The 288,358-nt window shown below is 40.7% G+C and overlaps 11 protein-coding genes and 2 long non-coding RNA genes across 37 annotated transcripts in view; 7 read left to right on the top strand and 6 right to left on the bottom strand.

The window, feature by feature from the left end:
- The window catches only part of LOC129170988 (serine/arginine-rich splicing factor 11-like), a 17,398-nt gene extending 10,163 nt beyond the window's left edge, over positions 1-7,235 (bottom strand). Inside the window, exons 1-5 of one of the 5 annotated variants that reach the window (XM_054759252.1) lie at positions 6,939-6,962; positions 499-3,036; positions 389-410; positions 164-279; positions 7-87 (exon numbers count right to left, since the gene is read on the bottom strand). In XM_054759252.1, the coding sequence (XP_054615227.1) occupies positions 7-57 (51 nt within the window). In that variant the 5' untranslated portion in view covers positions 58-87; positions 164-279; positions 389-410; positions 499-3,036; positions 6,939-6,962. Of the gene's footprint in view, positions 1-6; positions 88-163; positions 3,037-6,938 lie in introns of those variants that run through there. The other 4 variants (XM_054759223.1, XM_054759242.1, XM_054759261.1 and 1 more) reach the window with 4 other exon arrangements.
- A 3,268-nt stretch (positions 7,236-10,503) lies between these two features.
- rpe65a (retinoid isomerohydrolase RPE65 a) lies at positions 10,504-16,881 on the top strand. Of its 2 annotated transcripts, none has more exons than XR_008566722.1 (14): positions 10,504-10,685; positions 10,894-10,976; positions 11,070-11,220; positions 12,008-12,115; positions 12,182-12,323; positions 12,394-12,541; positions 12,784-12,865; positions 12,945-13,077; positions 15,100-15,239; positions 15,318-15,447; positions 15,516-15,630; positions 15,702-15,807; positions 15,878-15,989; positions 16,644-16,881. XR_008566722.1 is itself a non-coding variant. In XM_054759181.1 (14 exons), the coding sequence occupies exons 1-14, from the start codon at positions 10,675-10,677 to the stop codon at positions 16,787-16,789; spliced, it is 1,596 nt and encodes a 531-aa protein (XP_054615156.1). In that variant the 5' UTR covers positions 10,506-10,674; the 3' UTR covers positions 16,790-16,881. The 2 variants fall into 2 exon arrangements, 1 of the variants encoding a protein (XP_054615156.1); XM_054759181.1 differs by having other exon boundaries at positions 10,506-10,685; positions 15,702-15,796.
- Positions 16,882-17,399: 518 nt separating this feature from the next.
- Positions 17,400-21,579, bottom strand: LOC129171023 (RING finger protein 11-like). The gene is made up of 3 exons (XM_054759310.1): positions 20,950-21,579; positions 19,246-19,415; positions 17,400-18,397 (listed from the first exon to the last, which is right to left on the bottom strand). The coding sequence occupies exons 1-3, from the start codon at positions 21,070-21,072 to the stop codon at positions 18,226-18,228; spliced, it is 465 nt and encodes a 154-aa protein (XP_054615285.1). The 5' UTR covers positions 21,073-21,579; the 3' UTR covers positions 17,400-18,225.
- A 1,276-nt stretch (positions 21,580-22,855) lies between these two features.
- On the bottom strand, positions 22,856-89,301 carry cacna1eb (calcium channel, voltage-dependent, R type, alpha 1E subunit b). Of its 2 annotated transcripts, XM_054758420.1 has the most exons (48): positions 89,116-89,301; positions 86,642-87,079; positions 78,923-79,206; positions 72,896-73,002; positions 72,609-72,748; positions 64,136-64,239; positions 62,608-62,766; positions 59,549-59,739; positions 58,593-58,696; positions 58,390-58,505; positions 57,828-57,881; positions 56,300-56,380; positions 56,004-56,213; positions 55,792-55,904; positions 55,559-55,671; positions 55,312-55,443; positions 55,109-55,178; positions 53,621-53,738; positions 53,353-53,420; positions 53,174-53,241; positions 50,221-50,973; positions 48,772-48,986; positions 48,564-48,696; positions 48,364-48,493; positions 47,753-47,812; positions 47,564-47,670; positions 40,783-40,879; positions 40,556-40,716; positions 38,698-38,835; positions 38,423-38,624; positions 38,178-38,342; positions 36,116-36,226; positions 35,956-36,036; positions 35,737-35,856; positions 35,598-35,663; positions 35,434-35,525; positions 35,166-35,340; positions 34,957-35,084; positions 33,209-33,305; positions 33,030-33,135; positions 32,821-32,928; positions 32,657-32,757; positions 32,484-32,590; positions 32,303-32,402; positions 27,640-27,744; positions 25,607-25,739; positions 25,348-25,511; positions 22,856-24,921 (listed from the first exon to the last, which is right to left on the bottom strand). In XM_054758420.1, the coding sequence occupies exons 2-48, from the start codon at positions 87,034-87,036 to the stop codon at positions 24,424-24,426; spliced, it is 7,080 nt and encodes a 2,359-aa protein (XP_054614395.1). In that variant the 5' UTR covers positions 87,037-87,079; positions 89,116-89,301; the 3' UTR covers positions 22,856-24,423. The 2 variants fall into 2 exon arrangements, with proteins under 2 accessions (XP_054614395.1, XP_054614404.1); XM_054758429.1 differs by lacking the exon at positions 27,640-27,744 and having other exon boundaries at positions 89,116-89,299.
- Positions 89,302-90,985: 1,684 nt separating this feature from the next.
- On the bottom strand, positions 90,986-107,762 carry klhl14 (kelch-like family member 14). 3 transcript variants are annotated; one of them, XM_054767139.1, is made up of 9 exons: positions 107,335-107,762; positions 105,808-106,708; positions 104,474-104,595; positions 97,701-97,790; positions 97,212-97,290; positions 96,916-97,106; positions 94,352-94,510; positions 92,978-93,135; positions 90,986-92,888 (listed from the first exon to the last, which is right to left on the bottom strand). In XM_054767139.1, exons 2-9 carry the CDS (start codon positions 106,683-106,685, stop codon positions 92,748-92,750), a joined length of 1,818 nt encoding a protein of 605 aa, XP_054623114.1. In that variant the 5' UTR covers positions 106,686-106,708; positions 107,335-107,762; the 3' UTR covers positions 90,986-92,747. The 3 variants fall into 3 exon arrangements, with proteins under 3 accessions (XP_054623114.1, XP_054623112.1, XP_054623113.1); XM_054767137.1 differs by lacking the exon at positions 107,335-107,762 and adding an exon at positions 107,016-107,293; XM_054767138.1 differs by lacking the exon at positions 107,335-107,762 and adding an exon at positions 107,016-107,293 and having other exon boundaries at positions 92,978-93,120.
- A 31,554-nt stretch (positions 107,763-139,316) lies between these two features.
- On the bottom strand, positions 139,317-147,881 carry LOC129176456 (uncharacterized). 3 transcript variants are annotated; one of them, XR_008569394.1, is made up of 4 exons: positions 147,742-147,867; positions 142,861-143,039; positions 142,640-142,723; positions 139,317-142,468 (listed from the first exon to the last, which is right to left on the bottom strand). It is a non-coding gene; the product is annotated as an uncharacterized LOC129176456 (long non-coding RNA). The 3 variants fall into 3 exon arrangements; XR_008569400.1 differs by having other exon boundaries at positions 139,317-142,723; positions 142,861-143,011; positions 147,742-147,881; XR_008569388.1 differs by having other exon boundaries at positions 139,317-142,723.
- A 1,503-nt stretch (positions 147,882-149,384) lies between these two features.
- dtna (dystrobrevin, alpha) lies at positions 149,385-185,792 on the top strand. 10 transcript variants are annotated; one of them, XM_054766640.1, is made up of 22 exons: positions 149,385-149,683; positions 162,412-162,479; positions 165,854-165,934; positions 166,007-166,220; positions 166,862-166,947; positions 167,606-167,760; positions 167,836-167,941; positions 170,177-170,343; positions 170,485-170,609; positions 172,396-172,479; positions 172,630-172,668; positions 173,310-173,405; positions 175,211-175,292; positions 175,554-175,651; positions 176,562-176,675; positions 176,814-176,910; positions 177,977-178,000; positions 182,081-182,240; positions 182,381-182,470; positions 184,428-184,654; positions 184,734-184,771; positions 184,921-185,792. In XM_054766640.1, the coding sequence occupies exons 2-22, from the start codon at positions 162,413-162,415 to the stop codon at positions 184,922-184,924; spliced, it is 2,154 nt and encodes a 717-aa protein (XP_054622615.1). In that variant the 5' UTR covers positions 149,385-149,683; position 162,412; the 3' UTR covers positions 184,925-185,792. The 10 variants fall into 10 exon arrangements, with proteins under 10 accessions (XP_054622615.1, XP_054622614.1, XP_054622618.1 ...); XM_054766639.1 differs by lacking the exon at positions 149,385-149,683 and adding an exon at positions 154,919-155,241 and having other exon boundaries at positions 175,557-175,651; XM_054766638.1 differs by lacking the exon at positions 149,385-149,683 and adding an exon at positions 154,925-155,241.
- An 808-nt stretch (positions 185,793-186,600) lies between these two features.
- Positions 186,601-203,555, top strand: mapre2 (microtubule-associated protein, RP/EB family, member 2). 2 transcript variants are annotated; one of them, XM_054765187.1, is made up of 8 exons: positions 186,601-186,686; positions 188,094-188,148; positions 195,630-195,757; positions 199,240-199,385; positions 199,451-199,667; positions 199,742-199,884; positions 202,029-202,187; positions 202,265-203,555. In XM_054765187.1, the coding sequence occupies exons 2-8, from the start codon at positions 188,129-188,131 to the stop codon at positions 202,370-202,372; spliced, it is 921 nt and encodes a 306-aa protein (XP_054621162.1). In that variant the 5' UTR covers positions 186,601-186,686; positions 188,094-188,128; the 3' UTR covers positions 202,373-203,555. The 2 variants fall into 2 exon arrangements, with proteins under 2 accessions (XP_054621162.1, XP_054621151.1); XM_054765176.1 differs by lacking the exons at positions 186,601-186,686; positions 188,094-188,148 and adding an exon at positions 189,963-190,537.
- Positions 203,556-203,760: 205 nt separating this feature from the next.
- On the top strand, positions 203,761-248,621 carry spidr (scaffold protein involved in DNA repair). 2 transcript variants are annotated; one of them, XM_054765157.1, is made up of 20 exons: positions 203,761-203,958; positions 204,107-204,265; positions 204,348-204,411; positions 204,598-204,765; positions 205,899-206,035; positions 210,776-211,002; positions 211,503-211,606; positions 213,320-213,542; positions 222,652-222,835; positions 223,011-223,219; positions 232,196-232,354; positions 236,035-236,122; positions 238,658-238,795; positions 238,898-238,957; positions 239,375-239,573; positions 242,318-242,494; positions 243,300-243,393; positions 243,469-243,583; positions 245,684-245,740; positions 248,243-248,621. In XM_054765157.1, exons 1-20 carry the CDS (start codon positions 203,944-203,946, stop codon positions 248,360-248,362), a joined length of 2,697 nt encoding a protein of 898 aa, XP_054621132.1. In that variant the 5' UTR covers positions 203,761-203,943; the 3' UTR covers positions 248,363-248,621. The 2 variants fall into 2 exon arrangements, 1 of the variants encoding a protein (XP_054621132.1); XR_008567319.1 differs by lacking the exons at positions 245,684-245,740; positions 248,243-248,621 and having other exon boundaries at positions 242,318-242,463; positions 243,469-243,496.
- On the top strand, positions 230,656-231,354 carry LOC129173892 (uncharacterized). Its single transcript, XR_008567322.1, has 3 exons — positions 230,656-230,930; positions 231,053-231,130; positions 231,250-231,354. It is a non-coding gene; the product is annotated as an uncharacterized LOC129173892 (long non-coding RNA).
- A 64-nt stretch (positions 248,622-248,685) lies between the features above and the next one.
- cebpd (CCAAT enhancer binding protein delta) lies at positions 248,686-249,994 on the bottom strand. The gene has a single exon (XM_054765199.1). It carries the CDS (start codon positions 249,902-249,904, stop codon positions 249,011-249,013), a length of 894 nt encoding a protein of 297 aa, XP_054621174.1. The 5' UTR covers positions 249,905-249,994; the 3' UTR covers positions 248,686-249,010.
- A 1,363-nt stretch (positions 249,995-251,357) lies between these two features.
- mcm4 (minichromosome maintenance complex component 4) lies at positions 251,358-263,406 on the top strand. The gene is made up of 17 exons (XM_054767689.1): positions 251,358-251,411; positions 252,608-252,685; positions 252,754-252,915; positions 252,988-253,151; positions 253,226-253,327; positions 253,404-253,499; positions 253,581-253,676; positions 256,074-256,212; positions 256,335-256,555; positions 256,688-256,808; positions 257,633-257,892; positions 260,262-260,627; positions 260,705-260,832; positions 260,908-261,115; positions 262,447-262,675; positions 262,790-262,923; positions 263,008-263,406. Exons 2-17 carry the CDS (start codon positions 252,622-252,624, stop codon positions 263,101-263,103), a joined length of 2,586 nt encoding a protein of 861 aa, XP_054623664.1. The 5' UTR covers positions 251,358-251,411; positions 252,608-252,621; the 3' UTR covers positions 263,104-263,406.
- A 2,154-nt stretch (positions 263,407-265,560) lies between these two features.
- ube2v2 (ubiquitin-conjugating enzyme E2 variant 2) lies at positions 265,561-273,116 on the top strand. 4 transcript variants are annotated; one of them, XM_054768841.1, is made up of 5 exons: positions 265,587-265,624; positions 269,506-269,580; positions 270,880-271,028; positions 271,109-271,234; positions 272,383-273,116. In XM_054768841.1, exons 3-5 carry the CDS (start codon positions 270,984-270,986, stop codon positions 272,527-272,529), a joined length of 318 nt encoding a protein of 105 aa, XP_054624816.1. In that variant the 5' UTR covers positions 265,587-265,624; positions 269,506-269,580; positions 270,880-270,983; the 3' UTR covers positions 272,530-273,116. The 4 variants fall into 4 exon arrangements, with proteins under 4 accessions (XP_054624815.1, XP_054624818.1, XP_054624816.1 ...); XM_054768840.1 differs by lacking the exon at positions 269,506-269,580 and having other exon boundaries at positions 265,561-265,624; XM_054768842.1 differs by lacking the exon at positions 265,587-265,624 and having other exon boundaries at positions 266,937-269,580.
- The last annotated feature ends 15,242 nt before the right edge of the window (positions 273,117-288,358 follow it).

Here is a 288,358-nt window from a genome sequence, read left to right as displayed (position 1 = left end):
TTTCACCTGAGGGTTCATGTTGGGTCCAGGGAATCCAAATGCAGCCATAGCATCCATGTTTAGACCAGCAAATGGGTTTCCTCCAATCTGCAATAGAGGAGTATTTACTTTGATCACACTGGTCATCTTCTGGTCATGTGATTCCCTGCAAACGGCATCATACAGCTGGATTGGGAAGGGGGTTGGGCGTGGGCAGAAGTCCTCCTCCGGGCAGGATCCCCGCAACGGCGTTTGCCGGCGCCAGCAGCGACAAAGCTTTGGCCTCATCTGGGATAGACCCTGTACGGGAACACACACCAGCATTAGTACGGGAGCGCCATTTCTTCTGCGTGTCAACATGTCCAAGCAAAGTCTAAAAAAAAGTGCCTTCAAAGTAAAGTGTTTTTACCTTCTAGGTGTGCAGACTTTGCCTGAATTCAACACATCATTTTTGCAGTGACACAACTAATGCTGGCATACATCACACTAGTCCAATGAACACTGCCAAGAATGTATCACCTGAAATTGTTTGCTAAGTCATGAACCAAACGTGAGCAAGCCCAGCTCTTCTCCAATTGGCTGTGAGTTTCATTTAGACGTTTACTGAAACAAGCGACTCACTCACGGCGGCTTCGCTACTAAAAAGCACACACAGAGAAAAATCGGAGATACACACAACAGAGAGAATTTTAGGGTGTTTGCCAAAAAGTCTACACAATGTCTATTTACTAAAATGAAACAAAAAAACATCACAGTTAAATATACCACATGACAGTAGTAGCTTCACCCTGCTGTAACATCTCCTTACCTGTCATTCACACTGCAGTCACATTCCAGGCTGCATCTTTAATTTGCAACCTTACTCACAAAATGTCATTTTATTGTAGCTCAATCAAAGGGTAGTACATCCCGGGTAATATAGCATTTTTCTGATGTTAAAAAAAAAAATCACAATCAAAATAAAAATGCCACCTAAAATTAAAACAAACCTGTTAATGGGAAAACAATACGTTGGTTGACAAAATGTACACACCCTGAAACAAGACTTGCTGCTTTAAGACAGCCTTCAGTGGTTTTAGATGGGAGTCTTGACAATATTTTCTTTATAAAATGTGTCAGATAGTGAGAGAACCTCTTCAGGTCAGCCCAATGTATTTAGGTCTGGCTTGGCTATTCCAAAACTAATGTATTAATTTAGATGTGTGTTTTGGGGCAAAAATGACAACTACCTCTTCAGTTTTGGGACAAAATTGACCGTTGAAAAGTTCCTCTACCTTGACTAAAGCACCCAAAGTATGATGCTGCTTACCCACCGGGAACAGTGGTGTATCAGTTAATACACTCCCCCCTTCCAATTCCCCTTACTCTAAGAGACAGACATTGTGGACACACACATGACAACATGTAAACAAAAAGAGCACACTGGAGAGAGAGAGAGAGAGAAAATGGCTGCAGGAGACAAATAAAGTTGGGTGGTATTTTCTGCAGGACCTTTTCAGTCTACGGGACTGGCTGAGCCAGGAAAAACAACTGTAAAACACAACAACAAAAGAAGACCACTGTTAAATGTTAGGAAGTGTACCAACATCGACAACATGTCGGGAAGGCATCTCAAGACAACTTCAGTGCAGTCTTACTACAATGTAAGTATGACTGTGGATCACCTTGTTAACCCTGTTTGCATATTAAGAGTGTAACCTAGACAAAGGTATATTTTATTTTTTTTAAGAGTATATTTTTACTAGACGCAATCGTACACAATTTAAGATAAAAGGGATGAATTAATTGATGTCGTCTTTGGAAACTTCTATGATTATATCTAAGACAGACTCACTCATCTACCATGCTGATGCAGTTACAAAAAAAAAAGGAAAATAAAAATTAAAAACCATGTAGAAAAAAGTTGTAATATTACAATAAAAGTCATACAGTCTTGAATCTTGAATAATTTTATGAAGGCCAAAAACAAAAGTTATAACTGCAAAATTCTCAGAAGTGTAAACGTAGCAGTTGCCATGTATTAATCTAGGAATTACAAAAATAAAAATAAATGAAAAATAAAATTAGAGCCTGTCAAAAAATGATTGTACAAATTCTGCCACATGATTCTTGTTTTCCAATGTGGCCCAAATACTTGTTTGTAACATGCTGCAAGGTGTACTGTGCTTGTGCATGGTAAAGGCCACTCTTGTTTAGTTGTCAAGAATTTGGATCTTTTTTTTATGTGCAAACATGCATATGAAATGACAAAGGAATCTTAACCTTAATCGTGCTTGGACATTTCACCAGATGTACAGCTTGGAAGCGGACAATTTACCAATGAATTATGTAACCTCATGTCTTATCTAGGGGGTGCTTCCCTATGAGAGCACCTAGGAGAGATGGGAGGTCAATTTAAAAAGAGAAAGCAGAGACAAAGACATAAGAAAAAGGGGTGGGGCTTGAATGCTTCCTGGCCTTTGCCATTGTTTACAGTCCCCTGTTGGCGGGCAGAGAACCACTTTCAGCCATCAACCCGGGGGCTGCTTTTGCCGCCTTCACTACAAAACCACACACACACACTCGCGCAAAAACACACACACGCATACACAAATGACAGAGAGAAGTTTAACAGAGGATAGTCCGGTATGGAGGAGAACTTCAATAACATAAGATTCCTGTTAGTTCAGCACCCTCAGTTTTTTAGTTATTCAACTCAACTTCAATGTAGATTTTGATATATTGTCTTTTTTAATTAATATACAGTTCTTGACACACTTTGAATCAAACAGATTGTATTATCACAGTATACCAAAAATCTGGAGTTTAGTTAGGTGTATGCCTTCCACTCTAAATCCCATCTAAACACCATGGCTAGTAGATGAGTGTGTTCTAGCTATTATCTTTGTTGAATCACACACACAGGTTTCATGAGAAGACAAACCTTCTGCAAATGGGACCACGATCAGTGCTCGGTCCACAAAAACAGTGTTGGTCAGATGTTGGGACACACCAACAGATTCTGGTTCCTGGAACTTCACAAAACACACCCGTGACGTCACGGGCATGGGGGAATCACTAGAAAAAAAAAAAAAAAAAAACATTCAATTAAACCACAAGAAACAATGTAAGAATGGATTTTTCAACTCAGAACATGAATACATAGTTTTTATTAAAAACTAAGCAAAAAGTACTGCTGTGATGCTGAAAGAAGTGTGACTTATTAGATTATGGTTTGATTTAAGTTATGTCTCATTTTATTTACACTCTTGTTTAATCAGCAATACATCCAAGGATGCATTGTCTGGAAAATCATACAGGCACCCCTACTCTTTATTTAGTGACATACACTCACAAATTTTGCAAAGCAGCTTAGCGCCAAAAAAAACAAAATATGAGCCAAAACAGGAAATAACGTGGAAACTAAGGAAATCCTTAGGAGGAGTAAGGTGTCTTCCATCAATACAGTTGTCCCTCGTCAGTTCAAATTTTGCGGCTTCACTATCACGTTTTTTCCAAATTTATTTTTAAAAAATTATCTGTTTTGGGGTTGAATACGCCCTATTAGTCAAAAGTATGCATATGCAAGCCAATATTACGTATTTTTTGCGTAAATTAATCATTTTAAAGCATAAAAATGGCTAAATGAACACAATCAGAAGGCATTCAACAGATGCATTGAAAGACATGGTATGTAGTATTCTACACTGGTCATTAAGTATCAGTAATGTTACTGTGTGTTTTGTGTAGTTCTGAGCTGCTGTTTAGAGTGTGGGCTATAGAGGGCCGTGACGTTCTGCATGCTGGGTATGAGATAGCTTTTAGGAAATAATTCCGTAGAAGAAGAGAACTAGGAAGTGATTAACTGTTCACATACTGTGTATTGAGCATCTGCCTGTATGACATAGTGCCCTGTGACTATTTCAAATAAATTCATTCATTCATTCATTTTTTATGCCGCTTATCCTCACTAGGGCCAGTTGAGTTCAGGCGAGAGGCGGGGTACACCCTGGACTGGTCGCCAGCCAATCGCAAGGCACATATAGACAAACAACCATTCACCCATTCATACCCATGGACAATTTAGAGTCACCAATTAACATGTATTTTTTTGGAATGTGGGAGGAGTACCCAGAGAAAACCCACGCATGCACGGGGAGAACATACAAACTCCACACATAGATGCCCAATCGGAGATTCGAACTGATCTCCTGACTGTGTGGCCAATATGCGGCCCATTACATTACAGTACATTGATGAGCCACCGCAGGAACTGAACGCTGTCCACAAAAAAAACAAGGAAGTCTCCCAATTCTAACGTGTTACGTTTTATATCTAAAATGTCTTCTTTTCTGTTATTATATATTGGGTAATACGAGGGTAAAGGTGACTAGGGGTGTTATTTCATGTGTAGATGGCTTTTAAAATGATAAAATCCATATTTAGAAGGTTGTAAACACACTTTCTATGCTCCAACTATGAAAATATTCCATTTATAAAAAAAGGAATCCTGCGTCATCTTTACTTTATCACTGTCAGGTCTGGAACCAATTAACCGCGATATGAGGGAGTACTGTACTTCTAATCTAATGTAACACCTCAAGGAGAATCACTCTGTTACACGCAACGTTTTGGCACTTTTTCTGTAAAGAATATTGCACATTGCAGCATTTGTCTTACTTTGCACAAACAGTGTTTGATTGTGAAATGGACCAAGTTCATGAGGAAAAAGCTGTGGCGTAAATAGATTGATATCAGACAGTAATGCTGTGCTGGACAATTTCGGTAAGAACCCCAATATCGAGGATCTATACTTGCAATGTTACAAAACCTGTGTTTTAACAATGCAAAAATCTGACACTGGGCGTGCGCGCTCCGTCAGGAGAGTCCATGTCGACATCCTTAAAAATGCTATTTTTTCAAACAGTATATCATCGGGTGTATTTTCATTCTTATACATGTTTGTTGGCTAGATTACTTCTTCATCTACAATTTCGTATTAGATTTATATTGAGTGTTGGACCGCATCAAGTCAAAAGACTGCTTGGAAAGTAAAGTCCAACTTCAAGCCTTTCAAACTCATGGATCGAAGCTTCAGGACAAGATAAAAGGTATATAGGATATTAATACACTTTAATGTCTATCTGCAGATGAAAATTCATTAAAATTCTGAATGTGCTAAAAAAAATCTTTTTTACCCGGAATTACTACATGTCACCTTTGCATTGTTGTCCAATTTTCAATGAATGCCTTGATTGTAAATATAAAAGCAAATAAAATATAGATAATTTAGAGATCCATCCATCATTTCCTATGCCGTGGAGTGGATGTTGGTGGCTTTTAGACATTCCTGTCATCGATGATAGCTAGGTGTATTTCTTGTGGATTATGGTCTTTTCCCCGTCGGGATGTTTCCCCGCCACCTGAAGTCGATTCACCGTCAAGCATTCGCCTAAAATTTATGGCAAGATGTTGCCCCGTCAGTATCGAGTCGTTTCCCCATCAGACAACAAGACACAAATTTATATAAATCGAACAGTATCATCATCATCATCTGCACCAACAACAATGTGGAGGGCTGGCAGCGCCGCTTCAACAACCAGATTCACCGCAACAGACTACCCTTCTACCTTCTGGTGAAGCTACTTAGCGAGGTGTCGAGGACGGCTCGACTCCAGATCCATGTTGTCAGCGATGATAGACTCAGATGGCATCAAAAAAAAAAAATTCATCCACTTCCAGGGGTGCCTCAAAAGATTGTGGAAGGAGTACATGGCTGGCAGCAGGTCAACGCCATCACTGTTAAATGCAGGCTCTGGACTCTAAACCCCAAACTAAAATGTGTAACTAGAACTTTCACACAAGTAAAGCTACCGCATAACTATTTATGCATACTGGTTAGACCATTGTAAGAATGTACATACATGCGTCAATAAAGCCTACTGTTCGATTTATATCAATTTATGTTTTTTATTACTTAACGTACTTAACTTATTACTAAAATGCATGTTTCTTATTATGCCAGAGAATACTTGTAGGTCAAATTAAAATGTGTACGGTAACTTACTTTCACACGAGTACAGTAAAAACCATTGTAAATATTTATGCATACTGGTCACGCCGTTAAAAGAATGAACATATATGCGTGAATAAATCCTGCTGTTCGATTTACATAAATTTGTCTCATAGTCTGACTTGGAAACCACTCCATACTGACGAGGAAACGACTTCTGGTGGCGGGGAATCGTCTTGATGGGGAAACGACCATATACCTTTCTTGTTAGTGTGGGGTGAAAACGAATACACACCGTGCTGCTGCACTGCAGTGCTCGGCCTACATGAAAAATATGACACTTGATTTTCTTCCCTGGACTTTTTGATGATCAAGAAATGTAAATAGCTACTATGTTAACTTTTAAAACAGATTTTCACAGTTATTATATATTTTGTGGTACGGTCGTACTTGCCAAGGTCCGTGGGTCGATCACAGCTTTTGTCTTGACTCATTGTTAAAGCAATGGGTACCAAAGGCACTATTTTCTGGGATAAAATCTGCTTTAACATCTTTAATATTTGGGGTAGAGAAGTGAATGAGTCAAAGTCATGCTTTATCAGATAGAATTAAATCACAGACTTTATTTTACAAATTTCGAAATTTTCTAACATTGCTACTCGTTACTGAATACTAAAATGTTGGACAGTCTACGATGCAGCATATTCATAAAAGTGCGTACTTATTTTAAACCCCAAAATTCCTCTCATCTTGTTGGCTAGTGCGTGAAATTAAATAAAAATCACAAGAACCAAATCGCCATTTCGAACGCAACGTTTCGCCAGGTTAGCTAGTTAAGTTGTGCTTCAACTAGCATTAGCATGGTGGGCCTTGTCTTACATTTCGAGCTCGCTCAAATCTCGAAAAAAAATGTCAATTATGAGTCCCCACTTGCTTTAAGCAAATAATGAACAGTAGGTTTACTCACTCTGGTGGAAATAACTTGAGTTCTTCGATGGTTCCCAGGAAACCAAAAAGTGTCCTCATCTGCTCCGATGTTGTGCTCGGCGACACGTTAGTCACCTGAACTACCTTCGTCGTGTAACTCATGTTTCCCACCGAAATAAGAACACGAATGTCAATTTCTCGGATGTAGTCACACTTAAAATGATGCGGTGGCAATTAAAACGAGTTGTTTGATATTTAGCTGGCTAGCTTGCTAACTGGTACAACAACGTACTACCAGCGTTGCGCGGCCATGTTGAGGGATTAAATGAGGCGTTCCGGTTGTAGTGGGAAGTCGGAATTTCCAATGACTAGTGGGAATACGCTAGTTAGAACGCCCACTGCTTTGCTACATTCTATTGCTGTGACTGTCCTTTTAAAGAACCATTCTGAACCGGAAAATGTTAAAATTAGGTGTGACATAACGTCAGTTTGCGTGTGCACATTTGTCCTTTACGGAACTCTTTAATACCTCTGTTGTTACGAATGCCCTTCGACTACGTGAAATTGAACAAAACACAACACACATGGCTCATCAGAAGAACACAATGCCACAAAGTCATTGTGCGGATTATTATAGTTCGACACGTTATCTTTTTGGAAACTGTTCTTAGTTATTAAATGCAGTACTGCGTTGAGTGACATCGGTATACTTTCAAATTCCGAAGTAACACGAACGCCCCATCACTGCGAGAGCATGCGATTCAAAAATGGAGGATGGGTTTAGCATAGAACTGTCGGACATGGACCAAAAGCCACTTTATCTTAGCTGGTGTCATAACTGTTAGTGTCGAGTTTTTGTTGTGAGCGTTATCATCTCGTCAAATGATGTGATGTACTTAAATGCTAACTAATTGAAACGCGCTCAATTGCAAAACGATGCCGTTGAGACAGTTTTGCGACAGGCAAAATCAATTTATGGCACATGAATTCTGAAACAGCTTGTCGTAAATACAGTACTTTAAATCGTGTTATTTAATGTATTATTATGAAATGTTGATTGGTGAACACATACCTTGTAAAAATTCAGCTCAAACTTTATTTATCAAGCGCTTTTCATACATAAATGCAACACAAAGTGCTTTGCTGAGTTAAAAACAATGCCCCGGTGGGACACCCCGATACCCTCTCCCCCGTACCCTATCCCCCTGCACCCAAGGGCGTACTTACCATTAGTCAAACACAGGCAATTGCCTGGGGCATCGAGATTTCCGGGAGCCCCTAAATGTCTCATAAAAACTGATTATTGATTTTTTTTGTCTTAAATTTAAGGTACATACTACTATTTTAGTCTTTGTTCCCATGCTTAAAACTACAAAATTCGTAATCTTTCATAAGCGTTTCGACTGCTGCCCCTCATGCAATGAACTATTCCATGTTACTGCATGTTCAGATTGAGTCCGGAAGACAGCAGCGAAACAAACTTTTTGGGGCGGAATTACCACAGGAGCAAAGAAAAGGAGAATGCGGGTGGAAAACAAGCAGTTTTTATCATAACTACCGAAGGTGTAAACCTTTTTCACAGTCACAACAAACGTAAATACAAGGACAGAAGCAACGCCACTGTCTGTGTCAGCCGAAGAGAATGCAGTAGATGAAGCTGAGAGACGTTTTCATCACAAAGATGTGAGTATTAAATGTCGCTTCTATACTTAGATTTTAAGAGATTAAGATTTTAGATTAAGATTTTAACGATCAAAACCTCCTTCAATTTGAGGGAAGGAGCTCATCAAGGAGGTCCAAGGAGGATTTTAAGGACTTTATCTAAACTTAAAAAAAAACAAATAAAGGGAACACTGAAATAACACATGCTAGATCTGAATTAATGAAATATTCTTACTAAATACTTTAGTCTTTACATAGCTGAGTGTGCTGACAACAAAATCAGCACAAAATGACAAGTTTTGCCTTGGGCCCCCAAATGACTAAATACGCCCCTGCCTACACCCTATCCAACATACACATGCACATTTACCCACAGAATTAAAAATGGCTGAGCACAGAAGAGCCAGGTGAGGAAATGTTCCAGGAGCCATCTGCACAAGGACACCATCACACCACACCCGGCAGGACACCGACACAGGGGACCACTGCATCCATGACCCACATAAACCTGATGCAGAGGGATCTCTCCAAGGAACACTGGAAGATAAAACTCATAAAGATAAATAATAATAATAATAAAATACATACAAATAGTAAGCACTATGATTAAAAATAAAGATTAAAAATACAAATAAAAATGGCAGTAAGATACAACAAAGATGCAATAAGAGAAAAACTAACAATAGAAATAACAGTAAAAATAAATATCTATAACAAAATTGATAGATAATATATGTATATGAAGTAAAAGCCAGAACAAAGATATGGGTCTTGAACCTTGAATTTGACTTCAAATGTGATGAAGTAAATTGGCACCAGAGGTCGCCATTTCCTGCTTGAACGACACAATCGAGTTGCTCCTCTAGAGAGACGCTGGTGAAGTCAGAACTTGCATGGCGATTATCCTCCATGGGTTTATCCTCTCATGGGTCAAAGTTGGGTCAAACAAGCTATAGACTGCAGTATTCTTAAATATAAAATGCTGTTGAACTCATTCAGTCCTTGTCAACTTCAATCTACATTATTGGATGTGACTGATCGAGGTGGTGTCCGTAAAACACAAAAAAACGTATTTCAGTCCTCTCAACACTAGGTTGGCATTGGCCCTGTTGCCATGGAGATGAGCCAGTTGGCTCAGATGGATTAGTAGCTCTTGTCAAATCATCTCCATGGCAACTGTACAAACGTCATTTTGTGATTAAGGACAGGGGCTTACTGTATAAGGGGAAAAAAAACAACAAAATACACCAGGTCATCTTAGATTTTAGATGGGATGGTTTGAAAAAATGCTTTAATCCTAACTGATTTCCAAAGGAACTGTCTCCATGACAGCCAAACTTGGATTACACGACTATCATATGTTACCTTGTTCCTACCCCCCCCCCCCCCCCCAAAAAAAAAAGTCTTGTGGCATGATGACTAAGCGCCAACCTCATCACAGTCAGCATAACCAATGGTCACCTGGAGGAACAATACAGCATTTGTTTAACATAATCCCTACACCTGAATTAGAACTGCACTGAGACAAGCAAGTTAAGGCATTTTATATCCCAATTTAACGGTTCAATCAATTTCCGGTAGTTAGCGAGGTCATTTGTTATTTCATATATAAATTTTCTAAAACTCAGATTTTCTTGTGATCATTTAGGAATATTTTGGTCACTTAGGCTTTGTGTTTCCCTTTACTATGGCCAGTGCAAACTACAATCACAATAATCAACATATAATTAAATGAAAACCTCAAAACTGAGCAGTATTATTCTTGTAGAGCCATTTCTTGCACTACAGCGTATCCCATTAATTGTGCGGTACCGTATGACTCAGCGTACATACATGGTAAAGTAGAAACCTATTGCAACACATTCTAATTCAATGAATATTTTCAGCAACAAATCCGGCTTCTGCCATTGAGACATTCATCACAGGATATCAACACAATAGGATTCTTGTTCACGGTCTACAATTTAACCTCATTGGCCCAAAAGAAAAAAAAAAAAGCTTTACAGTGCAGACGGTGAGAGGGTACTAGACGGATAAATACCTCAAATCTATCGTGTGAGAGCACAGACTTGTACTTTTCTACTTCAAGAGTTTGCTTTGTGCACACAGGAGTCATGGTCAGCAGGTAAGTTATCCTTTTTTAAAATATATTTTTTGTTGTTGTAACACTACAAATAGGTCATTGATGACAAAGTGGCTTTAGTATTTCCAGTAAATGTTTAGAACGATTGTAAAAATGTTAGTGCCTGAAGTGACCCAATCAGAAATGTTACCAATTAAGTGTATGTATGGTAATGTAATGTAATTTAATTTATTTATATGACTTCAAATAGATTTGAACACCCAGCCGGCGGCTACAAGAAGATCTTTGAGACTTGTGAGGAGCTTGCTGAGCCCCTTCCAGCAACAGTCATAGGTTCATTCCAAATTCTTAGCAATCTGTCTGCATTTACTCCCACAAACAAACATTTTCTTCACCTAAGATGTTTATTATTCTGCTGTTCCTCAGGGAGGATTCCTTCCTTTCTGAAAGGAAGTCTTCTGCGTTTGGGTCCGGGTCTTTTCGAGGTGGGAGATGAGCCCTTCTACCACCTCTTTGACGGACAGGCGCTCATGCACAAATTTGACTTCAAGAATGGCCAGGTCACCTACTTTCGCAAGTAAGCAAGCTGGTAGTTTGAATCAAGATGTCATTTTTCCATTGTAAATCGTGGAAATGTCAAATTGTCACCATACAACCATAATCGGTTGGACAGGCAATGCTTTCATCAACATTTCAATTAGCATACAAGTGTAAGAAGAAGTTAACCGCCGTTAATATTAAAACAATACATTGTTGTGATGCTAGAGAACATTAAATAGCATTCACATTCCCACATTTTCCGTAATTTCACATTTTCCGAGACAACATTCCTATTGAAAATTAATTGAAGTTCCACATTTCTTAACCAATTCAAACCATTTCAACAAGAAACCATTCAGCTCATTCAGGACATCATCTAACAATATCCACACCTAAAAATTCACAATTTTCCCCAAATTTTCCAAACAAATGTCCTTTGTTCTTAAGAATTCTGACTATTTCAAAATTCCAATGTCAAATCATTCAGCTCATCCAAAACATTCAAGCTATTTTCCACGTTTCAAAAATTCCTACGTTTCCTGTAATCCTGCATTTTCTGGCCCAAACAGCATTTCTGCACTTTCCCCAACCAATTCAAACCATCGTAACATCAAAACATTCAGAATATACATTTTTTCCCATAATGTCACATTTTCCATACAGTATTTCAGACATACAGTTTATACAGAAATTACCTTCTCAAGTTATTGTTCGGAGCAGACAATATAACTACCGGTACGTCACATCAGTTACATTCTCAGTTCTATAGTTATCACCATGTTTCCTTGAGTTTACTGATGTGTCTCACGCTGTGCTCCATCTAGATTTGTCAAAACCGACGCATACGTACGAGCCATCACAGAGAAGCGAGTAGTGATCACAGAGTTTGGAACATTTGCTTATCCGGACCCCTGCAAGAACATCTTCTCCAGGTATGAATCCATGTTATCCCTCACTGCATCTTCTTGTTTACTTAAAGATTTTGCAATGTGTTGCAGGTTTTTCTCCTACTTTAAAGGTGTGGAGGTCACAGACAACTGCCTGGTCAATGTCTACCCTGTGGGTGAGGACTTTTATGCTGTGACAGAAACCAACTACATCACCAAAGTGGACCCTGACACTTTGGACACGCTGAAGAAGGTGTGATGACATCACACTGTGAGGAAACAAAGGCCTCTGGTCAAACTCTTTCCCACCTATGCTACTACAGGTGGACATGTGCAACTACATCAACATCAACGGTGTGACGGCTCACCCCCACATCGAGAGAGATGGCACGGTGTACAACATCGGAAACTGCATGGGGAAAGGAGCCACGCTGGCTTATAACATTGTCAAGATTCCACCCACACAGAAAGGTTCATGTCACATTATAGAAAGTGTTCCAGGCTTCGTATTAAGATGTGTAGCAAAGCCTTTTTTATTTTAACAAAGCCGTCCTCCATGAATTGCTGGGCCTGTATAGGGGACAGGTCATTGGCAGTACCATGTCCATGAGGAAGAAACCTTTTCCTTCATGATAAAGTTTTCTGCGATTTCACTTCTTGTTCGTCCCAGTACTTTTGTCCACATAGTGAGAATTAACATCCATGTCATACAGACAAGTCGGACCCCATCGAGAAGTCCAAGGTGGTGGTTCAGTTTCCCAGTGCTGAGAGGTTCAAGCCCGCCTATGTGCACAGGTGAGTGAACCACCATTGGTTCTATGTTTCCATGCCATCCAATCACGCCAGAAATGCTCTTGATCCTCTCTCATTCCAGCTTTGGCATGTCAGAAAACTACTTTGTCTTCGTGGAGACGCCGGTGAAAATCAACCTGCTAAAGTTCTTGAGTGCCTGGAGCATCCGAGGCTCCAACTACATGGACTGCTTTGAGTCCAACGAGAGCCAAGGAGTAAGTCAGTGCAGCCTCCATCCATCCATCCATCCATCCATCCATTTTCTATGCCGCTTATCCTCACTGGGGTTGCGGTATGCTGGAGCAAATCTCATGGACTTCAGCTCAACTTCAGCTCAATTTAATCTAAAGTATTAACTCCACAAGTTGGCTTTTTGTGACCCTAGAAGGTTACTGGTGATGGCAAAGAGGAAAAGTGTAATGACAACCATAGAACAATAGAAAGAGTAGCATGAGCAATACAATTAATGAAGTATCAATTATATTACGAAGCACATTGTAACAAACAGTGACTATGCACTTAAAAAATTACATGTAAGTGCCTAAAAAATTACATGTGAAGCACCACTCTGTGTTATTTTACTTTATGTTATTTTTACTATACAACCTCTTTATACTTAGTGATGTGAAAAAGTGGTTCCCCCATTCCTGATTCCTTATTTCTTTGCAGGTTTGTCACACTTCCAGATCAAACAAATTTAAATGACAATCCAACTGAACACAAAATGCAGTTTTTAAATGAAACTTTCTTTTAGAAGGGATAAAAAAAAAAATGCAAACCTACATGGCCCTGTGTAAAAAAGTGATTGCCCCCCTGTTAAAACATAACTTAACTGAGATTAATGGAGAGCTATCAGTCTGGAAAAGGTTGTAAAGCCATTTTGTATAGCTTTATGACTCCAGCGAACCACAGTGAGAGCCATTATCCACAAATGGCGAAAACATGGAACAGTGGTGAACCTTGCCAGGAGTGGCCGGCCAACCAAAATTGCCCCAAAAGCACAGCGACGACTCATCCAAGAGGTCACAGAAGACCCCACAAAAACATCCAAAGAACTGCAGGCCTCACTTGCCTCATGTAAGGTCAGTGTTCATGACTCCACCATAAGAAAGACACTGGGCAAAAACGGCCTGCATGGCAGAGTTCCAAGACAAAAAACATGCTGAACAAAAAGAACATTAAAGCTCGTATCAATTTTTGTGGTCTGACGAGACAAAAGTTGAACTTTATGGAAGGTGTGTGTTCCATTACACCATTACATCAACAGTAAAACATGGTGGTGATAGTGTGATGGTCTGGGGTTGTTTAGCTGCTTCAGGACCTGGAAGACTTAATGTAATAAATGGAACCATGAATTCTGCTGTCTACCAAAAAATCCCCCAGAAGAATGTCCGGCCATCTGTTTGTGACCTCAAGCTGAAACCAACTTGGGTTCTGCAGCAGGACAATGATCCAAAACACACCAGCAAGTCCACCTCTGAATGGTTAAAGAAAAATAAAATGAAGACTTTGGAGTGGCCTAGTCAAAGCCCTGACCTGAATCCTATTGAAATGCTGTGGTATGACCTTAAAAAGGTGGTTCATGCTGGAAAACCCTCCAAAGTGGCTGAATTACAACAATTCTGCAAATATGAGTGGGCCAAAATTCCCATAAGAGACTCATTGCAAGTTATCGCAAACTCTTGCTTGCAGTTGTTGCTGCTAAGGGTGGCCCAACCAGTTATTAGGTTTAGGAGGCAATCACTTTTTCCACACAAGGCCATGTAGGTTTGGATTTTTTTTCTCCCTTAATAGTTTCATTTAAAAACTGCATTTTGTGTTCAGTCGTGTTGTCATTGACTAATATTTACATTTATTTGATGATCTGAAACATTTAAATGTGACAAACATGCAAAAAAAAAAATCAGGAAGGGGGCGAACACTTTCACACCACTGTATATGAAGGCAATACCTATAAATCACTCTCCATTTTTACTTTTAGTTTTATTTTACAGTGGTTATTGCCGTTTTTTTTAATACTAAAATTAGGTGACAGTGTTGTTCTGCAAACACTTTCCTGCCGCCTCTCTATGAGGCATCATCAAAGGTTGCTATCATTATAGTGGTTATTTGGTTACACTTGTGTATATATGACAGTTAAGAATGTTGAAATGGTACTTAAAACACCACACACACACACACACTATGTTATACCTTTTTACCTATGGGTAAAACTGCTAATTTTGTGGTTATTGTAGACATTGTTCCACATTGCCAAGAAGGACCCAGGAGAGTACATTGACCACAAGTTCAAAGGGGCGCCCATCGGCATGTTCCACCACATCAACACCTATGAGGACAATGGCTTTGTTGTGTTTGACCTGTGTGCATGGAAGGGGTGAGAGCGCTGTTACATTTGAACAAAGCACACTTTTCCAGTGTTTCTTAGTGCTGCCTTTGTTTTCTGTGTGTGCAGCTTTGAGTTTGTGTATAATTACCTCTGGCTGGCCAACCTGAGGGCCAACTGGGAGGAGGTGAAAAAGGCGGCTATGATAGCTCCCCAGCCAGAGGTCCGCAGATACGTCATTCCCTTGGATGTCCACAAGGTGAACCACATCATTATCCTCCAAAGTGGAGCTACAGTGAGCCTCATGTTTTACCTTTGACTTGCTAGGAAGAGCAAGGGAAGAACCTGGTCAGCTTGCCCTACACCACAGCTACAGCAGTGATGCACGCTGATGGGACCATCTGGCTGGAGCCTGAGGTGCTGTTTGCTGGACCTCGCCAAGGTACACAAACCAATATTGTACATTCATCCATGCACACAGTATATTTCCCTTGCTATTTCATATGCTTGTAGCTTTTGAGTTCCCGCAGATCAACTATGAAAAGTATGCAGGGAAAAACTACACGTACGCCTATGGCCTGGGACTCAACCACTTCATTCCCGACAGGGTACATAAAATGTATATGAACACGACATAGAAACTATACAGTAGATCTTTGGTTTGACTTTTGGTCCACTTTTTTGTGCAGATCTGCAAGTTGAACGTGAAGACCAAAGAGACCTGGGTTTGGCAAGAACCTGACTCCTACCCATCAGAACCACTCTTTGTCCAAACCCCTGATGGTGTAGATGAGGATGACGGTACGTTGTTATTTTTTGTCAATTGTAAAAAGAAGTTAAAGAGATAGATCACTTTTTTTTTTTTTTTTACATGAAGTTGTATGACATCCTCATCAGCAGTGTAGTGCATTAAAAGTGACTTACCCCTCACTTTGTCCCGTGAGCTCTGGTCGGATTTCGGTGATGAGGAATGTAAAGATAATAAGACAAAAAGGGTTTGGCTTCTCAAGACAATATGCATTCAAATGAGTAATACATTTGCATCACAAAAATGCCTCAAAAAAAAAAACAGACCTCACAATCGCTCGGCGTTACTTTCTCGCCCGTATCGCTGCGCACTGTCCATTGTTGTGAATATGTTCCACAGCGGATGAAGACCGCCGCGCGAGATCATCCGCGCATGTAAACACACAGTATAAATGATGGATGGACTGTCACTTCTTGGTTGTTTGTAGCATCTGGTTGAGGTAGGCTAGTGTTGCAAAAACAAAACAAAAAAAGCGAAAGAAAAAGCTAATATTGTGACTCTCTGAACTGAAATCTTGTTTAAAGTCTTGTGCTTGCATGACAAGGTTTGAATTTTTTTTTGGTAATTTAGAGACACCGTTTCTACCAAAATGTTGTCTAATTATGAGTACAAGTGTGGAGGTCTCACTTCCATTGTGTCCTCCTCAGGTGTGTTGCTGACCATCGTGGTGGCTCCCGGGTCCCAGAGACCAGGTTATCTCCTCATCCTCAACGCCAAGGATCTGTCAGAGATCGCCAGAGCAGAAGTGGAGTGCACCATGCCTGTCACCTTCCACGGCATGTACAAGCCCTAGTAGTGACTTCAGTAGCAAGATATTTGAATAAAAAGAGCTCCATTCCAAGGCTGATTTCATGTTCATGTCGATATATAAAGAATATGAATCAATCTCTTTCTGGTCAAATGGTGCTACTTTGTTTGCTTTGATCCAAGACTGCAATTAGTTGAAATAAGCAGCTCGAATTCTTGGCATATTTGCAGAGATTTGATGTGTTGCCATAGAAAATCCTATTATTACATGAGTGTTCAAACATGTTCCAACAGTCTGCTTTGTTACACAATTCTTTTTCCAAAGTAATGGCAAATCTGATTACCAGCATGTCACCTCTTAATCTGAAGAATGTTGCAATCAAGATGGACGTGAGGTCCCTGAATGCAACACATAATTTCTTAAAAAGCAAATGGCATCTGATTCAAAGTTTGGATAAGAATAAACTCAATTTTGATTAACACTGTCAGAGAGGTATAAATTAAACAATATGGTTATTGCAGTTGTACACACCTTTTGATGGTGCTTGTGTATACTTTCCAATTGTGCAGAAGTACCTAATGAAGTATTTCGTTACACTTGGCTGCAGATTAGAAATATAATACAAGAGGATTATTTTTTTTCCATATTTATTGTATTTTTTTTCCCCTTCACACACACACACACACACACACACACTAGAGCTGGTTTGTAAACAAATATTACATGAAACATGATCATTAAGGACGAGTTTAAAAACAGTAAAAGCAAATTAGACTCAATGAAAAACTAATTTGGAACTTGTTTGCACCGTTAGATGTTTAAACTAAGTCTAAATGCAACAACAACAGTAAATAATAGCAACCCAAATAAAGATTGAATAATATAACTGCGGAATCGAATGAAAGTGATGAGCAAACTTCTGTCTGCACACTGAGCAAAAACTTGGTGGCAGTTTATATATATGGTGGCAGTTTATATATACACACACACACACACACACACACATGTAGATACACACACGCATATATATATATTTTTTTTACAGAAATAAAGTGCAAATCTGTGGATCAGATGAAAGTGAAAGTTGTGATCCACCTTCTCATGCAATCAGAGCCCTTTACACTGGCTGCTTTATTTACACACACAACCAAATAACATTCACAACTTATGTATGCTTATACAGTATTTTCTGTGTACTTTTTCATTTACATATTTCCTATGGATTATATTCCTGTGTAAGGCAATGATACATGACAGCCAATCAGTATTCATAAATAGTATTTCAGCTAATAATTGTTCGTTTTTTTTGTTACGTTGCACTTCTGATGGTCAATAATTTACAGTAAAGTGACCACTGAGGCCGGCTCAAGTGGCGCACACAAATCTAGTATTGTGGAACTTTGTTACGGGTTTCTTTATTTGAAAGTGCAAGACAAGACAACAGCCAACCTTTTTTGTGTTGTTTTTAAATTCAGAGAGTATCAGTTGGTCTCATAGGTGGACAGCAGGGCGGCGTCGACGGGCTCCATGCAGGAGGGGCAGGTGAAGGACCTCATAAGCCAGTCGTCAATACAGTCCATGTGGTAGATGTGCATGCACGGCAGGAACCGCACTGGGTCGCCGTAGACAAAGTCCAGCATGCAGATCACGCACCTGCAAAACACAGCGCGGGTTCATTTTTAGGTCTATTGGGAAAAACAGCAGCAAGACATGGACAAGCATGCAGGGAATTCAAGATCCTGTCAATTTATTGAAACTTTCCAGCAAACTAAAAACACAAAAAAGCATCCACACTAATCCAATGTACTTTTTTTTTTTTTTTGCTTATTAGTATTTAGGGTTTTTGTGCTCAAATTAAATATAAAGCCACATATATGTATAATTCAAATATAAAATTAAAATGATAAAATGTCTTAAATTCTCCATAACAAATACATCTGTGAATAATTTAACATTCAATAATTACAGTGAATTAGATTAAATAAATATATTAAATAATTACAGTGAAACTATCAATTAATTTACAACCCTTTACTACAAACCATTGATATAGTTCATGGCCTTTTTATTCCTATTTAAAAGGCATTTTTATTTGATGGCTTTTTGGATTACTTAATGGGACTTTTCATTATGTAATTATGTTTCTTGATACTGTAGCACATTGAAAAGACACCATTAAAAGCTCTTTTCTAAAAGCAACCTGAATTTAATGAATCTTCCCAAGTCACCCATTAATTAAAGAGGTGTGGGCGGCATCAATGACCTGACTGGCAGAACCAATCAAAAACAATAACATTTTCCCACTGGTGCTGCTCCCCTATGTGTACACATTGATTCGCCATAATACAGTATTAGGCAGAAATTTTGATTGTGTTGATTGTGTATGTGTACCTAATAAAGTGGTGACTATATATAAAGAGCAAATTTAGTCCTAATGAGCACATTTTGACCACATCATTCATTCAAATAGTAGACAAAATATTTAAGCCTCCACTCCTTACTCTCTGATCTTTTTCTCCGAGCCATCTTGCCCTCCGTCATAAACGCCTTTGGGCAGGTGCTGGATCAGTCCAATACGCTGGGCGATGCGGATCTGCTCCTCCTCTGTCAGCTGGGTGGCTAGACGGGTCTGGCTGGGCGTGGGATGGTACATTGGCATGTGAGCCTGCTCCTGTTGACACACCAGCGATTATCCACATCTTGTCAACTTAAGTTGACAATATAAAGCGGTCAGACTAGTCACGCCTAGGCTCAGCTAATCAGGAGTGTCGTGGCCATTCCTGAAAAGCCGGTCACATTGAAAGTGGGACAGATGTTGATCGCACAATGCTGGAGGCAACATGATGTAAGTCATATACATCCAACCAATTCTGAAGGTTGCATATTGTCATAGTTAAAGCGTATATAATGTCTGTTATCCTTAATTTAAATAATAATAAAAAGAATGATACAAGGTGAGAGCGTATCAATAATCCATCATATTTGATTCCAGTTCCTAATGAGTCTCGATTCCAATGCTTTTAAGAGCAAGGGTCATAAAAGTTTGCATGGTTTAAATGAGGGCGCTAATCAGAAATGAAATGTCTGAACTTCTCCACGAATTGTTTAATGCTATGAACTTTTTTTTTTAATATGAATTTCTCACAGGGCTATTTTCACCTAATATATAAATATACAAATATTCAACTTGAATATAAATGTTATGACATTTCTTTCAACAGGAGTAGACTTTCTCAAAAGATGTTTACTTTTGAAAAGCTAATGAAAAAACATTTCCACATATGTTGTGTTAGTGAATGTGTGATGCTGCAGCCACTTAAACATACACAATCAATCCACTTGTGAAAGTACACGGGCTAATGTTATCACTTAGCACTAGTATACTTTGTTTGCTGCCTCAATGCTGGTGTAAGCTATGTTTTGACACACCCTTATTTTGTTATAAGTAAACAGGATATGGCCAACGGAGTTTTTATTTTGAAGGCCGGAAGTATGTTGTGTGGGTTGAAAAGGTGTCTTGACTGTTGCTAAACTATAATTACAGAGGAAAAGGATCTGTTCATATACAGTATATATGCCTCACCGGACTATAAGACGCACATGTCCACGTCATAAAATGGCATATTGTGGCACGCACAAGTCCATGAGGACCAGGTAGCTCTTTATTTGACAGGAGCCAATGGAAAAGCTATGGAAAAACTCACAACAAACTTGTCAACGTATTGGAGATCACAGGAGGTCATTTGTATTTGCTTTTCTTTGTCCTGTCTTAAATGTTGAAAATATTCTAAACCGCTTTGGCATTTGTCACTTCATGTCACTTTATTACTTGCTATTTTCTTAAAGATTGGACTTATACAAGTATATGAAACACGAGCTCATAAAAAAATGACCATAGCATGATGTCACCGACTAAGCATCTAATCAGATTGCTCTGATGTCATCTCCTATACTGCCCACTGCCACAAGGGGGCATAGTTGTGGGATATCGCCTTGGCATTGTTATGACATGCTGTAATGTAGACAGACACCTTTTTAATAATCTCCAAGAGAAATTCACTGTATAGGACCAAATGTACTTTATTTCGTTCCCTCTGTATTCAGTTAAATTACAGTAGGATTAATAGAACTAGTATTTTTGGCAGTCTTATCGAGCGAATAAAGTTGTTACTGAATAACGAAACTTGCAAATAGCAAACGCTCACCTGGTAAGGCGGAGGTGGCTCCAGGTCTGCATCCGTCACGTCTCCTAAACTCGCCCTGTCCGACTGGGTTTCATGAAGCAGAGAGATGTCGTCCGATGTCGGGGATTTCAGGCAGTTCCCCATTTTTTAATCTACTCCTGGTCCAGGGTTTCCACAAAAAAGAGCTCTTGAAATACTAACGACGCCCGCGGTAGCTCGTTGTTTTTATTCTGATGTCACAGAAAACGGGGCTAATTCACTCCAAAGACACCCTACGCATGTTTATGCAACTCCCGTGGAGAGTTTTCAGAGTTCGTTGTTCAAAAGTTTCAGCTCATGTTTCCACAAAAAACATCCACCTCAAACCCAAAACAACAGAACTCCTGCTAACGGCTAGCTAGCTACTTTTGTCCACAAGCTGGGTGACTTCCTCGATTGGCGACGCTCATTTTTACACTTGGATCGAATTCTGTGCTAAATGTATACGACAAACCTCACTGTCACTGTTAAATTAAACAGTCTAAAGCTCAAACAGCATCGACAGCTCCACGACTAACACTTTTGTCAAGACTTTGAAGCTGCCTTGTCTTGCTAGCTCCTTTCTTCAACCCGACATGCTAAAGTGTCGTTTGGATATGACGTCATGATATACATCTTTCATGTGATTGGCTCGTTTCACCAGATCCAAAACAATGCCCAAGTCCCACCCCTTTTCCAATTACAACATAAAGTGTATGTGTAATACACGTAAATTTATGACGAAGAGGACATAAAAACGAATTTATGTTATACTTTTTCTGTTGTTTTGTAACATAGGAATGTATTTTATAATTTTGTTGCTTCGTATTTATCTTATGTATCTTATTATCTTATTGTCTTCGTTGGTGATGGTGTGATGTGTTTAACCAACCAACCACAAGTAGTTGTCCATAAAATATGTACAATATAAAGTGTTTCTTAACTGTGTTCTTATATTTTAATTTCCCTCTGTATATAATTATGTTTGATGTACAGCACACCAGTTTTAACTTTGGTTGTTGTTAAACTGCTTTATAAAATAAAATTGGTATCAAGTAAAAAATGTCATTGAAAATCAATCACTATTTATACAGCTGAACCAAAGTGCTGGACAACAGTGCAAGATAAACAGTCTAAAAACATAATGTAATAAAACAATAGATAAAAACAATAAAACATCCATCCATCCATCCATTTTTGATACCGCTTCATCCTCATTAGGGTCGCGGGGGCATGCTGGAGCCTATCCCAGCTGACTTCGGGCGACAGGCGGGGTACACCCTGGACTGGTCGCCAGCCAATCACAGGGCACATATAGACAAACAACCATTCACACACACATTCATACTAATGGACAACAATAAAACAATAAATAAAAAAAAACAATAGATAAAGTATAAATAAAATATGGGCCAAATGCACTGCCTTAATAACACACATAAAAAGTAAAAAAAAAAAAAAAAAAACTAACTCTGAAGCGGACTAGAAGCCAGTGCAGAGAGCGCAGAACTGGAGTGATATAGCTCTGTATAAAAGTGTTGGTCAAAAGGGGCGCAGCAGCCTTTTGACCAACACCAGTTGTAGACGTTTCAGTAAAGACTGTATTGATACCAACAGGGCGTTACAGTAATCAGTGCGAGAACTATAATGAACGTATATGCATAGCCATTTCAAGATCTCAGACCAGCAAGCAAATTTGATCCAAACACAATGCACACATGAAAAGTAATATAAAATAAAAAAATTCTGTAGTGTTTTCTACTGTTCCTCCTGCTTTTACTGGAATAATAAACATATGACTAGGTATTGGTGTGTCATTATCAGTGTGGCTCTATTAAACTATGACTCATATTTTTGAATCTTTACTGTTGTGCAATGCTCAATAAATACACACAGGTAGACTTAAGGACACATTTATTTGTATTTACAGCTATTATACACTTAAAAACCAACAAGTATTTTTTTTTCCAGGAACTCATTATACAAATCTATCTTTTTTTATGTGATTTTCACAAATTTGGCCTTGTCCCATGTGATTAAAACAAATACACATTCAAAAAATGCTTTACTTATAAAGCTTGCCAGCCTTTCGCTCTTTATTCTCTCTAAATGTTACAAACAACCCCTGTACATTACTAGTAAGCAATAAGAGTATTGTTTACTTGCGTAGGAAATGTATATGGTGTGTCTGTCTACAGTCATTGTCTGCAGTGGTTATACAGTATTCACAAGAAAATGTAAATAAATGAAGTGTTTCTGATAGATTCCATTGGTAAAGGGTGTCGACTGGCAAAAAACAAACAGGAATGACAATGTAAAAAGTGTTTAAAGGTTCAAGAGTTGGTGGAGGCATCATTGAGCAACAATGCTGGTTTAAATAACAAATAAGCATATTCTATGAGTGCATTCTTATCTCACAAGTTATTGATAAAACAGAAATAACGCTTCCCGCCCCTCACACCCCATGCACATTCAATCATATTGTAGAAAAAAATCCAGCATTGTTGTTGTTAATTGTCTATATAGTATGTCTGGAAAAGTGAGAGATTGCGTTGTGTCAGCTTCTTGTATGCATTGACGATCACAATGTATTTACAAAGATTTATAGGAAAGTTTTGTCGGTAAATCATCCGGAAATAATCATTGCTGATAAAAACATCTATTGGCGTTTAATCATTTGTGTGCAGAGCTCACCAAAAGTCTTAAGCCACAACTAGATGGATACAAACATTATCCCTCTGTTTGTTAGGTAGCAGGCTACTTTCTGGTTCATGATGACAAACAGACATGATCGTACCACTATGATTTTGGTGGGTGCCTCCATCCATCCATTTTCTATCCTAATATGGGTCGCAGGGGTATGTTCTAGCTTCGGGCGAGAGGCGGGGTACACCCTGGACATATCATTCAAACAATTGATCACGCTCCCATTGATACCTATGGACAATTTAGAGTCTCCAATTAACCTAACATGCATGTTTTTGGAATGTGGGAGGAAACCAGAATACCCGGAGAAAACCCACACGGACCAGTGAGCAAATTTGCACATGCAAAGAGATGCCCAAGCGGAAATTCAAACCCAGGTGTTCCTGATCTCCTGACTGTGTGGCCAACATGCTAGCCACTTGGCCAACGTGTGATGGTTGACTCTGCACCTTAATCCAAATCCTCACCAAACTTGTCCACCCCATACAAAGTTTCGTGGACAATGATATGTTTTTTTTTTAGTGGTGGCCCAAGACTTTTGCACGATTCCTCCATCCTGTTGGTGTCTGAATTAAAGTACAGTACTCTATCATCAGTACAAGGCAGGAAGTAAACTTTTTTTTTTTTTTACAGTGTTTTGTGTGAATCAGCAACTACAATTCCAGGAAGAAGTGTTCCGTGTTGTTTTGGGCTGGTCCACACATGGTGTCAATGTACTGTAACTAAGACAACGCTGTACATTGCAGCAAAGAGTCACCGTCTTCTCGTTTCCTAGCACCTGTCGTCCTCCTCTGTGTCACTGAGCGGGTCGCAGCCCGCCACCGAGGCCGTCTGTGCCAGACGCTTTCGGAAGTGTCCGTTGGGGACCTGCCAGCCAGTCCGCAAGTGAGGGCGCCCCGAGCTGACAGTGTTTGAGCGTCCCAGGCTGCAGGCCACGGCCGCCTCGAAGGTCAACGTCTCCATGGGGCCAGTGGGATCCGGGCTGTGGTCCTCCTCTTGGGAGGCCAGGAAGGGCTCGGATGGGTAGCGGCGAGGCGGGGAAGGGTGGTGGCCCACCTCGCCCCCTCTTTCGCCCATCACTTGGTCTTGCCTTTCGGTCTCCGGGCTGCCTTGCTCGTCGTCTTCGCCGATAGAGGGGTCGGTGCGGCACACCAGGGGGGAGTAGGAGATGTGAGGGCGAGAGCGGGTTGGGGTTTGCGATGAGGGTCGACGGACACTGGGGGTGCTAGACTCGGATGTGGAGGGCACAGGGCTGTCTGAGCTGTTACCCTGAGGACGGTAGAAATAATGACAATCAGTATTTTAAACATTATAGGGACAAAATAATTGGAGGCCTCTTAATTAATCAAATAGCGGTTGGGTTCCACCTCTTGCATGCCACCTGAATGTTCATTTTTCATATTTGGAAGACATTTTGGACAACTTTATGCTTTCAATTATGTGGAAACAATTCTGTCCCTGTTTAGAAGACCCATAAAGGCATGTTTGGATGAGTCTGGTGTGTAACAACTTGACAACCCTAATCCCAAATCCTCTTCTGACTGGACAAACATTCCCAAAGACACACTCAGAAGACTTGAAGTTGGACTGCACACTGTAACTGCATATTTGCTTTCATTTTCACTTCTTGCAATGGCCAGGTGTCCCCATACTTGTGGTATTTATGACTTATACAAGTACACATGTTTTGTATACCTGTTTGTCTCTGGGGTGTGTCCTCTCCACACTGGAGGAGCGTGACGGCTGCAAACTACGTTCCTCAGAGTTGCAACGGGATGCGTCCGGAGACAGAAGGTGGCAGCGCTCCTTGGATCGACCTCTCTCTTTGTCGCCCTGCTGCCAGTGCTCAGACCGAGACACTACAGTGATGGCAAAACAGGTTGAAATTGTTACTTAAGTACAGAATAGATGATAGAGGACTTGAAGATGATGTCATAACAACAGCAGGACTGACCTGCGGCCTTGTAGCTTTTGTGGCGAGGTCGATAAAACCTCTCGGGACTTTTCTCCTCCTGCCAAAGACCGTTGACCCGGTGGTCGGCCACGGTGGAGGCGGAACGCTTCATTGAACCGCCTGCAGCCTCCGTCTGCAAACATGCACAAATACAAGCATTACAATGAGATCATTCAGATTATAGGACGTTTCCCATGCATGCTGGGTCGTGGTTCCATGCATGCACCTTTTCTCTGCTCAAACTCAAGCACTAGCAAGCAGTCAGATAGCTATTTGTAAAGAAGTACAGAAATACAGCAGAAATGTAAAAGATTGCCAACAGCAATTCGCAAACATTTCCAACCACCAATCTCTGCGCCAAATTCCATACTAACAATACTCGAATATATAGATTTTATGTACTCAAAATTGTTTTTAAAGGGAAGTTACAATATATATAGTTAATACATATACATATTTGCAAGTGTATCCAAATGTACATCTTTTTTTTTTTCTTTAGTCACAATAAATCTTCCAAAAAATGTATTTGTGCTTTTGTACAACAGCAGAGGTGATTTAACAACAAGTCGAAAAACAACTTCAATATTTTTTTGAATAACAAAGGCAGTGTGAATGACAATATTTCATTTGAATTAATTTTTTTTTTTTTTTAGAAAATATTACTATAGCATACATTTTACTTTCACTTTTTATATTTATATTTTCAACGCTATTTGTATTTATATATTTGTATTAATTTTATTTCACCATGCAAAAAGCTAATTATTTTCAATTAGTCAAATATCACTATTTATTTTTATATATTTATATTTATAGGATACCCACAATATCAAAATGTGTTATTTACAGACACTATTATGCTATAAACCAAGGGTGTCCAAACTTTTCTGCCGAGGGATGTATACAGGAAAATCAAAGGATGTGGGCGTCACTTTGATATTATTATTGTTAATTATTCATATAATATTTAAAATTAAACATGCTAAAATCATTCCATTATAGGTCCAGATATGCTAAGATCATCATTAAATGTTATCGAATCTCCGTTGGGCATCTCTGTGTGGAGTTTGCATGTTCTCCCCGTGCGTGCGTGGGTTTACTCCGGGTACTCCGGTTTCCTCCTACATTCCTACATTCAATTGGCGACTCTAAATTGTCCATAGGTATGAATGGGAGTGTGAATGGTTGTTTGTCTATATGTGCCCTGTGATTGACTGGCGACCAGTCCAGGGTGTACCCCGCCTCTCGCCCGAATTCAGCTGGGATAGGCTACAGCATACCCGTGACCCTAGTGAGGATAAGTGGTATAGAAAATGGATGGATGGATTGTTTATGTGATAGCTTGTTCATCCATCCAATTTCTGTATTGCTTGTCCTCATTAGGGCCATGGGTAAGCTGGAGCCTATCCAAGCTGACTTTGGGTGAGAGGTGGGGTATACTCTGGACTGGTCGCCAGCCAATTGCAGGTGATACCTTGTTCAAACATTCAATATTTCAACTTTTTCTCTTTTCAAGGTAACCCTCCCTCCCTCCCTCCTTTTAATTCTTTGTATAGAACATTCCATGTGGAAGGATAAAAACTGAGCGACTGCAAATGGCCCTGGGCCGCATTTTGGACACCCTTGTTGTAAAAAAACACAATGGTGTTTCATAATAGCAAAAGGGATTGGAAATACATAATTTATTTCCATATTTGTGCCCACACGTTAAGTTTAATTTTATTCACTTAACAAGCAAACTTGTAAGATGAATATCTAGTTATTGTAAAAGAAATGTTCATAATTTCAAGCATTCTAATTAAAATTCAACCACTTTTCAGACCTTGAAGACATTAAAAACAAATTCCAATCATTTGTGGGAACCCTGCAGCCACCTCTGGACATCCAAGTATCCAAATGTTAAGCCTTGACCACATTCCCAAAGCATCACAACCAAAAAAATGCCTGGACTTTTGTCGTGGAGGGGCCCATGCAGCCACTGAAGAAGGTGAATCTCCAGCAAGAGAGGCAAGAGTCATGCAGGAAGTGTGTACCTGCCACTCTACAGCCAGGCGGGGCATGGAGGAGGCCCGCACACACAGGCCCCTCCCTAGTGGAAGATCGAGTGTGGCCTCAATCCCCCAACGGCACTCGCCCACCTGGGTGAGCAAACACAGACAGGCAAGGCAAGAGGAGGAGACAAATCAGGCTCGTCCTTGCCTTGATTTGTCGGGGACAAGGGGTCACCTATCAAAGCCATCACTGGGGGCAAATTTCAGGCCAGAAACAGACAAGTCAACAACAAGAAGATTGACTTGCTTTGTGAGACAAGCCAGAAAAAGACAAGTCACAGGGAAAGATGGAGTCCTTCTTGGAGGAACATGCAGCCATGCATGTTCACATCTTGAGAGCCACACAAAGAACAGACTGTCTACACGCTCCTTTACAACACTTTGACTCATTTTTGGCAACAAGTGAGGACCCACTACAGTGTCGAGACAACACACACACGCTTGTCTGAAAAGATCACAGACAACCACATTCTGTTGGGAACCGAGAGAGTCGTTTGGGAAGGACAAGGAATTACACGTCAGTAATGCTTTGTTTTGCATATGCTTTTTTATGGACAAAAGTATTGGGACACAATGCACCTACAGAGGGAGATGGGAAAATGCAACCATACAAAATATAACTTGCAATCATCTTGAAAGACTTTCAGCAAGATTTTGGAGACTGTACGTTCATCTAAAGCAGGGGTAGGGAACCTATGGCTCGGGAACCAGATGTGGCTCTTTCTTAAGACCATAAAATGCATTTACCGTAAAGCACCGTGTATAAACTGCACTTTTTTTCCACTGATAAGAAGCAAAAAATCTGGGTGCGATTTATACACGAAGACAGGACTGTGACCAGACGCAGAAATTGACGAGAAGTCCATTTTAGAATAGCCGTCTGTGGGTCAGACAGTTGCTTTGACTTTAGCGCCCTCTGCTGTACAGTTGCTGAAAATACTAGTGTATGCAACTAACTTATCTGACTTTTCACACAGTGAAACGATCTCTATATACACTGAAGCTAACCTAAGCTTCCATTAAAACATTGCAAATGTAAAATACAATACAACGTTGGAGTTTATTCAAATTCACACTGAAGCAATGCAATAAAATAATAATAGAGAAAAAGAGAAGCAGTGAAAGATAAGATATCAAAACATCTCTGAAAATTGCAAATTTCTTTATTTTGATTTATTATTATTATTATTATTATTATTAATCTGTGCTTAGTCATAATATTAAAGATCTAGATGCCGAAGTTCAGATTTCTCCTTTATTCTTCTTTTTAAAAATTGCTTAGTACCTTTACGCATGTTGATTTGAGATGAAAGAGTTGGCATGCATTTATTAACTAAACATTTTTTTTTCCCGCTGTGAGCCTGAAAATGGGGGTGCGGTTAAGACACGGGTGCGGTTTATACACGGTGCTTTACGGTATTTAAAAATTTAGCTGACATTTTAAAGTAAAACATTACAGAAATTTCAGTGTTGAAAACAACGTTCAAAATCTAAAACTTTCTTATGCATTTTAATCTATCCATCCATTTTCTATCACAATGCAAGTGGCCAGAGCCTGTCCTTCCAATATAAAATCCAGACAAAACAACGTTGAATAAAGTTTATAAATACTGTATAGTGAAAATACCGGTCACATGGATTAACTGCACATTTTTCAATTTATTTATGACGAGTGATATTGGTCAGGCGCGCCGTTAGACAGTTTCAAGAGCACCTTGCAAATAGGTAAATATTAAAAAATAAACATTTGGGCGGATTGTTTTTTTTTTGCCTTTATTTGTGCGAAACAATGTTTACACTATTTCATGCATGCTACGGAGTAGTACGAATATGGGAATGGGAAAAAAACTGTTCAATAATTTATTTTTCAATAAATTCAGTGTCCAGGTTGCAGAGGTTTCCAGCTTTCATCACTATTAGAGCTTTATGACACCTGCCGCACGGTGGCCAAGCATGTTGGCCACACAGTTAGGAGATCGGGAAGACCTGGTTTCGAATCTCCGCTTGAGCATCTCTGTGTGGAGTTTGCATGTTCACTTTGATATTATTATTGTTAATTATTCATATAATATTTAAAATTAAACACGCTAAAACCATTCCAGTGTAGGTCCAGATATGCTAAAATGATCATTACATGTTATCGAATCTCCTCTTGGGCATTTCTGTGTGGAGTTTGCATGTTCTCCCCGTGCGTGCGTGGGTTTTCTCCGGGTACTCCGGTTTCCTCCCACATTCCAAAAACATGCATGTTAGGTTAATTGGAGACTGTAAATTGTCCATAGGTATGAATGGGAGTGTGAATGGTTGTTTGTTCATACTGGACTGTATGTGCTCTGCGATTGGCTGGCGACCAGTCCAGGGTGTACCCGGCCTCTCACCCGAAGTCAGTTAGGATAGTTAAGTAGCATAGAAAATGGATGGATGGACACCTGCAACACTGGCAACATTTGAATTGTACACGACTTTATTTACCAGCAGATCGCTCAAACAATGTAGCCATTGTCTTTATGCTATTTTGTGCTCATTTGTCATTATATAAGTCTGACTTCAACAGTTGCAATTAAAAGAGTTAAAGCAAATATTCTTTGAGCCTTTGTGAGCTACTCAAAATTACTTTGCGAGATAGGAGATCTCTGTGATAGTTTGTCCATGTTCATGTTCATTAAACAACCCCACACACAAATAGTGTTTTGAGGACAAGACATAATAAGTATAATGACAACAACATAGTAAAGTTGTTCAGTGACACTTGAAAAAGTTAGTACGTACCCCATGAACATGACATCCACTTGTGGCTTCACCGTGGGACAAAAAAGAGCTCTGAACTAACTACATTGCTTGTTTGTTTTAAAAACTAAATGTCACTGTGGTAAAAAGTCACATTTGGAGTCCGAAGACCAGAAGCTAGGCTAACTGCCACCAATGCAAAGTACAGCAATAGCCAGCTAAGAAAAGTGTGTAAACAAAGATGCAAGAATAGTCGAACTGAGACAGATTTGGTAAGGGAGTGATCAACCACACTGGCATCGACTGGCGTAGCCTATGTCAAGCTCAATACGAGACGCGTCATTTTGTTGGCAGCCTTACGTGACACAGCAGAAATGCACAGCGATCGTTTTTTGTGGTCGGCTTTGAAAGGCGTTTATCTGCATGTGCCGATCACTTGTTTTTTACGGAAATCGATCCGAGCATATATAGTATATAGTCCTCAAAGTGGGCACTTGAAGTTGATAATTATTGTATGTGCACAAAACTTTACTTGTATTTAAATTATTGCAGAGTGCAGAGTTATCCTAGTGGAGCGTAGAAGAGGAGAAGGTGATGGAAAACAGGTTTTATCAAAACTATCAAAGGTGTCAATCTTTTTCACAGTCACAACAAATGTAGACACAGGGACGGAAGCACCACTACTGCCAGTGCCAGCCGAGGAGAATGCAGTAGATGAAGCTCAGAGTGACACGTTTCATCCCAAAGATGTGAGTATTAAAGCGGTAAACCATTCTATATGCAGCTTAATGATCTTATCAATTACAGTAAAAGCGTTGAGATGATACACTTGTTAGGTAATAAAAATCCCCCAGGAGGATTTTAAGGACTTCATCTAGTTCAGAAAATAGGAAAATGTTCTCATATTCACACTTGTTAGAAGATGAGAAACATTAATATTTCCAATCGATTTTGTGGAGGTATATATACATGGCTATGTAACTAGCAACTTAAGCTGACAGATAACTGTAACAGAAGTCAAAAGCAGGAAAAAAGTGGCCTGAATTACATAATCACATTTTGCAAACAGTAAAAAAAAAAAAACGATGTGGAGGGCCCCAATGACTACGTTTGAATTGGGCCCCCAAATGACTAAATAAGCCCCTGACAATATTTTTAATGTATTTTTTATTTCCAAATGTTTCAAGCAAGAACACTACAGATGAGCACTGTTTTGGATGGTACTAAATCAGATAGTGATGCTAGTGTTACAGTTTTTCATCTGTTTCTTTCAACCAACAATGCTGTTCTTTTGTAAGGGGCCACTTGGCTGAACAAACATATTCTGCAGGGGGCACTTCACTGAAAAAAAGCTTGTCAGCTTGAGAGATCTTCACACCAAACTCACCTAAACATGCCTTGATAGACCTTGCTTTGTACACAGGGAACAGAAAAGCGCATTCGATAAACTGTTCCCGCAAAGTTAGGCACGGAAGTGTCTTCCTAAGATGAGGAAGTAAGATTTAGGAGAACCTAAGTGGTCTGGGTTATTCTGAAACTGTTGTATGAGTACTACTCATAGTAAACGGGCTCCATCTAAGTATGCAAGAACACCAGATTGAAAAAAATAAAATAATATAAAATAATTGAAATACAAATGTTTACAGTATATATACAGTATATGTATGAAATACATTTTTTAAACCAAATATTTGCTGAAATTTAATTCTAATTAAATGTTCTTTTGGTGATAAGCAGAGGCAGCAAAAACAATGGTATTTGCAAGGCAAATTATTTTTGAAGTGGTACTTTGAGAACCACTGGTCTAGACTATCTCATGGTTGATTAACTGTGTAAAAAATGTGTCACAATTCTTTTGTCCATGTAGTATAAATAATGCATCATACGGCATATGAAGACTTGTCTTCTCTTTGCTTACCAGGTTCTGCTGCTGACTCCCATCAGCATCAGAGCTCATCGACTGCAAAAATAGCTCCTGAGGTGAAATGGGACTCAAGGCCACAAAACCCCCTCTCGTCCTATGTGGGGCGGATGTATAAACGTGTAAATAACACATGAAAGGATGCATAAATATACAGAAAGTACAAATACAAACACACAGGGCCGAGCCAGCACTGTGAGCCATCATGGGTAGAGGCTGCGTGTTGGACAGGATGTCCTCAGGGAGCGTGGACGCATCCAGACGCTTGAACATGAGGTTGCTCTTCTAATATAAGACACACTCCACCAATTAGCCTTTTTCGTCGTAAAATGTCTTGTCACAATCACTTGCCTGAGCTTCCAGCTGTTGCCGCAGCTTCTTGGCCTTGTTCTGTTTGAAGTAGTCCATGATCATCATGGAGGCATAGATCTTCCCCACCGTCATGTCCGTGTCTGCAAACAGCAAGATCAGTACTGACAGCGCTGAATGCTAACATGGCTGCTTTAGAGTCTGACCTTTGTTGATAGGCACCAGGAGGTCCAAAGTCTTCTGGGGCAGGTAGGGCCAGATGATGCTGATCTCTTTCTGCAGTTCAGCATCCAAGGCGATGCGGTCCTCACCACCTGGAGACACAAAGAGCACATTTTGATATGGCTTTTTTATTAGTGTACAGGTGTACCTTATGTTGTGGCCAGTGTGAATTATGAGACACGCATCACTTTACCTCGGGCTATTTTGATGTCCAGCGCCGTGCGTATAAGTGACATGAGAGTGGAGGTGAAGTGGACCGTCATATCCTCATCCACTGGCATGTTCATCAGCACCAACCTCTGAGTGACAAATATGGAGCATTTGACAGTTTTACATTTCTTAATACCCTTCTCATCCCCAAGCTTTAATTACCTTATAGGCAATCTTGGCAGGACATTTTTTGCCCAGGCCCAGTGGAGGAGACATGTGTGTTAACATTTCATACATGGCCGTGTAGTGGATGCGTCCACTGTAGAACGTGATGAGGAAGAAGATACACAGACAACGTGTTAGACAAGTTACCTTTGAGTGATCTGACAAAAGACTTTTCAAGTACATTTGCTGCCCTCTACTGGACGAGTGTCAGGAGTAGCAAATACAGCCTCACAGCCCACATCATTAGGCACACCACTGCCAATAAATTTGCTTTTACAAAAAATTAAATGCTTAGGTTGGACTTGACACAGCCAGACACATATTTTATGATTTTTTTATTTTTGTTGTTATTATTTAACCGCGACCCAGGTGAGGATAAGCGCCATAGAAAATGGATGGATGGATATTATTTATTTATAATATCACTATGAAACATAATAAACATAGAATATATCAAATCACTATCAATAATATCAATAATACATATCAATAATAATATAATATCAATAAATAATATAATATAAATAATATACCAATAATATAAAAATAAAGAACCTGGACCGGGTCGCGGGGGCTCCATGCAGTCTCAGTAAGGAAGTCCAGACTTCCCAGCCTCTGGCCACCTCTTTCAGTTCCGCCAGGGGGACATCAAGGCGTTCCCCGGCCGGCTGTGAGACATAATCCCTCTAACCATCTAACCAGGGAGACGTCCAGGAGGCATCCTGACTAAATGCCAGAGCCACCTCAACTGGCTCCTCTCGATGCCAAGGAGCCGCGGCTCTACTCTGACCTCCTCTCGGACGACCAAGCTCCTCAACCTATCTTTTAGAGTAAGTGCAGCCACCCTACGAAGGAAATTCATTTCGGCTGCTTATATCCGCAATCTTGTTCTTTCGGTCATGACCCAAAGCTCATGACCATAGGTGAGGGTGGGAACGTAGATCAACCGGTAAATTGAGAGCTTTGCCTTGCGGCTCAGGTGCTGCCAATTCGGCTGTCAATCAGCTGTCAATCTCACGCTCCAACTTTCCCTGAGGCAAGGCCTCACTCCCAACCCAAAGGATGTGAGCCAACCTTTTCCGGCAGAGAACCATGGCCAGTTGCAAACCGCCCTAATAAATGCTGTAAGGTCACAGCCTGATGAGGCCATCAGGACCACATCACCCGCAGAGAGCAGAAATTAGATCTTAAGGCACCTTGGCTGCGCCTAGAAATTCTGTCCATGAAAAGTATGAACAGAATCGGTGACAAACGGCAGCCTTGGTGGAGGCCAATGTTCAGTGGGACAAGGCTTGAATTACTGCTGACAATGCAAAATAGGTTCCTGCTCTGGTTGTACTGGTTGTTCTCTCCACCACTCTGGAATAGACTTTCCCAAGGAAGCTGAGTTGTGCGATCCCCTGTACTTGAAAAAGGGGGACCACCACTCTGGTCTGCCAATCCAGATGTACTGTTTCCGACTTCCACACAATGTTGAAGAAATGTTCAACCAAGACAGTCCCACGACATCCAGAGCCTTGAGGAATTCAGGGCGAAACTCATCCACCGTCAGAGCTTCGCCACTGCAGAATTTTTGGCTACAATAATAAGGTCCAGAGAGGAATTTGGTTCCAGAACCCAACTGTGGGTCGAGGTGAGTCAACTGACAATAAAAATACATAACTAAATAAATTTAAAAACTAAAAATAAATGGACAAATACACCAAATACAAAAACAAAATGGATGGGTCGTGTGTTGATCTTACCATGCCAAACGATCGTATTCTCCCCATATTCTGACAAATTCATCCAAGTGATGAGGTCCAAGGATTGAGGAGTCTCGCGTGAGGTACTCAAAGTTATCCATAATAACGGCTACAAACAGGTTTAACATCTAGCAGTGATAAAAGAGGACCATACAAATCATAAAAATTAAAAAATAGGTGACAATTTACTGTACTCTGTGAGTTCTGACCAGGAAGGAGCTAAAGAAGATGAAGGAGACAAAGTAGCAGTAGGCAAAGTCGGTGCCGCAGCCTCCCTCATGGTCCGGAGACAATGTGAAGGGGGCAATGGAGGGGTCGGGCTCGCACTCTTGACCCGACAGACAGGAAAGCATAATCTCCTGCCAGGACTCCCCGGTTGCACTCCTGATAGGTTTAAAAGTAAGCAAGCACCTCATTTGCATGCAATTAAGACAACTGGTGAATGAACACAAACATGCATTAATGTCAGAAGCCCACCTGAAGAGCAGCATGAGAGCACTGAAGAAGGTCTTAAAGTTGTTGTGCTGATTGATATGACTCTCATCATTCAGCTTGATGTTTCCAAACACCTGCAGACAGACATTATATTATTATCAATCCATAATAAAAAAAATCTGAGAGAGACTAAAACAGAGACATACCTGCATTCCGATGATGGCGTATATGAAGAAAAGCATTGCAATGAGCAGGCAAACGTAAGGGAGCGCCTGTTGGAGAGGTGATGGAATTACTTGTCAATAAAATGCCAGAATTTTGCCATTTGAATGAAAAAAGTCTGACCTTGAAAGATTGTACAAAGGTCCAAAGCAGGATGCGAATGGTGTAACCTTGCCTCAGGAGTTTGATCAACCTGGCTGTTCGGAAGAGCTTGAGAAAACTCATGTTGATGGTGTTCACCGACTGGACCAGAAAGAGGAGGGAAGAATAAAAAAATGCCAAAAATATTGCCCTTATAATGTTTGTATTATTTTATTTAGAGTGTTGATGAATGTGTTTCACCTGTAAATCCACAACAATCTCAGTGATGCTGCCAAGAACTGTGATGAAGTCAAAAATATTCCAAGTGTCTCGAAAATAGTTCTGAATGAAATACAATGTCGTCATTGTTAAAATTGCAACAAATGCAAGAAATTGAACGAATTTGCATATCTTTACTTACCACAAAACCAAAGGCCATAATCTTGAGTATGCACTCCATGGAGAAGAGGACGGTAAATGCTGTGTTTAGATGTTTTAGGACTGTATCATAGGCTGTTGGGGCACAGTGGTACTGAAAAAACAGATAACGATTACATGAATTATTGGTAAAGGTCAATAAGATAGTAAAGGCAGAACAATATGCTACAAGGGAACTTTTTTCCCCCCTGGTTGGTATGCAAGTGGGTACAATAATGGTATTTTGGTGTTTGGGGGAATATCATCTAGTGACAGAGGTAAGTGTGACTACATGATTAAGGTAAGATGCAAAACGAAATGGGAATTGGTGTACTAATATTTCCACGAGACCCTAGGCTTTTACCCGCTTTGTGTCCCAAAAAGATGTTTTGCACACGCATATGAAAAAAAAATACTATATTTCCTCAAATATAATATCAAATAACAATAATTAATAATAATTAGAGCTGTAATTCATTACAGGATACAGGTAAATTGGTAAAATAATCTAACTATAATATACAATATCGCAATGGAGTAGAGTAATATATAATGGAACCTTGATTAGCATCATTAATCGGTTCCAGTGAGTGCGACTCTAACCGAAACGTGCTCTAACCAAATCAGTTTTTGCCATAACACATACGGCAAATGTGCTGCACGGTGGTCTAGTGGTTAGCATGTTGGCCACACAGTCAGGAGATCTGGAAGATCAGGGTTCAAACCTCCCTTGGGCAATTCTGTGTGGAGTTTGCATGTTCTCGTGCGTGGGTTTTCTCTGGATACTCTGGTATCCTCCCACATTCCAAAAATATGCATTTTAGGTTAATTGGAGACTCTAAATTGTCCATAGGTATGAATGTGAGTGTGAATGCTTGTTTGTCTATATGTGCCCTGCGATTGGCTGGCGGCCAGTCCAGGGTGTACACCGTCTCTCGCCTGAAGTCAGCTGGCATACCCGCGACCCTAGTGAGGACAAGCAGCATAGAAAATGGATGGATAGATATACTGCAAATCCAATTAGAAAAATGCTTGCCAAATCGCAAAACGTTCGCCGCTAGCATAGAAGGCTACTGAGCTGTTAGCCTCTCCAATTTACTTACTTTACTTGACTTCCAAACTTAAGAAAGTGTTTCAAATGGCGTGTGGAAGAAGGACAAAGTAAGAAGCCAAAAATGTTCCATTTCCATGCAAAATGGGAGGAGAATTTTTTTCAGTCTATCATGTCGGACATGCCATAGTTGACTCCATGCAGTGTGAAGGTAATGTAATATAACGTCATGTCTCATCAATGTAACATTACTAACGCCTAGTGACCAGAATATTACATATAATTTGTCTTTCAATAATTTTTTACTAATAATACGCCATAATCAACCACAAAACAGACATCAAAAACGCGATAGATTGAGGGAGCGATATTCGAACCGTGAAGTTGTGAGGGAAGGCTGTATTGTAAGTACATATATAGTAAATGATGTATAAAAGGAATAAATGAACATTAAAGACATGATTGTTACCAAAGACACGATGTGGCAGCGAGATCAACAAGGACACTACCTATGTTTTGCTATGAGTTATTTCTTGAATTCACTAGTGTTTCTTGCCTCAAGTCCCTGCTTTTCTTTTGTTAAAGGCTGCAAAATAACCCAGGATGAAGTCAAAGGAAGTTGCAAGATGGTGAGAAACATTGAATATTATTGAATTATACTGAATTTAAAAAATAACTAATGCCAAGATATGACAGTGGTGATACAGATGCAGACACCATATTGTATGCTAACCGGAAAATGTACACAAACCCAGGCAAATTTTGCCGTCAATTTTTTACATTAAACAGAAAACACGCTAACTGGGACATACGCTAACTGAAGTTCCACTGTATTATTGCCTTTAATATTTATTAAAATAGATAATATTTTTGCAAAATGATAAAACGTATATAATATTGTTGCATTTTTATAAGGAAAGGCCACCTCTCTAATAAATACCTTACTGATACTCTCTGTAGTTGAGTCCTTGGCCACTATTTGAGTCAGTATGGTATATTGTGTTGCTGTTGTTACCTTCATCATGAGGACCACTGTGTTGAGGGCAATCATGACCAGCACGGTGTACTCAAAAGAGGGCGATGCCACAAAGTGCCACAGCCTGTACTGGAAAGTTTGTCTGTTCTGGGGCATGTAGCGAGTCATGGGCTTGGCACTGATGGTAAAGTCAATGCAAGCCCGCTGAAAGAGACAAAAAGAGACAAAAACAGTTTTAGTAACATTTCCAAGCATGTGCTCAGATATTTACAAGTGTGCTGCACCTCATTCTTCTCTAGACTGCACTCCTGAATCATCTTGTCGCCCTGTTCCTGGAAAGTGATGATGATCAGAGCCACAAAGATGTTTACGAAGAAGAAGGGAAAGACCACGAAGTAGACCACGTAAAAAACGGACATCTCCATGCGGTTGCCTCGACTCGGCCCCATGCTCTCTTCGGTCACGTCGGTGGAGTGCTGCAGCACCCTGGGAAGAAGACACAGAAGACAAGTAAGATTCATGCAACAAACAAATGCCATTTCTACAAAAGAGGACTCACTGAGGCCATCCCTCGCCGGTTGAGACAGTGAAGAGAGTGAGGAGTGCCCAGCAGACGTTGTCGTAGTGGAACTCGTGCCTCTTCCACTCTCTCCTCTTCACCTCCTTCTTGTCCCTGCTGTAGTCAATGTAGTAGCCTCTGTGGTGGACACGTCATAATTTAAAGAGGTCCTACCCTGTTCATTTCAGGGGCTTTTAAAATGATATTTAGCCCCGTGGGGCGCTATAGTAATAAGTTTCTTTTAATAAAACACTTCATAAATCTCAAGATTGCATACAAGGTAAATCTGCATTCTCCTCTTGGCTGAAACTCTTGGATTTGGCGGCCTCCTTCCTAACCACGCCTACTCTGTTGCAATTGGTCAGGTATTGATGGTCTGCTCCATCTTCCCCAAACCCCATGAAACAGCTGTCCGTGAAGTGGCGAGAGCAGAGGAGCAGTGACCGTGAGGTAGGTCTTTAACTTCCCCAAAAAACAAAAATCTTCCCATCACTGCCTTATTCCGGTACAGATACCAAATTCTTAAGTCCGAAAAAACACTTTCTGGCTGCTATTTTCAATGGTACTGAGCAATGGTTACAACCGGGCACTCAGTAAGTTGCCATATGTGGACTTCCTAAAGTTGTGACATGAGAAATTAACAAAAATTAAAAGTTATCTTACCTGAGTGTTCACAAGATTTAGGAGTGGCATGGAAATTTAGGAAATTTAACCAGAGATAACTCAAAAATACACCAACGTCATTATGTGGTACTTCCACATCATGTACAGTACAGCATTTTAAACATTCATATATGTTTGAAAGGAAATGTGAGATAGGGACCCCATAACGTCAAGATGTAGAAGTTTGAGGACAAAGTTCCACCTGCGCTGCATGAAAAACTATTGTGGCTTTAGTTTACACTGCATCATAATGGGAGTTGTTTGTAACATGTTGCTCATCATAGCACAATATGACAGCATAATATGGTAACCAAAATATTAGAAACAGCTCCCACTGCAGTTATTACTGGTGTGTACCGAATGAATTAGGAAGTTGTGCAGACAGAGAATACAGTATGCTGATGCGCTTTATGTTACCTTGCCAAAAAAAACATACCTGACGCTGTCACTTGCTTGTTACTTAGCTACACTATTTGTTTTTCTAGTATCTAATTTTTCAGAAGACTGATTAATTTACAGCAGTTAGTATGTCAAACTGGACATGTGTTAAGAAATGTTGTTGCAGGGTTGAAATGCCAAAGAAGGAAGCAATGGAGGATTATAATGCTGGTTAATCCATCACTGTGTCATGTTCTGTGTTGTCGCTCTGCTGCCGCCCTCTGTCTTGTCCTTGCAGTGCATGCTGCCTTGCTGAGGCTGAGCTGGCGACACACCCACCTGCAACCAATTTACTTCTTACAGTTCTTAAACCGGTGGAAGGCTCCACTCCAGGGCCAGATTGTACTCCGTGCTCACCACGGCCGCCGCATTACCCGGCTTCGTGTGGCTACTCCTGCTTCTGGTCCTTACTTTCTGGCATTGTATTTGTGGCTTATTGTACTTACTTGTTACTTACCAGCGTACTTCTTCGAGCGGCGTCCCAAGTTCTACTAAGGGTAATTATTCCTGCTTGGGTTTCTTCCAGCAGCCTCTTTAGTTCAGCCTTTTTCCTGCTCTCTATTTTTCGCAGTGATTTTTTTTGTTACTACTATGCCAGCTTAGTTCAGGACTCTTCTGGCTTTATTTTTGTACAGTATATTTTGGACTCCTTATTCCCACTGGTGTTGACTTTCCTTGTTTACAATCACTCAAACCCTGCATTTAACATCCATATCTGGCATTCTATCATCTTAAAAAGGGCTTGCCGTGCACTTACTGGCACTCCTTCTCCGTGTTCATGGAGCTGTCGGTGCAATAGAAGAACTTCCCCTTGAAGAGCTGCACGGCGATGACGGCAAAGATGAACATGAAGAGCTGGTAGACTATGAGGATGTTGAAGACATTCTTCAGCGATGTCACCACACAATCAAACACAGCCTAAAAAGAGAGATTTGTGAAGGAACTGTTTATTAATCACACATGAACGCGTGTGCGAATGTTTACCTTGAGCTTAGGAAGCCTCTTGATGGTCTTAAGAGGTCGCAGGACTCTCAGGACACGGAGGGACTTTATAGTCTTGATGTCTCGGCCTTTGTTGTTTCTGTTCAAAGCGTGGAAATGTGGCATTTAAGGCCAAGCTTGTGCGGTTTTTAATCAGTGCACCAGGACACACACCAATAACAATAAAATATATAAAAGGAACAAAAAAAACACATCTTAACGACAATGAAATCTCATGTATGATACCTTTTAACGATCTTTATCTTGCACACACAAAGTAGCAATGATTCACTGACAGGCCTGAATGGACAAACTGTGCTTAATTCTAGAAAATTTATGGTTCAAAAAAACAATCAGTGTTATGAGGTTTGAGGACAAAAATCACAAACTTGTGATGATTTATACGTCTTTAACAATCAGAGGGGTCTTAATTATGCACACCTGCACAATTTAATAGGTTTTGCATCAAGTCTGCATTTACAAAGATGATGATGCTCATTTTTGAGTTTATTATAATGGTGTCTAGAGGGGGTGGGGCAAAGTTGTACCAGGGCGCCAAGGATGGGGGCTGGGCTTTTGTAAAGTTCTGATTTGTTTCTGTGATTTAAATGTTTACAACTTTGTAAATGCTAAGATAAAACTAATTAGGCTGAGGTTACTTTAATTAAATTAAGACTGTTTGAGACTACCTACACCCACCTTGCAAAAATGCAAACTGGTTCATTCTACCTGGTAGGAGTGAATGGTAAGTGCAACCAGCGAACACTTGCAGTCAAAACAAACATAATGTCATCCAACCTCACCTTTATGCTCTCACACACACACGACACCAGCATTTGGGAACAAGGATGAGATAAGAAGTGGGGAAAAACAATATCTGTATCTATCTGTGGCAGCGTCAAAGAAAGTTATGTATATGTTTCACTGTTGCATCTATATATTTATCTCTATCGTGGTTCACCTTTCGCGGATTCACAGAATTTTTTTAGTGCTTCCTTTTTTTTTATTACAGCATATGAACGCTGTTACAGGCCGAGCCTGGCCCTTTATGAACAATTACATTGTGGGATGTTGAATGTCTCTCTCTCTCTTCCCTGTCTCGTCTTTCCATTGTTTTCTGCGTCCTGATTGGATGTAAACCATTTTCACTCAATCTCGATTGTGCTGCCCTGCCGTGTCTCCTGTGTCATGCTAGCTTGCTTGCTTGCTAGCTTGTAAATGAATGAGGAGAACTGCAGCAATATGTTTTAACAAGGATACAAAAACGCTACAGTACAGTGGAACCACGCCAGGATGAAAAGGCACGGTCACATGAGTGAAATACATGCAAGTGACTTAATTTCTTGTGTCCGACCTGTAGGTCGATCATTAAAATTCAAACGAAGTTTTGAACTTTTTTTGAGAGTGTTTAAAGAAGAGAGAAAAGTGAGAAAATGTTATTGCCTGTCTTTGTATAAAGTGTATGGTGAGGGGTTTTAGAGCCTTAAAACGGATATAATTGTAAAAAAAAGTATAGTTGGCTACTTCACGGATTTCACTTATTGCGGGCTATTTTGGGAACCTAACTCACACGATAAACGAGGGAACACTGTGTATTCATTTTGAATGTTTCTTGACTGCACTGCGTCCAAGTTTGTGTATGTTAATTTTTTTTTCAGATTTCAGCTTCTATATGTTGCCATATCAATGCCACAGTGATGTCAACATTTTTCCGTCCTCTGATTGGTTGATCATAGTAAAACTGTTTGAAAAGCCAAGTTACGCCTACAAAGGACTGATGGAGGAGGCGAAATTGAGAAATCTGTTGAGTAGATGAATTTTATTTCAGCTTTATGTTTTTCTCATGTTATTTGATAAATATGGATTCTGAACTGCTCCAGATACTATTGTACTGCTGCTTGAATTTACTCGCAGAAATAAAAGTCAAAGGTATCGGTGACAATGTGTTCGAAGATAAAGGGTGAAATTCGTGTCTTGCTTCATTAATAATGGTATTGTAGCAACCTAGCAACTATATTTAACAGAGGTGTGGACTCGAGTGTGGACTCATGTGACATCAATGACCCGAGACATGCCTCGGACTTTCGTCCGATGACTTGAGAATACTTGAGATTTTCAGTGAGAGTGTTGAGTAAAATGTGTCCCCATAGTATTGAAATAACGTGACCATTGTTATATAATTTCCAGCAAGACAACAAATGTTCCCCCAGAATCTACCGCATTGAAGGCATCTACTAATATCTAATGAGGTTTAAGAACAAACAAGGGTGTAGCTTAAAGTTCTGTGAGCGCCAGACAGCTGGAACATGGACGAAAGTTACTCACATTCGCATTCGCGCACACACACAAACTTAATTAGGTAAAGTGAATATATCTTGAATGTCTTCAGAAGTTAATTTGTTGTTGTACTGGTTTGTACTGACTAAATCCTGAATGCTATGTCAGATGTAGATCGTTATGTAAACTTTAAAAAGTTGTAATGTTTTTCAAATTTTACCTGTTACAACAACAGAATTAATCTAACAAAAGTGCAGAGTGCTTGTGTAGGCCTACTGAAATAATGTAAACACTGAACTATGACGGCTTTTTTTAGTTGTTCCCGTGTTTGTCCATCCATGCATTTTCTATGCCCTTTGTCCTCAGCGTCATGCGGGTATGCCGGTGCCTATCCCAGCTAACTTTGGGCGAGAGGCGGGGTACACCCTGGATTGGTCGCCAGCCAATCAGAAAACCTAGCCAACTTTAACATAATATTAAAAAAGAGTTCACGTATCTGCCTATCCGTGTGCTGCTCGATATCGTTTACATCACTTGACTCATCATAGGCAATTCCATATGCTTGCACCAAATGAATGTCATCAGTTTTCCTACTGGTGATGTTTGCTGCCATTCTGTTGGTCCTGTTCATGACTGTCTTTGCAGGGAGGAGCAATTCTTTAATTTTCTGAATAATTAATAATAATAATTTATTGTTTTTTTAATTCAGAGAAGAGATGCTGTGATATTTTGGTGAACGATCCTTTCATTTATTCTCTATCTGTGAATGGCTTCCTCCTCGTTACGATCTCCAGTGCAGTCAGAATGCAGCTGGAGTCCAGTTTGTAGCCTTCATCCACTTTTTGAAAGCATGTTTGCTCTGCTCAACCTTCCTTAGTAGTTCCGAAATTGCTCGCTTACGCTCATCTGCAGTTCGGTACTTTTCAGAAAAAGCTGAGTGCTTGTTTTGAAAATGTTTTTCAACATTACATTTTCTGTTGTTTGGTAATTTCTCACCACACATTAAGCACAAGGGTGGGCAAGCCAGCAGTGGCAGTGAAGGCAAAGGAATATATCCATTCAGAATTAAACTCTCTATTTTCTTCCTTTTCTTTCATGGTTATGGATAGATTACCACAGGGGTAGCACACTGTCAAGACATCTTTTTCGTGTCTCACTGACCAAACAAACTGACCCCACCCCTCTGCCCTTGCTCAGCAGTCAGAACGCAGCTAAGATGCATTCACGGACTAGCGGTGAGTGAGATATTTCAAAGTCTTTTAGAAAACGCACATTTCTTCTGCTTCGGTATTGAAAAAAAAAAAAATCAGACCTCGGCGTGTCGCAACAAGGAGGCTGAAGAGCTCACTGCACTAGTCGATCTTTGGGACTTGGCCAGTCAATTGCGAGAATATTAGAAAAAAAATATCACATCAGTGGCCTCCCCTCCTGGAGAGCGACCAACAGCCACGCATTTTTTCCACTGAACTCGCCCATATGCTTCATGGCTCTCCAGGCAGCGACCCGCAAGCCCCAGCCAGGAACCCAGTCCCCAAAACCTGGCCGGAGGTACCAGCAAACACACACCGGCTCGCCTCGCCGCAAGCAAAAAGGTTGAGCGAGCAGCTTGCAAAGGCTGAGAGTGAGGGAGTGACAGAGCGCACAACAGTAATTATTGCACGTTAATGTGGCTCACAAGCTGCCTTTTCTTAAGGCACAGATATAACTCCATAGACGTGTACCTCCAAAAAAATCTTTGAGCGCCAGAGACGTGGCTCGTTAGGTTTGACTGTTGTAACACATTGACCAGACCCTCTCTCCTCAACCACTATCGCTCGCCCATGACAACAAGCCCAATAGAGTGTGGTTTGCTCATGGAGCAGACACCACAAGCCCGACCCTGATGAAGATCCACAAAAGTAAGGATGCCCAAAGTCTGGCACAGGGGCGATCTGTGGCCTGTGGCTCATTTGTCATTGCGTCACTGTATATACGTACTGTATATATCCTTAGGGGGCATACATCTTGAGGCGTTCACAGCAGAGACCAGCGATGTTGGTCTCAAAAAGGTTGGTGACCACTGCACTACACCAATCAGTCACTGAAAAAACAAACTTAGGAAGTATGTAAGTTCCTTATTGGCTGAGGTGCAACATTAATAGTTCCAGCTTGCAGTTAAACAATGCCAGCTCGCTGCTTTTGTCTTATCTGTCAGGGCTGTCCAGGGGAGCCCCTTTGATATGTATCATTTTCTAAAAGGCTAAAAGAGTTATATACTGTATATATTTAAAGACAAATCTTTATGTTTTTATTAGTTATGAGCATCAACAATTTAGGGTTCTAGTTACATAATGACTTTTTGCTCTATTTCTCCACTTTTGCTAGGTTTTTGTTTATTTTATTTCTGAAATGAGCCATGGCCCACAGATTGCCCTTTTGTCATACTTTGGACACCCATGACTGTTTAACCAGGAAGGTGAAGTGTTGCTAGGTGAGGCAGGAGTGTGCCCAAGTTCTTTCTTCATGTCTTTGTAGCTGGTCAGGGGTTGCGTTCCATTGTGGAGGGTTCTACAGGTTTCAAACTGTCATTGCACGGCGGTACAGACGTGGACAACCACGCCCTCTCGCTCGTGCAGTGGATACTTTGTTGAGTGCTTATATTTGACTACCAAATAAATGCATGATGCAAGAAACACGTCTATTACTTTGAATACAGATCTCCTCTACTCACAATACTATTATTAATGAAGAAAGACACCCACTTAACCTGTTATCTTCCAATACTAATACGCCTGACATTCATTTCTGCTGACTTGGAGCACTGACTTCCACTGGTGATCGCAGGTGCTTGTAAATTTGGCGTTCAGCCAAATATAACGAGCGTAAATAGAATGACTTGATGATAAAGCGCTAACTAAGACAATGCCAACCCTCTGTGACATTTGACACAGTTAATCAATATTTATCTAATAACACAACAAAAACCTAAAATGTTAAAATAAAATGCATCTACTCACCAGAGGTGTCAACTTCTCCTCCTTAATCAGCCACTGTGGGCGTAACTTAGCTTGTCGAAGAGCTGTGCTCTGATCAACCAATCAGGACTGGGGGCCTGACACTATGCTCTGATCAACCTGGGGGCCTGCAAGCTGGCCCTGAGAGGTGAATCAGAAGTCTGACAAAAAAAAAAACAGCCCATTGCCAATAGTGTGTATGTGACAGGGGCCAGCACTACTGCTTCTGAAGGCCTTGAACAGATTACACTGACATGGGAGCACAAAGCTGAAATCTGATTGGACAAAAAATACACTACTGGAAGCAATGCAGCCAAAAAACACACTACTAAATGACGTAGATATGTAAATATGTAAATGCAAAAGTTAAACTTATACATAACTTTCTTTGACGCTGCCACAGATAGATACGAATAAATGTTTTTCATTTCTTCTATCACCTCATCATTGTTCTGACTGTAGGGAATATATTAATATAATTTAATGGAAGAAAAATATTAGAATTTAGAGGCAAACACAAAGACATGAATACATCTTTCTCTTTTCTGTGCATTCTAAAGATATAAAAACAGATAAAAAGAAGCAGCTCATTAATGCACGAAATGGGTGGGACACACTTATTCCGCCTACAAAGCTCGCTATTAAAACACCTCCTCTGCACACCACTGCTTATGTGGCGTAATGATGGGTAATGACGACAGCGCTTGGCACAGGGTACTGTTGTTTGAAGCCCAGTCAGGTTGAATGGCAACATATGAAAATGTATATGATTATTTTCTTTTTTAATACTGCCCCTCACAGTCTCTGCCAAGGAAAATTCTGGACAGTAAGTCCCCAGTGAAGGCCCAGTTACCAAATGCACTGCCTGCCACTGAATAAATGAATACTGCCCTGACAGTATCAATCAAAACTGAACATTTAGGAACACTAGAGAACATTAGAGTGTGCAGGTGTACCTAATAAAACGGCCGGTGTGTGCATCGTTGTATGAGATTCTAGAAAACGCAATGACAACAACAAGAAAAACACACACAAAAAGCAATGCTTTAAAACAACCAAAAAAACCAAGCACATGACAGTAAGTGCTTCATGACAGTAAGCGCTTAGTGTGACTTAAGTAAATGTTTACCCCATCACATTCCTGGGTGCCCCCACAGAGACAAAATCCACAGGAACAACAGAGAAAAAAAAGAGTTGCGAGGCATAAGGAGAGAGACACAGTTATAAAGTCACAACAGAGAAAAATCAACATGTGCTATAGCGGTACAACACAAAAGTTCCAGAAGTTATTTGTTAAGACTCATAGACGACATAAATAATTACACAATCATATTGAACAAAAATGCAACTTTGTGCTTCCACTGCTGAGCCCAAGGATACTGGACTCGGGCACCTTTGTCCTGAGGCCCACTGCTGTGAAAAGTGATATATAACCACAGTGCATGGTCACTGATGATTAGTGCAGTGAGTCACTGTGTTAGTCATAGGGCGGGCAGCACTATATGGTGACTCACGTCAGAGCGAAGGCAATGAGTGCTCCCACCACCACAATGAAGTCCAGGATGTTCCACATGTCTCGGAAATAAGAGCCGTCATGCAGGATGAGGCCCTGGTCAATCATCTTGAAGGACGAATGCCGCAAAAGATGCATTGTGAGTCATGTAATGGAGGTGTTTTTACAGTAAATATTGTTAAGTGCCTACCTTGATGATCATTTCAAAGGTGAACACTCCAGTGAAGACATAATCAAAATAACGGAGGACCTAGGTTAAAAAGCATGAGAAGACACACAAGTGTTTAGACAACCAAAAATGCTGCATGTCATCCAAGATGAGGGCAAATACCAAATTTGCATTTGTTTACTAGATAGTGGTTAACTTATTTTTACACTTGAAGGACTGTTGAGAATGTTAAAAAGCACTCCTCAGTTCCTTCAGCACAATGCTCACGTGTCAAGGGTAAATCATTTTATATCAGTTTAGTTTTATGTGCTCTTATTATTGTGAGTTCATTTATTAGATAAATGATAAATGCAATTTTAAAACTGTAAATTGGAAGGCTTTGAAAACAATTTGGTTCAATGTTTGCACCTGACAACGATGTGCAGTGTTTCTTCGCAAAGAAGTGACATCGCCTTCTACTGACCTGGCATGCATATTACAATATTTTCAGTTCATCTGCATGTAAAACTTTTAAGAAACACAAAACTTTGTCGTGAATAACAGGTTGTTTTTGTGTAAATGTGACATAGTCATACATATACTGCAATTACTGAAACTGTAATTAATGTAACAATTACTGTCAATTTTTTTACCTTGTTTCTTTCTGAACTGGTACACACAGGGTCCTCAGCGGCCAGAGCGATGCTACTGGCCACAATCACAAGGAGGATGGTCATCTCAAAGTAGCGCAGATTAACAACATAGTGGCAGATCCTTCTGATACTGTGGAGGCCAAAAACGAGAATTTGCTTTTGCGTCATGGTGAATATAGTAGGACTTTTAAGCATCTTACGGGTTGGAGGCTTTGAAGAGGAACATGCTGTCTGGAGCAACATGTTTGGGGGGAATGGGAGGTTCCTCTTCCTCTGTGTCTTCCTCCCTGTTTCTCTGCTCAGACTGGTAGGCCTCCAGCTCTTTACTGTTCACTAGAACCCAGAAAGGTCAAGTTGGACATGGACAAGAACCTTGCGTCCACTAGAGAATACCCAATCAAATGCAACCTGTCATGGGCGTGAGCTCCAGCAGTGGCTGTGTGGACATCTCGATGGCCACACAACCCTCGAGGTTGGACTTGACACGGTTGAGGGAGCCTGTGCGGTTTTCAGCTTCGAGGGCACACACGGTGAACTCGGTTGCCTCCAGGGCCGTCTCCACGGGGACGGTTTGACACTCCAGCAGCCGCTGGCATTGAGGAGGCTCGGGAATGTCGGTCATCCTGAGGCAGGGGAACATGCACAGGTGGGACAAAATTACTCAGGCATGACATGTATTTGTTTGCAATACATCCTAAAATCCTACATTTTTTGTCAAAGTACAATCTACACCAGGGGTGTCCAAAGTGCAGCACGTAGGTGCGAGTGTGAATTCACCTACAACAAAAAGGTAAAATATGGATGATTTATTTTTCAGTCTGCGGCCCCCACAGCAAAGTTTGGACAACACTGTACCTAAAAACTAAACCCAAACAAAAGCCGCTACTTTTTTCTGAAACTTTGAACCCTGCGACTTATACAGCGGTGCGGCTAACATGTGGTCATGTTCTCGTGACATCTCGTACACTTCAGAACGTATTTCAGAAAACACTACTATCAAGATAATTCATAACAGCAAAAAAAGTTCAGCAAACAACCAAAAAGCCCAGCGAAGCCACCTTTCTCTGCGTTTGCTAACTCTGTCGCTCTAGTTGAGTCACTTATCCGGGTCCAGGTCACGGGGGTAGCAGTGTCAGTATGGAAGTCCAGGTCCCCGTCTCCAGCCACGCTAGGGAGGAAACTCAGTTCAGCTGCTTGTATTCGCGATCTTGTTCTTTCGGTCACGACCCAAAGCTCATGACAATCGGTGAGGGTGGGAACATAGATCCACCGGTTAACACTCAGTTGGGAACCGCCCCAGTAAACGCTGAAGGTCACAGCCCGATGAGGCCAAAAGGAACACATCGTCTGCAACTAGCAGTAACAAGCGCCTAAGGCCCCCAAACTGGACTCCTTCAACACCTTAGCTGTACCTCGAAATTCTGTCCATGAAATTTATGAACAGAATCTGTGACAAAGGGCAGCCTTGGCAGAGGCCAACATACACCAGAAACAGGCTTGACTTACTACTGGCAAAACGAAATAGGCTCCTGCCCGGTTATACAAGGACCGAACGGCACATAGTAGCGCGCCACCAATCCCGTACTCCCGGAGCACCCCCACAGGACACTAAATATCCCATTTTATGACATAGCTACACACCTGCGGCTTATGCAGTAGTCTGGTGCGGCTTATATACTGTATGTACAAATCTTTTGTTTCCTCTAAATTTAGTGGGTGCAGCTTATACACCGGTATGGCTTATACACCGGAATTTATGGTACAAAGGTTAAAGGTTACAGATATCTTTGCAAGTGGCAAAAGTCAAGGATGTCAAGGATACGAAAGTAGGATTTGGGTAAAAGATAGCTACAGTACCTTCCATCCTCTCCAACGTCTGCGTACGGGTTGACAATACACATCCCAGAATCCTGGAGCGCCTCGCCCTCCACCTCCACTTTGTCCTTCTCCTCGTGCTCCTCCCTCTCATCCAGTATCCTCCTCTCCTGACTGAGTGAGCGTTTGATTAGCGGCACATCATGTGGCGTCTGCGTACAGTCCAGGCTCTTGGCCTCAGTGCGAGCCTCGCGGTGACGGTGCCGTCGGTGCCTGGCCCCTTCCTCTGGCCCCTGACTGGGCCTGAACTTGCGAGCCATCCTGTGCCGGCCCCCACCTGTGGTTCGGTGGTTGGCCCCCCCTATTTTTTCCTCGGAGAGGTTGACCAAAGGCTCGGCTGTCGGGGGTTCAGGTATGGGGATGGATATCGACATTGGGGGCTCAGGTAGGGGCATCCCTACGGACATTGGGGACTCGGATAGGTGGCCGGGGCTGGCCTCTGGGGACAGTGCGGGCACGTGGTGGGCACTGGGGGTTTCAATGGTGTCCTCCGTGGGGCTGTTGAATAGCTCCTCTCTGCTCGCCATCTGCCGCCGTTTGCGTAGTTGATTGGCTCGCTGCTCCCACACGGACATGTTGACTTTTCTCCTCCTCTCGCGGCGGTTGGCGAAGGCGTTAGAGCTGTTGAGGGGTTGCTCGTCCATGGCTCCTGAAGCACCTTCTGCTTCATCAGGGAAGGTAGGTCGACCTCTGTGGATGGCGCGTTTCCTGTATAGGTACGGTCTTCTTCTGCCACTAAAGAGCACAATGGCTGTGTTAGCAATGGGCGAGCGTCAACCGAGACAATTTTAAAGGATTAGTTTGACATTTTGGGAGATGGAAGTGTCTACTGAAACTACAAGCTTCTCATAGCATAGGCGAGCGGCCGAACAGCTGCAGAGAGAAATAGCTAGTCAGCTTCAGCCTCAAAAGTAGATGTTTTGGCTGGGCTGGATAACTTGCATTACTGGTTGCTTTGATAAATGTCTCCAAACAAAATTAGACTGTAAATATGTGACCTAATTTTAGCTAGCTGTTTCCCTCTGCTAAGCTAACTGGCTTACTATCCACTATGTACTAATAAAAGCAAGCAAGTAAGCACATTTTCAAAAAGGTCAGACAATTGCTTTACATTCAAAAGTACTGTTCATGTAGTATACCAGATATGCAAGAAAATAAAAGCTTCCAACAACTGAAAGTTGCCAGAAAAAGGTCAGGCCTTTTCTGGGAATCAAAAATGTCACATAAGTGATGACAGAAAATCATTGCAATGCAAAAACATATGTGAAATATTCGAGGTTAAATAACTTAAAAGCATCCAAAAAGAAAATGGGGTTACCTGAGAGATAATACGTGAAAAAACCCACAAGACCACAAAAGGGAATAGTGCAGGATTAACGCAAAAAGCATAGTGTAAAAAAATCTATCAGAACAGAATCTCAACAATCGTTTGAGGGAGGAATTTTGGAGAAGAAGACAGATGCATACAGTTTTTACTTACTGTTATTCTGATTCGGTTGTTGTCCATGTGATAAATGAGTGATTATTTGAAAACAAGACATTAGAATTTTACAATATACACAGAACAGTGGTGACACAGTCCAAAATATGGCCTTTATGATGATCAAGTCATCTCCTTAGCACAATTTACCATCATAATCATAGCTTGTAAGGTAAATATATTGCCATTTTAGCCAGTGTCACTTTACAACAGGCATAAAACGAGACAACATGATGGAACCAGCAAAACAGAATAAAATGCAGCAGAAATTATCTTGTACATCCATATATGCAACAAACAAACAACACAACTAGAAAGTCACAGCAGTCTATGCAAATATATAGTTTTGATGGATTTAGATGGGGTTTTATTTTTGTACACTATAATGCCATATACTATATTATAAGCTACATAGTTAGGCTATTTCATTTAATTATGAACACCTTTGGGTCCATTAAATGTGCTTAAAAATATTTAATTTGACTGTATATTGATTCACTTACAAAAAAAAATGTTAGTTTTAAAAGATACTGTTGCAATTTATATAATAACTAAATATTTTATATACTGTTCATTTCAGAAGTAGTGTTAATCAAAATCATTTTAGGTTTGAATTTGTGCTTATGTGAATGGTTATGGGACGTTCACTATAATTAACAAAAATGGAATCGTAAAAAAAAAAAAATTAAACACATTCATTAAAAAAATGAAACTAATTCAATTCAATGGTCAAATTCTTAATGCTCTGCATGTGAGTTGCCATATTGTTGATTGTCAACTGATGTAAGTACTTGTGAATTCGTACAGTATCATAAAAACATGCAAAACTAATGCGCACAGCCCTCCAGCAAGCCATGTCCATGCTTGGATGAGACACTGTTTAGATTTTTGGAAAAAGGGGGCTAGTTTTTCTGATGTGTCATCATGCAGTCATTACCAGGATATCTCAGCCAGAACTCGACGACACATTGCAAAGTGTGTCTCCTCCCACTAAAGAGCCACAAGTGAGACAAAGTACCTCTGACCCGATTTACTGGATGATTAGACCTGAGGGAAAGCCATCAGGTCACTGCCAGGCCAAAAGTTCATAACCAATCAAAGGCTGAGGTACCAACAGAGGTAAATAGTGGTGAAACAATCTGCCGTCTTAAGCCTTTACATGGCTTTTAGTGTCATACTTTTAACCCTAAACATTTACAGGAATACTTCGGAATACTTGCTTCAGTCTCCTACTTTTCATTTCTACTGGCTCATAGAGAGGCATCCTGGGACCATTTTCAACACCTGCTTGCAAAATGGCAAAAAAAAGGGTCAACTTAACTCTCTAAATCTGTATTCCATCAAAATTTGACACAAGATGCTATAAGTAGATCTCTGAAATTATACAAGGCCATTGAGGTTTCATGGTTATCTCATCCCGGCATGGTCATTTGTTTACGTTAACCTTTAACTTACTCAGATATTAAGCCATCTCTGCCTCGGGCATACCGTTGGTTGAAGAACTCCTCTTCCTCCTCTTCATCCTAACAAAAATGAACAGGCACGTTGTCTGATTGATTAAAGTGGTGCATTAAGCTGCGTGTTGTTCAAAGGAGGGGAGAAAAAAGAACAGTAAAATGTTGAGGAGATTAAACCTTTGTCAGCTCTTGCGCATTGGCCAGATTATCCACAGCGATGGCCAAAAAGACGTTGAGGAGAGTGTCTGTCAGAGAGATGATTAAGAAGGAAAATCTTTGCGACTTCGTGTTTGAACACAGCTATCATGTCCTGTCCTTACTATACTGGACTATTTCTGTGTTCCGCTCCACAATGTAGAGGTACATTGATACTTTTCTCTGCAATGATGAGGGATTATTGCTAATTCAACATGATGCACTTGTGCTATGTTGTCAACAAGGATACAGTTTCCAAACAGGGTGAGGACAATGAAGTAAATGGATGACCACATGCCATACTGCACGCCTCCTTGTGAGCGAATCCCGTTGTACATCACCTCGTTCCAGTCTTCCCCTGTCAATATCTGAAAGGAGATGTGCAGAATACTTAGTTTTAATATATCATGCATGACATAGCCTCACCAACCACTTAATTTGATAGACCTGCACAATGTAACGAAAACAGTCAAGTTAGATTGATACTTTCACAGAGATCATAATTGTATGTGATGTTTGCTTTGTATGTTTGCATTCCCGCATCTAGTGTAGCAACTTGTTGAGACAGGATAGATGTTGATTCAAAATGTGCAAAAACAAAAACAGATATGGAACGGTTACAGAAATACGCGTTGTTGTTTAAGATGTTTTTTAAGATGCTTGCTGCAAGGCCCGGCTAAAATCAGAAATCAGGATGAAAAAGAAAATATTTGTATGACTGGTGTGTAGTCCAGCCAGGAGATTCCTCCCACATTCCAAAAACATGCATGTTAGGTTAATTGGCGACTCTAAATGATCCATAGGTATGAATGTGAGTGTGAATGGTTGTTTGTCTATATGTGCCCTGCAACTGAACGACCAGTCCAGGGTTTACCCCGCCCTCACCAGCTGGGATAGTCTCCAGCATACTCCTGCGACCCCTGTGAGGATATGGGCCAGCAAAGGCTTCTCTGCTGGCCTAAACACTATCAGAAGCGCTGACTGACATTTACAACTTAAATTCTAGTATTTGTTTCATGAAATTGTATTAATTTATTCCCAACCGTTGATTATATTCATTAAGTAGTGGGCCTCTCGGCTGCTCTGCTTCCAGTAGTGTATGTGTATGTATTTTTTTTGTTCAATCAGACTCCATCTTCTCTGTGTTGCTATGTCAATCTGATCTGCCCAGGGCCTGAGGGCCCAGGTATGGAATGCACCGCTCGCCACTGATTTGTATTTGAATATTTGAATTTCCACATCATCAGATAAACAGAGGCGCTGTAATGAGCTCAAGCGATTGATTTTGCATTATGTTTGGGTCACGTGACCATCAGCGCTATGCAGGGTCTGTCGCCTTCCGTACAATTCATGCTCCATGTGGCCGCGATTTATTTTGTTGCTTTTGCCCAAAACGTGATAAAATAAGGTCACATTAAATCTTGAAAAAAGGAGCACTGTCTTTGTAAAGCAAAAGCATGTATTTAGTACTGTAAACAGCTACAAGTAAACAACATAATAGGCTTGGTTGCATTTTTGTGACTGAGCTGACGGTGGATTCGGCTCATGCTTCTGATGTTCATGCTGCATATGTGTGCATGGACGTGTGGGTGGGCAGCGGAGGCGGGGGGCGGAGAGCAAGCGAGCAGTGTTGTTTAATCTGCGCCCCGGGTGAGAAATATTCCAGGGTGCTATGTGTCATGGAGGAGCAGGCAGAATAGGGAGGAGAGGAGGGGGAGGAGGTGATGGTGGTTCAAACCTGAAACACTGTCATGATGGCAGCTGGAAACGTGTCAAAGTTGGTGGGTGTGTAATCCTCAAAGATGAACCTAGAGGGTAGTCAGAGGAAACATAAAAGCATGGGGTCAGATATGACCAAGGAGGAGGAAGAAGGATGTTGAGCTATTTTCATCCATTCAGACTTAATGCTGTAAAGTGATGGAGGAGTGACGATCTCCCTACCGTCCTCCAAAGAGCTGCATCCCCAGCAGGGCAAATACCACAATAAAGAGAAAGAGCAGGAAAAGCAGGCTTATGATGGACTTCATGGAGCTCATGAGCGACACAACCAGGTTCCTGAGAGAGGCCCAGTATCTGGCAAGAGGGAAAAAGACAAGCTTTTTGGGCCTATTTAAATCACCAATTAAAAAAAGGTGCTAGTACTGCACAAGCCTGTTGCAGAGAGACATGATGTCGCTGTCCCACTTACTTGGTTATCTTGAAAATCCTCAGGAGTCTCAGCGCCCTCAGCACACTGATGCCAAATGACATTCCGGGTCGGAAGAATCCCCACACCACTTCGAAGATGCTGCCGACAATAACCTGCAAAAAGGACGAAGAAATACTATTATCTTAAAAATTGGTCCCCTATTATGCAAAATGGATTTTTTATGTTATAAATATGTGTCCTTCCTAGAGCCACAAATGACATGTTTCACTCACGCCACAGTCGAAGCAGTTGAAAGAAGAATGGAAGTAGAGGCGGAAGCCTAAACCATACATCTTCAAGAACATCTCAGCCAAAAACAGCCCCAGGAACACAAACTCTGCATAGTCTGGCGAGGAGAAAACAAACAAATCCATATACTCAAAATAGAATGCCATCTGCCAGATTTGTGATTTTGAACAGCAAGAAGTGGTGAAGTGTGACCCACAGAGGAAGACAGTGAGCCAGTCGGGCTGGTTGTGGTGGACAATGGCCACACAGATGGTGTTGAGAGCCACCAGGCTGAGCACCATCAGGTAGAATGTGTCCGTCTTTACCATGCGGCGGATAGAGATGCGCAACATGCGCTCTTTGCGCCGCAGATAGGCCGCCGGACCACGGCGGCCGCTGCGGAAGTTCATCCTGGAGCGGGACATACCTGCCATCACAAGGAAGGGGGGAAAAAGGGGTCAATCAATTCATGCAATATAATTAAGATGACATAATGGAAGAAGCTGAACTCACTGGCAGTGGACATGTCTGTGTATTTGTCGTCACCCGGGGCTCCTCGCCGTGCACCTGTCTTCTTACTCGCCCTCTTTAGAACTTTAGACAAAAAAAAAAAATCAGCTTTAACACAGCCTTTAATTGTTGGATGTCAGTAAAATTATGCAAGGCTTTCTGTTTAATTTCTGTAAAATAAAATTAGCAAAAAGCTGATGTAATTTTGGAAATTGGTTTATTTTTTAAAACCCTCTATAGGGTAGGGTAGGAGGCCTCGGGGAAGACCCAGGACACGTTGGAAAGACTATGTCTCCCAACTGGCTTGGGAACGCCTCAGGAGCCGCCAGGAGGTGCTGGACAAAGAGGCCGGGGAGAGGGAAGTCTGGGCATCTCTGCTTAGGCTGCTGTCCCTGTGACCCGACCTCGGATAAGCGGTAGAAGATGGATGGAGGGATGGATGGATTGTTAACGTTTTATACTGATTGGTGCGAAGAAATCACATGATTCTGCAGCCTTATAGGCAGCACTTAAAGTGGCTATCACTCCTTGGCTCCAAATTAAACTTTTTTCACCCAAAATATATAAGATAGTAGTTTCAGAGAACAGATTGTACAAAAAATGTCTATATTCTTCACAATTAAAAAGTTAAAATGAATGAGATTTGTTGTTCTGCCTGAAAAGGGGGAGTGGCGGTAATGGCTGTCACTCACTCACGGCCCATGCACAGGCACATACGAATAGGATGCGCGCATACACGCATTTTTAGAGAAGCTCACGTCACCTTTTCCTGCGTGTGAGTGTTATGTTGGGTGTGGCTTGCATGCTCTGAGCAGGAAATCCCACAGTCCAGGCCTGACGGTGATAAGTGAATTTCCGCAATTAGGATTTATAAATCAAATATTGTTGTAGTTAGAGCACAGAAACACAGTCTAAGTTCTAAATATGGGTTTAAACATTATTAGAGCCTTCTAGACATACAATAACACCCCTATAGTCACCTTTACACTGAGAAAATAAGACATTTAAGACTTCAAGAAATAAGACTTGTGCTTGTGTGTGTTGCAATAAATGTGTTCCGGATGTGTGGAGGACAGGAGGAGAAGTCGAGGGTTCAGAGTTGAGTTTTATCTTGGAGTGGATTAAGGCCCCAAAGGTAATCCATGCTATTATTATGATATTATGATTATGAATTCTGAATCATTATGTTATTGTTTTTGTGCCCGTTGGAAGAAGTAAATGAGCAAGCATTGGCTTGTTACGGTTTTGATTATGTCGACAACCGCTTACGTCAAGGTCAGTCAGCCAGTCCGACAAGCGTCAACATAAACAGGTTCATCTGTACATGTCTTTCATTGGACAGTGATGATAAGAGCAACATAGCTCTCTAAACACCTATCTACTTAGTTTTTGTAAGGCTTTTGGAGTTTAACAAGTGATTGTGATTGCCAGCAGTTTGAAGTCAAACTATTAAGCAGAACAACATTGAAAAAATGCAATATAAGTTTGAACACAGTGGCGATCATACCATCATATGATCATATGACCTTACCATCTAATGGTGACCTCCCAGAATTTTTGTTCTCCTCTGCTAGCATTACCTCCTCTGTAATGGAAATAAAAGCAAGAGATTATGCATAGATATAAACATGGAAGTATACATTGATCAGTCCTGATGTCTTTTTTCAGGAACCACGCATGCGCTGATGTAAACATTCAGAGACCTGTGTGGCCCTGTGTTGAGAGAAAGAGCTCTTCTTCTCTCTTCAGTCCTCGCAATATCTCTCACTCTCGCTTCCCACTCTCACCCACATGGAGGTACACACACACACGCATGCATGCACACAGGCACACACACACACACAAACAGCCAATAAGCACACAGGCGAACGCAATTCGCATGTATACGTGTGCACAAATTTAAGTCAGTGAGTCAGTATCACCTTTTCCTCACCCTCTACTTGCGTGGGAGACGCCCAGTGCAGACGCCATTATAGTGACTGTGTGTGCAACCAAGCAGACTCCTGACACACAGTGTGTCCATTTATTTGTATGTCCATTTTTGATTATTGCCACCACTGTCTCAATAAAAAAGCATCTGAGGATTGCAGTACCTGCCCTGTCAATCCAAGCCCGGTAGCCATTCAATTCTCGCTCCACCTGCTGCTGGCGCCGCAGCTTCATGAAGGCCCGCCTGTTCTCTACCCGCTCCCTCTCCTTGGCAAACTCTCTGCAAAGGGATGCATAAGAGAACCTTAATCCGCAAAACAAACTAAAAAAAAAACACTGTACATAGGAAGGGGGAGGCCACACCCACCCAGACAGGACTCCCAACACCAGGTTAAGCACAAAGAAGGAACCAATGATGATGAGCGGGATGAAGTACATCCAGTTCCATGTGGAGCCTAAGGCGTCATTAGTCTGAAATGACATTTGCTTTTGTAACAATAATAATATAAATCACAGAGATAACACAAATGATTCATTATTCAGTACAAAACCTTCAAACTGAAATAAAAATGGAGATAGCTAGCAGGCACAGCAACACAGAATTGATTCAAATTCTTGTTCTGGTTAATGTGGTACCTTTACTCAGCCACTTGTGCCCCAAAGCCACTCAGGCAGTCACAGACAGTCCTAGACAGATAGCCAGCAGGAACAGGATTCTTGTTCCTGTTCTTGTGACACATTTACACAGCCAATTGTTGCTCGCCAGAATGACCTGAAGCACTATTATTTGTGGCCCAAATTGGCCTATGCCAGTCAAGTACAGTATATTCGACCGTTTAAATGGTATACTAGGGGCTGATGCTGACCCTGGAGAGAGTGGCAGCAGGTGCAGGAATAAGATATCTCCCAAATAAGGAAATTACTCAAAAAACAGCACTACAAGAATAATAAGACATGAGTATTTATGCACATTATTTTCACAATGGAATCAAAGCTCTGTATTCAATATGAAATGGAAACAAGATATTATAAATTAATTCTATAAGGAAGGACACATGGAGATTAGTCCAAAAACAGCACTATTATCATCTGTATTTATACACATTTGAGAGCAAAGTCCATGCTCTGCATTAAATACATTATAGAAAAGTATATAATAACATAGTTATCAATAATTATACTTATACACTATATACACAATTGTATTAGAATAATTTAACTGCACATTTATTATAATTACAAATATTTAATATATTTTATACAAATAATAATTAAATAAATACTATGAAAAAAAATTAAAAAAAATGTACAGTGTGCACTTACGTTATATAGAACGGCCGTCCATCCCTCCATGGTGATGCACTGGAAGACGGTGAGAACAGCAAACAGGATGTTGTCAAACTGCGTGATGCCGTCATTGGGGCCGATCCAGGTGTCATTGCAGTCGTACTTCTCAGGACACTTCCTCACACCACATGCAAACGCCAACTCGGATGAGTCTACTGTCTCGTTGTCTGTGCAAAAAAAAAGACAACAAAGAGAGCACCTTCATGTTACAAGTGGTGGAAAATAATCATGGAGCGTTGCTGACCTCCATGGTGTTATCAGCATACACAGAACGACACACAAGCAGAACAAGAAGCATGCAGTATACATTAACGCCCCGTAAGCCTGCAGTGCTTCCTCCATCTGGCTGGTTTAACAGAGCATCATCTCGATTTGCGGCTTGCAGCTTCTTTTTTATTAGCCTGCTGCATAGTCTACTTTGATTTGCTGTGAACCGGACAACACCGGGACACTTTCTCACTGTCCCTGGGGGGGTAGGACAAGATTTGGTAAGTTTGTTAACGCACTAAAAAATGAATGAAAAAATGTGAACTGTTGTGAACTTTGTGGGAGGGAGCTCTTCACCAACAGTACAGTACTTCCTCGTATATCACGGTTAAGTGGTTCCAGACCCAACTGTAACAAGTGAATTTCCACGAAGTAGGATTTCTTATTTAGAAATGGAATATTTTCATAGTTAGAGCATAGAAAACCTGTTTACAATCGTCTATATATGGTTTTTAACATTATTAGAGCCCTACAGACATGAAATAGCACCCCTATAATCACCTTTTTAATTTGTATTACCAAATATAATAGAAAAAATAAGAGTAAATAAGCCATTTAAGACAGAAAATAAAACTCAAACCTTAACTCCTATTGTAACACATTTGTTATTCTGCCTTATCATTTTCTTATGTTATTTCAGAATTGGTAAAGGGTACATGTTGAATACAGGAAGTGAACAAATGTATTAGAACAAATGTATTGTGAAATGGAAAGGGGGTAGGATTAAATAAGCTTTGCTTCTTCCTACTACTTTTTGGACATGTGAAATTGTGAATTGTAATATGTGATGTGTTCCAATGTAACATATATGCATGTCAAAAATAAAACAAACCATTACCATTACCATAGTGACCAGTGTAGAATACTACATCTCATAAAAGCCTTTGCAGGGTTTCTCCTAGGGTTTTTTTTAAGCTGTGGTGGTGGGCTGTGTGGGAGGCGGACTGCCGCTGCTGTGTCGTGCTGCTGCTGCGTCACTGTGGCAGTTTTTTGTTAATATTTAAATTTACTGTCGGTAATAATGTCAACATTAGGGTCATTTTCACATGCTTGGACAAGAAATGCATTAATTAACTTAACTTCCGCTCCTTATCTGTCAAGTGCCAACAGGGCAAACGGAGATTCCGGTACACGTTTTTCAAATTAAGGTGTAGTGAAAAGTTTTTATGCTATTTGATATTGGTAATTGATATTTTATTTCAAACTAATTGCGGTCAATATGTAAATAATAGGCTATACATGTATCTATATAGCACAGGGGTGCTCACACTTTTTCAGCCAGTGGGCTACTTGTAATATAACCATGTCACAAAGATCTACCTCCTCTAAACATAGCGAATATACTGTATATATTTAGTATTAATATGAGTATTTATGTACATTGTACATGTACTTATGTCAGGGGTGCACACAATCAAAATGATCTATCATTGTTCTGCTGCAGAACCCAACTTTGTTTCAGCTCGACGTCACAAACAGATTGTCGGACATTCGCCTTCAGGATTTTTTGGTAGACAGCAGAATTCATGGTTCCATTTATCACAGCAAGTCTTCCAGGTCCTGAAGCAGCAAAACAGGCCCAGACCATCACACTACCACCACCATATTTTACTGTTGGTATGATGTTCTTTTTCTGAAATGCGGCGTTACTTTTATGCCAGGTGTCATGGAACACACACCTTCCAAAAAGTTCAACTTTTGTCTCGTCACACACAAAAAAATAAGAAGGGGAAAGGGGAAAACACTTTTTCACACCACTGTAGGCATCTTACCGCTAAGTTAGTTTATCCGTAATTGGAATAATAAAGATGAAAGTTGTGTTATCCATGTGTGCCTGCTGATATCTTTTCTCCCTTTTTTTTTGCCGGCGAAGCACAAGAGCAAATCAAGAAGGGGATTAATGTCAGCCGACTGATGTCATATGACATCTATAAAGTGACGGTTGTGATGTGGGTACCACGCGACCCACACTGTCTTTGCGATCACCGAAATGGGCACCCCTGATTTACTGTAAAATACATGTCCATTCATACAATGTATTACTTAACATTGTTTTCACGTAAAAAAAAAACAAACATCGGTGTGGCAGCTGTTATTTTACCGTGGCGCTGCGCCAGCATCCATTACATGTAGCAAAAACCCTGCTTTGAATACTTCTTTTGAATGCCTTATATTTTTATTTTGGTTCATTTAGCCATTTTTATACTTGAAAACGCTTCAGTTATGCAAAACATATGTAACCTTTGCTTAAATATGCCTATTTTTCAACAACAAAACAGCATGATTTATTAATTAATATATATTTTTAAAAACCGTGATAGCGTGAATCAGCGAAATTCGAACCACGATGTGGCGAGAGATGACCGTACAACACTGGGAGATCTGAAATGAATGCGCGATGGTGTGTATCAGACATATATCAATCAGCTTGCCAACCGGTAGAACCTAAACGCTGAAATGATTCAAATACCACCTCATTGAAATGCTTTCAAGCACAGAGGAGTTCTTGTTAATTAATCGGAACTGCAAAATGGACCGTGGCATGCAAGGACATAATCAAAACAGTTCTTCTTTTGGTTATGCAAGGACACGTGCTGCTGGTAAAAAACATGTGCACGCCCACTGCCATTGCGCTACATCCAAACTGTTCTCCTGTGTTTCATTTTCTAACAGATGATGTGACATGATATGAGCAGTAACCTAATGGACACAATATTCGGAACACCTGCGGTGCAAGGGCCACAAAACCACATTGGAAGTGTACCCACCCAGGATGTCAACAGATGGCAGGCAGGTGTGGTGAAGCTTCCCGCTGTAGAACTCCAGGCCGATGATAGCAAACATGAGGATGGCAAAGAAGAGGAGGAGGCCAATCTGAAGCAGCGGGATCATAGCCTTCATGATGGACTTCAGCACTATCTGCAGGCCTAAGGGGAAACACAGAATTACTTCAGTGTACTTGCTGTGCACAACATAACACATTTTTAGCTTGCAATGGCCAACAGTACCCTACAGTGGTGTTTGCATTCATGCTGTCATGCTAAACTAAATGAAGAGAGAAAGCAGCAATTGGCAAAATACTGCACTGTGATTCATACATACACTGCATATAATATGGTTAACACATCAATTGCTTTATACATTTGTATACTGTCTGTTTGTCTGTTAGGGTCGCATGGTGGCTGAGTGGTTAGCACAGAGTCACACAGGCCACACAGTCAGGAGATCGGAGAGATCTGGGTTTGAATCTCCGCTGGGCATCTCTGTGTGGAGTTTGCACGTTCTCCCCGTGCGTGCGTTTTCTCTGGGTACTCCAGTTTCCTCCCACATTCTAAGAACATGCATGTTAGGTTAATTGTATGTATGTATGTATGTATGGTATGAATGTGAGTGTGAATGGTTGTTTGTCTATATGTGCCTCTGCTGGCTGGCGACCAAGCCAGGGTGTATCCCGCCTCTTGCCCAAAGTCAGCTGGGATAGACTCCAGCATACCCTCGCAACCCTAAAGAGGATAAGCGGCATAGACAATGGATAGATGGATGTTTGTCTGATATGATACAGTGCCCTTCAAAAGTATTGAAACACTGAGGTCAAATCTTTATTTTTGCTGTAGACTGAAAACTTTTGACATTTCAGCTTTTATTTCCAGGTATTTAAAGCTGGATAAAATATCCAGTATCCTATATGTGCATGCTGGATTGGACGCACAACTTAGAAAATAGCAAAAATAGCACTTATTGCTTGAACCTACCCATTTTTCATGTGAGTATTGGAACATGTGACTGACAGGTCTTCCTTTACTGCTCTCACAATGTTTCTATTATCAACTACTGATGTTTTCCTTGGTCTACACTGTTCGATGTTACTTAGTACACCAGTGGTTTCTTTCTTCTTCAGGACATTCCAAATGGTTGTACTGGCTGTGACCAATGTCCAATGGTTCTGATTGATTCTTCTCTCAGATTCTCTCACATTCTCAGCCATAGACAGCTCTCTGGTTTTCATGTTGTTTTCACTTCTAAATACAGGCAAAACCTATCCCATCCAATCGGAAACTGACATTCAGTGCTATTTATTGATTGAATAAGCAATGTAAAAGGACACGCCTGGACAACAAAACACATCTGTCAGTCACATGTTCCAATACTTCTACTCACATGAAAAATGGTTGGGCTCATACAAAAGGTGCTACCTTTAAAGTTGTACATCCAAACCAGACGTAAAAAACTGAATATAAATCAGAAATATTTTTATAATATTTATAATATTTTGTTTTTGTCTTGCATGTGACTCACTGGGGATGCCAGAAACGAGCTTGAGGGGCCTCAAGACTCGCACAGCCCTCAGGGTGCGAAGGTCCACGGGGATGTTCATGTGGGCTCCTGCCGTCGCCAGGATCCTAATGGACACAGCAGGGTCTCTGAATATGACTTAATACTTTGTGATAAAACATCTCAATGTCACCATTGCAATGAAACATTATTCAACATGAAGGAAGAAGGTGCAGTGGTGTTTTTTTTTCCTTTTGTTAACATGAAGAGCATCTATCTGACATGTTTTATTGACAAAAATAGCCTAACAAAGAGGTGTTAGTCCAGGGCCACTTCATTATAATAATAATTAGGCTCCCTCAAACGATACAAGCAACACACGAGGGATGCTCTAATAGATCGGCCACCCATTAGTATCAGCCGATTTCTCTGAAAAATGACGGCATATCTGGATAAATGCCTTTCAATGCCGATCACAAAAGCTGATCACCTGTGGCTCGCAACAATCCACCAATGTACTCTCACATCCAAAGTCTCCTGAAAGAAGACGTCTCATCCTCTGTAAGTTTCATGAGTGATGTATGGTCTCTTGAAAAAGTAAAATATGTTTTTGTCTAAATTAAGGTGATTTTATGGTTCCTTTTTTCTTCTCATATAGCCAGTAGTAGGTGTGCAGCCAGGAATTCTGGGTCCCATGGAAAAAAATCATGTTGCGCTTCCCTTTATTAATTAATTACATTTTTTTTGTAATTACCTATTTTTTGGACCCCCTGCTAGTCAAGGGACCTTGGAATTGTCCTGACTTTTCCCCTTTATATGGCACCCCTGGCCAATAGTACTCATCATAAATACATTGAAAAATTTATAATTAATTCATGTGATCGGTATCGGTATTTGACGATTTCAATCCTGGATGGTCAGTATCAGAATCGACAGCATAAAACCCTGATCGGAGCGTCCCTAATATCCACCGTATTTACTGTACAAATGCCCGTACACCTGGCAGGCATTGCTATACTCACATCTGCCCAAACACATTGACGTCTTTCCACCTACGCACAAACACTGCAAAACTCACATACTCTCGCTGACTAACAAGCAAAGCCTGAGGCAAACATTTAAAAATGATTATTTGTCTACATCTGTTAATGTGCAAAGTCATGTATGACCTACAATTATTTATTGTCAATGCACCTGCCTTTCACATACACACACACACACACACAAGGTTATGTGTGCGTTGATGATGGAGTGGGGAGGGGGGGATAGAAGGCACATGGCACAGACTCAAGTGTGGGCCCACGCAGAATCTCTCTTGAAAGCAGTGGGAGGGAGAGCGAACGAGTGTGTGCATGATTGTGTGTGTGTGTGTGTGTGTTGGCTAAAGAAATGACACAGCGAGAGACACGGGGGTAAGGAGCATGTGGAGTGGGAGTGTGGAAATAGCCTTCACTCCAAACAGTGGCCACAAAAGGCAGGAAGGAAGAGGCTACAGTGTACTTCAATGACACATGCATTGATTCCAATTAAAACAAAAAGTAGTCACCTTTATTTAATTTATTTCGTTTCATTTAGCCGTTAGATTATTACTTGTGAGTGTATATTTTGCCCCAGTTTAAATTAGTCCTTAAGATTGAAGATGTTTTTATCAAAGTAAATTTAAGTCAGGGTTTTTCATTTAACTATTAATTCAATTTGATTTTATTTGGTTTGGCTAAATACTATAAAGTAGAGGTGCTCCCATGTAGCGGGCAACAGTTGCCTCAAGTGCGCATGGCCCGCCACGCACCGGCGACAAACCGCGCCAACTGCAGCTGCCAGTGACCCCCTGAAACAGCCAATAGTACATTTAAAAATGTACACGTGATCGGTTTCAGGATCGGTACCAGGCAATTTCACTCATGGATTATCGGCAGCATAAAACCCTGATCAGAGCATCCCTACAATAGAGGGAATAATTAGGAATAAATGACCAATTTACTAGATTTAACAATAAATCTGAACAATAAGCCTGAACAAAGACTAAGTACGTTAAAGATTAACGACAACACTGCAGACTTCTCTGTAAGTTAGGGTTTGTACAGACAGGTTGATGTACTATACACTGTACATGGAGCATTGTTGCAAACTGGCTGTGTGGAGAGACTGAATTCATTACATGCAGCCTCTCCCACACACCTCCACCTACACTCCCTAATGCCGCCAAAAACACTACAGCAGTCATCAGCAGCATCACGTTGCTCGCCATTGGAGTGCAGCTCTGCGTATGCTAATACACAAAACAACATCAACACATTAATGGTTTTAATACCAGCTAAAGAACACTGACTAATTAATATCGTGCTGTTGGATTGGAATTATGTTGTTTTTTTTAAACATTACTTTTTGGACGTTATCGACAGTACAAAGAGTTGTACCTGAAACAGCAAGCTTGTGTTAATAATGAAAGCTAAATAAGAAGGAAGACCGAGTCTTTGAAACAAAGCAAATATCCATTATTTGTGTACAAAATGAATCAAACAATACCTATAACCTTGTTTTTGGCAGTATACTCTGAACCGATGTGAGAAATAAATATTTTACAGTGTTCCCTCGTTTACTGCGGGGGGATAGGTTCGCAATAGCCTGCAATAAATGAAATCCGCAAAGTAGCCAACTTCATTTTTTTACAATGATTAAATATGTTTTAAGGCTGTGAACCCCCCTCACCATACACTTTATACACTTTTCTCAGACAGACATCAACATTTTATCACATTTCTCTCTTGTTTAAACACGCGTATTTTTTCTCCTGTGACCGTGCCTTCTCGCCCTGGCGCCGTTCCGCTGTATTGTAGCATTTTTGTATCCTTGTCAAAACATATTGCTGTGGTCCTCCTCCTTCGAACCAAAAATTAATTTACAAGCTAGCAAAAATAGCAATGGACAAACCCGGGCGTCACCAAGGAGATTGATAACGGTCTACAGCCATTTAGGACGCAGAAAACGATGGGCGGTGCAGACAGACGAGCGAGGGAAGAGAGAGAGACTGAGAGAGGGAGAGCGAGAGAGAATTTCTGGTATATAAGCCGATACTTTTTCTTAAACTTTGAACCCTGCGGCTTATACAGCGGTGCGGATAATTTATGACCATATTCTAATCTCCTATACTTCAGAACTACTATGAATCGTTTAAATACTATGCTGCTTGCAAGTCAGTGAGCGAGACAGTACCTCTTTCTTTAGCAGGAGCCAATCACGAGCTATAAGGGAGCTCACAAAGAGCTTGCCAATGAGGTCCCCCTGGAGCTGAGCTCATGAGCTCCCTCTGGTGGCCAATGGCTGCCATGGCAGCAACAAACTGCTCTGCTGGGAGTAATACATTATGGGTAGAAGTTAAATAGCTGTGGTTTGTTATTTTAAACTGGTATTGGTACTTGTCTTGTATATTTCCTAGCTACATTTTGAGTGTTAAGTTGCTGTGTGATGATTTTTCCTTGTATCTAAGAGGACACCATGAGTCAGACTGTTATACTGAGTAATGACCTCCTGTGATTGCCAATGGGTTGATAAGCTTCTTGTGAATTTTCTCATAGTCCATGATTGGCTCGTGTCAAATACAGTGTTGCCAATTTTGTCGCTAGATTCCAACCCTCCTTGACGTCATATTTTCTCAAATGTGACTAGCGGCAAATCTAGCAAATTTTTCTGACGTCACCAGTTTCTGCATTTTGTGTTCTCATTAAGCAGCGGCGGGTGCTGTTGACAGGTGCGCCCCGCCCAAAGGCAGTCACAAGCCATGATGTGAAGCGCTAAGCATAGTAAGTGCAAATGAATTGCTATTACATATATATTGACCAGAAGAGTGTGCTACTCACAAACCACATCTGTCATGTTAATGTGAGCCATAGAATAAACACAGCATAATCTGTTATTCAGCGCTCAGTTGTGCTAATTTTAAAAAGTTCTTAATTGCCAAAGTGTGATGCCAAAGAACTTTGAGAGCCCCTGGCCGAGACAAAATATTATTTTATTTTGATTAAATACTAACAACTTTTAAATTAACAAACCAAGAATCAAGTTTATTTGTAGTTCTAAATGTAATTGAGGTGTTTTTACTCACTTCTTTTGTCTCTCCTATGAGATTATACTTTTTTCCTACAGCATTTTACAATATCATATGCAAATGATATGCAAATTAGACAATGACATCATCTAGCGACTTCTAGGACAGCCAATAGCTACTTTTCTTACTGAAAAGTTGGCAATAGTGGTCAAATAAAGAGCTGCCTGGTTCTCACAGACTCGTAAGAGCCACAATATATAATTTTGTGCATGCCACGATATGTCATTTTATTACGTGGACATGTGCGGTTTATAGTCCGGTGCGTTTTATACACCAGAAATTACATTATATTTACTATCCACTTTAATTAAGGTACAAAATGTGGCAAAAATAGTGTTATTGTGGACTGTAGTCTTTTCTTTAAATTATAAAGTTCCAAGATGTTTTAATGTGTTATTTCAACATTAGTGACTGATGAGCGCTAGGCTACTTCCCTACTTTTACTTCCTTAGCATGCTAATGCTATCTGTAGCCATGTTAATCTTCACTTTTAAAAGGATATCATTATCAAAAACGTCTCCTTCGACTTTCAGCGGACTTCTAAATGTGAATGTAGCACATAATCTCACGCAGACACACAAGAGACTATTATTGCCACATGGCTAATGAAATCCCAATTCCCTTCCATTTTTGTCATTCTGTCTAACGACTGGCAATAACTTGGCGAGCACTCACTAATGTAACAATACAAGGCCAACAAGCTCAATGACAACAACTTACACCTGCAGCCATCTGAATAAACGACTCCTAAACATAGTAGTGTCATGCGGGAGACATTTGAGTGCTAATCCAAGCATCATGTCCACCTGTGGCGATGCTACTGTAGGACACGCGCCTTACCGCCAAATTCAATTATCTGACAGGTTGCTGTAGCTCAGGTCCTCCTTTTTTGCCACGTGCTCATCACTCAGATTAAGGTTTTTAATCGAGCTCAGTGTCCCAGCAGATTGGCTTGTAGCGATTCATTAATGCGAAATGGAATGAATGCCGCCAGCACTGGCCCAGTAGCCTCGATTTGATTCCCACACGGCCTCCATGACACATGTGCGCTTTCTTTTAAGTCTGACTTACTTGTACTGTGACACCACACTGATGGGGGTGGAGCGTCTATGTGTGACATCGAGACAGACGGAAAAAAAGGCAGATGTGTTGGAGAAAATGTGCCAAATAGGTGGCAGAAAACCAGGCCGTTCATTATCAAATGCAGATGAAATTAAGCATGAGAATCTTTGGGCTGACCACTTTGTGCATTCTTTGCTGCAATCATTCTATAGCTGTATCACGAGCAAACCACATTCTTAAAGGTCTCACATTATACTACTTTTTAACCATTTTCAAGTCTCAGGTGTCCCACAATAATGTATCTGAAGTGTGTTGGCCAAAATCTAGCCTTGACGATGGAATTGCCGCATACATGCGCTGTTCTCGCATGTGGAAACCGTTCAAATATGTATTTCAGAAAACGCTATTACTAAGATAGTCCATCATAACGGGCAAAAAGTTCAGGCAACAACCAAAAAATAAAGAGAAGCCACCTTTGTTGGCGTTTGCTAACCCTGTTGCTCTTGTCGAGTGGAGCCAAGTATGGACAGTTTAATATAACAAGCACAATTTATACTAAAAATAAAAGTTAAAACATTGTTGGAACTCGAAAATGTAAACTGCAGAAATAATTGCCTCATAACAGAAAACTATATTCATCATTTATACATACATTATACATACATTAATCAAGATGCTCCAAATGTATAAGTGCCCAATTATTCAACACCATAAATATACCGTCAAGATTACAAAGTCTGACAAAATGGAAAAGTAACATATAAAAGAGGAGAAAAGTCTGCAACACTGTTTGGAATTTGTGAAGTGATCACATTGTTGACATATGCCTGCATTCGACTGGCACCGCCTCCCCCCAGCGAGACAAAGAGACTGTCTGACTGACAAAAGGGCTCAGTCCGTTCATGCTGTTGTTCTATGGAACAAATGCACCAAGGTGCTGAAACCAATGCACCCTCTTCCTGCCTGTTTGGAGGCGGGAGAAGAGGAAAACAGACAAACAACAGACAAACAGTCACAATATATGTAATGGCAATATATTGAAACAGACAAAACCATCAAGTTCATTTTCATTTATAGTATTGTTCATTGATTTATTTATTATCATCACAGGCCTAGTGCCCAATCACAGCTTTGCGGTCCGACAAATTAGAATTACTTGGAGGTCAAGCTCTGCTGGAAGGTAGGGAGGGAGCGGGGCCAGTCAGCCTCGCTTACGCTGGGGCCGTGGCGCTAATTATACAGTTCCCACGTCAGGTAGTCAGGCTTTCTTTTAGGATGTGTAGCAAAGCCTGCTTTTTTTTCAAAGCTGTCCTCCGTCTCATCTGACCTGAATTAGATTCACTTTTCTCCACATTTTAAGAATTTTGTTTGTCTCACCCTATCATGTGACTAAGAAGGTAGAGCTTGTTAGTTTGCACACAGCACAGCTGATTTGGGCTAATGACCCATTACTGAAGTGCTGCAAACTTGATTGTTGGATAATGAGACTCAAGGCATGGTTCTGTAAAAAAAAATATATATATAAAAGGTAGAAAGAAGGACAAATGAGAAGATGTGGGTGTCAACAGCAGTGGTCCTTGAATGCAGCTTGCTGTACACCTCTCTGCTTCACTCCTGCGTAATTAATTCACCAAACCAACCACTCTTATGAGGAACAAATTAAGACTCTCATTGGTTTTCTTTGTTTTGTTTTTGTTTTTTACCCCGCTGTTTCTTGGTCGTATTTTGCCAATCATTCGCAGCGCTGCATTCACAGTGATTTGAGCAAGGTCCTGGGAGCGAACACTAGCAGGTTTTAGACACAACTGCCAATCCACTTATCCACCCACCTACCACCCACTGCAAAGGCTGGCTGCTACGCTATGGAAACACACACTTCTTGCTTTTATTGTATGCTTGCTCTGCATGGAGCTTGTCTCAACATCACAACCAATGTATGCAAAGCTGACCCGCCAGTTGGGTCAACCCGTTTGGAAGTGTGAAGTGTCTGCAGGCCTTTACTCCACGTATTGATACAAGCTGATGGGGGCGGTGATGGACGCATGAATGTACCAACATAATCCGACAAAGCGTGTCGGAAATTAATGTTTCGCTTCACCAACCACGGCCTAGTAAACACAAAATGAAATCTGTCAAAACTAATTGCACACTCGCGTTGTTGAGGTTAAATTAAAAAAACTTTTTTTTTTTAAATCAAGTTTGTAGTACATAATGGAAGTACAGTACATATAATTAGGAAATAACATACACTCACATACAGTAGGTACATTGGCCTGTCTAGACTGTGGATTCAATGACTGGAAATATCCATTAGTGATACCACCCATGTTCAGTATCGATACTTTGACTAATGTGACGCTGCAAATGTCCAACAGTGATGCTGCAAATGCTCACTACCAATACTGTAAATGATTCATGTGATACTACAAATGTACAATAGCGATACAGCAAATGCTCATTCGTGATATTAAAAATGTCCAGTACTAATACTGTAAAAGCTCAATTTAATAGTGCAAATATCTAGTAGAGATACCATGAATGTTCAGCACCGATACTGCAAATTCTCAATCTGATATTGCAAACATTCAATACTGATACTATCAGTGTCCAGTATGATACTGCAAATACTCAATTGAGAAATTTTAAATTAAATAAGTGTGATACTGCAAATGTCCAGACAGATACCAATCAGGCTATTGTCCGATACCTGTAACGGATGCCAGCTGATGCAACTGTGTGAAAATACGTCACCTCCTGACGCCTTAAGTGTCATGCTGGACATCAAGTTGACAGCTTTGGCTTTTGCCCGATGGCTAACTCTCTCAACTCTCATTCTGTGGACCCTGGTTCGAGCCCATGTGGAACACGAGACTAGCTGGACCAGGCTGGTTACATTCCACTACTGCAAACGGTCAATATCACAACAGCGAATGTCAAGTATCTCTAGGCTAGTATTCAAATGGAAAATATCAAGGAATCCTGTACAGATCTTAATACTCTGTGACAAGCCGAACTATTACTTAAAATGTGAGGATCCAAAGCCAATCCCGAATGGTTTACAGACAAAAGCCATCAAGTTTAAATGTTATTGTAAAACTGGGCAGGATCCGTCTATAATTATTTGTTCTGCCTTGTATGAAGCAGACCAGAATTGAATATAATATAAATCATACTGGCCATCAAAAGGAAAAGACTTGTTTCTGTGCAGCAGACCACCATGATTATTTCCCCTGTGCAAAAGGATCAAGTCACAATGTTTGGTGACGAGCAATTTGTGCAAAACAAACGTTTCTGACTTTGTTGCCGAGGAAACGAGCCGATGCCACTCACCCGCTCAGCACAACAATGAAGTCCATGACGTTCCAGCCATTACGCAGGTAGGAACCTTTGTGGAAAACAAAACCAAGCGCCACCAGCTTGATGCCCGCCTCAAAGCAGAAGATCCCGATGAAGTACGGCTCTGTCTTCTCCTGCACGGATAGATGAGATGGTCATAAAGACATCATAAACATGTCATTGTGTTTGTGGTGTGTGTCAACACACCAAGCAGCCTGTAATTACTGTACACAGCTTTAAAAGCTGATAGATAATTGTGGACTCCTACACTGGGTGCTCACCAGTCTCTTTGCCATGGGGGTCTTATCCTCTCCGGGAAGGTGCTGCTCCAAAGCCAACACGACACAGTTGGCGGTGATGGTGGCCAGGATCATGTACTCGAATGGCGTAAAAGGGCCACAAAGTCAAGGAAGGTGACATCATTGGACAAGAAATACAAAATATCAATTGGTCCTTACATTGAACACTTTGTGTATGAAGAGTCCACAAATGAGCTTACGGTTGTGCACAACTGAGAGAAAAACCTGATGGACGATGACTGAACTGACAGATGAATTAAGGCACGATTCATGTTCTCTTCTATGGGAAGGCAATCTGTTAAGAGTGAGGCTGCCGTCGCCATGGCAACATGTGTGTTAAGTGCTTTTCATGAAGAGAAATGGAGACTGGGTAAGGGAGGGGAATAAAAGTGCCAAAGAGTCACCTTGGCCTGACTGGGAGGACAACAACTTGGATACTTCCATCATCGCTCTCAGAAACAACCAACAGATTTAGCCTCTAAACTGATGACAAATGATGATTACTTAAAAAAAAAAAAAACGCACAATAGCCACATATTTTTCACACACACATATTGTTCACAAACATATTTTTTTTTTGTAAAATATCATTTTTAGCACCACGGACAGAGCGGACATACAGTGTAAAAAGCAACAAATGGACATTATGGTCTGTGATTGTCCGGAGACCAGGGTCTGTCTGTCTATCTATCTATCCATCCATCCATCTATCTATCTATCTCCAACTCTAGTGAAATGAGGTCACTGACTCACAGAAGAAGGGGACCAACACTCACTCATCCACTCACTCACACGTTCACTCTGTTGCCAATTATGGGTAGCAATTAGTGGGAAAATATGTGCAAAAATACATGCTACCAGTACTATCCATCCATCCATTTTCTTTAACCTCATTAGGGTCTCGGGAGTATGCTGGAGCCTATCCCAGCTGACATCGGGTGAGAGGCGGGGTACACCCTGGACTGGTTGCCAGCCAATCGCAGGGCACATATAGACAAACTACCATTCACACTCACATTCATACCTATGGACAATTTAGAGTCACCAATTAACCTAACATGCAGAGTACCTAACAACCAGAGTACCTGGAGAAAACCCACGCACACACGGGGAAAACATGCAAACTCCACATAGAGATGCCAAGTGGAGATGTGGGATGTCCTGACTGTGTGGCCAACATGCTAACCACTCGGCCACCATGCGGCCCGCTACCAGTGCTAGAGCCGGTTTATTAGCCATAATTTAGCACATAGCTTGCTCCTGCGAGCTTGAAATCGACTGAAAGCTGAAATTGAATTTTGGAAGCGACTGTTGTAATGATTAGAATAGAGTCAGGTCCAGAACCAACCCCTTCTCTCTTCAGGTTGAAGCCCTAAACATGCTTCACAGATTTATCAAACACATCTTAAATTAAAATATATAGGCACTAATGAATGACAATGCAAGGTGATCGATGGACAGATGGAATCTGAGTTACAGTAGAGCCATTCTCACAACACAACTATGTTGCGTTCGAGGACCATCAAACAAAGTGCAAAACCTCAACGCTCGACGAAAAAAAAACATTATCAGCGAAGCATAAAGACATAAACATGTAAAAAATGAGGGCTTTTTTAATAGTGGTACATGTATGCTGCATATTTTACCTGTATTATCACATACTTATAAATTATTATCGACTTAGGGTGAACAAGATGTGTTTTCCCCTGAAAAAAACAGTCAATTTGCCCCCCAAAAAATGTGCAAATTTGCAGGGCCATGAATGCTGAATGGCGAATGTGCGGAGATCCACTGTAAATCCAAATTTTGTGTGACTGTAACCATACTTGAGATCTCAACATGGGCCAAAAATTTTGCATCTTTTCTTTTTTTTGTCATAGATTTAATGTTATTAATTATTTAGTCGACCTCGTTATCGGAACTTTTATGGTACATACAGTATAGGAACGAGTTGTGTACATTGTGGTGGTCTATCCAAAAAACTTGCATTTTAAGTTTTTTCCCCATATTGTCATTATTGTAAGCATTGTTATTACTGTTATTTCTGAAGAAGAAGAACTAGAAAAGCACTGTCGTAGATAACCACAACGTATCCCAGTGGGCATCATCCAAATTGCTTATGATACTGTTTAATAAAGCTTAATTATAATGGCAGTTTTTTATGGCAAAATGTAATGTTTTCATGGCAAAAATAAAGCATTCTCAATGTGGCGAGGCGACCATATTTGTTATGTACAGTGTTTTGTGATTTTTTGGAGCTCACACAATCGCAGTGATTAAGACCATTTTGTTCTTAACTGTTCTGTTTAGTAAAGGCTGCAGCACAGCCAGTGTAATGTCCACAATCAATAAGTGTACAAATCATACATTATGCATTAGAAATACAGTAGGAGTAACAATGGATGATACACACCTAATTAGTGGTTATTAATGCTAATTTATTGTCCGGTTCACCAAGGTTAACTTAATGCTTTGTTCAGCTTGCAAAATGTTCAATTTTTTGTGCCACAAATCACATTCAGGACTGGTAAAGTAGCTAGTCTCACCAACCGGGAAGAAAGAGTGACAGCATTCCACTAAAATCTTGTGCAAGTGAGTGCAATCACGTTGAATCGATCAGAATTGCTTTGCACTCTTGGACTGCAAAGATGTGGGTCTGAAAACGCCGATGTTTCGCCAGAGCCCTCCCACACGCCTCAGCCTTTTGGAGAAGCGTCCGTTCCAATTCTGGCCTAAAGCCAGTCTTGACCACTAGCCCCCACTCCTACTCACCCACGGAGCTGGCGTTTAGGTAACAATAAGAGGACGACTGGCACACTGCAAACGAGAGGGGGTGGTGAAGCGGTTACGCCATCACAACAGCTCAGTAGGTACTGTACATCTAGCAAAGTTGATAACATACTGTAAGTCCTCTTTGTGCTGACATATGAGAACATACAAACGTGTGTGCATGAGTTGATGAGAAAGATGTGCTGAGAAGAAAGCATCCTGCTGCATGGGTGGATTTGAACCGACACCCACTCACAGCCACGCAGGTTCGCATTCCAGTGAGCACCATGAGGCAATGAGTGCCGTGCATGTGCCCACACTGTGTGCCTGCTCCCACAGCTTCTTCCAATGATCACCGCACACGCTCATGAACTTGGTGTCCTCTGCCACGAGCACATGTGGAGCCTAGATTCCTAAAGTGGGGGTCGTGGGGTGTACACACTTAAACCATAGCCATCGCGAGTGCTCAAATTCAACCCATTCAGACGGAAGGATTCCAACATCAGACTGCAATAAAAGATACGTAGGTTGGTTACTTATCTATTTATCAGTGCTCATGTGAAACTTTATCAAAATGTGACCATGCGAAACAATTCAATATGTACAATATTTCGGTTAAGATTTAAGATTAAAAGGTTTATGCTTTTTAAGTGTGCAGGAGTAGGGGGTACATGGCTTCAGGTCAAATGTCTGAAGGGGTACGTGACTGTAAGAAGTTTGGGAACCACTGATGTAGAGCACATGTACCTCGCAACCAGAGGAAAGTAGTGCACATCGGAGTGAAACGCAGCTAATAATAGTGTGGTGTACAGGAGCTAAAACATTGGGGCACATATACAGTCGAAGGAGAAAATGTTAGTGAAAATAAGGAGTTGGTACCCATACTTTGCAGCTGCAACATAGTTTCTAACTTTTCCAGGAAGACTTTCAACAAGATTTTGACGTGTGTCTAAGCTTGGAGCTGAAGTTCAGAACAAGTACAGAAAAGAAACTTCTCGAAACTGTCTCACAACTTGGAAGCACAAGTACGTCGAAAATACATCGGCAAGATGAAGAATTAAGATTCAGAGCAGAACAAAAGGGCGCCTCGAGCAACCTCCTAATTGATTAACTACAGATGTGTAGTTGTAGATGACCACAATGTATCCCACTAGGCATCTTTTGGTTTTTACATCATGCATTCAGCCCCATGCCAAAAAGATTCCTCAAAATTAAAAGCGATGGTTTTATATTTCCCTTTTTAAAAACATATACTGTAGATTTATACGGTATTATACAGTAGAAACTTGGTTAGCGTACGCCCCTGTTAGTGTATTTCACGGTTTACGTAAAAAGTTGACACAAACATTTAGTCTCGGTTGGTGTACATTTCCTGGAATGCATCCAATATGGCGCACATGTTGTCACGTTATTAATACACTGCATGAGTCCAACGGTGTATTTTTATCACAAAACATCCCTGTTAGAAGCCTACTACCGTTTGCTATTAGCATGAAAACTGGAACCGGACGTCACTGTCCCTGAGCGCTGTCGCTCGTCTATGATGTCATCAGCGCTTCACTCTGTAGTTATTTGCTAAATAACACAGTTACATCACAAGTCAATGCTTTTCTTATTGATCACGGCTGCAAAATAACCCAAAATTGGATCCAAAGAAAGTTACAAGTGCCAGCATTTTGATAAAGAAGGTGAGACACACTATTGAATTCAAGAAATAACTAATCGTAAAACACAAAGGTGGTGTATGACTTGATCTCGCTGCCACATTGTGTCTTTGTAAGGAAGACATCTTCAATGATGGTAACAGTAACCTTAAATGTTCGTTTATGACTTTCATTTGTCATACATATGCATTTTGATTTTTTTATGCATGTCACACTATAATAAGAAAACTTTAAAAATGTGTTATGTGTTAACAGTTTTGGGTGTCCGGAGCAAATGAATTGGATTTCCATTATTTCATATGGGAAAATTGTATTCGGGTAGGGTAGGTTTCCGTTTGAGTCGGACCTTCTGGAACAGATTCATGATGCTAACTGAGGTTCCACTGTATTTTATATATTTTTTATCTTATCACCACAGAAAAAATTAACACTTAAAACACAAGCTTGAGGGGGTTAGACTCAACCCTAATCAATTTAACTCAAGTAAACTACTGACGACGTAATATCTCCAACTATTGCGCATGAAGGTAGACTATTGTCTCATTAACACCTTGACAAAATGTCATCAATTCATCAAAATGTTATACTCATTTTTCATATTTAAACTATAATTTTTATATTTAATTTGTTTAGATATTTTTTATATTTTATGACAAGTGAACATTTTAGATTATAAACAATATTGAGGGGGAGAGACATAACACATTTTAATTAATACATGTAGACAACCACAAGGTAACCCACTAGGTATCATTTGAATTGTATTATTTTTTTATTTTTATGAACTATTCTGATTGGATAATATTGGAGTTGCTCCAACTATTGCGTATGTTGGTAGATTACGCTCTCATTAACATAAAAAAAATTCTAAAATGTATTATTCATTTTATAAAATTTTTCATATTCAAACTATATATTTTATTTTTATATTTTATAACCACAAGTAAATGTTTACAATAAAATCAAGATTAAGGGGAGTAAACAAACACCTGATCAATAATTACAAATTATACCCTGCATGTTTTTAATTTATTTTTAATGGACTATTCTGATTGGATAAAAACTTTTTAACATCAAAAGTGAAGTTGCTGCAACTATTAGGGATGTGTGCGTGTGTGTGTGTGTGTGTGTGTGTGGTGGGGGACATTGCAATAGGAGATGTATATTTTATACATTATATTTTTTTAAATAAAAAATAAAACAATGACAACAATAAAAATACCAAAACAATGCACATTATAATTTGCTGCATATTTTATCAAGACATAAATGCTCTGCACCAATCACTCAGTGCTTAATTAATTAATTAGGAGTGTGTCAAAGTCATACTATTTACTGCTATTAATACTATTTACGATACTTTTGCCCATACATATGACATGATTGAGATAAGCAGAGATGGTTAAAAACAGAGAATATTAAACCTAAGTAAGGTCATTTGAAAGACTAACAAAAGTATATTAAGGTGTAAGGAAATAGTGTTATATTTACGAATGGGTGTTGCATAGTAACGCTGTCCAAGGTGCTGAACACACTCACTGCCACTTGATCAACGTGGCGTCAGGAAAAGGATATGGCCACTCGATGATGCGACGTGCATATTTCCTGATGATGTTGTCCTCTGCAAAAATGAACAGCGACCTGTTGACGGTCAAGCAGTTTTGCCGGTGCGGTACAGGGTTGTACAGAGCCATGGTCCTGGCCCTCTGCGCCTTGGCTTGCTTCATGGACGCTGTCAGTGCACCGGCACCACCGGCAGCAGCTGCCACCGCCGGGTCCTGAGCGTCCATGCCTCGCTCCACGTCTCCATCCCCGGAGTCCACGGTGCTGGGGGCGGACTCGTCTCCGAAGCGAGCCATTCTACAAAGACAGATGAGCAAAGTGATCCAGCTTCAGTCCAAAAAAGTCACTCCATAGAAAACTCCTCGTCTAAAAACAACTTTTCAACTAGAGCTTCAGTCCTCATTACAAGCGTACAATCCCCCGGAAGTCCTCGCAAACTTTACACATCCTCCCCCCCCCCACGAGTGTCTCCATGCATGCATGCAGCGATGTGATATCACCTGCAGCACTGGTGAGGGAGGAGGAGAAGTGGTCAGGCAGCCAGGAGAGCGAACACATGAAGGAACCCTCCCACAACATCATCTCATGGTTAGCACCACCATCTCCATGGGAGGAGGAGGTGCGAGGAGAGGGTGCACCTACTGTATGTAGTTACCATAGCAATTAGGGGTTTGCTCATTCTGACACAAAAATGGCATATGCACAAACAGTGTGATGTAAAAGAACAAAAAACAGGTTCATTAAAGAGGTTTGGCGCTAACTGAGCATAGATAACATGCAGCTAGAGTGATTGGGTACAGAATATACTGTACAGTAGATACTATGATAGAATATTTGACATGAACATAATAAAATATCTAATAAAATAAAATATAATAATCATATTATATATGTGTTTTATTTTTTATTTAATTCATTTTCATTATATATGTATTATTAATAAATATGCATTTTATAATATGTTACATGATAATAAAATAAAAGATAATATAAGATAACCTATAAGATATTTATCAAGCAACTGCTACTATAATAATGCCACCTAATAATAAATGCAAAATCATAATACGATTTGTAACATTTGGAAAATCACTAAATGATAAAGCAAATTGGAAATAAAAAACAAAATACAGATAAATAAAGTGAGTAATAAATAATAAAAAATAATAAATAAAAATAAATAGTAATCATTATCATTAGTATTATTTGTAATGTAAAATACAAATATACAAATATAATATTAAAAAAAATAATAATTTTAACATTTTTTAAAAACACAATTAAAGCGATGAGCGAAGCGCCTAAAGAGCAGTTTCATTCAGAAATACTGAATAATTATAAAATAATAACTACTACCACTACCACTATTGTGCTTTTCATTGGAAAATACCGAAGTCCTACAGATGAAAATAAAAATCAATTTAAAACAAACAATGCTTATAATTATAACTTTGATTCTCATGGGAAAATACCAAAAACAGATCAGTAAAGTCAGCACAATTGTTATTATAATACAAATAATGACAATGGAGGGGAAAAAAAATGTCAAAATCTTTCACTTGCAGTAGCTTTGTTTGGGGGAGTTGCAGGAATGTCATATTTTATTTTGGTGTGTTATTCCATGTGTTTTTCTGTTTGCTCTGGACATAGATCGGCTGATGTGTACCGTTTTTTGGACCTATGTCTTGGGGTTTTTTTGGACAATAAAAAAAATGAATTTATAAAAAAAAAATGACAACAGTAACACACATTTCATCATAGAATATAAAACACAGTATAATAAAATGGATGAATACAAATAGACCATCCATCCATCCATTTTCTATGCTGCTTGTTCTCACTAGTGCCGCCGGGGTATGCCGGAGCCTATCCCAGCTGACTTTGAGCAAGAGGCGGGGTACACCCTGGACTGGTCGCCAGCCAATCGCAGGAATAAAAATAGTAAGAAAGCTTAATGGGGACTGGGTTGCACTGTAAGAATATTTAAAAACTAGGCCATTGTGCTAATATTGGAGCAAAAGTCAGGCGTAAAAATAGAGCGTGAAATAGATCTTAGGGCAGCTCCCTTTTTTTGGGAGAGGAGAAGAAGAAAGATGGGTCTTTTTCATCAAGCTGGGTACCACAAGTGAGACCTCATTAGGCAACTGCTCGCTCCATCTGCTGCTGCTGCACCCCCACCCTCCCAGAAGCTTTTTTTTCCCCCCTAAAAATGACCACACCACCCTTCAAAAAAAGACATGTGCAACTAAAGTCAAGCACAGGATCAGCTATAGTCTGCTAAACAAAGTAAGCTAAACAAGAGCTGTGAGACGCAGGTAGCAAAAGTGTGCAGATGGGCAGCATTTGGGGGGGGGGCTTGTAAAGGCGGCCAAGACAGAGTGGCAAATGGATGCTTGGCAAACAAGGGCAAGAGGAAGAGGGAAAAATGATGATAAAGTTCCCAAGTAAGCTGCAAAAAAGAAAATAAAGAAAAGTCCAAATGACTACATTAGCTTCTCACGTGTACTCTTACCCAAGACAAAAGAAAAATGTTTGTCCATCCCTGCAAACGGCATCTTTCTTTCCAATCCTCTCTCTCATTCTATCTACTGTATCTCCCGCTGTCTCTGTCTGTTGTTTCCATAGCGACATGGCTCTCTTGAATTCCATGCGCCCGTTCTTTTTTATTTCTGCCAACAAAAGCCATGTTTCACAATAGTGCTTCCTCGAGAAATTTGCACAAACGCACACACGCACAGTAGTGGGACGTCTTCTGAGAGTGCAGCGACACATCTGTGCAGCAGTGGAAACGGCTCAATGTAGCTTGTGGATAAAACGGTTAGGACACAATACAGCTGTGATTCATTGGATATGCACGGCACATGACAAAAGCAACATTTTTGCAGCAAATTGCTAAAACACCAGAGCACACTTGTCATATAGATATATTTTCACCTGCGTTTATGCAGCACATCCTTAAAAACAGCAGCATGATAAGACTAGTGTTTTGCAGTAGGTCCTTAAAGTCAGCAGTGCGCTCCTGTCATACGGAAGATTTTTACCATTTATTTATGACTGTATTAGCCGTTTGGTGAGGTAAAAGGGAAAAACAGAGTCTTACACTGACATTATATACAAAATAAGAATAATAGTGAATGAAGGGAGAAGTGTGCTCCCCCAGACCTATGCTTTCTGAAAATCTGGCCCCCACAGCAAATGAGGTGAATAGCCCTGGTGTAAGCTCACTCATTTACTCCGCTGCACACAAAAGGGTGAAAATTTGTCAAAAACATGCACTCCTACTGGCTGTGTTATTTTTTCCAGACAAATACACCACATGGTGGCACTGTTAAAATCTCAACGTGTCACCCTCATAAATCGTATTGACTTGAAATTTCTCACACAGCTCAATGCACTCTGCAAAACACCTAACTTGAGGGTGTTTGGCCGAATTGCCGCCAAATTTGGTACACACCTTTAGGGGAATGACAAGCATATGTCTGTAAAGTTTGAGCAAGATTGGTTGAAAAACATGACCGCCATCAAGCAAAACGTCTTTGGCAACTAACTGACTATAAGTCATTGGCCATTTGTCTGATGATCATACATCCACTTTTTTGATACCACTTGTTCTCATGAGGGTGACAGGCGAGGAGGAGCCTATCTCAGATGACTGGGCGAGTGCGCTAACCGCAGGGCACATATAGACAAACAAACATTCACACCTGTGGACAATTTATAGTCTCTAATTAACCTAACATGCATGTTTTTGGGATGAGGAAGGAAGCCAGAGTACCCGAAGAAACCCCGTGCACTCACGGGGAGAACATGCAAACTCCACACAGATATTTGAACCCATGAGGCCAACATGCTAACCACTAGGCCAGTGTGATTATACAACTTGGAGGAAATCTGTATTACATGTATAAAATGTCTATATTTTTTTTTACACACAACTCGCTTCTCCACTACGACGTTTTTCCTTGTGTATTAGAACCAAATTAAAAAAATGACTGGTGGCATACATTGTGGTGATCTATGGGTACTGTACACATTCATGACATTCAATTATTCATCAAGACATTTTGGACAACTGTATGCTTCCAACTTTGTGGGGAAGAAAGCCTATTTTTTTTTCTTCACAGTGCACAAAAGCAAGGTCCGTAACGGCACGCCTGGATGAGTTTGGTGTGGAAGAACCCCATCAAACTACATGCCCAGTCACACCTCAAACATCAGCGACCTCTGACCTCACAAATGGACAAGAAATTCCCACAGAAACATTCGAAACATCTTGTCGAAAGGCTCCCCAGTTGCTTCCTGTTGGTGTTCCATAATGTTGTCCACGCAATGTAGCCTTGCCTTCTCTAATAATAAGAAAACAACAAAACCCACCAATAAGGGGTCAATACAGAGATTAAGAGCCACACTTAGAGAGACATTTGATTTAACTTCCTGTACGCACAGGAAGTTGCCTTTTTTGACAGCAAGAGGAAGCAGAATGAGAGGCCATGACACCACACACACACACACACACGCACACACACACGAGCTAAAGTGGGCCATACTTGTGCACAGCATTTATATAATTGCAGATAGGCTTTGGGCCAACATTGACTCAAGTGTTTGAGTGTTTTATTTTATCTTTTCCCCTTTCTGGCTCTCTGTTCCCTAGCAACGGATATCCGCTTGTACCAATGTTATGTTGGTTTGTTTCCACCAACGACTGCGACTTAAAGCTTCCAACTATGGTGTGAAAATGTGGTATGTATGACAACAGTTAATATTTCAAATGTGAGGGAAATCATTCATAAATTTTTAAGAAAAAATATGTTTCCCTTCTAAATATATGGGTTTCTGTTGGATTAATATTATGATCTATATGATTATTATTAATAACAATAACATCAATAATGTTTTACCTGTTAGGCTCGATGAAGACTATAATAAGCCCAAAAATATTATTAATATACAATCACCATTATTGGTATTGCTCCTATTACTTTATTTGTGTATATTATTATTATTATTATTATTATAACATATAAAGAACACGCCAATGGGGCACCAAAATAAAATCAGATTTTTAAATACAATAGTAAGGAGATAATAACATTATATGGTTATATATGCAAGTAATGCATGCCCATCCATCTGCCATTTTCTATGCCGCTTATCCTCACTGGGGTCGCGGGTATGCTGGAGCCTATCCCAGCTGACTTCGGGCGAGAGGCGGGGTACACCCTGGACTGGTCGCCAGCCAATCGCAGGGCACCATTCACACTCCCATTCATACCTATGGACAATTTAGAGTCTCCAATTAACCTAACATGCATGTTTTTGGAATGTGGGAGGAAACCGGAGTAAAAATTTCCAAAGATTACCAGAAATGTTTGACCCCTTTGCAAGCCCAAGTGTAGTTAATGTAGTTTAATTGAATATATTTATATGTTTAAAAAATGAAGGCCTCAGCTCTAAATTATCTTGTGCTGCTTCCCTGCGGTTGTCCTACTTTGATTCCCTAGCATCCCCTAATGGACAAATAACTGCAATACAGGCAAGGCTCAGAAATAGTGCAGCTTGGTCCATCCTTTTCACCTTCCCAATGTGTTATGTTCTATAATTGGCCGTGCAGTAAATGCCTGAGAGTTGCAAATAAACAATGAGCAAGCAAAAGAGGATGACACTAACTGTACAGTATACACTAAAGTGGATGTGGAGTGGGTGTTGGAGCTTCAGAGAACGGAGGAAGGAGGAGGTGGTGGGTTTAGGGTGTCATGTTGATGGAGTACCACCACTCCATGTTCAAGTGTTGGGAAGCGGCTAATCACAGCACCCTCAGCTCGGCCATTAATGGCACTGCAGTCCTAAGCAGCAATGTTACACACGAACACAACAATATAAATAAATGTAAAAGTCAAAGCAGAGTTTGGAGAGATGGAAGTAGTGGGGGCTGATTGGATGATTCATGAGTGGAACAATGCCCCCAACAAAAGGAAGCTGCAAATATTGCTTCTGTGCAGAAAAATAAGCACTGTAGGGCGGCAACAACACGCATGTACATCCTCTCATGGTGACTCACTCTCATTCATTCTATGTCTGTTGTTAACAAATACAGCTAACAGAAGAAAATAAAAGACTATGATGAACATGCGAGCTGCTAACAAGAAAACATTTGCATCACCTGACTCATTTGGGTTCCTTCAAAAATACCAAAAAAACGATAGCTGTCTACAAGCTCAGTGGCCATAGTCCAACATAAGAAGCTTGCAGCTCAACCAGACATGACGTAGCCATACACTATCTGTGGGTTAAGAAAGTCTTAATCACCTCCTGATGGCTGCGTGTAGTACACATCATGAATCCCATCACACTATATAACTAAATGAAATCAAATGTCCTTTAAATGGTACTCGTAGCCGCCTTAGTTATGCGGCTGCCCAGAGGGCGCTCGCATTCGAATGTACTGCAAGGCTTATATTCCGCCCTCTTCATGTTTTGAGTATGTAACCTACGACTGACGTAACACCCCCACATTAGGTTGGCTGTCATTTAATGCCCGTTTGTATTCAGTTTAACTCGTCATTGTGGAAAAAAAAATAGACTTTTTATGTACCATCTGTTCTTTTAAACAACTATTGGTAACATATGCTAGTCTGTAGTGGTCTTATATTTTTTTGTTGAAAAAATAATAATAATTTGGAGCCAAAGACATACAGCAAATATTTTTGTGTTTTCTTGTGATGCCACCACTGAAGGGTAAGAAGAAAAGTGTGATGACGAACACGAACTGGAAATAGAACTTATCGCAACGTAGGAAAAAGCAACACTTGTGTGTCTGTCCTGGTTACTCAGCACCATATGGCTAAAGAGATAATAACAGCAAATTTAACACTATTCACTTATTTTTACACTTGCATGGCAGTTAAAATATTGAAATGCTACCTTTAAAAGGTTGTACGAGGGTGGCATTTGGACCCCGGAACTGATTAATACTGTAGTGGCTCAGTGGGGCGGCAGCGGCTCATGAGGGTAGAGTAGGTTGTCCAGAAACCGGAAGATCGGCGGGTCGATCCTCGCTCCCTCCACTGTTACTGTTGTTGTGCCACTGGGCAAGATGCTTCACCCACTTTGCTGTGCAAATGTGAATGTTTGGTGGTCGGAGAGGCCAGAGGCCACGTTTCTATCAAGTTACCCGAGGGCATCTGTGATTACAGATGTAGATTACCACCACCAGTGTGTGAATGAATAATAGTTTCACTTCATTGTGAAGTGCTTCGGGTGCCTTGAAAAGCGCTATAAAATCAGATTCATTATTATTATTATTATACAGTTTCCATTATTTCCTTTTTAGGTGCCAATGTACTACAATTACTACTAGAAAAGTACATATAAACAGTAAGTTTCACACTAATTTAAACTACCCCTGGAGGTGGATACATCCATCCAGCAATATTTTGTACAGCTGTGGGAGTCAGTGTGTCCTCAGAATAATATACTGGGCTAGCTAAAAATTTTGCACTAGTTTACATCCACCAAGTGAAGTTTTGGAGCATCGTGAGCTTGGAAAATATTAACAATCCTATCAATTATGTGGAATTGATTGTTGATTAATCATGTCTTGAAATAATGGAAGTAAAAGTGTGCACTATTGCAACCAGAAGAGGCAGTGTGGATTCAGTGTCAACTAGTCTAAAGAAGAGACCTTAACATTTTCATTTAACCTTTGTCTTTGAGTGCCTTTTCAACTTACTCCCACTCCTTCCTGCGAGCTTGTGGTGTGCTCTGAATTTTATGAGCCTGGTGAGCCATGATGATGTCCTTCTGCTCCACCAGTCCTCCACGCCGCCGAAGCACCCCATGTCCTGGGCTTGGAGACCCCGAACCTCGATCCGAATCCTCCCCGCATGGCACGTCAAAGCTGGCCGCTCGGGCGGGAAGGTCCAGGAATTCACCGTGAGGGACCTGCAGGGAGCAGGAGCGGACACCCTGCGCCAGGCCAGGGCGGGTGGCTGGGATGGGCTTCCTCCATGCCTCGGGTTCTGGGAGGGATAGGGAGGACTGGACGCGCTGCTGTCCACCACCTGGACCGCAGATGGACGGAGTGTGGAGGGAGATGGAGAGGGACTGGTCTGAACTGGTGAACATGTCTATAGTTGCTCAGAGTCCACCATTTCATCACAATGCTGCACTACGGACAGTGGAGAGACAGAAAAACATCAATAATAGTCAGTGAGCACCTAAACCAGACGTGCAGCCCGGGGACCATTTTCGGCCACTGATCATTTTTTGTTGGCCCTCAGCATATTCTGAAAATAAACTTAATTCACAGATTAGCTTTGTCACCTATTACACAAAGCTAAAATGCTGATATTTTTTTCAGCCATCTTAGCATATATTGACTTACATTGAATTGATTTTAACATCTTTAGTGCACAAGCTGTATCAAAGTGGCCCCTTTTTTCCATGTGTGGCCCTCAGTGGACACCATTGATTTAAAGAATTAAATTTCACAAGTATGTTTTGCTTTTACTTTGGCTTTTTTGTGTGTGGTGCCACCGTAAAAGGTTACCAGTGATAGCAAAAAAGGAAACATGTGATGATAACCATAAAACAAGACTGTCTGTCCTGGCTGCTCAGTACAATAGCATGAAAGCGGCAACAGCAATAAAGAAAAACTGAAAGGAAAATGAAATGTTCACCAAGAAGTGAGCTGCATTTAATCTTTAAGTGAAGAGGCTCACCTCCCAGGCATACTGAATAATCATCTCCCTCTGGTCGTTAAAGATGCATACAATGTGAATAACAATGGCCAACTTCTTTCTGCACTCATAAGACAGATGAAAATGTAAAAAAACATTGACTGTACAACTAGTAAAGGGAAATGATGGAGATAGTTTGACTCTTGGAGAGAATAATTCACTTTCCATTGTTTTCTATGAGAAAAAAATGTTTTTTTAAGCAGGTCCACTGTATTCCAAAGTCAAATAAATATGGATAAAGCGAAGACTTACTTAGAACTTGTACACATGTAAAAATAACACAGATGCTAACATAAGCAGGCAGGTTAGGTCTTTCTTCTGAAGGTTCTGTAATGTTTTGACTTTTATGGGGGAGAGCAGTTACATAGACACAACAATCAAACATGACCCAGTGGTCGCTGCTTGTGTGTAGAGTGTGAGACAGTCAAAGATGTGGGCATGGAAAGGTGTCAAGGCTGAAAAAGCAGCAGGTTTTGGGTCGAGCAAAATATAGTCATAGTCAGAGACACACCAAACGAGCTTGTGTCACCACTGAAAGAAAGATGAGGATGAGTATGAGTGTGGGAGAGGCTAGGTGAAGGCACAACAGTGACTCATTCATCAAGACCTGAACTGTTGGAGTTGTGCGCAGAAACCGAGCCTAGAGGTCAGAGCACAGAATTAACAAGGGTGGCTTAAACTGCCGAGGGCTACCTTAGATGAATACTATTAGACCCTACTTTCAAATCAAATCAAATGTTTGCACGGGAATTATACTTATGGTACTAATCAAATAAAATACAAAAAAAGAAATGTCTGCATGCCAACACACTTTCAAATAAAATACAACAAAACAATAAATTAAAATATTTGCAGAGCATTGCTAATTGGGTGAATAAAATCTAATAAGATGTCTGCACATGGATTTCTCCATAGGTTTCTAATAAAATAAACATAAATCAAGAAAATATTTGCATAAAGATGCTACATGGGTTAGTAATAAAATGCTTGCACATGGATTCCCCCTAAGTTACTAATTAAATTAAATAAAATGTTTGCACAATAATGCTCTAAGGGTTAATAAAATAAACGCAGCACATAAATTGATTGATGGAATGAAATGTATATATTGTAGAATTTGTCGATAAAGCAAATGAGTCCAACAACCACTGCAAGAAAAATACATTATTGGCATAAATTATGAACATTAGCGTGGCGATTGCCCTAGGCTGCCATCCATTTGACTTGAAATAGCCCCAATGCTTCACAATGGACACTCGCACATATTGTGCACTTTATGCACACTAGCTGCAGACATTAATTCACTACAGCAGCCTTTTAGCAGACGAGCTGATTAGGACCCTGCCTGTTGTGTTCAATTGGCCCAGGTAAATACACATAAATACATAAAAAGCTATTCAAAACGAACAACACTGAAGACAGACAAACAAAGATCACCTTCATGCACCAATGCACACACTTTTACCTCCACGAGATGCTCTTATTCCTCCATGGAGTACGCCTCGGGTTGCATCCTCGATGCAGACCCTCCCTGCCTGCTCCACACAAGTTGGGGAGGATGCTGATGATCACGCGTGGATTCCTTGAGTGATAATTCTTGCCGAGAAGGGGTGGGGGTGGTGGTGGTGGGCTATAAATACCACCGGTGGATGGCAGCCAGAGCAGCGTTCCACGCAGTAGCGTAAGCACGAGTGAAGCGTGGAGATAAAGCAAGCCCACCTCCCGTAAAACCTAGCACACCCACCCACCCCACCGGCTGCCGTGGTATGAGTCATTTGTGGGCTTCTCTTCTGCAAATTTCTGCAAAGATTGTCAATAATTGTTCACTGTTTTCAATCACGACTAATGAAAGGAAAATCTCACCGCGGATCAGCTGAGTGCAACAGGTTCAATGTGTTTGAGTCATTTAGTCACCACTAGATGGTGGACTGATGCCACACACCTGACCTTCTTTTCCATTACAGGTTGCTCTCTGCGCACAAGCAGGGCTGAAAAAAACTTTTTGGATGGTCCAGATTACACTTTGAAGCCACAACAACGCCTTGGATAATCTAATATATAATATTACCGAAACATCTATCAATCAAAGATTGCATGGGAATGCACAAAAGTGTTGTTCTTAAAACATGATCACGGCAAATCATAGCAATCCTCAATTACCATGCAAGTGTGTTGTCTAGTAGCTGTGAGCCGCACAGGAGATGAAGCAAACAATCATGATGACGTTCTGGCAATGCCATGAAGTCTCTGCCTTTGATTGTCTTACAGAAACAAAGCCCAATATCCACAAGAGCGACAAGTAATAATTCCTCTGTCTGCACATTTTGGCCCTTGATGGAGTTGGAATCCTTTGAGGTTTGGCGAAGTTATTATGCACTTAAAATGTTAAGACAATATAAACAATAGAGAGCTAAACTGACAAAGTGAAAAAGTTGCATTTGCATTGTTTTTTCTTGTAGTTTCTTTACAGTTATACAAGTAGACTGAAGATACTGTACATAATTAGAACCACTTGAGTCTTTGTGATTATTACTTTGTCTTAGCAAACCGAACACCATATCAGTTTGTCATCTATTCAATATAATGGCTTTGAAACTACAAAGCATGCTTTTTTCCTTGCCGCACCCTGACCACATTCCAAGAAGCTCACATCCACTTTCTCTGTGACTACAAGCAAGCTATAATTGACCACACAGTTAATTAAAAGGTCACCTGTGTTCGTCTTAACCACCACAGTTATTCCCCAAGCAGACGATGATGATGAACTATCTGCCTGCGCACACGCTAAATAAAGACTTTAAATCCACACACACATCCCTCAAATAAAGTTGAGGGACGTCACTCTATATCTGTATAAATCAAAATACATGGATTGCCGTCATTAGAGGAAAGAGCAGCGAAAAAGAAATAAAAGTATTTCCATGCAAAAACACACATCAGCATGGTCCTGCAGCTGTGCCGCAAGTGCGAGCTTATGTATCACAGCACTCCTCATATCGATCAAAATAATGTTTGTACCTTACAAAAGGTGCCTCAAGCATACCTCATGTACTGTGGCAAGTTCTCATCTTACCACAGACAGGTGTAACATCACAATGTCACTTGAGGAAACAAGTAGGGAAGAATGAGTTAATTCAGCCTCTAAATGCAATACATTATTGAGAGAATAGTTAGAGACCGTTCCTAATTGGACACTCAAGAAACAGCTCCCCGTAGCTTCCTGGTGCTCTCTGCAGTTGAGTAAATAAACACCATAATTTAAGGAAACATGGTATAATGTAGTAACTTTTTTGGTTCATAAAAGGCCTGATAAGACATCAAGAAATCATCAAGAATCAGTTTATTTCCATATTCTAAAATGCAAAGGACATAGCAGGATTTGAGAATAAATCCAAAAGGTTGAGTGCACAAAAATGTTTCACTGCAAGCGATTATGTACAAGAATGAAGTCAACAACCTTTACAGGATTCAACATTTAAAGTCAACTTTGTCTTTTTTTAAACTCAGTAACATAGACTGGACTGGACTCAATTGTACTGAAAGAGATTTTTTTTTTTGTTAAAACACAGCACAATGATTCATTTACAATACTGTGAACTCTTAGGTTCACTTTAAGTGCATTAAGGTCTGCTTTATGCTCAGATTTGGAAGCTTAGTATCCCATACTACTCCCAGAGGTGGCGACTTTTAGTTGCACAAAGGAGAAAAAACAATGTTGCCACTTTTGGGTTGACCCAAAAATGCTTCCGATACATTGGTGAGCAATTTGATTGTACCATCGATGTGTCATTAGCTCCAACGTTAATTAATGCATCACATCAATGCAGCGGTAATTCGGTTTTTGTTATGAATTCGTTCCAAAAAAGTCAGATGAAAATTTTTTAGCAAATTAGCAATTTTTCCAATAGGAAATAATGTAAATCCAATTAATCCATTCCAGACACCCAAAACTATGGAAAAAAAAAAAACATTTAAAAGCGAATAATTATAGCTTTCCATGCAGAAAACAATGTGAAATAATTATAAATGACAAATGAAACGGACAAATTAACATGGAACATTATTTTACTGAAGACTCTTGTTGGTGAGGAGCGGAGAGGGAGGAGGGGAGGCGACACCATCTTCGTACTTTGCGACTGAATTCAACAGTGTTTCTCACCTTCTTTATCAAATTGCTGGCACTCCCAACTTTCTTTGTCCCCATGGCGGGTTATTCAACAGTCGCACTCAAACAAAATGAGTGACTCAGAAACGCGTAGGGTGCTTTTTTTGGGCACTCGCTTCCACGGAATGATACGGTACACGGAAACAGAGTAGTCTGATATGCACAATGTTGTAAGAATAACCGCGAATCTGATGCAGTTTGATCATTTCGACTTTTCGTCAAAAAAACGAATCATATGAAAACCGAGGTGTTGAAAAACCGAGGTTTGACTCTATTAGGGTTTGGTTTGTTGATTATGTTTTGTACAGTGTATTTTCCATCACAACAAATCAGTTTTCTAGGTCGCTTTGGATGCATGAATGTGAGATTTCTCTAAAACAAAACAAAAAAAAGACAGGAGAAAATATCATCGAACCAGGTGACCAGGTGTTCAGATTAAGTGCACAACACATCAAAACATAGTGTGAGCCATGATGACTATTTATATATCACAATTAAAGTAACTCACCCAGTCCTGGTTTAACTCCAAGATCCAGTGGGAATGATCCCTCTCTCTCTCAGTCTGTCATTGGGTTTATGTGGCTACAGGATACGACGGAGCTGAAAGCTATCATTGAGCTCGACACTATACGTGCTATAGAGAAGCCAAAAACACCACTAACAGTGTAAATAAATCATACCTAATATAAACCATTTCTCAGAGCACAGAGACATTTACATACATGACTTACACTGCTTTTCCCCACTTCTCGTCAGACTTTCACAGGGGAAACCAAAGTGCTCAGGTCAAACTTGTAAAAAAATAATTTATACACACACACTCGTGTGACTGAACGGGGGTTAGTTGTAAAATTGTTGCCTTCTTATCGGTGCTATTCTCCCCAATTGATGTGGTACTCGGCGTCATCGTCGCCTCTCGGCTGGATTAGTTGTCATTTGTTAAAAGGGAGGCAGGCGGGCAGAATGACGGTGGAACAAGCAGGGCCCGCTAGAGGTTCCGCCACCTCTCCTTCCAACTCTGTCCATGTTGCTTTCTCTGGGCTGTAGCAGATTGTAGACGACTTATAAGCCCCCTGGGGGAAGAGGACATAATGTCATTCTTTCCCTTCCTGTTGGTGCTGCTTGAGTTTCCCGCTGTCAAATTTAATATGTTAGACTATACCATGCTCCAGCTGTAGCCCCCCACGAGGAAGATGCTGTCATCCAGGACAGCACAGCCCGGACCGCTGCGACCCTCCAGAATGGGCGTCTGGAGGATGTTCCACTGGTCTGCTTTTGGGTCGTAACACTCCACTAACATTACGTCTAAATGAGAAAAACCTGTGAGCGGGGGAGAAAAATGCAGTCATCAATTTTCTTAGAGTATTGCACACATTTTATGAGATTTTTAACATGCTGCTGTAAGGGATGCAAGCTGGTGCAGCTGTGCAGAAGTATGTTGGTAAACCTCACTCCCTGATGTTGTTGGACATCAAGTTGACAGCTCGGGTCTTTTAGCTTGATGCGCTAGACAGTGTGGCTGGCTGCACCAGGCAGGTTACACTGATACTCTGACCCAGATGAGGGTGATGTTTGGGGGGGAGTGTAACGGATGCCAGCTGGTGTAGCAGTGCAAAAGTACAGTGAGTGGCTCCGGACATCGAGTTGACAGCTCAGGATTTTAGCTTGATGCCTAGCTCACTCGACTCTCTTTCGTTGGACCAGGGTTCGAGCCCTGGGCCTGCACATGTGCGGACCAGAAGTGTTTCACTGCTACAGTCGTGTAAAAAGATTAGGACATCCTTATGGTGCCTTCTATGGGTTGTGCTCAAAATGCTTAGAAAAACATGTTAGCATAGCATACATGTAATAAAGATTTCCTCAGAGTTTATTTGCTAAGTCTCACCGGTGCTCCTACAGAGATATTTTGCTTGATGGCGGCCCTGTTTTTCAACCAATCTCGCTCAAGTTGGACAGACATGTGCTTGTCAGTCCCCAAAAGGTCTGTACCAAATTTGGTGGTGATTCAACACCCAAAAGTTACAGTGGTTGTTTTGTGGAGCACACTGAGCTGTGTCAGAAATTTCAAGTCAATCAGACTTGCAGAGTCAAACTTTGGGGTTTAATAAGAGGACCGCCATTTGTGAGAAAAAGGGTGCATGTTTTGGCAAATATTCTGTGTGCAGTATCGCTAAGGTTAACGTCCCAATATAGGATGGCAAAAAAACTCTATATAGGCTAAGCTACACTATAATAAAAACATTCACCTCTCTATTTGTACAATATTTAAAAGGTGTGAAAATACACTAAGCAGAGCAAAAAGCAACACAAGGATTCTGCCTTTCATAATCATTTAAATTGAACACCAAAAACAGGCAGGTATGCCGATGAAACACAATGAAACAGCAGCGCAGTGTTCTACTGCTGATGAAAAGAGAAGTGAAACTAAAAAGAACAAGGTCACGGTTTCCCGCTCACGAGGACAGATAAAACAAACAAACAAAACTATCAATCTTGATTGTTTTCTGTCCATTTCCAGACACGCTCCAGTGCGTACCTTTCAAATGGTTTCCCCCAATCGCGTAGAGGCGGTCGTTCATTCCGGCCAGCGTGTGAATGGCGCGCTTTGTGTTCATGTCCTGCTTGCGAGCCCACACGTCCATTACAGGGTCATAGCAGTAGAGCCAGGACACATACTCGCCATTGTGGACGCCGCCTACAACAGGTAAAACTCTCTATCAGCCAAACATACTATTCTCTTACTGCATTTAGTCTGTATTTCACTCCAATTCATTCCACTTAAATACCACAAAACTGATGACATGTTTATCCATTTTAGGATGGGTTATAAACTCCTTGGTCACAACAGATTTCCTCTGCAAACTACAGTATCACCAGAATTCATGTTGGAAGATTTTTTTTTACGGTTTTTCTCCATTGCTATGGCACATTTCTTGAAACAGAAATGACATTGTCAAAATAACCTGGACAAACCTCCAAACAACCTCGCAGTTGTTCACAACAGAATTGAAGTTCTCATTGAGTTCATCAAATTGCAAATGTCTTAGTACATGTCTCAAGGTTGAATTAATCTAAATCTAAACCGATTGTCTATTCTCGGGTCTAATGGTTGTTGTCTCCAAAACATGACGGCATCATTTCATTGTGTAAGCCATCACATGCACAATAGTCTGTTCAATTGTCAAAATTAGTCAAGAATATACTGTAATATATTTATATACAATATATGAATCTCTTGGATCATCGGAAAAATGAATTATTTGACAGTTTGGTGAAACTAGAACTTGCACTGTGATGTGGATGAGAATCTTTGCCCAGACAGACAGCAGCGTGTACACTGCAAACACTAAATTTCAAGAAAGTTTTAAAAAAAAAAAGTCCCATTTTAAGCAACCATTTCTTATTTTTTTCCTAAAAATAAAAATATCTTGACTAGCAATTTTCACTTGAGAAAAATAATCTCATATTAAGAAAGCATAGCTGGCCAATTCTTATGAAGATCATTTTGCCAGAAACTAGTTCTTTTTTCTAATAACCGAAAAACAACTTGCTTATTTTAGGACTCATTATATTCCTAAAAGTCACAAGAAAAATCTTCAAGATATAAGAATTCTCGCCAAGCAAATTTTGCTTACCCAATTGGCAGAATTTTCTGCTAGAAATAAGAAAAGTTGTCTCATTTTAATATAATTTGGGCTTCTTTCCAGTATGGTTGTTTTTGCAGTGCAGACAACCATGAAGGCGAGGAGAGGGAGGGTGGAGACAGTGACCAGTGAGGAAGTACTTTAAGCTGCATATAATATTCCCATTTTTTTGTTTATGTGTTTATATTACAGTAATGGTAATGGTAATGGTTTAATTTCATTTGAACATGCATACAAGTTACAATGGAATAGTTCAATTCGCAGTTCCACACGTCCAAAAGGAGTAGAAAGAAGCAAAGCTTATTTAATCCTACCCTTCGTCCATTTCACATCAATTGCAATACATTTATTCACTTCCTGTATTCCGATGTAGTCTTTGCCAGTTAATACATGGGAAAATGATACAATGGAAAATGATAAGGTAATGTAGCAATGTAGTAATATAATTGTCAAAGTTTTTCTTCAATCATGATAAATAATAAATACATAAGTAGTATAATAGTAAATAAATAATAATCAGTTTGAAAAGACAGAACTGAACTTAGTTGCAATAATACCGTAGGTGAGTGCTGACAAAACTCTTCTTCCTTGTATTTTGCATCAACATCAACGGTTTGTATTGTTTCTTGAAATCGCTCATCTTTGTTTGAGTTCCTTACTCAATCCGTTCCATAATTTGATTCCACATACTGAAATGCTGTGGGTTTTTAGCGTTGTTGTAGCATATAAGTGTTTTAAGTTTAGTTTTTGCCTGAGATCATACAGTATTTCTCCTCTCCTCTTGAAGAGTATTGTATGACATTTTTGGGTAGCAGGTTATTGTTTGTTTTATGCATAATTTTAGCTGTTTGAAAATTTACTTTATCAGCAAATTTTAATATTCGTGATTTTAGAAATAGATGATTACACATAAGATAACATACATATAGTATTACAAAGGTCCTCGGCCATTGTGAGACAACATCCAAACATTTTAACTTGCTGTGCTTACACAGTGCCAAAGGGATGATTCATTTTGGGGCCACAGACAATTTATATTGGCAAGAAATTTAGTTTTGACACTTAAGTGAAATGTTTTGGAAGAGGTATGAGTTTTTGCAGGTGAACCATGGTGTTGTGCTGAACCATCCAAGTTTATTTTGCTAAAAGAATCAAGAGGTGTTGAGAAAGTCAATTGAGAAGGATCTTTGCATTTTGGTGGCACTGGCTGTTTATGTGAGAAAGGAATTAGCTTTGAAGCATGACTGGACTGTTTTGGGAGAGATATGTGCTTTTGCAAGTGAGCTATAGTGTGCCGAGCTGTGAGACTGTTTGGCCAAACGAACGTTTTGAGAATGTCATTTCTGTTTCAAGAAATGAGCCAAACAAATGGAGAAAAACTGTAATCTAACTCAAGGTGAGTGTGTAGAGGATAAAGTTAAAGGCTAATTGCAATGTGGGCGGGATCTAAGCTAACCTGATATGTAGATCTTGCCATTATGCACTGCTCCAGCGTGGGCAGCCAGAGGTTGCGGTAGAGACGACACATAGTTCCACTCGTTGGTCTCCAGGTTGTATGACTCCACGCTGGACAGGTAGCCCGTCTCGTTCCGACCACCGATCACATAGAGGTGCTTTTCCAGGCGGCAGGCGAAAAAGCTGGCTCTCCTGAGGAGGAGGAAAGTGTCATGTGGATGATTGTATGTATTTAAGAGTAAAATAAAGTTGAGGCGGTTTAATAAAGCACCATGCATGTCAACATAACGGCCTCACCTCTCCTGCATAGGGGGAAGTTGTATCCAACTGTTGAATCTGGGATCATAGCGACTTACAAAATTAGTGCTGTGTTTTCCTAAAAGTACAAGGAGAAAATATGATGCAACTGTTGAACAAAATGCACAAATGGTATACTGCAAGTGTACATAGGGAAAACGCCATAGCATAGGAAAATGATATTAAAATGATAATAATATAGTATATCACATTATATTGCAAACACAAAATCAGCTTTATGCTGTCCTGGTTTCCTACTTGATTGTACAAAAAGGCCCCTCAAGCAACTTGACACGTCAAAGATTTCACTGTCACTTCTCAGCGCCAAATAATGACAAGTGTGACTGAGGGTGTTGCTTGTCCACTCAGTACTCATCTGGCTTAAAGTGGAGTTTTAAAACGACTAAAAGTGCAACAATACAGCATTCAAATAGACGGTACAAATCAATTGCAGTATGAAATCAATGAGAATGAGGTGCATCGTTTTACCGTTGGGGTTCCACTGATCCTCTCCTCCTAGGAGCAACAGGAAGTTTTCCACCTCCACAACGCAGTGATGGGCACTGTTGTAAGGCATGACTGGGTGAGACACAAAGAAAATTCATCTGTAAATAATATTAATTGTACAGTGGGAGGGAGCTGAGCAACCATAAAGAACACTTCTTGTATGAATTGTAGTGGTCTACAGAAAGAAAAATCCTACAGAGACACCCAGAATATTCCTGGAATAGTAGAAGAAGGGAAATTAGTTTGGGGTATACTTTTTACCATAAAAAAATACCGTACCTTTTTTGGTAGGGGTCACCTGCTTTTGCACTCCCCTTCCTGTCCTCCATCATATTCGGTTGCAGTGACCCCCATTGAGATGTGGAGAAATGGTCTTGGGTGACAGTCGTAATGAACATGATCGTGTTCACTCAATAAATCTTGGGCGCGGGCGGTGGGGTGGGGGGTCTTGTGGAGCACAAATCAGTGGAATGTTAAGGCCCACCTGTCTGTCTCCATCAGTCATTTCCACTGTCGCCTTCCCACTGCCTGATGGATCACAGTTTCTGCAGAATTAGACAGCCTTGAATCTCATTTCTTTCCAATTGGTCTCTCGCTGCAATCTCACTCCGCCCGTCTGACATGTGCCGCTCCTTGTCAAGGGGGGAGGGACTCAGATAGGAGCTAATACCACATACACTAAAAACAGCTTTATCTTGAACGAGCGGATTAGGTTGCCTGCCTCCAGTGCACCTCAAAGACAAGTGCCATATGACTGCCAAACTCCCTTACATGCTATTTACATTATCGTTCAGTCAGCAGTATATAGGCCACGGATGGGCGGCTTTTTATTTGATGTCTAGGTGGCTTGAAATCATCTTGTACTCGTAGGAGAAAAAAGAGGCCCTCGTGGCTCTGCAGAGAGGCAAATACAGTACAGTGGGAGGAGCAGTACGGGAGAAGGATGTGGGATGTTTGTCCTGCCTCTACAGGTGTCTCAGACACAGGCGAGCAGCAGGATAAGTGGCAGCAGAGAGGTCATAGCTCTGACTACAACGGTGAAAGACATAAAACATGCCATTTACTTTTACCTCTCCCCCGTGTTAGGACCTTATTGGGAGAATTTAATCTACCTACTAGTGCCCTTTTGCTTTTAGATCCTCAGTGACGGGCAGCGTTCTTTTTGACAAGGACGCCATGGCTGCTGTCTACACTGAGCCGAAGGGCTCACTAGAGGGAGTCAGAAACCTCTGCATAGAGGCAAGGGGACGCTTGACTGACTACATGGCTAATGCACCAAGGCTGCTCCAGCTCTGCCTCGTGCCTTTTTCCGCCATCATAGCGGCTTCCACACTAGGGTGGAGTCCCTTGTTATTTTCAAGCAGCCATATTGTACAGTCTGATTTTTAGATGGTAATGTCAGGCCCGCCTTTGTCTGGCATTCATCCACGTTGTTGTGGGTACACTAGGTGTCAAACTTCACACTGGGATCAACGGCTCGTGGCTCCAAGTGACACAACAAGAGGGAAGATCAGAATCTTCCCAAATTATCTTGATGAATGTCGTAATCAAAGGCTGTCCCTCTAAGGTTTCGCCTCATTGCAAAGTTATGATTGAATGTTAATAATCTCCTCTTTCACATCCATTGTGTGGAGGCTACATCAGATGCTCACTGATGTGCTCAGGGGATGATTGTGCAGTTTTGTCCTTCCACAAGGCCACGGACCATTTAAGTGTTAACTTTTTAAGTTGGGAGTGATGGAAATCCCCACTGACCTTTTTGCTAGTTGCCGTTTATACCCATGAGGGCGAGGGTAATGAGCAAATGACAGTGCGGACACCAGCGAGCTTCAGCCTGATGTGTGTGCGTGTCTGCAGAGAGCACCCTGATGAATTCTGGTAAAATAAACGCCTGTCGACTAACAAGACATGTTGGGGGGAACAAACAAACTTTAAAAGACTACAACAGAAAAAAACACACACAAGATTTGCGGCCGGAATCTCCAAAGCAGGCCAGGAAATGACAGCTAATGCTGAGAAATGTCTCCAACTACAACAACAACATACAAACTCAATAGAATTGAATAGAAAAATATGGTTTGCCATTATGTCGAGTGTGACCTTTGGATTATGAGAACAATATAGAGGTGAGTTGAAAAGGTCAATGATGGCAAGTGAGGGGGAGGAAAGTGGCAGACTGTACTGAAAAAATGTGAAGTAACAAAGAACATCAGTTTTTTTTTAACACATGAAATACAAGGAATTCTGAATAGTGTCCTTAAAGCAACTATATGGGAGAATTGATCTTTAAAATAACCGCTCTAAAATCATTTTGATGGTAGACGGGCTTGAAATAAGGAAAAAAAACATCTCTGCCGTCATCATGGTGACCATGGAAAAACCTACCGGTACTTTATAATCTAAGTATGTATGTTACAATATTGGTGAACCAGCCCGGACATCTCTTGTACTGTGTTAGTATCCATGGGCAAAGATTAAGTCACTGATTAACTGTCATTTTTAAAGTGTATTGAATGCTCTCGAGCAGGAGTCTTCAATAGGCGGCCCGTGACCACATCCGGCCCGCCAAAGCTTTTCATTTAGCCCGACAACCATTACCCGAATAATCTAAGACAGGGGTCACCAACGTTTTTTCTTGCGAGAGCTACTTTTAGAAAATGAAAATGGCCACGAGCTACTCATTTTTGTAGAAATTATTTTCATACCTTATTTCAACCCAAACAGATCAAATATGCTTGTTTTACCAAAACATTCACAAAATGCTGGTATCCACAACTCACATTTTATGTTTCAGAATACTTTTCTTTCTAGTGTTCTCACATTATTAACTGAAAACCTGAATGAAAAGCAGGCTTGCGGGCACCTCATGTGGTCGTGGGGGGCTACTTGGTGCCCACGGGAACCACGTTGTGACCCCTGATCTAAACCATTCAGTCTAACTAGAGAAGTGCTCGTTCATGCAGTAGGTCCTCCGCTCTGCAGGGAGCAACTGCATGGCATACGCGTCACAATGAAGCAGAAGTAGAAGAAGATGGCTCGCATTTAAAAAAATATGGCACTATCAGCTCTAAAAAAAAGTAAAGTGTGCAGCAGGTTCCTTAGGGGCAGCCAACAATCAAACGTACAAATAGTCTTATACCCAGGCCTTCCTGTGTAAGTACGTAAGCCACGGCCTATGTAACGTTTGTTTATGTTAAGTACAGTCAAACCTGTCTTAGCGGCCACCTTTATAGAACGGCCACCTGCCTATAGCGGCCACTGAAAAATCCCCCGCAGTAAATTTACATGTTATAGACCTCGTGTATAGCAGTCACCTGTCCAACGCGGCCAGCGGCCACCCATTTTGTCTCCCTTGGTCAATATCTGATCACATATAGCAGCCAAATTACCGACTCAAGTAGAAGCTTCATGCACGAAAAAGTTTTGTTTTTCAATCAATGAAGCCGTCGTGTGTAGACTTTAATTACTGAGTCCTAGCTCAGTCACAATCATTCACAAGATCCACACAAACTGTCAGTTGTTCGACATAAAAAAGCCGTCTTCTTTTGAGCTTGCTATTTCCTGGTCAAACATGTAACTTTGAGAGCATTTGCACCAAAACATTACCGCAACAGACAAACAGGACGTGCTCCCAGCGACGCTACAATAAAAAAAAAAACATACGCTAGCATGCATGCGGCAGCGGGAGCAAAACTGAGTTCGGTTGTACTTAACTGAAGTATTTTAGAATGTACTCAAGTTATTTTTGATCAATCCTCATCCACAAATCCATCAAAGTCCTCATCTTCTGTATTCGACACACAAAAAAAGCCGTTTTCTTTTCCGTTCACTACTAGTCTGTTAACTTGTCAGTGTTATTCAGCTCCGAAGCAAGGAAGGAAACTTCTCCTGTTGCTTCTGCCAACTTTATTTATTGAACGCGGCCACCAGAGAGCACAGAGAGCACACAGAAGACACACACACGTCTCGTCTCTCCTTCCTGCTTGCCCACAAGCCAAAGGTTAAACAAGCCCCACTACATAGCTGTCCAGGCAATGCCTGTAACTAGTGACACCGTTTATTTCCTGGTGTGAGACAATGTGCACAATGTGTGTCAATACTGTAATGCCGCTTGTTGTGGGGAAGGAGAGACTCACGTCGCCGATGCACTTTAATGGCTTTATTAACAGCGGAGAACACTGCAGGACTTTACATCCACGCCAACATAAACACACTTGCCAACTCTCTCGAAACTCACAGCTAGCACTGAGCCTAGCTCTCCTGCTCGGGACACCCACCGTCACTTCTCGTCACTTCCCGATGAACTAAAGCTGTAATGACACTCTGCCGTATAAAAAGTAAAATATTAAAAACAAGCGTAAGACATTACTAGCACAGCTTTGTTCTGTGGGTTGTGGATAATAACAAGCCTAGTAGTGCTGTACAACCTTTATCCGCAGTCCCACAGTGCCCTCTACTGGTCAACATTATTATTATTTTTTCCCTTTTTTTTCTTTTTTTTCCGCTACTGGTCAACATTTCCTCTACTGGTCAACATTCCTTTTTTTCACTCTACTGGTCAACATTCAAACTGGACACCAACCTGTCTATAGAGGCCACCTGTCTATAGCGGCCACTTTTGCAGACTCCCTATCGTGGCCGCTATAGACAAGTTTGACTGTATAAGCAATTTGTAATTGTGAAATATATAGATTTTTTTTGTACAATCTATTCATTTGAAGAGATGTTCATTTTGTAACATATGCTAGCAGCTGGTGGTGTTGGTGTTTTTTGGTTTCAAAATTTTTTATTTGGAATGATTTGCATAGAGTCCCTTTAAAATTGGACTTTAAGATGGCGACTGGACTGCAAAATATGCATTTACCAAAAATGCAGAGAGGAAGCCTGTGTTTACTTTGTAACTAAGTAAACGCTGTTTCGAAGGAATTCAACCTATGGTGAGGCATTTCCAGACAAAACATCACAACTTTGATGCAGTCCATGCCCCCATCTCTTGATTATTGACGGTTGGGGTGGTTCTGGATTTTTAAATAGAGCTCCAGACCATCACACTACCACCACCATATTTTACTGTTGGTATAATGTTCTTTTTCTGAAATGAGGCGTTACTTTTACGCCAGATGTAATGGGACACACACCTTTGTCGTCTTGGAACTCATTTCCATTTTTGCCCAGTGTCTTTCTTATGGTGGAGTCATGAACACTGAACTTAACTGAGGCAAGTGAGACCTGTAGTTCTTTGGATGTTGTTGTGGGATCTTTTGTGATCTCTTGGACGAGTCGTCACTGCGCTTTTGGGGTAATTTTGGTTGGATGGCCAAGTTCACCATTGTTCTGTGTTTTTGCGATTTGTGGATAATGGCTCTCACTGTGGTTCGCTGGAGTCCCAAAGCTTTCAAAATGGTTTTATAACTTTTTCCAAACTGATAGATCTCAATTAATCTCAGTTACGTTATGTTTTAACAGGGGGGCAAATTACTTTTTCACGAAGGACCATGTAGGTTTGGATTTTTTTCCCTCCCTTAATAATAAAAGGTTTCATTTAAAACTGCATTTTGTGTTCTGTTGTGTCGTCATTGACTAATATGTACAATTGTTTGATGATCTGAAACATTTAAGTGTGACAAACATGCAAATAAATAAGAAATCAGCAAGGGGGCAAACACTTTCTGTCTCGTGACACCCTAATGTAGACATACTGTATAAGTATATATATATATACTTAATATATACATAGATCCCAATATATCAATTAATAAATCATATTGTTTTGTGGTTGAATATGGCCTATTATTAGTCAAAAAATATATACTGAACCAAATTTTACATATTTTTAGCCTAAATTAAGCATTTTCAAGCATAAAAATGGCTAAATGAGCTAGATTACAAATACAAGGCATTCAGAACATGCATTCAAAGATGCTTTGAATGATGCAATTGAGGACCCCTGCTCTAGAGTGAATTAACAGCACCTCTGCTGGCTGCAGCTAAGAAATGCTCCTAATTTTACCTCAATTGCTTCAAGACACAACTCACCAACTGATTAATGATCTATTATCTCTTTATTAATTAATACTGTTTATTATGACTTTATTTCAATGAGTGATTTTGTACCAAAGTCGTTTCAAAGTAAAGTAGACTTTATACGTTACACGTATAAAAAAAATCCTTACTTCTTCTTTAAATGTAACATTATTATAATACAATCATATCCAACAAATATTTATTTATTCAACTAAAAAAAATACAAGTGAACAAGCTATTTAGCATTTATTTTCTCTTCAAACCCAGTATTAGTTCACAACCATAAGGCCATCACCCAGGTTTACTCTGTGTTTTAGTAATTAATTACAGCAATTTAGCCAGTATTGATCACTGCAAGTGAATAATCAGGACGAATTTAAATGCTACTCAGTAAAGATATCACACGTCCCTGCGTTCAATCTCTGCCACAGTAGATCATTAGATTCAAGTGAATCTCATCATGCATCTCGGCAGCATATTTCAGCAAAAACAAGGGGAACCGGGCGTGAAGTGCCGCAGTGCCGTGAAGTCACGCTCTGATTAGAAACTTATATTAAAAAGTGATAGTGATATATTATTACCTGAAGGATTTAGGGAACTCCTTCGCTCAAATTAACCCGTGTTAAAGTCATCCACAGGAACGATCATTCCCCATCATAAAAAGCCACTAAACAGGAGATGCTGTAAGTTGGGAAAAAATCAAATATAATCAAAAGGCTTTTGAAACTCACTTGTGAGGATCTTCCATGTCTTTTTTTCATCATCATAGTACTGGACCAAATTGCTGGGGAGGCGATCAGGTCCAGGAGGCAAACCACCCACCAGTAACAGCATTCTCTTATTGGAACGGATTCTGTAATGACAACAGTGTGCGTGAGGAAACAAGTAAAATAAATAAACAAAACGCTTGCTTCATAGACCTACACTGGGGCCTTCTTTATCATTGTATTTTCACTTGACTTGAAGACATTTATTACAATTAACAAAAGGCACACTTATTATGGTGATCTGTTATCAAATGGTTATTACAATCTTAAAGGTATCGTTTTAATTAGCTGTGAAGGGAAGATGGTCCTGCAGGGTGCCATGCCGGAGGCTAAAAAGGCAATTGACTACATAACCCTGTCTCCATCATTGGCTGTAATGATTCATGTGACATCCACTAGTCGTTTGTGGGAGTTTGCATATGATGTATAACCTGGTGGTGGCACACTCTACTCTCCATACAGGAGCATTGTCTGGCTCATAATGGCTTTTAACACAAATCTACCAATTAATCACAATATGCAGTTTTACATTACCTTCAGTCACATTCACCTCATTTCCTTTCTCTTAGCGTTCTTTTTTTAATGCATGGCTATGTCACTCACACAACATCTCTTCCTGATTGTATCTCTTTGCTACTGCCCCACTTGGAAGTCTTTTTGAGGTTAGTCATATGCAAATGAGCCCCTGGACATAGATAATGGTGATTAATTGAGAAGAGAGGAACAGTAGCATGTGAAACTAATTATGAGGATTCCTGAATCCTTGTTCATTTAGGCCCACGTGTGGAAATAGATATGTTACTGTAGTAATGTGGACATAGATTTTTGCTTTTAAAAATCTAAATGATGATGGAGTAACGCTGATGCTTATAAGTGGGGGGGAAATAATTACATCACTGCCAATGTATTCAAGCTACTCCTGTAGAGTGCTATGCTAGGTATGCAGCTTAGCCTCCTTGTGTGAGTAAAACATGTGCATTTCCTCTTCTTTGCATGTAACAAGTAGGAAAGTGCCACCAGATGAAATGTCTAACCTCTTTTGACTGTGATGCATCTTATTTAGAATGGAAAACAGATGTTATACAAATGTATGAGGGGGAAAGCATATTTTTGTCACTATAATATAAAGTAACAGGTTCACTACAAATATAATGCAAAAGAGAGCACATCAAACTCTTTGGCAGCTTCTTTACTTCGAACTGACCACATACATGCTTGACAGTCCAGGCATTCTTACCATAATTTCAGAACAATGTGCAGATTTTTAAAAAAGTGATTCCTCATGTTAGTTGTCTTACCTGCTAGCTGTGGTCTGCCTGCAGTGCTGCCTGAAAGGCATCAGGTGGTAGTTCATGGCATCCAGCAGTAGCTTCTGGCACACGGGGTCACTCCTCATAAAGTCGACTGACTGCACCCTCTCCACCAGCTCCGGGGCCGGGATGAGGGCGAAGCGCAGCCTCTTCATGAGGTCCGGAGCGTAGTGCATGCGGGTCTCTCGGTCATGCTCCAGCCAGAGCACCGACATCTGGAAGAGAGCCAGCTCCGACTCCACCGGGGGCGGCAGAGCGTCCAGCATGGCGCACATCTCCTCAAAGTTGAGCAGCAGCACGTCCTCCACCAGGTACTTGTTGGCCAGCTTCTTGGTCTCATCTAGCCCATGGAGGGCGGCGATCTTGCAAATCTGCTTGTAGTTCTGCACTGATATCTGGTCATTGAGGAACTGCACGCTGAGCTTGGTGATCTGCGGGATGTTGAGAATCTTGCTGACCGACAGCACCTCTTCCACTGTGTCCAGGGAAAGAGTCACATTGGCAGTGTAGAGGTACTCCAGCACTAGTCTTAGTCCAATGGAGGAGCAGCCCTGCAGGACCAGGTTATTGATGGGCCTGGCACTGGGGGTTACCAGCTTGTCATCAGGAGAGGACGAGGGGGTGCCGCTGCTGCCCTGGTCTCCTTTGCCTCCCTCGTTGTTGATGGCATTATGGGAGGAGAAGAGCGATCTGAAATACTGGGAGCAGGATGCCAGAACCGCTTTGTGGCAGTGGAAGTGCTGTCCTTGGGCGGTGAGAGTCACATCACAGAAAAGCTGCTTCCTCCACAGGAGGTTCAGCCCGTGCAGCAGCGTGTCACTGTGTGTTGGGTCAAAGGTTGACGTTCTATCACCCGATCTGGACATGACTTCCCGACTGTAGACGCCACCTGGGCAACAGATAAACCATGCAAGCCATTTACCTCAGAGCATCTAAGTTGCACAACACATGTGGGCTCAGTCTATCTAAAAGCAGCCTCTTGGATAAGTTATCAATCCAGGATGCCAGAGAATTTACATCCCATGTGGGATTAGGTCATCTTCAATTTACAGTCATGAAGCAAGAAACAAAAACAACGCAGTAGTCCCCATCGTGCAATACTCCGATTCAATCCTAGTAGATTTAAACGGAAGCTGTGATTAAGGGGGCGCAGGTGAGCCAAAACAAAGACGACGGAGATGCTGTGGAGCTCTAACCGGCAACGACGCTCCACTCGGCGGATACGGAACGCGACATCCCCGCTAGGGAGAGCGTAGAGCAGACATCCTCTCTTCTCTTTCCGCTTCTGCTGCTGCACACCCTGGTTATACGAGGCGAACACTCGGCGCCGGAGAGAAAAAGGCAATTTCCTCGTCGAAAACAAAGTCAGGAAAATAAGAAAAGAGGTAAAAGTTCACCGCGATGTTGGAGTCTTTTGTTTGCGGACACGTCACGACAAAACGCCATTTGTGCGTGCGTAAACTTACGCGCGCCGTCAGTGTGACAACTTAAATGATGAGAGCAGCCACAACTTACCTGACACACACTCATACGCACACACTCAAAAAAGAAAGTAATCTTCGGGGGGTTCCGGTGTGTAAGGTCCCCCTGCTTTTGTTCTTCGTTTTTGTTAAAAAAAGCGATTCCCAAAAAAAGTCCAAATTAGGTTGTGGTTATTTGTTGATCATTTGATTCCTCGGAATTAACCAGAAGTGTGCGACTGTGTGAGAGGGGAGCCGTGCTTTCTGCAAGAGAAGAAGAAGAAGAAGAAATATACGTGTGACAAATTATGCTACCAAGAAACAACACATCATTATCCTTGGGCCTGGGGCTCAGTGAGTCGTAACGAGAGTAATAGGAAATCCACGGTTGGGGAGAGAAACGGTCGTGCATGGCCGGTGGAGAGAGACCATGCAGGGGTATGGATGCTGGAGAGACTCGCAAAATTATGGCTCAAGGCTATTGTAAAAACTGTCGAGCGTAAATGACTGCGATTTCAAACATCTATGGAAGAAAGGAAAGAGGGAAAAGGGGGGAGAAAAAAGGCGAGTCTCGTGGTTTTTTTCACCCCTCGCTGTTATGGAGAGAAACCGTCAAGTTTTAGTGCGCATTGCTAATTAGTCAATTTCTCTCTGCCTTCACAGCCCGGCGACTTTGCTGCTGAGCTGAAACTGCTAATTTCTGGGACCAGCCTTTTTTTGGCTGTGAACTGGATGGATGAATGGCTTGTCTCGCACAAATGACAAAAAGCCCCTGCCTTAATCTCCATCGCCAAAATAACCCCTCATCTCCCAACCCCTGCAGATAGTCCTTTAAAAGCAAGATGCTCTACTCAAGTTGTGCATATGCATCATAAACTGCATGTCCAGTCTTTGTTTATAAGGTGAGCCTTACACTTAATGTTTTTCATTCAGTGTGACACACACCCTAAAGTCATGTTAAGGGAAATAAAAGTTGTTTTATTAGTGTTTCACCTCACATGGCCTCGTGTACAGGCCTGAAAACATCATAAAAGTAAAAGTGAAACCAGGAGAATATAAATATGCACAAATTCGCACCCGAACCAGCCTTTAACCGCTAAAATAAAAAAGAGCTGTGCCACACTTTATATGCGGCTATTAACTATTAAAATGCATTAAACAGTCTATGAGTGGCTTCAAGTAATAGACACTCACTGACCGCAGCATTAGGTACATATGCACAATCTCATGTGATCCAGTACAATGTCCCATGTCCCACACAGGTGCCCCAGTCCATTCATCCTAGTGCCTCACCCATGTCCGAGGTCTATTGCTCAGAGGTGACCTGTCCTTTCCCCTGGGTACACCACAGATTACCTTACAACTAAACATCCCACTTCTGACATCATTTGTCACCAAACTTAAAGGGATAGATCAGAAGTTGCATGACATCTCCATCAGCAGTGTATTGCATCAACAGTGACTCCCCCTCCCCCAGTCCGTCCCATGAGCTGAGTTCTGGTTGGTTTTCAGTGTTGAGGAAAGTAGTTCGGGCTAGTTGGTGGGGTCACGTTAGTAAAGCGTTTTGCTTCTCAAAACAATGTATGTTCAAAAGAGTAACAACGTTTGGCATCAGTGTATCCCAGTTCATACAGCTATCCCTTCGGCTTTGGAATGTTGCCATCACTTGTTTCGTAGTCAGACATGTTTACTTTCACTATCCCAGCAGTAAACACTGTGAAGCCGGTGATGGAAATGTGCAGTTGAGTACAGTTGACAGCTGGCGGCAGCGCGCAGTGATACCAACGAGAAAATAAGAGAGAAAATAACAGAGCGATTGTGAGGTTTGACTTTTTTGTGAAAAACTGTTTTGTGATGCAAATGTATTACTCTTTTGAGCACATATTATTTTGAAAACCAAAGCACTTTATTAAAGTGACCCCACCAACTAGCCGTAATTACTTTCCACAACACCGAAAACCGACCAGAACTCGGCTCACGGGATGAAGTTGGGGGAAAGTCACTGTAGATGCAATACACTGCTGGTGGGGATGTCATACAACTTCATCTCAAAAAATCCAAACTATCCCTTTAAAATGAGTCATCGCAGATTTAAACCTAGTGGTACGCCACCTTCCACAGGTGGTAGGTGGTGTTCAGCTATCTTCAGGGACTATCGATTAGGCGTCACCTGTCCTTTTTACCGGGCACGCCACGGCCAATCATCCAATTTCTGATGCCAAAAATGAGCCCCAAAATGTTTCTGCAACCCTTGGTAATTTGGACTACCCTGTTCTACACCTTCACTCATCTCCGAGACCTACCGATTAGGGGCCAACTGTCATGCAACAGTCAACCATTCAACTTCTGACATCTAAAATTATTCCAAATTTTTTTCTGTATGCAACCCTTGGTGGTGTGCACTACTCTGTTCTAGTGGGGCTCCCATCTCTGAGGTGTATCTCTCAGGGGGTCACCTTTTCCAAGCGTCCTTTCAACCTGGCATTCCATGGCCAACAATCCAACTTCTGACACCGAAAACAATTCCGCAAGATTTTCTGCATGGTACCCACGGTGGCTTGGCCACCACTTTTCCTTGGGCCTAACCCTAATTTCTGGGGTCTAACGCTCAGGGTTCACCTTCAAGGTCCTTTGAACCGGGCATGCCAAGGACAACAATCCCCTGTCCTTGTGCCTCACCAATCTCTAGACTTACCTGTTCTAAGCATTCTTCCAATTGGGCATTCACAGTCAACCGTTCCATTTCTGACACCAATTCTCACATTACTCAGGAGTAGTACCCTCAACTTGGATTTAAACTGTGTCTACTGGGTTCACAACCCATACACTGAGCATGAGATCGCCTACCGCAGAAGAAAACCATCACTATGAATTTGTTTGCTGCGTTTATGGCAACGGATGGTTAACAATGATAAAAAAGAATTGACTGAGAATGACTTATTAGGACATAATGAAGTGTCAATTAAATAAAAGAGCTCAATTAGAGCAAAACAAAAGAAAATCCACATGGGAATCCCATGAGACAGGCAGTGAAAGATATCTCACATGCCGTATGGAATGACAGATTGGCATAAATGTTCCCGTTTTATGAAACACACAATGCGCCATGCGTTTTGGACATGCACTGACAAACCGGTAGCATTTATCCAGGTAACTACTCCTGCCACTAATACTAGCATGTACTTGCAAACATGCCTGGTTGGTGTTTACTACGGTTTTAAGTCGGACCGGTAAGGATGCGTGGCAGAGCTACACTAGTTGGGCGTGTTGTTGGCCGTTGGCACTTGGGAGTCGCATACTGTTATCTTTACAAGCACTCAGTTAGCACTAAATTACCCAAGTCTCCAGTGAGCCATTCTAACACAATAAAATGACCATTTCCAAACTCTTTCAGCTCTTTGTAGCAGCTCAGTCTCCTGAGGCCGCTGGTCTTCAGATTGCAGGGCGTTTATGGTTGCAAGTTGTTGCAGTGTGCAGCAGGAAGGGGGACGCTGGGGGGGTGGGGGGGCGAGTGGGGGGTGCTGGTTAGTGAGGGGGGTCATCAGATAAGAGAAGAATTTCAAGACTAATTAAACCCGTTGAGACAAAGAATCACACTACAGTGATTTACAACTCTCTGTGCCAGTTAACCCAGCTCATATTTATGTGTCATATTATACAGATCAGATCAGGTCCCCCTCCATGCCTATAGGAAGCCATTAGACATAGTGCCAACAGCAAGATGAGTCCTTTGTAGACTTATGGGCACGCATACTTTTTTCAAGTGTTCACTGTTAAACTAAATGCATGGCGTGTTACATTTCCGGGCTGCATTGCAATGCTATGATAAGCATTCCCATTATTTTATGCAGTGCATGTTGCACACAGCATAAGGTCAGACATTTTTTATTCGATTAGCATAAACGGTGAACATTTACTGTTAATCAGTGCACTAAAACAAAAACCAAAGTTGTGAATAGCTTAAGTCTTTCATCCATAATTCCGATTGCTAGCTTCTGCAGACAGAGCGGGAGGGGGGGGGGGGAGTTATGCTAAGATAGAAAGTATTATTTTCCTAAATGGAAGGTGTCAGATGGTCACGGAAATGTGATCCGCTGTTCAAGATCACTGCTCCCCATCTGCAATTTGTGACGTGTGAAAGATTCAGCCCGAATGTGCTCAGCGAGCGTAAATCCTCAGCACTTTCTCTTATCGGGGAAAAGCAAGATAACCAGCTGTTTACAGATCAGAGAACATATCATATTAATATCATGGAGAGGGCGATATCATCTTGTTTGTAAAAAATATATATATTTTGTTAACTAACTGTGGTGTCTATGGAAACCTATAAACTACAATTAGTAACGTTAACTGGTCATATTAAGTACACCTGCACAATTGATGAGATCCAAAAGAAGAACTGTGTCAAAAATTCATGACATGCTCTGTTTTGGGATTTTAATATCACATATGTATTACTGTAATGTAGTGCATTCAATGTTTTATTGCTGACCCTCCCATATAGTTAAATAAGGTAACCAAAAAATGATTTTTAAAAAATTAAAACAATGGTAAACTGTTGAAGTTTATAGGAAGTTTTACAAAAGTGACTGTTGATAATTATTGTAATAATTATTACATTAGATTCAGCTCCAGAACCCTCTCCAGTCGCTCTTCAATATCCCTCACATGCTTATTAAACACATTTTAAATGGTATAATGTGTAGGTACTCACCATGAATGAATGATAATGTAAGATGATTGTCGAGCAGATGGAATCGGAGTCACGGTGAATAAGTTATATGTAAGTTTCACTTTTGCATCTCACCGCAGTTATTGTGCGTTCAAAGACTGCCAAACAAAGTGCGAAACCTCACACTTGATGAAAAGACAATATCAGTCAAGCATAAAGACATAAACATGTAAAACTGGCGTGCTGTTTTTTAAACAGTGGTACGTGTGTGCTGTACATTTTACCTGTATTATCACCATACATGTTCTATGCCGCTTATCCTCACTAGGGTCGCGGGGGTATGTTGGAGCCTATCTCAGCTGACTTCAGGCGAGAGGCGGGGTACACCCCGGACTGGTTGCCAGCCAATCGCAGGGCACATATAGACAAACAACCATTCACACTCACATTCATACCTATGGACAATTTAGAGTCTCCAATTAACCTAACATGCATGTTTTTGGAGTACCCAGAGAAAACCCACTCGCGCACGGGGAGAACATGCAAACTTCACACAGAGATGCACAATGGAGATTCGAACCCAGATCACTTACATCTCCTGACTGTGTGGCCAACACACTACTGTATTATCACATATTTCAAAATTATTACTGACTTGGTGATGTGTTTTCTGTGGAAAAAAATGCTTCTTTCAGGAGAAAAATATTTGTTTTGTTTTCACCAAAAGCCCACAAATTTGTGCGGCCATGAATGCTGAATCACAAATGTGCGGAGATGCCCTGTATTCCATCTTGGGAGAGTTACATCCATGTGAAAGGTCTGATGTGTCAAGTAGAGGTCATGAAACAGTATTTTAAGGGATCAGGAGTTTCTGAATGAGCAGCAGCTACTTTACAAAGACTCCTCACTTCCCCATGAAGGGAACAAATGAGTTCACTAGGAGTAGAAAACGAAGGAGTCAAAGGTTGCAACTTTTCATTCTTGTGCTCAATTTGGGAGGGAAAAGAGCTGATTCGATTTACTGTACTAACAGTGAAGTGCATGCTTGTCATCTTAGATCACTTAGAGATGATTCTTAAACCATCCGCAGGGCAATAAGATAAATAAGATACAAGCACTTTAGTGTGTGTGTGTCATTCAGGGAGCCCTGCTGTTCTATAACCCCCACACATGGCGTAGCCACCACAGATACGGCTCAGGGAGTCAGCCGGCAGCCGGGAGGAACAGGCGGTGTCCCCAATGTGTGTGAGTGTGTGTGTTTTTCTCTAATGATAAAAACAATACAAATTGTGTGTTTCAAGTGTATAGGAGACACAAGGGAGGTAGACCGACGCTCACCTTAGTGAAGAGTCCGGGGCTGTATGGAAACCCAGAATGTGTGTGCCTGTGTAGGGGGCCACAAGAGGAAGCTTTAGGGTGGGGTAGGGGTGCTGCTGCGGCTGCACAGTCCCCCAGCATGATGCATCTACCTTCAGGGTGGCAGCAGGCGTGGAGTGGGGTGCGATGGAGCGAGCGCGGGCTCAGTGGCGCGGTCACCTGGGGACGCTGAAGCTGTTGTAGCAGGACTGATAGTTATTCCTTGGGAGGACTGCAAGATGAGCACCATTGTATTACCAAAGTCCTTCTATAATAAAAAAAAATCTGTAATATAATTTGCAGTGCTGTAGAAATAATATCCATCATATATTGAGAGCTGTTTGAAATATTTCGCCCTTCATGTAGCAACATAAGGTCACCAAAATATTAGAATCTCAGTATAATGTAGTCCAGTTCTACATCATTGCAAGTTAAATCAATACAACTCAGTTTTAACACATTGCATCTCCTCTGATCAGCAGTGTCCAAAGTGCAGCACAGTGGCCATTTGGAGCCCACGGCTCGTTTTTTATTGGCCCATGGCACATTGTAGAAATAAAATTAAACTTAAAAAAAAACAACAAATGGGAAAAATTGATTAAAAAGGCGCAATGTAAAGAGAAAAAGCTGAAATGTCCACAGTAATAATTAATAACAGTGATTTGCCTTTAAATAGATAGCATTTTTTTCAGCATTTTTACTATATTACAAAAATATTAAAATATCAAAGTGGCCCCCCGCATCCTTTGATTTTTCAGTATGGGGAGGTTGGCACCCCATTATCTTAGATAATGCGGTGGTACTTAATGTTGTGGCCAATGAGTGTATGATACGAACTGCATTACAAAAGTTGCATCATTTCAACATGAACACAATAATAATCTTCCTAGGCAAAGGAATATAAACAATGACATCAAAACAAATTGGAATATAGGTAGCACTCTGTAATTTGCGGAAGTAAACACAGTGTTCACCTCAGTTGGTTCCTCTGGCAATGGGAAGCAGGCAAATTAATAGGAAGGGATGTGAACATCTCGCACAGAAAAAGCTTTACAATTCCGAGCCGTACATTTGTGTGTTGTGACTGTTGGAGTCCCATCTTTTGGAAACTCTCTGCGTCTAACATGGTCAGCTCTCCCAATTATTCAGTCCACTGACAAGTGAAACAAATGGGAGCAACCCGGTGCATCCTGTATTATCTCCACTCCTTGGATTCCCTGACAATAATTAATACAATGGCAAGCTTCTGCTTCCGGGCCCACCAGACAACATAAGCTCTCCCTTTCTGAGGGCTCTCAAGAGGAAATTACACCCGGGCGGAGGGTTTGGGTGGAGGTGGGGGTGGTGCAATGTCTTACATAGACTGTACATGGTGGCCTCTTGCAGCCAGGTCTGATGATATATCTACAGCACAGTGATGAAATACAATGTAAAATATGTCAAGACAAATATGAACACTTTGCCCTTTGCAGCATCTATAGCCTTGAACAGCACATGTATCTAGGAAGGTCACGTGACATGAGCTTGCCAATGCAGCAGTGCGGACCACCTCACACACTATTGCAATGCAATATCATCTGCTCATAGAAAGCATATCGACATTACCTCTAATACATGTAATAAATTGCTTATATACACTCTGTAGACACTTCATTAGGTACGCTGCACAATATAATATGAGCCTTATCAACTGTAGAGAGATATTGATGTAACAATGTGTATTATTGTGGTTGTCGTTTGTAGTGGTGTAGAATATTTTGATGATTAATCTTGTCAAATTATTAGAGACACCACTCAGCATGGTATGCAGTTAATGATGCAATGCAGTCATACATGTCATTACACCTTAAAGTACAACAGATACAGTACATATTGTTCAAATGTCTCTCGGGCTGTCAGTCAAAACAAAGCATTATCTCTCAAGGAAATATGTTTTGATATATTAAATTGTACAGGTGTACTCAAGATTGGATATATTCTAGTTCATAGTTTTATTTTAAAAAAAGAAAAGTTGATTTTCTATTTTGATTAATAATATATTTTTGTTATTTAAAAACAAAGTTGATTGTGTGTGCATGAAAGGCCCAATATGACCGTTTGGAGAATTGCCGCCTCTCCTATTTTGGCCGGCGAGTGTATTACAGGTTTTTTAATTATAGAGGAGCACATTCCCCCAGCATCCATTAAAGGAATGCCATGCTAATTTTAAATCCTCACAGCAGGCACCAGCTTCGACGGCAAGAAAAGTGGATGAGTTTCTCTTTAACAGCTGTAATTTGTGTTTTCCAATCACCATGCTGATTTCTGCTCATTATACTCTGGTTTCACACCGGTAAGTGAGCAAAGTTTGGATTGATTGACTCTAATTAACTAAGAAATGTTCCGAGCCATGGATTTATTATCATGCTAGCTAGCCACAAATGTCAGAGACTTTCACAAATTATTATCCTGTTAAGATAAATATCACGGAAATCAGATGAGTGTGAAGGCAGAGGGAACATGTATTGTTATTGTGATGAATTAGTTTGGCATGTTTTCTACACATGGAGGGATCACCTGAGAGAATACACAGTTTCCCTCTGTTGTAAAGCAATGACAGATAATTCAGCTAACTAAACTTCATGGTGGCATTGACTACAATTATTACAATATTAGTTTTTGTGCACATTTAAATGACAAGGGATAGGGGTCACATGCAATGCAAATGTTCCCAAAGGAAAATAGAAGCTGAAGCCTTGCGATCTATAAATTACTTGGAATGGGTTGGATTTTCCTGACTCTAGTATGGGGGAAATTAATGATCTTTTAATTTATCAATGGAGTCTTATTTTTCTTACTGGGAATGTTCTGGACACCTGTGTCAATGACAATGTATTTAGCAGAATAATACATCTTGGAGGAGCTGTCCCTTGTGGATGGGGACATAGCTCATGTTACTATAGATGATGTCATGCTGTACTATATTTCTTTTGACAGCAAACTGGTTGAGACTGAAACAACAGTGCCTCTGCTGGTTGCAGCCAAGCAGTACGCATTTTTGCCTCAGTTGTTTCAAGATGCTAATCATCAACAATTCTACACAATAGAATTTTTATTTGTATTTTATATTTTAACTAAGCCGATCCCTACAAATTGCAATATGATTCTTTTCGTACATGATCGTACATAAATTCTCATGAGACCCGCCTACCATGCCGCATAAAGTAATGATAGCTTTGTGTCTGATAACAATACTATTCCCGCTTGTGCGCTCCAAAAGTTGGCAGCATCTCCCTCATTGATATTTTAGACACAGTTGCACCTCTCACAACTCACATTCTTTCCCGGTGCTCTGTTGGCTCCATGATTCAACTCTGTGGCTGGCTCAGGAACAAAGGCTGGGACGGTACTGAGAGGACACCTCCATTTCCCCTGTTTTCAAAGCAGAGAGTTTTCGTTAGCTTCAGAACCACGCTCTGATACACTCGGCTTCTCGCTGATGACTAAAAGCGATCGCTGGGGTGGATCGGCGTGAAACGGGCCCGTCGTCTGCATGGTGGCGCCACGCTGAAACGCTGCCTATAAATCAGATTTTCAGAAAAGATGGCACTGTACAAAATAAGAGAGAAAAAAGAACACAGTGAGACTTTTGCATCCTTTTCATACTGAACCCAGTGCAAATACTGTTTGTCTATCAAGTGTGCACTTTGTAGCACACCTACAGATTGATGTGAAGACAGATATATGTACAAGTACTATTGGGAATGCAGTGACCGATTGCTATTTTGAGAGGTCAATGTGTGGGATGATATGCTGTCCAAATGTAACTTTATAAAGACAACATCAGCAAGTCTGAGTCTCATTTTAAGCAAAATAATTCCTACTGACAACAACAAACCATTTTAGATGCTATACATCACTGTGTGAAGTTGTTGTGTCCACACTGCCCCCTTCTGTTACCACAAGCAGGCCAGGCTGCCAGTACATCTAAAGTACAAAACAACAGCACAGTAGTATCTTTATTAACCTGACAGTGGACGCAACCCATATTGCTGAGCAATCTTGAAAGATTTCCCATAAAGACCAGAAGTATTTATATTCATGCACCATTTTCATTATTTATCACTGCTGTTTTGATGGAAATGTAAATATTTAATAGGACATTTCTTGTTTATTTCGGAAGGTTTGAACTCTTAAAATGGATCATGTATCATTAGCATGAAGCTGGTGAAATACAGTATTTTCTAAAAAGAATAATGACATTTTTGACAAATATAGTAAATGTGATTCAGTTAATATGTCAATTTGAAAATAGTGTTTCCCCAGGGTGTTTCTTTCCCTATAGTGTTCAAGCAACATCCTTTTGTGCACACTATTTACCCCTGGATTGCTTTGGGCTAATGTCTCAATAATTTTCCCTCCTTTCTCAGGTCCTTCCCACAAAGGACTTAACTAATGATCCATGGACAAAATGAAGCATTTAAATTTATTCATTAATCATTCATCTCCAGCTCATTGAAAATGCTAAACTTCCACAAAATTAAGATTGAATATTGAAAAGTGATTGAGGGAGACAGCCCTCAGAGTGACGGAGAGTGCGGGGAGGGGGTTCTATCTTGAACCAAAACAGAACCTGTGCTCACACGCTGGTGGTCAAGGTGTGCTAAGTGCTAGTTAAGGTCACCGGCTTTCACTAGTTGTAATTAGATCTAAAGGAATCTGGAGAAGCGTAGAATTTCTGTCAACACTGCCTGTAATTATTCTCTTTTCCAATTAATGGTGACATAGATTAATTATCTGATGAGGCAAAGCCAATTGCAATCATTCACCCAGCTAAAATTAGATCAGTCCTGACAGCAGCATGAAAGTCACCTGTTTCATTGTTATGGATCTGCAGCGAGTAAAAGAGTGGGGGGGTGGAGGGGGGGATAGTGAAGCGTGTGAGGGTAAGTAAGTTGTCTGGTACAGGTGAATGTCCTGCTGTTTGAACTGAAGACATCTACTTGTCTGTTGTGGCCGTGTCCAGGCTGGATTGTTAGTGCACGTCACCAGTGGTAGTAGAGTCCAAAATGCAGATGAGCCCTGTTTGAATACATAAAAACTAAAATTAAAAACAACAAACTAAAGGAAATCATATTTTCTGTGAGGAAGGAGAACAAGAGACTCTTGGTCAACCAATCCAGGTTCAGTGCTCTTCCGTTTAAAAAAAAAAAAAAAAAAAGCTCAGCATGCAGTTTTTCTATTAAACTGCCTGGCACTGTCAACCAGCTTGGGAATCTGAGCAGGCGCAGCCATGCAGAAATTCTCTGACTAACAATTATATCAGAAACAGGATCTTGGATTACTGTCCCCGGGGACTGGGCCGGTGGGCGTCTGCTCCAATCATTACTGGCCATTCAACAAGGCTCTACACTGCTCTCCACTGTTAGCCATTGTCAATTATGCCATCCCTGGTGTAAACCCCACGGAACACAAAGCTGAACTGCCAGTTCCGGCTGTAGTGTAGCAGGCTGACAGTCCCCCCTCCCCTCTGCTCCCCCCCCCCCCCCCCCCCCCCCCACTTACCACCACATCCCGAGGTTTGTGAGCATGTTTGTGAGCATCCTTCACTTTAAGCTGCTTTTTAAGCAAAAGCTTGCCATAGCCTGACCTTCCTGATGCCTGGCTAGTGAGGTCATGACATAATGGATCTGTAAAAGCCCCCGCAGGATTCAGCTATCAGTTCTATTGATTTCTTACTTATAAACTGGCAAATGCCATGCCTAATGGATGTCTCACTCAATTAAAACAAATATTCTAACAATCCTTCAGACTGTGAATTTATACATCTAATATTCTCCCAGAGTGTACTTTTTGGAGGCTAGCCACTTGAAGCTGGACTGCTCGCAAGGGGCCTGTTTTAAAGTGAGGGCTGCTTGCTTTGGTGGGCCCCGCGCTGAGCTGTGACCGGTGACGGTGCGGTGCGCTTGAATACACCGGCTCTTTTGTCCTTCACACTCTGCAGCCCGCTGATAGCTCCTCCCCCTGCCGTCGCCCACCCTTCCCCGCCTGGAGCTGTGATCTGCCGGGGGGGGGGGGGATTGCGAAATTATGAGGCTGGGCCAATGAGACATGGCTGCTCCATGTAATGTCCAGAGCAGACCCATCAAAAACCATGTCAGCAGTCAAGGGTTTGTGTGGGGGGGAGGGCACTATATCATATTTTCACTAGGTAGTCCCCTGAAAAACGTCTAATCAAATTTTAGCATATTCTGCCTTCTGCATGTCTGATAAGTCAGCTCAATGTTGATGCTGAACAGCAACAAGAGCATACAAATGAAATCTGCCTTTTGTAGCTGCTACTTGGGATGCAAAAAGTAGTACAAAAGTGGTCTTTTCCTTTATGCTCTCATGCTACCTGGCCCTGCAGCGCCGGACAAAAAAGATTCATCACTGTCCCTCTGTCCACGGTGACCTCATCTCACATCACAGCACAGATTAAATGCTGATTATCCTCTAATTGAACATCCTTACGTCCCAACCTTGCAGAATGTGCACAGACTCATCTGCAAGACAGGACAGAGGGCTATTCTGTCTCAGAAACAGGGGTCAGCAGCATAGGCACCTTAGCCTTGGACTAAAATGGACCCATTCTTAAAGGGATAGTTGGAATTTTTTTAAATGAAGTTGTATGACATCCCCATCAGCAGCCTAGTGCATCAACAGTGACTTATCCCCCAACTGGTTACGTGAGCCCGGTTCTGGTCGGAGAGCCGTGACGAGGAGTAAAGAGTTTGGCTTCTCAAAACAATATGCATTCAAAAGAGTAATTGGCATCACAAAAATGCCTCCTCAAAAAAATCAGACCTCACAAATCACTCTGCGTTATATTGTCTCCCACTGTATCCCTGCACACTGTCGCCTGTGCATCATTGTGTATGTGATGAAGACACTCGCATCTTCTTCTTTTTGAGGAGGCATTTTTGTGATGCAAATGTATTACTCTTTTGAACGCATATTGTTTTGAAAAGCCAAACTCTCTACTTAAATGGCCCCAGCAACTCAGCAGGACTACGTCCCTCGTCACGGATCTCTGACCAGAACCAGACTCACGGGACCAATTGGGGGAGTAAGTCACTGTTGATGTAGTACACTGCTAATGGGGATGTCATATAACATCATGTCAAAAAATCCAAACTATCCCTTTAACAGCAGCACTATTGCGCAACTAATTAAACCTTAATCCAACGTGGTCATACTTGGAGATGAGGTGAGTCATTGCTTTTGTTATTTAACATTGTCTTCAAGAAGATAATGAGATCATCAACAGTGGTGATGCAGCAATGATGCCATGGATTTGTCCAAAAGCCTAGGTTCCCAAAGTGGTGTACACAAATTACCACAGGGGTACGGGAATAAAAATGAAAAACAGCATGACTACATTGCATCAAACACTCAGAGTTCCGCAGTGCACTTGCACGCCTCATGATGTGAACAGTGCCTGCACAGCACTGGGAGTACAATGCAGAAGACAGGAGACACAAACCTGTTCATTGTTCTGTGTGCGGTACATGAACAAATAAGTAAGTTTGATGATTATGTTGTGCATTAAGAGCATTTAATCTTGAAGATTTCATTTATATTGTGCACTAAATGAGAGCTGGTCTTCTTACGTTGTGCAGTGGCTAATTAGTGCATTTTCTGAGTTATGAGCCTGTCATTTGCTTCTTGACTGGATGCACTGACTAGTTAGTATATGTGCAGTTGAAAAATATGCCACGGGAACAATTAAGGCCAGAAAAACTATGCAGACCATATCTTCATCAAACAACACTGTTTCTGGGCGCATCAATGACATGGCGGAGGATGTTTTAAAAAAGCTACTACAGCACATACAAGCTTTTACACACTATAGCTGGATGAGTCAACGGATACAGCTGTCCTGGCACATGGCCTGGTGTCGTATGCACGTACATTCATGAAGGGACGATTAAGAAGGACATCCTCATCTGTAAAGATTCTCCCTTCCAACAAAATCAATTACACAATTATAAGATAATTTATGAAATTTATCAAACTGGTAAGTATGATCTTTTATTGTGTGCTTACAGACACCGGTTTATGTTTTTTGAAGTGTGCAGGAGTAGGGGGTAGGCTTCAGGTCAAATGTCTGAGGGGTACGAGACTGAGAGGTTTGGAAACGCCGTGGAAAACTTCCAAAAGCAATGATTTACAAAAACCACACATTTTTAAGAATAGATTTGTAAATAACTACATCAAATTTTATGCAAATTAATATCGAATTTGGAAATAAAAGCTATTATTTCATTGGACTGTTAGAAAGCCCGCTGTTTTTGCATGTTTATGTTGTTTTGTTTCATCATGTTTCTACAAGCGTATATCCCCACTTTGTTCGGCAGTCCTTGAACTCACCATAGTTGTGTGCTGCGAGAAGTGAATGTTACCTATGACTTTCTTCAATGCTGCCACAAATAGTTATATATTTCCCCGTTCTTCTTTCACTGCATCATTGTTGTTCCCAAATGCTGATGCTGTGTGTGAATGTATAAAGGTCCATCAGGTTTATTAGAACGCGAACCGGCCCGTGGACTTAAAAAGGTTGGGACCACGGCCCTAAAGCACTTAAAAAACGCATTGCTCTGATGTCATCGCTATCCTGCTCATAGTGTGGGTTATCCTATGCAATATTTCCACCAAGCTGTACTGTTTTATAGAAGAATCATCATCAGCATGTCTAGTTCTGCCTTATAGAAGGGTACTGTCCGAATGCAACTGGTACCGTAACATAAAGATGAAAAATAGAATCTGTTTTGGATTGTTTTGGGAACTTTCCCACTGAAAAAATATATAATGAGACAAACTGAACCGAAGCATTCTGCCTGGTGAAAAGCAGTTGTTGCAAGTGGTCCTGTGAGTTGCTATGATATGTTGTGATGTATAAACCTGCCTCAGTGACCGCATCAGTGAGTTATATAGGATGTAAAGTAGGTCTGGAATAAAAGTTGAATCCCCATCTACTGAATGGTGACAGTTGGCACCTCATGTTACATGCATATGTACAAATACCTGGGCTGGTTTTATTTCTGGTCGGCTTCTTAACAAAGAGCCTGGCAGCGGTCCAGTTCAGCCTCGCCGTGGAGGCTGCGTTGTCTGAAGTGTTTCACCGAAGCTTTGTGCATCCTCTTCTGCAACAAAGAGAGCTAGGAGGAGAGAAGGCAGAGAAAGGGAATTGGTAAGGCAGGAGAGGAAATTAATGGCAGTGTTCAAGAAGAATGATGGAGGGGAATAGAGAAAGCAGTCAATAGCCCATTCTGCAGTACACGGGCCTGACAGGAATTTCACAGTCTCTTGGTTTCTCTGCCCACTCGTGTGTACTCATCAGAATCCAGTCACATCTGGCTGCCAGGATGGGGGGTTAATTTTCTCTAAATGCTTCAGCAGTTTTGTTCTAGCTGAGGCAAACTCTGTGACTGCAAAGCTGATGAGTAAAATATTTCTACTTCACCCAGTTTAACTTTATACCAATCCCCTCAAGACATATTTTACACATACACACAGAGCCATGAACCCCCCCACCGAAAGCAGAAATTATTCCACGCCTCATGGAAAGACATGCTGCTTGCTTTATTGTTTGAACACAGTTTCAACCAAAGAAAGGTTTAAATTTTGATTGATGACTTTGCACCCCTGCCTCACCTTTACCCTTCCTACAAAGCTTATTATCATTGCTTGGTAATGTTTGCTCCAATGCAATGGGAAGTGAAGTGAATTAGCAAAGTCGTCAGCTCTTTGAGGAGACAATAATAAGAATGCTGTTTAGGGTGTAGCCTGTTAAAAGCTAAGAGCGGTGCACACCCGCGTGAACAAAGAAATGCTTACATGGTCAATGGGGGGAAAAGAAGGTTGTTAATAAAATGACAACAAATGTGTTTTTACTTGCTGGATTATTTTAGTCATAATAATAGGTCACAGATTACGGTCTTCTCTAACCACCCCGTTTCCGTCCCTAGCTTCTGGAAGGCCTCATAGGTGGTATCATATACATTATAACTGCAGTACCGCCTTCTTTTCACACATCGCCCACCTTTTTTTTTCTTTGTGTTTGTCTCCTTTCTTCTTTTGGAGTTAATATCAATTGGCAAACTAGCTCATTTGCGTGTTACTATAGTGTGGAGCAGAGGTTTGTCAGCAACAAAAAATATTCAGTAATAATAAAATAATATCAGCAAATTAATTGGTGGGGTTGCCAACTTCTGCAAAAATAAATAAGGGACACGTTGTTGGCAGGGCCAACCAACCCGCATTGTTTCATTTTGGGATTTTTTTTGCCTTTAATTGTGTGAAACGAATTTTGTGTTAAAAATAACACAATAAACAGAATAGAATAGAAATCTTAGACAGTATAAAACAGTGTAAATTCAGTGTCCACTTTTCAAGGTACCCAAATCACTTGAAGTGAATCCATTATTCATTCACTCCTCAGTTACACACGAGTGGTGGTAATCTACATCTGTATCCACAGTAGACTGGTGGAAACGTGGCTCCCAATGTGCGCCAAACCACCACCACCAAACATTCATACACCGGTGTAGTGTGAGCTCATTATCTTTATGTTTTGTGGTCATTTGCCATTAAATACAAGCATCATGTCTTAATTGAATTGAATTGAAACAGTTACAAAAATACTAACACGTGAAGCAAATATTTGGTGAGAAATTCGACATCAGCTAACAAGCTACTTGTAGCTTACAAACTACCTGTTGGTGACCCGTGATAGCGTCACTATCTGAAAACTGGGCACACTACATGTTTGTTAAACAACTTAGACACACAACTAGTGTTTTGAAAACAAGACATAATCATTATTATGATAACAAGAGAGCAAGGTTCGTAAAGGAAAACTGCACCTTTCATAAAACAGATCAAGAAAGAGACGGCTCATTATTGCACATGTGCGAACCACTTATTCCGCCTATAAAGCCTTCTAAAAAAGACTCCCCAAAGCGCTAACAACGCTCTATCTACAAATAATGTGACATGCATATAACCAAGTTACAGCGACATTGTTATTATTATCATTAACATTGTTACGCCGTTCGAACTATGTTACTGGCGCACTTACACTTAGCCAGAACACATCGGCTAGCTACTAGCCGGCTAGCTTCACCACAGACTCGCCTGCAGCACGTCAGCGTCGCACTCACAACGCCTCAGACCACTACAAAAAAGGTAAGACTACATATTTTATTTCGTTTTTTATTTCTGAGTTTGGAAAAGTTAACGCTAGGTGTAGGCGTTCGTTTCTATGTGAAATCAAGGCTCTGAGGAAGAAGTTCCGGTAATGCTTAAAAATAGCCAAAATACGCAAAATACTGTAAGTATTACATGTTATCATGAATGTGCCTGTTACTACATGGTCACAGCATGTATATAAAACCATAGAAGCTTGTTGGAGGTTTTTGGAGGTGTTTTAACAGCGGTCTTTGTAGGTGTGTCCCATTAAGTGTAGTAATGAGCTGTCTCTTTTTATATCTTTAGAACGCACAGAAAAGAGAAAGACGTGTGTTCATGTCTCACAAAAGAATCGTGGATGATGTGCACATTTCCAAAAAAAGTCTACTTTTCCCTTAAGTGACACTTTTTTTAAAGTAAGTTAGCATGTACCCAATAAATATGATAGCCACTTGTAGCTTGACGAACAAGCCTTTATGTAAAGTTGGTATATTCCAGTATTTATCATATTTTGAAAGTATAATTTTACACCCATGCACCATAATAGCAGTGCTGTTGAGGTTACATTTTATTGTCACTGCATCATTCTACTGAATATAAAACAGATTCATGGATTTGCAAAGGCAAACAAGTGGTGTAAGGCACTGTACACACAGACACACACATGCACTGAATTTCTGATCCCTTAAATGATCCAAACAATGGTAAAGGCTGTTACACAAGTCCCGCAGGTCAAAAACAAATCAATTAAAAAGGCAAGAGCAACATGGAGTCTTTACATACCTAACTGTGGCATGAAATGCTGGCATTATAATGTTGGTATAAAATAGTTGGAGAATGCGGAGTGTGCAAATTTGATTCAACATGATAGGTTTGCATCTACATTTGGGAATCACTGTTGACATAAGCTTGTTATAAAAAACTAAATTTAGGCGGAGAGTATACGCCAAGAGGCTGCTGCTGTTGTAGGGGTGTTGAGTGGAAACAAACAAAAAATGGAGGAGGGCTGAAGCCGGAGTAAAAGAAAATCAGGCTTTGATCATGAGCGTGGAAAATCCTGTCCACAGGATTTTATTTTCGCATGCATTTTGCACTTGATAACATTCATGCAGTTAGATGAGGAATTGCTCAAGTAAAGGTATTAGTCAGTTTTTGGAACAAATAATATGTATTTCTTGTCGCAGGAAGAGCACGACTCCTTCTTGCCATTAAAGCTGTCAAGTGTAATTCCAGTTAAATAGTGTCACAAACTATAAAGATTAAGCAAAGGAAAGCAGTTGTCTCCAACTCATCTTATGTTGTTTTAGCGCACACACACACACACACACACACAATGCCTAGTTGCTATCCAATTACGGATGTGCAAAGGCGAAAAACAGTACTAATAAAACATCTGAACTTTTGCAAAAGTCGACTTAGGCTGTGTCTCAATGTGCACACTTCCGTACTTACACTTAGAATTTAAATGCATAAGCGTGTCGACACGGAGAAATACAACAAAATGCAGTGCACCGTCTGTGGCTGGATGTTGCACTCAATAAGCCCCAAATGGTGAGCGATGGACCCGAACCACCCTCAATCATCGCCATCTTGGCTACATAGCGAAAGGAGAGGGACAAAGGCCCTGTCCACACGAATACAGATTTGATAAAAACGCATGTTTGTCTATTATTTTCTCATCCACACACAAAAATTTTTTTGTCCTTAAAAACCGAGCTTTTGGAAAACTCCAGGTTCAGCGTATGCATGTGGACGGCGAAGATGGAGCTTTTTCGCTTGTTGCCAACAGACGACCTAACAATTATGTGCTGTTACTTCCACATTAGATTTGTATAATTTAAAGTGTGCAATGGCAAACATTACATTGCTGCTTTTAAGCATACAGAAATGACTTTTTGTGTGTATACGACTAAACATACGCCTACTTTGGCTTTACATTGACGAACAAAGGCGCCATTACGGGCTTCGGGGGATGCTACTGCTGCTGTTTTGCTCTTTAAAATGGCAGCGACACTCCCGCCAACTATGGCGATTTTTGGGCAAGACCTGATTGGACCTCTAGTTGGTGGAACAACTTTCACAAGCACGTCGTTACTTTGGAAGAATGGCATGGGAATGTTCACATGGCAAGAAGATTGTGATTGAATTTGACTTAGCTGCTTTGCCCGCACATTGGTGCCTGTCTTGTGCTGTCATGGAGACAATTAAACACACTATTATTTCAGCAATTATATCGTCACAGTCGATTCTTGACCGATAAAATGAACTACTGTTCACAGTATTGTAGTGATAATCAACATCTGCTACATTTTAATAAAGAACACATTTCATCTATTTTCAGTTTTATAGTAGATAAATTTTGCAGACAAAAGTGAAACAACTGAAAAGTAACGCTACTTCGCTTGCAGTCCACGTGTCTTCTCCTGTGAATCGCCATGTTTGGTGTGCATTGAAAGGATAAGCGAGTTATATAGTAGCATGCCAAGTACTCACCCCCTTGCGTGCACACACACACAATAAAAATGAATATACAGATTTTTTACCACAATATTTCTGTATGCCAACTGTTGTACCAGGATTATATTGTAACATAGGACGAAAGTATAAATGGTTGTCTTTAAAGTGTCACACACATACAGTCCACGTCGCACTAGGGTGCCAAGAGGTATTTACGGAAGAGCACCAATGCAGCCATGACAGGCCAGTCCAGGATGCGTTGCCATGGTGACCCAGGGCAAATGGAGATATCCAAGACTCCGCTTTCCTTGATCCCACGGAGGTGGGGACAGTATAAGGATGATTCTAAGCTGAAAGTTTGCAGACATTTCCAGAGGAACCATGAGTAGATGGGATGTCTCCCTTTTTGGGACAGGCACCTGAAATTGTATCTTTTTGCTTCAATTAATCACACTGGAAAATAAATCTAAGACAATGAATCTGAAATTGACGGATTGTTAGTGAATTTTGTTTCGACAACTAAAAAGTTTCGGCGCCGATGTTCCAGCTAATTTTTCAAGTGTCTGAGCATACACACAAACGACCTGAGCATTGCCCGCTGTGAGCGCCTTGAGACGTGCACACTTATGGAATCACACCTGTCCAAAACCTGATAACTTTAGACAGTCCAATTTCCATTCTGTGGTATTTTGTATATGATTGGGTTCAAAAGATCAGCAAGGCGTATTTCACAATGTAGCTTTCTTTTTTGCCCACCTCATACAAAAAAAAAAAAAAAAAACAACCTATGGAACGATCTCATCCAATTCATGATCCGAATCTTGTAGGAAACACTTAACTTATTTCATTTGCCATTTATTTTCTTGTTTACCATTTATTTTGTTAATTATGTTTACTTTTATTTCCTTTCTATTTTGCAGCAGCCTGTTCTGGCACTATTTCAATCTGGAAATTTACTTGAAAGTGATGCCTTCCGGTTTCTTCGGCATCACTCGCGCAAAGTCTGCATAACACTTCCTGTATTCGGTAAGTCCAGCAAAGAAGAACAAGCGAGTAAATATTGTGTTGATCATTTCCAGTAAGTCTACAATAACCGTAATTGATTTGGGACAGCACTACACTGTCAAAATTTGCGTACACACTGTGCATAGCACACAGCGTCTTGAAATGTACTGACCAAAGTGTCACGGGCGGCCTGGAGCCGGTAAATAGGACCGCAAGATGCAGAGAGACAAAAAGGTCCGTGTAACAAAGATTTATTAACAAGAACGCAGAGCAAGTAACAAAAAACAAAAACTGTCCACAGGTAAAAAGTATAACGAAAACTCCGAGCCGAGCCGCGAGAAAAATACACAACACAAAAGGAAGAACTGAGGTCGCTGCACACACGGAAATAGCAGGGGTAAAACGCTTAGCTAACAAAAACACTGCTAAGAAAAAAGGCTAGCAGGAAAAAAATCAGAACAGAAAAAGACTGCTGAAAACCAAGCAGTATCCAAGTACAAAGTGTAACAGAAAATCACTGCTGCAACACCGCAAGCAGGAAAATACAGGTACTCACAAGATGCAGGGAAAGGTGAAAGGCATAACAAGGTGAACTAGAGCAGGAATCAGGCGTGCATGGGAAGACAATCTGGCCACGGGTAGGTTGTAAGGCAGGGTCTAAATAGCCCAGATGCTGATTGCTAACAGGTGTGCATGAGCTCCTCCCACGGGTCGGTAGGTGTGCTGCAACAAACAACAGTTAGATGGCAGCAGAGCAGCACCTTAGCTCATGACACAAAGGTTTCAATTTGACACACATCCTTAAAGTAGATTTTATTTGGGACCTCTCATTGTAATATAATCACATTATGTGACATTTACCTTTAAGATGTACACTTCACTTGTCGCTAATTGTAATATAAAATTAATGGTTCCAGACAATCACAGTGTATCCCATCAGCTATCCTCCAATTGTGGGTCTACTGTTTGACCAACTTTTGAATTTATGAGAACTAGAACAAGAGAAAGCATAGATGTACCTGTACATAGAAGCAAAAAGATCCATGCTTATTAGTACAGTGCAACCTCGTTTAACGTCCGACCTGCTTAGCGTGTTTTTCAACGACGGAAATTTCCGCCACAATTTTGCCTGAGTTTGCGTGCGTTCTCCGGTTAGCGTACAATATGGCGGGCGTCTCGACGTCTTAATACACTGCATGAGTCCAACTGTGTTTGTGTACTTTTTTTTTACCACAAAATGTCCTTCCTGGTTAGCATTCTATTAGCTAGCTTACAAACTGGCAACCGCAACCGGAAGTTACTTCGTGCATCTATGATGTCATCAGCAGTTTACTCTTAAAAATTTTAACGCAAAACACATTTTTATAGTTTTACATGTGTAAAATAATTATAAATGCATACAAAGGAATAAATAAATATTTAATGTTACTTTTACCTTCACTAAATCACTCCCTAAGACCTAACCTTAAATGTTCATTTATCCCTTTCATTCATCATTTATATACATTACGATTGTTGTCTGCATGTAAAACTAATTGTAAAACTATAAAAATGTGTTTTGTGTTAACATTTTTGGCTTTGTGCAACAGACTAATTCGATTTTTTTTATTTCTTATGAGAAAAATTGATTCGGTTAACGTTTTGGTTGGAGTCGGACCATTTGGAACGAATTAATGACACTAACCAGGGTTCCACTGTATTTTACTTTTTCAACCCCTTTTCCTTCTTTTATTTTCTTCATCCGTGTGGCTATCTATCCTTTGCTACACATTCTCTATTCTTTTCCCTTTAATTAGAAAATGCTGACACTTAAACACAGGACGTGAACAAAGTTACAATTTATCAGTAACAGATACATAGAAGGGGAGACGCTGTGCTTCTTCCTACTCCTTTTCGGACATGTTGACTTGTGCATGTGTTCGATGTTGGGATATTCCTTAATGTATCTTTTGCAGCATGTCTGAAACAATTAAAGTACACACCATACTAACACACACACAGCCTCTTGTTTGGCCTTGAGGAGAGTATTCTGCAGGCCTTCGTACTTGCTGACCAGCTGCTCCTTTTCCCTCGGTGCAGTTTAAAATAAACTTTTATTTACAGCATCTAATGCAGGGGTCTCAAACTCAACTTAGCTGGGGGCTGTTGCAGGTAGAGTGCGTGAGCATCAAAGGTTCCACAGAAGAAAGGTTTCTAGTGCTAAAATATATACATAAATATAAAACATAAATCCCGCGACACTAATGAGGAGAAGCGGCGTAGAAAATGGATGGATGGATAAAATATAAATATAAAAGCATATTTGTAGCGTTGCTGGGAGTGCTCTGTCTTCCCAGCATGCCTTGCGGCACTTGCTTTGTAAAAAGTTGCTAAAGTTACGTATTAGTTATGTAAGAGTTAACAGTTATTATTCCCCATGGTAGTAGTAGTATTTGCCCTATGTGTGATTACATAGCTGTTCGTTTTTGTGTTAATTTCACTGTGTGACAAGCTCACTGTGAATTTAGTGCTTGCCCAAATAAAGAGCTTCTTCCTTCAAGAAAGCTAAAGTGCCTCCAGTCGTCTCTTGTGGGACTCAAGATTGCCACAACATATAAATATATATATATATATATATATATATAATATAAATGTAAAATCCCCAGGGTGTGCAGGCCACGCTAACACAAAAAATTACGGTCCAGCCCAAGGCCCACGAGTTTGAGACCCCTGTGTGCATTTCATTTGCCCAGCATACAAGTATTGTTATCCCTACGGCATGTCTAACAAGGGTCGGAGTAATAGAGGACGAGGTAGGATTAACAGTTGTTTTTTTATAAGAGAAGAACTACATTGCCTGAGTTAACTTGAAGCAAGATGAATAATTGCTGAGGCAGCATGATGCACAGCTCGGATGCAAATGTGCTTCTGCAATGCACATCAAACAAGACCATATAGGATAGGAGGTGGAGAGTCAAAATATGATGATACGTCAGAGTTGCTCAGTTATACACTCTGCCATGCTGCGGGTGTGTACAATACAATAGCATATGCTGCATGCTTATTAAAGAATAATGCTGGAAACTTCTGGCAATCAAGTGTCACCGCTTTCATGTTATCGTTGAATATCTTAAAGACATAATGAAGTGTGTCCTCGTATAGTAAAAAGAAAACAACTCTAAAGTGATGAGTTTAACCCAGCAGAAAGAGGGGCTGTAAACATGACAAATGCCTGCTATTGATTTGGGGTTTAATTACTCCATGCAGCACTGACAAAGCCCATCTGATGCCGTTGTGAAGTGTAAATGGAACAAATTACACTTGTTTGCGCTAAAAAAACTGACAGCATCAGCAGTTTGCAGTTTACTTTGCTAATCCCAAAATATGTACACCAAAAGGAGACCAAAATACTTTTATGTGTCTAACTATTGAGCAACCACATTCATTTCAAAAACTAAATAAGATAATCTTCTATATGTTTCTATGCCATGCTAATGTAGATATCACACATGCTTTATTTTGTTATCTGTGATTACCGTATCCAATTTACTAAGAACGTCCGACTCTCATCTTTTTATTTGCAGAGGACTATTGTTGTTATATCATCAAATTTTGTCAAGTGAAAAGACTAAAGCCTTTTTTTTGCTTGGCTAACTCTTATCTGGCTAATGGGAGTTGTGTCTCTGCGACTTCTAATTCTTAAATTGTCTCACACCAACAACTTCTTTAAAGTTGCTGCACTTGGATGCATGCCGGCTTAAGCTCCATTGCCTTTTCTTGTTTTGAACTAATGCATTCTTGATCACCGTTTAATGAAACTATATACCACATGGCGATTTCACATTAGATAAGCCATGTGAAACCCCCATCAGCAGAGAGGCTCTGGATGGGGCTGATAATCCTGCAGATGAAAACCTTACAATAAACAGGGTTCACTCTTACAGTTCCCAGCATCTTTAATTCCAAGATCCAGATTATATGTTTCTCCTGCACCGTGATCCCACTGAAGCTAATATTGACAATATCAGCCCACAGGTAACAAGCATGGCACACGCCATCTTCCTGCGACATGCATCATCAAATTCAAACAGACAAAAGCCTGTAACAACTGTGAGTTTTCATTTGTGGGAAAAGCACTTAAAAAAGATTGACCACGGCTTGTAGCTTTAATTGCCCACAGCTCTTTTTTCTGCATCTTCGGGGGTGAGGGTGGGTGCGGGTCATTGTAATGAGTGACATCTAAAGCTATAATCCACAACAAATAAGAAATGCGTTTTTTTCAAAAAGTCATGTGTTTAATGGTGTGTTAATTGTGTCGTCGTAACGTTGCGTCACCTCGCCATTCTGCTTTTCCTTTTTTCTTGCCATAACGTGAGCAGCGTGTCTCTACGTGGATCGCCACGTGTGTTGTAGACATTTTTTAATAGCAGACTGTGATGTGCTCATTATGAAAGCAGCTGATTCCTTTTTTAACTCCTCCTGAAAAGAACCCCTGCATGCAAAATAGAGCATAGCATTACATTAAATCTACTGATAAGACTCTGCCACAATGTCCGAAGGCAGAACATTTAAAAAAAAAAAAGTTGGCAATGTCAGAATTTCTTACTGGACTTTTGTGGTGGCTTCAGACATGCTTCTAATATTTTTCTTCCATTTTATCTGAAGCATTTTTGTATTCCTTAGACAGGTCAATAATCTCATCAATTATGTTGTCATCTCTGCTTGTAGACACAGAGTTAGGGATGCGGATAAGGCATTTTTGCAGAGTACGAGCATGAAAATAGTACAGCTGGTCATTATCCGTAATCGTGATGAAGGTAAATCCTAACTACTTTTGTATTTACTCTTCACGCTTTGTGATTGGCCAGTCACACACAGCGACTGCCCCTCCCTACAACCAGAGAGAGGAGTACGCAGTGCATTTGACAAGACAGAGTTGAAAACTGCTTGTGTCGCGTTGGTCACTGCCTCCACTCTGGACGGGGTTTTTTTTTCGGTTTTCCTCAGCTCACCAAGTATCTGAAGTTACTTGGTAAACTTGTTTCGTTATGTACATGGTGCATTTGACAAGACAGAGCTGGAAACGGTTCGTGTTGCTTCGGTCACTTTTTTTTTCGTCTGCTTGCTTCTAATTTGGCTGGTGATATAATGTCAGTTGGAAAACTTTGCTCGTAGTGCTGAACGCGGTGCTTTTGAGAAAACTATAGCGAACAAGGCTGACAGATTATTTCCTTGTTTGCCATCAGTGGATGTTTGCATGAATCACCAACTTCACACAGATTAAAAAATAATTAAATAATGAAGTCTTGTAGATCACTTACACACATACACAGTACACATATAGCTGAATAATAAACAATAAATATAACAACTTCTTCTCAATCCATGTCAAATGCAGGCTTAAAATATTGTACTGATTTAAGAGCCACCCATTTCTGCTTAAACCACACCCGCTTCTTGCTTATACCCTGCCCACTACAAGTACAGATATAGATACAGATCATTTAGATGGATGAACAGATACAGATAGTGGTGTACTTGCTCATCCCTAATTATTACTATTATTATTAACAGTAACATTCTGTAGAGCCTTGATATCATTGCATCATGCTCTATTTTCTTCAATAGGGTTTTTAACCTCCTTAAGAGCAGCGTGCAAGGCAGCATTACCATCTTGTAATGCCTTGATATCTTCTCGTAGTGCCTTGTTAGCCTTGCTCAGTGCTCTATTTTCCTTTTTAAGGTTTCTGGCTTCATCATGGATCCCCATGAGTTTTCTGTTGAGGGTGTTGTTTTGCACAAGTACATTTTCAATCTGTGTTAGCAGACACCTAAAACCTATCCTTGTATGTGCTACAGTTTGCTGTTGTATCTCTCTCATCTCCTTCTTGTACCTTCTAAGGTGTGAAATTCATAAAATTTTTGCTCCCGAGAATATCGTCAAATTTTGGAACTGGTTTCAAGGTGCCATCCTCCTCATCCAACAGCCAGACTGACCCTGATTCTGATTTTGAATGCCGGTATAATTGTGCTTTGTGTTTGGCATTGTTGCAAGGCAACCACTTTGAACTCCAGCAATTAGCCAGGTAGCTTAGCTTGCTAGCAGCTGTCATCACTTGTAACTAGTTTATTTCAAGGAATCTGTACCTTTCGCCTGTCCGATTTAAAGTTGAGGGTGTCAGCAAGCTGTTCTGATGTTGTGTTCATGAAGTGTAGTCAGGAAAACACTGAAATAGTTCCAAATTCTAGTATCGACAGCAGAGCTCTTGTGATGCACGTCAGTCAACAACAAAAATAAAAAAGCAAAATTGACATCAGATTATGGGCTGCATGGTGGTCTAGTGGTTAGCCTGTTGGCCACACAGTCACAGTCAGGAGAGCGGGAAGATCTGGATTCGAATCTCCGTTGGGCATTTCAATGTGGAGTTTGCATGTTCTCCCCGTGCGTGGGTTTTCTCCGGGCACTCCGGTTTCCTCCCACAGGTTAATTGTTGACTCTAAATTGTCCATGTCCATGTCCATAGGTATGAATGTGAGTGTGATTGGCTGGCAACCAGTCCAGGGTGTACCCCGCCTCTTGCCCAAAGTCAGCTGGCATAGGCTCCAGCATACCCCCGCGACCCTAATGAGGAGAAGCGGCATAGAAAAATGGATGGACATCAAAATATGTTTATACACAGCAGGCATGACGAAAGTATTTGATCGTATAGCACTTGACACACACAGCTAACGAGTGCACACACAAAGGAGAGCATGTGCGCTTGCTTGCAGCCCTGCCTCTCTTCACTGAGACAAAGAGACTGAGTAACTGACAGGAGGGTTCACTCACTCCGTTCATTCTGCTATAGAGCCAACGTGCCCTGGTGTTGAGACAACGTGCTGCGTTGCATTGCAACATAAGAGACAACTGTTGCTTAATTTATTGGTATATATGTTTATGTGTTTATGTTTCTTATGTTCTTATTCTTTCATTTGTTTTCTTTCTTTTCTTGGGAGAATGAACAGAATAAGATTTTCATTGCATGGTATAACTGCTGTTGTACTATGCACATGACAATAAAACTCTCTAACTTGAATCTTGAATCTTGAACTTTTGAACACCGGCGGGGTCCACCATGAGCTTTCGTTCAGTCTCACGGACTGGCTTCCTTCTGCGTCGGGAGGACGCAGCAGCTTGCGGGCCTGGTGAGCTGAATGCCCGGCGAGCGAAGCGTCCGGGGCAGAGGCGAGGCAGGAGGGGCGGCAGCTCTACGTGAGATCGGAGAGTGCTGTGTGCTCGCAGAGGCCTGGCTGGACAGAGGATATACTGGACTCGGTGGTCCGGTTGGGGACATTTGCCGCTTGCCGAGGAGATCGGACTTCTGCGTTTTGTGGACACAGAGCTTTGGGACTGTTCTCCCCGAATGTTATCAGCATGTAGGCTTTCCCATGAGGGCAAATAGCATCCTGTACCAAGTCTACAGCAACATGAAAGGTGCTTTGAAGGCTGTTCCAAGTCCCCATCTTGGAAAAGCTAATGTCTTTTCTGTTGTTGTTGCTTAATTTATTGGTAGTAATGTTTCTTCTGTTCTTACTCATTTTCTTGTGTTTTTCTTTCTTTCTTTCTTGGGAGAATGAACAGAACAAGAATTTCATTGCATAGCAGAACTACCTGTTTTACTGTGCAAATGACAATAAAACTCTGAAATCTGAATCTTCAGATACCATTTGGCCGAGGAAGCGGGCTTTCCTCTTGAACATGTCACATTTTCGTGGGCTGAGTGGTACACCGTGTGTTTCATATCTTTGAAGGACAGCTCGGATGTGGTCCACATAGCTATCAAACATGGGAGCCCATGCGGTTCCATTGATACAGTCCCAAAGGTGTTATGAAAGCTGTTATGTTATGTTATGTTACATGAGGGTGACTGTCAGGATGCAGAAACCACTGATTATATGCTTTGCTCTGATCAAGAATAGCAAAAGGAGGAACTACCGTGCAGGGAATCTAGCATGTCTACCATTCTGAGAATTTGGTGCCTGTCTGGTATTGACTTTCGTTTGAGTTCTCTGTAGTCATAGCACAGCCTCAATTAACCTGGCCTTTTCCTAACACACACAACTGGAGATAATACGACAGCCATGATTCAGAAATCCACCCCCGGTTCAGCAGGTCTTGAAGGTAGTCTTTTACCTCCTAATGCAGGGGTTTTGGCACACATACTGTATGTAGGTCTTGCAGACAGGTGTTGTGTCATTCAGTCTGATGTGCATATTTAAAGTGGGAATGCATCCATTATTGTCATCATCGGCAAAAGCATGGCATTCCTCTCGTAACAGTTGTCTCACTATTTGCTGCTGATCTTTACTGAGATGATCTAATTTGACAGCTATTTTATCGTTTCAACCTCTCATCCATGCAGAAACAGCTGCCAGACTGGAAAATCTGAAAACGACGGCTCGTCCTGTCCACATTGATGAGCAATCCGCTGCTTTTTTCAAACGATGATATCAGTGACCCGTCGCCGTCACGTGACCAGAAGTGAACTTTGACGACAAGCCAGCATATCTGAATATTTGGAGTGTCATGGCTTACCACATTAGACATTTTACCGGCGCATTTTCTTGTCTTATACTCCCAAAATGACGCATGTTATTCCACTTTGTTGTAAGTCTAGACAAGCCTTGGAAAGCAGAAGACAACAGACTTAGGCGCATGCGTACTTTCTTCTTCTATAGTATGGTGTGTCACGTGGTTCCGTCTGCGTGTCTGGTCACAGCGCCACACGCGGTTGTGCTTTGTGTATTACATTGTTTTCAGCCAGTGATCCGTTCCCGTCTGGATGTAACTATTTATTAATCCAGGACAGTGTGGACGCAAATTTTGTCCAACCTGCCCAAAAAAAATCTCAGGAGCATTCCCGTGTGGACAGGGCCTAAAAGTGTCTTGTCTGGTTAAGTGTTACATTTCAAATAGAATTCTGCTTTTATCCAACTATCATATGGGATTTCACTTCCATATGCACCTAATGCAATCAGTGACCCTGTTCCCAAAAGCTCTGATCGTGGTCTGACAGTACGGTGTGGCAGGTGTGTTTTTCGCCAATCTTCATTGATGAGACTTGCCTGATCTCCTGTGTCCCACAAGGCCTCAGCTGGAACATTGTCTAAGGCACCTTTTTCAATATTTTGGCTGTATGTTTCTTCCGGTATCCTCCGGTCTGTCTCACAGCTGCTGATGGTCTGTTGTCCACGTTCAGATTTTGTAGCGCCAATTGTTTTGTGAAACATCCTCTTCTTTTCTATAACATCTGCTTTGAGGCCTTCAACAAGCTTTGGCTTTTCCTGGTCTGCGCCTTTACTCTGCCCATGTTTTCCTCTTGTGCAGGTCATCTCATCCTCCTTTGTATGTGTCTCATTGTTCATGTCTGTGGCACGGTTTCAGCACCAGAGCATCTTTGACCTTGACACTTGGCATAGTTTTTCTGTCTGTCTGCCGCTTTGTGCTGACTTTATGGTGATAGTGTTCTCTTTGGTACAGTCACATTTGGCTCTGACAGTGGTAGAAATCTGTTTGTTAGCTTTATTTCGGTTGATGATAAAGCTCAGTAGATACCAAAATTTCGACTTGGCTTCGGCTTGGAAACAAGTCTATTATAAGTGTCTTTACAGAGTCTGGGAAAAGACACAGTGTCATTTCGGTTGTATTTAACATTTTTATCACCATTTCCTTTGGAGGTAAATCGGACATCTTACCACCGGATTCCACTTGGAGCGTTTCACTCAGACATTGCAGGTACAAATTTCTTGCTGATATATCCGACAGCTTTCACAAGGAGACTTTGTTTGGATTACTTCTCCAGGCATGTTGAAAGAGTGGTAGTCAGATATGTTGGAAAAATGAAAAAAATGATTCAAAAAGTCTCGGCTCACTTAAAATAAAATAAATAAAATCATCTCCAAAACTTGGGGAAAAAGTAGAACAATGTCAAAGTTAAAAAAAAGCAGGAAGCGACAGAAGCAAGGAAGCAGGAAGTTTGTACTGTTGTTCTGACTCAAGACTGGCAGCCTCATTGATCTTTTCCATCAGGACTTCATCAGGAACTTTGATGCTGCTCAGGCGTGTTTTTATTTGAAACTTGACGGCCTCGCTCAACAGACCAGTTTCCAGTGAGCGCAACAACTTGCGTTGGATCAAGTCTAGGCTGTACTGTTCACCTTCGTCTTCTTCACCAGACTTCCAGAGCGGTTTCTCACCGAGCTTGATTGCTCTGAACAGAAAGGCTTAAGCAGATTCTTTTGGGACTTGGGAAATGCTCATGAGGCTGTGCAGCAAATCAGATCATGAGTCTACCTTATAATGTCCCCTCAAAATTATTTTTAGTATTGGGAGTGAGGTCTTGCTTTACTTCCAGCCAATCTCGGAGGTGGAGGCCAGGACTTAATGCTTTAATTACAGCCTCAATTATTTGTTTCAGAATAGCCCTTTTTGACTCCTGACTCAATCTGGTTGGTTGGACTGGTGAATGATAATTTGTCCGACCTCACTGATCCAACCCCCGATACAAAAATCCTTCCTTAATGTCACTTCTGGTGTGGTGGGGGGTACATTTGGGGTGATTTCCGTGTCCCTAACCACAGTGCTGCTAAACTGAGTTCCCAAAGCAAGACACGACGTGCCTCTGCTTGAGCTTGTTGTATGTACTCATGTTTCAGTCTCTCTATTTCACTATCTGCATTTTATGATGTGTCTACTTCATCCATATGTTCTGTTAGTGACTTGATGAATATTTTAAGCTCAGCAATACACTGTTGGAACACATTGTGGTCCTCTCAATCTTCAATCTCATCCAAAGTCAATTAATCTAATCAAGGCTCGGCAGGACTGTCTTCTGAATCCCTCGCCGGCTGGTTCGCCGCATTTGAGATGGCGACATACTCTGATGAGTTCTTGATCCTCCAATACCCATAGCATTGTGCTGATCTTGTCCCAAAGTTTCTCCATCTTTGTCTTTTTTTCCTGTCTCCTTCTTTTATCCTTTTTTTAAATTTTCTAAGTTAGTCTCAGGAGAAGTCCTCTGTTTGAACAACTCCTAGCTGGCTCGCCAGAACAATGTTACACTCATGAAGATGACAGCTTCTCAAGGTGTTCCATAAATGTTTTATTGTCGTGTTGAAACATCAAATAATACACATTGTGTCAGCATTGGCATCTGTAATGAGTGACACTGCTGATTGCATCATATGCACGCTGCTATTACCGTAGCTTATAGTGTAGACATATTGATACAGTATATGTGTGAATCACTTATTAAACTGCACCTTCAATACACTTTGCAATAATAACATATTTGACAATACTTTTGTAATAACACCTTTGACAATCAATAAAAGAACTTTGACAAACGCTAAACATCACTGAGCACTGAAATGCTAATATACAGTACATGTGTGAATGGAACAGTCTCATGACCTTATCCAACATTAGCCGTGCATGCTAATGCCAGTTAAAGAACTTTTACAAACGCTAAACATCACTGAGCACTGAAATGCTAATATACAGTACATGTGTGAATGGAACAGTTTCATGAGAACGGGACCTTATCCAACATTAGCCGTGCATGCTAATGCCAGTTAACTACAGTGTAAGAGTCAATATTGGACAGATAACTGTAACAGAATGCAGCACCATTGCTAATATACAAATACAGATAATAACAAGTGCATTATTCATACACAAACCCACCTGAAACGTCAAATAATAAACAATGTGTTTGTAATGAGTGACACTGTTGATTACATCATATACGTGCTGCTACTGGCATAGTTACTCCTACAGTAATGGCCGCCACACACAGGAGGCGACAAATGACCACAATTGGCGAAATTCATCACCATCACGTACAAAACCATGCAAACGGGAGGCGACAAGGGATTGTGAACAGCTACACAAGTGAGCGAATTGTACGAGTCTCCCACGGTTTGATTGTCTCTCAAATGTGGAGGGAATTTTGGGGTATCAAAGTAGTTCAGAGGAGGAAAAGCGGACAGTGTTGATCGAGGACTCTTGCTATTACCACATCTTGCTAGTATTGAAGATAAACTTACATAAATGTCCCGGTAAATGAATGTAAACTTACTACATATGTTTACTCTGGCGCCAACGAGGTCCCAAGACGCTGCATTTTTTAAATATATTTTTTTCTATTTTTTTTATATCTTTAGAAATGTCAAATAGCTCTGGGAAATCTGACAGGGCAAGTATAGCGTACTGATTAGCATCGTGTCTGCTCATTGATCGATCAATGAAACTCCCGCTTATTGGTCCTCGTCTGGGCGACAGCGATGAAAAGTTGAACAGTTTTCAACTTTCTGGGATCGCGTCACAAGACACGTGTCTCATGACACGCACGAGCACAAATTTTCACACGCACAAATTTCGCGGTTCGCTTGGCTGGACAGTGACACGCGCTAATCGCCCTATCGCGCAGTTTCCATTGAAAATAAATGAAGTCGAGACATGTTGCCTCCTGTGTGTGGCGCCCAGAAGCGCGGTCTCAAGTGCCCGCTTTCCGTGTGACGAAAACGAGTACTGCAACTGATGGGTCTTCCTTTGCTGAGAATTCATGGAGACATGAACATGAAAAAAACATGTGGGGCGGGGGCTAAGAAAATGGAACAAACTGTTATAACAATTCTTTTAACAATACTTGTCCCCAATATTGTCCAGGGCGCCACAGATACCTATAGAAGTGTCTCATGCTCCTCTGAGATATTTGATGCTTGTATGCTTCAACCTTGCTTTCAACCTCTGGGTTTTCTTTAGCGTAACTTAAACACGTTTTGACTACAACTGATTTTCTGATTTTCAGCTTCTCGATCAAGTTTCTTTGGATATTGCACACGATATGTCACCTGTAGGCACTTTAGGTGAATGAAAGGAATACAGTCCACTCTTTATGTGTTGTCATGTTACCTCAATGACCGCCGACACAATACAAAAGGCAATCACATTCTCTTTTAAGATCTGGTTTGCAAATCATTCTGAACTTTACATTTTTACCTTGCAATTTGAAATAAAGAACATTTTCAAAAATCAAATATATGTTATATATCTTCCACATAATTCTAAGTTTGCTGCTTGTGTACAACATGTTATCTGACTCTTTCTGTTGTCTCCTGCTCCCTCATTTGAGGGATGTGCTTTGTTATAGAGGCTCACGTTCCCTCCGTTTCTGCAACCATCTTTTCGGCATCCTTGATTTCAGCCCATTGGTTTTTCTCAAGCGTTTCCAACTGCTTTGACTCTTCTCTGAGGTGACAAATTGTTTTGAAGTGAATTAAAAGCACAGGGAACAGAGCGATGGGAATGCCAAAGCACTATTTGTCAATGTACTGTATACTGCATGTGAAAACAAGCATCATCTATAAGCACATATCTTCAAACGGAGATAGCTGAATAGTTAGCCATTTGTGACTAAGTCCAAGGTAAATATTTTGGGTTGAATATGCCTACAAGTGGCTTCTTAGCTTATTTTCCTCATATCCAACAGTGCATTGTTGAATTATTATTCACCCCGGTGTCCTGCTCCAGCTTCTTTAACCGCTTCTCAAGCAATATAAGACCACTTTGTGTCTTGGAGTACATTGCACTTGTATATAATACAGTACATTGAGGTAAGACATTTTTGGATTGAACAGTGTCCTCTCTTGAACATTATCTCCGCTTTTTGTGCTTTTAAATGACACTCAAGTTCAGAGATGCTTATAATGCAGGCCTTCTGTTCTAGGCAACAGGATTGCATCACTAGTAGTAGCATTGCTGAGATACTGCACCAGGGTGGTTGTAATTGAGAAGTTCCACTCATTGTATACACTATGGTGTGCTGTCAGGACTAGCAAAGCCTTCTCTGCTGGCCTAAACATGATCAGAAGCACTGACCTACATTTACATATTAAATGCTAGTTTTTGTTCCATGGAATTGTATGAATTTATTCCCAATAATCCCACAGCTGTTATCTTCATTTCATGGCATGTTTCTTTGCTGCACTGCTTCCAATAGTGTATGTGCATGCTCATTTTTTGTCCAATCAGAGTTCAGCTTCTATGTGTTGCTATGTCAACGTGTTTAACAATTACCAACGGGGCTGTTTCTTTCACCAATGTGATTTCAGATTCACCTCACAAGGCCAGCTAGCAGGCATACAGCAATGTCAGTATTTTTCCATCCTCTGATTGGTTGATGTCTGACAGCCTACTGTATGCCTAACACTCACAGTTACTAGTGTGCCTGAATGCCTCATCACATGAACAGCAGCTTAATTGAGACTGTTCAACAAAATAAAAGAATCAGACAAGTTGTTGTTTGTCATTCTGTGTGCATTACATGAACATCTGGGAAAGAGTTTGTTCTCCACTTTCTTCTTCTCTCTGTGAGGAGGGCTTCCTCCGCACGCTGACGGTCAGCCTCCAGATGCTGGATCAGGTACAAGACTTCTCCAGGGACGCCGTTTATTTTCTTCAGCAGTGCTGATAATGGACACATTCGTGACAACATGAGCACACTATATTTTCCTGTCCTCGTTTTAACGCGACTTATCAACAGTAGGTGCGGGATGATCAAACAACATAACCATAGCAGTAAAATGAAACACAGTAAAAATAAATAAATATAAAATAAAATCACATCACAGATTGTACTTAAGGTTCTACTTGAGGCTCTCCAGGCACGCATGGGTAGCAATGTTCGGTTTTGTTCCTGTTCCTGTTTTGTCGGCATGACATCTGTGGAAGACAACGTAACATTTTACAATAAATAGCCAGAAATCATTCACCCTAAGTGTCGCTGCATGAGTGCTTGGCCTGATGAGTGCATGGTTAGTTATTTGTAGGCTGGTATGAAATCAAGGGTTTACCCCCACCTGTTTCAGTCACAGTTTGTTTACTTGGTGACGCCAGTCCTCCACCGAAGTTCTTGGATGCAGTGGACAGCTATGGTGACACTTGGAGAGGGACTGTTTTGCAGGGCATAAGTGTGACGCCGTCCGGAAGAGAAGGTCTGAAGGTCTTCATCTTAACGCACATTTGACAACATTGAGCCCTGTGAACCAGACTTTCAATGTTGGTGTATCACAAACAAACACTTGTTTCTATGTAATGAAACAAAGCCCCTTGTAATATGTGGAGGAATAACACACGCGTGAACCATCGCCCCATGAACATCAGGAAGCAGCAGATGTAGTTGGAACAAACGCTCGCTCTATTTGATTAATTTCACTCTGCAAAGTAATTACAAAAAATTATTTGGCTGTGAAACGTCTTCTGTGACTCCTTACTCTCAGTGGGAGTGTGGTCGTATAGACTGACATGTTTGGAAAGTGTCAGTGGGAGAGAAAGAAGCAGAAACTCAAAGCCAAGGGCGACAGTCAGGCTAGTAAAAGGACGCCATCTGGCGGCCATGGGGGTACAAAACAAGTGATGCAGAAAGACGTGGCAAACCATTTGTGCAAAAAATATGACTGAATGCTAGTGAGTGAGGGAGGCTAAAATAAAATGAAAGTAAATGGAATGTAAGACATGCTAACATACATGTAATACAAATATCATAAAAGTTATATAATCATTTGTCCCTGCAAAGAGTTTAGCTTGATGGCGGCCATGTTTTTCCACCAATCTTGCTCTAATTTGACAGACGTGATGTGCTTGTCAGTACCCTTAAGGTCTGTACAACAGCAAATTTCATGGTGATTCGGCTAAACACCCTAAAGAGTGTTTTTGTACTGTGCCTTGCCTTGAGCTGTGTGAGATATTTCAAGTCAATCCGACTTATAGAGGTCAAACTTTGGGGTTTGATTACAGCGCCGCCATTAGGTGAATTTGTCAGAACAATAATAATAGCACAGGAAACAGTAGGTTTCAACTAAACCTAGACAAATTTTGACCTTTTTGTGTGCAATGGTATCCTCATTTTTTGACATGACTATAAATGCATTAATATTGGTATATACTGTATATAAACTTGATGCATTGCAGCATTAAAAACCCTTAGAGGGACTGTATGCAACTGGTTCAAGATTACATTTTTTTCCAACAACAAAAAAAATAAAAACACCACCACCAGCTAGCATATGTTATCAATAATCGTTTAAAAGAACAGGTTGTACAAAAGGAAGCCTTTTTCACACTTAGGAATTAAACTGCATCAAATTGCAGTCTCAGAAAGGCGAGCAAAAATTTACATTCATGTTGTTGTTGTTACGAAAGGCTGTATATTAAATAATAGCTAATGTAAGAGGCAAAACTTTGCCAAATCGCTATCATTAGCTGACGACAAACACAACTAATGAGCGTGCGCGTTACACAGGGCATACTTTACATACTCAAAGCAGGAAGAGACCGTTGTCGAAGCAGGAAGAGGAGAGGATATAGTAAGGCTGGAACTTCATACTCGTTTTCACCGCTAGCCACATCACAGTTATGGTTGCCCTCATAGGGCCGCAGCTTTGCCTGAAATTTGTGCGCAACTGTACTGTTCGAAGACATTTTGCCTCTCCTCCAAGCAGGCTTCATTAGTTCATGCTCAAAGACTAGATAGATAGGGCAGGTCTGGACTGCTCTGACGGGACAGTGCAAGATCCAAACAGTTCATTCTCTCAGCTTGAAGTATCCCCCAACCAAGACTGGTTTCACTCTTTTGTGGTGCACAGCGGCAGTCGTTATGATGCAGTGGCGTGAGACCTCTGTTTGCCAACGACAGTTATTTGGGTGGAATGAGGGTAATTCCACCCAATGCACCACAACATCCATCCATCCACCCATTTTCTATGCCGCTTTCTATGCTCACTAGGGTCGCGGGGGTATGCTGGAAGCGAGAGGCGGGGTACACCCAACAAAAAAATAAAAAACTCGTAAAAATACTGCATGCAGTACATATTTTTGGTTAAAAGTTTGTGAAAAACATTTTCACAAAACAAGTTTTTGACAGGCATTATTTCCAGACTCTCGCGGGCTACAAAAAATGATGTGGCAGGCCGAATCTGTCCCCCGAGCTTTGAGTATGACACCAATTTAATAAGAGATCGAATGTTGGCTCCCTCTAGGTAGCGGGGGAAGGCTTTGCATGCCTAAATCTTTACAGGTTATCTATTCCAAATGTTTTTACGCTTCATGTAATTGCAGGTTGTGTTCTAGTAGCAAATAATGTGCACATTTTGGGGGAAATAAACTGTATGCCAGTTACCGTTGTGATCTACAAAGCCATGTTTCGGCAGTAGTTTGCAATGTTGAAATGCACTGTATCATACTGAAAGGTGTTTCTTAGATTTTGGTTAATAGCATAGAAACAGCACTCAGTATGAATGAAGGTAAAACAACATAAATCGACATAGTGTTAAATGAATACCCATCTGAGCCTAATTAAGTCTGTGATTGCTGTGAATCATACAGCTCAGAGTCTTTCCCCTAGGCCAGAGATCGGCAACCCACGGCTCCGGAGCCACATGCAGTTTTTCAACCTCCTTGTTGCAGGTTTTTTTTTTTTTTTACACCGAAGTGGAGGAAATGTGCATTTTCAAAAAGAATTTAAAATATCTGACTCACCACAAGTCAGTGAATGCATCTACACTGCGTTCTGACTGCTGATTGGATGAGCAAGGGAAGGGGGAAGGGCGCCAATGTGTGCAGTGAGACACAAAGAAGAGGTTGAGTGTGCTACCCATACAGTTAGCTGTCCATAACCATGAATAAGTCCTTCAAAAGAAAAATATAGAGTTTAATTCTGAATGGAAATATTCCTTTGCTTTCACTGCCAATGACGCTGACTTACCCGTGTGCTTGATATGTGGTGAGAAATGAGAAAACAACAAAAAATATAACGTTGAAAGACATTTTCAAAAGAAGTACTCAGCTTTTTATGAAAAGTACCCAACTGGAGATGGGGGTATGAGAGCAATTTTGGAGCTACTGCGATAGGTTGAGCAAACCAAACATACTTTCAAGAACTGGATGAGCGCTCCAAGCTCAACTACAGCTGATAGTTTTGTGGCTGCAGTTGAGATCGTAAGGAGGAGGAAGCCGTTCACAGATGGAGAATACATAAATGAATCGTTCTTTAAAAAATCAGAGCATCTATTCTATTGATGAAAAAAACTAACAGGAAATTATTCAGAAAATGAAAGAAATGCCTCTGTGCAAAGACAGACAAGGACAGGACCAATAGAATGGCAACAAACGTCACTAGTTGGCAAATTGATGACTTTAATTCAGTGCAAGCACATTCAATTGACTGGTGAATCAAGTGGTGTAAACAAAATAAAGCAGACAGCACTGATATGCAGATATGCAAACTCTCATGGGCTTTTTTATGCTAAAGTTGTCGTTTGTTTTAATTTTACACAAATCACTGCAGCACACAACTTTCTGTGAGGAGTTGTCAATAAAAGCGCATCTTGCATGAACTGCAAGCAGTAGGTACGTTTTCCATGATTACTTTGATCGGATCCGGTCAGGTTTTCTCACTATGTTGACTTTGACTTTAATTCTGAAGCGTGATTCAGCACATAAATCAGTTAACAATGGAAGCTCTCTGTAGCAGCATGAGTGGGCATGCAAACCAAGGAGTCTAGCGTTAAAACAGGAGTGCCGATCCGCATCCACTTTCGTATTATGCCCTGCGCGGGTTTGGCCACCATGATGGGGAGCAGAATCCAGAAACTATGCATTGAAAACATGTCCTATTAATTTCTCTCATAGACGGTTTAAAGCAGGGGTGTCAAACTCATGCCATGGGGGGCCGAGACACTGCAAGTTTTCTTTCCAGCCAGTCACTAAAGCAGGTGATTTTAATGATCAACACCTTCAGTTTGAGTGAAGGAGCTCATCAATTAAATCACCTGCTGAAGAAACTGGTTGGAGAGAAAACCTGCAGCGTCTCGGCCCTCCAGGGCACGAGTTTGACACGTGGTCTAAAAGCAGTGGTGTAGCTACGTGGGTGGCCGTGGCCACCCCTGGTCACTCTCCAGCCACCCCAGTCTAGACTATTCAGGTATCAACTTATTGCCACCCCTAGTGAGCAATGGTCTCACCTTGGCTACCCCAATGAAATTTCTGGCTCCGCCCCTGCTTGCCTGGGGTGCAGGCTTCATGGGCCCAAAATTTACAATGCAGACATCTGATCCACACTTCCATTGGCCGTGAGTTATCAAAGTGCTCCAAGCACACAATGCAGACATTTTCATTGCCTGAGGTGTCAAAATGGCAGTATAAGGGGAAGGTTTTAACACTTTTTAAGTACAGTTACAACTCTCCCCGTGCCAGGCAGCCATTAAAAGCTAACCGTTTTAACATTTAGCTTCAATGCTAGCACTCATTCAACACATCAAATTAATCTGGAGCAACTACTACTTGATCTTATGTAAGTGAAACAATTGTATCTAGTAATGTAGTGAGTCAAGGCTTTTGAGTTAAAGTAGACACAAATACAACTTGAGACAGTATGCAGGTAACAGTGACGTTAAATACTCTAAAGCACTATCTTCAGCACAATCTGTTGTGAGGCGCCTGAGTGCCTCAACAATGTCAGCCATTGATCTAACTTCATGAACGGTCACGAAAGGCACCACCCACACTTTTCAACTAACGTCACCTCTCGTGAAGGCAATACTATCATTTGAAAGCGTTTGAAATAAAACAGTCCTTTAGTGTAAGAAAAGAAATGTAGATGATATTTATATTTTTGCGCTTCTAGCTACCGCTAGCTTAAAATGATACCTCCACATGTCTGCGGATATCACAAAATCACTTACCAGTCATTGCGGTCAGCGCCTAAACAAGTGAGCTAATGACCTGAGAGGAGGTGGGGGTCGTTGTCATGGCAGAAAGTGAAAGGCCAATATCCCCTTGATCTGCACAATTGCCCTATGTGTGACACAATTTTGGACTTTTCAGTAGTTGTGATTTTTCCAGTGTCCCGTGAATCAAGCAACGCTCAAGCTTTCTAGAGTGGTTGCTAGGCAACAAGGAGCTGCGCCGCCAGTGGCTTGTGTGGCATTTAAGAACAACAGCGAAGGTTGGGAAATTCTATAGAGTCATTCAAAAGAGTTTAACATCACAGTAAGGCATTTATCTCATTCAATAATGTGATTAAAGCTGGCATTTGCATAAATTGTAAACAACTACAATCATTAGCATGGCCTAAATTAACCAAAATTCACTGCAGCTGGAAAAATTCACCTAGTGTGCATTAAATGCCCTACATTTCTATTACGTTTACTTAACATTAAATAAGTAACGTAATAAGATTGTATGAACTCTCACTGTGCTTACACCAAATATGCATTTTAAACACTCCGTTTCACTTCTCAGTTAATGCAAATCATAGGCAAGAAAAGAGCCATATAAAATCCAATGCATTATTATTATCATAAAGACTGGCAGTTGGTGCCATAATGTACACTACTGGTCCAAAAGTTTTAGAATACTCCAATTTCTCTGGAGGAAAAACCTAAATTTTTAAGTGTTAAGATGGTCTGTCTCTCTTCCATTGTTAATCCCCTTTTTTCTTGCCATTTTTGTAGCAACAAATTACTTTCTCTAGTACAATGCTGTTCAACTGATGTTCACGAGGGTATAGTAGCACAGTGTGTTCCAACACTGTTTTTATGCAGACAGAGGAGGTAGTAAGTACTCCAGAACCTGGAACACCTGTAGGAATTAGTTGCACCAACTGCCAAGGCTCCATTTCTGCTGAACAGCTTTAAATTGTTGACCCATTTTGTGGTAACTGAAATAGGCCTTTTTGTATAATTCTGCAGTACACATTATTTGCTGCTGCTGACTCATCTGTTGTTAAATCTAGTAAATGGGGGAGCGACAACTGGTTTAATAATACATGCTCAAGATCTACTTGCTTTGATTAAATGTTATTTAAAAAGGAGTAAAGTATAGGCTAACACAACATGCTAACACTCTAGTTTATTTCATTGTGGGCTTTAAGCGAGCAGGTTAATTTCCACAATACACAGCCTGGCTAGGCTACAAAAAAACGAGTCACATATTGACACCCTTTTCGTTTGCCTCTCTTCTCTCACCTTTCTCTGTTTCATTTTTGTCTCCCAGGGTTTATTTTTACTAGGCACTGGGGGCATAGTTTCACTCTTCTCTGTTGCAATTGTGACTAGCTGCAGTTATGAAGCACTGTGAGGGTAGTAGTGGACCAAACCATTGCATGATTACTTTTGGTCAATGTAGATATTTACCTGTTACTACCAAAGACAAGCAGCAACAATTATTTTACCTATTTACTGGGGCCTTCTTGGAATTGTCACAACTTTTCCCCCCTTCACGGTGCCCCTGCGTCATCCCTCCCCAAAGCTCTTAGCAGCGTGGAAGAAATGTCTCTACAACTTTACATAAGCAAACATATTCAACCTGGTGCTTCCGGCAAGAATCTCTTCGCATTTTCATTGTAAACTTGCAACATCTTGCAGCCAAAGAAGACGCACAGTGACGAGATGCCGCATTACGTCATCGCAGAGAGGCAAACGCCGCCCGGGCGTGCGCATTTGCACGAACATTACCACAACACCAGCTCGGCAAGAGAGGACGAGTGCTACGAGGGCACCACCGCTCGCAGTGATGCCGCTCCCGGCTACCAAGCAAGCCTGATCGCGGCTGCAGGACACGGCAGGCTGTGGTGGGATTCCTGGGGTGGGAGATGTTACATGACATGCCTCGAAATACATTCTGGTAAGTCCTGTGCAGCTGCTTTAATGAGAGCTAGTCAAAACGCGACCTTAACATACCCTGTACTGTACGCTGTGTAGTTTTGACACTCTTGCCATAATAACAGTTGCAGTCAAGTTTGTTCATTGCAAACGAGCAGACGCATTATAATGTTAATGTTGCTCGACGTGACACACAGGTGTCTCCTGCAAAATGCATGCTTAGACGCCTGTTGCCTTCCTGCCCTTTTACCTTTTAAACCGTAATGGCTGCTGATGTCTCTCTGCATGGTCACAGGCCAGTGGTTGGTGCTTTTTATTTTGCATGCATGGAATATATCTGTCCCATGCATGAATACATGTGTATTTGTACTCATTCCAGGGTAATTTTCTTCACTAAAATGTAGGGGTGCACATGTCACGAGACATCCAACTCATGACAGAGATGAGATTGGGTCCATGAGGACGAGGCGAGATTTTAAGAAAAGTACAATGAAAAAATATGACTGGAAAAACAAACTTTTTTATTTAAGTGTGTCACAAAACAATGCAGGTGTGTTTTGAAATGTTTACTGTCCCACAAATTAATGCTAAACAATATTATTCACAAAATTATTATAACACTTTTAACCCCAATAAACCACGAATGATGTGATAATACAGTACATAACAATATATAATAATAAGTAATAATAATATATCATAATCATGCAATATTTCCTTTAATATGTCATCTTTCACGCTGTAAAGTTGTGGAATTGCCATTTGTGACATGTATTTCTAACTATTGTGGAATCACACTCCTGAGGCTCCCTGGTAAAGTCTATTCAGGGGTTCTGGAGAGGAGGATCCGCCGGATAGTTGCATCTCGGATTCAGGAAGAGCAGTGTGGTTTTCGTCCTGGTCATGAAACTGTGGACCAGCTCTACACTCTCGGCAGGGTCCTTGAGGGTGCATTGGAGTTTGTCCAACCAATCTACATGTGTGTTCTACATGTTGTGTGATGTTTTGTGGACTTGGAGAGGGCTTTCGGTCGTGTTCCTCGAGGAATTCTGCAGGGAGTACTCTGAAAGAATGGGGTACCGGACCAGCTAATTCAGGCTGTTCATTCCCTGTATGACTGGTGTCAGAGTTTGGTTCCAATTGCCGGCAATAAGTCAGACCCGTTTCCAGTGAGGGTTGAGACTCCGCCAGGGATGCCCTTTGTCACTGATTCTGTTCATTATTTTTGTGGACAGAATTTCTAGGCGCAGCCAGGGCGTTGAGGGGCACCGGTTTGGTGGCTGCAGAAGTGGGTCTCTTCTTTTTGCAGATGATGTGGTCCTGCTGGCTTCATCGAGCTGTGACCTTGAACTGGATCGGTTCGTAGCTGAGTGTGAAGCGGCCGGGATGAGAATCAGCACCTCCAAGTCTGAGTCCATGGTTCTCTCCCGGAAAAGTGCCATCTCCGGGTTGGGGATGAGATCCTGCCCCAAGTGAAGGAGTTTCAAGAGTGAGGCAAGGATGGAACGCGAGATCGACAGGCGAATTGGTGTAACCCGTCCTGCTTCACACTGCCCGCACCGGGGCTCGAACACAGGACCTTCGCAATGGGAGACGAGAGCACTGACCGCACGGTCAAAAGCCCAGACTGTCGACCGCGTGTTCAGCGCAGCTCTCAAGGCAGAGGGAGTGAGGTTTACCAACGTACACTTGCGCAGCCTCACAGGCTGGCATCCGTTACACTGGTACGGCGTCTGCAGCGATGCAGACTCTACATCGGCCCGTTGTGGTGAACAGAGAGCCGAACTGTGGGTAGTGACGAAAGGACAAGTGGGTCGCGGGTACAAGTGGGTACAAGTGGCTGAAACTAGTTTTCTTATTAGGGTGGCTGGGCTCTCCCTTAGAGATAAGGTGAGAAACACTGTCATCCGGGAAAGACTCGGATTAGAACTGCTACTCCTCCGCATTGAGAGGAGCGAGAGGAGATGGCTTCGGCATCTGGTCAGGATGCCCCCCAGACGCCTCCCTGGGAAGTGTTCAGGGCATGTCCGACTGGTAGAAGGCCTCGGGGAAGACCCAGGACAAGTTGGAGAGACTGTGTCTCCCAACTGGCCTTGGAACGCCTCGGGATCCGCCGGGAGGAACTGGACGAAGTGGCCGGGGAGAAGGAAGTCTGGGCATGCCTCCTCAGGCTGCTGTCCCCGCGACCTGACCTCGGATAAGCGGTAGAAGATGGATGGATGGATGGATGGATGGACATATATTTCCTCACAGGCAATTCTTGCTGTATAACATTTGCAGCATTTCTTGAAAGCATTTCTTTTTTGATTACTTTCTGTGAACGCACACCATTTTGCGCTGTTCCGTTTGTATTTACTTTGTCGACCAAACGTCTCAGTGAGTGTTTGACAGTCGGGACGAAGGCTCTGCATCTTGATGTGTACTTCTTGTCCCAGATGGGAAAACTGAGTCGGGTGGATATGTTTGTGGTGGGCAAGTTTGTTTTGTTGGATTTAATGTTGCTACCACTTTCAAATAAATTGCTTGTTTGTTTTGATGCAATCACCTTGCTCATTATTTAAGTTGGCTTTGCAAGCATCTTTTTCCCTCATGTTGCTGTGCATTGCTCCTCAGGAAGCTCCACAGCTGTGTGTGTATACTAGCCAACCCCCCCGCCCCCAACACAGACACACACACAGAGACAAAGTGATTGTATGACTGACAAGCGGTCTCACTCTGTTCGACATTGAATATATGTATGAAGCGTCTAGGTCAGGGGTGTCCAAACTTGTTACACCATGGACCGCATACTAAAAATCACAGGATGCGGGGGGCCACTTTGATATTTTTATTTATTTTAAATTTTGTAAAAAAGGTTTAAAAAAAAATTATGTATGTCGTATGTACTGTATGTTCAAAGACAAAGCTTTATTTTTTTAAATTAGATATTTATATCAACCTTTTAGCTTTTTTGCTGTACATTTTGCCTTTTTACTCTATTTTTCCGATTTTTGCTGGGTTTTTGGGTGTAATTTTATTTCAACAAAGTTCCGCGGGCCAATAAAAAACAAGCTGCAGGGCGCAAGTGGCCCTCGGGCTGCAGGAGCTGAAACAATGCACAGAATGAACTCTCTTCCTGCCTGTTTGGAGGTGAGAAACGAGGAAAACAGACACGCATGCACCTGGCAATATATGTGTGATTAATTTATTCATTTATTATCGCAAGACTGCTTTTTTCTCGTCACGTTTTAATCTCGTGAGATCTAGACACACCCCTACTAAAATGACATGTACAGTATGTCGCAAACTAACTCATATCATCCCCCACCAAAGACTCTCAGAAAAAGTGCATCATTCTACTTTTAGGGTTAAGTGTCACTGCAGTGATATCCGCAATATATGGCTTTTGTGCCCTTGACCCTTGACCTTTACAGGTTAGGAACATACCTATACCTACAACTCATTACCTTGAAGTCAAATAATTAACCTCTATTGTGCACATTAGCACTGTACATATGGTACACTATATTGTATTGATTGTAACTACACTAATAGGGTATTCCTATCTACAACTAGTTGAGTACCATGTTCCTTAGAAATAATTGAACCAATAATAGTAGATGTAGTATTTAATGATCACTGGACTTTTTATGTGTGAAAAAATACATTCTAAAACACTCTGTGGGATTCTTTTACAACAAATACTAACGAGCAGGGCCATGAGTGTAGATTGAGTAGAATATCTTTATTGTCATTGTATTGGGTGCAGTCTTCCACTGTACAGAGATAAACAAAATATTACTTAAAGCAGAGGTGTCCAAAGTGTGTCCTGGGGGACAACATTGTAGAAATACAAACAAGTAAAAAAGCAAAAATGGGAAAAACAGCACAAGGTAAAGCAAAAAAGCTGGCACTGTATGTTGAAACAACTAGGGGTGTGAAATTATACCATTAATTGTAATTCATTAATTACAGTCATGTTTAATGTTTTTTTTTGTCATGTTAATACATTTTTTAAGATCTAACTTTACAGCTTCGGTATGCAAGACGCCTTTTATAAATTTTTTTAAAAGGTTTTTATCCATTGTGCTTCTTGTGCTAGAGTTGTTGAGGGTGAAAAACAATCGTCAGTCACACACTGAAGAGGACATTGATTAGGTTTTGTTGTGTTTAGACATGGTTAGCATAAGCTGAAAGTCTCCCATTGTAGTTGGGAGGGTGAGGTGAGAAACGGTAAATTGCGGAGAGAAGACGTGCAATTGGAAGATCATGTGAGAGTTGTCGGTCCAATGACAATGATGCAAAGCACCCATTCGCGAGTGCAGCCACAGGCAGCGCTTGGGACTAGTCTCAAAAGGTGGCATGTAAAGGGCTAGGACTGCATCTGTTCAAATCTATTAAAAATGATACATTGCTTTATAAGGCCACTTTTTTGTTATGTATTACTATTTTGATCTGCCATAATAATGTAATAAATTTAAATCAAAATGCAAAGTGAGGACTTCTCTCAGCCATTTTTAAGTGAGATTAAAAGACAATGAGATATTGAATTAATCTCTAAATTTTTTGCATTTCTTGACAGCACTAGAAATAACTAATAATAATGTTTCCTTTTTACAAAATAAAAAAATATTTACATAATATATAAAAGATTTGCAAAAGTGGCCCCCACATCTTTAGATTTTTCAGTAGGCGACCCTCCGTGGAAAAAAGTTTAGACACTACATTCTTTTTCAATTAAAACATAATTGCGCAGATTTTATTCCTTGGCGAGTCACTTGTTGCTGGGCAAAAATCGTGGGGGAACAATCATTTGTGCAAAATCCTAGTGAAGAGCATTGTCACTACAAACATGCTGTGCAGCATCGCTGGGAATGTTTTCCAGAAGATGTGACGTTGGTGTAGTTTATGGTATCGAAAATATGATGCGAAAATACCTCCCGACGAATGGCTGTTAACAGCTGCGATGTGCAGCAAACACAGAATGGACTGATCTGACTGTTAAGTGTTTGTGTCCGGAAATGTTGCATGAGGACGTCACAGAGGAGGACATAAATTGTTACAGAAATAGTCTTGTAATATAAATAACTTAGTTTGAACTGCAGTTGCATATTTTGTCCAGCTTAAATCTGTGCAGTATTAAAAGATATGATGACACAATCCTTGCTTGCCTCTTTTGTGGCAGGATTTAGCCCCAGGGCTCTCTGTGGTTCATGGTATGTATGCCACGGTTTGCTCTTTTAAGGGCAGTTATTTTCCAATGCTGCCAGTGTGACCAGTAGCACAGAAAAGAGGGGGAGAGCGAGGGAGAGTAATGTCTCTTGGGAGCATGCCAGGAACCAGGTTTGGGGTCTGCAACTGGAGCGCCTGTAAAGCTGCGCAAGAATGTGGAGCCTTCTCATTTGATAGTTAAAGATAGAGGCAGCGCAGGCCATGTCCTAGACAGCTTCTAATTTCATCTTCACTCAACTTCATCCATCGGCATGCCTCTTTTGTTGTTAGAATGTTTCTTCGTTGGAAGCAGTTTTAGCCTTGTGTGCAACTTTGTCATAAGTCAAGGCAGGCAACTGGAAGGACTCAGACCATGGTGTTCTATGAGAGGTATGTTGATCGTCTGCATCCCATGTTTTGTTTTGGCTGTTTTAATATCTTCTCATGCACTACATACTATCAATTTCCCTTATTTTTCTCAAAATGAAAACAGTCTGCAGAAGGTCACATGGCCGCAGTTTGAATGCAACGGGGAGAATGGGGGGGATTTCATTGTTAATCTTTAAAATTGCATGTTTGCACGCATTTATATTCATTCACTGTAGAAATGATGAATGGTGTCTCTTGCAGTTTGACATTGGTGGTGTGAAAAAGTGTTTGCCCCCTCCCTGATTTCTTATTTTTGTGCATGTTTGTCATACTTAAATGTTTCAGATCACCAAAACATTTTGAAGTATTAGTCAATGACAACACACCTGAACACAAAATGCAGTTTTTAAATGAAACTTTTTAGTCTAAAGGGAGAAAAAAATCCAAACCTACATGGCCCTGTGTCAAATAACGACTTCGAGGAGAACCGGTCTGCCCTGAACCTTCACCGCCGGTTACGTAATGGACAGTTTGGGGAAGTGGAAGTCATGTGCCTGGCGATTCTTTTCGTTGAGTACATTAAAGACATCTACCTATTCGGAGCCATGATAACAGGTCTGTTGCTGATTGGATTAGGCACTGCCCTGGTGTGTCACAGAATTCGGAAGACGGAGACAGCAGTCCAACATGCCCAGCAGCTGCCCATCATGATTGATGGATCGATCGAGAGACCAGAATGGACAAACAGAGTAGCCAAGTCTATTGGAATGCGGCTACTCGCACTAATCCAAACAACAAAACAACAATTAATCTTCATTTCGGCCTCTACCACTACCCACCACACACACACACACACACACACACACACACACACACACACACCCCATCACGACCCCACCCTCGGCACCAGCCTCAGCCATAGGTCGCTGCTGGAACAACTCCTCCAGGAGATTGCGGCGGTGAGACGCTCTGGATTTGTCCACCCCTTCCTTCACGGACACCTATTAATTGTTGACTCTGTCTGGGGCCCATTCACGGTCATCTCCATGGCAACTGCTGTGTTATCGCGATGACATCCTGCGGACTGAGGCACCAAGATTGTGCATTAGACGGAGCGTCTTCTCCAGGCCTACACACATACACATACAAGGACACTCACGCACATGCACATATGCTCCACACACACCCTCCCCCATTCCACGCCTTCGCAGCTTCATCTCCCCAGTGTGGACAGGCGGGGTCTGCAACACACCCTTTCCCCCTCACCTGGTGCAAGTCTTCGTGTTGTTGTGTTGCAAAGTGTGCTTATCTGTGCCTATGTTGCCAAGGTTTTTTGCCAGTCCCACACTGTACTCCCCCATAGGAGCATAGTTTGGAGTTGTTTTTTTCTCCTCCCCTCTCCTCTTGCTCTTGCTTTTCCTCTCCCCCTTTTATCGCCCAGTCATCCTGTCCTGCCTACCCCCCTGTCATATTGTATGGTGCTGTATATGTACGGACGGGTGATTGCACAATTTTGCTGTATAAGTGACGAGTAAAGGCTATTCTGAATAAAACTACCAAAGCGAATAAACCAACTTACGGTACCCTTTGATGGCGCTTGACAGACCCGTAACGTTGTGTCGAATGCATGTGCCTGGTAGGTAAGTCTCTTCACATGAAAAATGCAGCTGACAGCCTGCCATATTGATATTCCTTCAGCCATATTGTACTGAGCGTAACCGGTTCCAAACTTGACCATGATCAGTGAATTTTCACAAAGTAGGATTCATTATTTAGAAATGGAATATTTTAGTAGTAGTGCATAGAAAACCCATTTACAACCTTCTAAATACAATTTTAACATTATTATAACCCTCGAGACGTGAACTAACAACCTTATACAGTCAACCCTCGGTAAATTACGGTTCGAACATCGCGCCCTCACATCGCGGTTTTTACAAAAATTTATTCATAAATGATCACTGTTTTGTGGTTGAACACGGCCTATTATTAGTCAAGACATATCCATACATAAGCAAATTTTACGTATTCTTGGCCCAAATTAAGTATTTTCAATCATAAAAGTGGCTAAATGAACGGAAATACAAAAATACAAACATTCGTTGTTTATTGCGGCTAATTGGTTCTAGACCCGATTGCAATAAGTGAATTTCAACATTAGTAAATGGAATACTTTTGTATTTAGAACATATACAACCTGTTTATGACTTTCTATATACGATTTTTACCGTTATTCGAGCCCTGTAGACATGAAGTAACACCGCATAGTCATCTTTACACTCCTGTTAGTCTTTGTTTACACCACATGGCGCAGGCTACGGGATCACTGCAGGGACATAAGAGACGGCCGCTGCTAGCATAGCAAGCTACCGAGCTAATTATTTACCCTCTCCAATTTACTTATTCTAAACTTAAGAAAGTGTTTCAAATGGAGTGGGGAAGAAGGGCAAAGTAACCAAAAACTTACCACTTCCACACGGGATCGGAGGAAAACTTCTTTTCACTAGGTCATGTCGAACATGCCAAGGCTCACTACATGCAGTGTGACGGTAATTTAATGTAATGTCATGTCATGTCTCATCAATGGAACATTACTGATGCCAAGTAGCCATAATACTACATATAGCCTACATATAGTCCATAGTCAACCACGACACAGCTGCCATTTATTAATTAATTTAAAAAAAAACCTGTGCGCCTTTAAGAGGCGGGGCCTGGAAAGTGGCGTATAATGTCTGCTAGCTACTGTAGAGTTGCTGAGTGTTAGCATGGTTAGCAGTGTGGAGTGCCAGTGACTGGCAGCTCCTGTGTGAATGTTCACTGTGCCATTGAAGTAGTATTCTATTACACTGGCCACTAAGTGTGAGGAATATTACATTGAATATGTAATGTCTTTTTTATGTCTAAGATGTCTTATTTTCTATTATTATGTCAACTATATTGGGTAACATAAGTGTAAAAGTGACTATAGTAGTGTTATGTCTAGAGGGCTCTAATAATGCTAAAAAACATATTTACAAGGTCTTAAACAGTTTGTCTATGCTCTAGCTATGAAAATATTTCAATTGTAAGTAAGGAATCCGACTTCGCGAAAATTCACTTACCACGGTTGGGTCTGTCCCCACCTTTCATTCACATACTGTATCACTCATAGCATCTTTGAATGTGTCTTCTGAATGCCTTCTACTTATGTTTTACTTTATACTTCGACTAATAAATAACTAAATAATAGCATGATTTATTAATTTATATATGTATTTTTGAAAAACCGTGAAGCTGTGAAATTCGACCTGCGATGTGGCGAGGGATGACTTTTGTTCAGTATGTTCCATTTCGGTTCTGTCACTATCATCACTATCATCACTTCTTCTTTACCGTCACCTCTGCAGTGGAAACATAAAACACAATGAAGTAAAAGAAAAAGCTAATCCTTTAGCTGAAGTCTTGTGAAACATCAAGTTTTTGTGTAAGGTTAAAGACACATTTTCTCACATAATTTTGTTCTATTTTTTTTTTTTTTTTTGCTGTATTTGTTTTTGTTCTATTTTTATTTTTTTTTTTTGGCTTTATTCTATTTACAGTTAGATTAGAAGTTCCATTGTAATGCACCAAATCCAGGCAGCTTGCATTGCAGTAATTTGCCAGATAGTATACCATTGGGCCTTGTTAAAGTGACCTTGAACATGACTCCTTCCTTCTCCTGAAGAGCATGTTGGCACCTTGCATGGCAACCTGCACCACAAGTTAATGAATGAGCTTGAGAATGTGTCACGCGCTGCCTTGAATGGTTGGTAGAGACAAAAAACAGGCTGTTGAATTTTTTTATGTCGCGATTTCAAAATTGGAAAAAGTGCTTTTGCTAGTTATCAAAAAATGTTGCCAGCTGGCTTGAATAGTGTGTTGCATATACAGTTGTGCCATGGGGGCTGAAGCCTGGATATAAAACGAATTCATTTGTTCCCTCTCTGCTATGATAAAATAAAATTTGGTGTGTTTATTAGGGGTGTATCAATTAGTTTGAGTAACAATTTGATTTGCGGTTGACGATGCGATTAAAGGGCGATATTGGTTCATTTAGAACGAAACGATCCGTAACGATTCAGTAAATGTAAATCGATTCAGTAACTTTTTAGCCAAAAATTCAACCAGTGTGACTGTGAAATAAATACCTGGATACTGGACAGTGCAGGTGAAGTTTCCTAGATCCACGTTGTTTTTTGTAAGGGAATCTGTCACAATCCATGAGTTAGCCTGTGTGACAGTTTAGTTTGTTGCCACTTTTATGCCTTAGTTCCGGTTTTATGCTCTTATTTTGGTAGTGCCTCCTGTTTTGCTTATTCCTTTTTTACTTGCACCTGTTGCTAATTTGAATTCTTCTTCTATTTAGTTCAGGTGCGTGCGTCTTAGTTGGTTGTTGCATTGTTTGTGAAAGCCTGACACGCTACTGCAAACCTGCAAAAAGTTCCTGGCGCTGCACTGCAGCTATTATTAAAAGATAAGTTTTTTTCTGCAATTGGTTCCTGCTTTCTGCATACTGGGGTCATCGCCACAATGCCAAAGACAAGACATGACAGAATCAGGTGTAAATTAATTATGGATATAAACAAACAAACAACAATTAATGGCAAATGCATTCACATTTTATTTGAATAAAGTACAACCAGCACTTCAGGTTGAATTAACAAAGAATTAATTAACAAGTTGGATTAAACAAGTCTATGATTAATTCTGTTTGGTAAAACTTAACTTGAACTTTAATTTGATACCTCATTCACTTCTCTACCACAAGTATTAAAGAAGTTAGTGCACATTTCATAGCGGGAAATGGTGCCTTTGGTCCCCATTGCTTTAACATTGAGTCAAGACAAAAGCTCTGATTGACCCACGGACCTTGGCAAGTACAAAATATATCATAACTTAGGCTGTGACATTTGTTTTAAAAGTCAACAGAGTATCCATTTACATTTTTTGATAGTCAAAAAGTCCAGGGAAGAAAATCAAGTGTCATTTCATGTAGGCCTCTACACACGCCACACTACAAATTGCATGTACACAGTAATTCCGGTGCAAAATTAACTGAAAAAAAAAAAATTAACTAAAATTAATATTTTGCACCATCAGATTTTAACTAAATTTAAAGTGAATTTATAGCCTACATACCTTTTATCTTGTCCTGAGGCTTCGATCCATGAGTTTGAAAGTTAAGTTTTTAAAGTTGGACTTTGTATGTGGCCCCACTCTATATAAATATAAAGTACATAAGTATAAATCCAGTATAAAGCGTGGCGATTCACTTTTTACAGGACAAAAGCTCACGAACTTGTGCTCTTTGGAGAGGACGTGTGGGCTCCAACCAACCACACTGTAACCACAACAGTTGCCTTTCCAGGACGTCATCCGTTATCCACTCTACAGGCATGGATAATGAACTTACACCAAATCAAGTTGTTACACAAGTTTAACATCTTTATCATTAAAAGTGCTAAAAAACACACATCCATAAAGCCAGCTGTACTTAAATCCAATGCTTCATTTTCTAGTATCAATTCAGTTGGTTGACGTTAGATCGATATATCTCATCCTGAATGGAAACTTTGCTGGACACACATCGATGTAGTTAGATCATAGGAATATAAATCTATGCATCGATGTATCGATGAATCGTTACACCCCTAGTGTTTATATTGTTTATAGAATCTCATTGTAATAGATTTAACATAGTAAAGAAAGATCAGCAGTTGGAGAATGTATATGTTTATGTAAATATGTCATTTCACACAACTGTAATGTGCTGAAATTGACTTTGGAAGTGGTGCATGAACCCACTGTAAATCTATGTAAGCATATTAGCACATTCTTTTAATACCAATAATGCCTTTAAAAGATTCACAACTTCCTTAACTGACTGGGAACAGAAGAAAGTGCTTTTTGAGTTTTGAATTCTTATTATTTTTTTTCTAATTGCACCGTGTGTGTCTGCAGCACAGGGCTAATTACTGTCAAAGTAATTCCAAATAGCATGCCTGAATGATTATCTCGCCAAGGCGTTTTTCAAGCCATTCGTCCAAAGAAAACGACCATCCCCACTGAGCTTCATCTCATAAAAGCAAGATATTTACGACTGAAATAACTTTCTTCTATATACAAACTTTGCCCGTTTGCAGTAGGAGGTGTTCGTCTGTGTGTGGAGGAAGGGGTGTCGATGTGTTTTTTTTGTGGCTGGGATCTTTGCTGCCATGGCAACAGTGCACATGACTAGGTGTATTAGATTGCCTCGGACAGTGTGCAGCGAGGCGTGGGGTGAGTCGTCTGTGGGCTGCTCCCTCTACCCCCTTGAAAGTCTTGTCCTTTTCTTATGTTTTTTTCATATTCTGCATATGTACTGTACAGTTGCTTGCATTCAATTTTTAAATGTACAGAAATTGGAGAAAAATAGAGCTACCAGGGCCAGACCTAACTGCTACAATGCACATGGGCTCGTTGTGTCCTCCCTTTCCTCATACTTTGAGTGTAGCGGCTGCTTTCATTTGAATGTTGTTGTTGTACTATGTCGGAATTAGTACGATATCGCCCATTTTTATAAAGCATGTGCTGAGGTGGTTAGTACATGTTCGCTTTCGGTGCAAATCTGGCTAAAGGTGCAGATTGGGGAATGTATTTTCACTTTTTCGCTGATACTGTCTACTTGCATTGTGTTCAATTCTGGGCTGCCAGTTGAAGCATGAAAGACCTGCAGAAAATACAATTTATGGTGTTCAGCTGGATCGAAATGTGTGACGTGCATTACTGCCACCTCCAGGACTGGAGTGGAACATCACAAAGAATGTCATGTTTTCCAGTCAAAAGGATTGTCCATCCTCGTATTGCATCTCATTTGGTTTTGTCTGTGCAACCAATGTGGCCATATACAGTATATTCTTAAAAAAACTGTGATAAATGAAAGCAATATGAATGTGAGTAGTTGTCGTCACGTTGAATGGTTATCATCTCATTATGCCTGCTTGTATTAATGAGGCGGTTAGAGGCTAGCATGCACAATAGTTTTATTAGTTGCTTCCTGACGCTTCAGGGAATTAAGTCAGAAAACATTTCCGAGTGGGTGTGTTCAGTCATCAAGCCATGATTTTTATTTTGGCGATCCTAAAATCAGGCATGCGTAGATTGACTTTTACTTTCTCTCTCTCTGATCAGAATGATTGAAGACTGCGGGTGGAGCGGGGACAACATGGCGGATAGAAGGCAACTGCTTGTGGAGATGAGTAAGTACTCTGGTGCACATGCTCAAGCCGTAAAAAATGAATTAATGTTAGAAATGATAATGCAGGGCATTTGCGCACTACACAGTACACCACTACAACCACAATAATAAACACATTGTTACATTAATACCTCTCTGACCAAGCATTATCAAATTTTGTAAAGGCTTCTCAGTAGATTGTTGAAGGTGTACCTTATAAAGTGTACGGTCATCACAGAGTACATTTTCTAAAAGCCTTTCACAATAAGGGTGGTTGAAAAGCTTGAGTGAGCTTGAGTTAATTGCTGCAGCTCTAGTCATCGGGCCATTAAAAAGTAACTTCACACTAGACTGAAAAGCAGGCGTATTGCTTGTAACACTTTGGATGCCACCCAAGATCCTTGATGGGCTTGGTGAAGAAGTGTTTTATTTTTAGGAAAGCATCATAAATGTGGTTTGTAGTGTTGAAAAAGACCCCTAAATCTGTGTTTACCATGCAGTCTTGTAGTAGATACTGTTACCATTACTGAAAAACTAAGGAAAAAAAAAATCATGCCAATTTTTTTTTCTTGACCCACCACAAATCTTGGTGTTGACGTACTTTATTTACACAAAGTTTGGGGACATTTTGTGGACTTCAACAACAAAAGTTGCTGAAGGAATTATATTTTTTTATACTTTGAAAACTATTATTAAAGATGCCATGTTATAGTATTTTTCCGCAATTTTAAATAAGTCACATGCTGTTTTGTGTGTCTGTAGCTTTAATGGTATTGAAGTGTGTGCATCTCCATGAAGCGCCATTGTTGATTTTATACACTTTTTACATATACAGTAATCCCTCGTTTATCATGATTAATTGGTTCAAACCCACCGTTATAAGTGAATTTACGCAACGTGGGATTCCTTATTTATAAATGGAATATTTTTGTAGTAGAGCATAGAAAACCTGTTTACAACCTTGTAAATACAATTTTAACATTATTAGAGTCCTCTAGACATGAACTAAGACCCCCACAGTCACCCTGAAAATGGTGGAGTATTTTTGTAGTTAGAACACAGACAACCTGTTTATGACCTTTTAAATCTAATAATGAATTATTAGAGCCTTCTAGAGCTGAAATAACACCCCTATAGTCACCACACTCGTATTACCCAATATAGTAGATATAATAACAGACATAAATAAAACATTACATAGACTCACATGCTAGCATTAGGAGAGTTTTGGTTTTTTTGGACGCCATAATTCCGGCAGTGACTATTGTCTCATCAATGTAATCTAAGGGCGGCTGAGTGACACCACGTCAGGATGGCTGTAAATTAGTCAACCTTTTTATTTGAAATAGACACAGATCACTATGTCTTACAGGCAGATGCCCAAAACACAGAAGTCCTAGTTCTCTTCTTCTCTGGACATATTTCCTAAAAGCTAGCTCTAACTCAGCATGCAGAACGCCACTGCCCTTTATAGCCCACACTCTAAACATCACCTCAGAACTACAGTCTTCCCTCTGATTGCGGTAATCGGTTTCAGACCCGACCATGATAAGTGAATTTCCACGAAGTAGGATTCAATCTTAATAAATGGAATATTTTCATAGCTAGAGCACAGAAAACCTGTTTATGACTTTCTAAATACGACTTTACCATTATGAGAGCTCTGTAGACATGAAATAACACACACCTTCACATTCTTTGTTTACAACACACTGCACAACTGTAATGCGCATGCTACGGGATCTCTGCAGGGACACAAGAGACGGCCGCCACTTTAAACATAGCATGCTACCGAGCTAACTAGTTAGGCTCCATTTTATTTATTCTAAACTTAAGAAAAGGTTTCAAACGGAGTGAGAAAGGAAGATAAAGTAAGGGGCTAGCCACACGGAAACATTTTCAGGTCAAAATGGCAAAGCATTTTATCATTTCAGCGTCTCATCCACATTGGAACAGCGTTCTGGGTGACTTGTAACGGTACATTTTGAAAACCGCACCAAGAGTGGGAAAATCTCAAACGCCCGCTTGTTGTTGCTGTGTATACAGGCAATACGAAAACGATGACATCACCGACTCACCGCCGCCTTGTCGCCGTTACGTGACCAGAAGTGAGCTTTGACGACAGACCAACATATCTGAATATTTCGACGGACGTGACTCACCCCAGTCGACATTCTCCTCATATTTTGTTGTCTTATACTGCATAATAACTCGCAGAAGTAATTCCACTTCTCATAAGTCTTGAAAAGCGGAAGACGACGGACTTATGTGCATGTGTTCTTTCTTCTTCTTCGTCGCGTGGTTCCACCCGTGTGTTTGTTTACAGAGCCACACGTAGGTCTGCTTGTGTATTACACCGTTTTTACTCAGTGATTTGTTCCCGTCTGGATGCAACAATTTACTAATCTGGCACAGTATGGACGCAACTTTTTTTTCAACCCGCCAAAACTAAATCTCAGGAACATTCCCGTGTGTACAGGGCCTAAGAAGCCAAAAACATACCACTTCCACATGGAATGTGAGAAGAACATTTTTCACTCTATCATGTTGGACATGCCATGGCTACTTCATGTAGTGTGAAGGTAATGTAATATAACGTCATGCCTCATCAATGTAACATCACTGACACCTAGTGACCAGAATAGTACATATAACTATGACTGATAATAGGTCATAGTCAACCACAAAATATTAATGAATTAATTTGTGAAAGAGTGAGGGGATGAACTGTGAAGTAGTGAGGGACAACCATACACAATACACCCGTCACTACAGTAACATTACTGACACCTAGTGACCAGTGTTGAATACTACATATCACGTCTTTAAATGCGTCTTCTGAATGCCTTATATTGGTATTTTCATTCATTTTGCCATTTTTTATGCTTGAAAATGCTTAATTTAGGCCAAGAATACATAAGATTTGCTAAAATATGCTTTTTTTTCTAATAGGACAACAAATATATCACTTACAAATATATCACTCCTCCTGTCTCACTTAGGAGTGAGACAGGAGGACACAAACATTAGCAACACTAGCCTAGCTATGTGAGCTATACTGCCAGCATTACACTCGCATTTAACAGTAACATCATACTAGGTTAGCCTATTCGCGAAAACCCCCCCAAAATGATCAAACTTACAGCTCCCATGTCAGCATGTGACAGATAGTTGGCAGAGCTCCATGTCTTATTTTAAGATGTGTAGCAAAGCCTTCTTTTTTTTTACATAATCTTCCTACGTTTGATGATCATCAACCCGATTATGACATTATTAAAGGTCAATTTTGTGTTATCGGGGAGCTTTAAAGTCAAATAATAATCCAAATAAGATTATTAGGCTACATCTCAAAAGGTTATTGATTCTGAGGTGATTACCTACAAAAATCTTCCTCAGGGGCTCAGGATTTGGACTCCATACGTCTGTCAACATACAGGACAGCCTGCAAGCTCAGATTTGTGCAGAAGAAATGCAACTGTGAGTATAAGTGTCCTCCTTAGCACTCTGCCTGCACGTGGCCTACAATATTATTTAATGCTTGCATTGCAGTGCATTTGATCGACATCTGGAACATCATCGAGGCCTTCCGAGAGAACGGCCTCAATATCATGGACCTCAACGCCGAGCTTCCTGTGGCCCGCCTGGAAGTAGTGCTGTCCACCATACTGTACCAGCTCAACAAGCGCATGCCCACCACCCACCAGATCAACGTGGATCACTCCATCAGCGTGCTGCTCAACTTCCTGCTGGCAGCCTATGACCCGTGAGTCACACAGCCACTCGGTGGCTGCCAGTTGTCACCCGAGGTTTGGAAGCGAATACAGTGTGAAATGTGGAGGGACATTTGACACAGTGTTGTGTGTTGTTTTTTTGAACATTTAAATCAAAATAATGTGATTTCGTCTACACTGTGTGCTTAGACAATTCAATATATGACCAGAATGTAGCGTTCATTTTATTTATTTAATACAATACAAAACAATGCAAACAGTTGATGTTTGCAAGATACAACGCAAGGGAGAAGAGTTTTGAACCACTGTGTACAAAATGCTATGCCTAATCACTGCAATACTCATTACTCATCATTCTTGTGAGTCCATTGTCAGTACTCACCTATTTTTACGACTAAGTTCAGTTATGTCTTTTTAATTTAAAGTGATTATTATTTATTTATTATTATCCTAATTATGTGATTATTTAGGATGATTGAGGAAAAACCTTGACAATTATATCACTACATTGTTAAATTACATTATCATTTTCCCATGTATTAACTGGTAAAGACTACATTGGAATGCAGGAAGTGAAGAAATGTATTGCAATTGATGTGAAATGGACAAAGGGTAGGTTTAAATAACCTTTGCTTCTTCCTACTCTTTTTGGACATTATCATTACCATTTTAGGGATGGAGATGGCAAGCTGTCTGTCTTTGTTGTGAAGATGGCACTTGGAACGTTCTGTGGAGGGAAAATTCTGGATAAATTAAGATGTAAGTAGCAGCTATCATTTCTTATTTTTACATTTTAGCACCACTTTAGCACATTTGACCAATTTAGTCTATTACAAAACGATATACGGTGGTAGCTTGGTGTTCGTTATTAATTCTTTCCACAAGGTCAGATGAAAAACGAAACGTATGAAAACCGAGGCAATTTTCCCATCAGAAATAAAATAAATAAATAATAAATCCAATTAAGCTTAATATTTCTCACCTTCTTTGTCAAATTGCTGGAACTCGCAACTTTCTTTGACCGCATGGCGGGTTATTTAGCTATCACAATTTTGTTTTACAGTTGGTTAAAAACTCTTTTATTCTCTTGTGTTTCGGAATGCAGTAGACAATCCTAAAGATGTCTACTGGGATACATTGTGGTCGTCTTGCGCTGTGCATCTCACGTTAACTAATGTAGAAAATGTGCACTAGTAGCAATGGCTGGTGCAAAAGAGTAGAAGGTGATGGATTCCTTGCTGTTTGTATTGTACCAAAGCCAGTGTGAACAGCTGCTTGACTTTAATTTGTTTTCACAAATAAGTGGGATAATTGCATTGTGTGATGTTGTAATTAGCCCGACGTGCGTTGGAAACTAACAATTAGTTTGATTCATTCATGTGACGGGTCACCTCAAACCCCCCTTCTCCCATCCAAGATATTTTTTCACAGATATCTGATTCGGCTGGAATCATGGCGTACTCACAGTTTGACCAGTTTCTGAGGGAGGTTCTCAAGCTGCCCATGGCTGTCTTTGAGGGGCCGTCGTTTGGATACACGGAGCAAGCTGCCAAAAGCTGTTTTGCGCAGCAGGTAAGGGCCATTTGTCACATGTATGTTTGTGCATTTTTTCCGCCTTGAATCTCACTGGATGTCTAATTCGGACAGAAAAAGGTCTCCCTCAACACCTTCCTAGACACATTGATGTCAGACCCGCCTCCTCAGTGTCTGGTTTGGTTACCGCTCATGCACCGGCTGGCCAACGTAGAGAACGGTAGGCAGCGCAACAAGACAACACACAGTGGACGTCTAAGGTGGAATACAATCTGTTCAGGGACACTGGTCAACTCTTTTTTTTTTGTTTAACCAAAAATAATTAAATAATCTGTTCCAGTGTCAAACTGTGGCCACCATACAACCTGTGTTATGTTAACTAATCATGGTGGAAATAAACTAAACCATTACTTTTACCATTACCATTTTGAACTGCACAGCCAATGCTTAAAGGAAAACTGCACTTTTTTTGGAATTTCTCTTTTCTGTCTTGTCTTTCTCTTTTCTGTGCGTTCTAAAAATCTAAAAACAGCTATTAAGACTTAGCTTAGAATGCACGTAATGGGAAACAATTATTCCGTATCTAAAGCCTTCTGAAAAAAACTCCAAAAAGCGCCAACAACGCTCCATTTACATATAATGTGACGTGCATATTAGCCAAACTACAGTGACATTGTTCTTGTTATTATTATTAACATTGTTACGCCGTTTGTACTGTGCATTACTGGTGTATTGATACCTTGCCACACCACACCGGCTAGCTAGTAGCTTCACCACATACTCGCCCGCAGCATTTTTGAGTTTGGAAAAGTTAACGGTAGGTGTAGGCATTCGTTGCTATGTTGCTAGAAGATTCTGTACCAATATGTGCTGAGGCTGAAATCCCATTAGAAAAGTTAGCCAAGCTACATCCATTTCTGAATTACTGGACAAAATGGACCAAGGATGTATCGCATCAATAAATGTAAGGATTTTTGCATTTCATTCACATTTTATTCACTAACCCAAATAGCACACACTCTATGATGGTAAGTGGAAAAGATAGAAAATGGAGTTCAATGGAAAAAATAAAACAGGATTTGGGGAAAAATAAAAAAGGATATTAGGCCTTAAGATAATAAGTTAATAAGTGGGTGATGTATTAGTAACAAAATGATGCCACATAATTTGATAGAAATGAAAATGATCACCCTATAGAGGGGGGAGATCAAAGACACCCCAAAAATGAAAGTGAAAAAATGATGCAGCACACTGGTCCATTTTGCTAAAATGTCATTGTAGCAACTCAAAATGATTCTCAATAGTTTGTGTGGCCCCCACGTGCTTGTACGCATGCCTGACAACGTCGGGGCATGCTCCTAATGAGACTACGGATGGTGTCCTGGGGGATCTCCTCCCAGATCTGGACCAGGGCATCACTGCGGTACCTGGACGCATGGAGGAGATTCCAGGAGACAGGTAGTTACTCCAGGAGAGCTGGACAGGGCCGTAGAAGGTCCTTCAACAATCAGCAGGATCGGTATCTGCTCTTTTGTGCAAGGAGGAAAAGGATGAGCACTGCCAGAGCCCAGAGCATGCGGGGGTTTTATCTCTAATATAAAACCGTAAAACCTTGTTGGAGTTTTATGGAGTTGTTTTAATAGCGGTCTTTGTAGGCGGCATAGGTGTGTCCCATTACATGCATTAATGAGCTGTCTCTTTGTATCTGTTTTTATATCTTTAGAATGTTCATGTCTCACATAAAGAGTGTGGATGATGAGAAAAACTCTCCCAAAAAGTGCAGTTTTCCTTTACCATTCTTTACCAGGAGTTTTCAAAGTGTGGCACAGGGTGCCTCCTCTCATGGTGGGGCCTCCCCTTCTTCCAAAAAAGAGTTTTTGAGAAGACTTTGTTTTAACGTGCTCACAGTAAGAAAAAAAGTCTATTCAAACAATAGAACAGTCAGTTAACTGAAGGTGTCCTTCCTGCTAGCCATACAACTTAAAAAAAAGCAAACCATAATAAAACATAAAAGCCACAAAACAGCTAGCTACTCGTTGAACTGAGGTTTTGAGCGACATCATGTGTAAGTGGACTTCAGACGCATAGTTTTGAGGAAAAATGTCATTTAAATTCCCGAAACGTCAGGGTTCTTCCCACTGTATTCCTCACTGCTTAGCATGCTGGGAGGATGTAAAATTCAGCTGTGCACACGGCTCCAGTAGGCTGGCCCATTGGGACCTCACACCATGTTTCAAGTTCATCACCAACCACTTCCAAGTGAACACAAGACATAATGATGATGATGAAGCAACATCATGAAAAAAAAAAACTTTTCTAGCCTTCGCTTGCCATATATTACTTGTCTTTATGCTGTAGTATGCAAAATATCTGTGTTATTTGTGCCACATCTGTGTAAGTGTGTGTGTGTGTGTGTGTGTGTGTGTGTGTGACCCCCGATCCCTCCCCCCTGCAGTCTTTCACCCGGTCGAATGCTCCTACTGCCATACTGAGAGTATGATGGGCTTCCGCTACCGCTGCCAGCAATGTCATAATTACCAGCTCTGTCAGGACTGCTTCTGGAGGGGGCATGCCAGCGGTTCCCATAGCAACCAGCATCAAATGAAGGAGTATACATCATGGGTAAGCAGAGGAGGTGGAGAAATGGAAGAGAGGGAGGTGTGTCTGCACCCGGGCCAGTCAATGCGGCTATTTTTGCAACGCTACACCATGACGTAAGGATGCTGATGGTCGAATTCAAGCCATGTTTTTTTCCCTCGCCAGAAATCCCCTGCCAAGAAGCTATCCCATGCCCTCAGCAAGTCGCTAAGCTGTGCATCCAGTAGAGAGCCTCTTCACCCAATGTTCCCGGAAATGCCGGAGAAACCTCTCAACCTTTCACATATTGTGTACGTTGTTCTTCATCTACTCCCTGTATAAATGTCCCACTGTTGAGAATGATTTAATAGCTCCCTTCTCTAGGTCTTAAGTGATTCCAGTCAATCTTGTGGGGTCAGCTAATCAATGAGGCTTAATTACAGCGCTGGGAGTGATTGCAATCTACGACAATGTAGCCACTGTTGCCGTCACTTGAGCTTTTGTACCTAAGGTAGTGGCCCCCATGTAAATAGCCCGATAAAGGGTTTCCCACGAGAATTTAGTCGGACCTATCAAAAAAAGTTGAGTTTAAGGCGATTAAACACATTTTTGCAGGCATTGGCGCAGAATTTGACTTTGTAACGTATTCACACACAGCATTAGTGGAAAGACGTTGGGCCACTTCCCTGCATACATTTGCCTTTGCTCTAGGGCACCGACGGCCGTCCAGGGAATCAAACCTGGAGCCTTTCAGTCCCCCCTTCAGTCCAAACTCACAACCCCTGTTATGTGCATACTACATACACACACATAAATGCTCGCTTCTATAAACCGAAAAGAGGACAGGGCGTTAAAGGCTGTGCCTAAAAAAAAGAAGACACTCAACAGCACAGCATAGTGTCCCTTGTCAAGTTATCCCTATACTTCGACAGGACAGCAGGGCTGACACGGTTGCAAAAGAAAATGTGTTGTCTTTTTCACCAGAAATGACAAACGGCACTTCCTGGTGCCAAAGGTGCAGCCTAGTTGACTGGCAGGACATCTCAATTGCCGGATAAGATGGTCCGATCTGCTGGTGGGTGCATGATGGCCGTCTCCCTGGCCAAGGGAGGCCAGGGTATGCTAACACTTGCCTAAGATGTACACCTAGTCAAGTGGAGGGAAGGAGGTGCCTTACTTGTCTTGTACTTGGCTCCAAGCAAGGTCTGGCCAATGCCCCACTGGCGTTAAATGGAAGCAGGCGGTAATTGGAGAGAGTCTGTTGAAAACTCATTATATACTATAACAACTTGTTTTTTTTAACTTTAATAATGAGTGGGAGTGCATGACAAAGAAAACAAAGCTCTCTGTGACCAACAAGTGTATTGCTTAACACAGCAGCTGCTTTTATAGACCACGCACCTGGTGACTAAAGGAGACTTGGTAGTTAATTGAATAGGGGTGTTAATTGGAATAAAATGTTATATAGGAATTATAACAGGCGGTAGAGTGCAAAGTCTGAACAATACTAAACATGTCCTCCTGCTCCATCTTCTGGATCTGCTCGACCACAGCACCACTTAATCCCAATACAAGTGGACTGTAACATTGAAAATTCAAAATCTATTCTTGTATGCCAGTCCACTACTTGGTGAGTATTCGAAAATAAAACAACCAAACCATCAGTGTACATTTCATACAATCTTATATATATAACATTTCTGACAGAGTTTGCAAGATAGTTATTTTGAAAAGCAGTAAAAGTTATTTTTCAAGTCAATACATGATTTTTTGTCATGTTTTTTCTCTCTTTGTCCTTAACTTTCCTCCCTCTAGAGACACGTGGTGAGTGTTTCTCTGATTCTTTAACACGTTCCAAAATGTGTCCCTTTTAATCACTTTTTGTGCTTTTTGTTCTAATGTTTTTTCATCGCCCACTACTCACCCACTCTAGTGTGCTAGTAGAAGCTGTTGGTTTGCACCTCTACATTACTTCATTGCACGTTTTCGGCAGTTTGTGCATTCTAGTAGTTGATATTTCTCACATACATTTCCTAGATGTATGCAGTACTTATAAAAGAACACAATGTTAACTAAACACTTGTGCTCTCCCTATAGGCCACCAAGACCCATGAACGTCCCCAGTGAATACTCCTTTTCCAACTCCATGCCTACATCAGGGAACCCGTACTCCACCAAAAAGTGAGTACACACAATGGATGTCCTGATTTTTTTTCATTGGGATCTTTTCAGGTTGCCACACCGCTCCCAGCAGACCGTTAACAATTCTGTGTGTATTGCTGTGTCGGTTCCCTCCTGCTGAATGTACTTACTTAGTTTGCCTTACGGCAGGAGTCAGGATATTGCTCAACATCTGTTGAAAGGTAGAGGGTAAGCGAGTGACACAGGTGTTCTTGTGTGAAGATGCTACACTGCATGCTAATGTGGATGATAACAGAAGTGGCGTGTGCATCCTCTGATGTTAAAAAATACTCCGGGGAAGTAGTGATACATGAGCGTGCCTGTTAGCAAGAACCTGAAACCAAGGTGGCATCATTATGTACTCCTGGAGCCTCAAATCCTCCTCTCATGTTAAAAACAGGAGCACCCATTGTTTGTTAGCTGAATGCTTAAAGTATCAAATTAAACACTGTGCTTCGCTAGTTTAGCTATCCATCATAAATATTGACATCTTTTGTGCATTGTCTCTTCAATCTTGTTTCATGTAGTAGTATTATTAACACAGCACCGAGGGATACTACTGTAAGCACTGCATGCTGCTTGTCGTGTTTTTGCATGTCCTTAATTGTGCTCCAGGCCTTCATCAGCGCCGGCTTTCCCAAACATAATCTGGTCTTGTTCCTCTCCACTCACCCGTGAATGGCTGCTTTTCAGGCGCCTCCTCAAATCTCTTTTGTTTTGTCATCCCTTCTGCCTCTCCCCCCACTGTTCCTCTCCTTCTGTCACCTGTGTAATGGCATCTTGTTTTTTTTATTGATTTGCTTTTGTTATGAACCCTTGCACGCGTCCAGGTTACACTGCAACCTGGATGCGGTCGACAGACTCGCAGATGAGCACATTCTCATTGGGCTGTATGTGAAGCTACTTCAAAACAACCCCAAAACACGGTTAGTGGGTGTGACCCCAAATAACCTCACCGTGTCTAAACCCCTGCATGTGTACTTTTATTGGTATGATATGGTATGATTTATTTCTTTCAGACATGCTTAACAAGTTACATTAAAGAACATTACATGGTTACATTTGCACAATTCAACACGGTTCTTCCCAGTGTGATGAATTCTATCCCCCTCCTCCATGTCTATTACTGATAATTCATTCACACCATTACTTTACATGTTGGCATTTACAATATTTCACTTGCATACATTTTGTCATTTACATTGTCTTCACTTCCTATGGGAAAAGAAAGGAAGGTGTTAAACAATATATGAAGAAGGAAATAGAGGTTAAAATAATCACACTATAAACCAGGGGTGTCCAAAGTGTGACCCGGGGGCCATTTACAGCACGCGGCTGTTTTTTTATTGCCCTTCGGCACATTCCAAAAATATGGTTTAACAAGCAAGCTAAAAATAACAACAGTAAAAATGGAAAAAAAAGCAATACTTTTGAGCATGAAACATGGAATATAATGAAATGAAATATTCAGAGAGTAAAGTCATAATATGAAGAGAAAAGTAGTATATAGTTGAACAATTAAAGGAAAAAAGTCTTAATATGAGAAACAAAGAATAAAGTAGCAATTTTAGAAAATTAGGTTGGGTAAAAGTTATATTATGATATTAAAGTCAAAATATTATGAGAATAAAGTCAAGATATAAGCACAGGTGGGTGTTCCTGCTGGGCATTGCTGCCTGTTGCACTTCCGACAGTGCCAGTGGGTCGGCTGCAAGGTCATCGTCGGGTAGCCACCCTTCACTGATGTTTCACAGCTTTAGTCTTGGAGCATGTCAAGGTGGTGGAGCAGGCAGGGACGTCTCCCTGCCGCACCCTGCAGCCGGCTGTAGGATCCCTTCTGTGGGTCTTTGAGTGCCTTTTTTAGCTTAGGTCCAGTAACTCCGAGGGACAGGAGAAAAAAACGGGAAAAAATCTACAAGTAGAAAGGTGAAATATTTGTAAAAATAATTTTAAAAAAAGTATAATGTGAGGAGAAAAGGTTGACAGTAAATATACGTGACACAAAACTGAGAAGCAGGCTATTTTTTCTTTTTTTTCATAAAATATCTCTGCACAGCTACAAGGGTTGGTTTAAAAATGTAAAAGTGGCCCTCGCCTCCTTTTTTCATTATGCGGCCCTCGTTGGAAAAAGTTTGGACACTCCTGCTATAAACCTTGTGCAGTGCTAAGGGGAAGGAAGAAATAAAAATGTGAAAATAAAGATATGATAAGATTAAAATTGAATAAAAGTGATAAAATAGGAATAAAGTGTTAATATAATTGTTAATTGTCATGGTTATGGTCTGGGGATGCATGAGTGCTTTTGGTGCTGGGGAGCTGCAGTTCATTGAGGGGAAAAATGAATTCCAACATGTAGTATGATGTTGTGAAGCACAGCATGATCCCCTTTCTTGGGAAATTGGGCTGCAGCTGGTAACTTCCTGATGGACTGTACCATTGATGCCATAGTGAATCAGACAGTGAAAATAAATCTGTGCACCTTTATCCAGATCTAGATGACAAAGCAACAGAAAAATAGTCTGCCTGTATCTTAATGTATTTTGATTACCATTTACTGTAATGTACACTATTGTGCCGGCAACCATTTTCAATCACAAAACAAACACACGGTGTGTGTGCGTTTGTGTGTGTTGTTAATAACATGACAGTGGTGCAATGTCCTGCAGTGTATACAATGTGTCATGTTGTGATTGCCATCTCTATTTTCTGTTTTGTTTTTTTTTTTTATCAGTTTGCTGGAGAGCAACAACCATCAAGATGAGGAGCACAGCCTCATCACCCGCTACGCTGCTCGGCTGGCTGCTGATGCTGCGGTGAGACACGTCTATATAGACTACATCGATGCACTGCTGTATACTGTACATTAGGAGTGATGGAAAAACAGGACGGATGCATTCAACGGTGATGGTCAGTCCACGTGAGAGGGATCTTGACAGTTGACTAGTCAAGTGCATTTTGTTCCCCACCACCCCCCTCCCTCGAGATGTGATATAAGGCCGGCATAAGGATGACATCATGCAAAGGTATGTTAAGTTCACACAGCATCTCTGCTGTGTCTCTCATTCAACCAACAGCAGCAGCAGCAGCAGAGAGTCCCCACAGACCTGCCGTGCTCTCTGGATACCAACAAACAGCAAAGGCAGCTCATCGCTGAGCTGGAGAGTAAAAACAGGTGAGAAATCCTGAATGCGTCTCTTTCTTTGGTTCCGAGTGAGCACGAGAGACGTGTTGGAGTTGGAGATACATATATGGTGTGGGAAGTGCACTGCTGTTGATGTGTTCAGGTCAGAATGAAGTTATAAAAGAGCGTCAGATTTTTTGTGGCTGTGTGGGGACACTACACCATGCTTCCGTCATAATTGAGCGGTATGGCTTGACATGATGTGCATGCGTTAATTAAGCAAAAAATGTTAACATAATTAATGAAATAAATTAGTTACTGATGTTAACGTGCTATTTTTGACAGCACTGTTTTATTTGTGTATTAGGTTATGTAATAATAATTGTTTCATTTTTGTCAATATTTTTCTTCACTGATTGGTTAGGAAGAACATAATACATCCTTAAAATATGTATAAATTCAAAATGGAAACTTTACACAATTAATGGAGTACATTAATGGACTTTTTTTTAACATATTAAATTCTGGTAAAAAAATTTCATATCAATCAATTATTTTTATTATAAATTTCACATTATTGTTGTTCCTCTTGGCTTGTTGGCTTGGAAACATCACGTGGTTCGGTCTCAAACATGTGACAAATTTATCTAGCATTATTTTCATTTTAACGTTGCCACAGACACCCAGCTAGGTGTGTTAAAATGCAAAGTCATCCACATGTCATCTATAGTCCCAAGCACTGATGTGTGCTACCTCATCAGGGAACTGATTTATTTAAATGACATGTTTAAGATCACCCCTTAGCTTCACTTGACCCTTGTAACAGTCATTAGCTTTAAATCACACCACTATAAAGCTCTCTGGGGCGAGGCATACCATAAATATCAGTTTTCCTAAAGTGTGTGTGTGTGTGTGTGTGGGTGCGTGTGTGTGCATGCGTGTGCGCGTGTGTGTGTCACAGAGAAATCCTGCAGGAAATCCAACGACTGCGCCTCCAGCATGAGGAGGCCTCACAGCCGCCTCCTGACAGGGGTCAGCAGAACCCCACTCTACTGGCTGAGTTACGACTTCTCAGGTAACTGGGGTCTCGCCATCCTCCCACCACACAATGATATACTTAAACTGCGTCTTGTTGTGTGTACTTAACATTTTACCATTGACACAACAGAATGCTATCATCAATCTAGAGCATGTGTTTTTTTCCCCCTGTCAGGCAACGCAAAGATGAGCTTGAACAAAGAATGTCGAGTCTGCAGGAGAGTCGCAGGGAACTCATGGTGCAGCTGGAGCAACTAATGATGCTTCTCAAGGTACCAGGGACAGAGCCCGCCATCTCCTTTCACAACACATCATTCTTCATATAGTCACCGTTCTTCTTGTGCTTCTTGTTAAAACTCTGTGCTAAAGTTCGCAAAAGAGCCGAGCGCTCTGCTGTTTTTAGGAATCTGAAAAATGTTAGTCGCTCCCTAGTCTTGAGCGGCGCGTCTGATGTCATTTATGGGCCACAGTTGGGCCCTGTCGTTTGAATAGCCCTGCTCTGATCTGCTCTAACGCAGTGATTCCTAACAACTGTGCTGTAGTGTGTGTGAGAGGTCATCAGAAAATTATTGTTTGGGTTGAAATAAGCTATGAAAATAAATGTTACAAAAATGAATAGCTTTTGCCCATTTTCGTGTTGTAAAACAAGAAAAAACACAAGAAAAATTACAAGAAAAAACATTGGTGACCCCTGATATAGCCAATAGTAAATTAAAAAATGTACACTTAATCTATGTGATCAGTATTGGTATCGACCGATTTCACTCATGGATGATCGGTATCGGTAGCATAAAACCCTGATTGTAGCATCCCTAGTAATAATAATAATAATAATAGTCATAATCATTGTCATAATAATAACAAAAATTCCAAAAAAAAGCGCACTTTTCCTTTAATTGTACTGCTGGGTGGTTAAGAACCACAAGACTATCTCTTCCACTATACCAGGGATGTCCAAATTTGTCCAAGCGGAGATTCGAACCCAGGTCTTCCCAGTGTCCTGACTGTGTGGCCAACGTGCTAACCACTCATCCACCGTGTGGATGTGTTTGATAATACATCTCATTAATAATGAAATATTTTTACTTTTAGAATATGAACAATAAAAAAGGAGCTGTGGTCCAAAAGTGACCTCCAGGCCACACTATAGACACCCCTCCACTAAACTGTCTTTAAAGGGGGAGTGTGTCATCCCAGTTATCTTAAGAGAGTCAATATCAATCCATTACATACACCAGGAGGCCACATGCTTATGACACGTAAGACTAAATCCACATGGGCCTCTCTCTTGAAACTGCTCATCATGTTGTTTGTTGTTGTTTTTTTTTTTTTTTACAGCTAGCTGAGGAACAGAAACAAGCTGTAAGTTCAAAAACTGTGAGGGAGGAGGATTCGCATATTTAACGCATGTCTGAAATAAACACATTAGTTGTTGCCAGGTGAGAATCGTGTATCAAAAAAATAATAAATAAATGATACTAAAAATAATAGAACAACAACAAAATGAGTCTGTCGGGAAACACCTTAACAGCTAAGCTCTTAGGGACAGGAAAATGTCAAATCCAATCTACTGTATTTCCTCATATACAGTGGTGTGAAAAAGTGTTTGCCCCCTTCCTGATTTCTTATTTCTCTGCATGTTTGTCACACTTAAATGTTTCAGATCATCAGATTACCCTCATTATTTCACAGATAGAAATACCAACAATGACAAGGTAATTGAAAGCTTCATTAACTACTTTGTAAATATTGGACCAAAACTGGAACAAAAGTCCCAAAATTCTGGTCAGTGGTGGAATGGAATGAAGCTACAGACAGAAACCCCAACTCCATGTTCCTCACTGATGTAACAAAAAAGGAAATCATTGATATTGTCAACAAAAGTAAAGCAAAAACACCAACTGATTGTAATATAATTGAAATGGAAACAGTACGAAAGGTCATTAACGAGATTACAGAACCGCTGACGTGAATCGATAACTTGTCATTCAAGACTGGTACATTTCCAAACAATGAAAACAGCTAAAGTAGTTCCAGCCTTCACAAATGGAGACACAAACTACCGACCAGATTCCTTATTACCACAATTTTTGAAAGTCATTGAATAGCTATTCAACAACAGGTTGGACAAATTTATTAGAAAGAATGAATTACTCGCGGAGAGCCGATACGCATAAAGAGCTAACGTTTCAACTTCCATGGCACTGATCAAAAGGAAAGGCGGAATTAAGGAGGAATAAAAAGGAATTTACCAGCGCTATAGACCTCAGAAAGTGCACAGCTGCAGTATTTATGGATTTGATAAAAGCTTTCGATACATTAATCACAACATCCTAATTACAAAACCAGAACGTGACAAAACCAGAGGTCTGGGTTTTTTTGTGCCATATTCAGGGACAATATACTCACCCAAAAATTGTCATTTGGGCTATTTCTGCTTTTGAGTATGTGTCATTCAAAATGGTGTTAAAACAGACTTTCATACTTTATATTACCATTTACAAACCACCACAAATTGGTTTCATTGATGATTTTACTGCATTACTTTCAGTTGTGTGCACTGATTTTGACTGTTTGGTCATAACAGGGGACTTGAATGTGCATGTGGATGTAGCTAATGACAGGCATACTAAATAACTCGCTGCTGTCCTTGGAATGTTTGGCCTAACTCAGCATGTGACTGAACCTACCCAGAGGAAAGGGCACACTCTTGATTTGATCATTACTAAGGGTGCTGCTATTTCAAATGTAAATGTTGCTTTGTGTGATCACTTTTGTGTTTTCTTTGACCTGTCTGTTACACCCAAACCAGCAGTCGGGTCTGCAGTTGTTCAGGGAAGACTCATTAATGACAACACAGGGACACAGTTTATGGCAAGGACTAGGTTTGAAAACATTCTGTGTTCTAACGTTGATGATTTGTTGAGCTCTTATACATCAAGTGTTTTGGAAACCATTGCTCCTGTCAAGGGTAGGCAAAAGGCGCCATGGAGAAAAGAAGAGTCTGTTACGGCACAGAAAAGGGAGTGCCGGAGAGCCGAATGGAAATGGCGCAAGTCAAGGCTCCAAGTTCATTATGAGGTTTACAAAGAAAAGCTATGTGTTTTCAACCAAACCTTGAGTAGAATAAGGGAGAGTTATTTTTCTGAAATGATCACCAACTGTAGTAACAACTCTCATGTACTGTTTGCTACAGTTAACAGATGACAAACCCTCCACTTTCACTGTCCTTACAACATTTCTACATGTAAGTGCAAAGAGTTTGCAACATTCTTTCATGACAAAGTTTAAGGTATAAAAAATGCAGTCATTTCCACAACACAAATAACTATTGTGCAGCCAGCTAGACACCTCAAGCTGACACATTTCACACGTGTCATTGACAAAACAGTCAAAGAGATCATCTGCAGTCTGGGTCCGTCAACGTGCTGCCTTGAAGAGATACCCACTAGATTTCTAAAGTCTGTGCGAAGCAGTTTGCTACCACCACTCACTCATCTAGTTAACATCTCACTTCAGACTGGAACATTTCCAAAGGCCCTTAAAACTGCTGTCATTAAGCCTCTTCTGAAGAAGAGCAGTCTTGATACCACAGTACTGAACCACTATCAGCCCATATCAAACCTGCTATTCTTGGGAAAAGTCTTAGAAAAGGTTGTATACCAACAGCTTACTGACTTTCTCCTCTTTGACAATGTGTTTGATACTTTTCAATCAGGCTTCAGGCCCCACCACAGCACTGAGACAGCTCTGATCAAGCTGACAAATTATATCCGTCTGAGCACAGATGGAGGCAGAGTCTCATTTTTAGTTCTGCTGGACCTGAGTGTTGCCTTTGCCACAGTTGACCATGTCATCTTATTACAGAGTTTAGTAAACTGGGTGGGAATCTCTGGTACTCTCTCCCCTTCCCCTGTTAAAATTAGAGATGAATTGAGATCTATCAGTTTGGAAAAGGTTATAAAGCCATTTCTAAAGCTTTGGGACTCCAGCAAACCACAGTGAGAGCCATTATCCACAAATGGCGAAAACATGGAACAGTGGAGAACTTTCCCAGGAGTGGCTGGCCAACCAAAATTACCCCAAAAGCACAGCAACGACTCATCCAAGAAGTCACAAAATATCGCAAACGCTTGATTGCAGTTGTTGCTGCTAAGTGTGGCCCAACCAGTTATTAGGTTTAGAGGGTAATCACTTTTCCACACATGGCCATGTAGGTTTGGATTTTTTTCTCCCTTAATAATAAGTTTAATTTAAAAACTGAATTTTGTGTTCAGTTGTGTTGTCATTGACTAGTATTTGAATTTGTTTGATGATCTACAACATTTAAGTGTGACAAACACTGTAGTAGCTGGGTGTGTTATTTCCTCATCTGCAGAGGGAACCAGGTGACTTTGAGATAAGACGTTTATGAGGGGGAAGGTCTGACAATTAATAAGAATAATGCGCCGGTATTAATTAATTCATTTTCTTTACTACTTGTCCTCACTAGGGTCGGAGGGGTATGCTAGAGCCTATCCCAGCTGACCTCAGGCGAGAGGCGGGGTACACCCTGGACTGGTTACTAACCAATCGTAGGGCACATATAGACAAACAACCTTTCACACTCACATTCTCACCTATGGACAATTTATAATGTCCAGTTAACATAAAATGCATATTTTTGGAATGTGGGAGGAAGCCAGAGTACCCAGAAAACCCACGCACGCACGGGGAGAACATGCAAACTCCACACAGAGATGCTCAAACGGAGATATGAAACCCGATCTTCCAGATCTCCTGACTGTGTGGTCAACTTGCTAACCACTTGGCACATATGACAAATGACATGTCAGCTGACATTTAGTTTCCCCCCCCACTCCCTAATACTAAAATGCATAGCAGCTTTTGCTCCACAGCGCTCCATCCTTACCTGCAAACGTGAGCTTTACAGATGCCGTGTGTGTTCTGCACGCTTTGTCTTTGACTTGCCTACTTGTAAAGCTTCTGGATGCTAACCACTCATGAAATCCTCAAATGCAGCTACTGGTGTTAATAAAAACTACATTGGGTGGTTGTCTACAGCCACAGCTTTTAATGTCAATTATTAGCTTTTGTACAGACGCTGGAGTTAATTGAATAGAGACATTTGGAGCATCTATAGTATTAAATGCGCTGCCGTTATTTGTCCAAGCAACAGCATCTGTTCTGCTATGAGGAAATGCGGTATTACAGTATTTCATGTCTGACTTTTGTATGATACACGTTGCTCACCATAGGCAGCTTGTAGATGATGTTGTAATAACTAACTGACTTAACAGTTCCTCCACATATTTTCCACATTTCTAACCTATGTGGAATGCTTGAAAGCAATAGTGGTGTGCTATGAGGTCCAACCTAGTTTTTAGTGTGTGTTTTTTTCCGAAAAACATGTCCCAATGCCATATACTGTACATGTTACAGACTCAGGGTCCCGGCTCCCCACGCTCCTCCCCCAGCCACACCATCAGCAGGACCATCCCCACTCCCATCCACTCTGACTCGGCCGGCACCACACCAACTCACACACCTCAGGACTCCCTCATGGGCGTGGGAGGCGACGTTCAGGAGGCCTTTGCTCAGGGTAAACTAACAGTTTCAAAAAAAAAAAAAAAAAAAATATATATATATATATATATATATATATATATATACACACACACACAGTGTATCATACACAGCGTTGTGGTGATCTGCTCTGAGCAATTGTCTTCTCTTTTAAAGGTCCCAGGAGAAATCTGAGAAATGACCTCCTTGTCGCAGCTGACTCTATTACCAATACAATGTCATCACTGGTTAAAGAGTTAAATTCAGGTAAGTTAAAATGACACCCTTTTATAGTCACCACTAGAATATGCCAGAATTGTCCTAATATTCATACATTAATCAAAATCAATGTCTTGTTTCTTGTTTTGTTTTGTTTAAAGAAAAAAAAATTCTTTACTCATATTTATCTAATTATTTATTTATTATCACTTATTATTACTATTATTACTTATTTACTTATTTTTGGGACTTACCGATATGGATTATGTATTATTCTGACTATCACAGAAAACATGATATGGAATGCAGGAAGTGAACAACATGTACTGTACTAGATGTAGAATAGATGGGGGGTAGGATTAAATAAGCTCTGCTTCTTCCTACTCCTTTTGGACATGTGGAACTGTGAAAATGATTCATGAGATGTATTCCATTGTAACCTTCATGTTCAAATAAACTAAACCAAACTAAACTAAAACTAAACTGAATGTCAAAATGTTGAAAAACACTTTGAAGTGTTGAAAAAGGGATGGATAATGCACACCTTTTTATTTGTTTTGTATGAAAGCCCGTTTCTGCCACTGAAAGAAAAAAACTATCCCAATGGTAAGTCATAATTATGAGCTAAAAATTCTAAATTATGAGATAAAAAGTCAAAATTATAGGATAAGAAAGCCATAATTATGAGATAAAAAGTCAAAATTATGAGATAAAAAGTCATAATTATAGGATAAGAAAGCCATAATTATGAGATAAAAAGTCAAAATTATGAGATAAAAAGTCATAATTATAGGATAAGAAAGCCATAATTATGAGATTAAAAAAATCTAAATTGTGAGATAAAAAGTCCAAATTATGAGATACAAACTGCATGTGCTGAGTGCCATGTAATAAAGGCTCCAGTGAAGAAAGCGGCACATTTTGACTTTTTATTTCAACAATTACTTTTTATCTGGTAATTTAGACTATTTGTCTCAGAATTATGACTTACCATTGGGATATTTTTTTCTTTCAGTGGTGGAAACCAGCTTCCATAGCTTAGTACTTTTTACCTAATTAAAAACAATGAGGCAAACTAAAGGAAGACAATGCAATGCAGTTAAGGTGCCTCCTGCTGGCTAGTTTGAAGAATGCAAGCTCCAACCTTCCTAAAGGTCCCCTATTATGCAAAATTTACTTTTTAGCGTTGTTCTAACAGTAATATGTGTCCCTTGAGCACCAAAAGTGAGAAATTAAATCATCTCCCTCACTTATTTGCTCCACTTTTGAGCGGCGCTCAAATGGTTGCGTTGGAAGTTCGGAAAAACCTCCTCCATCATGGACATGGCACTGTCTCTGACCCACTCGAGCTATGTAAGCCCGCCCAATGTATACGCACACCACTCCATGGAAGACAGCTTTGTAAAAAAAAAAAAAGCATGATTTGCTACACATCTTAAAATAAAGCCTAGAGCTCTTGACAACTAGCTGTCAGTGAGCTACAGACATGGGAGCCGTAGTTTTGGTCATTTTGTTTTTCTTCAACTCATAGGCTAACCTAGATGTTGCTGTTAAAATGTGAGTGTAACGTTAGCACTGTAGCTCACATAGCTATGCTAGTGTTGCTTACATTTGTGTCCTCCTGTGCCACTTCTTAATATTACATTGTTGTGATATATGACATCCTGTATATTACCTGCGACAAGTGCAGAGTTTTTGTGGATAAAGTACACAGTAGCGTTTCTTGGAGACACACACCCAGACAGGCGTAGACAAACACAGCTCATTAGCATTAAAGCTACAGACACACAAAGCGACATGTTCCCAGACTTATGATAAAGACTTTTAAGATGTTTAGATTCCAGTATCAAGGTTAGATTTTGGACAACACACTTCCAATACACAATCCTGGGACCTCTGAAACTAAAATAATTGAAATGTAGTATAATTTGGGACCTTTAATTGCTGTATATTCGTGTTCAATTATGACACAAACACTATATCGAAGTGGCGTCTTTTTCCTCAGAGGGTGGAAGTGAGACGGAGAGCACTGTGGATTCAGATTTCGGCCGCGGCGACATCTTAGCAACAACAACCTCAGATCTGTTCCTCAGCTATAAACCCAAGACTGCGGTGGAAGAGGAGGAAGGGGACGAGGAACGCTTCAACAGCGACCAGGAGCAGCAGCTGGAGGATGAGCTCAAGTTGGAGGAGCTCTTGAAGCACAGGCAGGAGGTGGATAAAGCCTGTATGGTGAGTTCTAATTTTACAAACATCAGACAAAAGGAAGCTGTGAACTACTGTTCACATCTTCTGTGTGTGTTGCTTACAGGTGACATGCAGCAGTGACCATACTGGTCCGGGACACTGGTGAGTATGCACTTCAAAATAAAATAGCATTTAAATCTATGGACTCATCTATGACATTCATCAACTTGCATTTTGTCTACAACTATATTTGCCTTGGTAATATGACTACCTCAATTACACATATCTGCCATTGTTTGTGCTCTCCACAGGTGAGCAATATCAAAAGCAACAATAAGTGAAGACACTGGACGTAACAACACTGGCGCTGGCCCAATCCTAGCCTAGAATATACAGTACATACAGATGTGTAAAGATGCTATATATTTTTAACCAACCTCATATTTAAAGTGAAACTGTGAGCTGATGAAAGTAAAGAGATTAATAATGACTCTATTACTCTATACCACAGGTGCCATATCAACCACATCCTTCGTTATTTTGATTACGATGCTTTGTATTTGGGTTGTCCAGCAGATGTAGAAATGTATCGTGTGTGTGTGTGTGTGTGTGTGCGTGTGTGTGTGTGTCATTTGATTACTAGCTTATATTTTTTAAATATATAATGCCAGCGAGGTCACTTTCTTACTATTTTTGTTGTGTGAGTTTTGTATTGTTTTATTTGATACATTAGTCCTGTTAATAATAATGCACACTGCCTTAGCTGTTTGGATGACCTCTCTGTGGAATTCACTCAAGCTGTCAGTGAAGCATGTAGCCAACAACAAAGCACTCCCATTCTTAAGCAATTTCAAATGCATCGATACTGTAAAATCTAAGAAAAAAATCACATTAATGCGATAATTGCTGTTGAATAAATTATGTAAAAAATAGTACTATATTAATTTTAAAAATCCACTTTGGTAAGAGCATTGAACAAATTGTTTACAATCAGGTTTATAAATTAATGTTTTAGTTGTTTTATGTGTCAGGGTCAACACTTTCACACGGCTTAAATGCATCAGACGCATTCTAGTTCATGTAATACCATCAGTGTGTGCAGTATATGTAGTTTTTTGACCTTTGAGCTAAGTTCAAAGTGATTTTTGCATGGCGGTGGTGCATAATAAAAGTGTTGACACAATGCCACAAATCTTGCCTGCCTGTTTCATTTCCCAAAAGGAAACACACTTAAGGTTATTATATTTTTATTATACTGTACTGCATGTCATATTTTACAATTTGCTATTTAAATTTTTTTAGACACCTACTGCATCAGCATTACCCATTCTTAACAAATTTGTAATTAAATGACAAGATTGTGGATTAAATTAATGAAAACAAATTAAGTTTTTTGTTCTGTATCAAGCCTCACTTTTTGTACTGCATCACTACTGCTCCCTGATATACAAATGTGTGTAACACAGCTTTAACTGGAGCTGCACCTTTTATTTTATGTCCAGGATGTTTAAAAAAATAAGGACACATTTTAATCCACTAATTCTCAAACTGTGGGACAATACCACTAGTATTTAACTTGCATGGAATATTATTCACATTCTAAAAGGCTAGTGGCTGCCATGCATGCAGACATTTGCATCAAACTTGTGGCCTGGTTTTTTATGTGTTGTATATAATATAAAGTATGCAGTAAATTTGTATAGTGAAACAAAACATAATATAGAAAAATAAAAACAAATATATGATAATCAGTTGGTTGTGGAAGCATCTCATCAGCAAGACATCATTGCTGTTAAAAAAAATCAGTGTTAATTAATACTTTATTGATTTAAAAAAGACGTTGAGAGAATGTAGCCTGCTGCTACAAATGATCAACGCACCCGGATATGATTGGTCAGTTTTGTGACAGATGTTATACAACCAACCAATCAGATAAAACCTTGATGACATCCTCGCCAATCAACTGCCGTTTCTCCACTCGGCAATAACAGTGAATGGGCGTTAGAGGGTGGGGTGACTCAGCCGGAAAAGAGCTTTTTCTTTTTTTTCTTTACACGTCGTTACCTGGAGTTCACTGGTGAGTCCCGTCTGTTTTGCATTGTATTTTTTGCTTGTAAACGAGAAACGTGATAAGGAAAGGGAAACATTGCAGCGTATTTTCGTGTGTGTTAGGAGCTTTAGCGTTGATGTTTATTAGCTTGTGTTGGTTCGTGCATATGCCTGCTGTCATATTTCTGTCAAAGTGTATAGTGGAGCAAAAAATAACCTGTTATCGTCAAGCTAGCTGTTGGTTAGCTTAGCATTACGCAGCGTTAGCATTGAATGTGGTGTGTGTGTAGTTTAAAGAAACGCTCATGTATTTGCTTTGTTGGGTTGTAGTTCAGTAAGTTAGCTCCCGTGCTATAGCTACATCTGCTTAAAAAAAACTACAGGAAGTGCAACTAATATCGATCTACTATCGTCTTTCGGGTCAATCTATTTTTAAGCAGCGTTGGGGTGGGGGTGTTAGGTGGCTGATAACATGGTTTTCCATTTACGTTTGTCAAGTATAGTGTGCTGTTTTGTGGATTAAATTGAAAGCATGTCATCGATAAATTAAATCAAATGAAATATATTAACATTAATAATGGGCTATTTAACGTTAATTAATATCAACAAACTCCCTCTTACTGCTCTTATTTTGGTGAAGCCTGAGCTCTGACCGTGCACACCCACGTCTCGACACAATCGGTACAGCAAACGGGATCGGTTCTACGCACGTGCGAGACCTACGTCACTTCCCCCATTCGCGGATTTTTAAGACAGCGCTTCTGCGACGTCACGTGCTGTGGTATTTATTAGCATTTTTTTAATTTATGAAAATAAATGGTCAGTAACCATACTTCATATATGTAATATAATGGGTGGTTATTTTCTTAGGCTTCTTATTAAAAGACTTTGCTAGCATGCTGTAAGAAAAAAAGATGATGTTATAATTTCTCCAATCTTAATAAAAAATTTTGCAGTGGGGATGCGGGGGTGACGTGTATGGCACATGCGTAGTAGAAATCTTGTTGCCTGACTTTTGCGCTCTGTAACTGCCGTAAAATACATCAACGGATAACGTATATTTCACATGCCTAACCCATGACTGTTGAAAAATAGGCCGACCGGATGTAGACGCGTTCTGCACATGCACAGAACTGTTTCCGGTACAGGTAGACACCCACTGTCACTTCAGTATTGCAATTATCCAGCTCCATATAAGTGTTTTATAAATGGACACAACATTGTATTTTATATGCTAATTTATATAATCCTTCTATTAAACGTACCACTTGCCTATGTGGCACCATAGCTGGCTATTTAGCTCCAAAAAACAAATAAAGCAGCTATTGTAGCAAGATTATCCCATTTTATATCCACCTCTTTTGCATAATGACTTAATGCTACTTCTCTAAACCTTTCTCTTACCGCACCCTGATTTTGTGATTTTATTTGACAGGACACAGGAGGAGGACAAAGTGCGGCAAAGTGGAGATGGAACCGCAACTGACCAGGTACTAGGTATAAAATAGATACAAATGGAAAAAATAAAAAGGGGGGGGGCCCAATGTGTGTTTTTTCATGGGGCCCAGAACTCCTGGTGGCGCCCCTGTTTGTAGTACAGTCAACCCTCGCCATTTCACAATTCAAATTGTGCGGCTTTTTTGTTGTTGCATACAGCCTACTGGTAGAACAAAATGCATATCTAAGCTAATTTTACATATTTTTTTCCTAAATTAAGCATTTTCAAGCATAGAAATGGCTAAATTAACTAAAATAGACGTATTCAAATTGGGAATGTAGTATTCCACATTGGTCACCAGATGTCAGTAATTGTTCAGTGAGACAAGCACTCGACCTGATCGCCGGAACAACAGGCTGTTTTGCAGGTTTAGATGATCTCACAACAGGCACAATAATAATAACATAATGATAATAATAATAATCATCATCATCATCATCATAATAACACGGGCTACTGTTGTGGCCGTAATCCTGCTAAAACTCTGAACCCTCAACGTCACATCCTGTCCACACGTCCGGAACACCTTTACTGTGACACGCAGTAGAGTGTGAAGGTGACTATAGGGGTGTTATTTCATGTCTTGAGAGCTCTAATAATGTTAAAAACCGCATTTAGAAGATTGTAAACAAGTTTTCTGTGTCATAACTACGCAAGTATTCCATTTATAAAGAAAGAATCCTACTTGGCGGAAATTCACTTGTCACCACCGGGTCTGGAACCAATTAACCGCAATGAACGAGGGATTACCGTACCTACTTTTACTACTGAAAATGCATCAACAGTGATTAGAGTTGCCACCGTGCAGTGGAAAAGGGAAAGTAAATGCTGACTGAGCTGAAGTCTTCAAGAAAGGCTTGCATGAGGGTGGTTCGAACTCTGGGTTTTTGTGCAACTTTAGAGGTGCATCCAGAAATGACATCTGTGGCACGCCCTATGGGTTGTACTCAAAATGCGTTGGAAGACATGTGAGCATACATGTAATGCAGACATTCTCAGAGTTTTAGAATTATTAGACAAATGCTCAATGACTTATGGACAATGAAACCATTGAACATTTGCAGTATAAATGGTCCTCTGAGGTTTTATTCATTTTTTAGCGTTTCATGGCAGGTTAGATCAAATGCTCGTAGAGGTTTGTATATGGCACATGGGCCACAGGTTGCCCATCTCTGATCTACAGCTACTGTATGTATGTCTGATTCACTTCATTCTAGGAGTGGACAATACTTCAAGTTTTGGTATGACATTGGAGATAGTACATGTAAACTGGGATGTCACACTGTGAAAAATGGAGAAACCGAGTAATCCCAGTAATCCAACTAATTTAGTGCATGGAAATTTACTCGATAATAACTACGCAGCATCGTGATTTATTGTTTTTTTTTTAATAACTGTTTCATTTCATTCTTGTATTTATTTTTTTTATTCCTGTATTTTATGTTGTTGTTATGTATACAGTGTGAGGGACTTAAGTGCCAATTTATGTATTTATGTATGAGTTCCGATTTACAATGCGTCATAGGAACAGAACTCATTCGTATCCTGAGGACCATCTGCAGTGCAAAATAACTAAACAGAAGCAAGAACTGCTATTGGCTCTAATTTGGCTGTTTTGGCTTTAGACCCCAAAGCATTCCTGTGTCCAAAAACATATTCCCTGAGGGGATTTTTTATTTGTTAACAATGTAATATCAACAATCTAACATTATGAACAACACAACAGATATTTGTGAAAATAAATATACAAGAAAACTGGAAAATATCGATCTTTTCGCGCTAGTATCGATCCGATACTGCCCTTAGTAGCTATACTATTGATATTACGGTCGACTTCTTCCTTCATTCTATGCTGATTTCTTTAATCAAAGCAGTGCTCCATTCTGTTTATTTGAATCCACACCTATAATACAATCATCTTAAATCCAACACATGACACGAGTGAATGGATTGTGCTTTGGTGAAGAAGCAAATTAGCATTGATCTTGCAAGCTAATGCTGCGTTTTAGGCACTCAGGAGCCTAGTAATCGATGCATTTTGGATAGAGTGTCGTCGTCACATGACTCGAGCTACAGGCTACGTCATCGGGGCAGATTTGTGTGGAGAATAAGCAGCAGCAGACAAGCGAGAAGGAAAAGAATCCTTCGGAGTGGTGCGGCTCTTTTTCTTTGAGGCCCTGTCTTCCTACTTTCTCGCCTTTGCGTGTCTTTTCCAAGAGTGAGGAACAGGGCGTCTGTTCGAACACCTCCGACACGCAAATGCCCGGTCCCACCCAAGCCCTTTCCCCAAATGGAGAGAATAACAACGACATCGTCCCCGACAACGGCACCAACATCATTCCTTTCAGGAAGAATACAGTGCGAGGCGAGCGAGCATTCAGGTAGAAATCATTGCTTTTAGTTAGTGGAAAAGGGACCGCTTGCTCCTAGTCCGGTGCGCCTGTCATGTTCGGCCTCATCGCGGCTAGCTAGCACCCACGATCACCCTGCTACCATTATTTGATTGCATGGACTTTATAGCGTCGTCATGGCTGCGGAATGACACAGTCACGTTTAAACCACGCAGCTTGTCAAATGACATACAGTCGACCTTGCTACATGCTTCTCATCATAACCCCCACAAACATGCAATGGTTTCATTTTGTATTTGTTTGATATCGTTGTGGTAAGGTGTGATTTATCTGCCTTCCTGGGCACAGACACGTCCAACCGGGCCGCGTTGATCTCCACCCGGCTAGTAATGCATGCTAGCACCGCTCCCCTAGCTTGCATCCGCTTTGTTGACAGGAGAGACGCCGGCCCACTTTCATTATTGATGCTTTTGCAGTCTACATGTGCAGGACTTACTGTAAATAAAATAAGTCCTTTTAAATGAGTGCTTTGGTGTAATGCATCTTAATGGAAACTGAGACTTTAAGCTGATCAAGCCTGCATTCATTGTGGATATATGTATTTCTTATTGTACTGGAGTTGTTTCTGAACATCACCACAATGGAACATTATTATGTTTGTAAAGGCAGAACAAAAGTCATTAAATTGTGTATGTTGTGGCCGGTCGGTGTTTGTCATGTTTACAAGCTGAGCATGAATGCGTTATGATGCACACATGTTGAAGAGGAAACTGTTAATAAGGTGTTAATGCAAGTGGTGAACATTATTGTATATTTGGCTCAATTTGATTGCTTTGGATTGTCAAAAACTGTGCAAGCTGTGTCAGCATTATACCAGATAGGACGTGCAGAACAACAGTCTTGTCTTCCCTTGTTGGTCAATGCTGTGCGTTGTTTTATTGTAAGTCAAATGGAGTGTTGTTGCTGTTTTGCAGTGGTAAAGGCAGATTGAACAATGTCTCCAACCTGGGTTGTGTGGCTTCTTGAGTGTAATTAACCTTATGGGTTTGGCCTAATGATTACAGTGTGTCAGATTAAGAGGATGCATTTTCGTTGCTTGTCTGTATTATTTGTAACGTGGGTCACATGCTTGTTTTCCAGACAAACAAATGTTCCCATAGGAAATCATTAGGGATGCACAATATTAGGCCTGTCACGATAATCGAAAAATCGATAATCAAACGATACAAAAACAGTTGATAATTTTGCCGACCTCGATAAATTTACATGTGCATGTTTGTTTTCCTCGTCTCTGTTTACCACACAGGCTGGATGACAAGAGGGTTCACTCTTCATCTGTCTGTTCACGTTGGTGATACTAGGGGTGGGGAATCTCTGGCCACCTCACGATTCGATGCGATTACAATTCAGAGGCCTGCGATGCGATGATAAAACATTTATCAATGCATCTTTATAATTTTTTCATGCATAATTTTTTTCTATATATAATTTCTTTTTACTCACTGTGTACTACTAAAACAAAGCATATTTTTAATGATAGACAAATAAAATAAACATGAAACAGATTTACTTCCATTATCTTTTAATAATTGGAAGGTTACATGTACCAACATATTTCTCATTGCACAGAACCAGCAGGAAAAGTAAAGTGCACCAGTAGCAGCATGTATGACATTAACAAACTTCAGCATATTCTGAGTAACCAACATAACAAATCTGCCATTATTCACAAATAAACAGTAAAGACTTCTGAATTCAAACTAAAACCCTGAGCATAGAATCTCTGACTAAATAATAATTTTACTGTATAGCAAAATCAAAAACAGCTTTCATACAAAATATAGATTCTTGTACCAGCGGCTCTCATACAAGAATAATGCTTGCAGACGTCAGTATATTATGAATAACCAAAAAAACTAGGCTGCCCTTATTCACAATTGCAGTGAAATAACGTTGCGATGGGATGTTGTACGTGTGTTCCAGAGTGCGCAACAAAGCATGCAAGCACTGCTTCTCAACCACCGAATACGATCACAAATCCTTTGCAATAAAATTGTTTCAAGCAGAAACAGACTTTTCCGAGTTGGGTGGAAAATTAGTTATCACCTGCTCGAATCCAAGAATCAATTATTTCTCCCAACACTAAAGTTGTCATACAATACATATAATAATGTTGTACAATACTTTTCTACAAGAGAGGAGAAATATGATCTTAGGAAAACTTTTTAAACACTTATATGCCCGAACAAAGCTAAAAACCCACATCTTTTCCGTATCTGGAATTAAATTATGGAATGGATTGAGTAAAGAACTCAAACAATGCACCAACCTGAGCTAATTCAAGAAAAAAATACAAGCAGTTGACGTTTGCAAAATACAAGGAAGAAGAGTTTTGAACTTTTTTTTGTTACGCTTGTCTTTGTTTATTTTTATTTATTTATTATTACACTGATTATTATATATGATTTCTATTTATTGTGAAAAATCTTATTAATTGCATAATCATCATGTTACATTACCTTATTGTTGTTCTATGTATTAAAAATCACATATGGAATAAAAGAATTGAATAAATGTACAGCAAAAGATGTGGAACGGATGGGGGGGGGGAGGGGGTAGGACTAATAAGTTTTGCTTCTTCCTGCACCTTTTGGACATGTGGAACTGTGACTGTGATGCATTCCATTGTATTTTGTATGCATGTTCAAATAAAATTAAACCATTACGATTACCCCTACGTGAAACAGTGGAATGAACGGAGAAAGTGAACCCTCCTCTCAGCCATTCAGTCTTTGTCCCAGTACGTGGAGGCGGGGCTAGTAGTGAGTGCTAGCAAGCAGCAAATTAGCCTCTTGAGCAAGCATACGCTAACATGAATGAAGGCGCAAAAGCGATTGTTTCTAAGGCGAATGCCACAGCCTCAGTGTGGCAATATTTCGGTTTTAAGCAGAATGAACAAGGTGAGCGCATGAAAATCAACAAACCGATGTTGCATTTGTTTTAAAGTAGTGACGAGAAAGACGGAGAATATGACAAATGCAGCTGAGCTTCGCTGACTGAGGGATTTGGTGGGCAAATTAAAATATTAAAAAAACGGCGCAAAATTGTGCGTGCTCGCAGACAGTGTGACAGACACTGTGCATTAACCTTTCAATACAGTTGAAAAGCCAACATTTTGGGAAATCTTAGAAATGTTTGACTGATAGTATGAATTGCCTGGGAGAACGTAACTGTCGCAAACATCAATTGTATAACCGAGTGAAAGATGTTGAAGGACATCAGAAACACTGCATTTTACTCCACCACCACAGATACAGTGGTGTGAAGAAGTGTTTGCCCTCTTGATGATTTCTTATTTTTTTGCATGGTTGTCACACTTACATGTTTCACATCATCAAAAAAATGTAAATATTTGTCAATGACAACACAACCAAACACAAAATGCAGTTTTATAAAAACTGAAACTTTTTATTATTAAGGGAGAACATTTCCAAACCTACGTGGCCCTGGTGTGAAAATGTGATTGTGTCCTAAACCTAATAACTGGTTGGGCTACCCTTATCATCAACAACTGCAATCAAGCATTCGCCATAACTTGCAATGAGTCTCGTACAGCATTGTGGAGGAATTTTGGCCCACTCATCTTTGCAGAATTGTTGCAATTCACCCACATTGGAGGGCTTTCCAGCATGAACCGCCTTCATAAGGTCATGCTACAGCATCACAGTAGGATTCAGGTTTGACTGGAACACTTCAAAGTCTTCATTTTGTTTTTCTTCAGCCATTCAAAGCTATTTTCATTGAGGTTTTTTTTGTCTTTTTTGTTTGTTTAATGGGCCACATGGTGGCCGAATGGTTATCATGTTGGCCACACAGTCAGGAGATCGGGAAGATATGGGTTCGAATGTTGTCAATAATATTGATTGTCGACAATAGTTTGTAGAACAATTATCGTCCAGCAAAATTTGTTATCATGACGGGTCTTTTTTTTTTTCAAGCTGATGCCTGTAATATCCTGCTTCTCAAGACCGATACCGATAACTTTTTTTATATCTATTATTTTTTAAAACTAGATTTAATTGTAGTTTATGCACACCTGGAGGTAAGAGCAACTCAAACAAAATTGGATTTGACAAACTGTACCAGTAGATTTGTCCTAACTAAGTATCATGCTGGCATTTCAGGGGGCTAATAAGGTTTGATGGGTTGATGCTTGATGTTTTTTTTTCCCTCATCGCGGAATGTTTGTTTACAAGTGAACGGGACGTTACTACAGGCCGTTTGCAGCACATCGCAGAAAAGGAGCACTTGATTTGCTCAGCTTAACCCACCTACAGCACAGTATTGGTAATCTTGGCCTCATTGGAGCGTTATTTTTCATTGTTTAGCGGAGCTATTTTTTAATGTTAGGGATGTCCCGATCCACATTTTTTGGCTTTAGGCCAGATCAGATTTTTTTATAGTCTTGCTGAACCGATCCTTCTTTTTTATTTTATAATAAGCTTTTGTTACAAACATGAGTTTGTGGAATTGAATATGGTTATGAAAATATCTATTCAAGCATTAAAAATAATGCAACCAAATTATTGCTGAATTTAATTTTTTATTACTCAGCATGTCCGTCAATATTGTTTGGCTTCTATAACAAACCTTTGTGAGTTAGGTCCCTAATGCAATACAAGATTCAATAAAAGTCCACCCAATAAAGATAAAATTGGAATAAATGCTCGTGCAAAATACATTTAGGGTAGGACCAATCATTTGACATGGTTATAGATCAATTTGTGGTGTGATTTAGAATATATGACATTTTTTTTAACAAAGTCTCTTCAACACAATGGTAATTTATTGGCGGTCCCTAGTATAAACAACCAGCATTTAGAGCAGCATTTCCAGTGCGAGCTCCCCACAGCAGTCTGGGCACAGTGAGGGGGAACTACCACTGTAGCTAGGGAGCTGAATATCCAACTACCAGCGTGAAACTAACTTCACCACAGTAAATGTCTGCATGGTGGTGTTGCGTTTTTTTTTGTTCGTTTTCCCAGCTTGAACAGCAATTGGGATCTTACATTGAAACAGATCAAGTCTTAGGGGCTCAAATGTTGTTGTTTGTGTGTTGCAGCTGGGGGATGGCGGTCAACGTGTATTCTACCTCAATAACCCAGGAGACTATGAGCAGGCATGACATCACTGCCTGGGTCAATGACATCCTCTGCCTGAACTACACGAAAGTGGAGCAGCTCTCCTCGGGTGAGAACCTCTCGTCAAACAACTTCATCTCGCATAAACACTCACACTCGGGGATCCTTTGGTGGGTTAAAAGCCACCTGTGCTCACCTCTCCTTGGCCAGGCTATAAATAAACATGTGCCGTGCCGTGGCCTCCTGTTGAGACCAAAGTAATCCAATTTTGAAGTTGTCCTGCCAGCGCATGTTAAGATGTAGGCTAATTCCTACATCTTCATTACTTTGTTTGTGTTCTCTACTTGCTTGTGACTGTGCGTGGCTGCGTTCCAATTTCTCACAATCAACAATGACGATGATGAAATTATTTTGTTGACATACCTAAAACGTGACGAGTCGTGTGTACGTTTTCGTTGACGAGACTGGCCGAAAATGTTAGTGGGTGGTCTATAAGATGTTTAAAATGCATGACATTTTTGTCTATTGTGTGTGTGTGTGTGTGTGTGTGTGTGTGTGTGTGTGTGTGTGTGTGTGTGTGTGTGTGTAATCTTTCAGTCAAAAGCTTAAACGTAGCAATGCATCCTAGCTTAGCATGCAGCACACTTCCTGCTCAACATGCCGATAGCCGGTGACAGTGGGCAACGGGAGCATTTTTGGTGGGAAAAAAAGCACTGATTTGATCTAAATCTAATGCATCCGAATGGAAAAACTGATTGCATTGTGCAGAGAGGCTGTGGTAAACGTGGCTATAATATCAAGCACCTGAAGGCTGATCACTGATATTCTGCCGAAGATAAATTACAAGTTGTGTTAACACATTATATACAGTGGTGTGAAAGTGTTTGCCCCTTCCTGATTTCTTATTTTTATTATATTATGATTAATCATAATATTAGTCAATGACAACACAACTGAACACAAAATTTCAATTTTCTATTATTAAGGGAGGAAAAAAAATCCAAACCTACATGGCCCTGTGTGGAAAAAGCGATTGCCCCACCCTGTTAAAACATAACTTAAATGTGGTTTATCACGGCTGAGTTCAATTTCTCTAGCCACACCCAGGCCTGATTACTGCCACACCTGTTCTCAATCAAGAAATTACTTAAATATGACCTGCTTGAAAAAGTGAAGTAGACCAAAAGATCCTGAAAAAATAGACATCATGCCGAGATCTAAAGAAATTCAGGAACAAATGCGAAAGAAAGTAATTGAGGTCTATCAGTCTGGAACAGGTTATAAAGCCATTTCCATTTCTTTCACCTAGCCATGGCCCGGGATTGGAAGATGCTAGTTGATATTGGCAAGCAACTAATCTTTCCCCCAGAGAGTGCAACCACCACCCTCAGGCCAGGCTTCACTAAAGATGGTACACATCATAGAGCTCACAGTCCCATGGGAGGACTCCACCGAAGAGGCCTGCAAACGAAAGAAACTGTGCTACACAGACCTGGCAGCAGATGCACAACAAGGAGGATGTAAGGCCAAGGTCTATCCGGTTGAGTAGGATGCAGAGGTTTTGTGGCTTCCTCTACCATAAGGCTCATGAAAGACCTCGGCATTCATGGACAGGCTCTGCGACAGTCTCAGAAGTGGCCGGAAGAAGTGGCTATGGATCAAGCGCAAGGACCGTTGCTAGGTTCAAAGCCTATCATCGCAACACCAATGAAGGAGGGTGCCCACCTGACGACCCTAATGAAGTTTGAAACCCACCCACCTTCCTGCCTTTACCCAAGATAGGGTGTGGGGGAAGAGGGGAGGCTGAGTGACGACCTGGTGGGTGGGGCAGTTTTTTGCTCCCAGGTTGGGATCTCACTGCCTAGCTCAATTTTGCCAGAAAACAACTTGATGATCCCCAAGAGTTTTGGGAAAATACTCTGTGGTCGGACGAGACAAAAGTTGACCGGCCTAGTCAAAGTCCTGACCTGAATCCTATTGTGTTGCTGTGGCATGACCTTAAAAAGGCGGTTCATGCTCGAAAACCCTCCAATGTGGCTGAATTACAACAATTCAGCAAAGATGAGTGGGCCAAAATTCCTCCACAGTGCTCTCAGAGACTCCTTGCAAGTTATTGCCAACGCTTGATTGCAGTTGTTGCTGCTAAGGGTGGCCCAACAGTTATCCGGTTTAGCAGGCAATCATTTTTTCGCACAGGGTCATGTAGGTTTGGATTTTTTTTTCACCCTTAATAAAAGAGCTGCATTTAAAAACTGCATTTTGTGTTCAGTTGTGTTGTCATTGACTAATATTTAAATATGTTTGATGGTATGAAACATTTGACAAAAATGCAAAAAACTAAGAAATAGGGTAGGGGGAAAACACTTTTTCACACTACGGTACATATGTTACTCGACAGTTGGCTTGTGATAAATTTCCTAGTAAGCCTAAAGCTTTCCATGTAAGTCCTGGCGCAAACTTAGTGAAACTTCAGGCTACCGTTAGCTTTATTGTGCTAATGTCAATTCATTAGTTTACTGTTACGTGACTATAGAACATGCAGGGATTTTTGTTTGGACAGTGTAATTTTGAAATATGGAGGTGAAGGAAAATGTAGCATTTCAGAACTGCTGCTGTTCGCCATGTGTTTAAATGAATCTTACACTTACCTTCTGTAATGTTAGCATCATGTTTTGCAGCGTGGCCAACTCTTGTGTTTATGTTCTGTCAGCACATTGCGATATGTGAAACAGATGGAGTTTATGTGCTTTATCATACGTAGAGTGTGCTCGCTTTGGGCCATAAGCCACAAGAGTACGTCAGTGACATCATGCAGTCCCAAACATGACCTGTGGCGTTTGTGGTGCACTTACAATAAAGTTGGGATACACCCACGCAAAACAAACTGAACAGTACAGTCTTGGTCATTGCTCAGAAAGAAAAAAAAAAAAAAAGTCAGAAGTTTTCAGTCGTGTGTGTGTGTGTGGTTGCCAGTCAAGTGGTTAATAACCTATCCAACCTATTTTTGTTTTGCTAGTTTGATAGTTAATGCCATTAAATTTTTTAACATGCTAGTATTTTGTCAAAATGATGTTCTAAAACACATGATGTGCAGAATAAATGCATATACATATGTGTAATATGTATAAAACACACACGTGTGTGTATGTTAGGTTTTTTAAGATATGCTCTTCCTACATTTGATTGTGGATTCACCTGTAGACCTTTACAGGAAGTGTACTTTTGTATCCCCTCTCTTTTTTTCCTCATCTAATTTCCAATACTGAGATATCTTTTTTTTTTTTCTAAAACTAATCTGACGAGAACTACACTAAAATGGTATGTTTTTTTTGTCAACTAAAACTGGACTAAAACTATCACTTATAGAACTGACTAAAATGTGACTAGAATAAGAAGCATTTTTGTCCAAAAGACTAACACTAAGATTAAAAATAAAATGGCTGCAAAAAACAACACTGCATCAAAAGCACAAGAGAACTAAGTTTTATTTTGTTGGAAATAGAGTATCCAATCTGGCCTTGGAGTATTCTTGCTGATGTAATAACTTCCTAAGACTTGTGCATCTTTCTTTTCCTGCTATTGCATCTTCAGGAGCGGCCTATTGCCAATTCATGGATCTTCTCTTTCCTGGCTGCATCAGTCTTAAGAAGGTCAAGTTTCAAGCTAAACTGGAGCACGAGTACATTCATAATTTCAAACTGCTGCAAGCGGCTTTCAAAAGAATCAAAGTGGACAAGGTGGGTTTGATTCTTAATTTAAAATATTTGACCTTAGTATAATTGAAATACTTTTGAATTCTCAGATCATCCCCGTGGAGAAACTGGTAAAAGGCCGATTTCAGGACAATCTTGATTTCATCCAGTGGTTCAAGAAATTTTTTGACGCCAATTACGACGGCAAAGAGTACGACCCGGTGGAAGCCAGGCAGGGTCAGGATGCCATCCCCCCTCCTGACCCCGGCGAGCAGATCTTCAACTTGCCCAAAAAGTCCCACCATGCGGCCAGCTCCCCCACCGCAGGTAAGCTCCACTCCAAATGTGTTTAATTTCTTCACACTTTAAACTTAAAAAAAAAAACGTTTTCCTACTTACAGGAGCATCAAGGTCGAGCTCAACAACCCCAAAGTCTGCGACACCAACGTCCAGACCATCCTCAGCCAAAAAAGTCCTTTCAGCATCCACTCCTGCTAAAGGAGAGAAAGAATTGGAGGTGCAGGTCATGCAACTTACTGACCAGGTAAGCCTCACATGTCAATCTCTCAACTTCCATGATGCACTGTATGTATGTACTCGGCTTGCCACGGCTCTACTTTCCATTTACGCTTTTCCATTAGGTTAGTGTTTCTCAATTATTTGATTTGAGATACTATTGAGAACCTGTAATATTTATTTACCTGTGCAAACTACTGGCACCAACATCGTTAAATCATCAATACAGACACTAACAGACCTTTTGAACTGAAGGTTCCTTAGCCAGGGATCCAAGTGTGCGTAGTCAATAACACTTAATCTCACTGAAATTATTTGCATAATCTTCCCAAGAGACAATACTATGGAAGTTACGCTTGGCTATACTTTAGAGTAATCAGTGTACAGCTTGTATCACAGTATAGATTTACTATCCAAAATAAGTAAAGACACAAGCATTGTCTAAATAGCTGTAAACAGTGTCCGTCTGTCTAGTGACAATGAGGAAGTGTCGTTACAATGACGACTGGGCTAGAGACGTGTTTGTTTGGAGTTGGAGAAACATACAGTATATGGTGTTGGAATTGCACTGACGTTGATGTGTTCAGGTCAGAATAACGTTATGCTCTGTGGGGAGGAAGGCAGGAACTCGAGTAAGACAGGTTTGCAGTAGCGTGTCAGGCTTTCACTAACAAACACACACAATGCAACAACAAACTAAGATGCACGCACCTGAACTAAATAGAAGGAGAACTCAAATTAGCAACAGGTGCAAGTGATAAAGGAGAAAGCAAAGCAGGAGACACAAACCAGACAAAACAGGAAGTACTACCAAAATAAGAGCATAGAACAGGAACTAAGGCATAAAAGTGTAAACACACTAAACTGTCACGCAGGCTAACTCATAGATCGTGACACTTTGTTGCATATGTTAAGTCTGTCATCAATGGCAACATTTATTTGTCTTACAACGGCCTTTATTTGTGTCGATCGTGCCAAGGCCGTGTTTGTGAACTTACTGTTATTACTTTCCTTTTCCACAAATGATAGGGTTTCTAAAATGTAGCATCAATTAAGAAAAAAATGTAGAAACATGTTCACTAAAAATGGAAATGAGTGCCTTGATATCAGACCACTTTTTAATTTTTTAAAGTTTTGCCTCATTTCGCCCTGCATTCACACAGATGACATTAGACATTCTGTCACTATATATTTGTTTTATCTGTTATGCCACTGCTGTGTCTTCCAAATATAATAGTGTTTTCCAGTATTTCCACCTCCATTTCCATGAAAGTCCGCTTCTTCGTCCTCGTCATCTTCCCGTCATTCGTGATTTTGAATGACAGCTGCCATCAACAACGCAATCAAGGCTCTTTAAATATGGACGCCACACTCATGAGTTACTTTGCATTGACCTTATATTGTTAAGTGGAGACATGGAAAGGGTGTATCTTGAGGCGGAGCTGCATACACACACTTCTACTCAAGGTGGTATATATAAACCACAAATTGGGCAAATGTTTGTGTATGACACTTTTTATAACTCTGAGTATTTTTGTCCGTACGTACATATTAGGTTTGTGGCATACAGACACTTTTAGTCAGAATTCCATGCACATTTTTATAGCTGAGAACCCAGGTCACTTCCATGCCCAAGAGGATTAAGGTAGTGCTAGGTAACAATTGTGCTCACACTTAATATTCACACCAAAGACACTCTGGACATGTTCACTGTGAGATGTACTCACTTGTGTTGCCAGCTATTTAGACAATATTGGCTGTGTTAACTCGATCAGTTGATAGTAAATCTATACAGCTATACATGCTGTGCGCTGATTACTGTAAAATGTATCAAGTTTCATTTCTATAGTATTGTCCCTTGAAGATATAAGAGCTGTACTCACTATTATGAAATACTGTATTAACTGCAAGTGGATCATACTCTTATACTGGACTTAAACTGATCAATATAGATAGTTCTGAAAAGACTAAGGATTTAGGTTCAGTCCGGAGGCTAATCAGTAAACAATTAGGTCTGGCTCCTGCCCTCTTCTGTTAAATGTCATTTTTTACCTCCATGTGCCATTAAAAACAAGTGAAGGAATACTCGTATAATCATCATGGGGCAGCTTTATCAGAAAGTCCACACAGTTCTGTTATCAGTACATACTGTATTTTTGATGGTTTTGTTAGGTGAACACATTAAAGGTTGCACTGGAAGGAGTGGAGAAGGAGCGGGACTACTACTTCAGCAAACTGCGAGAGGTGGAGCTCCTGTGTCAGGAACAGGGCCAGGATAATGCCCCTTTTGTGGAACGGTTAATGGAAGTGCTCTACGCTTCAGACGATCAGGTTAGTCTGAGTGTTTGATTGAAGAATTCAGTCTTGTCCATGCCCGGAAGCCTTCTGTTAAAAATGTATTTTTGTAGGAGAGAGCTGAGGAGCTGGCTGAAGGAGACGGACCGGATTTGGACCAGGAAGCCCACGAGGAGGGGCCAGATGATCATCAGCAGGAGGAGGAACAGGACGAATACTGATTTCCCCCGTCATCGGTTACACTCTTATTTAATGTGTGAGAACTCTTCAAAGGATTTTTTCCCATGGTTGAATTTTTCTTTTTCTCAAAGACTAAGCACATTGAAGCGGGCTGCCGAAAAAGAATCACCTTTTCTTTTTGTACTCTTTTGTATTCCTCCACTCACCGTTCAATGTTTTTGTGACTTTTTTTGTGGTCACAACCTCCGACAGCATACAAGCTCAGACCATCACAAAGACTGTCAGTGCAAACCTTTCGCTAGATATGACGACATGCTGAAGTTCTAGACCGGTGCAAGTGTTAGCTTCCCTGCTTCCGTCCCTTTTTCATATTATTTTTGTTGTTGTTTTTATACTGCATATCCATCATGTTAATCACAAGACCGCAATAAGCAAAAGCCCAGAATGGGCTTGTCGTAGCTCTTACTCAGCCTCCTTTTCCACGTGTTGCACTGACATTTTGAGTGTATTGGACAATCTGTCCAGAGACCCTCACCATATTTATTATCATTATTGAGCCTTAGAAATAGATTCTCCATTGCGTCCTTATGAAGACAATGCAGACAATTAATTGTGAATCAGTTGTAGTACAATGACATTGTATCGCTGTTTAATTGCACACAACTAGTAAGTGTTTGAAGCTACGTCACACTAACCACAACGGTTACATTATTCATATGTCATGAACATTGAGAAGGGTGAGGCGTTACTTTTTTGGAAATCTTAGCAATGCAACATTTTAAGTTCAGCAGGAACTTGTGTTCTGTTCTGACTTTTAGGTTAGTTTCTGGTGTTAACGAGTCGGTTCACTGAGTATTTTGTCACGCTATATTCCAGTAAGTACCTAGTATAACCTTTCTTAATATTGCATTTTATTAATAAGACAACAGGGCAGTGCACCATCATGCTTTTAGTCAGATATTATTGTGTAAATGAAAAGGAATGTACAACATGTGCTGTCAATAATTAATGAATGGTAAATGTTCTTTTTTATTGTTATTTTCCACTCGTTATGCATTCCCCCATGTTGCATGTTTGCATTTTATTTGTGAATAACTTGACCTTTTTACATATTTAATAAGAAAAACAAGTATGTTATGTGAGCTTTTTGTATGTTTTAACCTGCTATTTGAAAGTTGTTGAGGTTCGGATGGATTTGCTGTAATAAATGATGTTTGACTCCAATGTTGTCATGTCAGATTTAAATTAAAAACACAGTAGCACATGCTAACAATATAAATAACCAAGGTAATTTTTTAACGCAAATATTAACAAATCAAGGTGTAATATTTACTGTAATATTTTGTAGACATTCTTGTCGTATGGCAATATAATGACGCGACTGTACTTCAAAGTACTGCACGGGCGGGTACAGTCAGTCCGAGCTGGTGAGTAAATCAAACGCATGTCAAGAGCTACTTAAAGCGAACTATTGCCTTCATTTAGCTCGGGTCCCAAACATCAGTTTACGATGTGAAACTTGAGCTTGAGTTCACACACTTCAATTAGATTATGTCGTGTGAAAATGCAGCTACAGTAGGCTCCATCTTGGGCGAAACGTTACATTCCAAGCATGTCTTCCCGAAAGGTAAGAAAACTGCTTGCTAATTAGCTAGCTTTTCCTCATAATGCTAATATGGCAGTTTAGCTTCTCCACTTCTGCACAGTTCACTTAAAGTTTAGACTTTTAATAAAGACACCTGCAATGTTCCTTCTTTGTGTGTGCTTTTCTGCAGCGCAAAAAGTGCTCCAAAGATTTAAAATGCGTCTTCTTTCCGGATAATATTGAAAGTGGCGATAGAGCAGTTAGAAAACCATCGGCACTTTCGTCATCAAACTCCGCCAGCAGCTGGGAGAGATGTGGAGACAGTTTTTTGGACTGTCCACTTATAAAAGTGAAATAAAAACACGATAAAATAATTACTACAGTTTTTTTAGTCTTCCCAATGTTCATTATTCAGCTTTTGGTACTTGCAGGATGCGAAGACATCAGGAAGAAAACTGTCTGCAGTGCGGAAGTTGGCACATCCGTCACTTTTAGGTAAATGGCACACCTGCACAATCTGAGCTCCAATACAGCAGGTTTATATAAAAATGCTACTATGAAAACAATATTGCTCTAACTCAATCATTATGATCTTTGTAAAAGCAGATTTTTGGTTATAGTTCTCTAATCCTTCCAACGTGGCTTTATCCCATTATTAAGTATTTCTTTCGTCTCCCGCAGAGCACTGCAATGAGGACCCGGTGCACATTGCATGGAGCTCCAGCGAGAGTGGACAGTCTGACAATGACGACATCCTGCAACAGCATGACGAGCCTCAGGGTGCAAGGAGACCCTCTACTCCTTTTCAGTCCTACACCAAAGCACTGCACATGCTCAGCACTGATGGAGGTAAACTGAGTTGGTGAAATATTTTAGTTCAGCCTCTTAGTTTTTTGTTTTTTTTACACAAAGTACCACCTCAAAAATATTTGCAGGAACCACCGTTTTTGCTACTTGTACTCACAGGCAATTTGGCTTGAAGTGTCTGAGGTGAATTAAACATTCATTTGAATTCAATTTCATTGGCTCTTTGCTTAATACACTTGAATTTGTACAATAATTTCACATGTGTATGTCTCGAATATACTGTAAAGCCACGTTTTTCGCAGGAGTTATGTTCCACACCTATTGGCAAATGGCGAAAAACCGTCTGTAATTGATACGTCTCACATATTTAATAAACTCATTTTAAATTATACAATTTATAGGTACTCACCACTAATGAATGATGATGATCGATAAAACAGATGAATCAGAGTCATAGGCTTGTTGTGGGGCCGCCTCCACTTCACTGTGAAGCGGGTAATGGTAGTACAAGGTCACTGGGTCGTCCTGGCTAGCTGTCGTGGAAGGCGTTTCTCCAAGCTGTCTACATGATACACACCGCTTGCCTGTTGTAATTCCAGTAATGACTTACGATCATATATTAACTTTTGCAAGCTGTGAGACAAATTTGTTATACAGTATATGTTTTACTTTTGTATCTCAGCAACTATAGAGCGTGTAAGGACCGCCTAACAAATGCGAAATCTCAACGCTTGATGAAAAAGCATAAAGACATAAACATGTAAACATTTGATCTTTTTTAACAGTGGTACATGTCGGCTGTACACTTTACCTGTATAATCACATATTTGTAAATGAGAATGAGCTGTGTTTTCTTGGAAAAAATGTCCTGTTTTCGAATACTTTTTTTTTTTTTTTTTTACTAAAAATGTGTAAACTTGCAGGGAAGTGAATGCTGAATCACAATTGTACGGGGATCCACTGAGATGTTATTTAAAAGACAAAACAAAACAACAACAAAAAACTCTGACCTGAGTAGAACTAGATGGAACCCACAGACCACCAGTGGAACTCGCACCACAGTTTTTTTAAATCTATGCTTAAATAAATGTGCTTTTGTTTTTTAAAATTATTATTACTGTTACAAAAACCTTTCTTCTCTATGATTAATCATTTAAGTTCCGTCTCCACCGTAGACGACCCGCCTGTCATAGAGACAGACAGCGAACAGGATGGGGAGGACTTTGAAAAAGACAGTGGGCAACAAATCTCTGACTGTGAGTCGGCATCCTGCCAGGAAGAAGCTGAACGCCATCTAATTAAGCCTACAGATGTAAGTATACAGCATCCATTTGTACATGACAATGCATGTAATATGTCACTGCTATGCTTATCCAGTAGATGGGGCTATCGACCTTCTTAAGTATTGCCTTACTGCACTGTAGTATTTCCGCATGTATGTACCATCGTAAGGTATGTCAATTTCATCACAAAAAAAGTAGAAGAGGAGCACACTACTCTTTTTAGGTCTCTTTCTCAAAGTTTGTCCCTTTTTAAATTACAAATAAGGTAATTCAAATACAGTTGAATAATTATGATACAGCAAGTAAACCTACAGTATTGTTAAAACAATATAACTTCCAAAACTGAGCGATGTTGGCACAAGTGCAAGCAAACCTAATGTTATGAGTGTATATGCTAACGTCTATGATATACGTAGTACTGGTTTAGTAGTTTATACTGTGCTTTGAAATGTTATTCCACTGGATAGAGCATTGCAGACATTATTCCACAGCCTTACCCTAACAGGATCAAACCAGCCTGCCTTACATTGTGCACTTTCTAGAACCTTTGTTTGTTCTCCAGACTGTCAAAGTTCACAAGCTGAAGGTGCAATAAAGTGCTGGCCCGCACTTATCCAAAGCAGCAGATATTTATCCTGTGTAGTGAATGTTTTAGTGATGATCAACTGAAAGAAATGAAGAAAAACACATCAAAGGAGTCCAGCTATGTTATTAATTACATATTGCAGTGTTTTCTGATGATGATGATGAAGATGTGTGCAAGGGAAATAGAAAGTGAATACAGTGGTGGAATAGTGAAAGTGTTGGATACGCTAGTTGCATGAATGTGCACACAAAAATAAGCCAGAGGCCATGCCTAAAGCCAGTCTTAAAATCTGTGGGGAGCCCTGAAGGGGCTCTACACAAGAGCTGCCTCTGCAATGTGACCGATGAGGACCGCTTTTGCAAGAAATAGTATGCAAGCACAGCGGTACATGAAAAGTCAGTGGTACAACAAAACTTTCTGTTCAAGCCATTATCATTGGATGAATTAATTACACATGTGTCTTTTGCTTTTTCTTTGGCATTGTGTTTTTTGTTTTACTGCCTGTAATGGGGAAAAGTGTGACACTAACCATAGATCCAGAAATGGAACTTCCTGGCTGTGAGCAATATAATTTGTCCACATTGATGCTACCAGCTTATTATAATTTTTTTTCTATTCTTGTATAGGTTGTGGTCTACATTAGTATGTTTTTACATCAAAAGCTGCTCTTTTAACAGAGGTGTGTTCACTTTCTTAGATCGGCTTTATATATCAATGGAGTTGGGCCTCTGAGCCCTGGAGGCCTGGATTGTTTTCAGGTGCAGTGTTTGTCAAAGGCTGGGCAAGCATGGGGAGAATGTGCAAGGAGTGCCGTGGTGCACAAGCTCATGGCCACAAACGGTATTATGCAGCTGCAGGTAATTGATCGGTCAAAATGGGACAAATCAGTGAGGTGGTGTCGTTGCTGTCAGTGGTAGTAGTGCCTCATCTGACCATCCATCCTTTTTCTATGCCGTGTTCTCACTAGGGTCGCAGGGGTATGCTGGAGCCTATCCCAGATGACTTTGGGCTGGTTGCCAGCCAATCGCAGGGCACATATAGACAAACAACCATTCACACTCTCATTCATACCTATGGACAATTTAGAGTCGCCAATTAACCTTGTTGAAATGTGGGAGGAAACTGGAGTACCCAGAGAAAACCGGCGCACGCCCAAATGGAGATTCGAACCCAAATCTTCCCGATCTCCTGACTGTGTGGCCATCATGCTAATTTTGGAAATTCACTACTTTGTGGTTCAGCACGCTAAGCATTATGGGAAATGTAGTTCTTTTAGCGTAAACATAAAACTAATCTACTGCAATCTGTTTTTGCAATGTGCCTTTATATAACGACACGTTTGTTAGATTAGTTTTTGTTTAAGCTCAACAATTAAAAACGGCATGCTTGGGTCATGCATGAAAAGTTATGAAAGATTTCAAAATGGACCTGCATTGTTTTGTGACTCAGTTAAATAAAAATGTCTGTTTGTCCAGTCCTATATTTTGTCATTTTAGTTTTCTTAAAAGTAATGTTAAAATATCATCTTGTATCATTCTTGTGAACCCATGTGAAAGCCTGATCTGCATAACGTTAAAAAGGACTGCAGCATTAATAAAAAGTAATTGTCAAGCTCGGAGGCGACTGGACAATGTTAGGACTGAAGTAGAGTGTCTTGTGAGGAAGTTCGTGGAGGCTACATGTTGAAAGGAAACGCGTCAACAGATAAGCATCCCTGCCGCAGACCCCCTGCTACTTCCTCTTGTCACACTTTATTTTGCTGCTATCAGCTCTCTGTGGGTCATATGAAATTGAAGATGGTCTATCTGAAGGCTTGTGGTCCGAGATGTGTTAGAGAGAAGAATTAAAAAAACAAAACAAAACATAGATTGTAAAAGTCACATTAAACTTGAGCATGGGAAGTGCATCGAAAATCTACTTAGATTGTGGATTTGAATGTTTAGATGATCTGGTATGGAATGGATTATTTGCAAATATTTGCATTTGTTATACTGAATGCTTTTCATTGCGTTTCTGACTTGATTCCAATTTATGCGTTCCAAAAGGACAGAATAATGCAGCTGTGCAGTTCATATAGTTCCAGCGCTTACTGGAAAGCTTGCTTGGACACTGCCAATCGTAATTCAAACAGGATCTAACGGGATGCAGACGGACAGGTCCCGATCCAAAGTTTCTTATTCCAGATAAATGCACGGCTGACTCACTGGATGAAAGCCTGCCAGATTGCTGTGTTATTGTACTTGCACTGGATGTGGATAGGAGGAGCTGTGAGGGCAGTGTTGCATTTCAAGGACCGCTTCCCAGATGAGGCTGGCTGGGTCAGTCCAAGCCCCTAAAACAGGCCACTCTTAAGGTTCACCAGCCCTCGCCCACACTAGGACATAGCTGGACTTGGGCCACGACGTCAGAGCAAGAACTATAAACATTTTTTTACTACTGTTTGTTCAGGAAGAGCTTCGCGGTGTACTCTGAATGCTTTCAGTGCTGGGTTAACAAACATTTTTGATTCAGGGCCAGGAACATAGTGTTCCTGTCTCTCTCTCTCTCTCCCTCTCAAACTCTCTCTGTGGTTGGCTCCAGTGTGACGTCACCTGGCGCTGGGCCTAGCAGGGTCAAGTTGATTCAGTAAGTGAGCGTGTTGGCTGAGAGAGCTTGGTATGTTGGTCTTGTCTACACATGACAGGAACTCGGGTTTCATGTGGATTTTTCCATGCAATCTGATTGCATCAGTTGCAGTCAATCGTGACACAGCAAAAAAGAAAGAAAAAAGGCTTGGGAATTATTCACCTTGCCATGACCTCACCAACGCATATTTTGCATGATTTAATTAAAAATATAATGACTCGTCACTTTTGTACTTACGACTGGGTTTTTTTTTTTTTAATTTGAAAACATTTGAAACAAGTCTATTAATAATAATTGGGAAAATTAATGCGTAATTGTTAAATAATGCATTTAGGAAAACCAGTTCAAACCAGTTGTGTGGCAGAAAAAAAACATTGTTTACTCAATAAAAAACTTTACCTTTTAACCGACATTAACACCTTGTATAAACAAACCTGGAAAATACACGCTACAGGGGTTTCACAATACACTCATCTCACGAGACGAGACGACATTTTAACATTTCTTTTAAGAAAACTGTAATGACAAAAATAATACTGGACAAACAGACTTTTTTATTTAATTGAGTCACAAAACAATGCAGGTACATTTTAAAATGTTTTATTACTCTGCATGCGTGGCCGAAACATGATGCTTTTAACTGTTTTTCCACAAATTTAAACAAAAACTAAAAATTATAAAAGTTAAAATAATGACGCAGTTGATGAGTAGTTATGAAAAGACACATGTAAAATAAATAGCGGATTGCAGTGGATTAGTTTTATCTTCAGTAAAGAACTACAGTTCCCATGGTGCTTAAAGTGTGGCAACAGGAAGCAGTGGATTTTTTCACATTTTGATAGAAGTCTTATTCAGCGATGATTGATCTGACAAACCTTAATTGATAATCCAATGAGGGTCATTTGGTCTGTTTGGACACCGCTGAAGCTGTTGAACTCCGATGAAAAAAAGCACCCGGCGAGTGACGCTGGGAACACCTGAGTAGGTTGGATTGCAAGGTTTACATGAAGCACGTGATGTGCGGTTTCAGCCCTGCCTGAGGCCCTACTGCTTCCATATTATGTGCATTATCATTCACAGTAGCGATGCCATGGTTCACAGTCTGATCAACTTCTGGATGACCTGTTCTCACGAGACATATTTTCTCTAAACAGCAGCTATCAAGTTGGGTCTGGATATTTATTTTTCCCCTTTTAAGAGCAAACAATTTAGGCAACTAGTTTGGTCTGAATGTTTACTGCATGTTTCCCTTAATACAGCAGGCCATTTAGGCTGTTAAACAGTTGGGTCGGAATGGGTTAGACCTAATAGCACCATCTTCTGGTTGCTGATGAACATAATTTTGTTGATTTTTAAGGTCAGACTGATCCACATGATCAGTATAATTACATGATCCAAAAGCAATTTATCATGGCCAGCCCTACATATGCCAATTTTTTTCTTTGTTTTTTTGTTTTTGTTTTTTCTCTGAAACGTCACATATTTTATTAATACTCTTAAGGGGTTGCCGTAACTAATTCATAAAATGTTGCCATTACTTTTCCCATGAATGACACAGCTTGAAATCTCAGGCTATGTGTCCAACGGTGACAGTGAGGGTGAAACCCTGACCACCAGCAGACTGGATACTGAAAGCCCACAAGGACAAACTGGCGAGGGCAGCAAAAGGTCAGTCAGCGACTGGGTCAGGTGTGCTCACGCGATGCTGCAGACTCCTCGGAAAGCATTTGACGGACAGTCCAAGACCCCCGATGACTCGGCCAAAAAGAAAAGAAAGTTTCAAAGGTTGGATTTAAATGTTGTTCTAAAATTACATTTTTGTTTGACAAATGCAAAGCTATTCCTGACTATTACTTCTTCAGTCTTGATATTTGATACTGCTTCTGCTGCTTAAGGAATTGTTGTGCACTCACGTTAACAAGTGCGGTGTAATCGAATCCTAAGGGCAGTGAAGATTCCCACTTCCAGTGAGCCGATGGCTTTCTACTTCACTAAGCCTGAGTCAGCAGCATTTTCCGTGTTCGTTCAAGCACATTTCATGCTATTGCTTCATAAAAGTTACACAAACGAGTGCTTTTGTTAAAAGATATTAGACAAACGCAAAGGTTTCCACAAAAGAGATTCTTCATAAGCCTGCAAAAGGTCACTAGCATCGTCAAAGTTGTGTCCAAATCTCCAGTAGATCGCTGTCTGTAGTTTTGTTAGGATATTGAGAGAATTACATTGTTGTATGTGTGCCTTATCACACATTTCATCACCTATGTGTGTTTGTATGTGTTGCACAGTGGAGGTCTTGCAGAGAGGCTGAATCGACTCCAGTGCAGGCAAAGATCCGCTGTGAGCTTCTGGAGGCATCGCTCCATCTCAGACAACTCACCACAAACACAAGGTGAGATACAAACCTAACAACTAATTTCTACCTTTGTTTTTTTTTTGTCTGCGATATAGGTTAATATATTAAAAGGCCACGTTGAGAAAGCATCAGTCAGTCGATCACTCCAGCTCTGAACTCTGAACTCGCTATAGGTGACAGGAAACCTAGTTTTGTTTTCCTTTCTGTGGTGTACCAAACTACTACCTCTCTGGGTTAGATGTATGGGGCACAAACAGTAGCTTATAGTTGACAGTTGATTGTGGAAACAAAATGACGTGTGATTTTGGTGTGCGAGGGCAAAATTTGTATAATACTCTGCATAATGTAATTAAATCTAGGAGAGTTTACAATGTGTAATATTGTGGTTTTCAGGGTTGTAGGGCAGCACTCCAGCTTCCAGTAATTTGCTTACTTTCTTTAGCTACATATGGGTGGCAAAATATTAGAAACAGCTCTTTGTATTACCACAATAATAAACATACTATTAAATGACTACCTCAAAATTGAGCATTATTAACTTTGTAAAGAGAGATCTTTTTTGTACAACTCTCCTGGGATCTCAATACACTGTGCAGACGTACCCAATGTTACGGTCAGTGATTTTAAGTAAATTATGCCTAAGTGCTAAGTAGATAAACACTTCCGGTCAGATGTTTACATAGTCAGAATAATACTCTGCATATAGGCTTAAATAAAGACTGTACGTACAGGCCGTCGAAGGTTCCAGAATGGCAAAGTCCTATTAACTTCTCATTAGTGATCGTGATTGACTGCAGCTGGTAGTTTCTCTTTGGAAGCTTAAAAGGATTTGTTTGACTCACTGGATTGTCCAATACTCGGTGAACAATGGGAGAGCCCATGGAACTCATTGAAGATCTGAAGAAGGAAAATTGTAGCCTTAGACAAGTTGGGAAAATGTTTTGAAGCCTTTTCTAAACGATTCAGGGCCCATAATTGATATTACATGAATTCCATAATGCGTGTATATAAGTCTCTGATCGGAACTTTATATATTCAAATTAAGTATTTCTGAAAAACTTTGTTCAATTGCATGCTCTTTTTGAACATGATCATGCGCACATTAACATATACAAGAGTAACTTTAGTTTTCACCTGACATCAGTCATTTTTGACAACACGCCCAAGCAATATAATTCTGATTCTTATTCTGATGTGTTTGTCACATGGGACACCATGGCAGATCAGAAATACAGTCCATGCTCTTGTTTTGACAAGTGCATGTTTAAAAAAGTAATAGCTCTCTTGTGCACTCTTTGATATTGTTTAAACATATCACATTAAAATACCCCCTCTGGCCACTCTCAGGGATCAGTGACTTAAACAGAGTTGCTTTGTGTATGAGCTGACAGGCTGCAATTTCACAATCCAGTGTAATCAACTTTACATCACAAAAGTGCGCACGGAGCCGAGTCGGGTTTTGTATTGGATTAAACAGCTTCAAGGCATTGTTGTGACTGGTTCTTCTCAATTATTATCTCTCTTTGCCTTTCATTATTGCAAAAAAAAAAGCACATAGTGCATAGTGCAATCACAGTGGGACTTACTGTTACCCAGACACCTTATCTTTATCCAGAGTGAATAAAAGAAGTTAAAAGTGAACGACTCCATTAATGAGTCCTTTGGAGAGTTGACCACAAGCACAAAAGGGGTGCACGCTGCAACTAACTCACCGCTCAACATCTGTGTTGTTGTTGCTCCACTCTCAAGTGGATAGGCATGGTATGCTGGTGCTGAAGGTGCTGGAGGTTCAGGTTGAGTGCAGCATGCAACTGGTGCGCTGCCAGCACCGCCCGCTGGGTCCAACGGAGGGCCACCAACACCAATGCACTCTCTCAGAGGAAAGTGCAAAAGTGCTGGTGTTGTTCTGTAGGGAGACTGCCGCCCAGCTGAGTCCTGCACCCGCAGACATCATCCACATATATCCACCATGGTGAGCCAATGCATTTACATACAGTACAGTGCACAAGTGCCACAGCTGCCAGACTTGTTGTATTAATGACTATTTCACAGCATTCATTTTGACATAAATAGTAGGACAAGGGTTCCATTCCAGTTAGTGTTAATGCTAGGTTCAATTGCTTGACAGGGGAGGTCATACCAGTGACCTCTCTTCACTTGCCTAGCACCTTTATTTGAGGAAACGTGTCAAGAAATAGTAGTCATACATGTTTCCTCCAGTCTTCATTTTGCTTTAACGCTCAGTTTTTTTGCTGCCCCATCTCCTCTAGAATTTGTCTCCTTACCATGACCAACACAAATCAGACCCTCATTGTCTTCTATTTTTGCTGTTTGTTTGCTGTTTATTAGTGTGTTTCATTCCTCATGATGCATTTAATGCTCACTTGCCCAAGAGGACTGCTCCAAACTGAGCATTGCCACGCCAAGACTTGCTAGGAAAAACAACATAGCTCATGGCTTATATATAGGCCCATTTTAACATTGCTAAAGCAACTAATTTAATGGTGGCCCAAGACTTTTGCACTGCAATTTTAGCGTCAGATTTGGTTGCTGACTTCATGCATTATCAGCATCTGTTGCAGAACTACAGTTGACTCTGAGATAAAATAAGAGGAACAACTTGCACCTTTGATGCAATCCCCAAAATGTTTCCAACAGGGACAGAAAAATGCGTGTTCAGTAAAACACTTTCCTGCGTTACCCTGTTTTGGATTTTTAACATTCATTTCTGGGCAGTGGTTCAAGAAGGACACATTAGAGGCAGTTACACAACATGAGACTCGCTCGCAACATTTTGGATAAAGGGGAACAGGAAACGCTAAGCAGGAAGTTTGTTTGACAAAGGGCAGCAGGGCTGTATGTATGGTCAAATATTCGAAAAACATTTGACAACTTGGAATTAGCATTGTAATTTACTATGAATAAGAAGGCAGAAAAGCCAATCACATAGTCATTGTTTTTCATAAACATGCAAGATGTCCATTGATGTACAAATGAAAATAATGAATTTGCATTCATTAGTTCAGGTGTTAACAGCACGAGTTATACTACACTACTGTATAGGACAGCTGTGGTGCTTCAATGTGTAAAGCACAGCCTTTTCCTTCAACATTCCCCGGTACTATCACTAAAGGCCCAGATGTGCATTGCAGCCCCTCACATGGAGTCCTGGGAGGCGTGGGCCGTGTATGTTTTCAGGGGTTGTTTTGGAGTGGGAGCGAGACAGCAGTCGCCTCCAGCTGTTGGGAGTTTGAGATTGAGTGCGCTCTGGAATATCCAGGCTGGCGGAAGCGCTGGGGCCTCCTCAATGCTCTGACGTCACACACAGCTCCAGGGAATGCTTCAAATTCCTCTTCCTGGCAGTAGTTAGGTCATTTCCAGCAAGCTGGGGGGAAAAACACTAGATTATTTTGTGGAGAATTTGAGCGCAAGAGTGTGGAAGGAGCCAAAGACACCAGATTGGAAACACATGGCGGCTTCAGCACCTTTCAGTTTCTTAAATCCCAAGTTAGAACCCAAGGCCCATGAACATGTATCTATAAATTGTCTTTTATTTTGACAAGCTTCATATGCTCATAAGATTTTTTCTTGCGGGAATAATAAAGCATATCTATATCACTCCAAATCTGTCCCATTGAGGGCCGCATACTGAAAAATCAAAAGGGGCAATTTTGATATTTTTTATTTTTTCGTAAGGCTAATCCAATTTAGATATGCTAATAAGGTACAGTATATATAAACCAGCCTGCATCTCAGTTTTGTTTTATTGTTAAAAAAAGTGTTTGGGACTGTATTTATAATCGTCTAAAAAGACTAATCCAAAATTGACATTCGACGGAGTTATATACACTCCTGATCAAAACTGTAAGACCAGTTGAAAAATTGGATGGTCCCAAAGAGTGAGGTTATTTCTCTGGAAGAAGTCTTTTGTCAGGCGGGCATTGTGAACTGCAGCGTTGTCCTGTTACCGCAGACGTGGACCTTCAGTCATGAGGGATTCCCCCTGCAACATCTCCACATAGCCAGCTGTCGTTTGCACAACCTAAGCCTCCATTGCGAAGAAAAAAGCACCCCAGATCATGATGGCACCCCCTCTACTTTGCCATCTGGAAAACATCTCAACCTTTGCCATTAAGAGATCATGACGGTGTGAATACCTGACAGAAAGTGACATTGAATCCACATTTTTGCAAAGATTATGGCTTTTAAAGGCTGTGGTCTTAAACTTTTGGTCAGCTGATGAACAGCCTATTTAACTTTAATGGTTGTAAATTGCGTACTCAAATTTTTTTTTTTTTGTCGTGCTCCCATTTCTTCTGTTTGCATTTTGAAGCTCTACTTAGAACCTTCTTAAGATCCAACAAAACAAAATGTAAATTCTTACAGTTTTTCACTTGGTCTTCAAATTTTGATCAGGAGTGTATATAAACAAGCCTGCATCTCAGCTTTGTGTTATATAAGTTTTTATTGTTATTATTATTAGTGTTATTAGTATCAACATTTCAACTTTTTCTTGCCTATTAGGTCTTTTTTCTGTTGTTTTTTTTTTGGTTATAATTTATAATATTGTTAGAAAGCGCAGCGGGCCAATAAAAAAAAATAAAAATTAACACCCCTGATCTCTATCTGCAATATTTTATGCGTTTCATGAACTGTAGTGTTGTAAATGGAAAAAATCCCCACATTTAGTGCTGCGGTGTACGTAGTAAAATTCCTCCAGCTTCCTGCGTGACACTTGAGGGGTTTATCTCTCCTATCATTCCTAAAGTGCGTAGGTTGACAAACCCACACTCCCTGCCCCGAGTGGGCTGCGGTTTGAGCGGAAATACCTGCAAGGATTATTCACCTCGGAGCTATGACGCCAGCAGATGGGCCACTCCTTGAGACACGTACCTGTCAGCTACCCACTCACCTGTTCACAATAGGAAGACACTTCCTGTTCCTCTTCCGCTGTACTGTATGTTCTACTCCACTAACATTGTGTACTGTAGCACTGATGATGAGCAATATGATAAATGTCGACATGCCTAATCACAGTCATATACAGTGACTTGCTCCTGAGAGGGTTTTCATAAGCAGCGGAAGTCCTTGTTTGGTGACGAGCTGCTCAGGATGTATTTATTCACTGTAAATTGTCATTGTTTTTACAGAAAATTCAGTATTTGATGTAATTAAAGTAAAGTTCTTCATACAGGAGATACAATAATGAACATTAAATATATTTTTAATCGTAGCCTCTAGTGGGTCTGGATTATGTCCAGATTTATATGGCTAAAGCTTACAGTTTTCACTAAAGACACGCCTTTATTACAGCATACAGTACGGCACACTACATGCACTGAATGTGCCTACAGCGTCAACTTGTTGCCATTTGCTGTGCTTGGCGGCATTCATCACAGGCGTGGATTTTGGAGTTGGATGCAATCAACGGCAATACACATACTGTACTGCAATAAAAAAATACACTCGGGACTATTATATAATTATCCAACCTCTGATATGAGTTTTTGTAAAGATGGTCATGTTTCATTTGGGTCTATGAAAACTCAGTTTTTTTTAACACCTATCATATAGCATCTATAATATCTCATTTAGAAGTCTTTGTATTATAATTTACTCCCACTCAGTCTGTAAAAACACTGAACTTAAAATTATGCAAAAAAACAACCACAGACTAGTTTAATTTAAATTTGATTTGTGATGAATATTTTCCAGCGGTACACATCAAAACAAACTGTTCTTTCCACTTGAACGTGCTCTGTATTGATCAGCACGTCGGATACGAGCTGCAACACGCATGACAGAGCTACTCACAGAGTACACTTGGCGCTGACTCAGCAATAGGCCACCATTCTATTCCTCCGTGTCACATGTGGAAAGACTTAGACCGTAAATCAGTGTTACTATAAACAATGTGCTGTGTAATTATGAGGCTGTTTTTCAAGTTCCTTTAATACTCAGGAGGTTTGCCACTCTCAGACTCTCTCAGGTGTACAAATGTACAAATACTCCAGTACAAAGGTTTTGCTTGCTTGCTTGCTTGCTTGCTTGCTTGCTTGCTTGTTTGTTTTTTTTGAAAAGTGCATGCATGTCCACTGTGGCACACATTGACCGGTGAAACAAAGCCACTGACAGTAATGTCAAATAATAGAAACTAGCTTGTTTTTCCATGTCATCAACCAGCAATCACGGCACCCGATTGTGACAGGTGCGGACGTTTTGTTCAGCAGATGATGTCACATTTCGAAGGTGGCTGAAGGAAGCTGTGCTGAACTGCACGTTTTCATCTGTGAGAATGTCATATGTAAATTATTATAAGATAATGTCTTATGAACATAAATTTTAAAAAAAAAAGCTTTGCACTTCTCTGTCTTAATAATGGCTGTTGCTCATCATTTTTTTAACCATTGTTTAATCTGATTATTTCCTATTTAAATGATCGCCCATTTATAACGAACATGCATTTGGAAGAGTTGTATTTTTAAGCAGTATTAAGTATGTAATCCAATGAGGTTCATTTGGCCTATTGTTCCTATAATCTAAACAGTTCTTTTTTATAGACCAGAGTTGGTAAGTTTTTCATACCTCATACATCATGTGATCACTCTGAAGAAGACTGCAAGTGAGCAGTCGAAGCTGTCACTTATGAAAGACTAGCCAACTCCGGTCCGAAAAGAACTGTTTAGAAAGTATTAAGTATGCGTGTTGTCAAAAACACTCCTGATAAAAAAAATTTAAGACCAGTTGAAAAATTGCAAGAATTTACATTTTGCACTTTTGGATCTTAAAGGAAAACTACTCTTTTTGGAATTTTACCATCATCATCATCATCCACAATCCTTATGTGAGGCATGAACACACATATTTCTCTTTTCTGTGTATTGTAAAGATATAGAAACAGCTAAAAAGACACAGCTAAGAATGCATTTTGCCTTCTGGAAAAAAAAATAAAAAAACGCCAACAACTCTCCATTTACACCTGTGACCTGCATATTAACCAAGCTACAGCGAAATTCTTATTATTGTTAACATTGTTACGCTGAAGAACTACTTTAGTGGTGTAGTGACACCTCGCCTGACCACACCAGCTAGCTACTACCCGGCTAGCTACTAGTTTCACCAAACACTTGCTCATAGCGCGTCAGCGCTGCACTGAGTGCCTCAGGTCACTACCGAAAGGTAACACTACATATTGGAGCTGTGGCCACTACTGCTGTGTTTTTGTTTTTGAGTTTGGAAGGTGTGGCGTTCGTTTATTTGTGGCTATGTGAAATAAATGCACCCAGGAAGGAAGTTCTGGGAATGTTTCAAACGACCAAAGTACGGCAAAATACTGTCAGCATTACATGTTATCATGAATGTGTCTTGCTACATGGGTACAGTGTGGATATAAAACGGTAAAACGTTGTTGATTTTTTTAGGTGTTTTAATAGCGAGCTTTGTACAAGCTGCCTTTTTAACTGTTTTTATATCTTTAGTTTTCCTTTAAGGAGGTTCTAAATAGAGCTACAAAATGCAAAAAGAAGAAATGGGTGTGAGACAAATCTTTTTTTGAGTAAGCAATTTATTGCAAACAACCATTATACTGAAATGGGCTGTTCATCAGCTGATCGAAAGACAGTTTTGGACACAGTAAGACAGTCATTTTAAACTTCTTCAAAGATCCTGAGGGTTATGGAACAAAAAAAAGTCAAACAGCATCTGATGGCATGTGCAAGAGAAGAGTTTTAAAAAGAAAAAAACATCTTTAAAGTCCTTGACTCCTTTTGACAAAATTGCCCTTTTGGAATTTGAAAGAGAGCACCAAATATGGGCCATTGAAAGGTGGAAGAAAAAATGAGAAAACATGTAACCTTGACGGTCCTGATGACTTCCCACATTACTGGCTTGAAAAGGAGATCCCACCTGAGCTGAGGGGCACCATCATGATCTGGGTTACTTTTTTTCTTCAATGGAACATTGGAGCTTCAGGTTGTGCAGGGGCGTCAAACGGCAGCTTGCTATGTGGAGATGTTTCAGGGGGCATTTCTCATGACTGAAGACTTCTGCCAGAGGAACCTTCCTTTTTTGGACCATCCTGCATGTTCCCCTGGTCTCAATCAAATTGAGAACATTTGGGGATAGATGGCAAGCAAAGTTTACAAAAATGGACATCAGTTCCTAACAGTGGATACCCTCCGTGAAGCCATATTCACCACCTGGAGCAACATTCCAACTAGCCTCCTGGACTCACTGGCATCAAGCATGCCCCAAAAATGTTTTAAGGTGATTAACAAGAATGGCGCAGCTACTCATTATTTGTGCATTTTATTTCTATTTGGGGGGGGGGCTTTTTTTTTTTTTAGCTATGGTCTTAAACTTTAAATCACCCAATGAATAGCCTTTTTAAGTTTAATTGTTGTTTGCAATAAATTGCTTTCTCAACATTTTTTTTGTCTCACTTCTAATTCTTCTTTTTGCATGTGGAAGCTCTACTTACAAACTCTTTTAGATCCAACAGTGCAAAATGTAAATACTTTTGATTTTTCAACTGGTCTTAAAATTTTGATCAGGATTGTATGATGAGGATGAATGTTATGTTCTGTGATGTTTCTGCCTACAGAAGTTGGATTGTAGGTTCAGAACAAAACAAAACGCTATGTCGGTTGGTGCTTTGCGGAGGCAAGCTTGTCATCATCAATGTGTGGGAGTTAATCCTCTTTTTGCAACTAGTGCCAATCCCATATTTCTAATTTGGGCACAAACTCCATCCTCCAAGGTGGAACACTGCAGAGCAGTGTTTTATCAGAGACGAGCACCGGAATTTGGGAGTTGATAGAATGGAGCGGCCTGCCAAGAGTCCTGAACTCAACTCAAATCAACACTTGAAGGATCAGCTTGGGTGTGCTGTTCATGCAGGAGTAACCAACACAATCATGTTGAAGTACTTGCTCCTGGATGAGGTGTGGAATGCTGTCTCATAGCAGTGTGTGTGTGACTGGGCTGTTTGTTTAAATAATACATTTTTGTTAAATGTTTGTTTTTTACCATTGTAAAATGGCCAATATGTCTCATTTCTTCCTTGTAACTGATAAGACCTTATTCATCCAATTCACCAAAGAACTCCCACAGTTTTGGCACATTTTACTTTGAGCATTGTGCTGCTCATCTGAGAAATGCAAGTTCCTTACAAATGGCCTTTCCAACGGTGTAACTTACCGTAACCTTTTTTTGGCAAGAAGCATTGTTACAACCAGTGTTGGGACTAACCGTGTTAAAAATAACGATGTAACTACAGTGTTACTGTTATTGTTTCCCAGTAACAGGTAATCTCATCAGTTGCTATTTAAAACATTACAAGGCCATTGCCGACAGCGAAATGTATCGCATTATTGTAGTGTCCCAACAGAGTCACAAAGAGTCTGGCACTTTAAACCACATGTCAAACTCAGGTCCGGGGGCCAAATCCGGCCCACACTTCAATTTCATCCGACTTGCAGAACCGTTCAGAAAATAGCATTGAGTTAGCCCGCCTCACGGACCTTATCATACAAAGTGCTTACGGCGTAATTAAGCCACTCCTCTGGTATAAACTACTCCTCTGCTATTTTAATTTCAGAAGTGGACAGTGTTGTGTATAGCAGGAAATTCACCGCCATTCTTAATTTAGGCTGACAGATTCAGACCAAAAGACAAAATAATTAAACTGTAAACGACTAAAAACTCCATCAATTTAACTATTACACCCTGTCTGTACAAAATAACAATAATCATTATAACTACAGCAAGGCATGCTGGGAAATGCATAATGCAAACTCTTACGGGTTATACATCTCACGAATTGTGATGTTTTTGTGTTGATATGAACTACTGTAGCTTTCGCCCGGAAATCGAGAGAATGATGAAGAGGTGTTCGATCAACAACAACTACGCCAAAAGAACCATATTCGTATATACACAGACTATCTGAAAAAATGCACATTTCCCCCACTCCGATGTAAAACAAAATATCGATCCACATGAGTGAAGTTAAAAAAAAAAAATGTATGTCCACGTAAAAACACATTCACCAGCTGTCATTTGTCATTTTTCCCCAACCTGAAAACGCAAACACAGGCCTGCATTATATGGTATGTTCCAATCCCGGCACTGCACACATGGGGAACTGGGAAAGAAGGTGTGTGAGACATTTTCTCAAAATCTGACCATACTAACTACTATTTTTTCAGCCTGGATTATTGGGCAAGTCCTGTCATGTTGGCAACTTCAAACGAGCATCTGTATGTGTGCACTGATGATGCGTATGAGTGTGCTTCGTTCACCAATTATGTTGGTTAAAAGGACAAGAAGGTTTTTAATACTTTCAATACGCAGAAATATAGTTGTATAGTGTAAGTGTTGAACGTTTTAGGATAAATAATAAGATACAAAGTTGGGGGGGTGGGATGGGGTGTAATGTCCACTTCAGCCCACAACCTAAAGTAGGCTTTGAATTTTGGCCCCCTGTGCGATTGATTAGTTCCAACACCGTATATCTCCAACTTGCACACAGTCTCTGAATCCTCGCTGCACCGACACAACACTTCCTTGTTCTTGACCAATCGCACTCACACAAGGTTCATTCATAGACATCAGCACTCTGAACAACACAAAACACAAGAAAGTCTGTGGTATGGCATATATGCCAGATATTTGAAGGTTTTTTTTTTTTTAAGTAATGCAATTATTACTTTCCCTGGTAACTAATTACATTGTTGACTGAGTAATTCTGTGACAAATGCAAGTACTTTTTGGGGAAAGTGACTATAATAATTACTTTTTGAAAGTAGTGTAATTTTCCCATCACTGTTTACGACTCAGAAATCATTTTGTTAGATATTGTTCAATGTTTATTTTGGTAACAGGGAAGAACTCGTACATCTGTTCTGCATTCGAACTTTTCATATGAGAGTTTGACATGTTAGCCCCAACATTCCTGTAATCTTATTCCCTTCTGGATTATAATATTTTTTCATAAAATCTGTTTCTCGTTTCAATTTGATGCAGGTGAATGGGAGGACCCATGTTTGGAAACTGATGAGCCTCATTCATTTTCTTTGCAGGCAAAGTCTCTCCCTGGAGAGTTTAGGCTGTGATATAATTCTCAACACGCACTTTAGCCGGAAAGTCAGCAACTCCACCTCAAGAGGCCTGCTTGCGGCCAAGAGGGTCATGCCTTATCCTCTGTCTCGAACATTCAGAATGCTGGAAGTTTGCAGAGGTTCTGAGGAAAATGATACCAGACAGGTGTGCTTTCTCAAGTTTTATGTGTAAGAACATGAATAATGTCATGCTTCAGGCATTGGTCAGTCATTCTGCAAACATGGTAAACATGTGTTTCAATTTAGTGCTGCTTTCAAGGAATACCATGTGTCAGTGGGTCACAGCATCTGTACAATTTACACATCTTTATTGCCCTCAGGTAGTTGCCGCTGATCGGCATCCTGGTATCCTACCAAGATGTTGCCTTTCTCTCCTGGAATCTATTGAGGGGATGGGCCAGGCTGGTTCTGTGAGCCAGGATGTGATGGTGGTGGTCCAAAGAGTGTATTCCATCCCTGTGCCAGACTTCTCCAGACTTCCCTCCAGGTCCTTCTCAGCTCCTCCTGCTGAAGAGAAAGGCAAAAGCAGGTAATGTTGGACCATTTTGTTTCCCACTCACTGAAGTTTGTCATGCTAGAAGAGTCTTGAAGGGATTAAACATATTTCATCTGATTCAGATGCTTGTGCACCACAGTGCAGAGGGTTACTTCTTGGTGGCACATTGTGTCCCAGTGGTCAGGGCTATTGTTCTCAGGCCTCACAGAGTACGCACACTGTAGCCATATGCCGTTGTTTGACAAAAGATACAAACATGTCTAATTGAATCCAGCCCCACTGTGAGCGACGTGCGCCAATTGTGGAGAAAAGGCAGTGTGATGTTTTGGGAATCTCATGCATCAGCAAGCCACAGTTGAATTGTTGCCCACTTGCACCGCACTGGGTAGAACAGGTTTTTAGCGGTTGTTTTTTTTTTGTTTGTTTTGTTTTTTTCTCAAAACTATGTCAAAAAATGTCCAAGAGGCTCGGATTTATAAAAAGCTATGGAAACTTGCAGATTTCAGACTTGGATTATTTATTTGAGTTGCTTACATTTTTATAAGAATTGACACCATGGGGTGTCCTAACGTTTTCACATGACTCCAAATTACATTTGTGATGCCCCCTATGGGTTGTGTCCAAAATGCTTTGTAAGACATGCGAGCGTCCATGCAATACAGATGTCCTCAAAGTTTTATAATGATTGAACAAATGGTCAATGACTTATGAATATGTAGTTGCTAAGTCCAGCTCTTGTCTCTGCAAGGCCATTTTAATTGATGGCAGCCATGTTTTTCAGCCAATGTTGCTCAAATTTCATACACATGTGCTTGCCAGTCCCCTAAAGATGTGTACCAAATTTGTTGGTGATTCGGCAAAACACCCTAAAATTACTGTGTGTGTTTTGTAGAGCGCTTTGAGCTGTGGGAGAAATTTCAAGTGAATTCAACTTACATCATGTGGTGTACAGTATTTGTCAGGAAAGTAATAGCACAGGCTACACAGTAGCGGTAGATGTTTTGACAATTTTTCACCTTTTATGTGCAGCGGCTCAGGAGTAGAAGAGTTAGCATACACAAAAAAATACATACGTAATTGAGGATGTTCTAATATTTTCAAATGACTTTATTGTTTAATTCAAAAAATGCATGGATGTAGATGACCACAACATATCCCATGGCATCAAACCCTGTAGTCAAGTAAAACAAAAGCCAAACTGACAGATTTGATCCATTTTCAGTTAACAGTCTGTGTAAACGGCCTCTTGGTGAGGCAGCCTTAGGGAAAAGTGCCATAAATAAGTCCTAACACTGCTTTGTGGAGAGTCCAAAGAAAGAGCCATGCAACTTCTGTTACCATTACGAGAGAGAGAGAATGTTGATTGCAATATTAGTTGTCTATTCGACTCACTTGTTAAGCATGTATTATAATTTATTAACCCTCCCAAATGGTGAATTCTCATCCACAATAACCAAATGCAGTCAGACGGTAGGAGGGGACTGAGCTATGCTGTTGTGTCCCTGAGCAGTTTGGAGGGTACAATGCCTGGTTCAAGGGCGCCTCGACTCGGCGACTCGGGAAGAAGACGCCCAGTATGCTCTGATGCCTTTTTTTGAACCTTCTGTCCTCTGGTCCCCAACTAAGCCAACCAACCCAAGTCAGTGATTCATGAACTTAATTACTACAAACTGTATTCCACTGATAGTGTATTGGTTTACATAACAGCTTTTTATGCATTCTCCAGTCAATCCAGATCTCCTGGGACTGCTGAGACCCTGAACAGGATAGGCGGTACAGAAATTGATAGATTGAGGTCCATCCTATAGAGGTCAAACAGATAGGCTCTCTAAAATCTCGCGTGATATTGAAATGTCACCCAGATTCACTGAAGTGGTCTCATCGTGGTTAATGAATCAGTGAATGTGCTATTTGAAGTCAGGCTATCCACTCTGACCTTTAGTTGCCTGGCCCTCCCCAAGCATGTTGTTTTTGTCCTGTGCTAGTAATAAAATAAAGGCACTGGTTTTCTCATCGTGGGAGGAGGTGAGAGGGGTGGGCAATGAGGAGGAGGAGGCCAGGTCGGCTGACAAGTGTATAGCTGTGCTTGTAATTTGACACCTGCTCCTGCCATGCTGCCTCTGTGGCTGGTAAACAAACACCGCCCTCTGGCCGGAAACACTCCCTTTCCTTCCTCTTAACTCAACCATAGTCAACAGGTTTAGTTAGTAGTTACGGGATGGAGGTGGGGCAGCGGTTCGTATAGATAACAGGGACTTCAGAATAGTTCCCTGCCTGCTCATTGTTACATATTTGCCAGGAGGCCACACTACTTACTTCCTGACACTCATTTGTAACGTCATCCTCGCACTAAAGTTTTATTAGAAGAGGTTTTTACCTCGCTGCTTTCATTGTGTTACTTATAGTACATTTCCAGGATGCTCATGAAAAAAAAAACATTTAATTTGCACCCTGGTGGTCCTAGGACACTTTCTGCCTCACATATTGAGTCCCCAGCCTCTATGAGTCACAGTATTTTTGATCATTTTGTTGTTAACGTGCTCTGTGAGGGGAGGGCGATATTTACGACTGAAGAAGATTCCTGTAAATTTTGAAGAGAATAAACAAGAAGATTAAGTGTTTGCAGGAAGTGAGAAGAGTCTAGTTCTTTTTTTCACGGTGGTGAAGGAACACAATGTGCTAAAAGGATCCTGTTTCAGCCATGTTTATCACCCCCCTCGCACTGATTGGTGGACAACACATAGAAATGAATCCCGCCTGTCCGCCCCCTGCACCAATGAGGCCTCTCCCCTGTATTCTTAATGCGTGGGTCACTTTCTTAGCGCGTTGCCAAGTAATGTGCATGTGCTTGGGGTGCGCACACCGTGTGACTGTGCGTGCGCGCGCTTGCACAGAGTGAGTAGATCGTAGTTCCTGGAAGAAAACTTGTGCTGCTTAGAATTCTGTGGTTGCTCACAATAACAGATTCCTCAAAACAGCCTGCAACGGGAGCCCACCAATGGCAGGAGGTTTTTCAGGAGTGAGGGGTCTCACATTTGAGGAAGTTGGACTGAGAACAGCTAAAAAGAGGAGGGCTCTTGTTTATGTCAAGTCCAACCATCCTATTTGTTATCTGTCAAGTGTTAGCAGATATTTCACTTTTGTTTTTGCTTTTTTTGCTCATGTTGAGAAAAGCTACAACAAGATCATGTTTATTTTAACCACATTTGGCTCCAGCAATTGAATACTGAAACAAAAACATTTGTCGAATTAAAGGGACTGTTTGCAAGTGGTAGGTGGCTGGCTGCCTGGAGGGCGCTAACTTTTTAACTTGCCGCGAGCATTATATCCTGCCCTAGTCCTGCTTCGAGCATGTAAGCTATGGCCCATGTAACACACACATGCACACTAGCCATGTGAATTGTCAGCTAATGGTAACGATTTGACAAAGTTTAGCTACTAACGTTAGCTATTATTGAGTATATAGCCTCTCGTAATCACATGACTACAAATTGTTGAACACCTCTCATGATAGTGCTTACGTGTATGTGTATGTGCTCGCACTACATGAGAGACAGCTGTGATTGATAGCCATGAACGCCAGTCATTTTATTAGGCCTGAACGTCAACGTCAATGGTTTACTCTGTAATAGTGAAAAATACAAACTTTCTTTGTTCAGTCAGTTTTTTTAAACCACTAATGCTAACATATATGCAAGTCGGTGGTGGTGCTGTTGCAAACACCCCTTTAACATTACAGGAGCTAATAAATCCTGCTGTTCCTGATGATATAGTTTTCTGAATTAGGGATGTATATAATAATTGATGAATTCGTTATTAAAGATGCTGGAATTGATTGATGATTAAGGCTATGTCTACATGAGCACGGATATTTTAAGAACACATATTTTTGTGTTTTGGCATTGTCCACATGTCCATACGCAAATGTAGGTTTTTGTCCTTAAAAATTGAGTTTTTGGAAAACTTGAGCCAGGGTGAAGATTTTCACTAAATTCCAGCTTCTGCATTTGTGTAAAACATTGAAACAGATCTTTTTTTCTTGTGTTATAAGAAATGTGTTATCCAGGGCTCCAGACTAACTTTTTTTTACTAGGATCACAGTGGTCCCTAACTTAAAACTTTTTGGAGCGCAAGCAGGCGATTTAGGGGAGCACACCGAAATTGACTTTCAAAGTAAACATTCATATTTCCTCACATTTTCACTGTATTACTAAAAATACTATTAACTCCAATACCGCCCTCTTTTCTCACACATCGGCCGGCCTTCTTCTTCTTTGGTGTTTGTTTCTTTTCTTCCTTTTTAGGAGTTAATATTGGTTGGCAAACTACCTCATTTGCACGTTGCAGTCAATTTGCACGTTGCAGTCAACTACTGGGCAGAAGTGTGGAGCACAAGTTTGTCAGCAACAAAAAATATTCAATAATAATAATATAAAAGCACCAAATTAACTGGTGAGGTTGCCAACTTTCCTTTTCCTTTTTCCTTTAATTGTGTGAAACAATTTTTGTACTATTTGACACAAACCTGAAATTTCCTTTCATCCCTGTTTTAGAACCACTAGTAAGTTAAAGTAAGTTAGCATGTACCCGATGAACTTGATAGCCATCCTAGCTTCCCTGTGGGACAAAATCAAGCTCCAAAGGAACCGCATTGCTTGTTTGTTTTAAAGACAAAATATCACCGTAGTTAAAAAAAAAAAAAAAAAAGTGTGGCGCAGAGTTACGAGTTAGAGTTAGTTATATGACAACCGGATCGGCTTAATCTCATGGCGGAAGCCGATATTATCCGATCTTCAAAATACAGCGGCTCATCTTCAAAATACAGCGGATTGGCAGCCGATCCCGATCCTGAAGATCAGATCGGGACATCTACACAGAACACATGAACGACATAAAATACAGTAATTAAACACTACATACAAGAATTACATTAAACGCCAAAAAGCCAAAGCACTAGCATCCTTTCCATCACAATAATAAGATCACTACACTGCATATTCATTACTGTTGCTTTCAGAGGATCAGCGACCTGGCAGTTATGTGTACTGTAAAGTGTTTTGTGATTTCCGACCATGTGCGAGCATGCCATGTGTCCTGACTGTGTGTGTGTGTGGCTGTGTGCAGATTGGACAGTTGAGTTTGCTGATGTTGTTTTGGCGTGGTTCGGCCGATACTAGCCTGTTTTGTTTTTGCAATAAAGAGATTGTTGATTGACCACCCTCCTCGTCATCCTTCCAGCGCCCGGTCGATGTTACAATATGTGAGAGTCAAGCGATTGAGACAACTACAGCCAATATTGAGCACATAGTGTACTATATTCTTCCGCAACGCACCACACTGTAACAAGTTCTCGAGCAAGTCTCGTGTTTACGAACCAAAATTACGTTTTTAATTCATTTATGTCCACGAAATGATGTAACACGGAATGCTGTAAACCAAGGACCACTTGTAGTGTATTATTGAATGAAGCAAAGTGGAGTGCACTGCCTGGCGACAACCCACAGAGGTGCTGTTGATTCAGTCTAGGCTCGTTTGCTGTCCCAAGAACAACACTGGACATCTGCAATGGCAAGTTTGCAAATGTTTTATGGGGAAGGAAGTGCTGTGTTTGCATTGCTTGACAACAACAAAACACACTAATGTAAAGAAGTTTAACTTGGCTTATTTCAGCTGCGAAAATGTTTTCATCTTTGGACCTTAGCCCACTTCAGCTGGGGTATGTTGTGCTCAAAAGATTCTTCTTTTTTCTTTTCTGGGAATTACTAGAAATGATCCTGATGTTTCTGTCTTGTGGTGTGGCCATGCTGTTAGTGACTCATTGTGCTGATATAATTTTTTTTTTTAGAAATCAGACCGGGTGGGGTCTGTTGAAACCTCAATCCATATGTTGTTTTTCTTAGCTGCGGACCAGATCTGTATTTAGGTCCTGACTTAATGCAAACAATCAGGAATAACCTCGGTTAGAGCTTCAACTCGCGGCACCTAAAGTTATGCGAAGAATGTTATTTTGACATCTATTTCCAGATTTCTCTAAACAAACACAGACAGACCTCATGTTTACAAATAGTCACATTTATAGTGCCAATCAGGTGGCTGAAAACAGTCTTGAAACTTTCCCACTGCCTGGAATTTTTCGCAAGCATGCACATACATGATGGGTCTGCTGACAGTCCTCCCTCCTCCCGTTTTCCCAGTCATTTTTCTCCCTCCTACTGCCGTTGCCTCGCTCGTTTAACCAGGGAATTTAACCTCCACTGTTTACTCCTTCGTACTGGTGCAGGGCCGTGTCTGGACTTGACTGCCAGAGATAGTGGGTCCTGTAACGCTTCCAGCTCTCAGCTCTCAGCTCCCTTGAATACACAACACTTAAGTTCGTAATTTTATAGGCCAAAGGTTCCTTTCTGTCAGCAGCAGCCTGTCAAACCAGCCACAAGCATAAACACTCTCAAGTGTCAGTGTGACATCTTTGCTCTGCATTATTGGTGTGTCACTGAGGTTATTATTATATTATGAGTTATTTTGCACTACGTGAAGATCACAATTGTCCTTCTGGTACTACAATTGAAGATTTGGTTGGAAATTTGGCAATATCAAAACTATGAGCCTTTTGCTACTGTGAAAAAGGCCGTGAGGGTTGACAACACAGCATTGTTACAATATTTATCATACACAGATATCATATTAGGAACATACTGAAAAGAACTCCTCCCTTAGCTACCACCTTATCATGGTGGAGGAGTTTGCATGTCCCGATGATCCTAGGAGCTAACTTGTCGGGGGCTTTTATGCCCCTGGTAGGGTCACCTATGACAAACAGGTCCTCGGTGAGGGACCAGACAAAGAGTGGCTCAATAGACCCATATGATGAAACAAACCATTGGGCCAAGATTTCTCTTGCCCAGATGCGGGTCACCGGGGCCCCCTTCTGGAGCCAGACCTGGAAGAGGGGCACGATGGCGAGCGTCTGGTGGGCGGGCCTACCCGCTTGAGGCCCGGCCGGGCACAGCCCGAAGAGACTACATGGGTCCCCCCTCCAATGAGCTCACCACTCATGGGAGGGGCCAAAGGGGTCGGGTGCAGAGTGAGCTGGAACCTTGGCTGTCCGATCCTCGGTTATAAAAGCTAGCTCTTGGGATGTGGAATGTCACCTGTCTGGTAGGGAAGGAGCCTGAGCTGGTGCGCGAGGTAGAGAAATAACGACTAGATATAGTTGGACTCACCTCAACGCACAGCAAGGGCTTGGACCCAGTCCTCTCGAGAGTGAGGGGACTTCATTCCACTGTATTTGTGTGCAGATTTTTACATTCACTTTGTAAAATTACGGCTTTATTCCCATAATATTGTTTATATAGAATTTACATAAATATGAACCTAATCTTGTCATTTTTGTGTAACTGCCTTTTGTTGAAAAATTCATGTAATATTGGGACTTACATAATATTGGATAGCTTCCACATTAAAACGTTCTTGTTGCAACTCTATGACCTTTTGTTCACAATAAACCTTTTTCATTTTTTTATTTTATTAAACGTTTTATTATTAAGGGAGAAAAAATTCCCCCCCTGTTAAAACATAACTGAGATTAATTGAGATCTATCGAAAACATGGAACAGTGGTGAACCTCCCCAGGAGTGGCTGGCCAACCAAAATTGCCCCAACAGCGCAGCGAGGACTCATCCAAGAGGTCACAAAAGACCCCACAACAACATCCAAAGAACTGCAAGCCCCACTTGCCTCGGTTAAGGTCAGTGTTCATGACTCCACCATAAGAAAGACACTGGGCAAAAACGGCCTGCATGGCAGAGTTCCAAGACGAAACCCACTGCTGAACAAAAAGAACATTAAGGATTGTCTCAATTTTTCCAGAAAACATCTTGATGATCTCTAAGACCTTTGGGAAAATACTTTGTGGCCTCACGAGACAAAAGTTGAACTTTTTAGAAGGTGTGTGTTCCATTTCTTCTGTCATAAAAGTAACGCCGCATTTTAGAAAAAGAACATCATGCCAACAGTAAAATATGGTGGTGGTAGTGTGATGGCCTGGAGATGTTTTTCTGCTTCAGAACCTGGAAGACTTGCTGTGATAAATGGAACCATAAATTCTGCTGTCTACCAAAAAATCCTGAAGGAGAATGTCCGACCATCTGTTTGTGACCTCAAGCTGAAACCAACTTGGGTGCTGCAGCAGGACAATGATCCAAAACACACCAGCAAGTCCACCTCTGAATGGCTGAAGAAACAGACTTTGGAGTGACCTAGTCAAAGTCCTGACCTGAATCCCATTGAGATGCTGTGGCGTGGCTTTGAAAAGGTGGTTCCTGCTTGAAAACCCATCAATGTGGCTGAATTACAACAATTCTGCAAAGATGAGTGTGCCAAAATTCCTCCACAGCGCTGTAAGAGACTCATTGCAAGTTATCGCAAACACTTGATTGCATTTGTTGCTGATAAGGGTGGCCCAACCAGTTATTAGGTTTAGGGGCCAATCACTTTTTCACACAAGGCCATGTAGGTTTGGATTTTTTTCTCCCTTAATAATAAAAAGTTTCATTTAAAAGCTATATTTGGTGTTCAGTTGTATTGTCTTTGGCTAATATTTAAATGTTTTTGATGATCTCAAGCGTTAAAGTGTGACAAACATGCAAAAAAAAAATAAGAAGTTAGGAAGAGGACAAACACTTTTTCACACCACTTTATATGTATATAGCATGTTGTAGTATTACAAAATTATTCTCTTAATATTTAAAACAAGTATTCGTCATCATAACTTATTTCACATAATATGACTTTGACATTTGATTGTTCGCAGGGGTAAAAAAACCAACTTTATACACGTAATATTACTGTTTTCTTGTAATATTACAACTTAATTCATATACAATTACAACCTAATTTTAGCATTATTACAAATATTTCTTTGAATTAGTTTACAGTATTTTTTCGTAGTGTATCCCTAAGGCTAATCCTTTGTAATCCTCATTAATCAGTTATGTTGACTGTGTTTCCCAGGCTTTGTGTGCTCGTTCAGGACAACTATGGGATGTTCAGCGTGGTCCAGCTGCACATCCTGCCCTGCCAGGATGACCTGCGCCAGTACCACCAGGCGTGGCAAGGGAGGACCTGCATGCTCACAGGTGTGAAGGTGGTGCAGCGTGTCACCCGAGACAGGTGAGACGCACTCGCCTCACTGAGTCTTTTTTTTTTTATTATTATTTTTTTTATAAGAATTGTGGATAGCTTTTCACTTCAGTTTGCTTATAAGGTAACCATGAATGTAATAGCCACATACTTTTAATAGAGGCCTTCGCGCTATGGATCTTATCTGGATGTCATACCTTTTCTGAGAAGAGTAAACGCAAGTGTGGATAGCAGAAAGCGTCAACGAAGGCGACCGCTTGAGCCACAAGCTCAGTTGTCACATACATGACTTCGACATCTAGTGTATGAACCACTGAAAGCACCCTTCAGTGTTCCTCTGTCTGCAGCTCACATGAACCTCATTATGTCGTCCTGTCTCGACGTGCTACTGTGTTTACATGTAAGGGGATACTGAGGTGGACTTATGAGCGGCCGTGGTCAGGGTCCCAGATTAGAACCAGTTAGAAGAACCGACATTAGAACATCTCATGGGGGTGGATATGTTTACGTCCTATAATATTCTTCGAGGTTGTCTGTGGACAGTGTGTGATGGATGGCCCGTCTTTGGTGCTTACACTTGGGCCATGTTGTTGGCTCCTGTGGAAAGACACGTGGTTTTCGGTGGCCTGGTTAAATGAGGCTTTTATTTTCTTAGAGGGCAGTTGCTATGCGGTTCTTTGCATAAGGAAGAGTTGCACATTTTTGGTAACTTGCTCTTCTGAATATTAAGAGAAATTCAGTGGAACCTCCAAAGTGGAACAAAAGCCATTCAGGAACGCCGGTCAACTTCCAGTGTTTTTTTTTTTTAAACAGTCCCCATCATATAACCTTTAGAAACTCTGCCGAAGTCCTAACTGTCATACAAGTGTGAAAAGACGTAATAAAAATGTTTAATAGTCATATGTTAAAACAACAAAACACATTTCTTTTTTTTTTTTTACCTTACCCTGTACACAAGTGTAAAAATAAGTTTAAAAATAAACTTTACAAAAAAACTAACAACCACACACACATTATTTAAAGCCTAAGCTAATTGACATCTAGCTAATTAGCGGCTAACAAAAAGGTGTCTCACACAATACGTCTTGTGTGATGTCACGCCCGATGACTGTCCGATGCAAACTACCCTTTTTTTCCCCCCAACCAACAATATAAGAACACCACCACTAGCTAGAATATGTTACAAATAGTGGTTTAAAATGGCAGATTGAACAAATAAATGTTTGTATTAGAATTAGAAGTTAAACGTTTTGTTCATGACTGTTGTCTTGTGTACACATACACGTCCATCACATGTATATGCACAAAAGCAGTCTCAGAGAAGCGACCGACAATTTGGAGTCATTGTGTGTTTATGAGAGGCCATACATTCAATGATAGCTAACGTTAGTAGCTAACTTTGCCGAATCACTATTATTAGCTGACAACAAACAATAACTAATCATGTATGTGTGTTACGTGAGGAGTGGCTTGCAATGTCGGAGCAGGAAGAGGGCGGAATATACACATTTGAAAGTTAGCGCCCCCTGTGCAGTACCTACAGTAACCAAGCCAGACAGCACCTTGAAGGCATACTGCATAGTGTATTTGTTGATAATTTTTTAAATTCCTTTGGTGCATTCAAAGTTTTGAGGTAACACTGCCCGAGCTCATCAAAGCTCTTTTAGATTGGAGATTGTTATCAATTTTTTTGACATTGTGCAGGATATAGGTACACAGTTAACTATTTCTGCTCACTAAATGACTTTTAAAGTGCGTCAGGTTTTCAAAATATGGCTAACGCCACCCATACTCCCCAAAAAACAGATTTTCTAGAGCATATTTTGTTGTCAATGTAGAAAATAAACATTTATTCATTTTACCTTTTAAACGTTGCTGAAGTTAGCTTAGCAGGTTTGAAAAAAGTTTTTCATTAGGGTGGCAGTGGCTCAGGAGGTAGAGCAGCTCGTCCAGAAACTGGAAGGTTGGCGGTTTGATCCCCGCTCCCTCCACCCAGTCACTGTTGTTGTGTCCCTGGGCAAAATACTTCATCCACCTTGCCTCCAGTGCTGCCCGCACTGGTGTGCGAATTAATGTTTGGTGGTGGTCGGAGAGTATGCAGCCACGTTTCAGACTACCCCAGGGCAGCTGTGGGTACAGATGAAGATTACCACCACCAGTGTGTGACTGAGGAGTGAATGAATAATGGGTTCACTTCATTGTGAAGCGCTTTGGGTGCCTTGAAAAGCGCTATAAAATCATTATTATCTATTATTATTATAATTCATTATTTTCTGAAGCTGCTGTGCCTCCCTTGTTTCTGGTGCCTCCCAGGGAAGGCCCACCTCAAACGTTGAATACTACACATGTAGATTATTGATTATAGTTAAAGCAGTTGTCATCTAAAATGTACTTTATAAAAGCAGATTTGGCCGTGGACACGGGTGTCCAAAATTTTTCCAGTGAGGGCTGCATACCTTTTTGATGCATTTTGTAAAAATGTTAAAAATGTATTGAAAAATGTATTAAAAATGTTAAACCCAATCCAGTGTAAGCCAATATATGCTAAGCTATCAAAACAAATCCAAATTTTAGCTTTGTGTTACAGGTGACAAAGCAAATTAGTGTAATAACTAATAACATAGCTATAAATAAAATAAATTAAACGGGCTGAAAATGCACATCGATACGCCTGACCCTGTCTTTAGACTAAGAGAACTAACCGGGAGCCTGTTGTATCATATCTACACAAAGCTGTCAGTCTTACACATCAATCTCATGCTTAAAAAAAGAGCAGGCATATTTTCTTCATATGTCAAACCTAAGGCCTTGTAAATGTCAAGCTTTTTGCCTCTTTTGGCACTGATGCTAGCAATGCGCCTTACTCAAATTGCCCGTCACGGGGAGCAGCATTTTTTTTTCCTGTCGATGCTATTTGACATGTGTCACATAAATCAAAATACAAAAAGTCGGGCCTGTTTGGACCAAGGCGGCTTGGTAGCACTTGCAAATGATGTGGAAGAACACAGCCTTCTTTAAATCTACGAGTAAAATTGACCCAAAACAGGAGACTAGCAAGTGTCGCTGAGTTTGCTGTTACTCATCCTCAAGCAGTCTCACTGGACTTGAATGGGCTGCAGAACCAGTTCCATACAAAGGAAGCCTGTGACTACAAAGCTGACTAAGTTGCTGATAAGACGGCCGAGCGCACACGGATGAATAAGTAGCATTAACCGCTGTCAGCTTGTGCTGGAGTTTCTTCTTTGCTTTTCATTCGCCTTCTTCCTCAGTTTCGCTTTGATGGAACATCTGTAAAGTATGAGTTGTCTGTCATTACAGTAGTGAAGGCTTAATCAAGCTGCACAAATACAACATCACATGTAATTACTTGTCTAAAGTGTTTTTTTTTTTTTTTTTGCTTTATTTTCTGTGGGTGGGGTGTGAATCTTCCCCCGCGCCTCTTGACAGTGTCAGATCCCACTTATAAAAACTGTTTCTCTGCATATGAACCCTGCCAGCCTGAGCACGCTCTTGCTATGTGATGGTAACAAGCACGCCGCCTTAATAGCTTTGGTCTTCCAGCGGAAGTGAAACCGCTTGCCAAAGTTTCACTAAAGTCTGTCCTTTATTCAGCAACAAATCCCAACCTAAACCACCCACCCCCCACCCCACCCAACACTCACCCTTTCATTGCCTCACTCCTTACTCTACATCCACTCTCTCTCACTCAGGCGCTCCAGTCTTTTCAGCCTGATAGACAGTCTGTGGCCCCCACTGATGCCCCTTGAATGTCATGGAAACACACCAAGCCTGGCCAGTGTAAGTTCCAAAGTCCCACTCGCTGGACACCTGCCCAATATAGTACAAGTATGCTTTTGCTAAACAATAAACCTCTTTTTTCCTGCATTTAACAGTCTTAGCAAACACAAACAGTTTTTGTCCCCAACATATTAGAAAAGAGACAAAAATGTTGATTACTGTAAAGCCTAAGCTGATGCGTGTGAATATCCTTTTTTACCTAGAATACAAAGCTAGTAGGTCAGCTTTTATGGACAACTAAGGGAAGTAAAAAATATTCACTTTTGAGAGGCTGAGGATATTTACATTTTTACAAAAATGATTACCCAAATAGGAAAATACACTCCTGATTAAAAAAAAATTTAAGACCAGTTGAAAAGTTTCAAGAATTTACATTTTGCACTGTTGGTTCTTAAAGGGAAACTGCACTTTTTTGTAATTTTGCCCATATTCCACAATCCTTTCTCTTTTCTGTGCGTTCTAAAGATATAAAAACAGCTAAAAAAAAAAAAAAAAAAGAGGCTTTTTGAAAGTTTTTTCACATGGCTTTATAGTCGGAATAGGTGCTTCTCTTTACATGCATTCTTACCTCCCTCTTTTTTATCTATTTTATATTTTTAGAATGCACAGAAAAGAGAAAGACGTGTTTTCATGTCTCACATAAAGATTGTTTTCCTTTAAGGAGGTTTTAAGTAGAGCTTCAAAATGCAAAAAGATTTTTTTTGTGTGTGTAAGCAATTTATTGCAGACAACCATTTAACTGAAATAGGCTGTTCATAAGCTGATCAAATGTTAAAGACCATAGCTCAAAAAACCCAACCCCCCCTAAAATGGAAATAAAATGTTAAAATGAGTAGCTGCACTATTCTTGTTAGTCACCTCAAAAATTGGTTTGGGCATGCTTGATGCCAGTGATTCCAGGAGGCTACTGGGAATGATGGCTTCACGGAGGGCATCCACTGTCTGGAATTGATGTCCATTTTTGTAAACTTCCCTTGCCATCCATCCCCAACTGTTCGCAATTGGATTTAGATCAGGGGAACAGGATGGCCCAAAAGAGTGGCATTGTTCCTTTGGAAGAAGTCCTTTGTTGGATGGGCATTGTGAACTGCAGCGTTGTCCTGTTGAAAAACCCAGCCATTACCACACAGATGAGGGCCTTCAGGCATGAGGGATGCCCTCAGCAACATTTCCACATAGCCAGCTGTCATTTGACACCCCTGCACAACCTGAAGCTCCATTGTTCTATTGAAGGAAAAAGCACCTCAGATGATGATGCTCATCCCTCCCTCCACTGTGCCATGTGCAAAACAAATCAGGTGGGATCTCCTTGTCATGCCAGTAACGTTGGAAGCCATCAGGACTGTCAATGTTACGTTTTTTCTCATCAGAAAATAAAACTTTCATCCACCTTTCAATGTCCAATGTTTGGTGCTCTCGCACACATTCCAAACGAGCAATTTTGTGGCGCTGAGGGAAACAAGGCCTTTGAAGATGCTTTTTCTTCTTTCTTTTTTAATTTGGGCTGAGGACCATCCCGTGTCTTGATGGACAGCCAATCAGATCTTAAGGCTCAGCGTCGATGACATTTTATTTGGCTCTATTACTAACATGTAACTTGGCCTGTGGAAATGTTAGTGATCGAAATAGCTTTTGCTTTCAGTAAATATAACCTCCTTATGCTGCAAATTCAAAAAATGACCATTTTTGGTTCTTAACCAGTGAAATGCTTTGAAACTCTGTTGTGCATAATAATGTGGAACAGTACATTTTACGTTTTGTTTTTTTTTTTTTTAAATACTTTTATCGTTGGGAGGTTTGTTCAATAACATTCCAATTGTACTCTAAAGGTTGATGACTTGAAAATTATGATGATTGTAATTTACATTGACTATTAAGCAAAATCAGAGAAAAATATCATTTGCATAATAATTTTGAACACAGTGTATTTTTCCCCTAGAATGACACTTAAGAATGTTTAAATGTTACTTTAAAAATTGTCTGTACAGTAGCGGTTTTACTATAGTTGCAGTTTGACCCTGGAACAGACGATTATTAGTTATATAGTGGATAGGTTGCACTGTAAAACATTAAACATTTCTATTAAAAAAATGATGACCCTGTATAAAGTTACAGATAGAGGATTATTTGAATTATTTGAGTCACTATGGTATCATTGTCTGTCAACTGTCCACCCCCCAGAGCCCAGAGACTTAAAGGCAACGCCCATCTGTTTGTCATCAAAAAAACGGGAAGTAGCCTTCTGACTATCAAATGCAAAAAACTTTCGTTAACGTTTCGGCTCCATGAGGGACATTCAAGCTATTTCTGATCATTATACAGTAGCTTTGATGAAACAATAAATATCATCATAGCCTATGACTTTTGCACAATACTTCAGTACTGCAAATTATGATCATAGGTGCTTGTAGTTAGGTGCTGAAATAATATTGTGAATATGTCTTAGATTGGGTACAGTGGTGCAAAAATAAATCACTAGGAAAGAGATTAGGCTGCAATTTGAAGTATGTTCATGTGTTCATAATTCTATCCAAGAGTCGTCCTCCGGGCCCAGCTCCCAGCTTCTGTTACCTGCTGTCGGGTCAGGAGAACTCAGTCGAGCCTGTCGAAGATCAGAGCATGTCCTCACTCCACCTTCCGTCCACAGAACAAACTTTACGAGACATACTGCAGGTGAAGCATTTCTCATGCTCGCAAAACATGTGAAAAATGGTTGCCAGGGTGATGACGTATCTACAGTGAGCACCAATAACTTTTGTTTTTCCCTCCTTCCAGAGTGAACCCAAAACTTACTGCTGCAGTTTTGTTGCCACTGTTGTTTACAAGAGAATACAGGTACGTTTGTGTTTCTTTATTTTCATTGAATTTTCAAAAAATTGTGCCTCAAGCGGTGCAAAGCACCATTTTGTGATTATTTGACCTCCAAGCTGATAAGCTTGGCCTCTGACGTAGAGAAAAGCGCTCATATCTCCGTGTGTATGATAATGTGCCGTTCACCACTATTGATTGGCCAAACCTTTAGACTTTGACCAAAACGAGATAGCAGCCTGCTTTGGACTTTACCTGGATAGACATGTGTTTGCTGCTGCACTAGTGAAGCTGCACTCTGGTCTAACTTGATGAGTGAATCATCCAGTTAAAGCAATTACAGAGCGCCGCTAAACCGGAAGAGTGCAGATTATCTAACATTTCCCTCCACACCCTTTGCTTTCTAGGTTACGCTATGAATATTTCTGTCTCTTTCCGCTTCAGAGTCGCCATGTAGGTCAAGGTGAGGTTTGGCTGGTGCTGACAGACCCGAGCCTGCAGGACGGGCCTTCCGGAAGGCCGTGCAGGCGTACGGCGGCTGTACATGTGAACACTTCCTGTGTGCTCACTTCCTCTGTCCTTAAAGTGCTCCAGTCGACTGCTATGTGCCGATTGTCATTCAGAGACGCCATCAAAGAACATGGTAGTCCTTTATTACATACCATTCAATCTTTCTCTCTCTAGAAGCTGCTGAATGAAAAAAGTACTGTAATTACCAGGTTATTTTGATTTTAATGTATTAATGTTGGCACGGAAGCTGGTCAAGGACAAGGCTAATTTTAGTTGCATAACTTAGAGGGAGTTCAGTTTATATCAGTGCATCATTTCAGATTAAGTACTTGCAGGTTACACTGTTAAGACATGTGGAAAAACACAATGCATTGCTAAAAATGAATCCATGTCTAGAAACGCACTTGCCGTATTTTGTGCAGTATCTCCTCGACACCCATTGGTCACAACATTAGGTACATTAGACTTATTATTAGCACTATATCATACTGATTTCTATTATTTTGTACCTGTACATTTAACTTTATTGGGTGACCAAAACATGAATGACAGCTCTCAGTATAATGCACTGCAGTCCTGTACCACTGCAAACTGCAAGCTCTATAGTAAACATTGTTAATATGTTATGTTATGTTATATGTTATATGCATGTGGTCATGATCATGATTTATTTGTTTCCAACATGCTTAACAAATTACATTAAGGAACATCACATGTTTACACTTGGGCAAGTCAACATGTCTGAAAAGGAGTAGTAAGAAGCAACGCTTATTTAATCCTACACCTTCTCCATATCTCAGCAATTGCTGATAATTTGTTACCGTGTGTTTAACATGACACTTACAATAATTCATATGTTTCCATTTTTCCATATAAGTAAATGTGTTTAGGTGTGTCTATTTTCTAATAAGAAGAGAAAGGAATAGCTAATGTATAGCAATAAATATACAGTGGAACCTCGGTTAGCGTTCGTGCTGGTTAGCATATTTTTTTGTTCAGCGTAGAAAATGAATGCCACGGTTTGCATACATTCTCCGGTTAGCATACAATATGGCACACATCCTGTCGTGTTACTAATACACTACCTGAATTCAACTGTGTTGTTAATGTGTTTTTTTCATCAAAAAAGGTCTTCTTAGAATCCTTAGCTTGCTAACATAATGGCAGTGGGAACCACTGTTACCAACTTCTCAGTAAGAAAAGTAGCTATTGGCTGTTCTAGAAGTCGCTAGATTATGTCATCATCATGCATCATCATAGGATGTAACAGATGTAGGAAAAAAGCATAGCATAGGAGAGACAAAAAAGTGAATAATAATTTAAAATTGGCCATCACGTCATCAAAGTAAAATAACTTTAGTATTACATTGGCCATCACCTCCCATAGTCTAGACAGTGTAATAATTACATTCGGACTCGCTTCCAGGCTTCACCTTTGTCTTGCAGTTAGGCCTACTTGTTTGCTTTATCACACAATGTTCTCCCATCACATGTTCTGACACACTGAGAGGTAAATGACCGAGTCCAAGTGAGACTTCAGTGTAATGAGTAGTAATTTAATGAAGATTAAGAAAACATTTACGTTTTATATCCCACTCTGTAAAACACTGCGAGATCCACCCTGGTGACATCACGCCTCCTTGATTAATTTGTACTTTGGACTCGTAGAGCTTCACTATGCTCTCAGTGTGCCGCAGGAGCTGACTGTGCACTGGCCGCTTGTGACTGCATTGGGGCGGGGCGGACCTCTCAGCAGCACCCGCTGCTGCTCAGTGAGAACAGAAACTTCAGAATACATGCTTTCACTTTTAAGTCTCCAAATAACAGAAAAGTCTCTACCAACGCCAGGAAAAGTCGCTAGATTTGTCACCAGTGCCGTTTGAGAAAATATGTCACCAAGACGGTTTGGAAAGTTGCCAGATTTAGCGACAAAAGTCGCCAAGTTGGCAACACTGGTGGGAAGTGGAAGTCAGCTACAGTATGTCACCCATCTAAGATGACATCAGCTGTTGACTCTCAAAAATGCTAACACAAAACACGTTTTTATACTTTTACAGTTATATTTCAAATAATTACATACATAAATAAAAACAAATCTAAATGCATATAATGATGAATTAATTGGATAAATTAACATTTAAGGTTACTTTTATCTTCATTGAAGATGTGACTGTTCCCAAAGACACTATGTGGCAGCGAGATCAACACCTTCCTTTTCCAAACCACCTTTCTGTTTTGTCATGGGTTATTTTTTTAATTCCATATTGTTTCTCACCTTCTTCATGAAAATTCTGGTGGTGGCACTTGAAACTTTCTTTGACTCAATTTTAGGTTACAGTATTGAGGTGAGAAACACTATTGAATTCAAGAAATAACTCATGGCAAAACAAGAAGGAGGTGTCCGTGTTGATCTCGCTGCCACATTGTGTCTTTGGGAACAGTCATGTCAAGAATCATGTCTTCAATGAAGGTAAAACTAACCTTAAATGTTCATTTATTTGTTAAATAATTTACTGTATATGCATTTAGAATTGTTTTATGCATGTAAAGCTATAAATGTAAAACTATAAAAATGTGTTTTGTGGTTTTAGCTTTCTGGAACGGATTAACGGATTTACATGGTTGGCGTCCATTTTGGTTGGACTCAAACCTTCTGGAACGAATTAATGACGCTGACCAGGGCTCCACTGTATAGCTGATTCGGCAATGAAGGAAAGAATAATACCAAAATATGTACCTAATGAAGTGACCTGTGAGTGCACACAAAAAGGGAACATACAGCCAGTTGCACTTTAAGCTTCCTGTTTCAATGCAACTCATTTTGAGGAGAAACCCATAATTCTATTTTAACATTTGCTATTCTTTTACTACATTGAGGTGTCCTGCTGTGTGTGGAACATTCCGTCATCGATGTCACGTCACGTTACGACAGTGTGGACTCAGCAGTTGGACCGCAGTCGCCGTCCTGCTTGTCAACCGAGACCTCGGCCCGACCTGTGAGACTGGATCCACTCGATGCGGAGGTCACACCCAACTCCCTGTGCACGCTCACAGGTCACACACTCCCACTCCCACTACATCAAGATAGTCCCCTCTCAAGGAAAATAACTTCTGCAATATTGATCAAGTCAAGGTCCTTGCAACTTGATTCAATAAGAACCCTTTCAATGTTACTTGATTCACATCATGCTTTTTTTTTTTTCGTTGCACGATGGGAACACACGTTTTCAGTTGTGTCCATTTTCAGTGCACATGTTGCAATGTTTGCTAAAAACAGCCTCTTAAGTCTAATTTGCCTTAGCAGCGTGACGGCCAACAACATCAGCTAAAAGTGTTTGCTTTCTTTCATTCCTTCCAACTGTGCAAATGTGGCCCATAAGAGAGAAGGAAAAAAAGTTAAATCTGATAATAATCAGCATCTGTCGACTTGATGTGTCACACTTGAGGGCAAAGACCACACTGTGACCCCTTATGGCTTCTTCTGGCCCACTCCGTGCATACATGTTTGCTCAGGTGGCTGGGAAAATAAACATAAAACATTATCTTTTGCACTCAAGTGTGAATAGCATCTTTTGGAAATTATGAGTGAAGTGAAGGGCCCGGGCCGGAATGTGCTAGAACTTGTTATCAGTGCTAAATTCACTTTCTTATTTAAGGCGGTGTGTTTGTGTTTGTGGGGAGAGAAGTCAGATGTGTCTGTTTTATGTCTCATCTCCATCTCAGATAAAGTCAGTGTTTTTTTACCTCCTCACTAATGCTGGCTGACATATCAACTACCATCTACTCATCTAAAAACGAAGTTCAGTGAAATGAGCAAGCAGTTTCTAATATGCGTATGTCTTCACGTTGTATTTTGCAGGTGTGATAGTGGCCGTGGATGAGAGCACGGCCCGTTCCTGGCCTGCATGCAGCCACTGCGGAAGCCGCAAATTAGATACGATACCTTCTAGAGGGTACAGTTTACAAGACTTAGAATACTAATCATCAGGGCCGTTTAACTGGCTAATTATTTGTTCCCCTTGTCACAGTCAAAGCTTCCACTGTGTTTCTTGCAAATCAGTTGTGGACAAGCCTGACACAGACATCGAAATGGAGGTCTTCCTCAGCTCTGCTTATTTACAAAACTGCACTATAAAGGTTAAGGTAAGTGTGCTTTACCGTATTTCCTCATATAGTGGCCTCTACTCTTATAGACACCGTGCTTCCATGAATTTCCCCTTGAATAGACACCTCACTTCATCATAATAAACGTGACTGTGACTTACCTTTCCAGTGGCATATGATACCACAAATGTGTCAAGGAGCATACAGTATATTATAACAAAAAGACCAAACTGGGGGGGGGGGGTGTTAAATCTTGGTTATGCAAACAATTCAAAGAGTTTCTAATTTATTGAGATGTACCTGTAGCTACAATACAACAATATTGAAGTTACACTAATCATGTTATATTAGACTTTTTATTATATTGTAAATGTAATATTTTATATTGTATATAATACTGTTTCTACAGTATTGACACAAATAAAGACCTCTGTAATAAACACTTGATTTAATAAACACTTGGTACCCTGCCAATGAGTAAAGCCACTATTTGAAGAAACATGGTTGTAAATCATACTTTTTGTGTCTCCCCTATTGGTAAACTCACAAAATCAGTAAAATAAATAGAACTTTGATAGTTTGTCAATACAGTGGAACTTTCACAGCCTGGACCATGTGGGGTTCAACCAAAATTCAAAAGTCCAGCAAACCATCACCCTGCATGCCAATCCCACAACACTCTGAAAACACCTTCCTGCTCCCACTCCATTTTAGTTTCATTTAGTTGTGTTCTACACTGGTCTCTTTAACTTTATTAACTGTTGATACAGTTAATAAAGCTTTTATGATGGCCACAGTTTGACCCTGGAACTGAGAATTTGACTTTACATTATTTCCTAAGGGAGAAATTGTTTGGAAATGCACAACCTGAATGTCAACTTGTGTCATGGAAAAGACTGTGTGAGCCTTTTTGAAGTTTCACTGTATTCTGGGCTGTAGAAGAAGAGATAAGGTCTTAGAACAGTGACAGTTTAAGGTAGATGAGGTCAAAGGCCATGTGTGTAGCTGCTTGTCAATGGTCTGCCTGGGGCAATGTTCAATCTAATTCAGTTTGCTCTATGACAGCAAGAACGGTGTCGCCGGACATAGTTTACTGATTAAAATAAATGGACTTTACATACTTAATGTCTTGTCACCTAGAAGCTCGATAGATAGGTAGGTAGATACTGTAGGTGGATGGATGGATAGATAGATGTAAAGTTACCTGTTAAGGGGATAGTTCGGCTTTTTTGACATGAAGTTGTATGACATCCCCATCAGCAGTGTAGTGCATCAGCAGTGACTTACCCCCCACTTCGTCCCGTGAGCCGATTTCTCGTCGGATTTCAGTGATGAGGAAGGTAGTTCTGGTTAGTTGGTGGGCCACTCAGGTAAAAAGTTTGGCTTCTCTCAAGAATATGCGTTCAAAAGAGTAATACATTTGCATCACAAAAATGCCTCCTCGAAAAAATCAGACCTGACAATGGCTCTGCGTTGCTTTCTCTCCAGTCGTATCACTGCCCGCTGCCGCCTGTCCATTGTTGTGTATGTGTTCCACAGTGGATGCAGTGCGCATGCAAACACTGTGTAACACATACACAACAATGGACAGGCGACAGCGCGCAGTGATACAATGGGCGAGGAAGTAACGCCCAAGTGATTGTGATGTCTGATTTTTTTCAAGGAGCCATTTTTGTGATGCAAATGTATTACTCTTTTGGACGCATATTGTTTTGAGCCAAACTCTTTACTTAAGTGGCCCCACCAACTAACAGGAACTACATTCCTCATCACCAAAATCCGACCAGAACTCTGCTCACGGGACGAGGTGGAGGGGTAAGTCACTGTTGATGCGCACTACACTGCTGATGTGGAGGTCATACAACTTCATGTGCAAAAATCCGAAGTTTCCCTTTAAGTAGCGATGACAGTATGAAGTTATGCTAAGTAAGTGTAATCAGCAGAATAAGTCAAGCCAAGTGATTAAACCATCAGCGCTCTCACCGGTGATGCATATGGTATTTCTTTAAACTCGGGGTCAATCTGTCACTTAGCATCTGGCACAGATTATTCGTCTGGCCATTAGTTTTAATTTACAGCCTTAAGAGGATCATTTCAAAACAACATTCATGTCAACACACCTTTCTTTCTACTGCACAGCTGCTACAAAAGACGATCATGTCCGTTCTTGACACGGCTGCGCTGGAGCGTACGGCGGTAGGTTTGCTTTTTTTTTTATAAAAAAAAAAAAAGAAAAAAGTTTTTATAAACACACTGTTACATAACATTGGGCTGTGGCTGGTGCTCTGATTGTGCTGCACTCCACGGTGATCTTCTGCATTGTGATAAAACTGAATTGTTTTTGTACATTGGCATTATTTTCATGTTTACATTATTTTTTGGGGTACTTACAGGTAGCTAGATACAGTATGTACAGTAGACAGATAGATACATGCCACAACATCTTAATGTAAACTAATACAATCTGTTTGGTTAAGGTTTTCCATTTGCATTACTGGCCTTCCATTTTTGATCTTTCTCCACCTGATGCCAAAATTTCAATTGTTTTTTACTTTTTTCATGAAAAACTGGGGTTATGTAAACATTGTTGCTCTCCTAAATCAAATGAATATGTGATATGCAGCTTTCAGGCAGAAGTACTTTAAAAGTTTGACTCAGTTAAGTGTGAGAAAAAAATTGTAATATATATATTTTTTTGCAGTTTTTGGGACGCTTACATTTTTTGTCTCTAGAACCCTGAGTGTGAGTTTTTGTTTTAAACTTCACACTGTTGAATGCATGAAAACAGATACAAACAGTAGTACACATTTTGGGGATGTTGCTAGTGAGTCAACAAGTCATTGTGATCTTGTATACAGTATATACATATAGTTATGTACTGTAGGTGTATACTGTGAATAGTGTGCACACAAATACATCAGTGTATATTTAACAAGTGTAATAACATCCGCACATGTCTGTGTAGGAAATATGTCAAAACGTAATAACACCAACAGGTTTTGATACCATAGCACCTAGCACTTTGGCACTTCAGCATTGACGTCCTTTAAAGGGATAGTTCGGATTTTTGCCATGAAGTTGTATGACATCTCCATCAGCATTGTAGTTCATTAACAGCGACTTACCCCCTACTTGGTCTCCTAAGTCCAGTTCTGGTCACGTTTCTGTGATGAAGAACATAGTTCCGCTCAGTTGCTGGGGACAATGAAGTAAGGAGTTTGGCTTCTCAATACAATATGCGTTGAAAAGGTTAATCCATTTGCATCACAGAAATGCCTTCTCAAAAAATAAAACCTCAACAAACGCTTGGCGTTATATTGGTCTCCCGCCGTATCCTGGCGCACTGTCGCCTGTGCGTTCATGTGTATGTGACGAAGACACTCGTATCTTCTTCCGCTGTGGAACACGTATACATAAACAAGATGGCTGCGGCGCTCTGTCGCTGAAGTAGATGCGAGCGTCTTTGTCACATACACAAGATTGGAGAGGTGACAGTGCGCAGGAATACGGCGGGAGACGAATAAACGCCAAGCGTTTTGTGAGATCTGATTTTTTAGATACGGCATTTTTGTGATGCAATTGTATTAATCTTTTGAACGCATATTGTTTTGAAAAGCCAAACTCTTTACTGAATTGTCCCCACCAGTGAAGCGGAAATTTGTTCTTCATCACAGAAATAGGAGACCAAGTGGGGGGTAAGTCGCTGTTAATGGACTACAATGCTGATGGGGATGTCATACAACTTCAAGTCAAAAAATGCGAACTATCCCTTTATCATCTATACACGTTCACATTCAAGCTCTTTGTCTCCCTGAATTCATGGTTTTGTGAAGTGCACACTGTTTTATGTGTATTGTTTCCCTTTCTTCTTTATGTGAAATGTTATCTCTGCTATACTTAACATCAACCTGCCCTCAGGACCCAAAGATGGAAATTAGCCACTGGCTATTATTTTGCATATTTACATGAAAAAGTTGATTAAGATGCACTGTCCCTGCCTGTCTTAAATAAATGAGTGTAGAAATATAAAAATACACAGGATGTCCCTAAAGTGTGGACACAAAGAATATGTGGAGTTATTACATAGACTTTGTGTGAATCTTGCAAAGCCCATCAAGCATCACAAATGTTGTAATCATCATTTGTTAATATTCCAATTGAGTATACAATGTTGAACATTTCATTTCTAGAAAATATGCATTTTTGCTTGTGTTCAGACTTTTAGGCTGGCGTATACAATTTTTTTTTCCATACAGAAAAACTAAAGGATGTGCGATGAGTGTCACTTTGGTACCTTTTGTGTGTTATAGATGCTAAAACTAATCCAATGTATGTCAGTATACAATATGCTCAACTATCTACACAAAACATCAACATTTTAGCGTCGTGTTATAATATTTAATAATATATGTCATTAATAATGAACTCATTTTATTTTTAGGGCCGAAAGTGCCCCCAGATATGGATCCCCCTGCTTTAGGGACACCCAGTATGATATTTTTACAGCAGTTTTTGTTACATTTTTTATCGCTTGAGTCAAATGTGTGAGTGAATTGCATGGATCTCTTAAGGCTTAAGGATGATAAAAATGCATTATGTCATTTCGAGAAACAAATGTATGCCAAGCTGTTTAGTATCCAACTGCTATTAGCCAATGAAAACTGATTGAAGTTGTTTTGATTGGCCACATCTTGTCAGTTTTCAGCGTACAATGCGGACAGCGTGCTGGGAAAAGAGCTGGGCCCCCTCACTGTTTATGTCCGCGTAGTCACCAGGAGACCTTCTCTGTGGCTCAGCCTGGAAGAAATCTCCCTCTGAGTGAAAGTAGAGAACTCTGTCAGACCCCAGACCCCCCCCCCAACCCTTGGAAGGCCTCCTCGACTCCCAGTCTCTGCTGCAGGAAGACGAGGTGGTGTTTGTGCTCGTGATGTGGTGGAGCAGCAGCAGTTGACAGGCCAATGGCATGCATCCTGTCAAAGCCGCCCACGTGCTCCATCAACTGCCTTTTCATTGCATTTCTTTTGGCCCGCCAATATTTAAACCCTTGTTGGATTCTGTGTCAATAAAAGTTGCTACTCCTGAATTAACTCTGCACTATGTGACTTTTCAAACTACTCAACAGACCATTCAGTCATGCACCATTGCAGCTGTTGTATTTTTTTTATTATCATTATGGGACAAAAATTGTTTCATACAAACAATACAAAAAGATCATGCTCTGGCTCTTATACAAAGTTTGGAATTATAAAACATGTACCATATAACATCATGTAAATGCAGTGGTAAAATAATTTAATACAAGGGGGGAAATCCCACAAAAATACGGCAGCAACGTCATATATTTTCCAGTGCCATTATGGTAAGCTTAAAATACATCTGGTACAGATGGTAAGAAAATGTCTCTGAGGTATGTCTCCTAAAAATCAAAAATAAAACGCCCAGTTTGTTGGAAGGGTGGTGGGGGTGTCACCGACCCTCTATGCTGACGCTGCCCGCAAAGGAGGCGTTGGGCATCTGCTTGAAGAACTCTCTGAGGCCGCTGAGTTCTCTGGTTAGCTGCTCGATGTTTTTGTGGAGTCTGTCGTTCTCGGAGCTCAGCTCGACCAGCTTCTGTTGCATCTCCAAGTTGCGCATTTTGGCTTTGTCCCTGCTCTTTCTGACGGCGATGTTATTCCTCTCTCGCCGCTGCCGGTACTCCATGCTGAACCTGTCCACCGCCTTCTTTGCCTTCTCCCGGCCGGACTTTCGCGGGGAACTCTTGGCCGAGCTGGCGGCGGAGGTGGGCTCCGGCGTGGTTGGCGGGGTGGGCTGCCCCATTGGGAGGCTTACAGAGGTCTGGGCACATGTTTCTATTTGGCAGGGTAGTGACGAGGACATGTCGCTGTCACTCCATTCGGACTCCTGCTTGATGGGTGCCCCATAGGGACCCTTCTCTGCCCTCCTCTCGCCTGCGTAGCCCACTGACAACTGCTGCCCGCAGCCGGGAAGCATGGAACCCTGCATGGCGTAAAGGTCTGCCTTCTCTTGCTTGACCGTGTTGAAGAGATCGAGGAAGAGCTCGTCGTTGCAGAGCTCCAGGTTCGGGACGGACGTCATGGACTCGATGTACTGGCTGAAGTCAATGGCGCTCTCGTCGTCGTAGATGGCCGGGGCGGTGAGCTCCGCCATGGTGCCCTCCTCGCCGCGGCTGCCCGGCTTGCACGGCCCCGGCTGCGGACCCCCCAGCTTGGCGCTGTCGTAGAAGTTAGCAGGCTCCATCGCCCAACTCATGTTGCATGGTGGAGACACGCAGTGGGGGTCCAGGCTGTATATGTCACACATAAACTCTGCGGGGCGGTGGTTGGGAGGAAAACTGGGCATAAAACTCTCCAAAAGTCCGTCTTCCTTTGCAGCACGCTGGATGTGCTTTTTTTGACAGGATGTCAGTTGACGAATCTGAGTCGAGTCTACTTTGGCGGACTGTTTTGTATCGTTCTCCTGTGACGTCACGCACACCTCCCTTCTGCCAGCCAGTCACGTAAGGAGCAGGTCACGTGGTGTCCGGTAACTTCCCATTCGAAGTTACAAGGGGTGGTAGCTCTTGCAGGCGCACAACTTTTATCCCCCTTTTACTACAACTACGTGAATGGCCCCTGAGTTGTTTACATACTGCTTCAAAGTTTAGGATCTATTTATCCAAAATAAATATATATTCATATTTCATTAATAGAGACAACCACTTTCTCCTAAAAATGTCCGCACGTAATATTTACATTGAAGTCATTATATAGAGAGCACGTTCAATTATAAGTATAGTAAAGCAACAAAACTGACAATTACGTACACCCGCACAGACGTCTGCCTTTAAAGAGGTAATAATGCTGATAGTAAAGTGGTGAGATAGAGTTCACTGTCCTTTGCTTGCCACAATGAATGCCAGTTACACACGGCAACATAAAAAGTAATATAAAAGGTAAAAAAAAAGGTAAATATACAGCAAGAGAGGCAACGGCACTATAAATGTAAAACAAAATAATTAAACTGAAGAATAACTGCATTAATGCAGAAGTAAATAAAAAATACAAACAGTACAGAAATATAAACTATGTACAAAGGTGTAGTTTGCACTGCATAATACTAACAGTTGTTTTTTAATATTTAGTTTTGAGGGTCGAAATGTTAGAAACAGCTTTCAGTGTGATGACCAGCAATTCAAACCTCTAAACTACTACCACAGTTCAAGTAAATTAAATAAGTACACTGATGGCGCGGTGATTGATTGGTTATGTGTGTTGAATGGGTATTGCGCCTCACTGTGGCCAATGGGGGTACGTGCAAGGTAACGCTAACTGCTGCGTAGAGGGAGAAAACAACTGTTGCTGTCTAAATGAAACATGGACGTATTTATCATATTTAATATATAGACCCACCCATTTTTTATGCCGCGTGTCCTCATTATATATCTTTAAAATAAGACATTAAATGCTCGAGTAATTTGTCAAAATGAAAAAAACAACAGGAAGGTTGTACTCCTTGGTGGTAACCAAGTGAACCGGTTTGGACGAAACCATACCAGATAGGGATATCAACATATTACAATAGCCTTCGAAGACCACATAATTCATTCAGTAATGATCAAACTAAAGCTGTTAAAATTTTAATGTTCAGTTTTGAACTAATTTTTGTGCATAAGACCACGGTTTGATCCCAAACTGGTACTAAAGTGGAGAAAAGTGGTAAGGAAATCACCCTTGTCGTAGTGGAAGATTCAACCGGAAGCAAGAGCCATATTCTGGCTTGCGATTCGTCCAAAGTTCCCCGCGAAAACTACGTCACACACAGTTTCGCGCCACTGCTGCAGCCAACACAGACGTCCAAGAAGAAAGAGGTAAGAAGATAGGCGTTTACATCAGTTTATGTGTGATTAAACTATCAGTTCATCTTAAAATTGTGTATCCTTGGTTAGAACAATATGGTACTTATGTGTTACATAGATATTATGTTGTTGGTTCACTTTTAGTTGGTAACAGTCGCGGTGATGGTGAGGTTATTGTTTGCTGTGCAGCCACATGCTCCATGGTGGAAATGTTACAGCCAAATTTAACGACTACAAAACACGGTGGCTAATGCCTATGACTAAACCCCACGTGCACTTGTTGTATTGCTAAAAAACTACTTTTTTGTTGCCTCTGTAAGATACACTCTAATTGATGCTCTTAAGAGATGTGAGACAGATGAAGTGTTGCATACTATTGCTTCACATGAGCATACGGTATTTCAAGTTTCTTATCTCTGCATCTCCAAGGTGACTTAAGGAGCAAATCATTTTTAAAGGCTTTAGTTCAATCTATCATCTCTCAGTATCATTTTTTTGGATGGGGTCAAAAACACTGTAGATATCTCAATGCACACCCAGAACTACAAAATAAAAAATCCATATTTGTGGTTAAAAGTTATTTTAAACTGTACATCTACATTATATATTTTTCAGATCAATGTTTAGAGGCCCTATCCACAATTTCAGGTCCAACGCCCATAGGTTGCAACAATGCTATTTTCAGTTATTCTTTTGTAATTTTCTTTTAAATATACTTTTTTTTTTTAAGTTTCTCATGTCCAGATACTCTTCTCTCCAAAATTAACTCCCTTTTGCCGCAAATGTATTTTATTATGTCATTGATATTAAGTCATTTTTCATATTTTGTTTTTCATATCCAGATCCACTATAATTTCAGGTCCGACACCCTTAGGCTTAAAATATGTACATTTTCATTTTATCTTTTTTTATGTTTATTTTTATTTAACTTTTTTTTTTTATCTCCATGCCTATAATCACTCACCGCAATGCTGTCTACATAATCCCTTTGGCTGAAAAAATTATCTATTTTTTGTTATCCTAATGTTTTTTAATATGATTAAAACATATTTCTTGTAATTTTTTTTAATATATATTTTTAATTTATTAAATATTTTCCCCATGTCTAGACACACGCTCCTCAATGGCCCAACTCCTTTTTGCTGAGTTTTTGTTTTATTTGTCATATTTTTAAAGTAACTTTTAAATGTATTTTTTTTCTTATCTAGATCCAGTCTCCACAATGTCATCTCCATCGTCAACTCCCGGTGGCCGCAAAAGGGGGAGGAGCATCAACCCATCTACACGTATGTTCTATTTTTTTTTTTTCCATGTGATTGTGGTTGGACTAATACTGGTGTTTTATAATGTGCAGCCAGTAGTGATGCCCCCACCTCCTCGCCTTCGTCGCAGCGTCGCAGGGCACAGGACTCGTCCGCAGGTGACCTGGTGCCCATGCCCACCTCACCTGCTACCGACCTGCTCAGTCCAGTGGCGCCACAGGACACTTCTCTGTTCTCCAGCCCGCGACCTTTAGGTAGATAACGTGTAACCTTTTTGTGTGATGCGCAATTATTGTGTTGAGACACTTAATTGAACTCTCGAACAGTCCTCCCCAATGATGTGGACATGAGCTCCCCTCTCATGTACGGGACCCCCAGCTCCAGGGTGGAGGGCACCCCGCGGAGTAGCATCCGGGGCACCCCTGCCCGCCAGCGTCCTGATCTGGGCTCAGTGAGGAAGGCTCCCCAAGTTGAGCTCCAATCTGAGCCGGTTAGTAGATCACATGGTCATTCGGTTACATATGTTGATGGGGTTTTATTTTGAAAATCTTATTCAACTCACAGCCCAGTGGCGAGGGGCCGGTCACAAGCGAGCCCAACGCGGGCCAGAGGCTGGTCATCTGGGGTACGGATGTCAACGTGGGTGCATGCAAGGAGAAGTTTCAGGTGTGGATGATGGAAAAAAACAAATGAACTTCTTTTCTCCGAAGTCTTGATGAGATGAACCACCGTGTGTCCACAGAGGTTCTTGCAGAGGTTCATCGACCCGTCCTCCACTGAGGATGAGAACGCCGGTCTGGACCTCAATGAGCCTCTTTACATGCAGAAGCTGGAGGAGGTACCTTCTTTATTTTAGTAGCGTTTACTGCTGATTGATGAGACATGTGACACTTCTAATCAAATGTTTGTCCATTCTCAGATTAGTGTGGTTGGCGACCCCGTGCTCAATGTCAATTGCGGCCACGTACAAATCTTCAATGCAGAACTGTACAGGCAACTCATCAGCTACCCGCAGGTTTGAGTGCTTGTTCTCCAAGTGTCTGGAAATTCCCAAAAACTTTCCGTATGAAGTTTTGGGAATTATGTATAACTTGGCTGTTTTCTATTGTTATAGATTAAGCTGAACTGGACATTTTGGGGGTGATTTATACAAAAGCGCAACACATTTCCTTAAAGTTTCCACTGGAAGTGTATCAAAAATAAAGTTAAAAAATACGGTATAAAAAAATATATAAGTCAAACCTGTCTTGATGGCCACCTGTCTATAACTGCCACCTGCCTATAGCGGCCACTGAAAAATCCCCCGCAGAAAATGTGCGTGTTATAGACCCTGTGTATAGCAGTCACCTGTCTAACGCGGCTAGCGGCCACCCATTTTGTATCCCTTGGTCAATATCTGACCGCATATGGCGGCCAAAATACAGACTCAAGCAGAAGCTTCATGCACGAAAAAGTTTCGTTTTTTAAAGCAACGAAGCCGTCGTGTGTAGGCTTTAATTACTGAGTCGTAACTCAGTCACAATCATTCACAAGATCCACACAAACTGTCAGTTGTTCGACATAAAAAAAGCAGTCTTCTTACTTTGCAATGCCGCCGTGAATAGATTCTAAAATAGCCTGAATAAAACATCTAAAATTTCATTTAATTGCCGACTAATTGGAGATTAGAAGCCCATTCAATAAGAAAGGAGCGATGGTATTGTTAGTTTACTACGATCTTCGCACCTCCTCCGCACTCTTATTGTTCACGTACACACCCATTCATGACTGCTTCATGCGTATCCTGTTAGATCCCATTCCTCAGGCTCGTTCACTAAAATTTATTTTCTTGCTTTTAAAATCATGTTTTAAAAAAAATCAAAGATGGAAATAAATTTTTAAAAATATTTCTCCGCTATTTATATTTTTATAATTTTATTACCTTCTTTGATTTAATTTTTAAAACTATTTTTAAACACAAAATTTTTAATTTTTGTGAACTTGTTAATATGTGCGCGCACAAATTCAAAATGGCCGCCAACCTGTCTATAGTGGCCACTCTTGCCGTTTCCCTTCAGCGGTCGCTATAGACAGGTTTGACTATATTGGAAATCATTTTAATGATAAAGATATGAAGTTATAGAGTTTTGAAACTTTTGAGTGTGTAAAAAAAATATGATGCCACTTCTAGCAATGTATTGATTGTATTATATTATATTATATTATATATTATATTATATTATATTGGCACCTGAAGTTTTCATTTTCAAAGCAAGAACGCAAATGATGTGTGGGTTCAAGCAGACTGCAAAGCGTATTCTACTTGTACATGCAAGCTTTCTTTATTCACAACTCGCTGCAACATCCGCGACCTCCCCGGTCCGTTCGACAACACTCGGGCCAATTCGGCAACACTCTATGTATCCACTAAAGCCCGGTCTTCATAACGAAAGCACGGTATTAAAGTATAACCTGGTTACAGCACACCTGTGTGCCTGTGGCTCTGGGGGCTGAAATGTCTTTGGCGCTCCACTCAGAAATGCTTTTAGAGATGGCAAAACTAGGCCTGACATACAGTACACAGAAATCTCCCGCAAAGACGCTCTTCTGTTGTTGAGCCAAAATTACTATATCTGCTTTCTTCGCAAGGTACAGCACCACCTACAAGCCAGTCTGCGCTCTTGCCCTTTTACATTTTTAGTCTGTTTTTCATTTGCCGACTGGTGATTTAATTTTGTTATATGAAATATACATTTAAAAGCAAACCGTTTTTCAACGTACATATTGCTTTTTGATGCTGAAAAAGATTGTATTTTTTCTACATCAAAGAGTTGAATTCTCATTCATGTCAAGAACATTCAATGACCAAAAGTTACACGGACCAATTTCCTTATTTTCTAGAAAATTTCCGCTCGAAATTTAGCAAAGGGAATTTGGAAATTTTCGAAATTGGACACTTTGGATTTTAACTTTCCAGTCAGTGAAAGAGGATAAACGGGAAAAGTACCCAGCATACAGTAAAATAATACATTTTGTTTTCCAATGTAACATAAATTGTAAAACTGACTTTGGGCTAACACATCAATGAACTTATTTCATTAAACGCAAAAAAAGTAAAGTCACACTATTACATAAATACATTTACTTTTAGTTTTCAACTTAGAAAGTCTGCATTTTGCAACCATAGCATGATAATTTTTTTTTTAGGTTGTTGGAAAACAGAAATTATTTTTTTAACAAATCCATCCATCCATTCACAATGTTTTTTTTTTTCTGCTGAATTTATTTTGTAATTTAGTATGGTCAACTCTTTACTACATTATATAAATATGCAAAAACATACGTGTTGGGCAAATTGAATTATTAATTCCTTGCTCTGTTCAACAATGTCCTCCTTGGTTGCATGACATAAAGTCGTGGTCATCTTTCACAGGAAGTCATCCCAACCTTTGACATGGCGGTCAACGAGCTCTTCTTTGAGCGCTTCCCAGACTCCATCCTGGAGTACCAGATCCAAGTACGCCCCTACAGCGCCATAAAGACCAGAAACATGAGGAGCCTCAACCCAGAAGGTGAGTGGGACCTCTCATGCTGCGACGAGCCAATACCTCCAAAGTGAAATCACACTTGCAACATATTTAGAGTGAAAAATCTGCTTTGGTGAAATGTGCGGCGTGTGTCGTCGTCCCTGCAGACATCGATCAGCTGATCACCATCAGCGGCATGGTGATCCGCACTTCACAGCTCATTCCCGAGATGCAGGAGGCCTTCTTCCAGTGCCAGGTGTGCGCCTTCAGCACCCGGGTGGAGGTGGACCGTGGGCGCATCGCCGAGCCGGCCGTGTGTCGCAACTGCAACACCACCCACAGCCTGGCACTGGTCCACAACCGCTCGGCCTTCTCCGACAAGCAGATGGTGCGTTTGATAATGGGGCAGATTTATTTATGCTGTAGTCTCAATATGTAAATGAGCCACGCGTGCCATCGGGTGGGCGGGGTCACGACATCTGTTGGTTGCTTATTGATGTCCCGCTTTTCTGCGCAACAGATCAAAATTCAGGAGTCGCCTGAAGATATGCCAGCGGGTCAGACGCCTCACACGACCATCGTGTATGCCCACAATGACCTGGTGGACAAAGTGCAGCCTGGAGACAGAGTCAACATCACTGGTGAGCTTCCCTGCGCTCATCTTAACAAGCCCGAGTGGGCCGTTTTTATTGGCCCCTTGGCATAAAATGAATTCATTAATGGTATATCAGATATTACACTAATTTGCTTTGTCACTGATGACAAACACAAAGCGAAGATGAGCATGTTTTGTTCAGATAGGATCTGTTGGCTCACTACATCATTTGGTCCTCAATGCAAGTGGATGCTCACTTTTATTCACAAATTTTTAGGGGAATTGGATGTGTAATAATGTTTTCACATGCAAGCAATCAAAGCAATACTAATAATACGCATGCCGCTGGTAACAAACGGCACACTCTTCTTTATTGTTAAATCTGTAAAATTACAAATGGGAAAAAAATAGCTTTTTTCCCTAAATTTTACTTTGTTCAGACCTTTTCCATACACTTTTTTAATATATTAAAATCATCCGACACTAGAATTTTAGTTTTCTGAATTATCTCAATTGTTTTATACAATTAATAGAATTCAAAATATTGAAAATAAAAATATGAAATCCCAATTCATATTTTTAGTTAGACTTTAACATATTATTCTGGACTATGTTGCAGTTTCACAGTATTGTTTGAAGATCATAGTGCTTACAAAGCGTCCAATCAGATGGTCACGGCCATGCTTGCATGCTATTCATGGCGTTATCCTAATATACTGTGATGCATTAACCCGACCTATAGTCCACATTTCATTTCTTTCTTTTGGTGTCTTTGCATACTTGTGTATTCAATAAGATAACGAGGTGGTGACATGCCAGCTCCATAAGCATCCATCAAGCGTTAGCGTTGTCCGCGCCGCTGTGTCACAGGTATCTACCGTGCCGTCCCCATGCGTGTCAACCCACGTCAGAGCAATGTCAAGTCTGTGTACAAGACCCACATCGACACCATCCACTTCCGTAAGACCGACGAGAAGCGCCTGCACGGCTTGGATGAAGAGGCGGAGCAGAAGCTCTTCACAGAGGATCGCGTGCAGACCCTCAAAGAGCTGGCGGCCAAACCAGACGTGTACGAGCGCCTCTCCTCCGCCCTGGCACCCAGCATCTACGAACATGAGGACATCAAGAAGGTGTGTGTCCAATGCAGATTTAACAGTCATGTGATGTGTACTTGAAGGAATGCCACCCACAATAATGCTAATTTGGATCAGAACCCCCTCCTTACATCTGACTTAAGACTTAAGACTCTTGAATTTACTCAATTCGTAGAATTACTGTAAAAGTATTATATAATTACGTAATATTCATTCATTTTCTATGCTACTTATCCTCACTAGGGTCGCGGGGGTATGCTGGAGCCTATCCCAGCTGACTTTTGGGCGAGAGGCGGGGTACACCCTGGACTGGTTGCCAGCCAATCACAGGGCACATATAGACAACTATTCACACTCACATTCATACCTATGGACAATTTAGAGTCACCAATTAACCCACCGTTATTTTTTTTAATTATTTTCCTCCTCAGTTTTTGGAATGTGAGAGGAAAATATGACACCACAAAATGCAGTTTTTAAATGAAACCTTTTATTATTAAGGGAGAAAAAAAATCCAAACCTACATGGCCCTGTGTGGAAAAAGTGATTGCCCCCTAAACCTAATAACTGGTTGGACCACCCTTAGCAGCAACAACTGCTGTTGGCAATAACTTGCAATGAGTCTCTTACAACGCTGTGGTGGTATTTTGGCCCACTCATCTTTGCAGAATTGTTGTAATTCAGCCACATTGGTGGGTTTTCGAGCATGAACCGCCTTTTTAAGATCATGCCACAGCATCTCAATAGAATTCAGGTCAGGATTTTGACTAGGGCTTGCTGGTGTGTTTGGATCATTGTCCTGCTGCAGGACCCATGTTGGTTTCAGCTTGAGGTCACAAACAGATGACCGGACATTCTCCTTCAGGATTTTTTGGTGAACAGCAGACTTCATGGTTCCATTTATTACAGCAGGTCTTCCAGGTCCTGAAGCAGGAAAACAGCCCGAAGCCATCACACTACCATCACCATATTTTACTGATGGTATGATGATCTTTTTCTGAAATGGGACGTTACTTTTGTGTCAGATGTAATGGGACACACACCTTCCAAAAAGTTCAACTTTTGTCTCGTCAGACTGGAGTATTTTCCCAAAGGTCATGAGGATCATCAAGATGTTTTCTGGCTAAAGTGAGACAAGCCTTGATGTTCTTGTTTAGCAGTGGTTTTTGTCTTGGAACTCTGCCATGCAGGCTGTTTTTGCCCAGTATTTTTCTTATGGTATCCTTGATTTTGCTCTTGTGTGTTTGTGTACTCTGTTTTTGCTGCTGGAAACAGGGAATTTCCCCATGTGGGGCAAATAGTCATATCTTATCTTATGGTGGAGTCACGAACGCTTAGCTGAGGCAAGTGAGGCTTGCAGTTCTTTGGATGTCGTTTTGGGGTCTTTTGTGACCTCTTGAATGAGTCGTCGCTGGGTTCTTGGGGTAATTTTGGTTGGCCGGCCACTCCTTGAAACGTTCACCACTGTTCCATGTTTCTGTCGTTTGTGGATAATGGCTGTCACTGTGGTTCGCTGGAGTCCCAAAGCTTTAGAAATGACTTTATAACCTTTTTCACTTGAACTCAGGTGTGATAAACAACAGTTAAATTATGTTTAACGGTGGGGGGGCAAATCGCTTTTTCCACACAGGGCTATGTAGGTTTGATTTTTTTTTCCCCTCAATTTAATTTAAAAACTGCATTTTGTGTTCAGTGAGTGAGCAAAAAAAAGTCCTGGATTGGCCCATTCCAGAGTTTCCCCTAGGATTTTTTTTTAAGCTGTGGTGGGCTACATGGGAGGGCGGACTGCCGCCGCTGTGTTGTGCCACTGCTGCGTCTGCATTTTTTATTTTTTTTTAAATGACAATTACCAATTTTTTATGACCTACTTTTTTCAACAACCAGCAGAACATGAACCAAGAACATTGCAAAACTGTGACTGTGACTGAGAGCATTGCCAACATTTAAATTGCACTGTTTACAAAGCACATCTCACTCAGGGTGCTCATTTGCCATTAAATACAGGTGTCATGTTTCAATAGAACACTTATAAAAATACTAGGAGGTGAAGCCAATATCCTTTGGGGAACTCATCAGCTTACAAGCTACCTGTCGGAGACCCATGTGATAGCGTCACAGTCTAAAGCTGTACACACTGTTTTTGTTGCACAACTTCAACAAACTACTGTTTTGAAGACAAGCCGTAAGTATTATAATAAGAGAGCAAGATTAAGTGACACTTTAAAAAGTTATGATAATCAATGATTGACGTATCCCATGAACGTAATAATACAGTAAAAACATTGATGTCAAAGGTGGCTAACGGTGGACGTGAGAAGGTCTATTTCATTGTATGATCATCCATTGGAGTGCTTCAGGATTGTGTTTGCTTTGTTGGTACTTAACAACAGTATTTGGCATTCCAGGGAATTCTGCTGCAGCTGTTTGGAGGCACTCGCAAGGACTTCAGCCAGACGGGCCGCGGCAACTTCCGCGCCGAGGTCAACATCCTCCTTTGTGGCGACCCCGGAACCAGCAAGTCCCAGTTGCTGCAGTACGTGTACAACCTGGTGCCCCGTGGCCAGTACACGTCCGGGAAAGGCTCCAGCGCCGTTGGTCTCACCGCCTACGTGATGAAGGACCCGGAGACGCGGCAGCTGGTCCTGCAGACCGGTGCACTGGTGCTGAGCGACAATGGCATCTGCTGCATCGATGAGTTCGACAAGATGAGCGACAGCACGCGCTCCGTGCTCCACGAAGTCATGGAGCAGCAGACACTCTCCATCGCCAAGGTACTGTATGTCTGTGCCAGCCCCATACCATTGAGTTACTTGGGACTCATCGGACGTCTCCTTATTCTGTTTCCCAGGCTGGAATCATTTGCCAGCTGAATGCCCGCACCGCAGTGTTGGCCGCCGCCAATCCTGTGGAGTCCCAGTGGAACCCCAAGAAGACCACCATTGAGAACATCCAGCTGCCTCACACGCTGCTCTCCAGGTTGCTGCCACCAGACTCGACCAGTGTCCTCAGTCTACCACCCTGTCCCCTAAAGCCTTCTTTGTCTTCCACCAGATTCGACCTCATCTTCCTGATGCTGGACCCTCAAGACGAGGCGTACGATCGTAGGCTGGCCCACCACTTGGTGTCGCTGTACTATCAGAGCGAGGAGCAGATAGAGGAGGAGTTCCTGGACATGGCTGTGCTGAAGGACTACATCGCGTACGCACGCACCTACATCAGCCCCCGGCTAAGTGAGGAAGCCAGCCAAGCGCTTATTGAGGTTTGTTCCAGCCAAGACAATCTAATGTTGAGTTTGAGACTGCTGGGAAATATGAAATATCCCGTTTAAAACTTAGAAGTTCTCTAAGTTTGAAAATTTACTAAAAATGCTACGAATATAAAGGCATAGAAAGTAAATAAAACACATAGTGGGAACATATATTTAAAATCATGTAGTAAAATATATTTACATAAATATTAAATTATAGAAAGACCACATATGTATATGTGGATTAGAAAAATCTGAAAATCACATCATATGCAGTCATGGAAAAATTATTAGACCACCCTTGTTCAGTTTGATCCATTTAATTCCTGGTACAACTAAAGGTACATTTGTTTGGATAAATATGATAACAAATATAGCGCATAAGAGTTTAATTTAAGAGCTGATATCTAACAACTTCCATGGTTTTCTTAATAACCAAAATCACTTAAGTTCTTACATGAATAGCTATAGCATTGTACTGCCAAAAAATGTAATACAAATATCACATAATGCAAATAGAAAAGCAAATGATTACAAAACAAAATGCACAATGGGAGTATTTTTTTCTAATTAAAAGCAAACACACCATGGCGTAGAAAACCCTAAAATTGCCACATGTGATACTCTAAACCCTATAATATGCCTCTCACAGTTGAACACATTTTAAATTCAGTTTTACACATTTAGAAACAATTCAGGTATAAAGTATTGTACTTACAAAACATATTGTCTTGTCAAAACGTCTTCCTGCTTGAAAATGAGTGACGTGACGAGTGAGACAGCACCCTCTACTGGATTCATAGCTGCAGTGCACTTTTTTTCACTGCAGATAATTAGGATAAGTGGCATAGGCTCCAGCATACCCCCGCGACTCTAAAGAGGATAAGTGGTATAGAAAATGGATGTATGGCATAGAAAAAGGATGGATGGATAGTGGCATTAAACCACTTCCTGTTTAAGTTACCATAAAACTAATAAAAAGACAGAATTCTTTTCATTTACAAGCAGAGAAAAGAAATCTTCGAATATGCAGGGAGCAAGTGATTAAAGCAGGGATTAAAAAATATATTTTTTCATGGTTAAAAAAAAATATTTTAAAATCATCTCTAATTTTTGAAAACAAATAGTGAATGTACAGAGGATAAATGTAAAATCGTATATAATGAACTAGCAGTGTGGATACAATACTTGCCATTGTGCTCAACTAAGGTGGTAATATGAATACATACACTGTACATTGTGAAAATTAATCACAAATACCTAAAAATAGTATAAAAATGAATGATTAGTAATACACACTGGACTGGTCTATAGTTGACCTTGTGCACTTTGCGGCTCCACAGGCCTATGTTGATATGAGGAAGATAGGCAGCGGGCGTGGAATGGTCTCCGCCTACCCGAGGCAGTTGGAGTCTCTGATCCGCTTGTCCGAGGCTCACGCCAAAGTGCGGTTCTCTGAGAAAGTGGAGACGATTGACGTGGAGGAGGCCAAGAGGCTGCACAGGGAGGCGCTGAAGCAGTCGGCCACCGACCCCAGGACGGGATTCGTGGACATCTCCATTCTCACCACAGGTAGACCACACAAAAACTTCAATATCAAAATATTAATAAATAGATAAAAAATAAATTAAATAATAATGCCTTTCCAGTGGAACTAAACTAATGGTGACTTCCTGTTGGTGACAGGTATGAGCGCCACGGCCCGCAAGCGTAAGGAGGAGGCGGCGCAGGCCTTGAAGAAGCTGATCCAGGCCAAAGGAAAGACGCCCGCCATGAAGTACCAGCAGCTGCTTGATGACCTCAGAGCACAGTCTGAAACGGTAAATAATCCTAAGAACCATTGTTATATTTATTTTTTGCCACTCAAGTCAGAATTTGAATAAAATGACAATCTTGTTTTCCAGGCCATCACCAAGGAGTTATTCGACGAAGCGCTCAGAGCCCTCACTGACGAGGACTACTTGACAGTCACCGGGAAGACAGTCCGTCTCCTTGCTTGAGAGACACCCTGAGTTTATGTACAGCCTTATCAGTTTATTTTAATGTTATTCTCTTTGTATTGTTTAAAAAAAAAAAACATCAGAAGTATCATGTTTTCGTTCAAATATAGTATGTGTCACTTTGGTTGTGGGGGGGAAAAAGGCTTGGCGCTAATATTTGGAAGTGTTTGTCACATATTTCTTAAAGCGTAGCGCTCCTGAGATAACCTGAATGTATGTGTTCAAGTCAAGTTAATGGTCACATCATTTACATCTGTCTTTTGCTGCCATGTTGATAGGGGAGAATAAAAAGCTGCTTTTGAAGTTTTGTTTCCTTTCAGTTTGTCTGCATGTAATTTCTTTATTGGAAAGTTTTTGTACCACAAAAACAAAGATTGCTTTAAAAAAGTTGGAAAAATGACTAAATTTGTGTGAAATTGTCACACAGTAGGTACCATATTGTGAGGGAAGTATGCCGAAAAGTGGTGTGGAGCTGTTGGTTTGGTGCCCTTATTGCTGTTCCAAGTGTACAATCTGCATTTATTCTAACTGTACATACTCTATCACGTGCAGTCATCCCTTGCCACATCACTTTGAATTTCACGGCTTCATTGCTTTATGGTTTTTTAAGATACAGACCTGATCAAAATCTTAAGACCAGTTGGAAAAATTGCTAGAATTTGCATTTTGCACATTTGGATCTAAATGAGGTTTTAAGAGCTACAATATGCAAAAGCAAGAAGGGGGAGTGAGACAATGTCTAATTTGGAACTTGTAATTTAAACAAGAAAAAAATGAAATAGGTTGTTTATCACCTGATCAAACAGGCTATGAAAGCCAAAATCTGCTCAAAATGTTCATTTTCTGTCAGGCATTCACACTCATGCCCTCCTGATGGCTAAAGCTAAGAAACTCTCTTTTTGAACATGGGCAGATTGTCGAGCTGCATAAGCAAGCCCCCCCCCCAATAGCTGGTGAGGTTGGGCGAGGTAAGACAGTCATTCTAATTTTTTTTTTGAAAGATCCTGAGCATTATGGAACAAAAAAGTCAAATGGTAGACCCAAAAAAAAATCACACCTGCACTGAGGATCTGATTGGCTGTCCATCAAGACACAGGGCGGTTTTCGACCGAAATGAAGGCCCTTAGTGGTGCCAACTGCAGCGCAATAACCATCACACAGCATCTGCGAAAAGAGTTTAAAAAACAAATTCAAAGACATCTCGTTCAACCCCACAAAACTGCCCGTTTAGACTTTGCCAGGGAGCATCAAACATGGGATATTGAAAGGTGGAAAAAAGTTTTATTCTCTGATGAGAAAAAATGTAACCTTGACGGTCCAGATGGCTTCCAACATTACTGGCATGACAAGGAGATCCCACCTGAGATGTTTTCTACCCGGCACAGTGGAGGGGGGGTCCATCATGGTCTGGGGTGCTTTTTCATTCAGTGGAACACTGGAGCTTCAGGTTGTGCAGGGTCGTCAAACGGTGGGAGCTTACAGTACATGCAGATGTTACAGCGGGCATCCCTCATGACTGAGGGCCCTCATCTGTGTGGTAACAGTTGGGTTTTTCAACAGGACAACGCTGCAGTTCACAATGCTCGCTTGACCAAGGACTTCTTCAGGAAGAATAACATCACTCTTTTGGACCATCCTGCATGTTCCCCTCATTTAAAAACCATATTTAAACGCCACATTTGGGGATGGATGGCAAGGGAAGTTTATAAAAATAGCCATCAGTTCCAGACAGTTGAGGCCCTTTGTGAAGCCACCTTCACCACTTGGAGCACTTGGCAGTGTGACCAATCACAGCGGAGTGGGCTCGGCCGGAGGCGTATCTGGAGGAGGGCCGGGGCTGGGGTAAATTACCACTGTTTGGGCAGGAGGCAGGAAATACTGCAGGAAGAGGTGCAGAGACTAGAAGATCTAGAATGCTTTCTGTGTGGGGTATCATGCGTAGCTGCTCTATAGGAGTCCAGAACTCAACACAAAGGCCTGAAAATTTGTGTAATAGGTTCCCTTTAAAAAACACTTGCTTGCTTCAATTTCAAAAACACTTGCTTCAATTTATTTATTTTTTAAATGGATGAATGTTAAAATGTCAAAGTTGTGAAATGTTGAGCACTGATAAATGAAGAGACTAGCAGAGTATAGTTAGTGTAATAAATCAGTGTTAACTTGTGCTTTCCATGCTCAGCATTATTCTGTCAGGTCCTCCCTCGCTCTATTGGTGGCAACAGTGTTGTGTGGTGTGATGTTGTTGATCGTTGATCGTTGGCTCTTTGTGTTGCCATTATTAGATTTTATATACTTTTAGTAAATGGGATTACAACGAGGGACCACAGATGAAAAAAAAGCCTTTTGGCTAATTCTGCCATATTGACAGAAATGTCTATGAATATGAACTGTCCCTGTGAATAAATAAATAAATAAATAAATCGTAGGTTGTGATTCTATTTAACCGGAGGTCGCCCTCCGCCGTGACGTCACTCTTCTCTGCTCTTCTGGACTCAGCTGAAGAAGATGGCGACTTCCTCGGGTCTGTTAGTCTTATAACTAGCATGTAGCCTGATAGAGAATATACGTACCTAAACTCCCATTCCCCCGGTTTGCTTTGTGGCGCTAGGTGGTTGACAATCGAGTACTTTAAAATGTATATAAAAGTGTGTCTTTTTGGATAAAAACCCTATTTAATGTGAGTGGCTGCTGTGTTGCTAGTCAGCTAGCCGAGGCGTTGTGGTTAGCGTGTGGGCTGTTATGAGTCATGAAAGTGTCAATTATAACACTAAGGCAACTATAAAGACATGAATATGCTGCTTGTACTGTATTATATATGATGTTTAATAGAAAATTAACACCGAAAGATGGCGGAGAGTGTGCTAATTGCCTTATGCTAACCTGGCTAGGAGAACATTGTGACACAGCACAGTGTTAGCTGTCCATCCACTGTTGTCTTGGTAATCATCCCGGTCGATAATTTGGTCGTAATGCGTGTTTCTTATAATTTATTTTTTAAATGGCATAATGCATTGTGGACAGTTCGTAGCAGGAAATCTAACATTTTCAACACTGTCTGATGACGTGAGTAGTGGTTGCTACCATTACCGCTGTGCTATCAGTCGTTTCGTATGTATTTAAAATTTTTATTTTTAATCATCATCTTGCAAAGGCCCGTTTTTTTACACATTGCTCTATCGTTATGAAGACTGCTGTCGATAAACATCACAGTACCTATTAAGGTTGCAAAGTTATCGTTGCCACGTTGTTTTCCAGCAATTAGTCAGAGCCCATGCCCCTTTGCGTAAACGTGTCTACCTCAAAGTTGCTCGACAGTCACATTTATTTACTTTTTCTACCAAAATAACGCTAACCTTACATGTGTACCATGGTTTAAAGCTGCTTCCTCACCCACAGCATTGTCAGGTGTTACGTTTCCGTTGCCTAATGAACATGGTTTGAAAATAGCAACGCCCAAAAATATCACCAAGCTCGTTTTTACATGATTTGTAACTATTTTGACCTTCACGCATGATTGGAATTACAATATTTATTAAGTAATTCACAAAGAAATAGGCTATTTTAGGAGAAGGATATTTTAACAGCATAACATACACTCCTTTCCTAACATTGGGTACACCCGCTTATGGTGGTACAACACGAGCTACTCGTGTAAAAAAACAGTATAGTAATAACATCTAACTAAGCTGAGCATTATCATTGAGCTAGATGAATGCAATGTATGTTAAGTATAACTGTCAATTGAATTCAATGGATGGAAAAGGTCTAGAAATGACTGTAAAGACACTGGTCTTGTGAGTATGCACAATATAGTAGGGGTGTCATGAGATATATCGCTATGTGCATGCGTGTCTGTTTTCCTTCTCTGTGTATTGGTTCAGCATCTCGACTCTCCATTGAAACGTTGTGAGACCCTTTGTCTCTGTAGGGGGAGGTGGGGCCGCTAGCATACGCACAGCAATAGAGTGGAGTCTTGTGAGGAGCAATGCAAGGTTGTAGAAATTAGGAGGAAAAAAGATGGTTGCAAAGACAAATGCTATGGAGCCGAATATCCGACGTCCAACATAAAAATAACCTCACCACGGTACACCGCAGACATGTCTGCATGGCAGTGTTGCGTTTTCTTGTTCTTGCGGGTGGTGGGAGTCAAGTGGCAACCAGTTTTGAAGAGCATTACCGCACCTACCATATTGGAGTGTGGCCCAGAGTTACGAAAGTTATACAGCAACCGGATCGGACGAATCACGTGGCGGAAGCCGATATTATCCAAGTGGATACAGTGGATCGGCAGCCGATCCCGATCCTGAAGATCGGATCGGGACATCCCTAACTGTTACTATAAAACATATAGCATATATACAATCTAACTGGTAAACTTTGAAACTATTATACTAAATACTAATGATTTAGTATTTCACATTCACAGTTTCAAAGTTTACAGGTCATCAAAATAGTTTATCATTCGGTAATTCACAGTTCAAATCAGTATAACAATAAAAATAATTACACATAATTCGTCAATAGTTGTGTACATAAACTGAGTATACCAGTGAAAATAGTTATGTAGCGTTCATAATTATACATACACCTTTATTACATCCAGTTAGCATTTGCTATAAAAACACTACTGTGCAATACTGTATACGAGACATTAAAAGAATTGTCTCAATTTTTAACCGCAGGATGGATTATCAATATGTACCTCATTCGTCACCATGCGTGCGGAGAAAACTGCACAATACATACCTGGAACGTAATTGGTGCCGTGCCTGCGCGAGGACTATGTCACTTCCTACTTTAGCAAATTTTTACAACAGCGCTTCTGCGACCTCACATGCTGTAGTAATTATTTTTTAAATGTATGAACATAAATGGTCAATAACCATACTTCATATATATATAATTTACTGAGAAGTTATTTTATAAGCGACTCTTGTTAAAAGACTTAGCATGCAGATGTTTCTATCGTCTTATGACATCCACCAACACTGAGCTATGTGAAAACTTGCGCAATGCACGTAGCGCAGATGCAAACGTCATATCCAGTTAGTATAACATAGACAAATAAATAGAATAAAACACATAAAATGCAGTGTTATTTCAGTGTAAACAACCATAAGCAAAGTGCAATGATGGATTAATGTAGAGGATTCAGCTAGAGCTTTTATAACTAAGCGGAGAAATACCATCCACCCAAACATATCTTCCTAGCAAATGCTTTTGTGTGTATTTGCAGTGGCAAAAAAACCGTAAAATAATTTTATGGAACAAAGAAAAGAGGGCTTATAAATTGTCCACTTGCACCATGGATATTATATAAGAAAAAAGATCGATTATGTTGTAATTCCTCAAATTTGTATTTATCTTAATGTTTTTGAGAGTGGAGGAGGGCGTATATTGCTTGCTGCTGTAAAATAGATCGACGGATGACATGGATTACACATGCATAACATGTGAGTGCCGAAAAAGAGGTCGACCAGATGTAGACGCGTTCTGCACATGGGTAGAACCCAGTTGAACCGGGTACGTATTGCGTAATGACACTGCTCATCACCGGGGATGGCGTGCTCAAATTGTTTGCTCGCGCTACGGCGTTTGAAACTACTACACTGATTCCATTATTGGTTGTGCTAGTAACCATCCACTCAGCGGTGAGTTAAACGTTTCTTTTATCTTGTCTGATTGTGCAGCATCGCAAATGGTGCCATTTAAAAGCCCATCAAGGTAACTGCTAATTGACCATATCTGCAAACACGGTCGGCTTGACCCCTTTAATGGCTGTATTTGTAAAACTCATGGAAGTTCATATTGTGGCCTAACATGTTGCCAAAAGACGTATTAAAAATAACCTTTTGTTTGTTCGTTTTTCCTATTTTATGGTGGTTTATGTTACTTTTTTAATATACGCCTAAGTAGCATTGTAGTTTTTAATTGGCTTTGTAACCCCATGGAGTTTAATGAAATTTTTGTAACAAGATTGAATTGAAACATTGATAATTATCATTCAATGGTTAATTGGAGACTCTAAATTATCCATAGGTATGAATGTGTGTGTGAATGGTTGTTTGTCTATATGTGCCCTGCGATTGGCTGGCGACCAGTCCAGGGTGTACCCTGCCTGTTGCCCGAAGTCAGCTGGGATAGGCTCCAGCATACCACCGCAACCCTAATGAGAAGCGGCATAGAAAATGAATGGATGGATGGATGTTTATTGAATTATATTAATATTTAAAGATCACTTATAAACTGAAACATGAATTTCTGATCTTGTTCAAAGTGACTCATATTGAATACATTTATATTGATAATGCTGTACAAAATATAGCATGAATGAAAGTTATTTGTTATCAGTAACAAAATGTTACCTGTTGATTTATATAATTGTGTCTTGACCTTGTGTAGGTCAGATTTTTTCCCCCTGAACCCTTTGTGTGACATTCCCTACCTGATGACGAGCTACCAACACACCGCATCGCAGTAGGATTTTTTTATTTATTTATTTTGCTTTATTACTTTTAAATGGGGATACACAGGGCTTTGCTTCGTGGGGGCAGGTGCTGGGTGTTACATCTCTGCCATCCGGGCCTCCGTCGGGTGGGGGGGGGTGTGATGCCTCCTTTGTCCCTGGGTGGGGCGGTCCTGTGTCGGGGGTCGGGCATGGGGTGGCTCTGGTGGTGGGGGTTGGCTGTCCTCCGGCCTGCCGGGGCCCTGTTTTTGGTTGGGATTGCCTCTCTGCGGCCCCTTGCTGGTCTTCCTGGGTGGGAGGGCTTTGTGGGCTGGCTCTTGGGAGGCTGGTTTTGGTTCTGCGGTGGCTTTTTGGTGGTGGGGGTTCGGCCTGGCTGAGTGGGGCGGAGCTTGCTGGGTGGTGGGAGGCAGTCCCTCTTCTTTCATGCATTCTCAGTGACAATTACACGTTCACACATTCGCGCACCTTCATATACATGAAGACATGCAGACATACAGAGATACCTGTACACACGTACATATGCACACTCACAGTACATATGTACTTCCCCACGTAACTCACCGAGTTAACCAAGGTGTTATTATGTTGTTGGTTTTATTACAGTGATGTCGGCAATATGATTATAATTATTACAATTGTGTGCATTACAGTTATTGTCATTCTGTTAACTATCATAGTTAATAATTTCATTACTACTATTACTAGTAATATGTATGACTGTTTCAATGCAGTATTATCATTGTGGTTGTTATTATTTTGTCCATTCCATCCTGGTCTTTATAGCCGTCACAGACATTTGCTGATGTAGTCCTGGTTGTTTCTGTTGTTTTTGTTGTTGTCCTTGTCTCTGTCTTTATTGTCCCACTCTTGTCCCCACACTCCCACCTCTGTTTTCTTTTCTCTTCATCTCTATCCCCTCCTGCTCTGGTCCAGCCGCTCCAAATTTGAATAACAAAACATCAAAGTCAAATACATTCTGTATAAAAGGGGAAGTGTCTCTCAAACTTTTCCCTGGCAGAGCAAATCTATTGACCACGTAAGGGCATTTAGATCAACAATACTATCTGCCCTAATGGCTGGACAGGACACACACAAAAAAAAAGTGTTGCAGTCCAAAAAATATTTTATACGTGTGGCTCTGAGATTGTCACATATCTAATTGATGGCAGGATACAGTGTCATTGTCTGATTTGACAAGTTTGCAGAAAGAGTTGACTGCCCAGCTAGGCTAACCAGTAATCTGGTGTAAATCCTTATACCCGTCATTGAAAGTATGCTTTATTATTTACTAAAAGTGTTTGTTGTTGCAGGAGTTAGAGTTCCTCGCAATTTTCGCTTGTTGGAAGAGCTGGAAGATGGCCAAAAGGGCGAAGGTGATGGAACAGTGAGCTGGGGCCTGGAGAACGACGAGGACATGACTTTCACGCTGTGGACCGCCATGATCATTGGACCTGCCAGAGTAAGCGCTCACACTCAAGGCTAGCGACACATGCTTACCCCCCCTTTAACACTTAATGCAAGTTCTCTTTCTGACTTTAGACCAGTTACGAGAACAGGATATACAGCCTGAAAGTGGAATGTGGCCCCAGATATCCAGAGACAGCCCCGACTGTTAGATTTGTAACAAAAATTAGCATGAACGGGATAAATAATTCCAACGGGATGGTAAGCAATTTTTCTATGCTGCTTAGCTTATTTTTAGAGCATCTCACACAAGTCAGTACACCCATCACATTTCAGCAACTGCTTTTATTCTAATATATCTTCTCAAGAGCCCATACTATAGACATGAAGCTTCGATATACTCAGTGCCAGCAACACTGTGGCATTTCCAGACCATGACGCTATCACCACACAATTATCTTGATACTCACTTGTGTTACAAGCTATTTGGACAATAATGGCTGTGTATTGACTCATTTTCAGTGGTTAGTAAATCTTTGCCAGTGTTTCCAATGCAATCATTTAAGTGGTGGTGCTGCCACAAACAGATTTGGCCATACCTGTTCCCCCTCTCTCATAAACATTGTAATCGGACTGACTGTGAATGTAGCTTGTTGTTACAACTCCATGCAGTAGGTGGTGCTATGCATCCTACAGGAGGGATCGGTGTTACCAACTTAACGACTTTATTTAGGGAGTATTCAGACCCCGCCAGATACTTTTTTTGCTTTTAAAGAAAAGCGATAAAAGTGTAACGGATGCCAGCCAGTGTGTCGCACAGCCTTAAGAGTCATACACAGATTTCTCTAAAGTATATCCAGCCTGTGTTCAGTCAAGCATGCATGCATTTATGCAAAAGATTTTGGTATGGACTGAAAGATGATGTCCATACCATCCATCCATTTTCTATGCCGCTTATCTTAATTAGGGTCGTGGAGGTATACCTGAACCTATCCCAGCTGACTTCGGGCGGGAGGCGGGGTACACCCTGGACTGGTCGCCAGCCAATCGCAGGGCTCCATTCACACTCACATTCATACCTATGAACAATTTAGAGTCTCCGATTAACCTAACATGCATGTTTTTGGAATGTGGGAGGAAACCGAAGTACCTGGAGAATGATGTCCATACTAACATATGCAAATAAAGAAGTTTCATGAAAATATTCAATTGTAACTTTAGTGGCTACTTTTTGGAGAGTCTAGTTGTTTTTGATCCACCCTGTAGTTTTGTCCCTTGACGAGATGTACTGTAATACAAATGCTTGCTGAAATGTGAGCGGTTTGCTCACTTTTGGGAGAGCTTTTGTCTCCATTATGACAAGCATCTGTTCCTGTCAACTGAAGCTTGTGTTTGTTTTTGTCTTGCAGGTGGACTCGCGTAGCATACCAGTGTTAGCAAAATGGCAGAATTCTTATACCATAAAAATTGTTCTTCAAGAGTTAAGGCGTCTAATGATGTCCAAAGAAAATATGAAGCTTCCACAACCTCCAGAAGGACAAACCTACAGCACTTAATCACAATGGATTGTTTTGACCCTGTGTTTTAAAAACCTTACGTAGAAATATAATGTCCAAAAAACAACCAAGAAAATCAAGAGGCTCACCTTGCACACCAACAATGTTGTCTGCAAGAGCAGGATTGGACTTTATTGCCCGGCTCTTTCAAAATAAAGCAACCTTGCTTTAGGGAGTATCTACAACAAGAGCAATTATGCAGCGTTCATTTTAACAACTATTATGTCCAAGCCAGCCTGAGTGGGCTTGATGGGTGTGGAGCATGAGGCCACACACGGTGGTAGCATTGTGTACACCAGAGGGGGCATGTTGTGTAACTCATACCTTCTTTAATTAAAGTCACAAAAGACGCCACCTTTTTTTTTTCTTTTTTTAAACATGTAGGCGGCTCAGTAATAAAGAACTGTGGCTCTGTAGTCTAAAAGTAGTGTCACGAGATGAGATTTTTTTTTAATATATATATTATAAATATATATGTATTTGACACAATACCAATGTTTCTGTTCTCAAGCTCTTTGATGTGTAAGAGACATTGAAGCCTGTTCTGCTCTGGAAAAAAATAAAGAAGAAAAAACCCTTGCATTTAACATCTGGTGAAAATGGCAGGTGTATGATTTTCTGAAATTAAAAATCACTGTGAAAAACAACAACTTCCCGAACACTTTTAATGTCGATCCCTATATGTCGGGTGTCCAAAGTGAAATATTTGTAAAATTAAAAAAACTTAACTACATACTACTAACTACATAAAACTTATTAACATATTTACATGCCTTAGTTTCCAAAATATCCTTGCGTGGGCCTTGCATCCTTACATTGTGTGTGGCCCCTGGAAAAAGTTTGGACATATGTGAAAGACTGGTTTTCTTTTTACGCCACAAGGGGGCGTCCCCGTTTAAATTATGCAGGTTGACTCCACTTCTCAGGGTCTTTAAATACCACGTGTGCATTAGAATAGAGTCAAAGCATTTCTTACACTGCACTCATTTTCCGGCATTTGTTCTTGAATCGACTATATGAGTCATAATTGAGTACCCATCCCCACCTTGTTTCATCTGTACCTTTTAAAAAAAAAAAATTTTTTTTAGTTTGTGAAGACCAGTGAACTACAGTCGCTACGTCGTAGGTTTAAATTATCTCGCAACAGGCACACTAATAACATCATAACAGGGATTACTGTTGGGGCTGTACCACAAACTAAAACTCAACTCTGAATCTCTGATATCACTTCCTTTCCGCCCACCACTAAGGTCGCTAGGGAACACAGACTACTGTGACACGTATGCACGAGCAGGAGTTTTATTTACATCTTAAATGGCTTAATTTCTCTTACTGTACTGGCTATGTGTCTACTATACTGGTTAATAGGAGTGTAAAGCCATTTAAGGCTGCCATTAAATTACTCTGAGATGATAGCCACCGCAAGAAATACGCTGTCCAGAACAAACAACTAACGTGTGAGTCTGTTACCTTATTTGTTTCTAATACTTTCTCTGACTATGTCTACTATATTGGGTAATCCAAATATAAAGATGACTATATTGGTGTAATTATATGTCTGGAGGGCTCCAATGTTGAAAAACGTATTTAGAAGATCATAAACAGATTTTCTATGCCATAACTAAGAAAAAAATCAATTTATTAATATAGAATCATACTTTCACTGTCACGATTGAGTCTGGAATCAATTAACCATGATTAACGAGGGACGACTGTACTCCTATTTAGGAGACGTCCCTTACAAAGAGTCCTTGTACTGCCTCCTTTTAACTAAAAGCGCATTAAATTGAGTTTTACTGCAGATGGCACACATCTCCAGTGTGGTCTCCTTGATCTTTTTTTAAATACAGTAGCACTGTTTGTCTTTACTCTGTTAATTAAGTGCTTCTTTATGATGGTTGTGTGACCGGTGGCAAACTTGGATTCTCTTCAAACGTGAAAAAGAGTGCACTGATTTGACATCCGTTTTTGCATCACCACAAGTGACCCTCGGATGGCTCTTGATGCTGCTTGTCTTTATGTTAGGATGAGGCCATATCTCAGGGCGGTGAAGATTCCTCCATGCCAGTGACTTTTCCCAAAACAGTCTGCTTTGTTGTTATATGCCGTTACAAGGCATGACTACTATTAAGCCTCGGTACATTTCATCTAACCATGAGTCGCAAGCTATTTAGAGCTGATACACAAAACTCAGCCTTCATAACCTGTGTCTCAGCTGTGTCCCCTAGAGGGTGCTCCACCTCCATACATCAGGGTCCTCTCGTACGACGCGGCAGTGAAAGCAAGGATGCTTCTGCTTTGAGGAAACTTGGAAAAAGGCGGCGCCTCAGCGATGCTTGCAGGCTGCTTTAATGCTGTCACTCGTAAAGTAAAGTGACATGGTGAGCACTTTGCTGGAGAAGGAAAGTGCTTCCCGTGTCCCCGCTAGTGTTTTGTTGTGTAGGCGTTAAGGCCTCACAGTGGCGGTAGGATTGTGTTCTTATTTTGCTTATTGTGCGTGCATGTGGGTGTGAAATGAGTCAGTGTTTGCTGCAGAGGATGACCTCGCTCCCCCTTTGTAGTCCAGGCGAGATTTGACTTTGGAGAGGCGACATTAAGGAGCGGCTACTCCGTCCTCTTACTCCCATTTGTTTATTCCCCCCCACCACCACCCCCTCCACTCATGTAGGAAGTCATGAATATGAAATCACAAGTTGCTGCATCCAGTTCACTCAGCACCACAAAAATATATAAAAGAGCTCGTCTCGGGTTGCGCATCTTTCTATTTTGCTCTCGCCTTCATGTTTTTGGGCTTCTCATTCAAATGGAGGAGCAGCAAACCCTTCCTTGACTATCTTCACCTCAAGGCCCATCAGAATTTGTTACTCAGGCACCTGAGAGTATTGCTTTTCTACCTTATTTCCTCAAACACTCCAGTGCTCGAATAGGCACAAATTAATTGCCTGGTGTAGCGTCCACTCGAATATATAATGCTGCATTTCATAGTTCTCCCCTAGGGGGACCGTTGTGGCTCGCAGTACTGCTGCTGTGGTACGTAATACCGCAGATGTGGCATCTGTAAAGCTGAAGTTTAGAATGCAGACCTGCTGTTTTTCAAGGTTAAACAAGCCTCTTTTTCAGAGGGAAAAAGTTGTTGTCAGAGCTTTACCAGGAAATCCGGCATTTATCCACTTGTGCCTTTTACACAGAATGCTTTGAGGTGCGGTCCCTCTTATGCTCCGAATTTGCTCCACCTTTTTAAACCCTTAAAATATAAAAACACCACTTCTGGCCAGCATATGTTAAGAACAGACTGAACAAATGTTATTTGTCACAATTCGAAGGTAAACTTTGTAAAAATTGTTGCAGGCTGAATAAGATGACGAGCTAAACTTTGCCTAAGTGCTATAATTACCTGACATCAAACATAACAAGTGCGCACGCATGTGTATCATGTGGAACGAAGCTTTCAATGTTGCAACAGGAAGACGGCAGCTTTGTAGTACCTGCAGCACATTCGAAAGTTAGCACGCCCCCATGAGGTACTTAACTAAGACAGGCAGCACCTTTTTAAAAGCAGGATACAGTGTTCCCTTGCTCTATTGCGGCTCACCTTTCACGGATTGGCTGTTTTGCTGAAGTTTTTTTTGTGCTGCTTTTTTTTTTATTATTACAGCATATGAACGCTGTTACCTGCCTAGCCTGGCCCTTTAAGAAGAATTGCATTGTGGGAAGTTGAGTCCCCACTCGACTGTCTGCACACCCATTGTTTTCTGTGTCCTGATTGGGCGTAGACCATTGTCAATCAATCCCCTTCGTGCCGCCCTGCCTGTCCTGTGTCATCGCTACCTTGCTTGCTTGCTAGCTTGTAAAATGAATTTTCAGTTCGAAGGACTGCAGCAATGTGTTTTAACAAAGATATAAAAATGCTACAGTACAGCGGAATGGTGCCAGGACGAAAAGGCAGGGTCACAGGAGAAAAATACGCGTGAGTGACTTAATAATTTCTTGTGTCTTACGTGTTGGTTGATCATTAAAATTCAAACGAAGGTTTGATCTTCTTTGAGAGTGTTTAAACAAGAGCAAAGTGTGATAAAATGTTAATGACTGTTTGAGAAAAGTGTATAAGTGTATTATATTATTTTATAAGTGTATTTCCCTTTGGAAATAATGTAAATCCAAATACAGTCATCCCTTGTTACATTGTGGTTCAAACATTGCTCCCTCACTCTATCACATATATGTTTTTCACAAAATAATTAATAAATGATCGCTGTTTTGTGGTTGAATGCAACCTATTATTAGTTTAAAAAAACAAGCATATTTAAGCAAACTTTACTTATATTCTCGACCTAAATTAAGCATTTTGAAGTATAAAAATGCCTGAACAACCTCACTAAATGAACTAAAATACAAATGCAAGGCAGAAGAAGCATTCAAAATGTGAATGTAGCGCTCTATTCTACATTGGCCACTAGGTGTCAATGTTCGGTGAGACAAGGGCCAGTTGTGATGCCACAAAAGGTTTAAATGATCTCACAACAGGCACAATAATAGGAAAATAATAATCATAATAACATAGGCTACTTTTGGGGCCATAATCCACGACAAGCTGAAACTCAACTCTGAAGCTCTGACGTCACTCCATGTCCTTACTGCTAACTGCTAACGTGTGAGTCTGTTCTATAATTTATGTCTAATATGTCTTTTTTTTTCTGATTATACTGTATCTACTATAGGGGTGTTATGTTATGTTATTAAAAAAAAAAACGTATTTAGAAGATTGTAAACAGGTTTTCTATGCCATGACTACAAAAAGATTCCGCCCACTCTTACTGTATTTACGGCCTAGGCTACCAGCACTTATTATTTCGCTGACGAAGCTCTTCGGATGAGGAGCAAAACGTCTGACACCTTCTTCACAGAAGTACAGATGACGTCTCAAGAAGCCTTTCCCTCAATGCTTGACTGTATTATCAATTTAACCCATCCCCTGTAATTCACCTCACTCCTAGTACTGACTGCTGTCAAGTCACCAAGCTCCCCTGGCCACTAGTCTGGAGTCAGAAGGGTAACAGAGATATTTAGTAATCTAAGACGGGAAGGAATGCCGTTGGAGGGACATACATCTTGTCTGCGGCCTGGCCAGACTTTTGGAACCAGGCCTTTGCACCCAGACCTCTGACCTTTCACCCTCAGTGGGCCAAAAGGTCACCTCCTCTTGTGTCTCTTGATACTGTAAAAAATGAAAAAGCCTTTGTCCTTTCCTTGCGGTTGCAGAGTGTGCGTCGTCTTGACAAAAACCCTCTTTGTTTCTTATAGTCCTTGTCTTTGTTCCTTTGTACATGCATTGAATCTTTTCAAAAATATCAAGGACCGAGAAAGAAAAGGTTTGCAAAGATGACTTTCACTGACCAAGCAGCCATGCAAACAATGCAGATGAAATCGACAACAACATCCAAACAAAAGTATGTTTTAGGTCTGTTAGAAGGGTCTACCTACCCTGTTACTTCAGCACGTGTGATTGATTCCTCTCAGTATTAGGCCAATCCCGACCTTTCCAATACATAATCTTACTAGACACTTCATTAGGTACACCTGCACAGTCCAATGGGATCCACTACAATAATTTTATTGAACATTCCTTCTTTACAAAGATAATAACTCTGTGTGTTCATTAACACTGTACAGTATTTGTAATATATGGAGATTTTTAGGCTTATCAAACATTTATAAATATGAAGGAAAAAATATGAAGCCAATTAAATATATTAAAGGAACAAATGTGAACATTACAATTAACTCTGAAATATAATCTTCAAAACATTCAACTAATTATTAATTATTTAATGTTTTTAAAAAAAAATAAAATAAGTCACTTTATTTATTTAATGGCTTTTTATTTTAAGACACTGCAGCACACTGAAAAGCATGACAGGTGTGCTCCAAAAAGGCCATGAAATAAATTGGTAATAATTATATGTTAAACAATTATTTATGATGATATTTTCATGAATTAAGGGACAATGTAAGTTTTTTATTCAATTTTTAACAACTTGTTTGATTGGTCATTAAATAAATTGGCAATTAAATGAAACCAGTAAATATATATTAAATGCAATTATATTTATTAAAATTTGTAAATACATTTTAAACATTTTTTAAAAATACATTTCACACTTTAACTAGCTGACACTTTAATATATTATTTCGCATTTCAGCTGATTTGAATTACTTCATATTTAGTTAATTTTTTCTTGTCAGACATGACTGTTGGCAAGTTTTTGCACTAAGCTGGCGACTAACCATCTAACTAACTTGGCAACTAACCATCTAATGACTAGTTAGCAAGTATTTCCACCTAGCTTTAGCTTTAGCAGCCACACTTAAACGAATTGACACTTAAATACACTCCTGATGAAAATGTTAGGACCAGTGGAAAAATTGCAAGAATTTCAATTTTACACTGTTGGATTTTAAGGAGGTTCTACGTAGGGCTTCAAAATTGCAAAAGGAAGAAAACAGAGTGAGACAAAAACAATTTTTGAATAAGCAATTTATGAAGCAAGTGAAAGAGGCTGTTCATCAGATGATCAAAAGTTTAAGACCACAGCCTTTAAAAGCCAAAATCTTGGCAAAAATGTGGATTCAATGTCATTTTCTGTCATGATCTGTCTGATCATGCCATGATCTGTTGATGGAAAAGGCAAAAAGGCTTTCTCTCTTTGAACGCGGATGAGGTTGGACGCAGCAAGACTGTCATTTTAAACTACTTGAAAGTTAATGAGGTGTTATGGAACAAAAAAGTCAAGTGGTAGACCCAATGACATATCAACGGCCCTGAGCCGGAGGATCCGATTGGCTGTCGGTCAAGACACGGGGTGATCCTCAGCCCAAATGAAGGTGTTACTGATGCCGAGTGCATTCCAGTAATCACTATCAAACGGCATCAGCGAGAGAAGCGTCTCCTTCAACACCACAAAACTGCCTGTTTGAAATTTCCCAAATGTGGGATGGCGAAAGGTGGAAGAAAGTATAATTCTCTGATGACAAAAAATGTAACCTTGGCGGTCCCGATGGCTTCCAACCTTACTGGCATGTCAAGGAGATCCCGCCTGAGATCCATCATGATCTGGGGTGCTTTTTCCTTCATTGGAACAATTGAGCTTCAGGTTGTGCAGGGGTGTCAAATGGCAGATGGCTATGTGGAGATGTTGCAGGGAGCATCCCTCATGACTGAAGACCCTCGTCTGTGTGGTAATGACTGGCTTTTTCAACAGGACAATGCTGCAGTTCACAATGCCCGCCTGACAAATGACTTCTTCCAGAGGAATAACTTCACGCTTTTGGACCATCCTGCGTGTTGCCCTGTCAAACACGTGAGTGAGTGCACTGAGTTGGATCACGGTGCCACCTAGTTTGTGTTTGTCAACATGTCGGCAATCATATAATGTTGCAAAAATATTTATTACGCGAGATTGACTGGCAGATTGGTGCAGACTTACGTATTATACACCATGACTTTCTACAGCTGGTGCAATGTCTTTACAGTAACACCCTTTAATGCAAGTGTGGCATCATTATTCTTGCTAACCGGACAATAAAATACATAGAAATATCTAGGAGGCACTAGCAGTACCAATGCATCTTGAAGGGCTGGGGGGCGTGCATGAGCTGGAATTTTTTGGGTCCCCTGGCAGTCAAGGGAGCTTGGAATTTTCCTGATTTCCCCCCTTTATACGGCACCCCTGGCCAATAGCAGTCATTATAAATAATTGAAAAATGTATAATTAATCCATGTGATCAGTATCAGCCGATTTCAGTCCTGGATGAACGGTATCGGAAGCATAAAACCCTGAATGGAGCATGACTAAATTACAGTAATCCCTCGTTTATCGTGGTCAATTGGTTCCAGACCCTCACCATAATAAGTGAATGCCCACAAAGTAGGATTCCTGATTTACAAATGGAATATTTTTGTAGTTACAGCATAGAAAACCTGTTGATGACTTTCTAAATATGGTTTTTAACATTATACAGTAAGAGCCCTCTAGACATGAAATAACACCCCTATAGTCACCTTTACATTCATATTATCAAAGGAGACATAATAAGAGACATAATAAGACATAATATAGACTCACACGTCAGCATTGGGAGAGTTCCTTGTTTCTTTTTTAACATTCGGTTTGTGTACAGTCCTTCCTGCAGTGGCTGTTGTCGCATCAGTGTAACATAATGTAACATTACTAACACCTAGTGACCGGTGTAGAATACTACATATCATGTACATGTCTTTCAATGCATTTTCTGAATGCCTTATGTTTGACTTTTAGTTTATTTAGCCATTTTTATGCTTGAAAATGCGTAATTCAAGCAATTAATATGCAAAATTAGCTTAAATATGCATTTTTTTTTATTAATCAGGCTGTACTCAACCACAAAACATTTATTAATTGATGTATTTGGAAAAACTGTGATAGAGTGAAGCCACGGAATTTGAAGTGCGATGCTGCGAGGGATGACTGCATTCACTTCTTTTTGTTGTCGTCCTCTTAATGAGCAGCCTGTATTAACATAAAAAAAGAAGTAAGTGCCTCACCAGCCATGAACCTCACCGCCCGTCACTGATTTCCAGTTATCTTTGTAGGAAAGGAAATGTAACTGTTGTAGGCGTAGCTAATAAAGCATCCAGTGATCTTGTTCTCAACCAAGAAAAACTGAAATATGGTCAACATTTTCATGTATTTATTAAAAGCTATCACGCACATGCTGTGTTTACTTGAACTAATTACTCTAATAGGTGGACTGCTTTTGGCAGAGTGTTGCCTGGTGAGTGTTTCAAAGTGTTTTATTTACAGTAGTGAGATAAATGTTCCTCTTTAGCTGTGAGAGAAAGTGCTCAGATTGGAAGCACGTGTGTGCTGTGCTGCAAACTGGCGCCTGCAGCTCATTTGGGTTCACACTGATGATGCACGACTGAGACCGCCGGTACCAGACGATGGTCTCCAGCTTTTTTTATTTCAAATATGTCGGATAAATCAAGTCATTGCAAGTCAGCTTTGCAGCCTCACCTCAGGTCAAAGCGACACAAAAAAGGACTTGTTGCAAAAAAAATCATTAGTGTACTTGTAGCATTCCAGGTTATTTATATAGCAAAAAAAGGGGAGGGGGCTGAGAGTGTAGACTTCATGTCTCTGCTTGGTGAGAACTATTAAATTACAAGTGGGGATGTTTTTAATTACTTCACATAAATGTTGCAACACAAAACTTCTCCAGTGTTTGCAGAGGAGAAAAGGGGGTGATGTGTGAGAGAGATGGAGGATTGTGTGTGTGTGTGTGGGTGAGGGGGGTTCTAATATGTTTAGGGAAACACTGACTTGCACTTAATCATGGTGGTGGTGGTGGTCTCAATTGGTTATGTGGCTTTGTTAAAAAAAAGAGAGAGAAGTGAGCATTCCTCCTGCTGGCGCAAGGGGAGAGGAAATGGGTAATAAAAGCTAAGGGGGGAAAAAATAGCTGGGCGGCCTGCTGGAGCCAGTCATCCTGGGATCCACTTAATTGCTTGAATAAAAAAGATTTTTGGCTCACCGTTTGCAACCTTTAAAAGTCCAATCCCACATAATAATATTATTATTATATAGCAGGGACTTGCCATCCAGCAACCCTGATCCCTCATTATTGAACAGTGCCACCAAGAATAGGCTTCATAATCACAGAGACAAACCTGAGATGTTAATGTTTACTTAAAAAGAGAGAAAGACTTAAGTTTTCTCTTAAGTCAAGGTTCCTTGCAGTTTTACAAATGTGAGCAAGATAATTATGCTTCGCTTTGAGAGGTAAAAAATGACAAATCTTGCAACAACCTTAAAATTAAATTACATTTTTTTTCATGATATATAGTTTTGTATCATTCATTCATTAATTTCATTCTAAATCTCACATTCAAAGGAGATGCTTTTCATTGGACACCAACACAATGAAGAAGAAAAATAACTTTTATGTTGGAGAAAATGGCTCATGCTGACATTTTAGAAAATGCTAACTGCGATATTACAGCATACAGGATGATTGACCGGATAATAAAGTTTACTTTCACTTTTTTAACTCGAGATGAATCATTGTTTTTTTTTCAAGCCGATACGGATAACTCTCTGCTTCTCAAAACCAATACAGATAACGGTAACTTTTTATTTCTATTATTTTTTAAATTTAGATGTAACTGTAGTTTGTATATACCTGGAGGTAAAAATGACTCAAAATGTAGATTTGTCTACGACACTGAATCGTATTTTGCTCATAGAGCCGATGCCACAAGCCCGACCCTGACGAAGATCCACAAGAGTAGTGGTGCCCAAAGTGCGGCTTGGGGGCCATCAGCGGCCCGTGGCTCATTTGTCATTGCATCACTGCAGAAAATTTTAAAAACAGTAAAAATCAGGCAAAAGGCACAATAAGAAAAAGCTGAAATGTTGACGCCAACAATCAAGAATAACACAAAGCTTTGTATATAAAGACAAAGCTTTAAATACATATCGCTTTTTACTTTAGTTTCTACAAAATAAAAGTAAACCTTTCTACAAAATAAATAAATAAATATATAATTTAATATATAATAGGTAGATCTTGCGCTGGTTCACGGCCGAAACCAGGGATCTTAGGCTCAACAAGGTTGGCGAACACTAGTCTACAGGGATGGTGAGGACGCCGCGGGGGGCAGCTTCTTTGTGGGCTTTCAGGGTACCATCGTGGCGATGGTAGTGTTTCGGGTGGCTGGTTGGGTTTGGTGTGTTGAGGGTCGATGTTCTTTTTCTCTCGTCACAAAGTGTTTGCAGAGCATTAGCTAGCTAGCATGTGAGGTGTTTGAGGCACTGAAGAGGTCCCACACAATCGACGCTATGTTTGTTTACAACACGTGTTTACAGTATGTCACACGTAGGGGAAAAGGAACGCTTGATTTGCTCACCCTAACCCACCTACAGCACAGTCTCACCTCACTGGAGCGTTTTTAAAAATTATCGGTTATCGGATGCTATTTGTTAATGTTATCAGAGTTATCGGTTTGACGTCATGATTTTATATATTGGCCTGGTAATTATTGCTCTGATATTTATCGTGCACTTCCAGTTTTAACCCAACAATAACAAGGATAACCACCATGATTTCGGCACTTAGCTTTGGCAGCTGTGGGGGTCATATAATGGCTAGTTAGCAGGTATTTGCCTGCTTAGCTTTAGCAGCCATGGGACGACGCTAATGGCCACGTAGCAACTTTTGCCACTTAGCTTTAGCAGCTTGGCAACTCATCCAATGGCTAGATAGCAAGTTTTGCCACAAGCATTGGCATTTGGCCAACTCAATTAAAGATAAATAGCGAGTTTTGACAGCCCTTTGACTTATGGAATGGCTGGTTAGAAAAATGGCTAGTTAAGTATTTCCCAGTTAGCTTTAGCACTGGGAAGACATATTTGGTGGCAATTTAGTAAGTTTTGTTGCTTAACTGTAGTTTTCGCAGCCATGGAGTTTACATAATGGGTCGCTAAGAAATTTATGAAATGACTAACTAACTTATCTAATGACTCATCTAATGACTAGTTAGCAATTCAGTGCCACATTAGCTTGCCGATTACCTCTGATTTAACATAAAATGAAGTAAACAAAAAGAGACTTTTAAGATGCTACATTACTCAGCAACAGCAACACATTTTTGTTTTGGGGGCTACTAACGCCCGAATTACATAGTGTGTCTTTAAAGCGTCAGTAGTCATCACAACGTTTTGATAATCCACATATATGCTACATTATATGAAAACAACCAACACACACCAGAGCGTGTTAGCGTTAGCGGCCATATTTATTTACCACATTGTCAGCCGTGCTATGACGATGCCTCCTGGCAAGGCTGCCAATAGCCCCGAAAAGCGCCATGCCAAGCTGTCGCGTGGAGTCAGCCGTTCCTTTTGTACAGCTTGATTGCGGCGAGAAGTGTGTCACATCCTGTCGGAGGCCGGGCGCCAGTGGCCCTCTGGTCACTCCCTCGATGCCCGGCTGTTTGCCGCATGTGCCCACTATTGTGGCAGCCGTGGCGGCGGCAGAGGAGGCGAGCGGCAGGGCCCCCGCCAGGATGCAGGACAATGCTAGGAAGGAAGAGGAGGGAATCCTTCTGCCTCAGTTGTGCAGAAACAGCGAAGGCCACTCGGTCCCACTGTTTCTGACGGCGTCCCCTTGGGACTTGTGTCTTCTGATGGCACCCTTGAGGATTGTCATCTTCTCACCTTCAGACACATTTCCAAGGCAGCTTTGCAAAGATGGGAACACAGGGGTACAGAAAATGGCACCATAAACTTAAACAACTTAAAAATACAAAATAGTAGAGATGCCACAAATAAGAAAATAGAATAAGAATAAATAAATACAGAACAAGATTAATTTTGGATTTGTAGTGCAAATAATGAGAGTGAAATTCATTCACTCATTCAGCAGAGCAAAAAAATATATTGAATGCCTTTGATTACAAGTGCTGACAGCTGCTAGCAAGCGAAGCTAACCGGCTCACTGCTGAAGTTCAAATTGGTTGCCTAGCAACAATACCAACAATGATACTGGTCCTGGGAATCCAGGTTCACAATCAGAAACAAAGTCATACTGGCCATTGAATAAGGAGGATTTGATATTATATGGCGCCTCAAATAATGTAAGTCCGGGTCCACAATTAGATGTATAGGGTCAAAGAAAGGTTGGAAGTTATATTGCGACTTGAAGGAGGACATGAAGGAGCAACAGCAGGAAACTGTAGCCCAAATAAGGCAAGATCTAAGAGGCTTGCAAACACAGATTGGAAATATAAATTCACAGAATAACAGCCTCAAGGAGAGCTTCTCGGAGATCCATGATGAGGACATAAAGCTTGAGGAGGAAAATAGAGCACTGAGCAATGATACCAAGGCACTACGGGATGACATCAACGTACTACAAGATGTAATTCTGCCTTGCGCGCTGCTCTTAAGGAGGTTAAAAACCCTATGGCGGAAAATAGAGCATTACGTAAATGATATCAAGGTACTGCAGGATGATATCAAAGTACTACTGGGTGACAATGCTGCCTTGCGCGCCACTCTTGAGGAAGAGGAAGAAGCAAAGGAAAATATCATTGAGCAAAAAAATAATACGACACACTCACTTGCCTCAGTTAAGGTCAGTGTTCTTGACTCCACCATAAGAAAGACGACTGGGCAAAAACAGCCTGGATAGAAAGAGTTCCAAGATGAACGAACATTAAGACACGTCTCAATTTTTCCCAGAAAACATCTTCATGATCAAGACCTCAACACCTTTGGGAAAATACTCTGTGGTCTGACAAGACAAAAGTTGAACTTTTTGGAAGGTGTGTGTCCCATTACATCTGTACAGTAAAGTATGGTGGTGGTAGTGTGATGGTCTGGAGCTGTTTTGCTGCTTCAGGACCTGGAAGACTTGCTGTGATAAATGGAACCATGAATTCTGCTCTCCTGAAGGAGAATGTCCAGCCATCTGTTTGTGACCTCATGCTGAAACCAACATGGGTTCTGCAGCAGGACAATGATCCAAAACACACCAGCAAGTCCACCTCTGAATGGCAAGAAAAACAAAATGAAGACTTTGGAGTGGCCTAGTCCTGTCCTGAATCCTATTGAGATGCTGTGGCATGACCTTAAAAAGGTGGTTCATGCTGGAAAACCCTCCAGTGTGGCTGAATTGCAACAATTCTGCAAAGATGAGTGGGCCAAAATTCCTCCACAGCTGTAAGAGACTCAAGTTATGCAAGTTATGGCAAGTTATGTGCAAGTTATGGCAAACACTTGATTGCAGTTGTTGCTGCTAAGGTTGACCCAACCAGTTATTAGGTTTAAGTGGTAATTATGTTATCACACAGGGCCATGTGTGTTTGGGTTTTTTCCCCCTTAATGCTAAAAGGTTTCATTTAACAACTGCATTTTGTGTTCAGTTGTGTTGTCTTTGACTAGTATTAAAATTTGTTTGCTGATCTGAAACATTTAAGTGTGACAAACTTTTTCACACCACTGTGTTTTGATGGTGTTAAAGTCAACATTAAGTTAAATATTTGTAAAATATCCATCTGGAATGACAGCATTACATTTTCGACATAACTTCATTCCCCTTTTGAGTCTTTGCATCCACATTTAAATTAAACAGATCTTTGCTAAGCTTATATTATTATATTATAAAATGTGCTATCATTAGGAAAAATCAAGAAAACGTTTTGGCTTCTTAAGTTTAGAAGAAATAAATTTGAGGCTAACTGGTTAGCTTGCTAGCTTGTTAGCGAGCTGGCTGGTGGCTGTCTTGACTCTCTGCAGCATAAGAGTTGTGCAATGTGATGTAAACAATGAATAGTAAGAGTGTAAAGGTGACTATATTATTATTGACTATATTATTATTATTACTATATTATTATTATGTTATTTCATGTTTACAGGGCTCTAATATGATTTTAAAATGTATTTAGAAAGTCCTAAAAAGGTTTTCTATGCTCTATGAAAATATTTCATTTATTAACATTGAATCCTATATTGCACAAATTCAATTAACCACTATAAATGATGGACAACTATATACAGTATGTACATTAGTTGATTCTATGTAGTATTCTACACTGGTCCCGAGGTGTCAGTAATGTTACTGTAATGTTTGGTGAGACGCACAATCACCGGAACAACAAGCTTTTATTGCAGGTTTGAATGATCTCAGAAAGACAATAATAACGACAATAATAAGTGTGTTAATAGTAATAACATGGGCTACTGGTGTGGCTGTAATCCACTCAACTCTAAACCCCTGACCTCACTTCCAATCCTCCACATGTTCGGAACAATTTATTGCAACACACACGAGCGCAAGTCTTATTTATGACTTGAATGGCTTATTTTCTGTAACTATATCTACTTTATCCAAGCGTAAAGGGGACTATAAGGATGTTGTTTCATGTTTAGAGGGCTCCAATAATGTTAAAAACTGTATTTAAAAGGTCGTAAACAGGTTTTCTATTCTCTTAACTATGAAAATATTTTATTTAGGAATCCTACTTTGTGGAAAGCCGCTTATCATGGTTGGGTCTGTAACCAATCAACCACCATAAACGAGCGATTGCTGTATTAGTACAACTAAACCATTACTGCAGTATTACTACAACACTTCAATGAGCATACATTCTAGTGTATTCCAAGTCATTTATTTTACGCTGCTGCTCCTCCATGCTAAATGTTAAATACACCTTCTGTTAGTTCTCATCTCCCTGATACTTAATCACCTACAAGATAGAATGAATATTATTCAAATTAATCATTTTAATGACAGCGCTTGAGCCGACTGACTGCACAGCCCCCCCTGTGTTTAATTTAAAGTAATTGCATGTCAAAGCTGTTCCGCACACATACAACATGGTTTGGGGTCAGCCCAGGCACTGATCGACACACAGGCAGCGTTACAGTGAGAACGAGTCTGCGGCGTCAAGCTGCGGTTGCAATTTCCTCCTGCCGAGCGGCCTCACGAAACGTCCCACCACTTGAAAACGTGTCTCTCCCACCGCAAGAGATGATGCGCTGCTTTGTACTGGAGACAAGCGAGAGCGATGTCCAAATATTTCCATGGCTCCTGTGGCCTTGCGCTTGCATAGCGGCGGCGTGAGCTCACCCGTGTGCGGCCGCTGTGTTTTTGCTCGCTCAGCACTCTCCGCTCGCCCCCGCCGCCGCCAAGTATCAGTGTCGCAGCTCGCCGGAACGCAGACTGAGGCTCCATTTTTTTGGGGGGTTGAGGTTTTAATAAAGAACGATTACATCTCTGTGTCGCCAAA

Source organism: Dunckerocampus dactyliophorus, chromosome 2 (assembly GCF_027744805.1).
Source record: "Dunckerocampus dactyliophorus isolate RoL2022-P2 chromosome 2, RoL_Ddac_1.1, whole genome shotgun sequence".
Classification (NCBI taxonomy): Eukaryota; Metazoa; Chordata; class Actinopteri; order Syngnathiformes; family Syngnathidae; genus Dunckerocampus; species Dunckerocampus dactyliophorus.
The sequence above is the reverse complement of the archived record's forward strand: the minus strand, read 5'-3'. Positions and strand labels throughout refer to the sequence as shown.

What these genes read in the sequence shown, in the direction of transcription:
- rpe65a (XM_054759181.1), top strand. An exon ending in CCTTCCAGCAACAGTCATAG is followed by an intron (nt 10,977 to 11,069) that starts GTTCATTCCAAA and finishes GCTGTTCCTCAG; the next exon opens with GGAGGATTCCTTCCTTTCTG. An exon ending in TGCAAGAACATCTTCTCCAG is followed by an intron (nt 12,116 to 12,181) that starts GTATGAATCCAT and finishes AATGTGTTGCAG; the next exon opens with GTTTTTCTCCTACTTTAAAG.
- LOC129171023 (XM_054759310.1), bottom strand. Translation starts at nt 21,072, where the DNA reads ATGGGGAACTGCCTGAAATCCCCGACATCGGACGACATCTCTCTGCTT. An exon ending in AGCCACCTCCGCCTTACCAG is followed by an intron (nt 19,416 to 20,949) that starts GTGAGCGTTTGC and finishes GTGTGTCAACAG; the next exon opens with GAGCAGGCTCACATGCCAAT. An exon ending in TCGGAGAAAAAGATCAGAGA is followed by an intron (nt 18,398 to 19,245) that starts GTAAGGAGTGGA and finishes TGTGTTTTGCAG; the next exon opens with GTGCGTGATCTGCATGCTGG.
- cacna1eb (XM_054758420.1), bottom strand. Translation starts at nt 87,036, where the DNA reads ATGTTCACCAGTTCAGACCAGTCCCTCTCCATCTCCCTCCACACTCCG. An exon ending in AGGATTTTCAAGATAACCAA is followed by an intron (nt 55,444 to 55,558) that starts GTAAGTGGGACA and finishes CCCTCTTGCCAG; the next exon opens with ATACTGGGCCTCTCTCAGGA. An exon ending in TCTTCTTTAGCTCCTTCCTG is followed by an intron (nt 35,085 to 35,165) that starts GTCAGAACTCAC and finishes TATCACTGCTAG; the next exon opens with ATGTTAAACCTGTTTGTAGC.
- klhl14 (XM_054767137.1), bottom strand. Translation starts at nt 107,055, where the DNA reads ATGTCGCGTTCCGTATCCGCCGAGTGGAGCGTCGTTGCCG. An exon ending in GACATGGAAGATCCTCACAA is followed by an intron (nt 97,791 to 104,473) that starts GTGAGTTTCAAA and finishes TGTCTCACCCAG; the next exon opens with TCATGCCTTACAACAGTGCC. An exon ending in GGATCAGTGGAACCCCAACG is followed by an intron (nt 97,291 to 97,700) that starts GTAAAACGATGC and finishes TTGTACTTTTAG; the next exon opens with GAAAACACAGCACTAATTTT.
- dtna (XM_054766638.1), top strand. An exon ending in GCTGGCCAACGTAGAGAACG is followed by an intron (nt 167,942 to 170,176) that starts GTAGGCAGCGCA and finishes TCCCCCCTGCAG; the next exon opens with TCTTTCACCCGGTCGAATGC. An exon ending in GGTTAAAGAGTTAAATTCAG is followed by an intron (nt 182,471 to 184,427) that starts GTAAGTTAAAAT and finishes CTTTTTCCTCAG; the next exon opens with AGGGTGGAAGTGAGACGGAG.
- mapre2 (XM_054765176.1), top strand. Translation starts at nt 190,416, where the DNA reads ATGCCCGGTCCCACCCAAGCCCTTTCCCCAAATGGAGAGAATAACAAC. An exon ending in CGAGGCGAGCGAGCATTCAG is followed by an intron (nt 190,538 to 195,629) that starts GTAGAAATCATT and finishes TGTGTGTTGCAG; the next exon opens with CTGGGGGATGGCGGTCAACG. An exon ending in TCTACGCTTCAGACGATCAG is followed by an intron (nt 202,188 to 202,264) that starts GTTAGTCTGAGT and finishes GTATTTTTGTAG; the next exon opens with GAGAGAGCTGAGGAGCTGGC.
- spidr (XM_054765157.1), top strand. An exon ending in GGCACATCCGTCACTTTTAG is followed by an intron (nt 204,412 to 204,597) that starts GTAAATGGCACA and finishes CGTCTCCCGCAG; the next exon opens with AGCACTGCAATGAGGACCCG. An exon ending in ATCTAATTAAGCCTACAGAT is followed by an intron (nt 206,036 to 210,775) that starts GTAAGTATACAG and finishes TGAATGACACAG; the next exon opens with CTTGAAATCTCAGGCTATGT.
- cebpd (XM_054765199.1), bottom strand. Translation starts at nt 249,904, where the DNA reads ATGCCCAGTTTTCCTCCCAACCACCGCCCCGCAGAGTTTATGTGTGAC.
- mcm4 (XM_054767689.1), top strand. Translation starts at nt 252,622, where the DNA reads ATGTCATCTCCATCGTCAACTCCCGGTGGCCGCAAAAGGGGGAGGAGC. An exon ending in CCTTCTCCGACAAGCAGATG is followed by an intron (nt 256,556 to 256,687) that starts GTGCGTTTGATA and finishes TCTGCGCAACAG; the next exon opens with ATCAAAATTCAGGAGTCGCC. An exon ending in AGACAGAGTCAACATCACTG is followed by an intron (nt 256,809 to 257,632) that starts GTGAGCTTCCCT and finishes GCTGTGTCACAG; the next exon opens with GTATCTACCGTGCCGTCCCC.
- ube2v2 (XM_054768840.1), top strand. An exon ending in TGATCATTGGACCTGCCAGA is followed by an intron (nt 271,029 to 271,108) that starts GTAAGCGCTCAC and finishes TTCTGACTTTAG; the next exon opens with ACCAGTTACGAGAACAGGAT. An exon ending in TAAATAATTCCAACGGGATG is followed by an intron (nt 271,235 to 272,382) that starts GTAAGCAATTTT and finishes TTTGTCTTGCAG; the next exon opens with GTGGACTCGCGTAGCATACC.